The 277,902-nt window shown below is 48.8% G+C and overlaps 1 protein-coding gene across 1 annotated transcript; it reads right to left on the bottom strand.

Annotated features, from left to right (window-relative positions):
* Positions 1 to 56,533: 56,533 nt before the first annotated feature.
* MDGA2 (MAM domain containing glycosylphosphatidylinositol anchor 2) lies at positions 56,534 to 273,192 on the bottom strand. The gene is made up of 18 exons (XM_063399182.1): positions 272,845 to 273,192; positions 272,112 to 272,334; positions 211,105 to 211,244; positions 194,722 to 194,896; positions 178,446 to 178,642; positions 173,275 to 173,407; positions 156,098 to 156,367; positions 140,155 to 140,484; positions 130,380 to 130,673; positions 111,569 to 111,838; positions 98,461 to 98,609; positions 84,071 to 84,248; positions 78,598 to 78,618; positions 72,917 to 73,072; positions 68,259 to 68,417; positions 64,401 to 64,531; positions 58,905 to 59,010; positions 56,534 to 58,440 (listed from the first exon to the last, which is right to left on the bottom strand). The coding sequence occupies exons 1-18, from the start codon at positions 273,190 to 273,192 to the stop codon at positions 58,352 to 58,354; spliced, it is 3,369 nt and encodes a 1,122-aa protein (XP_063255252.1). The 3' UTR covers positions 56,534 to 58,351.
* Between the last annotated feature and the right edge of the window lie 4,710 nt (positions 273,193 to 277,902).

Below are 277,902 nucleotides of genomic sequence, written 5' to 3'. Positions count from 1 at the left end.
GATTTAGAGGTTTTTTTGTGTTTGGAATCTGTGCCACGTCCAGGCATTGGAGCTGCAGCAGGAATCTTTTCCCTTTTTTCATGATTTCATGGATGACTGCAGTGCTGTGTGGAATTCTCCGGGGCTCGGGAATAAAGGCAGAGCTGAGTTTTCACACAGGAATTCAGGAGTTGGAGACAAAAAGCTGAGTTAAGGTTCAGAAATATTTGGGGTTTTTTAACACAGAAGGAGGTCAGTGCAGCCCTGATACTCCAGGCTGGAGAGAGAAGAGACTGAGCAGGTGGAAAACTTCCAAAAGCACGTCTTGGAAGTGCCGGAAAAATAACAAAATGGAATCGTTAGAGTGGGGAAAAATCTCCAAGATCAAGTCCAGCCTTGGGCTGAGCCCACCACATCATGTGGTTTTTGAACTTTTAGGGATGGGGACTTCACCACTGCCATGGGAATCTGTTCCAAAGTTTCCACCACTCCGACAGTGGAGGAGTTTTTCCTGATGTCAGTCTAGACCTCTCCAGCGGACATGGAATTTTTTGGGAATTTTTTGCTTCCATGAGGTGTTTCCAGTCCTTATTTGCAGATTGGTCTCATCTTTCGTGGCCTCTGATGGTGTCTTGCAGCTCTTGGGTCACTCCCTGTTTTCTCTGGAATGGTGTGCAGGGATTCAGGGGAGCCGTGGATGGGAATCACACAGATAAACATGGAACAACATGTTAATGGGATAAACACGGGAGAACATGGATAAACATGGGAGAACATGGATAAACCCTCCAGCAGAGCTTCGGGAATTAATTCCCTTCCCTGTGGATTCTGTGGGATGCAGAATCCCATGAAAAACACCTGGAATTTCAGTTTATCCCTGAAATTTGCTCTTTCTTCTTTTGTCCCTACCCTGGGACCCTGCTCCCACATCTGAGCATTTATGGAAATTGCTGATGATTGCTTTGTGCTTCCAGATGTTTTTCCTTTTGAATGTTGGATTATCTGCCTGTTCTCCCACCTCGGAGCTCTTGGCTTCCATTTCCTCCTTTATCCAGGCAGGGACAAGGCTGGAGAGCAGAGACCAGGCTGATGTGGGCACGAACATTCCCATTTTTCCCTTTGTTCTTTCAGCTTTGCCAGTGAAGGCCTTGGATACATTTTTGGGAGGTTCCAAAGAGCCAGCACAACATTCCATGGAATCCCAGAGCTGTCCTGGTTGGAAAAGCCCTCCAGGACCACCAAGTCCAACCATCAACCTGCACCACCAGGGCCACCACCAACCCACGGTGCCACATCCACGTGGGGTTTGAGCACTTCAGGGTTGGGGGCTCCACCACTGCCTTGGGAGGCCTTTTCCAGGATTTTACAACTTTCCTGGAAGGAGCTGTTCTCAGGATCCAACAGGAACTTCCTGATGTGGTTTGGGGACATTTCTGCTCGTTTCCGTTGCGGGGTGTGAGGGGTCCTCAGCATTCCAAGGGCTGCAGGATCCCACTGGAACCAGGAACCATGGAACAGCCACCTCCCTGTCCTTTGTCCCACCAGAGCCACCTGATGATTCCTTAGGGCTGGGCCCAAACTCCTCCTCTGGGGTCAAAGTTGCACTTTATCCCGACTTTCCCATATAAAATATGGGAAAATATAATAATTTTTATATATAAATATATATACAAATTTTATATAAATTTTCTAAAAATTAAATGTATCTATTTATATTAACATTTAAATATATATTCATATATACAAATTCCCATCCTGCTGGTGGTGGGACTCGCCCAGCTCACCAAAAAGGGGCCTGAGCTTGGAAAAGATTTTCTGTTCCTCTCCGTTTTCTTGGTTTTCCTCTCTCCGATCCAGGGTGTCCTCCCCCAAGAGTGCCCAGACCTTCCCACTTGGAGCACACCACAGATTTTTAGGGGAATATCCCATTTTAACAAATCCACTTCTTGGGCCACTTCCCTAAAGGATTCATTTAGAATCCTAAAAATTTAAAATCATTTAGAATCCTAAAAACTGTTGGGATTTTCCCTCTGGAATTTTCTCCTCCAGACTGAGCTGCCCTCCAGGTGTGTGAAAAACCCCATTCCAATGATTAACAATCCATTCCAGCAATTATTATTCTTGGTTTGGAAAAAAAAAATAATCCTTTTTCCACTTTTAATTTCCCTGATTTTAGCTTCCAGCTGCTGCTTCTTATCCTGCCTTTCTTCCTGAGATTAAAGTGTTTTTCCCTTCTCCTCGTGGAAGTGCTCCCATGTTTATAACATTTCTCTCCTTTGCTTCCATTTGATGAACAAACCCAGCCATTCCTTTGAATATTTTCAAATAAGAAAATTTCCTTGACCTTTGAGTTGTCCTGGCAGTTTCCTTCTGGCTCTTCTCCAGCTTTTCTCCCATGCAAATACAATTTATAAAAAAGCAGCACACGTCTCTCCAGGCATCTTCCAGCAGGGGATTCAGAGGTTAAACGTTACTGTTTAATCTCACTCTGCCTGCCTTTCCTGGTGTATCCATGGATCTCTCAGCCATCCTGTTTTTCTGGGAGATGGTGTTGCTCAGAAGGTCACAGAGCTGTGTGGAAACAAGGAGGAATCAGTAAAAAATGGATTTATTTTGTGTCCTGGGGCTCAGGTTCTCCCCTCAGTGTTGTTCTCCGGTGTCGTTCCTTTTAACGTCAGTCACAGCAGGAATGGGAAAACCATCCTGGAAGCATTCCAGCCTCACAAAATCATGGAATAGTCCTTAAGGACCATCTGGCTCCAAACCCAGAGCTCCCTCCCAACCCAAACGATTCCATGGTTCTGTGTTGATTTCAATGAGACGAGGGTGTGGTCACGGGTTCCTGGTAAATACTGACATGGCAGAGGAGGATTTTAAATCCTCTCTGATTTATTTGTGTCTTCACCCTGTGGAGCTCTCTGCAAAGCCTTCACCGAGCCTGCTCTTGGAGCCTGGGCTGGGCAGGTTCAGAGGGAGGCAGGGAAGGCTCCGGGTGATGGTGAGGCTGATAAACAAAGGGAGCTGGTGAATTATGCATATTCTGAGCGTTCACCTTGAGGAGGCAGCAGGAGCTGGGAATGGATGGCTGGCAAAGACCTTGGAGAGCAGCTCTGTGGGGTTTATTCATTTTTTTATCAGCACAGTCTCCGAGGAAGATGAATTATCCGCCAGAGGAGCCTTGGGGGACAGGGGCTTGTTCTCGCTGAGTTTTAGGACAAGGAAGTGACTCTGTTCTCCTCATGAGCTCTTCAAGGCGCTCCATGAGCAGGATTGTCCAGCCTGGAGGTGCAAATGAGGAGATTTCACAACTCCCCCTGGATCTCCTGACCCTCACTGAGCCCAGGGGAGCAGCTGAGCTCTGGGATTTTGATCACACCCAGGCAGGATCACCCCTGAAACACCAATCCCTTCCCTGAGGGCACCTGGGAAGGGCTGGGCAGAACTGATTACGAATATTCCCGAATCCCTGAGGCTGGAAAAGCCCTCACAGCCCACTGAGTCCAGCCTGTGCCCACCCTGTGCCCACCCAGAGCTCTCAGTGCCACCTCCAGGAATTCCCTGGGCACCTCCAGGGATGGGCACTCCAAACCTCCCTGGGCACTTCCAAGGCCTGAGCTCCCTTTCCATGGGCAAATTCCTGCTGCTGTCCCACCTGGAACAATCCCCCCCTTTTCCTTTAAACATTTCCGATTTTCCATGTTATTTTAGAGACTCATAATTGCAAATCTCACCGTAGAGCTGTTGTTAATCCTCAACCCTCAACACTCCCAGCCTCGGTGCTTTGTACCTGTAAGGCCTTGAGAGCTTGGATTTGATCTCCCATCTCCAGGTCCGGAGGTGTTTCCCTCCTGCTTCCCACAGAATCTGTCCCTAACTGGAAAAGCTCCTTCAGGGCCCCTCATCCCCCCAGCCCTGAGCACAGCACTTCATCACCTCAGCTCGTTAAGAGATGCTGCCCTCATCAATGCCCATCCTGTGCCTCTTGGAGAAGGAATTCACATTTTCCACCTGTTATCCTGCCCTGGAACAAGAACCTGCAGCCAGGGTTTCCAGCAGAATCCTTTCCTCTCAATTAGCTGGGAACGTTCCCCTCTCAAAGAGCAGAGTTTTGTGTGAGTGTTGTTTTTTGGCCAGTCAGGAGTAGTTGGAAAGGTCAGGCTGTCCAGCACCTGCAATGCCATGGAATTTGAGGAGGGATACAGAGATTAATGAGAAAATCCTTGGAAAAAGCAGTAGAAAAAAATCCCTGTGGTTCCAAGCTTGTCCTGTTCTGCTTCTCAACCTTGTAAGGGAGGCCAAAATCCAGGGAGGAGAAGGAATTGGGAAAAAGGAATCCACTTCTGAATTCCCTGCTCAAAGCCTGGCAGAAGGATGAGTGCCTTGGATGAGTCACGGATGGGGATCAAACATTTCCTTTTCCTTGGTTCCTCCAGCTTTGCTTTGGAAGCTTTGCAGATTTTGAGTGAGTTTTCCACCAGGGATAAAGAATAGAAAACATAAAATTTAAAACACAAAACCCAAAATAAGTGAAAATTTTAAAAGGATTGTGTGTTCCTGCAGTTTGGGGTGTCACTTGGGCAGGGAATGTTTGCAGCAGGGAAAAGCAACAATTCCCACCAGGAACTGGGACAGAGGAATTCCTTGGGAATTCCCAAGGAACTGGGACTGAAGAGCCCCAGCGTGGAGCCTGGGAGTGTAAACCTGCTCTGACCAGGGAGAAGTTCAGGAGCTGCGGAGCACCAGGGAAAACAGAACAACGGATAAGAAAGGAGTGTAAATTCCCTGTTTTTACCTTCGGATAACTTTGTTTTACCTCCCAGAATAAATAACACGGAGCCTTTGCTGGAGGGGAGAGAGCCACGGGAGATATTTCAAATAAATCAACATTTGCTTCCTCGAGTTACAGGGAGAGTTTTGTGGCCCCGAGGCCCTCGGAACAAATAGATGGGAAGGAGCACCCAGGGGCTGGAAGGAGTTTTAGAAACCTTCTCAGGCTTTTCATGTCTCTGTTCCCCGCCCCGAGGGGAAGGGCTGGGGTGTTCCACAGGGGAGGTGTTTGTTTCCTGATCGTTCCTGGGTTTTTGCTCAGTGTGGGGAATAATCTCAGATGTTGCTGAGGGAGGCTTGTGATAAATCCGATCCTTTGCTGGTAAATCCTGTCAGGGGTGTTTTTATATCCAGGTATTTCAGGATGCTGAGTGAGGATGGAGGATGGGGCCAGGTTGGAGAACCTAAAAGAGCAGAGATTTAGATGGGATGTTGGGAATTGGGAATTCCTGGCTGGGCTGGAATTGCCAGAGCAGCTGTGGCTGCCCCTGGATCCCTGGCAGTGCCCAAGGCCAGGCTGGACACTGGGGCTGGAGCAGCCTGGGACAGTGGGAGGTGTCCCTGCCATGGCAGGAGGGCACTGGATGATCCCTAAAATCCCTCCCAACCCAAACCATTCCGTGATTCTTCCATAATTCTCTAATTGGTTTCCTTTGGAATTCAGCTTATTTTATACAAACGGCGTAACATCAAATTAAATTTAAATTATAGCCCTCCTCAACTTCTCCATACTTCAACCCAATGAGTAATTAAATCAGTAAAACTAAATAAATGAAGAATTTCAAAGCTTTAAAAAAAAATTAAGGGAAAACAACCGTGTTAATCCATCCTGGGGCTCCCAACCCCAGCTGGGGACTGACACAGGAGAAGCTGGGACAGTGGAAGGTGTCCCTACCTTGGCAGGGGTGGGATGAGATGAATTTCAAGATCCTTTCCCACCCAAACCATTCTGTGATTCCATGATTAACCAGCAGAATCAGTAAATAAATACTGTTTGGAAATAAACTTGTGAAGACTGATTCTTTTGCCCAAAGGTCTCTTGCCAAAACCACAAAATTATGGAGAATTCCAGTGTTGAAATCCAAGTACTTGTAGGATTTTGTGCAGGATTCTGTGTTTCAAAGCTCTGCCCAAATGTTTCTTTACAAAACCACAAAATTATGGAGAATTCCAGTGTGGGAATCCAACTCCTTCCTTTACATTGAATTTTTAGCATAAAATACAGGAAGTGAAGTGCAATTTCTCTATTAAAGTTTTGTCCATTCCCGAGAAGCACAACTCACATAATAGGAAATTAATGAGAGAGATGGATTAGGGCATTATTTTTCCCTTGACAAATTAATGGATGTTACAATGGATTTTGAGCAGGCATCGTTAGCAAATGGAAAAAATTGCTCCAATTAAAAATGAACCCTGAGGCTCAACCATCAAAACTCCATTGTCAAAATGGAAATATTTCCCATGGAGTGTTTTAGAAAGAGGAGGTGGAGAAGGATATTCCAGACAACTGTAAAAATTTGGCACTGCAGGAGCAGAAGGATGAAGAATTTGTCTAATTTCGGGTGTGACATTTGGGTGGTTGTGAGAGGGGCCTGGGAAGAGTCTTCCAAGGTTGATGAAATCAGATTTTGAATGGAATAAAGAGAAGGAATTTTCTGTTTTCCCACATCTTCATCAGCTTCAAAACCTGAGCCTGACACTGCAGAATTCCAGCTTTGTGTTTTCTGGGAATGATGCTCCTCTTGGCTCCTGCTTTTTGTTCCTCCTCCAGGTGAAATAGCTGGGTCCCATCAGGAATTTTACATTTTTCCACCCAATTTGGGGTGAGCTGGAGGAGCCCTGGACTGGCAGTGTCTGACTGACCCCGATCCCAGGGGGAATTGTGAGGGCTGTGGAGCAGGCTGGGATGTGTGAAGGGGTTCTCTGCTCAGTGCTGGTGTCCCCTGGAAAAAGGTGGAATTATGGAATCCTTTAGGCTGGAAAAGCCCTCTGAGATCAAGTCTAACCCTTCCCCAGCACTGCCCAGGCCACCACTGCCCCATGTCCCCAAGTGCCACATCCCCAGGGATTTAAATCCCTCCAGGGATGGGCACTCCACCACTGGACCACCCTTTCCATGGAATTTTCAGCAGCACAGAAATTTTCTGTCAGCACAGAAAGCCTGGAATCCTCAGTGCCCAGGGCTCCAACACTGTAGGACTTTCTTGCCCTCAGAATTCCATGGAAACACCCAAGGAGCCCTTTTCCAGCAGCCCTGTCAGTGTGATCCCAGATTAATCCCTGACCTTTGGGTTTTCCAGGCAGTTCAGCCAAGCAGCCAGAGTTCCACACCTCGGCTCCATAAATCCTGGTGCAGTTCAGCCATCAGGAAAGGCAGGAAAAGCAGGAAAAAGCAAGAAAAAGCAGGAAAAAGCAGGAAAAGCAGGCAAAGCAGGAAAAGCAGGAAAAAGCAGGAAAAAGCAGGAAAAAGCAGGAAAAGCAGGCAAAGCAGGAAAAGCAGGAAAAAGCAGGAAAAGCATGAAAAAGCAGGAAAAAGCAGGAAAAAGCAGCCCAGCTCGAAATGCATCCTTCCTATCCCAAATTCCGCCTTTTAAATGAAATCCCATCCTCGCTCAAAGCTCCCCTGGACAAACACAGGACGGGATTTCAAAGGAAAGATGGAAAAGTGTTGTTTTCCCTGTTTTTCCTGGCTGCTTGGAGCTGCCAGGATTCCCTGAGGCGCTGCTCCTGCGGGGTGTGAAGGGGCTCACCCCGCACACTCCTGCCACTCCTAAAGACTCCCCAAAGCTGTCCTGGAGGAAAAGGAGGAACAAAAAAAGCTGGGAAAAAAGCAAACAAAAATCTGGGAAAAAAAAGTGAACAGAACACAAAAATCCCTGCCAAGACCCCGTTCCTATTTCCAAAGGCAGGTGTTGGGTAGCTGCGTTCCAGAAAGGAAAATAACAGGATTTCTCTGGAGGCAGCACCAGCATTGCTGTTGGAGCCTCCTGAAGCAGCTCCTGCTTTCCCAAAGCCTTGACTCGGGAATTCAGTGCCAGGTGGGGCCCTGCCAGAATTGTCCCCTTGTCCCCAGCCGAGTTTTCTGTCCCCTCTCCTCCGTCCCCTGCAGAGCTGGAGCTGAGCAGGATGGAGGGGCTGCAGGAAATGCTCCCCCCTGCACATCCCGGGATGCTGAGAGACCCTGGAGTGACCATGGCTTTTCCAAGGGTTTTCCAGTCCCCAGGCATCCATTTGGCTGTCACTTTAACAGGAATTTTAACAATAAAAAGGGAATTGCCAAGGATAGGAGGGGATTTGCTGTCCCTGGGCTGGGGGCGGAGGCCACAGTTTGGCTTTTCCTCTTTTCCAGTGGGTGTTCCTCTCCTCTCCCATATCCCAGGGTGCTGCATCATGGAAGCACAGCTGAGGGCAGGGCTGGCTGCGGAGAGGTGAGTAAGGGAGGGGGACAGAACCTGAAGGGGCTCCAGGAGAGCTGGAGAGGGACTGGGGACAAGGGCTGGAGGGACAGGACACAGGGAATGGCTCCCACTGCCAGAGGGCAGGGATGGATGGGAGATTGGGAATTGGGAATTCCTGTCTGGGCTGGAATTGCCAGAGCAGCTGTGGCTGCCCCTGGATCCCTGGCAGTGCCCAAGGCCAGGTTGGACACTGGGGCTGGAGCAGCCTGGGACAGTGGGACAGGGTTAGATTGGGATGGGTTTTAAGGTCTCTTCCCCCCAAACCAGTCTGGAATTCCACCTGTGAAAATCAGGCTTTCCACCAATCCAGGAGATCCCAGGACTCCTTCTCCAGAGCTGCTGTGGATGTTCTTGTGCTCAGGGAATGGAGGTGGTGTCCAGAGGATGGAAATGTGGGATCAGAGAACAGCTGGGAAAGCCTAAACCAAAATGAAAATTGTGGATTAATCCCGGTGTCAGATCTATGGGATGGGCTGGGTTAGGTCCTGGTTTTGTTTTTATGGAATGGTTGGGTTGGAAAGGCCCTTAAAGATCACCTTATTCCACCCTCCCTTCCAAGAACCTGAGTTAAGGAAATCTCCTTCTCCTGGGATGTTGTTCAGCTTTTCCTCTTTAGACTGAAAATCCCAAAAATACGAAGGAAATTAAGGGATGGGCAAATCCTGGTGGATTTATAGGAAGAGGTGCAGAAGCCATGGGCCTGTGGGAGCCTGGAATGCTGGAGCGCTGCTGGAGCTCCTTTTGTTCTGTAATGACAGAGGACTCTGCCAGGCTGGGCTCTGCTGCGAGCCTCGCTCAGTAATTAAAAATCAATTAAGATGTTTAGCAATTACCTAATTAACTTCCTAAAGCTATCATGTCAGATTCATATCCAAACATGCCTCCGAATCGTGTGTGTTCCCAATAATGCAAATTATGGGATGCCTTTAGTGCCTCGTGGAAGTTGGAATTAAGGGAAGTGCAAGATGTTTTTTGTTAATTTGGACTGTTCTTAATTAACAGGGCTTGGGATCTTCTCATGATTCATAATTAACTGAGCTTGGGATCTTCCAGTGACCAAGTGGGAGCATCCAAACTTTCCTGGGAACACCACGGTGTAGGTCAGGCTTGCTCCCTGCAGCTCAGGAATGAGGAAGAGTGGGAAGCTATTGGGAGACAGGACCACTGGGAGATGCCTTAAAACAATATTTTTTTATTTTTAATAATAATATTAATAATATTTTAATATTAATTGATGTATTTTTATTATTATATTTTAAAATATGAAATTATATTTATAAAATTACGTTATTATATTTTAAAAATTATTTATTTCCTCAGTCTCAAGAAGGGTGAGAATGTCTTCACCGCCTGTGCCAGGAGTCCGTGGTCAGTGGTGACAAAACCACAGGTTCCAGGTTCCAGAAACAGGGGTGGGAAAGGTTCAGGGAGCCACAGAATCCCAGAATGGTTGGGGTTGGAAGGGAATTAAATCCCATCTCATTCCATGGGCAGGGACACCTCCCACTGTCCCAGGCTGCTCCAGCCCCAGTGTCCAACCTGGCCTTGGGCACTGCCAGGGATCCAGGGGCAGCCACAGCTGCTCTGGCAATTCCAGCCCAGCCAGGAATTCCCAATTCCCAATCTCCCACCCATCCCTGCCCTCTGGCAGTGGGAGCCACTCCCTGTGTCCTGTCCCTCCAGCCCTTGTCCCCAGTCCCTCTCCAGCTCTCCTGGAGCCCCTTCAGGCCCTGCCAGGGGCTCTGAGCTCTCCCTGGAGCCTTCTCCTCTCCAGGGGAACATTCCCAGCTCTCCCAGCCTGGCTCCAGAGGGGCTCCAGCCATGAATGGGTTCCCATTAATGTAAATACCCATATTCCATTCCATGGAATATTCATCCACTCTGCTTCTGTAAGGTGACTCCAAGAATTCTCCTAACAGGATTTTTTTTCACCACTAATTACAGGACCCAAAATCATGTGCAAAGTCTTTCAATCAGACGGAGATTTCTGCTTTATTCCACTTTATCCACAATATCTCATCCTACAAATAATTATTCCATTCAGATCCCAGGATCTGACGGGATATTTAACATTATAATTGAGATTTAAAAGGAGCCCAGATGTTTCTCCAATATTTCTGACCCCCTGCAGCACTCCCAGCTCTGGCTGCCCACAGCAGCCACTGGAACAGGGGGATTTTTTTTTCCTCCTTCATGTCCTGCTCACAAAATTCCCTTGGTTTGTTTGGAGTTTGGCTGCTGCTCTAAATAATTTATAAATTCACGTTACAGGAGAGACAGAAACCTTTCAGGAGCAGCAGCTCCCTGATTTGCCTTCCTGTTCTGCCACCAGAGCAGGAATTGCACCAAGGGCTGGGGAAGTTTCCATTCTTTTCTTTGGTGTTGCTTTAAAACCAACTGGAGCTGCAGAGCTGGGTCAGGAATCTGGAATTTGCAAGTTGTGTCCAAGAAATGCACAATTATCCAGTTTGCAGCTGCCGGGTTTGGAGAACACCATTTTTAAACTGTAAATTACCCCTAAAAATATTCCTCTGTTTTTAAACCCTGGCCACAGCAGGATCTCCCTCTCCCCTCCCTCCAGACACTGTGTGGTCCCTTCCCTTTGGAAATATTGCTCCTGGGGGGATTTTTCCTCAGGTTTGATGGAAAATCCTGGTGCCTCCAGGAATTCCGTGACTCCTTGAGTGCCTTGGTGGCATTAATGGGGCACAGCCCCTAAATTTGGTGTTCCCAGTGCTTCAGCCCATGGAACTGTGGAATGGTTTGGGTGGGAAGAGACCTTAAATCCCATCCCATCCCATCCCACCCCATCCCATCCCATCCCACCCCTGCCATGGCAGGGACACCTCCCACTGTCCCAGGCTGCTCCAGCCCCAGTGTCCAACCTGGCCTTGGGCACTGCCAGGGATCCAGGGGCAGCCACAGCTGCTCTGGCAATTCCAGCCCAGCCAGGAATTCCCAGTATCCCATCCCTCCCTGCAGTGGGTTTATCATATCCCACTATCCCAGTATCCCAAATCTGCAGAGTGTCAACAAATCCATGCTTTGGAATTCTCAGGAATTGCAGAGGTCTGCACAATCATTGTCCCTTGCTGGGGTAGCAAAACTGTGGGAATTTTCCATTTCTCTCCCCCAGGGATGTGGAGGAGGGAGAGGATTCCTGGAGCTGCCTTCTTCCAGGCTCTGGGGCTGACAATACCTTGGGATTTGTTTTCTTACTGGAAACAAAGAGCTGCTCCATAAAATCCCAGATCCCATCTGCTGGCTTGCCTCAAACTGGAAATCCCACGGAAATTTCCCGTCCAGGGAATGGAGTTAAAAGGCTCTCGAGCCATCCAGGAAGAGGGGTCAGAGGGAATATTCAAATATTGGATTTTGGAGATGGAGGAGGAGGTTCCCAGCCTGGATCCTGAGCCCCAGGGCAAACCGGCTGGGAAGAGGAAGGCAGCAGGTGAATTCCAGGCCTGACCATGGAACACAGAGGTCACAAGGAAAGTTATGGAAGAACAAAAAGTGCAGAAAATGGAAAAAAACCCTGAGAACAACCCTTAAAAACCAAGGGAATAACACAGCCATGACCTTCAATAAGGCCAAATCCAATAAAGCCAGAAACGGGAGGGAAGGTCCTTTGGGAAATGAGCCCAAATGAACAAAAGGAGTTCAGGGAAGTCGGCAGCTCTTTGAAAAAGCACAGGAAAAATCCATCCCCGTGCCCAGGAGCCGCAGGAAGGGTGGGGAGGGATCACAGCAGCTGCATCCAGGGCTCTGCATGGGCTTGGAGCAGAAGGAATTGCACAGGGAGCAAAAAAGTGCCTCAGCCGGAGGTGAAACAGAGACTGGGAGATGCTGAGGGACAGGGGGAAGCAGGAAGGGAGAAGGAGGAAGGGAAAAGCGGGAAGGGAAAAGGAGGAAGGGAAGAGGAGGAAGCGAAAGGCAGGAAGGGAAAGGCAGGAAGGGAAAAGGAGGAAGGGAAAAGGAGGAAGGGAAAAGAGGGAAGGGAAAAGCAGGAAGGGAAAAGGAGGAAGGGAAAAGCAGGAAGGGAAAAGCAGGATGGGAAAAGGAGGAAGGGAAAAGCAGGAAGGGTCAAGGATAAGACCCTCAGGTGCAAGAGGGACCCAGAAAACTTCTGAGCCACCTCTGGATGAGCGGATCCTTCAGGGATCCTCCAGTGCTTCCCTTCCTGCTGGGAACAGCCATGGAAAGAGGGAAAAGGTTTTTATGGATTATCTCCATACGGGAGCTGTTCTTGGATCAGGGTGCTTTGATGGAATCATGGAATCCTTGGGGCTGGAAAAGCCCTCTGAGCTCATTGAGCTGCCCAGCGCTGCCAGGGCCACACTGCCCCATGTCCCCAAGTGCCACATCCACAGGGCTGTGGATCCCCCAGGGATGGGGACCCCCACCTCTGCCTGCTCCCGGCATTCCAGGGGGATGGAGCTGGGAGAGGCAGGGGGGAGCACAGGGGGCTGAGCCCTGCATGGAACGCTGCTCCTCTTGTCCCTGGTGTCCCCGAGCAGGTCACAATCTCTGCTGGATGGTTTCAGGAGGAGACTTCAGCTGGTTGGAGCTCCTGGTTTCCAGCTCAGTCCAGAGCTAGGATTCATGTGCAGCCCATTTCCATGGAATCATGGAATGTCCTGAGCTGGAGGGACCCACAGGGATCACCCAGCCCTGTCCCTGCCCAGACCCCCCAACAATCCCACCCTGGGCACCCCTGGCAGCGCTGCCCAAAGGCTCCTGGAGCTCTGGGGCCATGCCCATTCCCTGGGGAGCTTTTCCAGGGCTTATTCCACCCTCTGGGGAGGAACTTTTCCCTGATATTTATTCCCTCCTGTTCCCCTTCCCTTTTCTTTACAGCCTGGGGACACAGGGCAAGGCAAAAAGGGATTGTGGCTGCCCCTGGATCCCTGGCAGTGCCCAAGGCCAGGTTGGACACTGGGGCTGGAGCAGCCTGGGACAGTGGGAGGTGTCCCTGCCACAGACTGGGTGGGATTTCAGGTCCTTCCAATCCAAATTCTTCTGGGATTCTGTGATTAAAATGGATGCACACAGGTCTGAAGGCGTCACACCACACCAGCAGGAAAAGACACGAGGAGAGGAACTGAGCCTCTTCCCACTGAGCTTCCACAAGTGCCCGGAGTGATCCAGCCCCAGCTGGCAGCAGGACAGGGTCAGAGCAGCTCTCATAAAATCATGGAATGTCCTGGGCTGGAGGGACCCACAGGGATCACCCAGCCCTGTCCCTGCCCAGACCCCCCAACAATCCCACCCTGGGCACCCCTGGCAGCGCTGCCCAAAGGCTCCTGGAGCTCTGGGGCCGTGCCCATTCCCTGGGCAGTGCCAGCACCCTCTGGGGAAGGAACCTTTCCCTGATATTTATCCCCTCTCATTCCCATTCCCTTTCCTTTACGTGATCCCAGCATCGCCCACACAGCTCCAGCACCTTCCAGCTGTGGCAGCACCACCTCCGAGTGATTTTCTCCCCAGAAAATCCTCCTCCTGCTGCCCCAAGAGCCCCAAGGCGAGGAGGAAACCCCTGTGACCCACACAGTGCCTCATTTTCGTGGGGAAGAACAGCCCCGTGTGAACACTCCTGATTTTATTTCCCGCTGCTGGCGCGGGGAGCGGCGCCGCTACGAATAGGAAATTAAATCAGGGGGTGATGTAAACCTGCCGAGGAGAACAGGCAGCTGTTACGGTTCTTTATTGCTTTTTTCATCTGCTGTTGCATTTTGCCATCGTCTGGTGCTCAGTGGAGGGTGTGATTTATTCATAGCAGGCCCTGGCGCAGCCGGGGGGGTTGTACAATAAACCCCTGACAAGGCCCGTGCCAAAAGCCATTAGGAGGAGAGAACAATAATGGAGACACAAAGTATTTACAGAGCGAGTTGGCTTTAATTTAAAATCCTTTACTGGGGCTTGATGATAATTACATCACGCTGCTGACAGGCCCTGCTTTGCACCACGGCGTTAAAAAATCGGCGAGAATCGAAACCTCCCTTGGAGGCTGCAAGAAATTCCCGGGGTTTTGAGGTCACTGAGGCACCCGGGCATGGCTGCCAGGAGCCAGGTTTTTCCTGAGTTAGTGCCAGGCTGGCAGAGGGGTGGGAAGGATAGGGATGTGCTTGATGTGGTTGTTGGGATGGATCCTGATCCAGGGTTTTGCTTTCTCCTCTTTCTTTCCCTTCTCTCTGTCCCCCCATCCAGAGGTGTTTCTATATCGGTTTAAAATATCTGTGTTTTACATATAAAAGGGTTTTGCCTCCTTGTGAAGCCCCTGCCAGGGCCTGAGGGGGCTCCAGGAGAGCTGGAGAGGGACTGGGGACAAGGGCTGGAGGGACAGGACACAGGGAATGGCTCCCACTGCCAGAGGACAGGGCTGGATGGGAGATTGGGAATTGGGAATTCCTGGCTGGGCTGGAATTGCCAGAGCAGCTGTGGCTGCCCCTGGATCCCTGGCAGTGCCCAAGGCCAGGTTGGACACTGGGGCTGGAGCAGCCTGGGACAGTGGGAGGTGTCCCTGCCATGGCAGGGGGACACTGCGGGGGATTTCAGAGTTTTTCCATCCCAAACCATCCCTGGATTCTGTGGGAATCACAAGAGCACCTGTGCCATCCCAAAGGGGTGGAAATCGGCCATTTCATTTTCCCCTCAGTTTCCCAAAGCTGGGACTCCTCCCGCAGCGCATCCTTGGAAAAATCCCCGCCACTCACCAAGGCAGGAAAAGCGGATTTTCCTCCCACAGAACGCTGGCAGGGCCCCGCGCAGGGGCAGAGCCCGAAGGGTTAATGCCAGCAGCTCTCCCAAAGCTGTGCCCGCTCCCAGGATCCATTGGATGCGGTTTTCCAGCCCGTTTTTGGAGGGAAATCCCGGGAATGCCGGGGGTGGTGCAGTTGCGGGGCTCTGACGGGGGAGAGCAGCAGATCCCTGCTCAGCTCCCAGGACACCGGAGCAGCCCCAGCTCCATCCCCCAACTCCCGCTCCTTTCCCTGGAATCTCAGAACCGCCAGGAATCGCTGAGGACTCTGGAAAACACACTTGGCAGAGCACAGCAGCGGGAGGTGTTTGTCAATCCAGCAGGGGGAAAAAATTCTGTAATTAGCAGCCAGCCTAATGAACGGAACCCTTCTGGAAGCAGAATCCATCTGCAGGCTGCCCGGTGGGAATTTTTGTGTTTATTGGCCCTCCTTGAAAGGGTCGAGGATCGTTTTGTGGGAAATTACAACTCTCATCTCCAAAGGGAAGCTCCTGGCCTTTGCACAGGATTTGTGGTGCATCCAGCAGATTTGGTCTCACTGCATGCTCAGATCTCCAAGCTGGGAGCCTGGGAATGCTCCGCGACAGGAATTTATCCTGGAGGAACCTTTGGTCTCTTTCTATGTTTTAATAGAAATTTTAATATTAAAATATTAATATTAGGTAATATTTTCTATGAGTTTTCATCTGCTTCTCATAATTTAATCCCCTTTATAGAACATTTCCTAGGATTTTCCAGCAGCTGACTTGGAGATGCTCAACCTGGATAATCTTGCTTGGTCTCCCAGGACTGGAAAAGATGTTGAAGGTGGTTGTTTCATAATTAACAAATTAATTTGGACGTCAGGAATTCCCACTCTTCCGTACAAAAGGGAAGATTTTAAAAAATTAGTTTAGGCACAAAAATTCCTGGAAATTCAGGAAGATGCTCCAAAATCTTTATTCAGGTAGAAAATCCATTTGGATTTTTATTGAATGTTGGTTTTCTTAATAAAAAAGCAAAGAGAAATCTCTAGCTCCTCGTGAACTCTGAAATGGTGGGGAGAGGATTTTCCAGGAATTTATTCCACTGGAGTTCTCCCGGTGTTTCCTTCTTAAATAAATCAGTTTTAAAATAAATGGTTTGGGTTGGAGGAGACCAATCCCACCCTGTCCAAATGCTCCTGGAGATGTGGAATTCTCCTTGGGAATTCCCTGGGGAGCCTGGTCAGTGCCCACCACCCTCCGGGGGAAGAACTTTTCCCTGAAATTCAACCCAAAATCCTTGAAAAGTGTCCCCAGCTTAGCTGGAATCACACAGGGAGAGGGATGAAGCTTCCAAAAGAAAAGGAGCATCCAGAAAATCCCTGAATTCTCAAACTCTGGGTGCTGAAATCTCCCTGCATGTCCTTCTCAAAATGTTTGGGATTTAATTCCTTCCTTGCTGTAATAAAAGGAAGAGGGGGAAGAAAAGCAGCTCCGAAAAAATTGGGAAGAATTCTGGCAGGAGGAAGGGAAGGAGGAATAAAATTCCTGCCTGCTTTGGAAGTGCTGATGGGAGCAATTAGCACTTGGAAAGGAGCAAATAAAAGTCACTCCTGAGCAAATCCCTCCAGGCTGGGAACTTCTCCAAGGAACGTCTTAACTGAGGATTTTTATGGGAACCATTTGAAGGATCGGGATAAAAACACGCCGAGCTCTTCCAAGCTGAAACCCTGGGAGTGTTAAAGTAACCCTCAGCCAATTTTGTGGAAATCTCAATTATTTTCTCTTTGTAGCTTAAGAAGTCAGCGCAGGGGCTGCTCCAAGGCCTGGAAAAGTCAACGGGAGATTTTCCAGAACTCTCCAGAGAGCTGGATCAGTGTTTGGGACCCAGCTGCAAAGCCTTTGAGCTTTGTTCTATTTGAGAGGTGCCAAAATAAGATTGAAATATTGGAAAATTGTACCTGGGAGTTACAGCTTGGGGCTCATTTTGACAGGATTTGGGTAAGATTTTGATAAGATTTTGGGGCTGAATTTGATGAAATATCCAATCAAATCTAAACATATTTAAGTAATGCCAGGAAGGGTTTCACTCTAGTTTTTCCATTGCACTGTTGATCCTGGAATGTGATTTAGGACAGAAATTCCTCTCTGGGAGAAGGAGCTGCCTCCCCAGCAGCTGTCCCCTGTTATCCAGTGGTTGCCATTCCCGAATTTTGGGCATGAATTGTTGGATTTCTCCATCGGGGGGAGAGGGATAGATCTGAGTTCTGCCTTTGCATTGAGGGATGGTGGGATATTTTCATGGGGAATTTTTTCATGGAAAAAAAATAGGAAGTGGCTGTTCAGGGAGGTTTGGAGTGCCCATCCCTGGAGGTGTCCCAGGAATTCCTGGAGGTGGCACTGAGAGCTCTGGGTGGGCACAGGGTGGGCATCGGGCACAGCTGGGACTCTGATCTTGGAGGGCTTTTCCCACCTCAGGGATGCCGGGATTCTGGGATTTTCACCTTTAATGAAGATATTTGTTTTGTCTATTCAGTGATTGTGTTAGGCTGGGGTTTAGAGGTTTTTATGCAGTTTAGGGCTTCAGGGTGGTGGGAAATGTCTGAAGGCCCAGGGAGTCACTCCCTGCCCTCAGGAGGTGTGGAGGAAGGACCTGGATTTTCGGGATCAGGTGGATGAGCACAGAATCCACAGGGAATAAAGATACGGGGTTGCTTTTGCACAGGGAGGTCCAAAACCACTTTGCTCCTGAGGATTTTATAGAATCCCAGAATCCCAGACTGGTTTTGGGGGGGAAGGGACCTTAAATCCCACCCAGTGCCACCCCTGCCATGGCAGGGACACCTCCCACTGTCCCAGGCTGCTCCAGCCCCAGTGTCCAACCTGGCCTTGGGCACTGCCAGGGATCCAGGGGCAGCCACAGCTGCTCTGGCAATTCCAGCCCAGCCAGGAATTCCCAATTCCCAATCTCCCACCCATCCCTGCCCTCTGGCAGTGGGAGCCATTCCCTCTTGTGCTGCCCTTGTGAAAATGTGGGATTTATGCCCTAATCACGGCTGTCTGCTCCTGGTCAGCACTAAAACCATTCCCATGCCTGGTTTTTTTTTCTTTGCTTTCTCCATTTTTAAGTCATTGACTCCATTAAAAAATCCGCAGGAACAAGGGGGAAAGCTGACAGGAAAAGCCCACAACAGGAATTGATGACCTCTTTGAAAAAGAAGGTACAGTGAACTATTTCAAAGGCTGAATATTTAAGTGCAGATATAATAAACACTGACTATTAATGCAGGGGAAAAAAATCCATTAAAATGACATTTTCCCTGACGTTTTTCCTATACCTGTTCGAAGAAAACTCTCTCCTGATGCCGTTCCCAGTGGGAACAGCACTTCCATTGTTTGATTTCCACCTCAAAGGAATCTCCACATCAAAGGTCAAAATCGTCAATAGTTAAGCAAAGTAATTAATTAGCTCTTAGGATCACTGCTACAGCACAATTTTAACATCATTTCTCTTTCATTCCCCTCGTGTCCAGCAGCTCCAGCAACTTTTTTTTTTTACAAGTTCTGTGTTCCAGAAATTTAATTGCACTTTTATTGTTGTGTTCGGAGTTAATTATACAGCAAAGCAGGTTTATCTCTTCGATATTAAATCAAGCAAGTGCTCTTGGAACAATCAATTGATATTTAATTACAACAGAGAAGCTGCCCTATTAAATCTAAATTAAATGCTCATTGAAGACTATTAAAGTGTTACCAGACCATCAAACAGCAAATGCAATCCAATGCAGCCCAAAGCCTTCTGTGCTCAGTTTTCTTTGGAATCCTGAGCAGGAAAACTGACCTCAGATGACATTTCCTGAAATTTCCGCTGAATTCCGAAGGAAAATTTCCTTCCCCGAGTTTGTTTTACTGAAAGAAAGGGAGCAGCAGTACTGAAGCTTTTTTATGTCTTTCAGGGTTGTTGTAAGATTTTGGAGGGGAAGGGTTTGGGAGGAGCTCAGAGTGGGGCATGGAAAAGGCAGGAGATGCCTCACCAGGGATAATCCTGGAATCCTGGAATGGTTTGGGGTGGAAGGGACCTTAAATCCCACCCAGTGCCACCCCTGCCATGGCAGGGACACCTCCCACTGTCCCAGACTGCTCCAGCCCCAGGGTCCAACCTGGCCTTGGGCACTGCCAGGGATCCAGGGGCAGCCACAGCTGCTCTGGCAATTCCAGCCCAGCCAGGAATTCCCAATTCCCAATCTCCCATCCATCCCTGCCCTCTGGCAGTGGGAGCCATTCCCTGTGTCCTGTCCCTCCAGCCCTTGTCCCCAATCCCTCTGCAGCTCTCCTGGAGCCCCTTCAGGCCCTGCCAGGGGCTCTGAGCTCTCCCTGGAGCCTTCTCCTCTCCAGGGGAACATTCCCAGCCCTCCCAGCCTGGCTCCAGAGCTGAGGGGCTCCAGGGTAAATCCTCCTGTTCTCCTCTGGACTTGCTCCATCAGCTCCACATCCTTCTAACCTGGGATCCCAGAGCAGGAGGCTCAGTCAGTTATTCCTTGCTCCTTTCTGGATCCACAGGATCCCAGAGCCTCCAGCTCACCACAGCAGTGTTAAATGAGCCTCCCAACATCCCATGGCTGAGTCCATTCTCCATCTCCACCCCTGTGAGGGGATCCTGATTTATTTCCAACCTTTCTCCAGGTTAGGGGAATGGGATTCCTTCTCCCCCTCTGGGAGAATCCCTGCTGAGCACTGACAGAGCAGTGACAGCCAGGCCAAAGGTGATCCAAGGAAACTGAGGGTGCAGGGGGGATTTGGATTAAAGGGCACCATGTTTCAACCAGGAAGAGGAATTTATTTATTTAATTTTATTTTTTTTTAAATCTTAAAGCAAACAGTGCTTGAGTTAAATTGCCCAGAGGTTTTCGTGCACGGTGACGTGGAAGGCATTTAAGTGACAAATGTTTCATCTGGAAAGAGAAACTCCATTACTCAGTGTGAGCCATTACTTGTGATGAGTTACGGGTCAGCCATCAGTCAATTCCATAATGGATCATCCATATTCATGCCTGGCCCTCCTTACAGCAGGGACGTTAATTTTGCTTTCCTTGACTTGTTTTTCCATCTTCATTTGCCTCAGCTCGTGATCTGGAGCGAGGGGAGCTCCCTGTTTGCTCATTTTCATTTGGATCAATTCGGAGTGGAGGGAGCTGCAGACCCCTGGAAAATTCCGAGGGTCTGGGAAGGTTTTCCCTCTCAGCCAGGCTGGGATTGGGCTCGGGCAGTTTCCACTGACAGAGCCCATCCCAGAGATCGGAGATGGGCACTCCCAGTTCGAGCTGTGTCCCCTCAAACTGCTCCTGGTTCCAGCAGGATCCTCTGCAGGTGTAACAGGGCGAGCTGTAGGAACAGGAACGGGAAATGAAGAGTTATTGATGACTGGGGACGGCTGATTGGTGATCAGAATCTGTTTTTCCTGTGAGCTACATGTGCTGATATGCCCTTCCAGGAAGGCCAGTAACTTTTTACTGCAATGATTAGGTCAAACATCACACAAACAAACCTGCACGTTTTACAGCATCTCCTGCTTGCAGAGGAGGACTCCATCTTCTTTTCCTGTCGCCAGTCTTCATCCAATCTTCTTGTAATCCTCAAAGCTCTGTCTGTCCTTGGTTATCAAACTGACCGTGCTAATTAAACCCACAGTGCCCTGTGCTAATTAAATCACAGTGCCCTCTCCTGTGTACCCCGATGTCTCCTGCAGAGTTTCCAGATTTTCCCTTTTCATTTCCTGGGGTCAGGTTGTCATTTCATCCCTCAGGCTGTGCCAGGGGAGGCTCAGCTCCTCCAGCAGGAGCAATTCCATTCTGGAAAGGGTGGCCAGGCCTTGGAAGGGGTCACCCATCAGTCGGTTCCCTATTGGATCATCCATGTTCATGCTTACCCTCCTCACAGCAGGGATGTTAATTTTGGGTTAAAATCTTCACTTCCCTGAGCTCCCCATCTAAGGTGAGTGGACATCCCTGTTTGCTCATTTTTCTTTGGATCACTTTGGAGTGGAGGGAGCTGCAAACCCTCGGGAACATCCGGAGGGACTGGGAAGGTTTCCCCTCTCAGCAAAGCTGGGACTGGGGTCAGGCCCATCCCTGAGACGAGAGATGGAAAAATACAGGGAAAGAGCTGAGCCCAACCCTGAGACTCCTGTGCTAATCCCCTCCCAAACCAAGTCTGAAACGACAGGGGCAGATCTGGGAGTTTATTGAGTTTATTGCCTTGGCTTTATAGAAAAATAAAGTCTTACCTGAGGCTGTCATTACCTGTCTCAATCCCTGCCCCTCCAGATCTCCCAGGAGAAAATTCCCAGTTCCTTGCAATTGTTATCTTGGAGGGATGGTGCTTTCTCCACTCAGGCGTGCAATAACCTCTAAGTTTCTTATCAAAACAGTAAAATGAAACTTCTCCTTCTACCACCATCATTTTTATGTGTCCTGGAATTTGTTTAATGGAAACCGAGCGTGGTAATGGGGAGTTGAGTGGGAAAAGAACCCACGTGGGTGAAACAGGAACAGTCTCAGTCTTGGGCTTTTCTTTAAGATCTCCTGAAATAAAAGGAAAGATAATTGACAGCAGTTTCTATCGTGAAGAACAGGTATTTATGCATCTACTAATAATTTATGGGATGGAAAATCAGGCACATCCATTGAAAGGGAAGGTGAGGGAATGAACTCCCACTCACTCCGAGAGTTCACACCTTGCTGAACACGTTTCCTGCCTTCCTCTGTGTGTGTATAAACCTGATTTTTTCAACTGCAGCCACCTGGGGTTTGATGTCTCTGTGTCACATTCTCCTGTCCACAGCAGATGAAAATCTCCCCCTCAGACATTGCCACCAACTCAGCTCATTAATATTCATCATTACCTTTTGCATTCTGCCTTGCAATTAATTTCCAGCCCACATGAAAGTGCTTCTGTCTAAGCCCATTTAATTGGTTTTCAGGGTAGACATTCCCGGAGACATTTCTGCCACTTCCCTCCAAAATAATTCAGATTCCTTGAGTTTGCTCTGATAAATCTATCGGGAGAACAATCAAGTTGGATAGCAAGGTATCCTTTGGATAAATTCTCCTGTCAACACTTTGCTGAGCTGCTTAAGAACGAAAATATCTCAATTATTCTGGGTGTGGAAGGAGACTGCCTCAAAACCCTGGTTTGGTAGAAATAATTCTTGGCTGTGCTGTCACCCACGGAGCAAGAGGGTTAAACGTTGTCTGAGCCACGGATTCCGCATAAAAAACTCATCCCAGATCCCAATCTGTGTTTGGAAAGAGGGAAGGGAAGGGAAGGGTTTGGGGGAAGCTCAAAGTGGAGCATGGAAAAGGCAGGAGATGCCTCACCAGGGATAATCCTGGAATTGTTTGTGTTGGAAGGGACCTTGAATCCCATCCCATTCCCACACCTGCCATGGCAGGGACACCTCCCAGTGTCCAGTCAAAGGCTGGGTTTGGAGCAACCCAGGACAGTGGAAGTTGTCCTTGCTGGAGCTGGAGGATCCTTAAATCCCTTCCAGCCCAAATCATCCTGGAGTTCTGGGATCAGGGCCATGCCAGGTGTGTGTGAGCAGCCATAGTGTGACAAAACCGTGACAACAGGAGATTTTTGGGACCTGAGGTGGCTCATAAAGTTTGGAGAGTGGCAGCAACAGTAAACAAAATCGATGATTTTTTACAAATTCTCTTTCTCCTCATTTATTTCCTCTCCAAGTGTGGTTTATCCCAAGTTACAACTTCTTTACTGAGCCCTGTGTGAATAAATTTTACACCCCAGCAACAACAAATTCAAAGCCTGTGGCCTTCCCCAGGGAGCCCAGCCTGGGGATGTGCTGAATTTTTGGGATTATTGGGAAAATCCAATCAGGATTTGGCTGGAAGTGCAGCACAGTCTCACGGAGCTCGCTGAGTGGTTGTTGCAAAAATAACCCAGGTGGGGCGTTCTGCTGAAGTGTTTGTTTGCTCCTAATTGTCCTGCCCTTCTTCAGCTGGGTTTGATGAGATTTCTCTGCATAATTAAAAAGCCCTCAAGGAAAAGGAAAATAAAATAGTCAGCAAATTAATCCGTAGGACAAGGAAACGCTGATCATTGCGAGCACCTTAATTTGTGTAGAATTCACTTTTTAAGGTTCTCCCTTCATCACTGTGAGCTAATTAGAAACCACTTTAGTCTGGTATTAATGCCAGACACAACTTTTTAGCCCCACCTGAATTTCCTTATATTTTAATTCTTTACATTTTAATTTTATATCATTTAATACAAATATTTTATATTAATTAATACAAACAGATAAAATAGTTATGGACAGGCTGGGTTGGGCCCTTTCCTTGTGTTTTGCTCTGGCATTGAGAGGTTTGGGGGTGAAAAATGTTTTGTTTTCTCTCTGGAAAGCCTTGTGGCCACTAAAGGTGCAAGAAATCCCTGGCATGCTGGTAATGGGTGGTCAGGGAATGAAAAAGCTGCTAAAAAAGGGAGAATCCAGGGAAGAAATGACTCCTAGCAGGACCTGGAATCTGCTGAGGAGCTCGAGCACCAGCTGAGCTCATCCCTCGGAATGAAGGGGAAGTGCTGAGCCCCACTGGAATCTGGGATGCTGCTAAAATCCAGGATTCATCTCTGGAAATCCACATTCCATGAGCTCAGAGCTCTCTAAACAAGCCCAGGGTGTTTCCCAAGGCGTTACCAAGAGAATCAAAGGAGATGGATTGAAGAAAGGCAGCGCCCAGCACCGAGGACTGAGCACCCACAGACCCCGAACAGGATTTGCATCTCCTCAGAGCTCTTCCCCACCACAGCCCTGACATTTGAGATGGGTCAATAGATGTAAAATCCCATCGATTCCTTCATTTTGTTTTTTAAAGCAAACTTTGCAAAGCCACTGAGCCACCTTTGGAAGGGAGAGGCGTCGTTGGAAAGGTTAATTGTTATTCCAAGGCTCCGGCTGGGATCGATGGGACTGGGAGCTCCGAGGGCTTTCTGGAGAAGCTGCTGATGGAGTTCTGTTCCTCAGGAAAACAAAGCAGGGGCTGTCCAGGGATCTGGGGCTCGGGAAAGCCGGATCAAGCTCCTTGGCATGCATGGAAAACAAAGGCAATGTTAATTTTGCAACAGCCAGAGGAGGTTGAAGGGGTCTCTGTTTACACGTGGAACACCCAGGGCTGCTGGAAAAGCTGCTGGTGGAGGTGACAGGGACAATCCCTCGGGAAAAAGGGGTGGATTAATGGATTTCAGCTGTTCCTCCCGAGGGATGGGGACTGTGGCACAGCAGGCGAGGTCACTGCCCCTTCCTCCTCACTGAGGGCCTGGGAGGGAGCAGAGGCAGCAGGGCTCACTCAGCCAGAACCAGGGAATTGTTTGGCTTGGAAAAGCCCTCTGGATCATCAAATCCAACCAATCCCCAGCACAGCCGAGGCACCACTGCCCCGTGTCCCCAGGTGCCACAACCACAGGGATTTAAAATTCCCCCCGGGATGGGGCTCCAGCACTGCCCTGGGCTGCTCTGCCACGGCTGGACAGCTCTTTCCAGGAAGGAATTCTTCCTAATATCCAATTTAAACTTCCCCTGGCCCAGCCTGAGGCCGTTCCCTCTCCTCCTGTCCCTGTTCCTGGAGCAGAGCCCGACCCCCCCGGCTGTCCCCTCCTGGCAGGGACTGTGCAGAGCCACAGGGTCCCCCTGAGCCTCCTTTGCTCCAGGCTCAGCCCCTTCCCAGCTCCCTCAGGAATTCTCCAGCCCCTTCCCAGCTCCCTCAGGAATTCTCCAGCCCCTCCATGTTCTCCTTGTCATGGCAGGCAAAGAACCTCGATGTACCTGAGCCTTTTCCTCACCCTTCGCCACATCCAACAAGGGCTGGAGATTGTCCTCATCCCTCCCTTTGCCACTGAAATATTTACAGGAATATTATTCAGGTCCTTTAGGCCATCTCCAGATTAAATTCCAGCTGGGCTTTGCCCTTCTGATTTCCCCCTCCTTCACCTCCTTGTCCTCCCGACTTACCTGCCCCATCTTCCAGAGGTTAAATCCCCATATTCTGGTTATTTTGTGCTGTTTACGCAGCCCACGGCCTCAGTGTTCATGAGAATTCCACCCCGGCTGCAGGATGGAAGTCACTCATGAGCGAGTAAACTCTGAGGGGAGAAAAGCAAAATTCTTTTTCTCTCTTTTGCACGTGAAGAGCTGGAGACTCAGAGAGATCCCAGGAAAAGCATTCCCTGGTTTTGGGTGCTGTTTTTGGGATGTCCTGGCTCTGGTCCAGTTCCTGTGCTCAGGGCTCAGCTCCTGCTGGTCCCCTCTCCTCCCTCAGTGCCAGCTCCAGGAGGAAAATGTGACAGCAGCTTTGGGAATGCCGAGATCTCCGTGCTGAACAGTGACAGGGGTTTAGTTCGGAACACAAGGGTGACTCTCTGAAAAGGTGAAAATTAATGAATTACAAAATGAATGTCAGCGAAGCAGGAAGAGGAGATCCTGAGACACTCCCAGGCCAAAGGAGCCTCGTGGAGCTGCTCCTTTGTCGCCCTCCCACCACGGGGCCATCATCTGAGTGATCCCAAAACTTTTCATCCCAGGAATTCCTCCCTGAGCATCCCTTTAACCGGGAATCCAATCTCCCCCCTTCCCACACGGATGTCATTGAGCTGGAATGATACAGAAGCTCCATTTGCCTGAGCTAATCTAAATAATCAGAATTATTTAACACCATTTTTCTCTCTGGACTGAGCACATCCAGTAAATTTTTATCCCCAGGTATCTCCCAAGGACACCTGATAAAAGCTCCTGAACACCAGGCTGAATTCCAATCATTGCTAATGCCCACTGAAACCTCAAATAGCAGATTTAATTAGATATTGCTGATTAGAAGCAGTTCTGGTGTCCCTGGCTTTATCCCTTTTCCCCTGGGATTTAACAGTAATTTGTATTTTAATAGCCCAATATTGTCCTGCTTTACAGCTCTATAAGCTCTGCTCAGATTTTATCCGTCCCCCTTGGATGGCAAGGAAAAAATCCCCCAGGATTGTCACCATTCAGACATTTCCTGGATTTCACTCGTTGTCCGGGATCTCCACTGCCCCAGGAATGCTCTGGGTGAGGATGGAGCCATCCCAGCAATCCCAGTGGTGCTCTGTAGGAGCGGATGGGCTGATCATGGAACCATGGAATAATGGAATCATGGAATCATGGAACCACGGAATCATGGAACCATGGAATCATGGAATCCTGCAGTGATTTGAGTTGGAAAGGATTTTAAGGATCATCCCATCCCACCCCTGCCATGGCAGGGACACCTCCCACTGTCCCAGGCTGCTCCAGCCCCAGTGTCCAACCTGGCCTTGGGCACTGCCAGGGATCCAGGGGCAGCCACAGCTGCTCTGGCAATTCCAGCCCAGCCAGGAATTCCCAATCTCCCATCCATCCCTGCCCTCTGGCAGTGGAAGCCATTCCCTCTTGATCCTTTGGGTTTTCCTCACTTCTCTCCTTGGAGTCATCCATATTTTTTCCTCTGGACAGTTTCCATGCCCTGGATATCTCGGGGTGCTGTCACTGCCAGAACAGCCCTGCCCCATTCCTGGCCCTTTTCCCTCTCCCTTTTTCTCCCATTTTTTCCTTTCCTCCTCCTGGTCCCATGGTTTGTTTACCTCCAGTGTGGAATATTCCATTTTCTCCCTGTTTTCACCTCTCCCCTCGTGCAGCCTCTCTCTGTTGGCTTCCAGCCTGCTCTGCATTCCGCTCGGCAGGAACAGAAAACTGGGATTTGCTGTGGGATCATTTTAGGGACTTCTCTGGAGCTAAAACACCTAAAATGGGACCCAGCATCTTCCACTGCCTCGGACTGGAGGTGGGACAAACGTATCCGTGAATAACCCCCAAGACGTGGGTGCTGACTTTGGGAATTCCCAGCTCCGGGATGGCCTGGAGACCCCATTTTTGGGGTGTCACCGTGCACAGAAGGTGAATTATTCCCTTCAGTGCACACCTGAGCTGAGCAGCTCTGGCTGAGTTTGGGAGCGGGCGGGGGTGGGAGCAGCGGGATTTTAGGAGCTGCCTCAGGGAATGTCAGCGGGAAGGGACTGCAGCTGAAAATGGAGCAGAAAACACGATGGGACTTGGCCACTGCACACGTCTGGGATCATCTTTTCTCCTGGCACTCGCAGCCTGCACCTTGTCCGTGTTTCCTTCCACTTCATTAAAGGAACACCTGAGCTCTGTCCTTGTCCAAATCCGTCCTATCCATCCCAAATCCAGGCTGCACCAGAGCTGGGGGCTTCCCTCCCTAATTCCCGTTTAATAAACAACTTCCACTGAGCTCCTACTGCGATTCTGTGGATTTGGACAATCTTAATCATGTTCAGGAAGGGGAAAAAAATCACTAATTTGTGGTTAGACCACAGCATTTAATCAGTTTGTACCAATTAATTCCCAGTATTTCCACTATAATTACACATTTTAAAAAGCTGGTTAATTTTATGTATGAATATATACTCCCAGACCTGTCATTCTTGGTAAAACAAAGGAATATATTTATGTATTCCCCAGCCTGGCTGAGGTGTCTCCGAGTGAGGAATATGAGTTTATAACTGTCTGCAGTGAAATTCCTTTGGGAAATGGCTCGGAGAGAAGTGTGGAATCATCAGCTGCCTCCGAGGCTTGTAAATGTGTCACCTTGTTTTCCAAGGCTTGTCTTACTGACACAGGAACAAAGCAGCAGCTGGCAAAATGGAATATTTCACTCCCACATGGATATTTCTTCAGAAAATTGGGATTTCACCGGTGATGCCGTGTTATCCAACAGTTAGCACTGGTCAGCGTGGGATCGTTGCTGAAGGATTGCTTGAAAAAGTCACTTTGTTCTACAAATATTCTACACAGCAAAGCAGGCACAAGAAGATTTTTTTGGCCGAAAAGCCCGGAAAAAAATGGATTTCTTCCACAAACAGGCTGTCTCCGAAGTGATTCCCTCCTGGGTAATCCATGGAGATTGCAGGTAAATGGGTGTGTGAGGAGGAAGGAGCTGAAAAATGAAAGTAGGGTTAGATTGGATGGGAGATTGGGAATTCCTGGCTGGGCTGGAATTCCCAGAGCAGCTGTGGCTGCCCCTGGATCCCTGGCAGTGCCCAAGGCCAGGCTGGACACTGGGGCTGGAGCAGCCTGGGACAGTGGGAGGTGTCCCTGCCATGGCAGGGGTGGGAATGGGGGGGATTTAGGGTCCCTTTAACCCAAACTATTCTCAATTCTCTGCTGATCTGTGCTCTCACCATGGCAGAGCTGCTCCTTTGGATTGATGTTGAATCCATGGCACCTTCAGGTCTCTAGAAAAGACCAAGAAAAAGACTCAAAATCAAGGAACCCTCAGATCATGGAGAGACTTTCTGGAGGATCACTCATCTTTCCTTTGCTTCATTTATTTCCATTATTTCTTTTTTTATACTGTAAATTTTTCAGGTCATCTCTGCCTTCACCTGGGTGCGGATGAGCCCAGCACAAAGCAAATGTGACTGAGGCCTAGACAGACTAAAATGGTACCAAAAAAATTTAAAAATTATTTAAAATGGTACAAATGATAAAAAAACCACAACTTTTTGTCCTGGTTTAGGGCAAACCCAGGACACCTTTATAAAAATGCAACTTTTCCCCTCAGAGACAGCAGATCTGTCCTGTCTGTCCGTGTTTTCCTCGTGTGCCTCAGGGATGGTTTAAACCTTCCCTGAATTCCCTCTGATCCCATGGTTTCCGCGGGAGGCAGGCTGCGGGTGCAGCGCACAGCACTGAGGGATAAACATTGCATTTTGGGCTGAATTCCAGCGGGTTTGCCATGGCCTGATCCGAGCGGAAAACGCACCCAGAGCTGTGCTCGGGGGATGTTTTATTCACGAGGCCTCTGCTGCTCCGAGGTCCCTCCCCACCACTGACAGACACATTCTGCCTCCTCTGGAAGCTTTGTTGGGAGCTCTGTTCTTTCCGTGTCTTCCCTGAGGGTCTCCCATCCAGCCTCCTTCCCTGGGAGACGCCGCAATCCGAGGTTTTGGCTGAGGCAGCAGCGAATTCCCTCTTTCCTTGCAGCATCTGCAGCACTCCAGCTCCACGGCTCCAGGGTCACTGCTGGGGGAGCCTGCACAGGATTTCAACTCGTTCTTCCCCACAGCCTTCACCGCAGCCTTTCCACCACTTAAAAAGTGTTTTTGCAATATTCCACTTCATCCCGAAGACACCCCACGAGTTGGATTTTCAATTCCAATATCCGCAGAGCTGCTGAGGAGACAGCGTGGGCTGTTTTACCCCAGGGTCAGAAAAGCTCCCCAGCTGTCAGGTTTGTGGCCCGGGCCCGTGTTGTTTTAAGGCCATGTGGGTTAAGGCCTCCCCCTTGTCTCCTCTCACTGATTTGGGTCCTTCTGGATTTCCCTGGATCATCCTGCTCTCCCTTCCTCATTCCCCCTCCTGCCTAGTTTAGGTGTCCACCCTGCCTTGGAGGAACATCTCCTTTTGGAACATCTGATGGGTCAGCACTTGGCTTTTTCCCTGTTTGCAGAGTCCCAGAATTATTTCGTTTGGAAAAGCCCTCCCGGCCCATCCAGTCCCAGCTGTGCCCGATGCCCACCCTGTGCCCAGCCCAGAGCTCTCAGTGCCACCTCCAGGAATTCCCTGGACACCTCCAGGGATGGGCACTCCAAACCTCCCTGGGCACTTCCAAGGCCTGAGCTCCCTTTCCATGGGGAAATTCCTGCTGCTGTGCCCCCTGCCCTCCCCTGGCCCAGCCTGAGGTTTAATGGGTTTATCCCCCATTTCTCTGGACTCACTAAAATCCCTTTGCCAGACAGAAGCAGGACTGAGGTGTTTTGTGGGATAAACCATATCCTGCCTCATCTATCCCAGAGAAACGGAATCTACATAAAGGGAATGGCAGGAAAAGCAGAAATAATAGCATTATTAAAATTCCAAGGTGCAAAATGCATCTTTTTTTTTTCCTGAAAAAAAAAAAAAATCCCAGGACACTGAGACATTGTGAGACCACAGTATTAATGGATAAAATCCTTATTAAATTAAGGAATTTATGGAAGGCCACAGCACTGGGCACAGATTAAAACACATTCCGAGCTAATCACGGAGCTGTGTGGAGATCATGGAATTAATCAGGGGCTTGGAGTGGGAAACGCTGCAAGAGAAAGCAAGGAAAAGGGAATCCTGGCTGCTCCCTGGACTGCCTGGAGCTGGGATGGTGCCCAGGGAGCTCTGGAAGAGGATTCAGCAGAAGGAGTGACCTTCGTTAGCCCAGTGCTGACTGAGCATTCCCGGGGCTGCTCTCCAACACCTCACAGAGAGAAATGCCAGGGAAAAACCTGTGCTTGGAATAAACAGCAATTCCCAGCCTGTGGGAACGGGATGGGATCAGTGGAGGGTCCTGGCAGCCTCTAAATGACAGAGTTTGCACTTTATTGCTGACTCCCTGGCTCGTTATTGACTCCATTTTACCCCCAGCTCTCAAAGGGGAAATGGGTGGAATAATTCTCCTTTTATTCCCAGATTCCGTGCTATCCATTGGGCTTGACAGGATTTCAGTGCAGCAATAAATGGTTTTCCTTTTTTCCATGAACTGGGCACATGGAGAAACTCCTTGTCTCAGGTAATAAATAATTGTCAGGTTTCTTTTTTCCTTTCCTGACCATTGATGTGGAGCCATTTTAGGGTGACAGAAATGGCCCTGTCTCGCTGCCAGCACCACACAGACCTCCCTGGGATGCTGAGGTTCTGTTGGGAATCTCTCTGGGATAAATCCCCTGGAATTAGACCATGGATCAACCTGTTCATGGGGGTGGCAATGCAATTATTGCTGATAGGGAAGGAAATTTATTCCAGAATTTATTCCAGCTGAGCTGTACAATCTGAGGACAAGGGAAAGGGGAGCTGCCTGGGGAGAACTGCTGCAGGTGATTCCCAAAAAAAAATGGTGTCAGGGCTGTCTGTCAGGATGAGGGAATGGAAATGGAAACCTCCCGGCAGGGAGCTGGCAAAGGAAACGCTGGAATCTCCCAGGATATTGGGGATTGTGTCCAGATCCCTGCCTGGAACAGCTGGAATTATTCCACAGGTTTGGGCTGAGTGTTTCATTCCTCACTTTCCGTGGAGATTTGGAGCACAAGACCCTTTTTATGGAATTCTTTCACCCCTGAAGGCTGAAAATGCTTCTCTGTCTTCCCTATTCCCAGTGAGGAGGTCACAGGGACAAATCTTGGACAAATCATGGAATCATGGAATGGTTTGGGGTGGAAAGGACCTTAAATTCATCTCATCCCACCCTTTTCCATGGGCAGGAACACCTTCCTCCATCCCAAATTGCTCCAGGCCCCATTTAGAGACAAGCAACGTTCCTAAACCCCTCCCCAGGCATAAACCCAAAGCGCTGCTGAGTTTTAAACCTTCTTTATGCAAAAATGTCAATAAGTAATTGAAAATCGTTGCTTTGCTCGATTTATTTCTTCCACAGAAAGCAGAATTTTAGGAACAGCAGAAAAACGAAGGGTGAAGAAAGCAGAGTTCCATGGATGACGAGAGCCCCTGGACTGTCAGGAGCTCCTCCTCTGATGGGGTTTTCTGGCACCGGCTCCTCCCCAAGATTCACATTAAAGACAGAACCACGGGAGTGTAAAGATGGGGCTGAATCATGGAATTATTAAGGTTGGAAAAGCCCTCCATGATCACGTCCAGCCCTTCCCCAGCACTGCCAAGGCCACCCCTGCCCCATGTCCCCAGAGTGTCACATCCAAAGGGATTTAAATCCCTCCAGGGATGGGGACTCCAGAACTGCCTTGGGCAGCTGGGCCAGGACTGGACAGCCCTTGCCAGGAAGGAATTCTTCATAACCCAAATTAAACTGATGCCTTGGGAAGGCTGAGCTGGAACAGAGACTGGGCAGAGCTGGAGAATAAAGCAGAGATTTATTGAAAGGCCTTTAAGGACACACCTTGGGCAGGACAAGAGCCTGGCCAGGGCTGCACCCAAGGTGGACCCAAAATGGACACAAAATGGTCACAAAATGGACACAAAATGGACAAACAGTCCCGAGGTCTCACACTTTGATAAGTTCTGGTCCATTTGCACTTTGGGGTTTCACTGTCCCATTGCAGCCCCAGGTGATGCAGTCCCATCCTTCTTGTTCCTCCCTCAGCCCCCCTTGTTTGTGCTTTTGGGCTGAACACTTGTCCCAGCTCTCCTTGGTGTGCAGCAGGAGAAGGATTTGTTTTGTGTCCGTGCTGTGTGCAGAGAGCTGAGTGAGCCTGAGTGTGAGCTCAGAGCTGCCCTGGGCAGGGGCTGGGACACAGGGAAGGGAAAAATTAAGGCATCAATACCTCCCCTGGCCCAGCCTGAGGCTGTTCCCTCTCCTCCTGTCCCTGTTCCTTGGGAGCAGAGCCCAACTCCCCTCCTGTCAGGGAGCTGGAACATTCCTTATTCCCATTTTTCCAGCCTCCCTGTCTCTCCAGCAGATTCCAGCTGATGATCTCCAAGACCTTCCAGAACCAATAGTGCTGTTCCGTGAGCACTTTTAGCCTGGTACAAACACCAGGCTGCCTTTCATCATGGAAAATGTCTCATCTCTCTCTGCTGAGTGCCACTTTTATCTCCCTAAATGTTTTATTTTGCAGCCCGGGCTGTTGCATCCGATGGCAGAACAGCTGCTCAATTATTTCCTGCTGTCAGCAGCGATAGGAAGGGATTCAGGAACTGGACATAAAACAAAATCTGGACAATGCAGAACTTGGCTCATTTGTGTAGAGCACGCTAAGAACGAGCCCCAGCTGCACTGAGCTGTTAATTTAAGTTATTTTAATGAGGAGAGGGAGGAAAGGACCTCAGGTGCAGCATAAATGTGGGGAAAAAAACCCCTCCAGGTGATGCCAGTGCTTGGTGGCCTCAGAGCTTCCACCTGGAGCTTCCCCCTGGGCTGGTCACGGCCTCAGCTGGCTCTGATTTGGCAATTTTGTTTGGCTTTAAGCTTGTTCCTTCCCAAATCCCACAGAAATTCCTTGAGAAAGCCAAGCAGGACAGGTTGGGAGGTGGGACGGGAGCAGGGTTGGCTGTGAAGGGATCAGGGCCAGCTTCTTGTCATCTCTGCAGTATCAGGTTTTCTCTGTGGGAGGTTCTGCACTTTTTTCCATGTTTTCCCAGAGTGTTCTTACCAGTCAGGAGCTAAAAAGCCTGCTTGGAATGAAAATGAAAACAGAACTTGATTATCTTTCATGGTTTCCCTCACAGAAATTGTCAGGAGCTTGCAAAAAAAAAACTCCTGAGCAAGGAAAGTCCTGGATTAAAAAAATTCTGATGTGCTGCTTGTGTTTCTCAGCTGCTCTGAACACAAAGGTCTTCCCATGTGGGTTTAAAAACAAAGCTACCTAAAAATCCTCTTTAAAAAAGAAGAAAAAAACAAACATCAAATCAATATTCATTTCAATTTTTGGAGTTTCCATGCACTGAAGTTTAACTGCAGATCAATGGGGTTTAATTGGCTCCTGCTCACCTTGGAGCTTCTGCTTCAGGCAGGCAGAAGGATTTGTAAAAACTCAAGGAATTCTCCAAGGTGGAGCCTGTTCCTGGTTCCTCTGGAGAGGCTCATGGGTGGTGGGAGGTGAAAAAGGAGGAATTTGGTTGTGTTTTGATGCTGTGGTGTCCATAACCTGGGAATTTTCGGGACGAAAATCCATCCTTGTGCAGGATGTGCCCCAGATTCTTCTGCAGGAAAGCAGAGAGCCTTGGCTGGACTTGGAGCATGGGCTGGAATATCAGAGGGGAAAGAAAGTTCTTTACTCAGAGGGTGGGGAGGGGCTGGGCTGGAATTGCCAGAGCAGCTGTGGCTGTCCCTGGATCCCTGGCAGTGCCCAAGGCCAGGTTGGACACTGGGGCTGGAGCAGCCTGGGACAGTGGGAGGTGTCCCTGCCATGGCAGGGGTGGCACTGGGTGGAATTCAAGGTCCTTTCCCACCCAAACCATTCCAGCATCCTGTGATATAAAATCCAGCATCAGATCAGCAGTTCTTGATTATCCCTTTTGACCTGGAAATTCAGTATTTTTTACCTCCTGGGAAGCGATGCAGTTTACAGGGGGGGCAGGATGTTCTGAGCCTCCTGTGGGTGCACCAAATCCTGATGGATTTGATGCCAGCAGCCTCAGAAGTTAAAAATAAAAAACAGCGAGATGGCATGATCGGAGGGGTTTGGAAAAGCAAAAGGTTTTAATTAAGGAGAAGATAACAAATGATACAAAATAAAAGAATAAAAGCTGTGCCCGGTGCAGGGAGGTCCCTTACACCTCCTAAGACACTTCCAAAAATGCCCCCAAATTCTCTGTGCTCTCCTTTGAGTATGCAAGGATCTGGGAGGGGTTCTGGGCTTGCTGCCCAGCAGGAACAGCCCCAGTTCCTGAGGAGCAGCTCAAACCATCCAAGATGTTTGTGCTGGGCCTTGGCCAGTCACGGTGAGAAGAGCATGGAAGGTTCTGGTTCTTTGCCTTATGAGCAGGACAAGGGGTGAAATTCCAACCCTTTCCCGATGTGGGAACGCCTGCTAAAGGAAGATTTCAGGAATGATGGGTTCCACCTCTTCTCCTCTGCTCCTTTCTGGGGATGGTGCTGTGCAGGGCTCGATGATCCCTTGGGAATTCCGGGGTTTTGAGTGGAGGTTGGGGATTTTTGGAATGCAGGAAAGGCCGTGCTGGGGCAGGGGTGGGATTTGGGGCTTCCCCTCATGGCTTGGCCCCACCCCGGGAGCTGCTCAGGCCAAATTCTGGGGCTCAGTGGGATCTCAAAGTAGAAAACTGAAAAATTCTGGATTCCAAGTCCAAACCAGAATCCCAGAGATTTCCTTGGGGAGAAGCTGCAGCCAGAGGTGAGGCTTTGGCTGCTCTAAATTTACCCTCAGCCTGCAGCTGCCCTGAATTTTATGTCTGCTCCCCAAAAAACGCCCAGAGCTTCACCAGGTGAGGATTTCTTGCCCTTGGCTCATTTTCCAACCAAGAAATGCAGGATGGGTGGGAATCTCTGCATCTCACAGCCCCTCAGGAACATTTTTCCCCCAGGAATTTCCATGGGACCCCTCATTTCTCTCCGTTAAGAAAAACATTTCTACCCTGGAACATTAAAAATCAAAATTTATTACTTCAGGCCCCATTAAATTATCAGTATTTTCTCTGCCTGAATTAGTGGTTATTAGGATTTTTGTGGGGAACCAGGAGCTTTTCCATTCCCCTCTTCCCAGGATTCCCTGTCCATCACAATCCAGTTTTTGTGCCCCATTGTCACCATGGGAACAGCTTTGAGATCCCACACCTGGGCCGTGGCATTAATGAATAAATAAGGTGGAAAGAGCACTGATGATAAAAAAAAAAAAAAAAAGAGGCATTCAAAAGCTCTGCAATCAGCAGAGATAACAACAGAAATGCATGACAGGTAATAAATGAGAAAATTCTTGTCTGGAAAACTCTGCTCGGGTTCCTGTGCATGAATCCAAGAGGAATTTTCATGAGGAGAAGAACAGCTGCTGATCAGATCTTCATTTGAAGGCTGAATTCTCATAACATTTACCCAGTATCAGCTTCCAGAATCTCCCACAGGAACACACAAACCTGGAAATGACCACGAACAGGAATATTTTCCTTTCCCCGTTGCACTTTTCCATACTCAATTTTGGTTTTGTTGTTATTTGATGAAGTGAAAAGAAGCCAAGGAGGAGGGTCAGGCTGGAATGGTTTCTTATCTCGAGGAGGTTTTATAGGGTCAGGTTTCTCCCGTTGGGAATGTGTCCCTGATCATGGCAGGGGCTGGAACTGGGTGAGCTTTAAGGCCTTTTCCAATCTATTCTGGGATTTTAGGATTCCCTGCTCTCCCTCCAGCCTGGACTTGTTCCTTCTGCCTGTTATTCCAAAGTCCAGCAGCCAGAGCAGGAATGTGTGGATTCCACAGGGAATCAGCCGCCTTTCCCAGCTCTTTTTAGGGATAAAGACTTTAAACCAAAACTTGAATCCAGACCTTAGGCAGGGTAAATCCTGCAGGATAAATGTGGCGAACTCCAAACTTCCCTTGGGAAGGGCCGGGGATTCCAGGAAAACACGGATGCCAGCGACTCTGAAACTCAGAGAGGCCAAGGCAGAGAGCAGGAGAGCAAAAGGAGATCGAAGATTCTGGGATTGGCACCGGGAGCACCATGGAATCCTGTCTTCCCTGTGGTTCATTAACAGCTCATTAACAGTTGGCATTAATGAGAATGAGGTGTGCAGCAGCTCCTGCCCCAGCCTGGCCCTGGGCACTGCCAGGGATCCAGGGGCAGCCACAGCTGCTCTGGCAATTCCATTCCAGCCAGGAATTCCCAATTCCCGTTATCCCATCCAGCCCTGCCCTCTGGCAGTGGGAAGCCACGGACACATCCCAGGAGCAGCACCTGTGTCCATGAAAGAATTCCCAACTTTCCAGCCTGTAGCCACCCTCTAGAGCCCCCCAGAGCTGTGCAGACAGCGAGGAATCCGTCACCAACCCCCGAGGAAAATCCTGGAATGTCCAACCCCGGGACACTGGATCAGCATCACTGCCTGGAGTGGGGTCCTGGTAGGAATTTCCCAGGATTTTAAGCTGGGATTTTCCAGGAATACAGAGAGAGCTCTCAAGGAGTTCAGATTCCCAAGCTGTGACCATCCCTTAGAGCCAACAAATTGTCCCTCTCCCAGACTGCAGGGTCACTGCCTACTCTTAATAACAATTAACTTAATTATAACCAATTGAAATGTAATTGATTTAACCAATAAATATTAATAACATTGATATTAATGTTATTAATAATTATACAGAACTCTAATAACTGAAATAACAGCTACAATAATATTATAGTAAGTAGATCTAGAATGCCAATAATTCTAATAACTGACCTGTGGTGAGCCCCACACGTTCCCAATACACTTTTTCCAATGGAATAATTCAGTTTTGAAATCATGGAGTCATTAAAGTTGGAAAGGACCAGGCAGGGACACCTCCCACTGTCCCAGGCTGCTCCAAGCCCTCCATTCCAGCCAGCCAGGAATTCCCAATTCCCAATATCCCACCCAAATCTCCCTTTTCCTAATTTGAAGCCATTCCCTGTGTCCTGTCCCTCCAGCCCTTGTCCCCAGTCCCTCTCCAGCTCTCCTGGAGCCCCTTCAGGCCCTGCCAGGGGCTCTGAGCTCTCCCTGGAGCCTTCTCCTCTCCACCATTTGGAATATTTGGAATATTTCTCTGTCAGTGTTGCAGGGAAGCAGTGACCTCTCATGGATTTTCACTTTCCCGTGCTTTTTGGATGAAGAAAGGAGCAGGAATGACCTCCAGCTCTTGTAGGGAAAAGCACTTCCCTCAAATATTGAAACACCAAGCAAATGTTGAATTATCAGAGCCGGACAGAGGGAATTCTGCAATCCACAGGCAATTATATCAATCAAATATGCAAATATCCATATTTGATACTTCCCTTTAAAGAATCCAGCCTTGGGTCCTCCTGGGAATCCTATCACTGAGAGAAGAAATGGGACTTCAGTTCCTCTGACTTTACACTTGATTTCTTTTCAAAACCTCTGATTTTTTCCTCCTGAGGTTTCATTGTTCTTGGGTTTCTTGTGGATTTTTTTTCCAAGCTTCCACAGAGACTCTGCTCTCTGCCAAAGCCTCATTCTGAGCTCCCCTGACAAACGCCCTCGGATAAAGGAATTTGGGATTTTAACTGGAAAGGCAGATCAAAAATTCTTCATGTCACTTCCTAACTCCTTCCTCACCCTTCAATCAATTAATTTCCTCCTCCTTATCAAGAGGCCCCACAGAAATCCGGGAATTTTTAATGCTAGGATTTTTAAATAACTCTAATTTGGCATAAAAATCTGTCAGTGATGCAAGCGAAGGCTCGGAATTTTCAGGGATTTGGGGAGATAGGAGCGTTCCCATCTCTCCAATTTCCTGGGATGGATCTTGGAAAGGTCCCACTCCCTAAATTTCCTGGAAGGAACCAGCTGAGACCTTTTGTCCAGGAACTTTGAGGCCAGAATCTGTCTCTTCCCAGTTCTTTTTTCAGATAAAGCAATTAAGAAACAGGAAAAACACCCCGATTTCTCCCCTATTTTAATTTCATGGCGTTTTTTTTTTTTTTTCCAAGGAGTCATTTTTCCTTACACTTCTAAATTATCTTTTTGGCATTAATTTTTGCAGCTCCAGCACATCAGAAATCAAAACTTTCCACTCTTCACAACAGCAAATTCATGTAAATTAAATTTACGTGGGAAAAAAAAAATTATTCTGATGGAAATAATAGACTTTAAGTAGAAACCTTGATGCCAAAGATATTTTAGGTTGCAAAACGATTTCTTTTCATTATTTACAGCTGAGCCATGAGTTCGAGTCGCATAAATTTCCCCCAAATATGAGTTTATAGAACATCCATCACAGCAGAAAAGATAAAATCAACTCATTTGACCATTATTAAAATGTGAATTATAAGCAATCCCCTCTCCCTTTTTATTGCAGTTCTTTTGTATTTCTTAAGCCACACGGAATTTAATAAATCTCTGCAGGACTTCATAAAGAGCAGGAGATTTATGCAGGTGCTGAGATATTCATTGAGTCCCCACCGCCCCGTGGAATTGATTTCCATGGATTCCTCGCCACTTCCTGCGTTTCTGGAATTCTCCCAGAGCGTGTCCAGGGAATGTTCTGGTTGTGCTGGTGTGGTAAATCATGGAATTATGGAATTGTTTGGGATGGAGGGACCTTAAATCACATCCAGTCCCAGCCCAAGCTCCCACTGTCCCAGGCTGATCCAGCCTGGCCTTGGGCACTGCCAGGGATCCAGGGGCAGCCACAGCAAATCTGGGAATTCCAGCCCAGCCAGGAGTTCCCAATTCCCAATCTCCCATCCAAATCTCCCCTTTTCCAATTTGAAACCATTCCCCGTGTCCTGTCCCTGCATCCCTGGGAATTCCTCTCTCTCTCCATCTTTCCTGCAGCTCCCTCAGGCCACCCTGAGCTCACCCCACACCTTCTCCTCTCCAGGGGAAGAGAATTCCAGCTGGGAATTCCCAGCTCTCCCAGCCTTCCCCACAGCAGAGCCGCTCCTGCATTTCCATAACAAAATCCAAGCCATCATCACCACAGCCTTCACCTCAATTATCCCAGAACCCTTCCCTGTTATTTCCATCCCCGGCTTTAAAGGTGAAAGGGAAAGCGGGGTGGAGAGGAAGGATCCACAGGGTCATTTGTCACCAGGCCTAATTAGTTTGTTCTCCATCTTAACACCTGCAAAGCCATTAAAAATCATTTCGAAATCAGCTTTGTTAACTAAAATATGAGCTGCAGGGGGGGTAAAAGCCACCAAAGAGCAAGGAAATTTTCCCTTTTCATCCCTGCAGCCTGCTTCCTTTGAAAATACTTGGAAAAAATGCATAGGGAACTACAAAAAAAATAGGAATATTAAAATTAGGCTGACCCGGAGAGCAGACTGGACATTTGATCCGCTCCTAAAATTCAGCTCCCTCCTGATTCTCTGCTCGTTGCAGCTACAAAGGATCAACTTTTTGAGGTTTTTTTTTTTTATTTCCAGGCATTTCATTCCAGCTGAATGAAAAATTGTTCCTCCAGCACCGGAATGATCTCTGGTAATTTCACCCTTCTCCCAGTATCAAAGTTGGGCTGATTGAGAGATTTCTTTTCAGGTCATTGAGAACTGGAATGGAAGATTTTGATTTTCCAGCCCAGTCGTGGGCTCTGCACCATTTCTGCTCCAGGTGATCCTCGAAGTCCCCCCAAATTCCCAGGCACATTTTTTCCCTGTTTTCCAGAGCCCATTTCCTCTGCCAGTTCCCAGCCCTGCCTGGAATGCTGATCCCACCCTCGTGGGGGTGGATTTATGTACAAATAAATCGATTTCTGAGCCAGCCCCACCAAAGCCCTCCCTGGGCACCGCAGTGACTGGAGTGGAGCCAGCTCCTGCCCTGGCTGAGGTTCCCTGGGAAAACTCCAGGCACAAATAACTGGAATGAAGGGAATTTGGGAAGTTTCAGAGCAGAAGAGCTCTGGGTTGTTGCCTCTGGAGCAGCTGAAGCCCTGTGGCTCCTTGTGCTGGGTCCAAGCCTGGAATCCAGCCTGGAGACTCCCCAAATTCCGGGTGGGTTTTATCCAACCTCTGCTTCAGGCCAGGATGCTTGAGGGGGTGGTGGTTGCTGAGCTAATCAGGAAAATGTGTTTTAATTAGAAATTAGTTGGGTTTAAATATCTACTTATTAAAACCGAGCAAACCAGCAAAACCACTTAAAACCAGTCGGTACCTAAATTACGGAAGTCATAATTATAATAATTCGGATTCCTTTGGAAAATGGAGTCCAATTAAATTGGTTTTCTTCTTTAATTAGTTCAATTTAATTATCTTCTACACTATCGAGCAAAAAAAAGTGGTACAAAGACAGAAATTAATATAAATTATCATTTTCTCTGATTTCATTTTAGACTCGGTCTAAGGTTGAACAAGAAAGTTGAGTCCATTGTACCCAGGATTATCAGCTGGGGTTGGGCTGGGGTGTCCTTGTGGTTTAATTCCAATGAAACCTCTTCTCATTTTCCCAAGGTCTGTCGTTGTCCCAGCACAGCAGCACCGGAATAATTCCTCACTTTTCCCTAGCAGTGGGAATTACTCTGAAATAAAAATAATCTTCAGCTTGTTCCCATGCTCCCGCTGTTTCCAAGATGGAAACGCCCAGGGAAGCGATTTCCAGAGGCAGAGCACTTTTTAATTAAATAAAAATATTGGGTTTGGAAGCCTGGGGCGTCAGCTGAGCTTTGAAACTCGGAGAGGGAAATCTTGGGTTTGGGTTTAGTGGCATCTCCAGTGGGGCAAAATATCCCAGAGATCCACCAGGAATCGAGAATCCTCCACTCAATCAGAATGAGCTCATTCAAGGCAGAGCATAAATCAGGTTTTTCAAATAAATATTTCCACATTTTAGATTTTCCTTTTACTATTTATATCAAAATTGTCAAACTTCCAAAGCTCTGTTTTCTTTGTTTTGGGGATTTTCCCCCTCACCCCCAGATTTCTTGAGATTTTTCCTGCGGCTACAAAAGTCTCAGTTTGGTCTTTTCCCAACATTTTGTAGCTTCCCAGGTGTTGTCCCATCCCTGGAAGTGTCCAAGGCCAGGCTGGACACTGGGGCTGGAGCAGGCTGGGATGGTGGGAAGTGTCCCTGCCATGGCAGGGGTGGGATGGGGTGGGATGGGATTTAAGGTCCCTTTCCAACCCAATCCAGTCTGGAATTCCGTAACACGCAGTTAAACAGGAAAATAAATAAAGGAAGGACTTCAGTTTATTGAAATGTGATTTTCTGTCTATTGAAACAGATTTATGATGGATTCCCTTTAACAGCTTTGCCCGGGCTTTACTCCAGACCAGGCAGTTTGTGAATTCCAGGATTTTCTTGGGAAGCACAGCTCCTGCCCTGGGCTGCTTAGGCTGAGTCCAGCTGCTTTTCCAGGGCCTGCCTCTTTTCTAAAGTAATACCATAAATACAAATCTAAAAAACAAAAACAACAAAAAACCCCCCAAACAAACCAAAAAAAAAACCCCACAAAAACAAACAAAAAGCCACAAAACCAAAACCAACCAAACAAAAAACCAAACAACCAAACAACCAAAAACCCCAAAAAACCACAAAAATACCCCAACCAACCAAACAAAAAAACCCCAAAAAACACCAAAACCAAAACCAAACCCACGGATTTTTTACTGAAATATTCCCAGCTCTACCTTTGTGGAAAAATTCCATGCTGAGGCTGGAAGGTTGGAGGTTGGGCCGCTCCCAGGGATCTGAGGGAATACAATTAATCCGTGAGCTGAGGGAGAGTCCTGGCAGCTCCCAAGCATCCATAACATTTATTTCCAAACATTTAGAGAACATCATTTGCATTTGGGAAGGTGATGAACAAACTATTGGATTTTAATTAGCATTTTCGGGCTCCTTGGGGGAGAAAATCCACGGATGCTTCCAGGGGATTTCAGACAACATGGGAGGCAAAATTCCGACTCGTTTTTGATGTCCTGCCATTCCTGAAACCACCTCCAAAGCAGAGATTTCCATAAACTTCCCACTGCCAGGAGTTATTCCAGCAGCCCAGGAGCGGCTCTATTGTACTCAGAATTATTTTGTCATTTTACATTCCTGGGAACTGCTGAGAAGGAAAAGGGAATAAATAAAAAGTCCAATTTTCTGGGATGAAACCACAGCTTCAGCTGGGAAAATGATTTTTTTTTTCCTCCTGCACATAATAACGTTTGGATAAATGGAGTGGCGTTTTCTCTGGAATAAATAATTGTGCTCAATGTAAATGTTTGAGAGGGGAAAATACACAATGGGAGATGATAAACACCGGGAGTCAGAGTGCTCAGGGAATGCAGGATTGCTGCTCCTTCCCTGGAAATGGCTTTTCAGGTAGGAAAGGGAGGGAAATTCATGCACAAATATTTTAACACAGATATGAACCCTCAGCCAGGTGTTTGTGTCCATGGAAAATCGGGATGGCTCCGTTTAACGGGATGTTGGAAATGTTTGCCCAGGGTTGAGATATCCAGGTTCCTCAGCTGTGGCTTTCCCTCTTCCCATCCCGTTGTATCTTTGTATCCTGGTTTTGGCCGCCTTCCCCTTGGAAATTATCCCTTTCCGTGTTTCCTGTAGGATCCTTCAGGTCCTGGAAGGCCACACTGAGGTCACCCAAAGCTTCTCCTCTCCAGGTGAACAATCCCAACCCTCCCAGCAGAGCTGCTCCATCCCTCTGCCTGGCCCTGGTGGGATCCCACCTGGAATTCTGCATCCATCCATCCATCCATCCATCCATCCATCCATCCATCCATCCATCCATCCATCCATCCATCCATTTAGATCTTCAAGTGTTCCTGGGTTTCAGCCTTCCTGCCCTTGGGAATTTTGTCTCCATCTTTCCTGTGGGATCCTCCAGACCACCCTGAGGTCACCCCAGAGTTTCTCCTCTCCAGGTGAGCATTCCCAGCTTTCCCAGCCTTTCCCACAGCAGAGCTGCTCCATCCCTCCGGAGCCTCCTCTGGACTCTCCCCAGCAGCTCCAGCTCCTTCCTGTGCAGGGCCCCAGGGCTGGATGCAGAATTCCAGGTGGGATCTCACCAGGCTCAGGCAGAGGGGCAGAATCCCTGAAGTTCTTTGATTCCTCCATGGAAATCCCACCCAGCTCCAGCCCCCTCAATCCCACATTCCATTCCTCTGCTCCCTCACGCGGCTCCAGATAAATCCCACCGTGCTCCGAGGCAGCATCCACCTGGAAAAGAGCTGGAATTGTGCAGCCAGGCTGCGTAATGCTGCTGGGGAGTTCCCATCAGTGGGAAAAATTCCACCCAGAAAACTCCTCCCTAGGCAGGGCCTCGTGTGGAGGTTTAGAAAAGCCTGATTCCCATTTGGAATGCATCACAGGTTCCCTGATAAAATTCCTGCCTTTACCCACCACAAACAAAACTTCCTGCCTGGTTACTCGTGTGAAAAATGAACTTCTGCTGGGAGGAGTCTGCTCCGGGGAGAAATCCGCAGATTTAACTCTGGATCACACCAGGAGTGTCACAGCCCGTTAAACCCCGCTGGAGATCCCGGTGTCCCGCTCTCCTGGCGGGAAGGACACGGAAATCTTCCATTCTTTGCTGAAGGAGAGGCTGTTCCATGCCAGGGAACACCAAGAGGCCGCGGCTGCCCCGTGCCAGGCAAGCCCAGCTCGGTTCCACCTGGCCAGAAATTCCTGCCTGACCCGCAGATCTGCCAAAGCACCCGGAAAATGGGAACAGGAGCGCCTGGCAGGGCTCCCAGAGGAGCAGCAGCAGCAAGGACAGCCGGCACAGCCTCCCCATCCCGAGGGGAATTCCTGCTGCTTCAGCTTTTCCCGGGAAAATACAGGAGTGCAGGCAGCTGTGCCTGGAGGGGAAATCCTTCCTGGCACCTGCAGGCAGTTCCCTGGAGGCAGGAGATTGGATCCTGATCAGGATTCCAGGTGTTTGGAGATGGTTGGGGCATGAAAGGCTGTGATCTCCTGTGCTGGCCATGGAGGGGGGTGGGAGGCCACGGAGAGGGCAAATCCCAAGTCAAGGAGGATCGTGGAATGGGATGGATTTCAGCAGAATCACAGAGGATTTGGGATGTGACAGCTGCACTGTGCACCTTAAACATCGTAGGATCATGGGATGGTTTGGATGGAAGGGACCCTAAAGTCCCACCCCTGCCATGGCAGGGACACCTCCCACTGTCCCCGGCTGCTCCAGCCCCAGTGTCCAGCCTGGCCTTGGGCACTGCCAGGGATCCAGGGGCAGCCACAGCTGCTCTGGCAATTCCAGCCCAGCCAAGAAATCCTTCCCAATATCCCACCCAAATTCTCTCTTTTCCAGCCTGGAACTATTCCCTGTGTCCTGTCCCTCCATCCCTTGGAAATCCTCTCTCCATCTTTCCTGCAGCTCCTTCAGGCACTGCAAGGCCACAATGAGGTCACTCCAAAGCTTCTCCTCTCCAGGGGAACATTCCCAGCTCTCCCAGCAGAGCTGCTCCATCCCATGGATCATCCTGGTGCCTCCCAGCAGCTCCAGGTCCCTCCCGTGCTGGCCCCAGGGCTGGATGCAGATTCCAGGTGGGATCTCACCTGAGCGGGGCACAGGGGCACAATCCCAATCCCTGTCCTGCTGCCACGCTGGGGCTCAGGGGGTCTCACCCAGCCTCACCCCCAGCACCCCCAAAATCCTTTCCCAGGGCTGCTCCAGCTGCTCATCCCAGCCTGGGGAGTTCCCAGGAATTGTCCCAGCCCAGGTTCAGCACCAGGACATGGATTGGGACATTCACCCTCAGGATCCCCCTCAGGATGAGGAACCTCTGGTGACAATGAGGGGTTGAACCCTGCGTGTCCTTGTTCCTCTGGATATTGCCAACATTCCCTCCAGCCTGTTCTTCCCACTCCCTTGGGAATTGCCACTGATGTCCTTCTGCACCTTCCCCTCATTTTGCTGGCCTTGGAGAGACCCTTCCAAGGGGTTGGTAATGTCCCTTCCAAGGATTAAGAATGTCCCTTGCCAGATTTTAAAATGTCCCTCCCAAGGGGTCAATAGTGCCCCTTCCAAGGGGTTAAAATGTCCCTTCAAGGGGTTAAAATATCCCTTCAAGGGGTTAAAATGTCCCTTCAAGTAATTAATAATGTCCCTTCCAAGGGATTGATAATGTCCTTTCCAGGGATTAAAATGCCCATTCCAGTGGTTTATAATGTCCCTTCCAATGGGCCAGTAGTGTCCCTTCCAAGGGTTAATAATGTCCCTTCCAAAGGAATCCACAGTGTCCTTTCCAGGGATTAATAACGTCCCTTCCAAGGGTTAATAATGTTCCTTCAAGGGGTTAAAAATGTCCCTTCAGTAATTAATAATGCCCCTTCCAAAGGTTAATAATGCTCCTTCCAAAAGGATCCACAATGTCCCTTCCAGGAATTTATAATGTCCCTTCAAGGAATTAATAACGCCCCTTCCAAGGGGTTAAAAATGTCCCTTCAAGGAATTAATAATGTTAATTATTATTATATCAAGTAATCAATAATGTCCCTTCAAAGGGTCAATAATGTCCCTTCCAGGGGTTAAAATGTCCCATCCAAGGTTTTATAATGTCCCATCCAAAGGGATCCACAGTGTCCCTTCCAGGTTTTATTATGCCACTTCCAAGGGGTGAATAATGTCCCTTCCAGGGGTTAAAAATGTCCCCTCCAAGGTTTTATAATGTCCCTTCCAAGGGGTTAAAAGTGTCCCTTCAAGAAGTTAAAAATGTCCCTTCAAATAATTAAAAATGTCCCTTCCAAGGGTTAATAATGTCCCATCCAAAGGGATCCACAATGTCCCTTCCAGGTTTTATTATGCCACTTCCAAGGGGTGAATAATGTCCCTTCCAGGGGTTAAAAATGTCCCCTCTAAGGGTTAATAATGTCCCTTCCAGGGGACCAAAATTGTCCATTCCAAGGATTAAAAATGTCCCTTCCAGGGGAAGGGAGAGCCTTCTTCCTCCTCACAGAAAATGGGGAACGAGACAGATCCAACTCCTTTTTTGTTGTTGTTGTTTCAGTGGAGAAAATATTCCCAAACTGCTCCTAAATCATCTTCCTTGGTAATGGGTGGTGATTGCAGGCACGGAGAGAGCCCAGCTGAGGCTTAAGCAGCCTCTAAAGCTCTTCCTAATTGGAATTACGGGTCCTGCTGCTCACCCAGCAGGAGGCTTCTCCCAGCTGATCCCATTCCCGCTGGCTGGGAACACACAGGAATACTGATAGGGAGCTAAAGCTGAGGGGGGAGTGCTCTCCAGAGATGAGGAACTCTCTGATTTAACTGAAAAGAGAAACCCAGAGCCGGCTCTCATTAAAGGGATTTATTTATCAGGACACCTCATGGAAGGAGCTGCCTGGATTCGGTCCGGGAGCATCTGGGACAGCGCCGTGTGGGGAATGTGGATCCCGGGGAGTCTGCTCAGTGTTGGGAATAACGAGGAGCTGGAGATGGGAATTTGGGAACAACGGTGCTGTGAAGACAATGGCAAAGCTTGGGGGACACGGGGCAGCAGCTCCTCCACTCTGGATAATAAAATCTTCCAGAAAACCCAGGGAAATGGGAGGATTCTGGGATTTTTGCCTTTCCTCTGCACGGTGGGGTTGTCCCTGTGGGCTGCAGGTGTCCCAAAGCCACGTGGGAAAGCTGCCAGGAACTGCTGGTGGGAGCAGCATTCCCTGGAAAAGGGGCTTTGGATGCTCCAGGAGCTCCTGTTCCTGCAGGGGTTAACCTGGAAAGGGCTTGAGCGATGCCATGGCTGCATCTCGGAGCTTAAAAATCCTGTTGGGAGCAAGTGCAGAGGCACTGGGATGATCCAAGGGATGGAGCAGCTCTGCTGGGAGAGCTGGGAATGTTCCCCTGGAGAGAAGAAACTTTAGGGTGACCTCAGTGCAACCTGGAGGAGCTGCAGGAGAGCTGGGGAGGGACTGGGGACAGGGCTGGAGGGACAGGACACAGGGAATGGCTCCCACTGCCAGAGGGCAGGGATGGATGGGAGATTGGGAATTGGGAATTCCTGGCTGGGCTGGAATTGCCAGAGGCTGCCCCTGGATCCCTGGCAGTGCCCAAGGCCAGGCTGGAGCAGCCTGGGACAGTGGGAGGTGTCCCTGCCATGGCAGGGGTGGCCCTGGGTGGGATTTAAGGTCACTCCAACCCAAATAACTCCATAATTCTATTCCATTCCATTCCAATTTTATACACGAAGGTGTCTGCCTGTGGGATTTTCTAGGAAACACATTGGGAAAAGCAGCCACACAACACAGAGAGCCCTGGTTTGTGCTGTCCATTGAGGGAAACTTGGGAACAGAAGTTATTCTGCAGCTGAGGAATTCCTCCTGTATTGTGGGAAACGTGGACAAACATTCCCACACCTTTCCAGGCCCTCCCAGCTCTCCCAGGCCCCTCTCAGTTCCTCCTCTGCAGCCCTGGTTTTGTCCCTCCCCCTGCAAAATCTCTTTGAATCCTCCCCCCATCTCCGTGCAGATGCCAAAGGCAGAAATCCCTGGAGCAGGAGCCCTATCCGGATTCTGGAGCATGGAATGGCTGTGGAGAGGTGGTGCTGGAGTCATTAGGATGCCTGATTAACACCTCATTAGCAGTGTAATTAGCAGTGCCTGACCCTCAGCTCATCCTCAGCTCCCGATGGATGCTGGGCGCTGCTCCCAGGAGGTTGGTGGCAAAAAAAAAGACGGAAAAATGATGATAATAAAACTCCAAGGGATTCTCACCTTTCCATGGCCGCTGTTCCTTAATATCCCTTAATTCAGGCATTGCAGGATTGGAGCTATTGGAATTTTTCAGGGCATTCCATAGAATTCCTGACTGGTTTGGGTTCAAAGGGGCCTTAAACCCCATCCCACCCCATCCCATCCCATCCCTGGACACCTCCCCCTATCCCAAGCCTTGTCCAACCTGGCCTTGGACACTCTGGAGAGATCCAAGGGCAAATCCTGAACCATGAGCTCCCTCTCCGAGCATTTTTCCTGGCTGGATTTTTGGTGACCACTAAAAATCCCCCTCCCTCAGGAAATCCCCCCTACAAACTCACATTCCCTAGGGAGCAGGAAAGAAAAATCCCTTTTCCAGTGCCTCATTCCCAAAAAACCCCACCCCACCTCCAAATCGTCCTCGTGATCCCCACTGCCCTTCAAGCCCCTTGGAAATGGGACACACATTCCAAGATTTATTAAAATGAAAGGCCTGTGATCCTGCAAAAATCGATTCCCGGGAGGTTGTGTAATCCTTGTTCCCTGAGGAATTAGGCTGGAAATGTCAAGGATTACTGAACACAGCAAAACTACAAGTTTCTGCTGCATCCCAAAGAAACTGGGATTTGGATCCCTCCTCAAAATGTCATTTTACAGCTATTTTTTATTAATTTTCACCGCATAATTAAGCAATGTGAGAGAAGCATTGTGTCCTGGCGGGATTAGTGGGAATAATGGGGATTAGGAAAGGCCTGGAGCCACTCCAGTAATACTTTAATCCTTGCAAATACACCCCTGGCCTCCTGGCAGTAAAAAAAAAAAAAAATAAGGCAACGTGCCAAAAAAACCTCCAACAGGAATAAAAATATTCCCTAGGGAGACAAATCTGACAGTCCTGGCAGTGCTACATCCAGAGAGCAGGAATATTTTAACTCCACAAAAATAACCAATGGATTAGGAGCAGGAATTGATTTATCCATGCATTTTACAGGCCAGGCTCAATCCCAGCTCATTTTATCCCAAACTGGTCCCATTTCCACAGATAAAGTTTCCAAAAATCTCTTAAAATCTATCCCAAAGACAGATTGGGTAATTCCGGTTTGGCTTGGAATTTTTTAGGAAAGCAAGGCCAAAACCAAACATTTTTGCTGAGATGTTTGTGAGACCCAATTTCCACAGATCTTTATGGAACTGGGTGGGATGGGGGTTTTGGGGTGAAAATCCAATTTATTTGTTATAATTCCAGGGGGAGGTTGGACAGGGCTCGGAGCAACCTGGGATAAAGGGATCCCTGCCCATGGGCAAACTGAGCTTTAAGGTCTTTTCCGACCCAAATCCTCAGGGATTCTGTGATTCCAGCAGATATATGGATAACACAGGCTGTGTTCAAGTCCACGGATGTGCCCTGGGGTCTCTTCCAGGCCCAATGTGGAGCCAAAATCCAATTTCCATGGGAGAAGGTGGAGCAAGCCAATGGGATGAAGAAAGTTCTCCAACCCTGAATATCCCAGGGATGGGATAAGGGCCTGTGGAATGACTTCAGATCCACTGGGATAATGGGATCTTTGAGGCTGAAGAACGGGAGATGGGAAAGCTCCTTTGGTTTAATTCCGTGAATTCCCGTGTGTGGCTGTTTGTCACCACCTGTGGAGGGCAACGCTCCTCTGGGAACTCCGAGCTTTCCCTCAGGAATCCATCTGGATATGTGCTCACACCGACAGGTGTTTCCCTGTGTCTCCTTTCCTGTTTTCCCTGCCCTTTTCCATCACGGAAAAAGGCCTCCGTGATTTTCCACAGGATGTCACTGATCCAGTCAGCAAAATGATGGTGGCATTTTCCATGGTGGGAAATCACGGAGGCCTTTTTCCATGATGGAAAAGGGCAGGGAAAACAGGGAACAAGGAAAACACCACAAGGAACAGAGTGTGTTTTCATCTCACAGGAAATGTCCTGAAGGGTTCCTGGGGGTTTGTCCCCTCACAGACCAACAGGGACAGTGGCACCTGGGCCGTGCCAGCGCTGGGGTGGCGGCAGGGCTGGGATTGTCCCCTGAGCTGGCACTGCCGGGGCACCTCCAGTCCTGGGGGCAGATTTGGAATCCCCAGGCACAGGACACGGAGGGGCTGGAGCGTGTCCAAAGGAGGGAACAGAACTGGGAAGGGGCTGGAGAATTCCTAAGGGAGCTGGGAAGGGGCTGGAGAATCCCTGAGGGAGCTGGGAAGGGGCTGGAGAATTCCTGAGGGAGCTGGGAAGGGGCTGGAGAATTCCTGAGGGAGCTGGGAAGGGGCTGGAGAATTCCTGAGGGAGCTGGGAAGGGGCTGGAGAATTCCTGAGGGAGCTGGGAAGGGGCTCAGCCTGGAGCAAAGGAGGCTCAGGGGGACCCTGTGGCTCTGCACAGTCCCTGCCAGGAGGGGACAGCCGGGGGGGTCGGGCTCTGCTCCAGGAACAGGGACAGGAGGAGAGGGAACGGCCTCAGGCTGGGCCAGGGGAGGCTTGAATTGGATATCAGGGAAAATTCCTTCATGGAAAGCATGGACAGGCACTGGAATACCAGGGCAGGGGTGGAGTCCCCATTCCTGAAAGGATTTAAATCCCTGTGGATGTGGCACTTGGGGACACGGGGCAGGGGTGGCCTTGGCTGTGCTGGGGAGTGGTTGGGCTCTGTGACCCTAGAGGGCTTTTCCAGCATAAACAATTCCATGATTCTAAGATTTAGTCCCAGTAGAAGACCTGGACAAGACCTGCAGCAGAGAATGGATGTCAACCCTAGAAGTCCTGATGGGCACCCTCCACCCTGGACCACATATCCAACAACCAGGAGAAATCTGGGATCATCCCGCAGTGATCCAGGTTGGATCCTGGGGGTGCTGAGGGAGCTCCGTGTGCCCATCCCTCCATTCCCACAGGGCCCAGGAGGAGATCCTGGGAACACTCTGCTCTGGCAGGGAACACACATCTTCGTTTTTGGTCCCTTCCCAGGGATTAAATGGGAATTGTGGAAAGCCAAGGAAAGGGATTTTTGACCCTCAACTGTCCATGAAGCTGGAAAAACTCTGCTGGGACCAGTCAAGGGAAGGACTGGCCCCAGTAGGGAGGAGAGTGGCCCAGCCTCTTCCCGCTCTAATTAAGTCCTTTCCATACTTAACAAGAAGTGGAGGGATAGGGAAACACATTCCCACATTTTCAGACCTCCCAGGAAGGAAGGGACACATGGAACAGGGAATATCCCCCACCAAACCCCACCCCTCCCCTTCATCCTGGTGGATCCGGGAGCAGAAAACACTGGAAAAGACAGAAAATACTGCTGGCAATGGAAAAGGTACCCAAAAATCTGGAATTTGGTTTCTTTTTTCTTTATAAAATGTACATAAAGAACATGAAACCCTTGAGGTAAAAGTGAGAGCAGTTTGGAACTCAACCAGATACAGACCCAACAATGACCCGAAATCAATCTACAGTGGGGGTGTAGGAAAATAAGAGAGCAAAGTTCGGGTTCTGTACAACAGCGGAGATCGTTAAAACGTCCTCGTTATGTTATTTACATTAAATACATCCAATTACAGGTATTTATAGGGTATGTACAGACACAAATGCCACGTTTGGCCCCTTGGCAGCTGCAGTGCGCCGCAGATCTGAGCGTTCCTGAGAAGGTGCTGCTGCTCTTCCCTCTTACTCTCAAGAATTCCTGCTTCTCCAACCTCCTCTGTGGTCGTATCCATCCAAAAATTCCTCAGGCGTGGTTGTCGCAGTGATCCTGCTTTTCCCTCCCGTCCGTGGAAGGTGAAAGTTGCCTGCAAAAATCCAGGATCCTGAAGGATCAGTGGGAATATTTCCCCAGTTGCAGCCATGACCTTGGCGGTGAGCAAAGCTCAAGGTTCACTCAACATTCCAGTCTCTTTCTCAATGGGAAAAAAAAAATCTCACGGAGACTGGAAAAGGAAGGAAATTGGTTTGTAAATCACCTGTCAGAGGGCCCGTAAGGTGAGGTCCAACCTGAATGTGTCACACAAGGAACCAGGCAGGAGAGGCCGCGTCAGGATGCACAGATCCATCCATCCCATCCATCCCATCCATCCCATCCATCCTGACCCATCCAGAGGGAACACAAACAGTCCTGTTTAGGTTCCAGTTTCTCATCAGGAAGCTGAGATGGATTTTATCATCGCCAGGTGTCGGAACAGCTGCCCAGGGCAGTGGGGAATTCCCATTCCTGGAGGGGTTTCGGAGCCCTGTGGATGTGGCACTTGGGGACATGGGGCAGTGGTGGCCTTGGCCGCACTGGGCATGGTTGGACTCGATGTTCTTGGAGCTAATCCCCAACCTAAGTGATTCCATGATTCCATTATGGTGCTCCCAGTGGGAAATGACTGGATCATGGCTGGACTGGGATGTTTCAGGGAATTTGAGGAGGGGCGCTCAGGGAAGAGGGAATTTCCCCTCGCCGTGTTCTCTCTGAGGGTGACTCCCTCAGTCCCTTCTCACTCGAGTTTCAGCGTCACCAAAAATACCCAGGCCAGGCTGGATGGGCTTGGAGGAACTGGAATAGTGGAAGGATCCCAGCCCATGGAAGGGCGGGACCGGATGGGATTTAAGGTCCCTTCTGGGATTCTGGGATGCGTTGAAAACAAGCTCCCCAATCTGACAGATCCAAAGGGAAACTAAATCATATTTTAATAAGGAACAGCAGGATGAATCCCAAATTCCCTGAGTTTGGGTTAATGATCACTCCTATCTTTCTCCATGCAGAGCACAGTTCCCTTCCCACACCAACATTCCCATGGGATCTGGGGTGACACAGTCAGGGGTTTAGGGACAGATGACAGAAAACCTCTGAACATGGTAAATCCCACGAATGTGGGATCGCAGGAGCTGCAGGTCCCTAAATTCCTCTGCACAAGGGATAATCCAATGGTTTCATTCCTTCCGTGCTGGCTGACACTGGAATTGTGGTGGAGCACATCAAAAGGGGAGAACATTCCTGCAGTGCTGCTTATTTTCCATAAAAAAATTAAAATAACTTGAAATGCAAAAATAACATTTTTTTACAGCTTTTGATAGTTCTATGGGAAAATCCAAGCATTATTCCAGATGGCTCCCAATCTCTTTATTAGCATGGAGAGGCAGGGGAGTGCTTGTAATTCCAAACTGGAGCATTTTTTAATGGAAATGCTCCAAACAGCCATTTTCCTGATGTATCACACACTTCTGGGGGAGGAAGAGAGTTTCAATTACCCTTCAATATATGAAAAAAAAGCATTCCCAGCAGGTAAACTCTCCCCAAATAAAACAAGGAAAGCCTCTTCCACTCAGCATGGAAAAAAAAATCGGATCCTTCTGCCTGAACTGCTCCCCACAAAGGGAATTCACTGCCCTGACTAAGCAGGAAAAGGGAAAATGCACAAGAAGCTGATGATCGACTTTGTTGTAAAGTTTGGGGATCCAAAACACCCCAAAACTGATTATTCCATCTCCATGGTGGATGCAGCAGGAATTCCAGTGCTGGATGTCAAGGAAAGCTCTGGGACCAGTGGAAGTTGGAACTTGCAGATATTTGGGGGTGGAAGATGCAGCTCCATCACTTTTGGGGGGAAACAGCAGTTCCTGTCCGAAATTAAAAGGAAATTTCACATTCCCAGGCATTTCTGGTCTTCAAATCCTGATTGTGCATCCATGATGTCATTGGAATGGGTTTACTCCCTTCTAATCCAGGTTTTTATCCCTCCTCGTGTCCCATCCAGGATCCAGGCCAGGCTGCTGAAGAGGTGGGTTGGTAGCACGGTGAGATCCAAGAATTCCGTGATTTTATGTGGGATTCAGGTTGTCCAGAGAAGCTGCCCCTGGATCCCTGGCAGTGCCCAAGGCCAGGTTGGACACTGGGGCTGGAGCAGCCTGGGACAGTGGGAGGTGTCCCTGCCATGGCAGGGGTGGCACTGGGTGGGATTTAAGGCCCCTTCCAACCCAAACTACTCCATAATTCTACAATTCCATGATTTCCCATTCAATGTGCTTTGTGAAAGAAAAAAGGAACTTCTCCAACGCCATCCTTATCCTCCCAGATCAGCCTGAGAAAGAACTGAAAAAAACCTGGAAAAGTTATCCTGCGCTGCACCCTCCTCTGCTTTGGGAACACCCAGATAATTCCTGCAGCCATCCCATCAAACCCAGCCACTCTTCCCAACATCCCAGGACTTCAGCTGCTGCACAATTCGGTATTTGATGTCCAGTTAAAAATCCATCAGGGACATTTCAAGGTTGGATACCCCAGAACTGAATCAGATGGGTTTCAAATTCCAGGGAACTGCCAGTTCCAGCTGCCTTTGATGGCTGATCCAACATTTTCAAATCCATTTTCAGTCCAAAGTGTAAAATAAAATAAAAACCAAGAGTAGGGAATTCATATCTCAATTTGTTCTTCTTATTCATGGCCTGGAGTAAAATACCATTTCCTTTTTGGTGCTTTATTTTGGGAATGTAAAAGAAGATAAAACTACTCCTACAGCCAACATTGGGAAGAGAAATCCTGCTTTTCTTAGCACCTCCTGCACCCCAGAGTAAAATGGGAACAGGCATGGGAATACATTTCCTTTCCCACAAAAACCTGGGATTTTCAGGACACACAGATGATTCTGCCCTGAAAAAAGACATCTGTGGTCTTTGTCAATTGAAATTCTTTATCAAATGTTCCATGGGAGTGAGGGAAAGGAGAATCCAAATGGAAAGAGGAAAGATGGATTTCAGCCCGTGGTTTTAGCTTGGGATCTAAACGATGGAGCGGGATCTCCTGTTCCTCATCATCCTACTCCTCTATCACAGGGAAATTCCCAAATCCTGACTTCCCACTGAGTTCCCAGCACGCCACCAGCAGCAGCCCTGTGGCCAGAGCTCTGCCCTGTGCCTGGGAAATTCATCTCCAATGGGCTCCTAAGGTTCAGCTTGGATTTTCAAGGGAAATCCGGGGGAAAGCAGGGAAGTATTTTAAAGGCAATGGAATGCTTCCTGTTCTCCTCCAGCCTGGTCTGTGGAAGGTGTCCCTGTCCGTGGGGTTGGAATGGGATGAGCTTTAAGGTCCCTTCCAACCAAAACCTCCTGGGATTCCATGGAAATGACCGACAGACGGCCACTCCCAGCAGATCCAGCCCTTCCAAGGAGAGTCCTGCCAAAATCAGCCATGGAGAAGCCTCTTGGATCACCCCTCAGATCCGTGGCTCTCAGGAGACATCCATGGGAAGATGCACGGCAAGGTTTGGATCCTGAGTTCCAGGATCCTGAGTTCCAAGGCACACCAACCTCCACAGGAAAATCTGCCTCAGGGTCTCACCTGACCTGCTCCTCCATCCATCCATCCACAGGAAAAATCCAGAGCTTCCAATGAGAACTTTGGTGATTTGTGTTAAGGGTATCAAACACCTGGGTCCATCCAGACTCAAGAGTTCCAGATCCCACAGCCCACCAGGCTCAGAATTCCCACCATCTTCCAAACCCCACGGTCCATGCAGACTCAGAGCTCCCACTCTCTTCCAAATCCCATGGTCCATCCAGACTTGGAGTTCCAAATTTCTTCCAGACCCTGTGGTCCATCCAGACTCAGAGTTCCCACCACTTTCCAGACCCCACAGTTCACCAGACTCTGCGTTCCCATTGTCATCTAAACCCCACAGACCATCCAGACTTGGAATTCCCACTTTCTTCCAGACACCCCAGTCCATCAGGCTCAGAATTCCCACTGTCTTCCAAACCAGAGTCCGTCCAGATTTGGAGCTTCCACCATCTTCCAAACCCCACAGGCCACCAGGCTCAGAGTTCCCACCATCTTCCAAACCTCCTGGTCCGTCACTGAGCCACTGTTTGCCAAACCTCATGGTCCATCCAGATTTGGAGCTTCCCACTTTCTTCCAAACCCCACGGTCCATCTACACTCAGAACTTCCATTGCTTTCCAAACCCCACGGTCCATCCAGACTTGGAGTTCCCATTGTTTTCCAAACCCCACGGTCCATCCAGACTTGGAGTTCCCATTGCTTTCCAAACCCCACGGTCCATCCAGACTTGGAGTTCCCATTGTTTTCCAAACCCCATGGTCCGTCCAGACTTGGAGTTCCCATTGTTTTCCAAACCCCACGGTCCATCCAGACTTGGAGTTCCCACTTCCAAACACAGCAAGGTGCCACAACCCAAGGTCATGAGTTGGATCGCTGTATGGACCATTCAGTTCAGATTTGGACTCGATGATCCTTGCTGGTTCCTTCCAACCCAGAATATTCCACGATTCCAGGGATGAGCTTTAAGGTCCTTTCTGACCTAAACCATCCTGGGATTCTCTGAAAATGTCCCGACTTGGAGCTCCCACCGTTTTCCGAGCACAGGAACTTAAAGACACCAAAACTGCCAAAAAACCAGGGAGCCAAGAGCATCCTGGGAACGCTCCGGCCCCCGAGCACCACCAGTATGGACCAGTACAACTCCAGCTGACACCAGCTGACCAAGGAAAGCCCTGCCAGGGCCTCAACAAACACACGCACCACGGGGCTGCCTTACCTGGAAAGAGGCTTTATTGAACAGAGCTGGAAAATTATCTCTTCAGTGGAATTACTGAATTTGCACAAACATTTCTCTACAGAATAAAAAAAATCAAGCCTTGTCATTGTTTTACTGCATCTCGTTGTGCTTTTTATACTCATATTTGCAATTATTATACTCATCTTTTGTTTGTTTTCACGTTTGTACTCCAATTATTTGCATATCAGGTTTTGTTTTTAATCCTAGGGTGTCGAGAGAACACAGAATAATAATAATAATTATAATAATTATAATAATAATACTCTTCTTTAGACAAAAGTCTTTTTTTTTTAAATGAAGTTAAAAGCTGAGATAATTTAAGGAAAAAGGTCTTCAAATTTCATAACCAACTAGAAGGGAACTTTACAATGCAGTGGAAAACCGGCACGTGTTCGGGTAGCTCGAACCCATTTTGTACAGCTTTAATTTTTTTTTTCCTTGTAAAAGTGGATTATTTTTAATTTTTTTAAATTTGTTTGTTTGTTTGTTTTGAATTTCGCTACAATAACAAAATAATCTTTCGCCCTCTGCACCGAGCCTGGCTCCGGGGCAGAGGCAGAGCCCCCTCGGGGTGTCCGGAGCTCCGGATGTCGGGAGCCGTCCCAACGGAGGGGGAAGAGTAAGAAAATCCTCCTGTGTTTCACCACGTTCTGCACCAAGTGTGTGTCTGAACCACCTCTGTTCCTCTGGTTGACCCACTGGAGAACCTGAAACGACGACGACGACGACGACAAAGGGGTGCTGCTCCCAGCGGCAGCACCCACGGGAGCTGTTTCGAACGGGAAAGAAGCTGAAAGGCCATGGCTGTCCGGAAGGTCCCACCACACGGATCTCATCCCAAAGGCTTCCCACAGCAGCTTAGGTCCGTCCACCCTTCTCCGGAAGCGGCTCCGTCTCCCTGCCTGCACGCCCAGGCTCCAGAGTTTGTTTAGAAAAGAGTTTGCACAACCCACGTTTTTTTAGCGGTGCAAAGCTTCCGTGTCGAAATCATCGTTATTACATTTATTATAATTTTTTATTTTATTTTATATATATATATTTATATATATATATAGTTCTTTTTTTTGTTTTGTTTTTGTTTTTGTTTTTGTTTTTTTTTGAAATCAGGCTTGTTTCATTGAAGGCACTTGGTTTCCATGGCAATTTATAAAAGACGGTGGTTTGGTTTCTTCACTTCCGTAGAGCTGATGACTCCGGTGGGGAGGGGAGAGGGATCTTCCAGCGGCCGCGAGCAAACTCCCGGTGAAGCCCGTGACAAACGTGAGCCCAGGTGGCACATCCTGGATGGGAATGCATGCAAAAGGAGACAGCACACAGTCACCAAGCAGAGCCGTGAGGAACGGAACGGGAATGTCTGCGAGCGGCTCCCGTTCCGCGTTGTCCTGGAGGGGAGGCGGCAGCCGGAGTAGAAAGGGCCGACATTTGTTTAACTCTACGCTAAAAACCTTCGGGAAGGGAAAATGAACGCCAGCTCTTCACGTACCCTGTTTACAGTGAGGTGTTTCTCTCTCTCTCTGTGTTTGTATTTCCTCTCTCTCGCTCTCCTTCCTCTGTTTTTTTTGGCAGGCCATTCGGTTTCCATGGTAACAAGCAAACGATTCATTTGAAACAAAACCAGCCATGACTTTGTGCTTTGACAAGGGTTTCTAGAGCTCTTCGCCGAGAGTCCAACCAGGTGATGCTGGATTCATCAGTGACCACAAAAGCACCTGAAAGTCTCTTCCTTACTTAGGCCAGGTCTCGGTCTCAAGCTTGGTTCTTAGTGAGTTCCACTCCCGTGATGCCTTTTCAAGTCCCCAGTGCTTTCTTAATCCGTTTATTTATTTAATTTTTTTAATTACTTATTTACGTATTTATTTAACTTTCGAGTCAGTCAGTGGAGGAATCTTTGGTAGCTTGTTTGGAAATGTCCATTTTACAAAGACTCTTTCTTCATGCCAGTGCCTGGTGAATCTTTTGTAGCCTCTGCCAGGATAAGGTCACCTCTGATGACTTAAGACAGACATGAGGATGAGGAATGGGAGGAGTCGTATATGTGCTAACGGCCCAACAGCACCTGATCGTAGATCTGCAAAAAAGGGGAGAAAAAAACAGAATTAAAGAGGTGCCCACTCCCCCTCAGAATTGCTGCAGTGTCCCAAAGTCACCTCCCACCACAAGGGGATGAGGACAACCCTCACCAGTGGGACAGAGCAGGAACTGGGGTGAAAATCCACCCGGCTGTGTAGTCACCTCTGTTTCAATGCACACACAGGTTGGACTCAGGGAATCCCAGCAGTGATTTCCACGGATTTCATGTTGTTTGAGCCCCCTGGACATTGTTTTGATGGTTTTTTTATCTGCCTGAGTATCTCAAACCTAGCCCAGCCTCACCTACCGCTCCAGCATCTCCCCATCGGAGCAAAGCCCTCCCAAGGACAACATTCCGCTCTCGACGTTCCAGCTGAACCAAAGCAGGGATCGTTCTGCTGGGAAAGATCCATTTGGGAAGCAGAAAGAAAGAAAGGCAACTTGTGGGGAGGAGCCACTTACTGTTGGCCGGCTGGTCTGATTTCATACACTCTCCTTCCACAATGGACACGTCATCAATAGCAATGTCCCCTTCGATTCCGGGGCCGCGGATCCCTTCAAAGATGAGCTGGGAAAAAGAGGATCAAGAGGGTGATAAATGAAAAAAATTCAGCAGAGCAGAGGGGGATAAATGAAAAATGTCCAGAAGGTCGGAGGGGGATAAATAAAAAAGGTTCTGTTGTGCTTGGCTCAGCCACAAGGAAAGGCTTGGAAATGTTCTACAGACACTTTTGGGGTGGGAAAACCAATTCAGGGGATTTGGAATGTTCTACAGACACTTCCTGGGCTGGGAAAACCAATTCTGTGGAATTAGAATGTTCTACAGACACTTTTGGGGTGGGAAAACCAATTCACGGGGTTTGGAATGTTCTACAGACACTTTCTGGGGCGGGAAAAGCAATTCCGTAGGATTAGAATGTTCTACAGACACTTCTGGACTGGGAAAACAAATTCAGTGGGTTTGGAATGTTCTACAGACACTTCCTGGGGTGGGAAAAGCAATTCTGTGGAATTAGAATGTTCTACAGACACTTTTGGGGTGGGAAAACAAATTCAGCTGAGTTCTCATCAACATGAGGGTGGACAAGGAGGGGGTTTGAGGTCTGAGGGCTTTTCCTCTTTGGAATGAGCTGGAAATCATCCTGAGCTGTCACCTGGTGTGTCCAGAGCAGCTCCACCACTGGGTGCTGTGGCTGTGTGAAGACAACATCCCTGGAGCAAGGGGCAGGATTCAATGGAATTACAGTTCAATGGAATTTAGGGAGATTGTTTTCCCCAGAAATTCCTGCCACCTGAAGAGGCACAACTTGAGGGATGTGTTGCAGGACTGAGAGTCCACGTACATCCAGACTCCGTGAAAACACACAGGAGCCAGAGAAATTCCATGGAAAACTGAGCTTTCTGGCAAAGAGGAGGATTCAATGGAATAATGCTTTAAAACTGGAGGTGTTTTTCCCAGAAATTCCTGCCACCTAGAGAGGCACAAGCATGGGGAATACGTTGAAGGACTGAGCGTCCACTCAAATTCAGACTCCATTCAGACTCAGGAGCCAGAGAAATTCTATGGAAAACTGAGATTTCTAGCAAAGAGCAGGATTCAACGGAATGAAAGCTCGAGGGAGATTTTTCCTGGAAATTCCTGCCAGCTGAGGCGAGCAGCAGAGGCACAGCTTGAGGAATGTGTTGGAGGATTGAGCTTCCACTGCAGTTCAGATTCCATGAAAACACACAGGAGCCAGAGAAACTCCATGGAAAACTGAGATTTCTGGCTCTTGGAGTGACCCTCCCATCCCACTGGGGACCCTCACCTGCCCCGGGGGGACAGGACAGCATCTGATCCCTGCACCCTTCTCCGGGCCCAAAGCTTGGGAGAAACCTCCCAGGATCAGGCTGCTGCCTCTGCACCCATAACACAAAGTTATCCTTATCTCAAGGGCTCAGGGAGGGAATTCCTTTTGTTTGGATCCCCCAGGAACCTCCAGGGTGGATTTGAACTTCCCACATCTCCTGCTGCGGCAGGAATTGGTGGCAGGGATAGCCCCACTTCTCTCCTGCCCTTTTTAAAACAGAAACCAGCACAAAAAGAAAGGGCTTTTCTTCAAATTAAGAAGAAAATGTGCAAGTATCTAAGTTCAATTGTGGAAGTAAATTCCATGCTGTTTTTCCCAAAATGTGGGTTCTCACCAGGTTTAGAAGCTTGGATTCAATCTAGGAATGGTTTTTCAGAGGAATTGGGATGAGTTTCATCACAGCGAGGGACACAGCAGAGATTTTATTCCAATTTAAGAGCACCTTTAACCTCTGCTGAGTGGATGGCTGGGACTTTAAAGTCCTGTTGATCATTTTCTCTCCAATATTCCTTGCCTGAAACCAAACTGCTGGAAGAGGAAACCGTGCCTGGATCTCGAGAGGAAAACATCTCCTCCCCCAAAACCCAGCCCCTGCTCCTTGGCAGCAGGAGCACCACCAATCAGCGGAGTTGAAAGTCCAATTTTCCCTGACAATGGGAAACGATTTCCAGCCTAAAGGGCTGTGTCCAAACACAACAGGCAGCGTTTAATTAGAAGCTGCATTTGGCAGAGGTTTGGGTGGCCCTCGGAGAGGGGCTGCTCCACGCTCAGAACAAACCACGGCACAGGAGCTGGCAGGGCACGGAGCAGAACCCAGCCTGCAGCTCCCAGGGATGGGCAGCAGGTGCCAGCTGAGCAGAATTCCCTATCAGTATCCTGAAAAAAATTCCTCATTTTGCTCTTGGAAAGGTGTTGTTCAAAATACTGCATCAAACTGAGAATAGGGGGTGCAGGAAAGGTCACTCTGCTCTCAGAATGATCCTAAAAAGCCAATCCTGAGTGTTTTGGGGGGATTCAGCTCCTGCCTCATCCCTGGCAATGTCCAAGGCCAGGCTGGGCAGGGCTTGGAGCAGCCTGGGATATGGAATTTATCCCTGCCCATGGCAGGGCTGGAATGAGTCAATTTTTAATCCCTCCCATCCCAAACCAGCCCGGGATTCTCTGGGTTTTCCCCAGGATTTCAGGCAGGTTTTTATCCTCCCCTGTGTGTCCCCCTCGCCCTTCTCCCTTTCCCTGCTGGGCACTCGGGGTGTCCCAGGACAATCCCACAAGTGTGGGGTGCAGGAGGGGTTCAGGGTGTCCTTAACACCCCAAAAGGGGGAGCTGAGAGGTCTCAGCTGGGTGCACATCGGCCTGGAAAGGGGTTAAAATGCTGCTGGAGGCTGGGACAAACTGGGACAGACTGGGACAAACTGGTCTCCTGATGTCCCCCTGACAGGGACACCTCCAGCCTGGAAACTGGGAATGTTCCCGTTTGGATGGGTGAGTGGAAGCACCGAGATAATCCAAACACGGAGAGAAATCCTAAAGGAGCTCCACGAGAGTTTTGGGATTTGGGAACCCTGCAGGGCCTGGGCATTCCCAGGTTTGGAACATTTTGATATTGGAATTCTTTGGACACAAAGTCACCAAAGCTGGGTGGGCTGAGCCCCATCTGGAGCTCAGACAGCCAGGGGGTGACACTGACCCAACAGGACCTGCTGATCCCAATCCTTTGTGATAAACCCTGGAATTTTTATTTGGATACTGCAATATTTAGGTCCTAAATTAGCAATAAATCCAATCCAAATAATCCAGACCATCTCTCTGTCCTACTGCTCAAACTTGAACTAAAATTGACATTTCCTGCATGACAGAACCAACGTGTACCTCTCTTTTTGGGGCTCTCTATTCTTGGAGGGTTCATTCTTTAAAAATACAGAATATCTGCATATATGAGCTAGATTCGTGCAATTTTTTGAGATTTAAAGCACTGCAGTCCTCCCAGGTCCTCATGACAACAGCTTTGTTCTATATCATGGGGACTGACAAGGTATAAAATCTTTTAGCCCTGTAAATTACCCTATAAAAAGTTTTAATTTCCATGTCACTGCAGTGTTTTACTGCAAAGATTCACTTCCATCCTCTATCCTTAAATTTAACTGGGAGCTTTATATTCCTTCCTACTCACACTCCTCAATGGAAAATAAAATTGGCTTTGATGCAAGAGGTGGTAAAAAAAAAGTAATTTAAGGCTCCAAGAGCTCTGACATTTATTTGTTATGTTTGGTCAGAGCTTTACATTTGTTTTATGCTGAAACCTTTCAACACAACAGTGTAAAAGGTGAGAAACAGCCAAGGGGAGGAGCTTCCCTTCGGAATTCCCTCCTCCACTCCTCTGGATTGCTGCTGCCAAATCCTTTGCATTTCCCTGCCCAAGGGTCTGGTTCTTCCCTGATTTTTAAAGCCCTTCCCAGGTCTCCAAAACCCCCTTGGAACCCTCAAATCCATCTCTTCCTTCCCTTTCCCAGTTCATTTATTTTGTTCAAATATTGAATCACTTCTCTCTCCTTCGCTCTTCAGAATTCTTGGATTTATCCCGACTTCCCCAATGAAAAACTCAAAACTCACTCTGTTCTTTCTGTTCCTGGCCTGGGCTCTGAACATTCCTGAACTCTGAGATTCCTCTTCTCCCCATTCCTGACACTTTGTTCCCATCAAACATCCCAGATTCCCGCCTGGAACACCTCCCACTGTCCCAGGCTGCTCCAACCTGGCCTTGGGCACTGCCAGGGATCCAGGGGCAGCCACAACTGCTCTGGAAATTCCAGCCCAGCCAGGAATTCCCAATTCCCAATCTCCCATCCAGCCCTGCCCTCTGGCAGTGGGAGCCATTCCCTGTGTCCTGTCCCTCCAGCCCTTGTCCCCAGCCCCTCTCCAGCTCTCCTGGAGCCCCTTTAGGCCCTGCAGAGGCTCTGAGCTCTCCCTGAATCCTTCCCTTTTCCAGGTGAACATTCCCAGCTCTCTCATGTCCCACTGTACTTCACACGTCCCTCTCCCTCAATTTTCCTTGAAATCCCATCCTTGGAATTGCTCTGCAATCCCATGGACTGAAGCATTTCTCTCCTGTCAATGCCTCTCATGCGTGGAAAGAAAAACAAAGGGCCTGGCTCAGGAATTCCCTGAAAATAAAGGAAGTGAAACCCAACGTGGATTGTTAGAAGAGCAGTTTGGGTTTGCACTGAAGGAATCTGCCAAGGCCAGGTTGGACACTGGGGCCTGGGATAGGAGGAGGTGTCCCTGCCATGGCAGGAGTGGGATGGGATGGGATGGGATGGGATGGGATGGGATGGGATGGGATGGGATGGGATGGGATGGGATGGGATGGGATGGGATGGGATGGGATTAAATGGGATGATATTTTATGGGATGGTATTTTACGAGATGGTATTTTATGGGATGGGATTCAAGGTCACTTCAATCCCAAACCAGTCTGTGACTTTTCCCAAAAATACTTTTCCTCCCCTTGGAGCCCTGGGGGTGCCAGAGAGGGCTCAGAGCAGAGCCCTGCACTCCGGGCACGGCTTGTGCCTCCCACATTCCATGAGGACGTTCCCAGCCTCAGCCACAGCAGGACCTGCTGGCAGCAGCTGCTTTTTCGGGAGTGTTGCAGCTCCAAGCAGCTCCTGGCGTGCCTGGGAACTGCCCCAAGGGTCCATCAGCACCTCCCTGTCAAGCCCAGCAGGAGATGTGTGAAAAACCTGTCACACGTGTCACAAACCCTGTGTCTCATGCTCCCTGCAGGCTCTCCCGGGTCATTCCTTTTCCCGCAGAAAATCCACCCATTTCCAAAAACCTCTAACACAGGGGCCCTAAGTCATTTCTCCCAGCGAATAATTTCATATTCCACCTGCCAATCTGAAATCAAAACCCGCTGGAATCGCTCCCAGCATCTTTGGGAAGCTGGAAAGTTTTGAGTTCGGGCATTATTAAGCTCCGTGGTGCTCAGGGAAAGCAATTACCTGTCCACGAGCAGCTCCCAGAGCTGGGAAATCCCAAAGGAAAGGCTCAGCATTCCCAGCCTCCCTCCCAGCCCTAAATCCCTGGTTCCCGAAGGTGCCAGCCTTACCTGGAATGAGGTGGGGGGGTTGATGTTGACCCGGGCTTGGTTCCAGTGCTGTCCCTTGTTCCCACTGGAAGACCACAGGGGGTTTTCGATGGCAGTCTGGCCCTTGAGGCGCAGGTAAACGTTCAAACTTCCTGAAAACAGGAGCAGAGCTGCAGCTGGGAGGGCCCTGCCTGGAACCCTCCTCACCCGCTTCCCGTGGTCTGAGGTGTGGGGAGGTTTCCTGGCATAAAATCAAAACCTTTCCAATTCAGGGATGCTGGGAAGTGGTGATGGGAACTCCCAGCAGAGGGGAACTGAGCACCCGTCCTGCAGCTCAGGGAAGGTGTGGGAATTCCCGGGAAAACAGGCAAAAAGGGATTCTCTGGGGTTTAGGGCAAGAAATTGGGATTAAACCTCCTTATCCAGGGCAAAACCAGCAATCTGGGTGTTTTGAGCTGGATTTTAAAACTGCCCAGGTTTGCTCTGCCTGTTCTTGAACTCCTGGAGCTCCCCAGAGCCCGGCAGATCCATCTCAGGGAGAGAGGTGATGCCCTTGGGAATATTTCTGTAGGACAACAACTTCCTCTGATTTAAATAACCCCCAAAATCCCTCCCTGTGCAGGAGAACCCCCAGAGCAGCACCTTTGCCCACCAGTAACCAACTGCTGCCAGCACAGACATTTGTGACACCAGGGTCACCTGCAGGCATGACCAGAACCAGATTCTCTTGGTGCACCAAAAAAATGTAACAAATGTCATTTATCTGTGTCCCTTAATTCACAAGATTTGGGGGTTTTTGATCCTCTTTGCCACCGTGGTTGCCTGCAGGTGTTTGGGGCTCTTTGTTCTCTGTAAACTCAGTGAACTTCTCTTGATCTGAGACATCTAGACAGCCAAATTCCCACAGGATTGTTTTTTGGGATGCCTGGAGCAGCAGATCCCAAACAAATTCCACGGAAAGCTCCCAGATCTGAGGCAGCTGCACCTGCTCAGGAACAGTTCTTATTTCCAGCAAAAGTCAAACTTGGAGCCTTGGAAAACACCAGGCTGGAGATTTAATGGAGCAGGAAATATTCCCACGATGGCCTTTTCACCAGGGTGAGAGAATGGGGCCGGAATGGGATCATCCATCTTCCCTGAAGGAGCTGGGAAGGGAGAGCTGGGAGCTTGGAGCAGCCTGGGACAGTGGGAGGTGTCCCTGCCTGTGGAATGGGTGGAATGAGATGGGATTTAAGATCCTTCCACCCCAAACCATCCCAGGATTCTGTGGTGTTTGGAGCTCAGTTAGCAGCTCCCACCCTGCCCTGGTGGATAAATAAATCCACGGGCTGGGAATGTTTGAGCCCAGAGCTGCCCTGGGTGGCAGGACTCATTCCCAAAGGGGGATTGGAAGCTCCTCTCCCCACTGGCAGCAAATCCCAAAGCCACGGTGACGAGTCCAGGCTTGGGACAGCTGGGGATGAAACAGTTAATCCATCCCAGCAATGGGATTGGGAATTATCCATGGGGGGATTAACCCTTAATGAAATGTAATTCCAAAAAAATCTATCACCAATTCAATATTTCCCACAGAATCGCCGGAGCTGGAGGCGCCTCTGGAGCTCATCCCCTCCAAAGCACGGCTTAATTAAGCCAGGTGCTTAGACCAGAGACAGCTGGACTTTGGAATCTCCAAGGACAGGGATTCCCAACCTTCCTGAGACACTCGTGCCACTGTTTGACTCCTTCCAGCTAAAAAATAATGTGGATTTACGTTTCAGTGGAATTGTCTGTTTCAATTTATTCCCATTGTCGCTTTTCCTGTCCCTGAGCATCCCGGAGCTCCTTCACACTCCTCCTTCAGGAATTTATCCAATGGATAAAACCCTCCCGAGCCTTTCCAAGACCAGACTAGGTGGGGTTTGGAGCACCCTGGGATAGGGGAAGGTGTCCCTGCCCATGGAAGCAGCTGGAACAGGATGAATTTAAGGTCCCTTCCCACCAAAACCAGTCTGGGATTCTGGGATTCCACCAAAGAAGAGAATTTGGAACATTAGCTAAAATGATAGGAACTGTTTATTTTTAAAAAATAAAGGATCAAAGTGATATCGAGCAATCTGGAATTTTGGGAATTCACGCTCACATTTCCAGGAATAAATGCAGTGGGACTGTGCTCACGGATCACCACTGGGGTGGATCCTTCCTTGCCTTGGCAATTCAAGGATTTCCACAGGGAAGGGGGGGATCCCAGAAAAAAACCCAAAACCTAAGGACAGACACTTGCTGAAGAGGAAATCCAGGGAAAAACCCCAAATCCCTCTGTTTTTGGACAAACCTCAGTGCCTGTTTTCTTTACGTTATCCCAAATAACTTTACACTCCAAATATTTACCAGGAATTCCAGAAACACTCTTTAACCCTTTAGAATTTGTAATTTTTTCTTCATAACACACCATAAATAAACGACCAGAACACGACCAGCTATTGCAATTTCTATATTTTCTCTCAGCACGGAGTGGCTGAATCTTTTCCTTCCAATAAAAAAAACCCAGCACAGAGCCAGGAGAGCTCCAAGCTGGAGCTGCATCCACCTTCCTGCAGCACGGAGACAACGGGGAAAAAAACCTGAGTGCACTTGTCTGTTCCTCTTAAAATCTGAGCTCTGCCTGGGGACAGGGGGCTCGGACAAAGCAGGCACCAGAACTCTCTGGGAGGACGAGTTTGCCCTTGAAACAGAGATAAAAATACATCAAACCAGGTCACTTTGACACTGGAAAAGCTCTTGGCACACTGGGAGCACCAAGGAACCTGCAAAGGGCTTCCAAAAATTGGATTTTTGGCGTTTGGGCTTTTATATTTTCCCACCTTTTTCTATTTTTTTTTTTAATACCCTAAAAAGGAATTAAGCCTGAGTGTTGAGAGAGCCAGGACTAAAAATAGACTGGCAGATAGCCTTTGAAAATCCATATTCCTGCAGTGTGTGAGCAGATTCTCCGTGACTTTTCCAAAGGAAATACCTGAGGAATGCTGCTGCTCCCTGCCTGATCCTGAATTTAGCCAGAAATGCCCAAAGCCCTCACAGATACTCCTTGAAAATCCATATTCCTGCAGTGTGTGAGCAATTTTTCCATGACTTTTCCACAGGAAACAGCTGAGGAATGCTGCTGCTCCCTGCCTGATCCTGAATCCATCAGGAATGCCAAAACCCCTCACAGATACTGCCTGAAAATCCATATTCCTGAAGTGTTTGAGCAAATTTTCCACGACTTTTCCACAAGAAACACCTAAGGAATGCTGGTGCACCCTGCCTGATCCTGAATTTAGTCAGGAATGCCTAAAACACTCACATATATCCTTTGAAAATTCATATTCCTGCAGCTTTTGAGCAATTTTTCCATGACTTTTCCATGGGAAACACCTAAGGAACGCTGGTGCTCCCTGCCTGATCCTGAATTTAGCCAGAAATGCCTAAAGCACTCACAGATATCCTTTGAAAATTCATATTCCTGCAGCTTTTGAGCAATTTTTCCATGACTTTTCCACAAGAAACAGCTGAGGAATGCTGCTGCTCCCTGCCTAATCCTCATTCTACTGGGGAATGCCTAAAACATCCTGTCACGATCAGGAAAAATCCTTGTTAAAATCAACTTTTCCCTTTCCAGGCCCTAAAATTCCCATTGGAATCAATGGGATTACCATGTCCAAAATCTCACGGAGGCAGGAAACCCCTCCCATCTGTAAGAGGAAAATCCCTCCTTCCTACAGATTCCTGATCACTGGAAAAGGGAATGTTGCCACAATTTGGATGCTCTTGGAGGAGCCGGCGCTCTTCCCACGCTTTTCCTTCCAACCAGAGGGGTTTTTCCCACTGTTTTTCCCAAAGGGATTGGCTTTCTCTCACCTATGTGCTGTCCATACATGTGATAGTAGAAGCTGAAGCAGTAGGCCGTGTTGGTGGCTCCGTAGGGATTTTTGGGAGCCACGCTGAAAACGGGGCTGACGAGTCGGGCCTTCTCCCCCTCCAGCCTGGGCCGGGACGTCTCGATGTACATGTAAAAACCTGGGAAAAGCCAAAGGGAAGGCATTGGGATGAGGTTCTTAACGCCTGAGTACATGTGAAAATCTGGAAAAATACAAAGGGAAATCCTTAGGTTGAGGCCCTCCACACCTGTGTACCTGTAAAAACCTGGAAAAATCCAAAGGGAAGTCACAGGAATGAGGCTCCCAACACCTGAGTACATGTGAAAACTTAGAAAAACCCAAAGGGAAATCATTGGGATGAAGCCTTCAACTGTGTACATGTGAAAACCTGGAAAAATCCAAGTGGAAATCCTTAGGCTGAGGGCCTCAACACCTGAGTACAAGTGAAAACTTGGAAAAATCCAAAGGGAAATTGTTGGGATGAGGTCCTGAACACCTGAGTACACGTGAAAACGTGGAAAAATCCAAAGGGAAATCATTGAGATGAGGCCTTCAACTGTGTACATGGAAAAAACTGGAAAAATCCAAAGGGAAATCATTGGGATGAGGCCTTCAACACCTTAGTACACTGAAAACCTGGAAAAATCCAAGTGGAAATCCTTAGGATGAGGCCTTCAACACCTGAGTACATGTGGAAACTTGGGAAAATCCAAAGGGAAATCATTGGGATGAGGCCTTCAACACCTGAGTATGCTGAAAACCTGGAAAAATACAAAGGGAAATCCTTAGGTTGAGGCCCTCCACACCTGTGTACCTGTAAAAACCTGGAAAAATCCAAAGGGAAGTCACAGGAATGAGGCTCCCAACACCTGAGTACATGTGAAAACTTAGAAAAACCCAAAGGGAAATCATTGGGATGAGGCCTTCAACTGTGTACATGTGAAAACCTGGAAAAATCCAAGTGGAAATCTTTAGGCTGAGGGCCTCAACACCTGAGTACAAGTGAAAACTTGGAAAAATCCAAAGGGAAATGGTTGGGATGAGGCCCTGAACACCTGAGTACACGTGAAAACGTGGAAAAATCCAAAGGGAAATCATTGAGATGAGGCCTTCAACTGTGTACATGGAAAAAACTGGAAAAATCCAAAGGGAAATCATTGGGATGAGACCTTCAACACCTGAGTATGCTGAAAACCTGGAAAAATACAAAGGGAAATCCTTAGGTTGAGGCCCTCCACACCTGTGTACCTGTAAAAAACTGGAAAAATCCAAAGGGAAATCATTGGGATGAGGCCTTCAGCACCTTAGTACACTGAAAACCTGGAAAAATCCAAGTGGAAATCCTTAGGATGAGGCCTTCAACACCTGAGTACATGTGGAAACTTGGGAAAATCCAAAGGGAAATCATTGGGATGAGGCCTTCAACACCTGAGTATGCTGAAAACCTGGAAAAATACAAAGGGAAATCCTTAGGTTGAGGCCCTCCACACCTGTGTACCTGTAAAAACCTGGAAAAATCCAAAGGGAAGTCACTGGGATGAGGCCTTCAACTGTGTACATGTGAAAATCTGGAAAAATCCAAGTGGAAATCTTTAGGCTGAGGGCCTCAACACCTGAGTACAAGTGAAAACTTGGAAAAATCCAAAGGGAAATTGTTGGGATGAGGCCTGAACACCTGAGTACACGTGAAAACGTGGAAAAATCCAAAGGGAAATCATTGAGATGAGGCCTTCAACTGTGTACATGGAAAAAACTGGAAAAATCCAAAGGGAAATCATTGGGATGAGGCCTTCAACACCTTAGTACACTGAAAACCTGGAAAAATCCAAGTGGAAATCCTTAGGATGAGGCCTTCAACACCTGAGTACATGTGGAAACTTGGGAAAATCCAAAGGGAAATCATTGGGATGAGGCCTTCAACACCTGAGTATGCTGAAAACCTGGAAAAATACAAAGGGAAATCCTTAGGTTGAGGCCCTCCACACCTGTGTACCTGTAAAAACCTGGAAAAATCCAAAGGGAAGTCATTGGGATGAGGTTCTTAACACCTGGGACATCTTGATGTACATGGAAAAAACTGGAAAAGTCCAAAGGGAAATCCTTAGGATGAAGCCCTGAACATCTGAGTACAAGTGAAAACCTGGAAAAATCCAAGTGGAAATCCTTAGGATGAGGCCTTCAACACCTGAGTACATGTGGAAACTTGGGAAAATCCAAAGGGAAATCATTGGGATGAGCCTTCAGCACCAAACACAGATGGAAATCCTTGGGATGAGGCCCTCAACACCCAGGATACCTCAATGTACATGGAAAAACCTGGAAAAATCCACAGGGAAATCATAGGGATCAGGTTCTTAACACCCAGGACATCTCGATGTACATGGAAAAAAATGGAAAAATCCAAAGGGACACCCTTAGGACAAAGCCTTCAGCACCCAACATGGATGGAAATCCTTAGGATGAAGCCCTCAACACCTGGAATGCCTCAATGTATATGTGAAAACCTGGAAAAATCCAAAGGGAAATCATTGGGATGAGCCTTCAGCACCAAACACAGATGGAAATCCTTGGGATGAGGCCCTCAACACCCAGGATACCTCAATGTACATGGAAAAACCTGGAAAAATCCACAGGGAATCATAGGGATGAGGTTCTTAACACCCAGGACATCTCGATATACATGGAAAAAACCTGGAAAAATCCAAAGAGACATCCTTAGGATGAGGCCTTCAGCACCCAACATGGATGGAAATCCTTAGGATGAAGCCCTCAACACCTGGAATGCCTCAATGTATATGTGAAAACCTGGAAAAATCCAAAGGGAAATCATTGGGATGAGCCTTCAGCACCAAACACAGATGGAAATCCTTAGCATGAGGCCTTCAGCATTCAGGATGTCTCAATGTACATGGAAAAACCTGGAAAACTCCAAAGAGAAATCCTCAGGATGAGGCCCTCAACACCTGGGGTGTCTTGATGTGAAAGCTTAGAAAAATCCAAAGGGAAATCCTTGGGATGAGGCTCTCAGCACCCAACACAGATAAATGCAGGAACACCTTGGAATTATCAAGCATCCTGATAATTTTTTACATCCATCTCCCACCATGTCATTTCTGGGACTCATTTTTTCCTACATGAAGCCCCTGTGTTTCCAAAGCTGCTCCAAAGCCATGTTTTCCATGAAAATTAAAATCCAGGAAGCAGGTCAGTGCTGGAAAACACCTCCAAACTGATGAACCTTTGCACAAAACCTGAGGGGGTTCAGCCTTCAGTCCTGAGGGGGGATTTGTCCCTGGAAACGTGAGTTGTAAAATAAAGGGAAAATATCATGATGGAAACCTTTCAAGGAGTATTTTCAACTTGCCATGTCAATCCCAAAGTGGACGATATCCATTTATTCCGTTCCTGGAAGTGCCAACCACTGAGATATTACTGAATTAACCCAAGCAAATGAACGTGGTGCAGGATGAATTTTTCCCTTTCGGAAGGGCACACAATAAAATAGCAGGAATTACTGCAGGACTTTTCAAATGCAAATCCACACTGCAGTCAGGAGCACACGTTAATGGGGCAGCAGATTGAAAATTGCACGTTTGAACAATAACCAGAGCAAAAATGGGGCAAAAACCACCTCGTCGTGACAGGCTGAGAGAGCCCAAGGGAGAATTTAAACGACATCAAGCAGGGGAGTATTTTAAGATGAGCCAGATTTCCCCACTTGAGTTTAGCGTGAAGGGAATCGCTTTGAAAATGGCCCAATAAAAATGAGGTGAGGTGGGAATGGCACCATCAGGGGTTGTGTTCTGGGACCTGTCACTCCTCAGCAGCAGTAATTCCTTACAGAAGTCCTTGAAGGATCTTGGTGTGAAGTTTGAGCCCCTTCCAGGGCCTAAAGGAGCTCCAGGAGAGCTGGAGAGGGACTGGGGACAAGGGAGGGAGGGACAGGACAAGGAGAAAGGTGAAGGAGGGTAAATTTAGATGGGATATTGGGAACTGGGAACTCCTGGCTGGGCTGGAATTCCCAGATTTGCTGTGGCTGTCCCTGGATCCCTGGCAGTGTCCAAGGCCAGGTTGGACACTGGGGCTGGAGCAGCCTGGGACAGTGGGAGGTGTCCCTGCCATGGCAGGGGTGGGAATGGGTGGGATTTAAGGTCCCTCCCAACCCAAACCAGTCTGGGATTCTGGGATCTTCTCCGTTTAAACTCCAGGACCGGGGTGAGAAGGGGCCTGAGATGTCCCAGCCTTGTGTGGCACAGGTCAGGGGCAGCAGTGGGGCCGTCCAGGGACATGGGCTTGATCCGATGTTTCCCACACCTCCCCACAGATGAACTCCAGTTTTCTGGGAATGGCTTCCCCCCACCAGAGGGAAGGGAGGGATGGGATATTGGGAAGGAATTCCTGGCTGGGCTGGAATTGCCAGAGCAGCTGTGGCTGCCCCTGGATCCCTGGCAGTGCCCAAGGCCAGGTTGGATGGAATTGGAGCAGCCTGGCACAGCGGGAGCTGCCCATGGCAGAAGAGGGACCAGATGAACTCCAATCCTTTCCTATCCCAATCCGCCATGGATTCCATGACCAGGGAATGTCTGAGCTCCCTGTCCTGGGCCGTTCCCCCCTCCCAGGCCCTCCCTGCTGTCTCACCCTCCTTGGAGCCGGTGCGGTCAGCGTTGGGGCCCGTGTTGGGCGTGTACTTGGTGTCCCTCGTGGCAGTGCTCTGCTTCGTCCAGTCAAAGTTGTCGGTGTCGTCTTGAGTGAAAAGGCAAATGTTCCCATCCTCGAAGCCGCAGTGGAACTCTCCTGCCAGAACAAACAACAGGAATTCAGAGGCCAAGGTTTTCCCAGCCAATCCCTGTTTTTCAAATTTCTTGTCAATTATGCACTGTTTTCTGTAGCAGCAATCTCAACAAAAAAAAATCAAATCAGGGTCATCAATTTGTGCTGGTGAAATTGAAATGATATTTAAATCTTTTTGTAGAGCTCCCCCTCACATATTCAGGTTCATACAGTGTTTTTTAGAGGTATTGTCTCTTTTTAGATTTCAAAAAAGCTGCGGAGAACAGAAACATTCCCATAAAACATGAAATATTGAGGGCAGAAATGTGGGAAGTGGGTTCAGGAGTAAGAGACAGCAGCTTTTCAAATTGTAAACATTATCTCCAAGTGGCATCTCCTAAATTATCCTTCCTTCAATAGGGATGGGAGAGGAAGAAATGGCTAAAATGAGGCACAGGAGCTTTGGGACAGACATGAAGGAAACCTCTAAAAACCAGGACATTGCAGCACATGGAGGGATATCAGGAAGAGAACTGAGTCCCCAGCACTGGATTGTTGTAACAAATTCCTGGGAGGAATATCTGAATCCATATGGGAAGGAGAGGTGGCTGCATCATGTCCTGGACATCACTCCTGGATTTTCACTGGGATTTCTGTGATGTATTTGAGGGAAGTGGTGAACATGTAGGATAAAAAGGATAAAAGGATAAAAATTGCCAAGAACCCCAAGGAGGATTCCTGGGATCCTCTCCTGCATGGAACTGTGAGAGCCCAGGGGTCTGCCCTGGTGGGTCACGATGGGATGAGAAATTCCTGCTGGAATTTCAGAACCCAAACCAGGCCCAGCTTGGAGGTTCAGTTCTCACTCAGAGCACAACAAGGCCCCGTGGAGTCAAACGTGCAAAAGCTGAATTTCACGGCATGAACAATTCCTGCTGAGTTTACTCTTCCTGCAAAGCCCATTGATTTATCTGAGAAAAGAAGGAAATCTCCCTCCTCCGGGGAGGAGGCAGCTGCCTGCACACGGTGTCAGCCTGCAGGGGTGCAATTGATATTCACTGCTAGGAGAAACTCAAACCCTCGGTGCCGGGGGATTGTTCATCCCTGTTCAACTGAGACGGTGGATAAATGTTTGCAGGTTTGGGGTTTTGGGGAGCTCTAAATCCACTTAAGCCACTGGAGCTTCCCTGTTAATCAGTGAGGAGAGAGGGACCTGGAGCTCAGTGCTGCAACACTCAGGTGATGCTGCAGGCTCAGAAATAAGCTGGGAAAATTCCCTTCAAATCACAGGATGCACTCGGAGCGACTTCCAAATATCCCTGGTTCTCCTCCCGCCTTTCCAAAGAACAACACAAGGCCACAGGGGGCAGGGGGGGTCAGGGAGGAGGTGGGAAGGGATCTGCTCAGCCCTGGAGGGCTGTGCCTGGCTCTGGGATCACAGGGCAGGAGGGACCCGGAGCTCCTGGAGCTGGCCCAGAGGAGGGATGTGAGGATGAGGAAGGGCTGGAGCATCCCCGTGCCCAGGAGAGGCTGAGGGAGCTGGGGCTGCTCAGCCTGGAGAGGAGCCCCAGGGAGAGGGGCCTCAGCCCTGGGTGTCCCTGGGTGTCCCTGGGTGTCCCTGGCTGTCCCTGGGTGTCCCTGACCCCTGTCCCAGCCTGACCCATCCTGGGATTCTGTGCCCCTCCAGGACACCAGTGTAAAACACAATCGTATAAACCAAAGTTACCATTGGAATGGAGCTTCCAGGAACTTCCTTGGCTGTCAGCACCTTGGGCAGTTTGATTTGTATTCCCAGGAAATCCATCAGTTCCTCCAGGAGAATCCACTCCCCACAGCACAGTTCCTTCACTGCCTGACCCCACCGAGGTGTGGGGTTGTCCCTGGTCCCCTCAGCATGGAGGGAGCTGCTCTGGGAGCAGGGAGGGAATTCCTGGCTGGGCTGGAATTGCCAGAGCAGCTGTGGCTGCCCCTGGATCCCTGGCAGTGCCCAAGGCCAGGTTGGACACTGGGGCTGGAGCAGCCTGGGACAGTGGGAGGTGTCCCTGCCATGGCAGGGGTGGGATTCAGCTCCCACCAACCCAAACCTGTCCCTGATCCTTTGGTGCCTCCACGATTGCCCCAAACCCCTCAGGAGAAGTCGACTGATCAACAACTCCCTCTTCATCCCAAGGCTGGGAAGGGAATTCCAAGACCCTGCCAAGACCCTTGGAATATTCCAGGACTCAAGGAAAGATCTCTGAACAAAGTGCCAGCTGTGCCTCTCACCTCCAAGAATCCTTTTTACACCACCTGAGCTCCAAATTCTCTTGGTTTACCCCACACTTGGTGGATTTTGCATCCACCTCCACTTTTGCATCTTCCAGCAGCACAGAGGTTGCTGCTTCTACACAGAGGGATGAAATTAAAAGGCAAAATTTAAGGGAAGGAGAAAAGTTTTGGTTCCCAGATCCAATCCTGGAGCAAAGCGAACAGAATAAAGGATTTTCAGCCATTCAGCACTTTCTGCACTGCCCCTCCAGTGCCTCAAAAACTTCATCAACTTCTGGTGCCCTCAGAGCTTCATTAAGAAATTCCACATTAGCAGAACAAAAGATTTTTTTCCTCAGGTGAAGGAAAAAAATTAAAATAAATATTCAGGTCAGATGGGAGAAAAAAAAAGACTCAGTTTGCCATTTATTTAATAGTCAAACATTGATTTCACGTGGAATACCTTGGAAAAGGTTAGTGCCAAATGTTCTTGGCACTGAGCACTCCTGGAGAAATGACAGAAGCAGAAAAATGGGGAAAGCTCCTCAGGCTTTGCTCCATACTTTTGCAGAAGCCTTTAAATAGGTCTGGGTGGTCTGGAACTGTTAATTAATGAGCAGGAGGGCAGCAGGAACAGGCAGCCCTTCCACAGGTGCTCCAGCCATGGCCCTAACGATGGTGCTAATTAACATTAATGAGAGTGGTGGGTTTTGTCAGGGCACGTGGCAGCTCTGGAAGTGGATTCAGGTCATTAATAATCTCCTTGCCAATTAGGCAAAAGCTGAGGCTGTTCTGGAGGTGAAGCCCCTCACTGCAGCGTGGATTTGTGTCGTCTTCTCCCATAAAATCCAAGTTGGATTTGACTCCTGAGCATCTCCTCTCTTCCAGTATTCAGGGGTGACCTCTAATTGTACAAATTGGTCTAACATCCTTCTGGGTTAAATTAAATTGTTTCTGTTTGGTGGGAAAAATATGAAGTGGGGATGTGAGGCTCCAGCTCAGAGTTGGAGTCTTTTGATGTTTCTTGCTTGGGTACGGCAGGGATGGCATCCAAGGGCAGCATTTAGGGAATGGGATCATTCCAGAAGAGAAGCAGGAAGAGCACGACTTCACTTTCCAGCCAGGAATCTTGTCCTGGTTGGATCCAGCTCCTCCTCTTTGTTAACACAGCGTAAATAAAACCAGAAATCGGCCCGACAGCTTCAGGAACAGCAAGGAGGCACAGAAAAGGGAGCTGGGAAGGGGCTGGAGAATTCCTGAGGGAGCTGGGAAGGGGCTGGAGAATTCCTGAGGGAGCTGGGAAGGGGCTGGAGAATTCCTGAGGGAGCTGGGAAGGGGCTGGAGAATTCCTGAGGGAGCTGGGAAGGGGCTGGAGAATTCCTGAGGGAGCTGGGAAGGGGCTGGAGAATTCCTGAGGGAGCTGGGAAGGGGCTGGAGAATTCCTGAGGGAGCTGGGAAGGGGCTGAGCCTGGAGCAAAGGAGGCTCAGGGGGACCCTGTGGCTCTGCACAGTCCCTGCCAGGAGGGGACAGCCGGGGGGGTCGGGCTCTGCTCCAGGAACAGGGACAGGAGGAGAGGGAACGGCCTCAGGCTGGGCCAGGGGAGGCTTAAATTGGATATCAGGGAAATTTTCTTCATGGAAAGGGTGGCCAGACTCTGGAACTGCTCAGGGAGGTTTGGAGTCCCCATCCCTGAGGGATTTCAAGCTGTGTGGAGGCGGCACTTGGGGCCATGGGGCAGGGGTGGCCTTGGGGAATGGAGATGGGAATGCAGACCGGGATCTCTTTCCTACCAAGGGATTCCACTCCAAAAATCTTCAGGGAAAACAAGCAAAGCAGAATTCTACCATGGCTCTGACCACCTGACAGGAGTGACCCTGGGGACCCTGCAGCTTTGCTGGGAAAACTTTCCATCCCTCCCTTGAGCTGACACACTCCTCATTCCCATTTGGTGCCACCCACATTCCACCACGATTCTTCTGGAAAATGAGTTTGAGATCTTAAAATCCTACAGGAGGGTGAAGCACTGGGGATTGTATTTTTTCTTCCCATCACAGCCTAGATTTAATATATTAATTAGCAGGAGTTCCATTCCCTGCTCGTTAGACTCCATGGGAGAGGTCCCTGCAGCTCCCGGGAGCTTTCAGCTAAGCCCTGCTTAATTATTGACGTGTTGGACAAGATCTTTCTGCAAATAAGTTTAAAATTTACACAGAGGCTTAAAGTTGAGTCTGAGGGATGTAGCAGAGCCTGCAGCAGGAAAAATGAGAGTCTGGACCTCGTTCCTTCGGTGGGAATCATTTTGGGAAGTGTTACTGGAAACAAGAATGCTTTGTGACAGCAAATACGGAATTGTTGGGGTTTGGGGGGACGTGGGACGGTGGGGACAGGGGGGTTCTGCTGGGATGTGCCTCAGCTCCATCCCAGCCTCCTGCCTGGGTGCCTGCAGGGATTTGGTGCCCGTGGAAAAGTGAGAGAACAAAGTTTCCAGCCTGGGACACCCCCGTGCCTGATCATGGCAGGGTTTGCAATCCCAGTCACGCCTGAGGAGCTCTGCCCCAAGACTTTGGGGAGAACCAAGATCCACCTGAGGTCTCCACATTTCCCTGTGCAATGAATCCGTGAGCTCTGGATCTCTGTGGGGAAGAACTTCCTTCTTTCTGGTTCCCATCTCCCCTACAAAGCATGGAAATAACTCAAGAACCACAAGGAAGGCTCTGGGGAGACCTTAGAGAACCTTCCAGAGCCTGAAGGGGCTCCAGGAGAGCTGGAGAGGGACTGGGGACAAGGGCTGGAGGGACAGGACACAGGGAATGGCTTTAAGCTGTAAAAGGGAGATTTGGGTGGGATGTTGGGAAGGAATTCTTGGCTGGGCTGGAATTGCCAGAGCAGCTGTGGCTGCCCCTGGATCCCTGGCAGTGCCCAAGGCCAGGTTGGACACTGGGGCTGGAGCAGCCTGGGACAGGGGGAGGTGTCCCTGCCCTTCCACGATCTCCCATGGCATCCCCAACACCTCCTGAGCTGCTCCACCCCAGCTGGATCTTAATTTTAGCCCAGGAATATTTTCCTTTGGATGAACTCTCTGGGGCAGTGAGAAAGACGAGCTGGAGCTGTGCTTTTCCTGCCTTTATCCCTGTTGGGACGAGAGGAATCACAAACGACCCCTTCAGGGGTTCCTGCCTCCCATGGGCTGCAACTGGAAATAAAACACTTCAAATTTGCTTTTGGACTGTGAGGGACAACCCCTGCAAGGACTGCTCTTCATGGCATGAAAGATAAAATAATGAATGCTTCAGATACTTACGGAGATGTGGATTCACCGGAGCTGGAAAACAGAGAGAAAATAAAATTAATGCAAAGAGAAACTTCTAATTCATCAAAGTTCAGATTATCCTAAATTTCCCCTGGCTGAATATTGAAATTCATCTACTTCACGCCTTAAGAGGCTGGAAGAGAATGAAATCCAAACCTTCACAATGTCCACGATATCCTAAGCATGGGAATGGCTTCCCAGGTTAATCCAGAGGAATCTGCAATGCTCAAACCTGGGAATGGGACTGAAGAAGGGATTATTCTGTGGCTCTGTGGGCAGAAGGATAAATCTGGGGGTGGATGATTGAGGAAAAGGCCCTTCTGCCACAGCCCCACACATGGGAAGCAGAAGGAGGGCTGAGCTCAGAGCTGGAATTGAATTTTATTCACAGAAAATCCAAAATCAAATTTTATCTCCAATGAATGGGGACATCTGGCAATGCCAGAGCATCACTCCAGGTTTTCCTGCTGCCTTTCCTTGCCTTAATCCCAGCCTAAGACTCAGCAAAACCCTGAATTCAATCTGGAGTTTCCAAACCAGCTCTAAATTAGCCCCGGTTTATCTGAAACACGAGCAGTGATTTGCCGCAGTGCAACCTCCCTGAGAAACCCAAATTTTACATCTTTTACCTACAAATTACCTCTGATTCTCCCAAAAACCTCAATTTTTCGGCATCCCTGGGTGACTGAGCCTGGGATTAGCTGGCAGCTGCATGCACTGAGGGCTGATCTGAGCTAAATGCAGGGGTTTGGATGGAAAATCTCCTCCGGTGTCACCTCGAGTCACACAGTTTGGATTGTCACCAGCAGAGCAAAGCCAACGCTCTGTGTCACACCCAGGCACGGAGGCAGACAAGAAAATGAAGGTGGTAGAGCTGAATTTATCCAGCACCATGAACCTGGGGAAAAAACCTTTCAAAAAACAGCCAGGAAAACACCCCCAAAAATCGCAGTTTTGGAGCAGCACAAGGTGTGAGGGTGAGCAGAGGTTGGTGTGTGCTCATCACAGAGGATGAATGAACCAGAAAGGGAATTTCATGGATAATCGAGGTCCCAAATTCCCAAAGCTGACTGAAATCCCTGGAAAATCCATGCCCCTCTCAGGGTGGGGCTGGCCCTGCAGGGAGGGAAATTTTGCTGCTGGAAGATCTCGGGAGGAGCACAAAGTGTCGGGAATGGTTGGGCTTGGTTAGAGCCAGGACAGAGATTCCTTAATTCTCCTGCTGTTGGCTCAGCAAGGAGAATAAAACCTGCAGGAATTTCAGCCTGGTGGTGGGGTTTGGGTTTGGGTGATCTGTTTTGGGCAAGAAATCTTGGGTTGAATGGTTTTTCCCAAAATTTTTAGGTGCAACTGCATGGATGTGGTGACATTTCCCACAGATCCTGGCTGCCTCCCCTTTAAAAAAATAGGGGGATTTGCTCCCTAAAGATAAAAGAATATATGGAAAAAGAATTTTTTATTCTTCCCTGGGAAGGTGGGGAGGGGCTGGATTTTCCCAGAGAAGCTGTGGCTGCCCCTGGATCCCTGGAAGTGTCCAAGGCCAGGCTGGACAGAGCTAAAATCCAACTTCCCTGAGATAGTGGAAGGTGTCCCTGCCCATGGATGGGGTGGAGCTGGATGAGATTTAAGGTTTTTCCAACCCAAACCATTCCAGGATGATTCCATGGCTGCTTCTCCTCTGACAAGAATATTCCAAAGCACTGGGATGAGGGAGAAGGGCTGGCACTGCTCAGAACAAACACACAGAGCCTCACCCACATCCCAAATCCCACTGAACAGCTGGAAATGCACATGCCTGAGGTATCCCCATTGAAAAAACAAAAATAATTCTGGGGGAAAAAAATGCACAAAATTCTCTTAATTCTTTAAAAAAATATTTTCCTGGTGTCTTGTCTTTTCTGGGTATTGTGATTATTTCTTCCATGCCCACATCCCATTAACTGCTTTTCCAGCATGCCAGCATTCCACATGACAACTTTTCCCTCTGATAGCGTTTGTGATATCCTTATTTTACAGCTGATGCCTCAACATCCATTAAAAACCCTGGTGAGGATTTGCTGACACCATTCCCGGGATGAATGCCGGGATAAAAATGCCCATTTTAAGCACAAAAAGCCTCTGCAATTCTGGCTTCTCTCTTCAAAGGGGGATCCATGAGCTAAATTTTAGGTTTAGCTCATGGATAAGGGTCTGGCTCTGGATTTTTTGGAGGCTTTGGATTTGTCAGCATCCAAGCGTTGCTCCAAAATCTGCGGCTTCCTCTCCCCCTGAGGCTGGGATTGGCACTGGCCCCTCCTTGGCACGTGTGGAAGGGGATGCTGTTCACATCTGTGCTAAGGGCACATCCCAGCAGGAATGTTGGTGGGATAAATCCACTTTTCTGCTGCATGGGAATGTCCTCCCTGCAGCCACAGGCTGAGAATGGAAATCCCATCAAGTGGGAAAAGCTCGAGCTCAGCCCAGTCCGGCGTCCCGACCTCAATCGACCTCCTGAGAGCTCCCAGGGCAAAAGCAGCACTAAAAGGAGCAGGAGTGGCTGGAATGGTGGAGTTTTTCCTTGTGGGAATGCCGGCCAGTCCATCAGTCACGGCATAAATTGGGAACCCCATGGATGAAGGCTGCCTGGGAGGATTTGTCTCCCCATCACAGCCGCGTTGGGTTTCCTGCACAGAAATTCCAAATATTTGGATGAAGTTCTGCTCCTGCTGTTTTTTTGGGGAAGAATCCATGTTCTTCCCACGTGTGTGTGCAGAGAGATTGGACTCCCAGCAGTGTCAGGAAATAGGGCAAAGGGGTCCCACAGGGAGCCAAAATCCAGCGGGAATCCCAGGAAAATCTCCATTTGTGTGTCCATAGATTTAATAAACAACCCATCCTTGTTTATCCCGTCCATCCCATCCCTGGCAGTGCCCAAGGCCAGGCTGGACAGGGCCTGGAGCAGCCTGGGATAATGGGAGATGTCCTGCCCATGGCAGGGGCTGGAATGGGACAGGATTTAAGTTCCCTTCCATCCCAACCCATTCTATGATCCCAAATCCTTTCTTTTCCTGAGGTTTTTCTCTCCTGAGCTTTGGGAAATGCAGACTTTGCCAACTCTTCCCTGTCACAGGTGAAACCCCAGCTCCATCCATCCCCAGCAGCAGCAGAGGTGGCACTGAGTGAAATGGGTCCCCACGTCCTTCAGAACTGGTATTTCAGGGATATTTCATGAAATTTTTTTAAACTAAAAAATTATTTTTATTATTAAAAATAATTGAGGATGAGCTGAAGCAGGGCTGAGCTCAGCTCTAATCCCAAAGAATTCCACAAGATGCTCGAGACACTGAATTTTCCCAAGATTTATTCATTATCTTTTATTGTCCATTGGATTTTTTTTTTTTCAATTTGCAGATGATTCTGGAAAGGAATTCTGGATCTCTGGGACGCTTTTGTCCATTCTGCTTGGGATTTTCTGCTTGGACATTTCCCATTATCCCAGGGTGCTCCAATCCCTTCCAGCCTGGCCTTGGACACTTCCATTAATCCAGAGGCAGCCACAAATTCCCTGAACCTGTGCCAGGATTTTCCCCTCATCCTAAAATATTTCCTCCTTAGACCAAAACTGAATCTGTTTAATTCAAAACCATCACCCCTTGCCCTGTTGTTCCAGCTCCTAATCCAAAATCTCTCTCTAAATGTGACACTTCCATAATTCCTTGTTTGCCACCATCTCCCTGCCATGAAATTCCCATTAAAATGAGAAAAAATTCCCCCCAAACACATTCCCAACCCAAACAGCCCCACGATCCCCCAGCCTCCTCTGTCAGGTCCCTCTGGTCCTTTCATTGCAATTTTTACAGCAGGAAAACAAAAGAGAGAAAGAAATTCAGTTATTCATGAAAATAAACATCCCAAAATAGGCATTCGGAGGGATTTAACAGAGGATTGGATTCCTGTGAATATGGGAAAGAGGATAAATGGATGCTGTGGTTTCCTTGTTAAGTTCAAGTGGATTAATCTTTGTCATGGTGACCTTTTAGGGGGAAATTTATAAAGCCCTTCCATTACTTCTTATATAAATTTATGGATTATATAATCTTGCAAAGGACTACAAGCAGTCACTGTTTTTTTAAAGACAATAATTCACATTAAAATAAAAACTGCTCATTTTGGGGGAAAGAAAACAAATTTTGTTTGCAGATTTTTCTTCAAAACTCATCCTTCAAAACCAGGATCAACTGGAAATCTGCTGTTTGGTGAGGTTGGCATTCATTTATTCCAATTTTTCCTTCTATCCTACAAAAATTTGGTTGTGATTTTGGGGTTTGGCTGTTCAGAATTATTTTGGTTGAATGTTTTTGTTGTTAAGGGAGGTTCTGATTTTCCTCCCTCCCCATTTCTCCCCTTCCTTTTGGGATGACCACGCTCATGACATGGGAAATTTATAAAGCCCTTCCATTATTTCTTATATCAATTATAGAATTTATAATCTTGCAAAGGACTACAAACAGTCACTGTTTTTTAAAAGACAATAATTCACATTAAAATAAAAACTGCTCATTCTAGGGGAAAAAAACCTTTGTGGATTTTTCTTCAAAACTCATCAAGAATCAACTTGACACCTCCAATTTCATGAAGTTGACATTAACTTATTCCAACTTTTCCTTATTTCCCACAAAAAATATTGGATGGGATTTTGGGGTTTGGCTGTTCACAGTTTTACCAGTTGGGTGTTCTTGGAGTTAGGAATCATCCAAGAGGTGAGGATTTCCCTCTCTCCCCATTTCTCTCCTGTTGGAACCTTGGGCACTGGGAATTCCAGGTTTTCTGTGCTGCCAGGCACTGACCCTCAGTAGAACACTGCATTGGACCTGAGGATTTTGAGAAGGCTCCCAAAATTGAGTGGCAGCACTGGGATTGTTGGTGCGGAGTTTGGATAGAAATGTGTGATTTCATATGGTGGAAAACTTAGAATTCAAGATTTTAGAATATAGTAATAGATATAAAGTAAGGTGGAGGTTTTAGGGTAGAGGCCAGTCCTTCTTTTTCACCTTCTTTTTCATGGGTCTGGGTGGTTTTTTGTAATTGGGTAGAAAAATCCACATTGCAGACCATGGGTGGTTCATTATTGCGTTAAAAGTAAAAATAATTTTGGTGTCATCTCGTTATTGGATAATTTATGCTTAAAAGGCCTTGGAAAGGGTTAGAGACAGAGCCATTTTCCACTTTTTTAGCCATTAGTCACAAACTTGTGAGACTGTAACATAGATAAGAATTAATAAATCTGAGTCCAAACACAAAAACTGCGTCTCCCAAGCGCTTAATCCCAGCTCTAACAGAAGAAAAGAAGATGGAAAACCAACACCTCCTTTTGGGAACGGCCACGCTCACAGCATTATTCCAGGCCTGGGAACGACCACGCCGTTCAGGGAGCATTCCAGAACATTCCCCACCCACTCTTCCTTGGGTTTGGGCCGGTCCTCACCGCTGTACTTGATGACGCGGATGGTGGAGTCGCCCTCCCCGAAGCGCGTGATGGGCGTCAGGCGCACCTCGTACGCCTCGGGCTTGATCAGCTCCGTCAGGTTGTAGGTGATCAACTCCCCCTTCTGGATGTTCCCGTTCACCGTGATCTCCTGCTCCCACCAGCGCTGCTGGCCCGCCTGCAACACAAAGGGTTCAAAGGTCAGAGGTTCCGGGATTTGTATCCGCGTCAGAAGGCAGGGCAGACCCTGGCAACCTTCAGAATTCCAGAAGAATCAACAAGGAATACAACGAGGGATTCAACAAGGCATGAGAAGACCCAGGTAACCTTCAAAATTCCAGAAGAATCAACAAGGAATACAACGAGGGATTCAACAAGGCATGAGAAGACCCAGGTAACCTTCAAAATTCCAGAAGAATCAACAAGGAATACAACGAGGGATTCAACAAAGCATGGGAAGACCCAGGCAGCCTTCAAAATTCCAAAAGAATCAAGGAATAAAACAAGGGATTCATCAAGGAATGAGAAGACCCAGGCAGCCTTCAAAATTCCAAAAGAATCAACAAGGAATAAAACAAGGGATTCAACAAGGTATGGGAAGACCCAGGCAACCTTCAAAATTCCAGAAGAATCAACAAGGAATACAACGAGGGATTCAACAAGGCATGGGAAGACCCGGCAACCTTCAAAATTCCAGAAGAATCAAGGAATAAAACAAAGGAATTCAACAAGGAATGAGAAGACCCGGGCAACCTTCAAAATTCCAGAAGAATCAACAAGGAATACAACGAGGGATTCAATAAGGCATGGGAAGACCCGGCAACCTTCAAAATTCCAGAAGAATCAACAAGGAATACAACGAGGGATTCAACAAGGCATGGGAAGACCCGGGCAACCTTCAAAATTCCAGAAGAATCAACAAGGAATACAACGAGGGATTCAACAAGGGATGAGAAGACCTGGGCAGCCTTCAAAATTCCAAAAGAATCAAGGAATAAAACAAGGGATTCAACAAGGAATGAGAAGATCCGGGCAACCTTCAAAATTCCAGAAGAATCAACAAGGAATACAACAAAGGATTCAACAAGGGATGAGAAGACCTGGGCAGCCCTCAAAATTCCAAAAGAATCAAGGAATAAAACAAGGGATTCAACAAGGAATGAGAAGACCCAGGTAACCTTCAAAATTCCAGAAGAATCAACAAGGAATACAACGAGAGATTCAACAAAGCATGGGAAGACCCAGGCAGCCTTCAAAATTCCAAAAGAATCACGGAATAAAACAAGGGATTCAACAAGGAATGAGAAGACCCGGGCAACCTTCAAAATTCCAGAAGAATCAAGGAATAAAACAAGGGATTCAACAAGGAATGAGAAGACCCGGGCAACCTTCAAAATTCCAGAAGAATCAACAAGGAATACAATGAGGGATTCAACAAAGCATGGGAAGACCCAGGCAGCCTTCAAAATTCCGAAAGAATCAAGGAATAAAACAAGGGATTCAACAAGGAATGAGAAGACCCGGGCAGCCTTCAAAATTCCAGAAGAACCAACAAGGAATACAACGAGAGATTCAACAAAGCATGGGAAGACCCAGGCAGCCTTCAAAATTCCAAAAGAATCAAGGAATAAAACAAGGGATTCAACAAGGGATGGGAAGACCCGGGCAACCTTCAAAACTCTGAAAGAATCAACAAGGAATACAACAAAGGATTCAACAAGGGATGAGAAGACCTGGGCAACCTTCAAAATTCCAAAAGAATCAAGGAACAAAACAAGGGATTCATCAAGGAATGAGAAGACCCTGGCAGCCTTCAAAATTCCAAAAGAATCAACAAGGAATAAAACGAGGGATTCAACAAGGAATGGGAAGACCCGGGCAACCTTCAAAATTCCAGAAGAATCAACAAGGAATACAACGAGGGATTCAACAAAGCATGGGAAGACCCAGGCAGCCTTCAAAATTCCAAAAGAATCAAGGAATAAAACAAGGGATTCAACAAGGAATGAGAAGACCCGGGCAACCTTCAAAATTCCAGAAGAATCAAGGAATAAAACAAGGGATTCAACAAGGGATGAGAAGACCTGGGCAACCTTCAAAATTCCAGAAGAATCAAGGAATAAAACAAAGGATTCAACAAGGGATGAGAAGACCCGGGCAACCTTCAAAATTCCAAAAGAATCAAGGAATAAAACAAGGGATTCAACAAGGCATGGGAAGACCTGGGCAACCTTCAAAATTCCAGAAGAATCAACAAGGAATACAACGAGGGATTCAACAAAGCATGGGAAGACCCAGGCAGCCTTCAAAATTCCAGAAGAATCAAGGAATAAAACAAAGGAATTCAACAAGGAATGAGAAGACCCGGGCAACCTTCAAAATTCCAAAAGAATCAAGGAATAAAACAAGGGATTCAACAAGGGATGAGAAGACCTGGGCAACCTTCAAAATTCCAGAAGAATCAACAAGGAATACAACGAGGGATTCAACAAGGAATGAGCTTCTTGGACTGTCCCGCCATGGAATATTTCTGTAACAAACCACACCAAAAATCGGGAACATTTCTTCCAGAGATCCAATGGCACTTGGATGTGTTGTGAGGCAGGAAAAGTGGGGAGTTCCCCCAGTTCCTGAGGATTTTGGATGCTCACCAGGCAGGGATTATAGCTAAGGACCAAGGGCCAGTGTGTGGTGATTAAGTTTTAAAAACTAAATGCAATTAAGCTTTTTAAGCCACAATTTATCTCATTATGTCAATGATATCTTTGAGCACTGTAGGACAAAAATTTAAAATATTCCCTATCCCATCTCATCTTTGGCTAAGGAACCACAGAAGCAGAGATTTCCCAAAGAGCTTCAATAATTTACAAGGAAAAATAATTAACAAGGAAAATTTGCCATTTCCCAAACCAGACATGAATTTCTAGCAAATTCAGCCTCTGCTTTGAATCCTTGCCTTTCTTTCCAGAAGCAATAAAATCTCCATTATTTTCTCCTTTTGGAAAGGAAAACAATCAGATTTTTCCTTTCAGGATTATCCCTCCAAAGCCAGGGTTGGATATTGATATTTCTCCATAGGAAGCAACACAGATTTTGATTTTTTTTCCCCTTGCAATCAACACTAGCTCTGGTTTAATCCTTATTTTTCACCATGGAAACCAAAACAAAACTCCAAAACAATAGAAAATTGTCCCTGTGTTGAAAAGAAAACAACCCCGAATTTCCAGCTCTGCTGTGGAATAAATAAATAAATATATAAAATAAATATAGACATATAGAAATATACATGTGTATAATTTATAAATATATGAAGAAACATACAAATATATATAAAATAATACATCAATATATCAAAATACAAATAGATAAATATTTAAATATATTGATAGATTGATATATAAAAAATTCAGGATCTGCCACACCCAACTTTGGTTTTCCCACTTGGAAAACCAACCCAGCATTGGAAATGGAGTCATAATTCCAGGAGCTGCTTCCCAAACTTTGGAAACACTAAAAACTTGGGATGAAAATTATGGAAATAACTGAAAATAAATGCAGCCCGGGACATCCAAAAAATGGGATTTAATTCCTACAACGCCTTGGGGTGCTGGAAACTCCCAGCACTGAACTTGAGGTGCTCTGATTTCAAGCTTCAAGCATCCAAGACTGTTTCCCTTGGAGATTTGGGAATCACTGTGGCTCCCCTGGATGGGAAAGAGCCAAATCCTACTCACCACTTCCCAAAATTCCCTAATGTTAGCCTGTGCTTTTTTCCCATGAAAAAGCCAAGATTGAGGCTTCTAAGAGAAAATCCACCAGAAACAACCATAAAACACAACCCTGCAGCTCAATTCCTATGTCCATAAGAGAAAAGAGAACCAGGATTTGGATGGAAATCCATAAAAATCAGGATTTGGTTGGAAGAGGAATTTTTGAAGGGAAAAAAAATCTCATAATCAAAGCCCTTTTCCTCAAAGATAAGGATGGAACTCACGCCTGGAATTGACTTTGGCCAAGCTGGAATTATGGTTTTCCAACAGTGAGGAATTGATTCTGGCCAAGATGGAATAACAATTTTCCAGGGGTTTGGGAATATTTATGAAGCTCTGATGAAAAATGGGAGCAGTTCCTGGAGCATTTATTTGCATTATCCCGTAATTAATTAAGCAGAGAATATCCACGCTCAAGCAACTTGGAGCACAGGAGGTTTCTCTGGGACAGGACTCCTTTTTTCCTTGGAATTTTTAGGGATCTTTGTTCCCAAAGGAGACAGAAAAGCAAAAGGGGCTGCACATGGAGCAGATTTTTATTCCAGAAGGTTGGAACCACCCTGGTGCTGCCAATAAAAGGAGGAGGTTTATTCCCTGTCTTTTGTTGGAAAACTCTGTTCTCTTAAAGCCTTGGAATTCTGGATTTCCTGAGGAGTCGATCCTCTGGAGTGATTGGAGATTTATTCCTCGTGTGCTCAGATATGTTCATAAAAAATAAACAGCTCCTCACTCCATTGTTCGTGTCCTATTGATTCCCAGCACAAATTCCTTCATTGACTCCACTGGCTGGACAAGAACCTCTTTAATTAATGACAAAGTTAATTGATGACCAAAAAAATTAATGACAAAGTCAATTAATCCATTGGATACTCCATAAAAAACTGTGGCGGTGTTTAAAGTAATTTCTCTGCCATTTATAACCACACAGATTGATTTTCCTTAAAAAAAAAAAAAAAAAAAAAGAGATTTCTTTGGAAGTTTTATATCTGAAACTGGGCTGTTCAGCTCATGGACAAATATTCCATTTGCACATCACAGAGGGAAAATTCCCAGGGAGTGTTTGTGTTATTCCTGCTTTCCTTTGGTAATTCTGACTGGAATATGATCAGAGGTATCCAGGTGAGAACATAAAATTGAGGAGTGGCTCCTGTGTCATCTTCATTCCCAAGGATGGGTTTGGAATGACTCGGTGACGAATGTCTGGGATTCAGGCAGGCTGTAAAGGATGGTCTGTGCTTGATGGCAGAGAATCACGGAATCAGGGAATGTCCTGAGCCGGAGGGACCCACAGGGATCACCCAGCCCTGTCCCTGCCCAGACCCCCAACAATCCCACCCTGGGCACCCCTGGCAGCGCTGCCCAAAGGCTCCTGGAGCTCTGGGGCCGTGCCCATTCCCTGGGGAGCTTTTCCAGGGCTGGTTCCACCCTCTGGGGATGAACCTTCCCTAAAATCCACCCTAAACATTCCCTGTCTGTTCCCTGGGTCCTGTCCCTGTCCCAGGGAACTGAAATCGGAGCTGTCCTCGGGAGGATGTTGAAGACCACAAGGTCTCCTCTCAGCCTCCTCCTCTCCAGCTGCACCATCCTGGTGCCCTCAGCTGCTCCTCACACAATTCCCCTCATTTCTCCTCATTTCTCTTTAATTAATATTTTCATAATCAGCAGAACCCCAAGCCCTGGCGTGTCTTTCTGTGTGGAGCTGGTCCCACCTCCCTGCTCTCCTGCAGCAGCGGTTCCCGGCTCCTGAGAATCCAGCTGGGATCAACAGCTCAGACCCGGCCCAGACTGGGCAGGTGAGGCTTGGCTGGAGCCAGGGACAAACTGATCCAAAGTGTCCAGAGTGGGAGTCAGGCTCTGCTCCCAGGGACCAGCAACAGCACAGGAGGAAATTCAGATGAGCCAAGGGAGGGTCAGGCTGGAGAGCAGGGAAAGGTTCCTCCCCCAGAGGGTGGAATAAGCACTGGAAAAGCTCCCCAGGGAATGGGCACGGCCCCAGAGCTCCAGGAGCCTTTGGGCAGCGCTGCCAGGGGTGCCCAGGGTGGGATTGTTGGGGGGTCTGGGCAGGGACAGGGCTGGGCTGGGTGATCCTTGGGCTCCCTCCAGCTCAGGATATTCCATGATTCCCTGATTTGGCAGTTGCTCGATAAATCTCCTTCCCTGCCTTTTCTGCTCTAAAGCCCATTTAACAATCTTTCCCAATTAAACCATTCCTAATCCAGGAGAACAATCCTGGCATGTAATCGACTTTCTTCTTGCAGGATTAGGCCAACAATCCTCCTGGAATTGCTCCTCCCACTCATTTTTATTATTTCATTATTTTATAACGCTTATCCTGTCGTGTTACTGGCTTTCTCTGAAACATACGTTACAAAATTCTCTTTCTCCCCCTTTTATTTTAAAAACTAAAAATCCTCCAATCTTTAGGAATAAAAAATGTGGAATCCAAGGATGGAGAATGTTTTAGATGGGGCTTTTATGGGCTACAAATGGACACTGAGGAATTCAGGTGTCAGGCACAGCTGGTCCTGAGCCAGATTTATTGTCTGAGGTCTGAAGATGAAAGAGATGGGAGCACTTCAGGGAAAGCTGGGCTGAGGAAGCCTCAAACAGTGAAATCCTCTGGAAATGTGGAAATCAGCTCCGGGTTGGGAGGCAGGGTGGGAAATGTCACTGGGAGAGGGATCCTTTTTATCAGAGTCAAATCAAACTCCAGCACCAAGATCTGCTGAAAGCTGGAGAACTGGGACAGGAACCACTCTGCCTCCTGGATTTCCATCCCAAGGGAGGATAAGAAATGATCTGGGGTGTTCTGGATTAGGAACTGTTCTGTTCTGTTTGGTGAAGAAATGGGAATTTGGGGGATTGCAGAGCTGGGAGAGGGATGTTGTTTCCTTGTTTTGAACAATTTTAAACCCAGGGACAGAGAGTGGAATTTTGGATAAAGGCCTGGAGTGCCAGGACAAGGGGGAATGGCTTCAAACTGTGAGAAAGTAGGGATGGATGGGAGATTGGGAATTGGGAATTCCTGGCTGGGCTGGAATTCCCAGAGCAGCTGTGGCTGCCCCTGGATCCCTGGCAGTGCCCAAGGCCAGGTTGGACACTGGGGCTGGAGCAGCCTGGGACAGTGGGAGGTGTCCCTGCCATGGCAGGGGTGGGGTGGGATTTGGGCTTCCAAGCCACAACATTTTGGGATTCTATGATTCTTTAATCTGAAATGCAATAAATGCATCCTCACTCCCTTTACCCACAGCCATTTATCCAGGGCTGTGGGATCTGAAAATTCTTGCCTCCGTTTTCCAGCCAGTGACCACTCTGCCTTCCCAGGAACCCCTTCCCAGGATATTTGAATCCCCCTGCCCCTGCTCAGCGCTGAGGGACAGCAGAAGTTGAAAATCCACCCAGTCCAAAGGGTGACCACCAGGAAGTGCCAGAGAAATACGCAAATATATATGAAATAAAAAAAAATATATAAATAAAGAAATTGATCAATATTTAAATATACAAATATATAAATAATAAATATTTAAATATATTGATATATAAAGAAATTCAGGATCTGCCACACCCAACTTTGGTTTTCCCACTTGGAAAACCAACCCAGCATTGGAAATGGAGTCCTAATTCCAGGAGCTGCTTCCCAAACCTGGGAAACACCAAAAACCTGGGCAGAAAAATATGGAAACAACTGAAAGGCAACAGAGCCCAGGACACCCAAATAATGGGATTTAATTCCTACAATGCCTTGGGGTGCTGGAAACTCCCAGCACTGAACTGGAGACGCTGGGAGTTTCTGGGATCCCGCTTGGGGCTGTTTGAAGAGATCCTCATTCCCAACCCGCGGACAGCGCAGGCTCCCGGGGCTGGGAATAAAGGCCAGGTGGGAGCTTGAATCTTTTATGTAACAAGCTGGAACAAGCTGCTCTCTGGTTTACAGGGACCAGCTGAATTTTTATGACTCCTTCACAGCAGAGCCGTTCCTTTTCTAGGTCACGGCGGCCGCGGGGACACGGCTGTCACCCGCTGTCACCTGCTGAGAGCAGCCACCGCGGAGATCAGAGCTGCACGCCCTCCCTGGCTGCTCTGGAAAAGTCTCCCTGGCTCGATTTGCTTTCATCCTGCTGGGAGGAAATATCAGTGAGCCAGAGGCGCCCGCCCGGCGCTCCTCGGATGCCGGGAGCCGCTAAACGTTGTCGTTTATTGGGAAGAAAGGGGAATCTGGCTTTGGGGACAGGCAAAGCGTGGGAAGGAAACATCTCCACGTGGTGCCGGAGGAGGCTGGAGCAGCTGCAGGGAGGGAGCTGCTCTGGGATTTCCAGGTGAAGGGTTGGAACCCTGGAGGCTGAGAATTCCAGGCTTTCTGTGTTAGAAGGCGCCGACCCTCGAGCAAGCACCGCGTTTGACTTGGAACAGGCTCCCGAGACGGAGCGATGGCACTGAGGGTGTGGGGTTTGAATGGTGTTGGGTGACCTCACAGCGTGAAAAACGGAGATTTAAGATTTTAGTATATGGTAATAGACATGGGGCAAGATGGAGGCCTTTGGGCGTTGTCTAAGTCCTTCACCTTCACCTTCTTCTTCCTTCTTCCTGGGTTTGGGTTGTTTTCTGCACTCGGGTGAAAAAGCTCCACATTGCAGGCCTTGGGAGGTCATTATTGAGTCAAAAGTATAAATAATACAGGTGTCACCTCGTTATTGGGGGATTGTCACTTAAATAACCTTGGAAAGAGTCGGAGGCGCTCCATTTTACCTTCGGTTTCTGACTTGCTAGTTAGAGCTCAGATAGATAAGAATTAATAAAAACTGATTCCGAACACGAACCTACATTTCCCGTGTCTCCCTCCCGACCTTGGCAGAGAGAAAAAGAAGCCAGAACGGTCCCAGTGGAGCTCCTGGAAAAGCCCAAGGATCTTCTCCAAACCGAGCTCCATGAAGCAGGAGCTGGAGGGGGAGGTCCAAAAGTGGTTTTGTCTCGGTGGATAAACTTCCAGGAGTAGGGAAACCCTCTGAGGGGCATTTGGTGTGGGAAACAGATTTATAGGGAATTTTTGAAGTTTGATAGAAGGTTCACCTAGTATTCATCTGCATGCCAACTTTGAGTTAAATCATGCTGACTTAGAAAGGTTATGGAACAGGACAGATATTGAGAGAGAAATGGAACTGGAAACAAGTTTCAAATTATGATTTCACAAATACACCAGGTATTTTAGAGAAATAAAATTATGAAAAATGCATTGTAGCAAGACTTGCAAAGGGTATTTTTAGATGATTGTCTTAAAAGCATTAGTAGCATCGTGTGGCAAAAGTTAATAGACTAAAAATGATATAATGTATTATAATTAAACAATAGTTTAACTTCTGATTTAAATGATGTAAATTATCTGTACCATCTCACCCTTCACATGAAACTAAATATAGAATAAAAGGCTTTAAAATGCCTCTCAAGAACCCCATCTCTAAGGCAGAAAAAGGAATAATCCAATCATTTGGGACCATTTTTTACACTCTTGGAAAACATTTTTATGGAACAAGCTGCCCAGGGAAGTGCTGGAGTTGCCATCCTGGAAGTGTGGATGTGGCACTTGGGGACATGGATTTGTGGTGGCTCTGGCAGTGCTGGGGAATGGTTGGATCTGCTGGTCTGAGAGGGTTTTTCCAACCTAAATATCCCATGATTGGACACTTAATAAAATCAGCTCCTGGAGCGTTGGTTTCTCCAAAGGCTGACCAGGGAATGCACACGGGGATGCTTGGAAAAGGAAAAAAAAAACCTGGAAGAATCTGGGTCACTGATTTCAAAGCCAAATCCAAAAATGCATCCCTGACATGCAAAAATGAAATGCAGGAATGCAATACTGTTGGGATATCCTTCAGAGGGCTCTTGAGGAGATGGGGAATTGTCCCTCCCGTGCAGGAATGTCTTGGTGCAGACCTTGGCACATTCCAAGGATGCTGAGGGTGACCAGATCCAGGGCGTTCCCCAAATGGGACACCAAGGTTGTCCCCATCCTCCAGCTTCAGGGAGCTCCAAATGAAGGAGCTCAGCAGAGCCCCTGAGGATTGGAAATTCCCTGTGCTCCACACTCCCTTTTCCATGAAAGCTCCATGCAGGAGGATTTGGAACCTCCTGAGCTGTTCTGGGATCCAGACCAGGTGTCTTGACAGTGTCACATGTCCCAGTTCCATGGCTGATTCCTTTGGCCACCAAATTAATCCCAAAGCAAATCCCAGTGTGCCACTGCCACATGAAGGGAGGTCCCACCAGGAAACTCACAGAGCCCAAAGGCTCTCAAAGACAAGTCCAGGACTCGATGATCCTGGTGGATCCCTTCCAGCTCCTTTTCCATGAAAGTTCCATGCAGGAGGATTTGGAACCTCCTGAACTGCTCTAGGATCAAGACCAGGGGTTGTTGATGGTGTCACACGAGGATTTTATGGCTGATTCCCCACGGACACACTTGAGGAGATCTTAAATCCCATCCTGGATGGGCAGGGACACCTCCCACTGTCCCAGCCTGCTCCAAGCCCCAGCCTGGCTTTGGGCACTGCCATGGATCCAGGGGCAGCCAGAGCTGCTCTGGCAATTCCAGCCCAGCCCTCCCCACCCTTCCAGCCAGGAATTCCTTCCCAAGATCCCATCTAAATCTCCTCTTTTCCAGTTTGAAGCCATTCCCTGTGTCCTGTCCCTGCATCCCTTGTCCCCAGTCCCTCTCCAGCTCTCCTGGAGTCCCTTCAGGCCCTGCCAGGGGCTCTGAGCTCTCCCTGGATCCTTCTCCTCTCCAGGTGAGCACCCCCAGCTCTCCCAGCCTGGCTCCACAGGAAGTTTTAACTCCCAGCTCTGAACTCCTTCCAGCAAAATCAGCAGAAATTTCATTTCCAGCAGGATCCATGAATATTTCCCTGATCCATCTGAAGTTTAGAACCAGTTTTAAGCTGCCAGGAACAGCCCTGGCCCAAACCCCACCTTGCTGTTTGCAAATGCAGCCTCAGAGCTGTGAAGCAGCAGCACGGGAGGAATCAGCCCTGAAAAGTGGAAATTGGGAATCACAACCATTCCTGCTCTAATTTAATTTCCCAAAGCCAGGAGCATCAATAAAAAAACGTGTCCCTGCATGGCACAATCCTTTTTTTTTTATTTGTCCAAACTGTCCCTCCCTCATTCCACAAAAAAAACAAAGCTCCTTCAGATTTCCAAAATTAATGTGTGCAGGGAAATCTTTGGGACAGAAAATATTCCCTCGGTGGGGAAAGATTAAAATCCTTTATGGGAGCAACATAAGGAATATTCCAATAAAAATACGGAGTTCCAGATCTCTCTCTTCCCTCACTGAATCAATCGCCACAAATACAATTTTTATGACTCGTTATGAAGAAAACTTTTGATGTTTTTCATGTCCCAGAGCAAATCCAATGGATTTGGTGGAAATTCCCATCTTGCAAACATCTTCCCCTTTGGAGCAGAGGTGACCCCCGTGATCCTGAGAGAAGGACTCTGCAGAATTCCCGCTCTTCAGGTGGCACAGACAAATCCATTTCTCCTGGGGGACTTCAGTTCCCACTTTCCCATCTTTCCATTCTCACTCCATAGGCAGAAAAGTGACAATTCCTTATTTTTGTGATTCCCCTTCCTGCCCCTCCTGGCTTCCCCGATTTGTCGTTAAGCCAAGCTTAATTATTGTATCAAGTAATATTTCCATAACGTTATCTGTGATGATTTTTTGGAATTCTCCTGAACCAATGCTTGGAATGCCAGAGTTTTTCCCTGTGTCCTCCTTTCCCAGCACTGAATCCCTCTCTGGGACAGGAATTTTTTTAATTCCAGTGGCAGCAGAGCAGCGGGATGTGACGGGAATGTGTCACACGGTTCTGCCACTCAGCCAGGCTTAGCGGGATATTGGGAAGGAATCTGAGGCTGGGATAGAATTCCCAAAGAAATGGGGCTTGGGAGAGGAAAAATGAGAATATTTGGATTAGGCTGGTACAGAGTAACTCCGTTAATTACATAAACAGATAATTAAAATTAAACGAAAATCAAACAGTAAAGCAGCTAAAATTCCTGACGCAATTAATTCCATCAGAAATTCCTTTCCTCCGGCGAGTTCCTTCCAGAATTTCCTGATTCCTCCCAGGCCCTGGAAGCCCCGGAGCCGATTTGTGCCCAGCAATGCCAGGAGTTGCTCAAACACGGATTAAACATCCCGGTTTTCACCGCGAATTCCTTGGATTCAGGCAGATCCCAACTCCAGCCCCCTCCAGGCGCCAGAGCCCTTCCCTGGGCACATCCCAGGAATTCCACAACTTCCAGGGAAGCTGCCCAAGCACAAATCCCAATAAACAAAACACTAAAATTGAGGATTGGTTTTTCCAAAGCTCATCCCAGCGGGAATTCTGTGGAATAACAAACAATTTTCTTCCTTATATTTTCCAAAATATCCCCCTGCAAAATCCGTTTGAATCCTTCCCCTCGATGTCCCCGCCCAAGTCATTATTCCAGGTGCTGAATATCCAGAGAAAGATTTTCGGGATCAATCGTTGGGGGATTATGTGAAGGCAAAGATCAGTGGGAGGCTGTCAAAATTCCCAAAAAATATCAGCTCCCAAGGAAGGAGGCAAATGGAGAAGGATGAGCTGGAGGAGGATGTGGTGGCCAAGGATGACTTGGAAGTGGATGGATTGTGGGAATGGGCTGGGAAAATAAAATGAAGTAAAATAAAATAAAATAAAACAAAACAAAATAAAATAAAATAAAATAAAATAAAATAAAATAAAATAAAATAAAATAAAATAAAAATTAAAAGAAAAGAAAATTAAAAATAAAATAAAATATAAAATATAAAATATAAAATATAAAATATAAAATATAAAATATAAAATATAAAATATAGTAAAATAAAATAAAATAAGTAAAAAATGGAATAAAATAAAAAAATAAAAATGTAATAAAATAGTAAAATAATGTTAAAAAATGAAATAAAATGAAGTTAAAAAATTAAAATAAAATAAAAAATAAAGTAAAATAAAATTACATAAAATGAATAATGTAAAATATCAAAACAACATAAAATAAAAGTTAAAATGAAGCAAAATAAAGTAAAATAAAATTAAATAGGATAAATAAAATAAAATGGAATAAAATTCAAAAATAAAATTTAAAAAATATAATAAAATAATAAGATAAAATTAAAAAATAAAGGTGCAATAAAATAAAATAATAGAAAAATAAAAAAGCAAAATGAAATAAAATGAAGTTTAAAAATGAAAATAAAATAATATAAAATAAAAATATAGTAAAATAACTTTCCATAAAATGAAATGAAGTGAAATACAAATAAAGAAAATAATAAAAAATATAACACGAAATGAAATGAAATAACAATAAAGAATGTAAAATAAAATAAAATAAAATATCATAAATAAGTAAAAAATCGATTAAAAATTTAAAATGTAGTAAAATAGTGAGATAAAATAATATTAAAAAATGAAAAAAATGAAGTTTAAAAATTACAATAGAATAAAATAAAAATTAAAGTGAAATATTATTACATAAAATGAATAATGTAAAATATCATAACATAACATAAAATAAAAGTTAAAATGAAGCAAAATAAAGTAAAATAAAATTAAATAGGATAAATAAAATAAAGTAAAATGGAATAAAATTAAAAAATAAAATTTAAAAAATGTAACAAAATAATAGGATAAAATAAAATAAAAATAAAGGTGGAATAAAATAAAATAATAGAAAAATTAAAAAAGCAAAATGAAATAAAATGAATTTTAAAATCAAAATAAAATAATATAAAATAAAAATAAAGTAAAATAAATTTACATAAAATGAAATGAAATAAAATATAAATAAAGAAAATAAAATAACATAAAATAACATAAAATGAAATGAAATAACAATAAATAATGTAGAATAAAATAAATAAAAATAAAATAACATAAGTAAAAAAATGGAATTAAAAAATGTAGTAAAATAGTCAAATAGTAAAATAAAATAATATTAAATAATGAAATAAAATGAAATTTAAAAATTAAAATAAAATAATAAAATAAACAATAAAGTAAAATACAATTACATAAAATGAATAATGTAAAATAAAATAATATAACAAAATAAAAGTTAAAATGAAAATATTGAAAATGAAAATAAAATAACATGAAATGAAATAACAACAAATAATGTGAAATGAAATGAAATGAAATAAAGGAAAGGAAAGGAAAGGAAAGGAAAGGAAAGGAAAGGAAAGGAAAGGAAAGGAAAGGAAAGGAAAGGAAAGGAAAGGAAAGGAAAGGAAAGGAAAGGAAAGGAAAGGAAAGGAAAGGAAAGGAAAGGAAAGGAAAGGAAAGGAAAGGAAAGGAAAGGAAAGGAAAGGAAAGGAAAGGAAAGGAAAGGAAAGGAAAGGAAAGGAAAGGAAAGGAAAGGAAAGGAAAGGAAAGGAAAGGAAAGGAAAGGAAAGGAAAGGAAAGGAAAGGAAAGGAAAGGAAAGGAAAATAAAATAAAATAAAATAAAATAAAATAAAATAAAATAAAATAAAATAAAATAAAATAAAATAAAATAAACCGCCCCAGAATTCCCTGCAGGCCCCGCAGAGCCCCGAGGCGGGCGGTCCCCCTCACCTGGCGGATGCCCAGGCGGTAGGCCAGGATCCGGTCCACGGCGTTGGGGTTCATCTGCGTCCACTGCAGGCTGTAGGAGTAGACCCGCGGGCGGTTCTGCCACAGCGGGTTGTACGTGTCGTAGTAGAACTCCGGCGCGTAGGCTTTTCCTGGGGAAAAGGTGGAGTCAGGGAAACCGGAAAGCACAGAAGAGCTCAACCCGCCGAGAATTCACCCGTCCATCGGGAAAAGGAGGAAACACACAGGGAAATCACCGGGAAATGACTTCAGTTGGGCATTCCCGGATCCAAGGGTTCCAACTGGAGCCAGCCCTCATTCCCAGGATCCAAGGGTTGAGATCCAACTACAACCATCCCTTCATTCCCAGGATCCAAGGGTTGAGATCCAAATACAACCATCCCTTCATTCCCAGGATCTAATGGTTATGAGCCAACCCCTCATTCTCAGATCCAAAGGTTGAGATCCAACCCCTCATTCCCAGGATCCAAAGGTTGAGATTCAACTTCACCCATCCCATCATTCCCAGGATCCAAGGCCTTGAGAACCAACCCCTCATTCTCAGATCCAAAGGTTGAGATCCAACCCCTCATTCCCAGATCCAAAGGTTGAGATCCAACCCCTCATTCCCAGATCCAAGGGTTGAGATCCAACCCCTCATTCTCAGATCCAAAGGTTGAGATCCAACCCCTCATTCCCAGATCCAAGGGTTGAGATCCAACCCCTCATTCCTGGATCCAGGGGATAAGATCCAACTTCACCCATCCCTCTCCTGGTGTTTGGAGTGGTTTTGTTTAATATCTCCTTCCAGAACCACATTTTAGGATTATTTTCCTCCATCCAGGTTTTTTAAGGATCCGTGGCCATGCTTTGCCTTTGTTATTATTTCCCTCCTTTGGGTGTGGGCACGGAAGAGGAAAAATTCATGGATCCAGTGGCAAAGACAGGTTGGAATCTCTGCATTGCTGCCAAAATAGAGCCCCAATTCCTCCTGAGCTGCACCAGGAGAGTCCAGCACTGGCACAAATGGCAGGAAATGCCATCCCAGATATTCCCAGTGGCTGCTGCTCGCCTCCATCCCATCTTTCCCCTCCACATTCCCAAGCGGAAAGGCTCTGGAGCTGTCCTGAACACCTGGAGAGGTGCCTGATCTTCCAGGGCATCGTTTAGTTGTGGTTTGGACAAGGTGGAAAAGGGAATCTCCCAGGGAACTGGGAAAAATGAGAGGATCAGCAGCACATCCGAGCCTGCACCCTTCAGAAATGTGGCAAAAACCACGGATGATTCCCAAAGAGAGGAAAAGCCATTCTCAAATCCACTGAATTTCAGTTCATGCTGACTCCAATCCACGGAGAGGCTTTGCCAAGGGATGGGGTGGATATTCCATCCCTGGAATTGTCCGGGGCCAGGTTGAATGGGGCTTGCAGCAGCCAGGTTTCATTAAAAATGTCCTTCCCACGGCCTTTTCCAACCCAAACCATTCCATGACTCCAAAAGATTTCATGGAACAGGTCCATCCTCGCCCCATCCAAACCCAGTCCAGATGTGCTGTGCTCTGTTTTGCCACTTAAAATATCCAAAAATCAGGGAAGACCTGGAAAACCTAAAGATTTCCATGTGTTCTCCTCCTGGAAGGGTCCAAAAGATGCTTTTCATTAGAGAAAAACCAAGCAGGAGGAGGATTTTTTTCCCGAAGTTTCTACTTCCATCCGTACTTCTGCAGGGATCTGGCAGTGGGAATAATTGGGAAAGGGCTGGAAAAAACCGGGGAAAACATGGCCTGCCTGTCACGTGGAATATGGGAGGGGTATGGATTCATTTCTCCCTTCCCTTAATTGGGATTTTAGCAGTTGGTGACAAAACAAACCCTGAATTTAGGGATTTTCTGCTCAAAACTCTCCCTGATCCAGGTGGAAGCAGAGAGGGATGAGAGGCATTTCAAATTCCAGATTGGACAATTTCCATCAGAACCAAGCAGTGAGAAGAGGAGGAAAAAATGCCTTAAAAAAACCCCAAAATGCAAAGGAACAAAGGCAAAACCCTGGAATAAACACCAACGTGTCACTGACTGATGCAGCTTTTCTCTCCAGCCACGCTTTTCTCTTCCAGGGATAAAAATCCCTTTTAGCCAGGATATTCTCCCCAGTGTCCCGGGGAAGGAGCTCCTTCAATTAGCCCGGAGTGCAGGGGCAAACAACAATATTCCAAGGAGAGGGAGCAAAGCAAAACTGCTGCTGGAAAAAAGGACTTTCAGCAGGAATAGAAAGGGAGCAGCGGCTGAGATGATTTGTTTTCCTTGTTCCTGAGAAGTGGAATAATGGGAAAAGCTCATGCTGGATGCAAATGATCCTCTCCCCACTCCCACTGCTGCTGGATAAAATGGGATCTCTGGGGGGAGCCGTAATGAGCCACTCGTCACAAGAGGGGCACTTGAGCAGTGCCAGCACCTTTGGGGGAATAATGAGGCGCCGTGCAGAGCTGCATTATCCCAAATCCCTGTGAAAACAACACCGGGAATGCAGAGGCTGGAAATGCAGCAGCACCACACGGAGAGCTTCCCTGTAAACTTGGGGAGGTGGGGCTGGGGCTCGGAGCACAGAGAAAGTGGCTTCTGGAAGTGTGGGGGTTACAGGGGAACTTGGAAATGTCCCTTGTCCCCAAAGCCCTTGGCTCTGGATCCTTGGGACAGGAGGCACCTGGGTATGATCCAGTGGAGGGATGTGAGGATGTTTTTGTGTTGGTGTTCTCCGAGGCTTCCCAGAGCTTTCCATGGAAGGGGAAGTTGGGTTGTGTCCCACAGGAAGTTCAGCTCGTGGTCAGGAGCCTGGAGGTTGGGAAGATGTGGATTTTGGGGTTCTCGGAGAACATTTCCAGCTGGGATGACGGGAATGCTTCCCAGGGAGGTTTCTGGGATCTCAGCTCCTGATGGGCTCCCCACCACAAAGCCCGGGTGCTCCAGAGTTTGGGGAGCCTTCATCCTTGGGGATCCTGTGTGCAGCTCTGGGATCACAGGGCAAGAGGGACCTGGAGCTCCTGGAGCTGGCCCAGAGGAGGGATGTGAGGATGAGGAAGGGCTGGAGCATCCCCATGCCCAGGAGAGGCTGAGAGAGCTGGGGCTGCCCAGCCTGGAGAGGAGCCCCAGTGAGAGGGGCCTCAGCCCTGGCTGTCCCTGGGTGTCCCTGGGTGTCCCTGGGTGTCCCTGGGTGTTCCTGGGTGTCCTGTCCCTCCAGCCCTTGTCCCCTGTCCCTCTGCAGCTCTCCTGGAGCCCCTTCAGGCCCTGCCAGGGGCTCTGAGCTCTCCCTGGAGCCTTCTCCTCTCCAGGGGAACATTTTCAGTCATGAGCATTTGTTGTGCAGCATTTGATCCCTCCAGGCAGTGCATCCAAACATCCAAACATTTCCCACCAGCCCTGTACCAGTGCAAGGTCAAAAACGGGATGAAATCACTGTGGCACTGAGTTAGAGAAACCAAGCAAATGGAAAAGTCCCTTCAGCTGCTCCATCCCAAGCTCCACTCGGATCTAAAAGAGGGAGAAATGTCCTGAGCAGAAGTGGGTTGAGGCTTTCCCCTTGTCCTGGCACTCCAGGCCTTAATCCAAAATTCCTCTCTCTGTCCCTGGGTTTAAAATTGTTCAAAACAAGGAAATAACATCCCTCTCCCATCTCTGCAATCCCCCAAATGCCCATTTCTTTACCAAACAGAACAGAACAGTTCCTAATCCAGAACACCCCAGATCATTTCTTATCCTCCCTTGGGATGGGAATCCAGGAGGCAGAGTGGTTCCTGTCCCAGTTCTCCGGCTTTCAGCAGATCTTGGTGCTGGAGTTTGATTTGCCTCTGATAAAAAGGATCCCTCTCCCAGTGACATTTCCCACCCTGCCTCCCAACCCGGAGCTGATTTCCACATTTCCAGAGGATTTCACTGTTTGAGGTTTCCTCAGCCCAGCTTTCCCTGAAGTGCTCCCATCTCTTTCATCTTCAGACCTCAGACAATAAATCTGGCTCAGGACCAGCTGTGCCTGACACCCGAATTCCTCAGTGTCCATTTGTAGCCCATAAAAGCCCCATCTGTAAAAATCTGCATCCTGTGATTCCACATTCCTTATTCCTAAAGACTGGGGGATTTTTAAGTTTTAAAATAAAAGGAAAGAGGTTCAGCTGGTCCCTTTCAGAGAAAGCGATCAGCCAGGATTCCCCTTGCTGTGTTTCACTGGGGTCACTCATCCATTTATCCCTGAGGAAAACAATCCCTTAAAGGAATTGCTGCTGGACTGGGCACTGCAAATTCCAGCTGGGATGAGAGCAGGGCAGCACAGAGATCCCAGCAGTGCCACAGCTGCCCCCAACCCCAAATGTCCCAGACCCCCGAGGGTGGGGAACAGGAACAGGGTGTTCCTGCAGGAACAAACAGTGGGGGTTGTGTGGACATGGAGCACCAAGGAATCATTTCCTTATCTCTTTCCTCCTCATCTTCCCACTAAGTCCTGCCAATTCCCTGGAGTTTGGGGGGATTGCAGCAGCTCTGTCCCCTGTTTGTGGCACTCCTGGTGACAGGAGCTGTCTGGGAGGGCTCAGCAGAGCAGCTCCCACTTCACCACGTTCAGGGGAAGGAAATAAAGCCGGGGATTTATAAACGCTTCCCCTTTTGGCAGCCTCAGCTCCAGCCCTCTTCATCCTGAAAGTGCTGGGAGAGCATAAATCCTGAACAAAACCCGGCACTTAACTGTGGGATCAGGCTGAATGCAGTGTTTTATTTAGGATTTACAAAACAGTGAGGGACGAGGAGTTTATGGAAAGGGCTGCCCCTTCCCGTGCTCTGCGTTATTCCAGGATCTCTGTTTTATGGAAGGGTTGCAGGAGGAAGGAGAAGAAGTTTTGTTCTTTATTTGCATTTGGGAGAGGCCACATCTGTCTCCTCCTGGAGCTGCTCCTCATCCCAGTCCTGCAGCTGTCCCATCCCAGCCTCCCCATCACCACGGAAGCTGAAAATCAGGGAATTTTTTGGGTTGGAAGGGGCCTGAAGGATGTTCATGCAGATGTCACCTTCCCTTAATCCCCCAGGAGGGAATTCCAGGGCCTTCCCTGTCCTCCAGGAGGGAATTCCAGGCTCTAGAATTGTTTGGGCTGAGCAGCTGAAGCCACTTCAGTGCAGAGCAGGGTTTAAATTAATGAATCCTATTAACATTAAAATATTAATAATGAATAATCCCCCCAATAGGTGGAGGAGGCAGCTGCTGCAGGGAATTCCAGGGACAGACAACTCCACACCTGCTGCTCCCACTGGGAACTTGGGGACGAGACTTTCCCACCCTTTCCAGAAAAATCTCTTCCCAAAATAATTACAGAATTATTAAAATATTGTAACTTTCAGGGAAGGGATGATTTGGAAACAAAATGAACTTTTAAATGCCTGATTGGGGCACAGATTTCAGTTTGTCTGGGCTCTGTCCATCTCCAATGGGTTCAGAGGTTCTCATTCCAGGCACAGGAATGCAGCATCCCAAAGGAAGAAAAACCTGGGATGCTCCAGTGTTGTCCATGAGATTCCCTCTCCAGGGGCCCTTCCCGGCTCCCTCCCTTTCCCTGGGGTTTTCCCGAGGGTCCAGCCCCCACCCAGCGGCTGAGCCGTGCAAGAGCTCCCGTTCCTCCTCCCTCAATCCCTGCTGCTCCTGCATGGAATTCCAAATCCCACCAATCCCGACCCCACCCCAGGAGCTGAACTCCAGCTGTTCCTCAGCTCCATTTCCAGCGGTTTGGGGCCGAGGTGCTGACTCCAGGGGTGAATAAATCCAGTTTATTCAGGAGATTCCTGGTTCCCACACTGGGATAGGTGAGATTTGGGAAGATCCTAAAGATTTCCATGTGTTCTCCTCCTGGAAGGGTCCAAAAGATGCTTTTCATTAGAGAAAAACCAAAGCAGGAGGAGGATTTTCCACTTCCTGAAGGTTCTGCAGGGATCTGGCACTAGGAAAAATCAGGAAAGGGCTGGAAAAACCTGGGGAAACATGGCCTGCCTGTCACGTGGAATATGGGAGGGGTATGGATTCATTTTTCCCTTCCCTTAATTGGGATTTTAGCAGTTGGTGACAAAACAAACCCTGAATTTAGGGATTTTCTGCTCAAAACTCTCCCTGATCCAGGTGGAAGCAGAGAGGGATGAGAGGCATTTCAAATTCCAGATTGGACAATTTCCATCAGAGCCAAGCAGTGAGAAGAGGAGGAAAAAATGCCTTAAAAAAACCCCAAAATGTAAAGGAACAAAGGCAAAACCCTGGGAATAAACACCAACATGGCACTGACTGATGTTTTTCAGTAGAGAAAAAATGAGTGTCCAAAGAGCTCTTTGCAGAGGTGGATCCTGGGATCATCACAAGGGATGATCCATCGTCCATCTCCTCAAATCCCAATTTTCTGGGAGAAGGGAAGGCAGGAGATGTGAGGTGCCTGAGTCTGTGGGAACCCTAAAAATCCCCTCAGGGAAATTTCCAGGCTTTGCCCTGGAAGAATTTACCACAGAAGAATTTCTCTGCCTAGGCTGGGAGAGGACTGCCCCCTTGGTGCCAATCCAAACTCTCCTGGATTGCTTCTCCCACGGCAATAATAATGGATCAAAGTGGAAAGAGAAGGAGGAAGAGCAGGAGGAAGAGGAGGAGAAGCAAGAAGAGGAGGAAGAGGGAAAAGAGGAAGATGAGGAAGAAGATAGAAGAATAAAGAAGAAGGAGGGGAGGAGGAGGAAGAGGAGGAGGAGGAGGAAGAGGAGGAGAAGGAGAAGGAGAAGGAGAAGGAGAAGGAGAAGGAGAAGGAGAAGGAGAAGGAGAAGGAGAAGGAGAAGGAGAAGGAGAAGGAGAAGGAGAAGGAGAAGGAGAAGGAGAAGGAGAAGGAGAAGGAGAAGGAGAAGGAGAAGGAGAAGGAGAAGGAGAAGGAGAAGGAGAAGGAGAAGGAGAAGGAGAAGGAGAAGGAGAAGGAGAAGGAGAAGGAGAAGGAGAAGGAGGAGAAGGAGAATTCCAGAAGGGAGCAGCGTTTCTCCTTCCTGCCATGGTGCCACATGAGCATCCCATGGGTGGCAGGATGGGCTGGGTCATCTCCGAGACCTTTTCCAACCTTGGTTATTCCCAGCACCGCCGGGAGGCTCCCCTGGATGGGGACAATCCCTTGGGAAGGGGAGTTGGGAATGTCAGGCTTGCTCAGCTCCCAATCCAGCACCGCCAGCTCCAACGCGCTTCCGGGAGCACCAGGGAAAGGGAAAGCTCTGCTCACGAGCTGACAATTAAACCCTCCCTAATTAGCCCTTGATTGGCTTGATGTTGCACTTGTCTGGAAGCGCTGACGGGGTGATGTAAGACAACGTAAATAATTAAAGATGAGCTCGTTAATTAACGCAATATCCCACGGCAGAAGAATTCCACAGGCCAGAATGACGTGGAATTAATATTCCAAACTGTCTCCCCTCGCCAGTGGGATCGGGAGTGATAAAAGGAATTAAATCCATGGAATGCCATCAGAGCTTTGTTTGGTCCTACCCAGAGCTGTGATGAATAATTGAAATATTGAATTTTAATGTTAAATCTCCAGCCCTGCCATGCCAGCCCCATCCGCTATGGGGTGGGGGTGCTGGTGGAAATTAAGGAGGGAATCCCACAAGGATGTGTATCCAGCCTTGATCAAAGAATTCAATGGATCAGGAACAAAATATTGTCTAAAAAAGGAAAAGGAGGAGAAGGAGAAGGAGAAGGAGAAGGAGAAGGAGAAGGAGAAGGAGAAGGAGAAGGAGAAGGAGAAGGAGAAGGAGAAGGAGAAGGAGAAGGAGAAGGAGAAGGAGAAGGAGAAGGAGAAGGAGAAGGAGAAGGAGAAGGAGAAGGAGAAGGAGAAGGAGAAGGAGAAGGAGAAGGAGAAGGAGAAGGAATAGAAGAAGAAGAAGAAGAAGAAGAAGAAGAAGAAAAATAAGAAGAAGAAGAGGAAGAAAAATAAGAAGAAGAAGAGGAAGAAAAATAAGAAGAAGAAGAGGAAGAAAAAGAAGAAGAAGAAGATGAAGAAGATGAAGAAGAAGAGGAGGAGGAGGAGGAGGAAGGGGAAGAAGAAGAAAACGAGGAAGAAAAAGAAGATCCCACTTCATCCCTCCTTTGCAAACTGGGAACCTGCCAAACACGGCCATCAGCCCCCCCTGCCTTGAGAAGCCATGCCACAGTGAAAACTGCTCCTGGGGTGTCCCCAGGTGGCCAGGCCGGGCCAGGCCATGGCCCAGCAGGGCCCAGGTGTGTCCTGCAGGAACCTCTGGCGCCCCAGCAGCTGCTCCGGGGCGGGAGGAGCTCCCTGTGCTCACCCCCCTCCTTCTCCCTGGAGGAGCTCCTCATCCTCTGCCACCTCTGCCCTGCTCTGATCCATTTGCTCCAGCCCTGGCGGGGTTTTCCGAAGCCACAGCCTGGGATGGACTCGCTGTTGCTCTCTGGATGTGATCTGGCCCCGAGTGAAATCTCGAGGTGGTGAAGCTGTGAGGAGCATGAACTCGGCTCTGCTTCCCCACAAACACAATTTGCCTTGTCACTTCTTATTTATTTTGAAGGGACTGGCAGGTTACATCTGCCTCGCCTTGGCCCAGATGCTGTAAATTAACCCCTTTTCCAAGTGTGATTTATTTGGCTTTCATCTCCTCCAATCTGGCTCCAAATATACAGGGAAAAAAAAAAAAAAGGAGATTTTGCAGGCTCTGGGGTCAGAATAAATCTTTCAAGCCAAGATGCTTGAAATGCTGCACTGAAAAGCTTTTCCTGAGCATACCAATGGTTTTCTGCAGCCCCAGTCCAGCACATTTCTATTTTCCTGCGTGAAGAACCAGAAATAAACCAGCTAAAAATGGGTTACAACAGCCCATTATTCCCCCCAGCACAAAAGCTCCACACAACTGCCACATTCCTGCCTTGCAGTTATTTATTGGCTTTTTTTTCCTACCATGCCTAAGAAGTGCCCAATTTCTGGTCTCTATTCACATCCCCAGTGAAATCCAAGCCTCCTTTTTAACCATTTCATCAGGTTTTTTTCAGTTCCCCAGGGCTTCCACTCCATCTGTGGTGCTGAGATTCAGGAGCACAACAGAGCCACAGAGCAAAGAATTTATTTCCTAAATAAACTCGGTTTTAACTTTAAAGACTAAGAAAAGTCAAAGTGTTACTTGCAGCATCCTTAACCCACCATAAATCAGCAGGATGGGACGAACCCTAAATGAGCACAGGGACGGATGGGAAATGGAAAACATCATAAAATCATTTTAGGACTCATTTTCGGTTTTGTGGTTTGCTAAAACCACTCCAACTGCCCCGGTCCTGGCAAAATAATTGCCTTGGAATAAATTTTCATGTCTGGGATCCAAATCCTGATTAACAAATTGAACCAAATTTACTCATTTGAGGCCAAACAGTTTTTCTGGTTTCCTTCAGAGCTGCCTTTGGGATTAAAATCCCGAGATTTGGAGAAGGTGGTGGCTGTGAAAACAGCTCCAGTGGGCTCTGAATGGTGTCAGCCAAAGGCTGGATCCCCTTTGGAAGGAGCAGAACCAGCCGGAATTGCGGGATCTGCTGAGTTCCCACCACATTTGTGCACAAAAATGTGTGGTTTTTATTATAAATAAAAACATAATTTTTTAACAGACTTTCCTCATATTTATACATAAAAAACGTCCAAAAATTCTCATTCACTGGTACCAAATGACCCCATTTTTAGTACTGGATCTCCTCTTGGTCATGGATCCCTTCAATGCTAATTTGGTTCCCATTTTTTGCTTCTCTTCCCAATCTTTTCCCACCCCAGCTGCTCCAATCTTCCAATCTCCAATCCAGCCAGGAGCTGACATTTGGTAATGTCCATTTGTATCCTTCCGGCTACTCCCAACCAAAAGATTCCAAACTCAAAATCTGGGAATCTCCCTTTTCTGGGAATCATCAAGCCTTGCCCAACAAAACCCAAACGCTCCATTAGCGGAGTTCTGAAGCGAAACTTCAACCCCCTGGGAAAGTCAAACAAAATAGCTACAATTCCTTCCAAAAAAAATTTAAAAAACATTTTAAAAGTTCAAAAATTCTCATTCACTGGTCCCAAATGACCCCATTTTTAGTACTGGATCTCCTCTTGGTTATCAATCCTTTCAATGCTAACTTGGTTCCCATTTTTTGCTTCTCTTCCCAATCTTTTCCCACCCCAGCTGCTCCAATTTTCCAATCTCCAATGCAGCCAGGAGCTGACATTTGGTAATGTCCATTTGTATCCTTCTGGCTACTCCTGACACAAAGATTCCAAACTCAAAATCTGGGAATCTCCCTTTTCTGGGAATCATCAAGCCTTACCCAAGAAAACCCAAACGCTCCATTAGCGGAGTTTTGAAGCGAAACTTCAACCGTCCGGGAAAGTCAAACAAAATAGCTACAATTCCTTCCAAAAAAAATTAAAAAAACATTTTAAAAGTTCAAAAATTCTCATTCACTGGTCCCAAATGACCCCATTTTTAGTACTGGATCTCCTCTTGGTTATCAATCCTTTCAATGCTAACTTGGTTCCCATTTTTTGCTTCTCTTCCCAATCTTTTCCCACCCCAGCTGCTCCAATCTTCCAATCTCCAATCCAGCCAGGAGCTGACATTTGGTAATGTCCATTTGTATCCTTCTGGCTACTCCTGACACAAAGATTCCAAACTCAAAATCTGGGAATCTCCCTTTTCTGGGAATCATCAAGCCTTGCCCAACAAAACCCAAACGCTCCATTAGCGGAGTTTTGAAGTGAAACTTCAACATCCCTGCAAAAGTTGAACAAACCGACCAAAACTCCTTCAAAAAACCATTAAAAAGAAAATTTTAAAAGTTCAAAAATTCTCATTCAATAGTCCCAAAGAACCCCGTTTTTAGTATTGGATCTCCTCTTGGTCATCAATCCTTTCAATGCTAATTTGGTTCCCATTTTTTGCTTCTCTTCCCAATCTTTTCCCACCCCAGCTGCTCCAGTCCTTACCAGGGGCGGACATTTGGTAATGTCCATTTATCTCCTTCTGGCTATTCCCAACCAAGAAATTCCAAACTCAAAATCTGGGAATCTCCCTTTTGTTGATTGAGGACCACCAAGCCTTACCCTACAAAACCCAAACGCTCCATCAGCGGTTTTGAAGCGAAACTTCAACCCCCTGGGAAAGTCAAACAAAATAGCTACAATTCCTTCCAAAAAAAATTAAAAAAACATTTTAAACGTTCAAAAATTCTCATTCACTGGTCCCAAATAACCCCATTTTTAGTACTGGATCTCCTCTTGGTCATCAATCCTTTCAATGCTAATTTGGTTCCCATTTTTTGCTTTTCTTCTCAATCTTTTCCCACCCCAGCCGCTCCAATCCTCCAATCTCCAATCCAGCCAGGAGCTGACATTTGGTAATGTCCATTTGTATCCTTCCGGCTACTCCCAACCAAAAGATTCCAAACTCAAAATCTGGGAATCTCCCTTTTCTGGGAATCATCAAGCCTTACCCAAGAAAACCCAAACGCTCCATTAGCGGAGTTTTGAAGCGAAACTTCAACCCCCTGGGAAAGTCAAACAAAATAGCTACAATTCCTTCCAAAAAAAATTAAAAAAACATTTTAAAAGTTCAGAAATTCTCATTCACTGGTCCCAAATGACCCCATTTTTAGTATTGGATCTCCTCTTGGTTATGGATCCTTTGATCCTTCCTATTTTTTGCTTCTCTTCCCAATCTTTTCCCACCCCAGCTGCTCCAGTCCTTACCAGGGGCTGACATTTGGTAATGTCCATCTGTATCCTTCCAGCTACTCCCAACCAAGAGATTCCAAACTCAAAATCTGGGAATCTCCCTTTTCTGGGAATCATCAAACCTTACTCAACAAAACCCAAACACTCCATTAGCAGAGTTTTGAAGCGAAACTTCAACCCCCTGGGAAAGTCAAACAAAATGACTAAAACTCCTTTAAAAAACCCATTAAAAGAACATTTTAAAAGTTCAAAAATTCTCATTCAATAGTCCCAAAGAACCCCATTTTTAGTATTGGATCTCCTCTTGGTCATCAATCCTTTCAATGCTAATTTGGTTCCCATTTTTTGCTTCTCTTCCCAATCTTTTCCCACCCCAGCTGCTCCAGTCATTACCAGGGGCTGACATTTGGTAATGTCCATTTATCTCCTTCTGGCTATTCCCAACCAAGAAATTCCAAACTCAAAATCTGGGAATCTCCCTTTTGTTGATTGAGGCCCACCAAGCCTTACCCTACAAAACCCAAACACTCCATCAGCGGTTTTGAAGTGAAACTTCCACCCCCTGGGAAAGTCAAACAAAATAGCTACAATTCCTTCCAAAAAAAATTAAAAAAACATTTTAAAAGTTCAAAAATTCTCATTCACTGGTCCCAAATGACCCCATTTTTAGTATTGGATCTCCTCTTGGTTATGGATCCTTTGATCCTTCCTATTTTTTGCTTCTCTTCCCAATCTTTTCCCACCCCAGCTGCTCCAGTCCTTACCAGGGGCTGACATTTGGTAATGTCCATCTGTATCCTTCCAGCTACTCCCAACCAAGAGATTCCAAACTCAAAATCTGGGAATCTCCCTTTTCTAGGAATCATCAGACCGTACCCAACAAAACCCAAATGCTTCATGGGAAAGTCAAACAAACTGACTACAATGCTTTCCAAAAAAATGAAATAAAAACATTTTAAAAGTTCAAAAATGTTCGTTCACTGGTCCCAAATAACCCCATTTTTAGTATTAGATCTCCTCTTGGTCATCAATCCTTTCAATGCTAATTTGGTTCCCATTTTTTGCTTCTCTTCTCAATCTTTTCCCACCTCTGCTGCTCCAATCCAGTCAGGAGCTGACATTTGGTAATGTCCATCTGTATCTTCCTTGCTACTCCCAACCAAGAGATTCCAAACTCAAAATCTGGGAATCTCCCTTTTCTGGGAATCATCAGACCTTACTCAACAAAACCCATACACTCCGCAAGCAGAGTTCTGACGCGAAACTTCAACCCCCCTGGGAAACCGACCAAAACTCCTTCAGAAAAAAAGAAAACCACTTAAAAAAAACCATTTCAAAGCCCCCAAACACTTTCCTTGCCCACGCCTCCTACCTGTGACGAGGAAGCTGCAGCGGCCGGCGCCGGCCTCGTTGATGATGTTGCAGTTGTAGAGGCCGTAGGAGTCGCGGGAGAGGCTGCTGACGGTGAACTCGGTGGAGTCCTGCAGGTCGAACTGCCCCGCGCGCAGCACGCGCCCGCCCAGGCGCCACTCGTAGCTCAGCACCCGCGTGGGGTAGGCCCGCAGCACGCGGCAGCTCATGGTGACACCGCGGCCCTGGCCCTGCCGCAGCTCCAGGAACGCCGGCTCCACCGCCGGGGGGTCTGCCGGGGGGAAAGAGGGGTGTTAGAGGGGGAACCAGGCCCGGGGGCGGGATTGACACGGGGGCACGTTGAGGAACTGTCCTAGAGAGAGGAATAACCCAGGGTCTTGTTTAGGGATTGTCCTAGAGACACGAATAACCCACGTTCTTGTTTAGGAACTGTCCTGGACACAGGAATAATCCACGTTCTTGTTTAGGAACTGTCCTGGACACAGGAATAATCCACGTTCTTGTTTAGGGATTGTCCTAGAGACAGGAATAACCCATGCTTTTGTTTAGGGATTGTCCCAGAGAAAGGACTAACCCAGCTTCCTGTTTAGAGACTGTCCTAGAGAGAGGAACATGTCCTAAGAGAAACGACTAACCCAGGTTCTTGTTTAGGACCGATCCCAGTGACAGAACTAACCCAGATTCTTGTTTAGAATCTGTCCTAGAGACAGGACCAACCCAGGTTCTTGTTTAGGAACTGTCCTAGAGACAGGAATAACCCAGGTTCTTGTTTAGGGATTGTCCCAGAGAAAGGACTAACCCACGTTCTTGTTGAGGAACATGTCCTATGAGAAACGACTAACCCAGGTTCTTGTTTAGGACTGGTCCTAGTGACAGAACTAACCCAGGTTCTTGTTTAGGACTAGTCCTAGAGACAGGACCAACCCAGGTTCTTGTTTAGGACTGGTCCTAGAGACAGGACCAACCCAGGTTCTTGTTTAGGGATTGTCCCAGAGACACAACCAACCCATTTGCACTTTGGGGTTTCACTGTCCCATTGCAGCCCCAGGTGATGCAGTCCCATCCTTCTTGTTCCTCCCTCAGCCCCCCTTGTTTGTGCTTTGGGCTGAACACTTGTCCCAGCTGTCCTTGGTGTGCAGCAGGAGAAGGATTTGTTTTGTGTCCCTGCTGTGTGCAGAGAGCTGAGTGAGCCTGAGTGTGAGCTCAGAGCTGCCCTGGGCAGGGGCTGGGACACAGGGAAGATGGAACTTGAGGCATCAGGATATTCCATGATTCCATGAACTCCCCACCCCAGGAGCTGCTGTCTGGCTTCACCTTTGGATCTTTCATCTCCATTCCGGTGGAGGTTTTGCTGTCCCGGTAAGCCCAGCATGAGCCAGCTCCCCACACCCAGAACAGCTCGTTCTGCCCTAACCCAAATAAAACTGATCTTTAATAATTCACACTCACAGCTTCAAAGTCCACGAGACTTTTGATTCCAGCAAAACATCAAATTAATAAAATATAACCAACATCCAGTGTGTGCACAGACCCAACTTCCCGCTGCCATTTTCCTCTGAAAAACTTCATCGTGGCTGGAAAATGACCTGGCTGGAGCAATGGTTTGGGCTCAGCTGATGTCAGCACAGCTCTTCAGAGTCAGGAACACGCGTGGAAAATGCATTTACCAGGGAATGCCAGGACATGCTGGCTCTCTAAAGAATCCAGCTCATTTTTTAACCTCTGAGAGGGAAGAATTCCTGAAATCCACCCGTTCCAGGGTGGGACATGGAGGTTCTGTATCATTACGAGGTGTTTTACATAAAACATTAAAATGTTCCTGCTTCCCTAAGTTCCCCAAGGCAGCAGCTTTGCAGGGAACTGTTGGCCTAAAGACAGGAATTCTCCTTGGGAAAGAAAATATTCCAGATCTCCACTGTTTTCTCAGGGAGATCTGTGCAGCTGCCTCTCCCAAATCTCCTGTTTGCCTCTGACCACCCTGACCTAAATTATTTGTACTTCCCAAAAAAAATCCTAGATCCTCATAGATAATGGATATCAGAGGAATTAATAATCAAATTTAGCAATATTTACTATTTTCCAGGCGTTTTTCCACCTTGAATGGTGAGTTCTCCAAGGGGAAAGTTGTCCAGGAAAAGTCGGAAAATACTGGGAAAGGGCAGGTCCCCATCCTTGGAGGGAATTAAATCCCTGCGGAGGTGGCACTTGGGGACATGATCAGTGGTGGCCTTGGCAGCGCTGGGAATGGCTGAATTTGATCTCAGAGGGGTTTTCCAACCGAAAGCATTCCAAGATTCCATGAACTCTCCATATTTTTATGGATCACTATCACAACAAGGCGCCTGCTGCTGTTTCTGGTATAATTTCTCTGGTCTTTATCACAAAGCAAACTTTATCTGAAATAAATATTTGATTTTTAATTGGAAATTCTCTTTTTTTTTCCCCCATTCCAGTCAGGATAATTCCATATCCATGACCTCTCCAGCCCTTCCAGCCACACCAAAATACACCTTTGAATCCAGGGAAAATTCTCCCTGAACTTGGGGGCAGGCACAGAAGGATCTCTAAAATAACAATAAAAAGATGCTCAAACAGCATCTGCTGAGGACGCTCATGATCCTAAACCCCCAAGGGAGAGCACAGGAATTTTGGGAGAGGAATATTCCGGAAGCTCCACGTTTGAGGCATTAAAACGCCTTTATAGGCTGATTTTCTTATCATTTTCCTCCCTTTGCTCATAAATCCTTGGAATGTTTGAGCACCCAAAACTCATCTCTGCTTTGGAACAACGTTCCCTCCTTTGTTTTCCTTGCTGTTTCCAGGGAATGCTCCGAATCCAGGGAACAACCCCTCCGCCGCGGCTCAGTTTAATGATTTTAACGGGAATTTGTATTCAGGCCCTTCTCTCTTCTCCCCCTGCTTTATTTACTTACCGAGCCCCTTTAGCCTTATGAACAGCCTTTAAATGAAACTTTCCCCTGCCTTTAAGGTCAAAGAAGTCTTTAAACCCCACAGTTCCCATTTATCCCGGGGCTGATGAGCCCCGGTGACAGGAACAGAAAATTAACTCGGGCTGCTCGTTGTGAATCCCACTTTTGCAGGTAATAACTGTAATGGGGAAGGGAAGGGCTGATAAAAACCCCAACCAGAGCTAACAGCTCGTTCTTCCGCCGGGTTTTTCCCTTGTTTTTGTAGGATTGTGACTTCCCAGATGCGCAGAAGGAAAACCGGAGCTGTTTGTGACTTCTCTGCGTCGAACTCATTTGCATCAGCTCTTCCCCAAGGCCTTGACAATTTGATTTAATTTACTTTTTCCCTCCTTGTTCCTTTCATAATTCCACTATTAGTTTTGGAAAAAATCTCCAGCAAAGCCGCCAGGGGAGCGGGGTTCATTCTCTTCCACAATTATCTTCAGGAAGCAAGCGGGGCTGGAGTTAAATCAGGCTCTCTATTAATGTTTAATGAAGTTTTTTAGCCTAAGTACATTCATGTTTTAAGGATTAGGACACGGAACAAGGAAGGTTCTGGAGCCATCCATAGGAATGACAGCGAGATGTTTGTTTGGTTTGAACCACGCAGCTGCTCCTCAAGGTGGGGATCAAATCCAGGTCTTTAGTGTGGGATTTAAGAAGAATATTCTGGGAATTTGTTCCCAATGCGTGGCCCCGAGCAGAGGTTTCACCTGCAGGTTTGGCCTCTCCAATTTGCATTCTGAGCTAAACAAATAACGAGTTTCCCTCTCCCAGCTCCAGCAATGGGAATAATAAATAAATAATAATAAAAAGTGGTGCCTCTGCTCGCCTTCCTTTGGGTTTGTGGCCACAGGAATGTTATCCAGCACTTCTGAATCCATCTATTCCCGGAGTCTCCATTGCAGCCACATTCCCAGGATTTTTAGCTCCAAAGGTGGGTCTGGAGGTGCCTGAATGGAGCCTGGAGCTCAGGACATGGAGAGCCCACCCAAAATGGGATTGAGGAGCTTTGGGAAGCCCCAGTGCACAGGGATTGTGATCCCTGTGAAATGACAACAGCAATTTTCCAGCCGAAGCTTGGAACAGGGATATTACACCTTGGATAATGGGTTTATTCCAGTGAAATGAAACCATCATGGCCAGAAATAGAAAAAAGCCATTTGCACATATGGGAGTAAATTAAAATAAGTGTGGAAATCCATCCTGGAATTGTGCATTCCAAACCCTGCCTTGCACAGATGTATTCATGGTATAATGAGGAAAATCCCTGTTTCATGGAATCCAGGAATGTTTTGGGATAGAAGGGATCTTAAATCCCATCCAGTGCCATGGACAGGGACACCTCCCACTGTCCCAGGCTGCTCCAGCCCCAGTGTCCAACCCGGCCTTGGGCACTGCCAGGGATCCAGGGGCAGCCACAGCTGCTCTGGCAATTCCAGCCCAGCCAGGAATTCCCAATTCCCAATCTCCCATCCAGCCCTGCCCTCTGGCAGTGGGAGCCATTCCCTGTGTCCTGTCCCTCCAGCCCTTGTCAGAACTCTAAAGATTTTTGTGATGGACTCCTCAGTTTTTCGTCTTATCCCTAGGAAGGTCCTAATTTTAAGTCAGAGAGTTTTTGATGGGAACTTTCAGTGTAAAATTCTTATTAATTTAATTTTCTTTCGCATTCCATGTCCGTGCCTGCTTTGCAGCAGGATTTGCAATGGAAAATCCCAGTCCCCACTCTCAGGAATTTGCTAACTTGGATTTTGTGCTTCAAGTTGTCTCCTCTGTCTGCAGAATTTGCTGGGATTTTCCAGGCTGGTGCCTCTGGCCTGGTTTGGCTCCTTGACAGGGCATTAAATTCTCTGGAAATCCTGATCCAGCCTCACCCAGCATCTCCCAGGCTCCTGAGCTTCAACATTTGTGCTCCAGCACGTGCAGCGTTTGCAAGGGATAAATATTCAAATGAGTAAAAACAAACAGATTAAAAAAATAACTCTGGGGCAAAGCTGCACCATTTATTTCCCTCCATATCTGCAAATCATGATTTGCTTGATTTGTCCAGCTGGGGCCAGGAGGGGATGGGTGAATAATGAGGAGCTTCCTTAAAAATCCGTGAAATGGGAATAAACTGTGGCTTTTTAAAGTGCCTGCTCTTCTGAGTGTCTTTTATGGGCTCTGCTGCTGCTCTTTCTTGGATCTCATGGAATTAAAATTGTCCTGGCTGGAATATAAATCAATGAACAGCAGGGAACATTTCAATCCTACAGAGATCCCCAGGACTGTTCCCTGGATTGTTCCTCCTTGTCCACGGACAGGTCCTGGACCCCAAATTCATCTTTTCCATCTCCAGGATTAAGGAATCTCTGGAGGAGCGGTGACCCACTGGTCACCTGGGAAAAAACTCTCTACACTCATTTTAAAGCATTTCCCAGCTAAAAAAAAAATCATGGAACCAGGCTGGGAATGCTGGGGGTGCTCACCTGGAGAAGGGAAGAATCCAGGGAGATCCTGCCAGGGCCTGAAGGGGCTCCAGGAGAGCTGCAGAGGGACTGGGGACAAGGGAGGGAGGGACAGGACACAGGGAATGGCTTCCACTGCCAGAGGGCAGGGATGGATGGGAGATTGGGAATTGGGAATTCCTGGCTGGGCTGGAATTGCCAGAGCAGCTGTGGCTGCCCCTGGATCCCTGGCAGTGCCCAAGGCCAGGCTGGACACTGGGGCTGGAGCAGCCCGGGACAGTGGGAGGTGTCCCTGCCATGGCAGGGGTGGCACTGGGTGCGATTTCAGGTCCTTTCCAACCCAATCCATTCCTGGATTCCATGTGGGATTTGAACCAACTCTCCTCCCATAGGGATCCAGCCGGGGATGCAACATCCTGGATCATTCCTGGAGCGACTCACACCACTTCCTTTGGAATATTCAGGAAAATGATTTTTTTACTCATTCTTGCAACAAACATTCCATCATTTGTGGGGCTGAACTCCACTGAACACGAACAGAGCAGGGAAGAGGATGGAGACTGGTTTGGGGTGGAGGGGATATTTGGGATCATCCCATCCCACCCCTGCCATGGCAGGGACACCTCCCACTGCCCCAGGCTGCTCCAGCCTGGCCTTGGACATTCCAAGGGATCCAGGGGCAGCCACGGTTGCTCTGGGAATTCCATCCCAGCCCCTCCTCAGCCTCCCAGGCTCCTTCAAGGACACTCAAATACCCAGGAAGGGAGGACAAAACAGGGAAGAAAAGTGAGAAAAGAGAAAAGAGCAAAGGGAAATTCGAGATAAGGCTCTTATCAGCCCAAGGGAAGTGCTGGATTCTGCTCCTGTCCCCCTCAGGCTGTCACTGGCAGGTGACACCGATCCCAGCAGTGACAGGGGCCAGGGCTGCACACCACCCCCTTAATGATTAATGGGGCGTTTGAAAGGCTCTTCCCACCCCTGAAACCTCTCCCAGAGCTCCCTGCTCGGGATTTTTTACTTTTCCAGGGCAAAACAAGAGAGCCTCAGCCCTTGGAGTAGCCTCGTGATTCCAGAGAGAATCCCAGAATAGTTTGGGCTGGAAAAACTCTCAAAGGTCATGGAGCCAAACCATTCCCAGCCCTGCCAGGGCCAGCACTTGTCCCTAATTTCCAGCAGTAAATTCCCATTTTGCCCCTGTCCTGCTGCTCTCAGCTCTTCTCTTCTGGTCTCAATTGTTTTCTATTTTCTTTAAACCTGCCCAAAGCTTTTTTTTTTTTTTTTTTTTTTTTTTTTTTTTTTTTTTTTTAATTTTTAATTTTTGTATTTTTGTATTTTGGAACCTGAGGACGATTTGCCCTCCAGCTCTGAGCTGAGTCCCTCTCATTTTCCACGGATCCCGGGCTGAGCCCTCACCAGGGTTTCAATCCCTGACCCCAAATATTCAAGCCCCGACCTTGGCTGCTAAAAACAGGGACAGTCCAAAGAATTCCAGTCTCCGAGGTTTGTTCTGAGTCCCAGGTTCAGAGAATCCCAGAAGAGTTTGGGCTCGAAAAACCCTCAAAGGTCACGGAGCCCAACCATTCCCAGCGCTGCCCTTGTCCCTAATTTCCTGCAGTAAATTCCCATTTTGCCCGTTTCCTGCTGCTCTCAGCTGTTCTCTCTGGCCCTGATTTTTTTATTCCCGGGGTCAGTGGCCAAGGCTGCCACGTCCCCAAGTGCCACCTGCACAGGGCTCTAAATCCCTCCAGGGACGGGGATTCCAGCACTTCCCAAGGCTGGAAAACCCTTTCCAGGCAGGAATTCTCCCTGATACCCGACCTGACCCTCTCCTGGTGCGGCCTGAGGCTGCTCCCTCCTGTCCAGTCCCGGGTTTCCTGGGATAAAAGCCTGATCCCAGCTGGCTGCACCTCCTGAAGATGCCACCAGTGCCACCCACCCCTGGGACACTCGGCCAGCCCAGGTGACCCCCAGAGCTGGGGCCACCACATCCCAACCACGCCCAAAAGGGATGGGAAAGGACATTGCAGCCCCAGGTGCCAAATAAACCAGGGATGAACATCCAAACCAACTCAATAAACGTGGAAAAGCTGGCAGGGAGAGGAGCAGAGCCCACCTGGAAACGCCTGGGGGAGACCTCAGCACGATGGGCTGAAATAAAAAGCGTTTTTCACTCGGACAGGGGAGGCAAAGAGATGATGTGAGGAGAGCAGAAAACGCAGAAATGTGCACATAAAACAGATGTATGGACTTCAAACGGCCCCCAAATCCCATTTTTACTGCTCTTCTGGACAGTGCTCGCAACAAAGTTTATTTGTCTTGAAACAGAGATCAGTTCTCAACTCTTTTTATTTTTATTTTATTTCTCCTGCGGACAAGGTCACTTTAGGACCAAAGGGGATTTGCTTTTGCTGATCAGAGCAGAGAATTTCCAATAAACTCCCCAAATTTCTTTCTTACTCTGTCCTTGGGAGCTTTGGGGCCTGTTTTATGTGCAGGAGTCGTGGCCTTAGGTTAAGTTATGCATTTACCTTTGGGCCAGGTGAGGCTTTCATCCCCCTTAGAACCTGGGCCTCAGAACAAACCTCAGAGACTGGAATTCTTTGGGCTGTCCCTGTTTTTAGCAGCCAAGGTCGGGGCTTGAAGATTTGGGGTCAGGGATTGAAACCCTGGAGAGGGCTCAGCCCGGGATCCGTGGGAAATGAGAGGGACTCAGCTCAGAGCTGGAGGGCAAATCGTCCTCAGGTTCCAAAATACAAAAAAAGCTTTGGGCAGGTTTAAAGAAAATAGAAAAAAAATTGTGCCAGAAGAGAACAGCTGAAAGCAGCAGGACAGGGGCAAAATGGGAATTTATTGGAGGAAATTGTCATTCCAGAATTTCTCCTGGGTCATTCCTGGTGTCTCCTGAGAAGGAAAAGCAGGACAAGGAGCCCTCAGCTGAGGCAGAACGACCACTTTGGGTGTATTTACCCTGTTTTGGTTGTCCTGTGTTTATCAAAGCCTAAATGGTGGAAAAAAACCGGGATGAGGTGGAGGTTTCACCTCTGTTTATGGGGCTGCTCTTAGGGGAGATGGATTTGTCTTCTGTGCCCAGCAATTTCACATTGAAGGGAATTAACTCCAACATTTCCTTGTTCTCCTCCTCCCACAGGAGTCTATAAAATTCTGTATTACTGCTTCTAAGTCTGCTTTTCCCCTGCAATGTTTTACCCAGAATTGCCTTTTTGTTTCCAGTAAATCCAGATATTGCTCCTCTCCTTCTTCCAGCTGTTTCCTCTCCTGTTGGAGTTCACCTTCCTGCTCAACCAATTTTATCAAGCCCTGTTTTATCTCTAAAATTGAATTTTCAAGGTTATTGAAGGAATAATATGTTTTTCTCTCTTTTCATTTCCTCCCCAAACTCCATCAGGGCTCACTTTGGATATATTTGGGAGCTCTGCCAGGACAGTGGGATTGCCATGAAAAATACCCCGGAACACCCTGAATTCCCTGTTTTCCTTGCCTTCCCACCTTTCCTAATCCTTCTGGAGCAGCCTGGGACAGTGGGAGGTGTCCCTGCCCTGACAGGGCTGGGACTGGGTAGGTTTAAGATCCCTTCCAACCAAACCACTCTGGATTCTGGGATTCTGGGATTCTGTGATTCTGGGATTCTGGGATTCTTTTCCACATCAGCCAAAGCCCAAGCCCATGGGACAGGAATCAACTGTGATCCATGATTTATTCCTGAGGCTGCTCCAAGCCTCACCCAGCCTGGCCTTGAAGGGGATCCATGGGGTTTGGAGAACCCCCAGGGCTGACAGCAGCCGTGCCCATGGCAGGGATGGAACTGGAGGAGCTCTAAGGACCCTTCCAACCCCAACAATCCCGGGATTTTATCATTTTCTTTGTTCCAAAGGAGATGTGGGAGCCTTGGCAGCGCAGGATATCCTGCTGGGCTCCGTGATCTTTCCAACTCAGCCATTCCATGGGTTTCTGTTTGGCCCTCCAGGTTCCAAGTCATGAATTTCAGCTTGGGAAGGACAACAAACCCCAGCAGGAACAGGATCCCCGGGGAATGGGCGCATTCCCGAGGCTGCCACAGCTCCAGGAGCTCTCAGGGACAGGGTGGGATTTTTGGGCTGCCTGGGCAGGGCCAGGAGCTGGACTGGACGACCCTTGGGACCCCTTCCAGCTCAGGATATTCCATGATTCCAAGATTATTTCAGCAGAGGGAATGTAGGGATGTCGCTGTCTCCCCTTCGTAGCTCCCAATGTTTTGAGGGTACCAAACCCTCATCCAATGGATCATTCCAGAAATTACCAGGCTACATGAAACTTCTTGGAGTGATTTTACAGTGCCCAGACACATCATAATTACCCTGATTAAACAAATTACAGCAGAATGGGAATCTGCAGCCTCGCCACGGCAAGCCAGGACCTTCCTGAAAGGAAAAATCACCACCCTTTGTTGGGAAAATCAGTCCTAAGTCCTGCCATCCTAACCAGGAATGGGAATTCTGTGTGTCCCTGTGCCTCTCTGCAAGCCAGCCCTGCCACTGGAAAAAGGATAGGATCAGCCTGTTCCTTGATGGAGAATAAAATGTGCCAATAATCCATCGGAACGATCAAATAAATCTGAATAAATTGCCCCGTCCTGAGGGGAACAGCCAATGAGAGCAGGGGGAAAGTGGCTTTATGATGAAAATATCTATTAATGGGCACTGGAACTGCAATGGAGCCTGGAAAATGAGGGACTTGCATCAATCGTGAGAGACGTGGATAAAGTGTGAGGGATATGGATCAATTGTGAATAATATGGATAAAGTGTGAGGGATATGGATCAAATGTGAAAAATATGAATCAATTGTGAATAATATGGATCAATTGTGAGGAATATGAACCAATTCTGAGGGATATGGATCAATTGTGAGGGATTATGGATCAATTGTGAGGGATTTGGATCAATTGTGAGGGATTTGGATCAATTGTGAGGGATATGGATCAATTGTGAGGGATATGAATCAATTGTGAGAAATATGGATCAATTGTGAGGAATATGGACCAATTCTGAGGGATTTGGATCAATTGTGAGGGATATGAATCAATTGTGAGTGATAAGAATCAATTGTGAGAAATAGGAATCAGTTGAGAGGGATTTATATCAATTGCGAATAATATGGATCAATTGTGAGGGATTTGTATCAATTCTGAGGAATATGTGTCAATTGTGAGTGATATGCATCAATTGTGAGGGGTTTGTATCAATTGTGAGGGGTTTGTATCAATTGTGAGGGATATGCATCAATTTTAAATGGTTTGAATTTACTATCACGGCTCTGAACTACCTGGAAATAACAATTCCTCTAAGGAAAATGGGAACGTCCCTGCTTTCGTTTGCCAAACCAGCAATAAACGGAAGGTGTGAAATCTCCCTTTGTTCAGGAGAGCTCCTGGATGCAGGGAAGCATCAGGAATGCTGTTGTGAGGGATGCTGTTGTGAGGGATGCTGTTGTGAGGAATGCTGTTGTGAGGGATGCTGTTGTGAGGAATGCTGTTGTGAGGAATGCTGTTGTGAGGAATGCTGTTGTGAGGAATGCTGTTATGAGGGATGCTGTTGTGAGGAATGCTGTTGTGAGGAATGCTGTTGTGAGGAATGCTGTTGTGAGGGATGCTGTTGTGAGGGATGCTGTTGTGAGGAATGCTGTTGTGAGGGATGCTGTTGTGAGGGATGCTGTTGTGAGGGATGCTGTTGCGAGAAGTTTCCTGCCGGGAATTTCCAGCAGGGAAGTTGCTCGTGGGGTCACCAGCCCACGGAGACCCTCCCCAGGGGCTGAGCGTGGGCCCCACGGCGGGGAGCTGTGGTGACACCAGCGTGGGTGAGGGACAATGACCCCAGGGATTCCCAGGGGGGTCCATGGAGCTCCCCCAGGCAGCTGGAGCAGCTGGAAACCATCCAGGGTGAGATCCATGAGCTGCCGAGCCAAGGACACCGAGGCAGAACCTTCATCTGCTCCACTCCCCCTGTCCTGGAGGAGATTGTGGGAACACCTGGAGGGGCTGGAGCGTGTCCAGGGAAGGGAACGGGGCTGGGGAGGGGCTGGAGAATTCCTGAGGGAGCTGGGAAGGGGCTGGAGAATTCCTGAGGGAGCTGGGAAGGGTCTGGAGAATTCCTGAGGGAGCTGGGAAGGGGCTGGAGAATTCCTGAGGGAGCTGGGAAGGGACTGGAGAATTCCTGAGGGAGCTGGGAAGGGGCTGGAGAATTCCTGAGGGAGCTGGGAAGGGGCTGAGCCTGGAGCAAAGGAGGCTCAGGGGGACCCTGTGGCTCTGCACAGTCCCTGCCAGGAGGGGACAGCCGGGGGGGTCGGGCTCTGCTCCAGGAACAGGGACAGGAGGAGAGGGAACGGCCTCAGGCTGGGCCAGGGGAGGGGCAGGGGGGACAGCAGCAGGAATTTCCCCATGGAAAGGGAGCTCAGGCCTTGGAAGTGCCCTGGGAGGTTTGGAGGGATTTCCAAACCTTGTGGCACCTGGGGACAGGGGTCAGTGGTGGCTTTGGAAGGGGAGGGGCAGGAATTATGCCTTAATTTTTCCCTTCCCTGTGTCCCAGCCCCTGCAGCTCTGAGCTCACACTCAGGCTCACTCAGCTCTCTGCACACAGCAGGGACACAAAACAAATCCTTCTCCTGCTGCACACCAAGGACAGCTGGGACAAGTGTTCAGCCCAAAGCACAAACAAGGGGGGCTGAGGGAGGAACAAGAAGGATGGGACTGCATCACCTGGGGCTGCAATGGGACAGTGAAACCCCAAAGTGCAAATGGACCAGAACTTATCAAAGTGTGAGACCTGGTGACCTGATTTGTCCATTTTGTGTCCATTCTGTGACCATTTTGTGATCATTTTGGGTCCATTTTGTGTCCATTTTGGGTCCATTTTGTGCCCATTTTGGGTCCACCTTGGGTGCAGCCCTGCCCAGGCTCTTGTCCTGCCCAAGGTGTGTCCTTAAAGGCCTTTCAATAAATCTCTGCTTTATTCTCCAGCTCTGCCCAGTCTCTGTTCCAGCTCAGCCTGCCCAAGGCATCACTGGGAACAGCTGGATTTGATGATCCCAAAGGGATTTTCCAGCCTCAGTAATTCCCCTCACGACTCCTCTTCCCTCCTGATGTGGTTCCTCAAAGCCTGGTGGAACCCAAAGAAAATCTCCAAAAAATCATCATTCCCATGGACCCTCCCAGACATTCCCTGCATCCAGGACCTCCAACACCCTCTGGCCCATCCCCACTGGAAAACCTGATTTTGTGGGACACAAAGAGCTCTCGTTTCATTCCTGCTGGAAGGAATCTTCCTGCTGACTCTGTGCCCAGCTCTACTGACAAAATGATTTGCAAACCTCCCTGTTAACAGCAGTGGACAGGTCTGAATAATAACACTGGAACTGGGAATAAAATCCAAAGGATTTGGGAGGGAGCGCAGGGAAAGCAGCAGCTTGTCTTTAAATCTGTGGATTGCCTTCCAAACTCTGTTTTATGAGGCAATTACAGGCACAAAGTTGAATATTGGAAAGTGAGACAGGAGGAGAGGGATTTATGGAGCTAAAAAACCAGCTGGGACAAGTTCCAGCAGCAGGCATGGACAGCATTATTTGTGTCCTGTGTCAATCCAAATAATCTTAATTTTTAATGCTGCACTTTGCAACCATAGTTCTGCTGGAATCCATGTTTTGTGTAATTATGGGAATTAATCTCCTAAGCATTACAGGACAACAAAGGAATTATATTTACTCAGCATCTTCTGCTGTTAAAAATTAACTACGTGGGCAAGTTAATTATTCCAATTTACCTTTCCCTGGTTGCTGTTGAGTTGTCCTTGGGTTTTGTGACTCCTTTGTATTCCAGCTACCACATTTCCTATTATCCTGCTGTCCACTTTCTTCTCATGATAAATGTGGGGCTGGATATCCCTGAATTCCACAAGGTTTAGGGAATAATCTCATGGATTTTCCTCAACCCTTCTGGGCTGGAATTCCCATTTTCCTTTGAAATCCAACCTCTTAACCTGTTATTAATTGGGACTAGAAGAAGGAGCTGTGGCTGCTCCGTCCCTGGAAGTGTTCAGGGTTGGATGGGGTTTGGAGCAGCCAAGGCTCTGATCCTTCCTATTTTAAACAGGGATATGGAATATTTACATCTCTTCCCACTCGTTTTTCCTTCTTCCAAAACCATTTCTGTTTGGAAGACTCTTTTCTCCTCAGACAGTGCAGGATTGTCCTCACCAGTTCCCAAAAGAACCCCAATATGAGTAATTCAACCTTTCCCCCCAGATAACACCTCTGTTTATTCAGGACCTGGAGTGCTCCGTTTTTTTGGAATTTCTGACAGGAAGGCTTGTCCATGATAGTAACTTCAGTACAAAATATGAAAAAATTCAAATTATCTCGAATTATCTCATTTAGATTTTGCACGGCACCAGGGTTTGCATATTCATCACCTCCCTGGGTCACCAAACTCCTGCTGCCCTTGACCTTGCTCAGTGTCCAAAAGCTCCTGGGATTTCTCTTTTCCCATCCAGCCATCCCTGATTTCCATATTTTTTCCCTGCCTTGCTCCATGTGGATGAATTCCACCCAAAGCCACCATGGCCTCTGGGTTATTCTGGAATGGGCCTCGGTCAGATGAAGATCCTAGAGAAGGGATTTTGTTGTTTTACAGTTTTCTGGGAAGTTTCTGGACTAGGAATTCTGGAGCAGGGAATGACCCGTAGGTTAAAAACCACAGCATGGGAATTACCCAGCCGGAGAGCCTAAATCTCTCTGTATTTATATATATTTTATATATTTATATATAAAATAAATATAGCACAGGAAGGTCGAAGCTTTAAGCTCAGCTTAGCAGCATCAACCTCTGCATTATCCTGGGAAAATCCTTTTGGCAGGAATGTGGAATTCCTCAGATACAACCACCAGGGTGGAAAAAACCACTTTGGAAAGCAAATCAAAATTATGAAAGCAATGGGAGCACCATTATTCTGATATTTTCAAGTTGTTAAGGTAATTTCTTCGTTGGAAGAGAAGGGGAAAAAATATCTTAGAATTAAAAAAATCTGTTGCAGTTCTAAACTTGTTTTTAGGCTGTCCTTTCTCCCACCAAAACCAGCCCAAATTAAACCCAACTTTTATCTCTAGAGGAAGAATTCATTCAGAAAGTGATAAATGCACCAGCCTGGGAATGGAGGGGGTTATGTAATATTTGTCCTGAATATTAATCAGCTTTTCCCACTCAAATCTTCAATCACAAGGAGGGGGAAAAATATGTAAATAATATTAATATTAAATGCAAATTCTGCTTTCCTGCATCATTCCAGCCTGCCTAAGCATAGATTTATAACAGATTTGTTTAAAAATCAAGATATTTGCCCCCTTTGATTACTCAGATTCCTTGGTTATCCCTTTTTAATGAGTTTTCGTAATTAAAGTTTTATCATCTGGAAGATCTCACTCTTTGGGAGTTTTACCACACTCCTGATCCCCATTCACAAAATAATTCCATGAAGCTGGTAAATTCCCACAGGGATTGGCCACCCTACCTGTTCCAACAGCTTCTCCTAATGACTTTCCTAAAATTCCAAGCGTTTTTGGCTCGTTAATCCCAGTCCCATTTGGGATGGGGAACGCTTCCTTCTCTCACAACAATTTTTATTTCATTATTAATGCAATATTTGCATATAAATATTTCATCAGGCAGATATTTCGAGAGTAGACCCAGCACATTCCTGAGCTGCCAAATTGCCTTTCCAAGGCAGAAAAAATCCTTTTCCCATTCCCAGCTGCAAAGAAACCGAAAATCGAGGGAAGAGGACTCAGGGCTGGATTATCCAGCTGATGGAAAATGGGAATAACTCATTTATGCTGCTCCACTCAGCACCTGAGATCATCACTCAGCCTCATCGTTCTCCTTAATTAGCTCTGCTCCATTCCCAGTCTAATCCCTGCAGGATGAGCCCCTTTTCCAGAGCAGTTTGGAATTCATCACCAAGGAAGAACGACGCAAATAAAGCCGAGCTCCAAATCCTGGAGCATCCCGATGAGTCCACCAAAGCTCTGCCAGCCCAGCTCCCATGAAATATCCTGGATGTTGGAAGAGGCTTTCCAAGGGTTTGGAGATGGAGGGGTTTGGGAAGGGGTTTGTGCTGCAAATGGGATTTTATGGAGCGCAGAGGGAAAAGGGAGCCAGGGAAAACGATCCTGTCCCTCCCACATGGGATGGGACACAATGGGAGCACTGCCTTAGGTGGCACCTGGTGGCACTTTTATGTCCCCACCCTCTGCTGCAGCTGGAAGAGAGGAGCTGGAAGATTGTCCCTGGATTGGGCCCTGTCTGCCACCGGCGGGGTTTGATTTATTCCTTAAAAATTTATTTATCCACAGTTGCAGCTGGAAAAATCATAAAACAGAATTCCTGAGTGGTTTGGGCTGGAAGGGACCTGAAATCCCACCCAGTGCCACCCCTGCCATGGCAGGGACACCTCCCACTGTCCCAGGCTGCTCCAGCCCCAGTGTCCAACCTGGCCTTGGGCACTGCCAGGGATCCAGGGGCAGCCACAGCTGCTCTGGCAATTCCAGCCCAGCCAGCAATTCCCAATTCCCAATGTCCCATCTAACCCATGATGGGAAACCAAACACAGAGGAAGACTCAGTTAGAGCAGCCCGGGCTAGTGGGAGGTGTCCCTGCCCACAGAGGGGTTGGAATGGGGTGGGTTTGAAATTCCCTTCCAATCCAAACCATTCTGCCACTCCAGGATTTTCATTTTTCTAGAGAAGTTTTGGGATTTAAGGTAAACACAGAAAAAAAGTCTTAAACCACAGCTCAAGGACAAACTGTGACCAAGACCAAAAATCCAAATCCACAGTTTTCCTGGAGAACTCCCAGGCTGGGATCTGGACATCACTGAGATGGGACAAATAGATGGAAGAGTAAACAAGAGGTGAGGAAAACAAAAAACTCATTCCATGAAGGAGTCAAATCTAAAAAATACTTTACATTTCAATTTACTTTTCATTTTTCTTTAGCTTGACCCAACAGTTGCGACCTGGAGCAAATCCATGGAAGGATTTGCCCTGTGGAACACTGGAACAGCTTCCCAGGGAATGAGCACATTCCCAAGGCTGCGCAGGGTGGGATTGTTGGGGTGTCTGTGCAGGGCCAGGGGTTGGATTTGGGATCCTTGTGGGTCCCTTCCCACTCAGGATATTCCATAATTCCTTGAAAATAGATTAATTAACCACTCTTAGTGAGACAGAGTCCTGCTGTCACAAGGAGGACCTTCCAAAGAATGGGAATATCCTCACTCAGCACATCCACAGTGAAATCCATGAGTTACTCTCCAAACAGAAGCATTCCATTAAATATCCTTTCCCTGTTCATCACTGCCAGAAGCATCCAGGATAAATATTCCCAAATTCTGAAAGGAACTGGTTTTTATGACAATTGGTTAAATGCCACCCTCGGTACAGAAACGCTGCTCAAGTCACTGGGAACAAAAACTTTCCTCCCACAGGAAAAATAATCAAAGCTTTCCATAATTTTTCTCCATTCATCTCCAATTTGTCACTTGCCAGGATGCTGAATAAAGGGAGCGGAATTCTAAACACAGAGAGATGAAAGGAAAAGCGCCTGGAAATACCTGTTGAACTCCTACTTCTGGGAAGCATTTTCAGGTTGTGCCTCTGCTCTCAGAATTAGGAAAATTCTGCGTCCCAAGCAGAACAAAAACAAATCAAAAAGAGGGGGTTTGGCAACAGGAAAAGGTGGGAAAATCACAGCGACCCGTTCCCAGAATCCCAGAGTCAGCAGGGTCATCCCATGGGATCCACCAGGAACTGCCTCAGGGCCTGAGGAAGCACGAAGCTGTTGGAATTCCTCAGCCACAAAATATTTTCTACTTTTCAGGGCAAATTCATGCCAGAGAAAGGGGAAAGAAGCTGCGTCCCATCTCCTTATTTAGAAGGATCAACACTCCACTGTTTCTATGGTGGTTCTCATTCCCAGATTCACAGAATCCCAGGATCACTGAGGCTGGAAAAGAGCTCCCAGGTCACAGAGTCCCAGCTGTGCCCGATGCACACCTTGTCCCCAAGGTCCAAGTGCCACCTCCAGGAATTCCTTGGACACCTCCAGGGATGGGCACTCCAAACCTCCCTGGGCACTTCCAAGGCCTGAGCTCCCTTTCCATGGGGAAATTCCTGCTGCTGTCCCCCCTGCCCCTCCCCTGGCCCAGCCTGAGGCCGTTCCCTCTCCTCCTGTCCCTGTTCCTGGAGCAGAGCCCGACCCCCCCGGCTGTCCCCTCCTGGCAGGGACTGTGCAGAGCCACAGGGTCCCCCTGAGCCTCCTTTGCTCCAGGACAAAATGACAGAGCCCAGGACAGGAGGCACAGACCCCTCATTCTCCAGTTCCAGAGGGATGAACCCGCTCCTGACACGGCCAACCCCACAACCAAGAGAGACCCAGAGGGGAGAGGATTCCATCCTCCCTTCAGCCTTGACTTTGGCATTTAAAGCTGGAGCAGCAGGAAAAAGCCGGGATAGAAATCCTGCAGGTCCCAGCCAGGCAATCAATGCATCCATAATTTGTTACAAAGCAGAGCCAGGAGGAACAAAGCTGCTCATCAGCACTGAGGACGTGTGAGGAGCAGCTCCTCCCTGGAGGCCCTCAAAGAGGTCATCGGTGCTGAGCACAGAGCGCTGCTAAAAATCCAAGTGACATTGGGAGATTGGGGCATCTGAGAGTGGCATAAACGAGGGCTGCACTTCATGAAATACCCAAATTACATCCCAGGGAAGTCACTCAGCACAAAGAATGGCTCATTATCCCCCCGTTATTGCCCAGAAACCACCTCATACCTGGCTTTCCGTGTTCCCGTAACAAACGTCGCAAAATAAACGACATTTCCAAAATAAAAGATGTCTGATTTTGCCCCTTTTCCCTCCCCATTCCCGAGGCTGGCTGGATCTGGATGCGGATCAGCTCCCAGGGAGCAGCCCTTGCCCTCCTTTCCTCCTCCTTGTTTTACACAGCAGCAACAAATGAGCTCAGCATCAGCTCAGCATTTAGAGAAATATGTCCTCCCATCTCATCCGCTTGTTCCTGTGTCAAGGAATTCAAAGCTGTGGGGAAAATAATGACTGCCTCACGCTTGGTTTTTTTGTTTGTTTGGGATTTTTTGGGGTTTTTTTAAACTAGAAATGAGACTCTTATGTCATTTTTACTTCCACATTCACACGGAACTCACAGATTCGGGCAACAACACAGACAAACAACCCCACATCAAATATGTAACAGGCTCTCGCCGCTCTCCGTTTAGGGGAGGAATAAATCAGCTTTTCCTCGGCGCAACATGAAGGAAATCAGGGGAAGATCGGGCTGTACTCACACTGCACGATGAGCTGCACCAGCGCCTCCCTGGGCTTGACGTTGAAGCCGTTGTACTGGCTGGTCTGGCAGCGGTAGGTGCCCGTCATCTCCCGGGACACGTTGACGATGCGCAGGGTCCCGTCGTAGCTCTCGGTCTGCAGCGCCCCGTCGGGCATGGCCACCTCCTTGTCGGCCCGTGACCACAGGATGATGGGCTTGGGCTTGCCGGTCACCTGGCACTGCAGCTCGATGGTGTCCCCTTCCCGCGTCACCAGCGGAGACTTCTCCTGGGGCACCGTCAGGTTGGGGGGCACTGGGGAGGAGGGAGAGGGGAGGGCGGTCAGCAGCGGGGCACCGCGGGCGGCTCCTGCCCTTTCCCGGGCACGTTTGTTGGTTTGTGGCTTAAGGAACAGCTAAAACTGATCAATAAAGGAACCTGGATGGTTTTTGTTCATTACCCAATGGTCTGACACCCTCGGCCGGCCACGCCGACCTTTTCCAACCAATTACGAGGAGACACCCAAAATCGAGAAGGAGGAAGAGGAAGAAATAAATAATGACTGCTTCATAAAACATTCCCAATATTAATCAAACATGATTAATTCTCAGTTATGCCCTTTTGTGCCACGGCAGGTTCTGAGCACAGGGAAATCCCCAGGGGAGCTGGGGCACTGTGAAATCCCAGAGCAAAGTGGGAGAAAGGCGTTGTTCCAAGAAGGAAAATACAGTTTATAGGGAAAGGTGCCTGCCTGCAGCCAGGAGCCTCCTCCTGGATTCCCCAGCTCATGTGGCTTGTGGCTTCTCAGCTGAGGTCACATGGGACAGATCCTGTGTGCATCAGGAAAAATCCTGGATTTGCCCTTTTCCAGCCTGGGCAGTGGATCTGCTCCCAGATCCAAGCCTTTCGCAGCTGGATGGAGGCTCCTCCAGCCCTGCTCCCACTCCAGGCACCTCAGGGGATTCCCTGGGAATCACAGCCTGCCCTGGCTCAGGGATTCACTGCCTGTGAGAGCTGAGGGGTCACAGCCCTGGGGTGAGATCCAAGAGATCCCAGAGATCCCAGATATCCTGAGATCCCTGTAATCCTGAGATCCCAGAGATCCTGGGATTCCAGATATCCTGAGATCCATAAGATCCTGAAATCCCAGATGCCCTGAGATCCGTGTGATCCTGAGATTCTAGATACCCTGAGGTCCCTGAGATCCTGAGATCCCTGAGACCCTGAGATCGCTGAGATCCCTGTAAACCTGAGATCCCAGATATCCTGAAATCCCAGATATCCTGAAATCCCAGATACCCTGAGATCCCAGATATCCTGAGATCCCTGCGATCCTGGGATCCCTGATACCCTGGGATCCCTGTGATCCAAACATCCCGAGGGAGAAGCCCTGTGCCAGCCCACACAGCTCTGCTGCAGCCCCAGACGGGGCCAGGCTGGGAGTTTTCCCTCTGGAAATCATCCGTGTGCATCTATCCCTGGACATCGGTGCTGGCAGCCTCTCCAGATCCCAACACTTCCAAGGCTGTGTGGGAGCAAAGGGTCTGAGTTATCCAACCCCAGCCTGCCTCAGCCATTCCAGCTGGGACAAGGGAGGGAACTTGCAAAAAACACCGGAGTTCATCCGTGTTTGGAGGGGGTGGGAGGAAAACAGATCCAGGACAAAAATCCCCTGTGCAAGCGCAACGATTCCCCCTCTTTTCCCATCAGCTTTTTTTTCCCCTGGAAAAGCAGAGATAACAGCACAGCAGAAAGCTGCACCTCGCTGAGATAAGGAGCAGCAGCACGGGGGTGGTGACAGCTGATAAGGAAGGCTCTGTTGGTGTCCCAGATGGAGAGATCCCCTCGGTCCCTGCGTCCCCGTGGAGGCTGCAGTCACTGCCAGGCAGCCCACGGCTCTTTGTGGTTCCCAGGATTCATTCCCAACATGCCTGGAGCAGCAGGGGGACAGCAGAGACAAGGCCATCCATTAGGATGAAGAATTCCAGGGGCAGTGCCATCAATCCAAAGCCTGGCTGCACCTCTGGGTCACATTTGAGAAACAGTGACCAACACAGAGGTCCCACCAAGAATTTCTGTCCCCACGCCATTCATGGCTCCAGATCTGCCTAAATTTAAACCCTCTGATTAGGGGGATCCTCCACGCTCTAATTAGAGGGGAAAAGAACCCCCAAACCTTTGCCTAGGGATGAAGAATTCCAGGGGCAGTGCCATCAATCCAAAGCCTGGCTGCAGCTCTGGGTCACATCTGAGGAACACCAAGAATTTCTCTGTGCCCACCCCATTTGTGGCTCCAGACCCCCCAAATTTATTTATTCTCACTCTCCACTCTCTAATTAGAGGGAAAAAAGCCCCAGACCTTTGCTCATGGATGAAGAATTGCAGGGGCAATGCCACCAACCCTGGCTGCAGCTTTGGGTCACGTTTGAGGAACAGTGAGGTCCCACCAAGAATTTCTCTGTCTCTGACCCATTTATGGCTCCAGACCCCCCAAATTTATATTCTCACTCTCCACTCTCTAATTAGGGGGAGAAAAAGCCCCAAATCTTTGCTCAGGGATGAAGAATTCCAGGGGCAGTGCCATCAATCCAAAGCCTGGCTGCACCTCTGGGTCATATTTTAGGAACAGTGACCAACACAATGAGGTCCCACCAAGAATTTCTCTGTCCCCACCTCATTTATGGCTCCAGATCCCCCAAACTGAGATCCTGATTCTCCACTCTCTAATTAGGGGGAGAAACAGTCTCAAATCTTTGCTCATGGATGAAGAATTCCAGGGGCAAGGCCATCAACCCTGGCTGCAGCTTTGGGTCACATCTGAGGAACACCAAGAATTTCTCTGTCCCCACCCCATTTATGGCTTCAGACCCCCCACATTTATTTATTCTCACTCTTCACTCTCTAATTAGAGGCAGGAAAAAACCCCTCAAACCTTTGTGCAGGGAGGGTTTTTGGCAGGGTTTCCCCTTTTCAGCCCAGCTATTTATTGTCACAACCTCACAGGTATTTAATTATCTCTGAGCTGTCTGTTCCGCTGGCAAATGCAGCTGGAATTGGCACCAGGCTGAACAAATAAATCCCAGGTTTTGGGGAACAGCAGGCCCTGGCAGCTTGGGCACGTGGGATTCGTCTCCAGGGGCAATCCAGCTCAAAAGGATTGAGGACAAAACTAAAAATTGGTGGTTTTCTTCCCAAAGGTATAGGGAGACCCCAGGAGCAGGGAATGGTGAGTCTGGGTGAGCCAGGTTAGGAGCAGGGAATCATGGAATTGTTCAGGCTGGAAAACCCTCAGAGATCATTGAACCCAAGTGTCCCACAGCCAGCCCTGCCCCATGTCCCCAAGTGCCACCTCCACAGGGCTTCAAATCCCTCCAGGGATAGGGATTCCAGCACTTCCCAAGGCTGGACAACCCTTTCCAGGCAGGAATTCCCCCTGATATCCAACTAAACCCCTCCTGGCACAACTTGAGGCCCCTTCCTCCCACCACTTGTGCAGAGATGAGCGGGCAAAGGTGGCTCCAGAGGCTCAAATCCATAAAGAAAGGAGCAGGGATGCACCAAGGTGTGCCAGGCAGGTGTCACCAGCTGTGCCAGGCAGGTGTCACCAGCTGTGCCAGGCTGTCACCACCTGTGCCAGCTGCTGCCTCCCAGCAGGTGCTGCTGTGGCACAAGGAGAGCCCCGGAGGGCTCAGCCTCTTCCCGAGGCATCCCAGGGCTCCTGCAGCTCCAGAGGCTGCTCCAAGGAAAGGGCAGCTCTGTCCCTGCTTTGCACAATGAAAATTGTGCAAATTGAGTTGTGCACAATGAAAAACCTAAATCCTGGATGGAAACAAGGAATGTCCCCTTGTTCCTGTGATCCCAGCCGGGGACAGAGCCACTGCCCAGGCTGGAAAAGGACAAATCTAGGATTTTTCCTAACTGGAAACAACAAACGTCCTTTTATTCCTCAACTGAGAGGCTTTAAAATAAGCTCACACTCTCAGCAGTTTCCTGAAGTGGAGGGTGACACCTGGAGAACAAAAAGCTTTGGTGACACTCAGAAGACAAAAAGCTTTGGTGACACTTGGGAAAGTGACACCTGGAGAAAAAAAAGCTTTGGTGACAGAGGACAAAAAGCTTTGGTGACACCTGGAGAACAAAAAGCTTTGGTGACAGAGGACAAAAAGCTTTGGTGACACTCAGAAAAGTGACACCTGGAGAACAAAAGGCTTTGGTGACACTCAGAGGACGAAAGGCTTTGGTGACACTTGGGGAACAGCACTTGGAGAACAAACAGCTCCAGTGTCACCTGGAGAACAGAAGGCCTCGGTGACACTGCAGCAGCACGGATTTAAAGCCACACTGTCACCCTGTGAGTGGGCAGTGGCCCGTGGTGAGCAGGGGCTGCTGGTCTCTGTCCAAGCCTGGTTTTAAATAAAATATCTGAGACGACTCGGCCTCCCCGGGCTGCTGACCCAGCACGAGGTCACTGCTCCCCTGTCCTCTGAGGTTAATTCTGCTCCCTAGACAGACATTCCTGTTGCTGGAGGGAGTAAAAGCAGACAGGAACTCTTCCAGCTGCTCTCCTGTGGCAGTTCCACTGCAATTCCAGAGAATCCGTGATCCAGCACAGCCTAGGGGAGAACAGGGACAGGACAAGGCAGCTTTTTCCAGTTAAAACCCCCAAATTCCTGAGCTTAATGTGTTTATTCCTTGTGTGTGCTGGGTGTTTTCAGTTCTGCTCAAGCTCTCTGAAGTCCTGATGGATCAAATTCCAGCTTAATTAATGGATCAGACAGATTAATTAGATGCCAGGGAGCCGCTGGCAGAGGCAAGAAGCTGCAGACAGAGAAATCCTTCAGAGGCGCTCTGATCCCTTTAAAACGTGCCTGCCCATGGAGGATCCAAACTCCCTGCCCATCCCTTTCCAAGGTGTTCCACGATTCCAGGACAATCCAAGGAGCCCCTCCAAGAGGCAGCCTCACAACTGCTGAGCTCTTCCCTGGGGATTTTGGGAATCTGTATCTTCTATATCTTTGGGAAACTGTTTCCTTGGAGGGAACCCTGGCAGTGACAGGGAAAAACCCCGGGATAACATGGCCAGGCTGTTCCACATGGATTCATCCCAATAATCAGGATCAGGCACAGCAAAGGAGCGTTTGAGCAGCACATTGAGAAATCATCCAAACTGGAGATCTCCCCAAGGAGCTGTTGGAATTCCCGTTATCCAAGGAATTCAACCCCAGCCTGGCTCAGGAATACTGAGGGATCCACGCTGCACTGGCTGGGAGGGAGAATGAAGTTGTTTGTGAGTTCACAATAAATATTGTGCAATATTTATGGATGAGAAGGGCTGAGGGGCCGGGATTAATCATCCTCTGCCCGGGAGCTGCAGTTTGGGCCCAGCTCATGACTCAGGCCCTGACATGGGGCTGGAGTTAGGACAGGCCTGAGCCGGGGCACAAAACAGATCTGAGCAAGATCATCCTGCCTGGGAAGGGCAGCGAGGGGTAATTAGCCCTGATGGATAATTATGCTGCTTCTGCCTGTCCACAGGGCTGGAAGTGCTCAGCTGCTCCGGTTTTTGGGGGGAAATGTTGGGAACACCGAGGAGCTGCTGCTGAAAGGGGCACAGAGGTGAGAGAAGAGCCCAGGGAGAGATTTGCTGATCCAGGAAAATGATTGGAAAAGCAGCTGAAGCCAAGAAAACTTAGGAGAATTTCCTTTACCCTTTCCACGGCCTTTCATCCCCCTGGAAGGGGGTCCATGGGGAAGGGGAGCAGCCTGTCAGGAATTCCAGGCTGGATTTCACAGGTGCCTTCACATCATTCCTTTTCCTGTGTCCCCTCAGGCAAGGTCCCCATTCCAAAGGCGAAATTCCGTGTTTTCCTAACTGCCCATGAGGACACAATATGGATTTTATGGAATCACAGAATCCTTAAAATTGGAAAAGTCCTCCAAGACCACCAAGCCAAACCATCAAGCAGCACCGTGGTCACCACGGCCCCAAGTGCCACATCCACACGTTTTCTGAACATTTCCAGGGAAAAGGCCTCCCTGGATAACCCTTTCCATCCTTTCTGGGAAGGAATTTTCCCTAAGATCCAATTTAAACCCCCTCTGAGGCTGTTTCCTCTTGCCCTGAAGTGATGGTGAGGCCTTGGGTCCAATCCCAAGGGTTGGGATGATCCTGATTTTTGGACAAAAATTCTGCTCAGGCAGGGAAATAACTGCAGGGTCAGTGCTTGGAACCCAGCACCAGAGCCCTAAAAAACCACCTTGCCAGGGGAAAGAGGAACAGCTAAAACCCAGAACATGCAGAGCCAGCAGCAAATTGGGGAAATGAATTCCAGCTTTTGCAGGAGCCGTGCAGAGGAGCACCCATGGGTGGGGAGAACCAGGGGGTGAGGCGGTTCTGGAGGAGAACAAGGAGACTCTGCCACACAGAGGGTGCCAGCTCCCAGAAACCCTGCTGGATCAATCCATGGAGGGCGGATTTATCCCAGAGAAATCAGATTTCCCAAGGGGAATGGGCGGCAGAGCAGGGCAGGAAGGGGCTCCCAAGGATGGAATCAGCAAGAGAAGCTCTGCACGTTAAGCACAAAAACAGAGCCATAAAAGAGAAAGATTTTTAACAAAATACGGCCTTTTCCTGTCCCTTCTGCTCCCTGCTCCTTCCCAAGATAAATCCCAAGGGCTCACCAAGCTCATCCATTTCCTGCAACAACCAAAGGCCCCTGCTATCGCTGTGGACGGTGCTTAAGGTTTACAAATACCTTAATTAGCCACTAATTACCTCCCAAACCCCATGTCCTCGTTATGCAACTGGCTGTGATTCCAGTAAACATTTGGAGCTGGAATCAAGGCCTCTTTTATGTCTCATCAAAGCAGGAGCAGGATGACCAGAGGACTCCCGTGGCACCACCAGATCAAGGCTGCAGGGCCCCGGGGCTTTAATTAATTCATTATTTAATGGAGAGCTGATTAGCTTGACAGGGAAGCCCTTTCCATGCTGCAGAGCCTCACATGGAGCAGCTCTCCAAGAACTTCCCCGCCTGGATGGAGCAGAACTCACGGGGAGCCAAATTTATCCCTGGAAGTGTTGGAACAACCTGGGATAGCGGCAGGTCCTTCCTGCTCAAAGATCCCTTCTGACCCAAACAGCTCCATGATTCCATGGTTGATTCCCTGATTCCATGGTTGATTCCCTGATTCCATGATTGATTCCCTGATTCCATGATTGATTTCCTGATTCCATGAGATCTGGGGGCCTCCAGGCTGCCCTGTGCTCATCCAAAATCCATGTCCTGCTCCGGGTTGTTCCCACCCTGAGGTGGTGTGAGCTCAGCGCATCCCCAGGCTCATCCCAAGGGCAGGAATTTGATGTTTTCCCACCTGGGACCCCTGGCTGTGCCCACACGGGGTGGGAGTGGGCCACGGGAAGGATTCCAGCAGGAAAAGAGGGACCAGCACATCCTCCAGACCCTCCCGTGGCATTTCACAGCAGCAAAACCAGGGAATAAAGGAAAATGCCCCAAAATAACAAATCTCCTCCCTGCTCAGTGATGTCTCCAGAGAAAAGGGGGAAAGGGAACGAGCCAGAAGGGGAAAATGCTGATTTTTGGGAATAAAAACAGTGCCCTGAACAGAGCAAACCATCCCAATCCCAAAGCTGGTTCTTCCTGCTTAAAGCCAGTATTTGAGGCAGAGAGAAAACCCCTTGCACAGGCTGACACCCTCCAATCCACCTCTTTTTTTCTGCTTACCACAAACTCACTTCACTGAGGTTTTTGTTGCGTTTTTAACATCTTGCTGCTTTTTTAGCATCTCCTGCCTCCAGGTTTCCACGCCACGATCCCACACTTCCCGACAAACCCAGCCTGGCTCTCAGTAACATTTGCCCAGGGTGGGTTTCATGGATGACAGGGCTTTTCCAGGGCAGATATTCCACGTTTGAGTCTGGATTCCCTCTCTCCACTGACCTATTTTACCGAGATATGGGGGGAGCAGCGAGGGGATTACTTCAGGTCCATTTATGTAAGATACTCAGGACATAAATCCGTGGGTTTCCCGCTGGAAATGTCAAGGGAAACAAACACTCCTGCTAAACAAGGGCAATTCCAGAGCCACACGTCCCTTCCCAACCTCCTGGAGAATCCACGGATTTCCTCCTTCCTGAAGATTTGCCACGGCCCCTCCTGCCCCACTCGGTGACTCCGGGAGGAGCCGTACAAACACCAGGAAGAGGAAATTCCCCCCATCCCAGACATCCAGAGGGATGTTAATAAATGCCTGCAAGTCCTGGCATTTGGGAAATGTGTTTGTGCCTGGGCCTTCTGTTCCTAATTAGCAGAGCAGTAATGAATCTTGATGAATCAGTAATGACCTTCAAAGCACTGCAACTATTTCAGCTTCCACTTGGCTGGGTAATGAAGTCATTCCAAGAGCAGAATTCCTTTCAGGATGCTAAAAAAGGCTGAGCTCAAATTCCACGTTCTCTTCCCGCTTTCCTGATTTTCTGGAGTGTTCCAGGACAGGAAATTTAAGGATTGATAGAAATAATAATTTCCTGAAGGGATTATGATGAGCTGATAGGAACAGCCAGCTAATGGATGTTCCCAGGAAATCCCATCAGTTTTCCCAAGGATTCCCAAGGAAGTCCAGGGAATTCAGTGGTTGTTGGATGCATGAGTGCACACAGAGCACTGTTTGCTCCACCTGGGCAGGCAGGTGACAAAGGTTGCATGGAATGCTCATCCGTCATTCCAAAGTTGGCTCTTCTCCTCTAAGAATCCTCCCCGTCCTTTTCCTGACAGCAAAAGCATGGAATCGTGGAATGGTTTGGGATGTAAGAGACACTAAACCCCAGGAACACTTCCCACTGCCCCAGGCTGCTCCAGCCCCAGTGTCCAACCTGGCCTTGGGCACTGCCAGGGATCCAGGGGCAGCCACAGCTGCTCTGGCAATTCCAGCCCAGCCAGGAATTCCCAATTCCCAATATCCCACCTAAACCTCCCCTCTTTCATTTTGGACCCATTCCCTGCATCCTGTCACCAGTTCCTGACCCACATTCCCTCTCCAGCTCTCCTGGAACGTGCTGGGAGGTCCCCACACTCCCTCCTCCACCACGGGGGTGCCTCCATCCACACAAACCCCAAGGAGCCCCTGCTCACCTGTGTCGCTGCAGGACATGAAAAAAGAGGAGAGACTCCAAATATTTCAGAAGGCGAAGAGCGAAGAAAAAGCTTTTTTGTCTATAAATTCTTACTACTTTTTATAACGAGTTCTGATACAGACCTCACACGATTGGTGGATAGGAACGACACTTCTCTAATTGGTTAAACTAGAGAAACGGCTAAAATGGTTTCTTTGAGAACCAGAAAGGCAGAACATCACCTGGAGAAAGACTGCTTTGAGAAGTTGTTTGCCAAGATTGTTTTAGGAAGAAGCGTAGCCCTGATTTCATGGGATGTTTTGGTTTGTGAAATTTCTTTCCTAGGTGCTGCGTTGCTAACGAGAAGTTTTCTTAGCTATATCTTGGTATTAATTCTTTTTTAGAGGAGGGACCTCTTGACAGCCCTCTAGTTTAACCAATGTGGTTTGAGAGGTGTCAACTTTGCCCAGCAGTCGTATTGGCCTTTGTAAAAAGTAAATAAAGAAATTGTGTTTTGAATAAATCGCTCTACAGCCTTCCAAGAAACACACGTGACTTATTCCGTGTCCTACAGCCACAGAGAAGCTCTGTTGAGAAATTTCCCCTTGGGAAAAGAACATTAGGAGCTGCTGGGAGGGTGCAATCCCCCAGCCCCACACTCACCTGTGCTGCTGGAGATGTTGACGTCGATGCTGATGTCGGAGATGCCGCCGCCCTTGAGCGACGCCACGCAGGTGTAGGTGCCGAAGTCGGTGAACTTGAGGTCGATGATGTCCAGGTTGGTGGTGCCGGGGGACACGTCGGGGTCGGTCTGGGTGATCACCATCCTCTCCGAGCTGCGCAGCGGCCGCCCGTTCTTGAACCAGCTGAAGGCCAGCTCCTCCGAGGGGATGGCCTCCACCTGGCACGAGATCTTCACCTCCCGCCCAATCTGGATGTTGTCGTCCTTGTGGTACGGGTCGGGCGTGATCCAGAAGCGCCCCTTCTTTAAGGCTGGAACGCAACAAAAAGAGCAGGTTTCTGTCATGGAGTGTGGGGTGGAAAGCTGGCCTGGCATTCCTTCTGAGGGAAGCCTGTCCTGGGTTTAAAAATGTAACCAAAAACGTAACCAAAAATGTGAATTCTATTTTCATCTGTTGAAGCCGGTTGGGAGATATTGTTCTTTATCTCTTGTAACTCCAGGGGGGAAGAGGGTGGATTCTGTTAATGGACACCTGATAACAGCAGATAAGGCAGGGCCTCCTTATCTCTTCCTGCACCCATCCTCCTCCCAGGGACATCCCCTGTGAATGGGCCATTGAAGGCTCTCACAGGACTGATAACATCACCTCATCCCATTGGGAGATGCTGCACCCAGCGGGAGCAGCCAAAGCCTTTCCACAGGGATAAAACAGCAATCCCAAACACAAATTCAGGCGGTTTTACACTGAATTCTCGGAGGAAGACCGGATCCATCTCTCCAGCACTGGACCCTTTCCTCTACAGGATCATCTCCACTCCACAGAACCACATCTGCTACTTCAGGAGGATTTATCTGGACTTCAAACACCCTGACAAGAACAGGGTGTCAGGTCGTGTCTCTGACTCTGACAGGGTTTTCTAGGACTTTCGTTTGTTTGCTTGTTTGTTTTTTTGTACTACTGCATTTGTATTTTTTTAATATTCCTAGTAAAGAACTCTTACTCCTATTCCCATATTTTTGCTTGAAACCTCCTAATTGCAAACTTGTAATAATTTGGAGGGAGGGGGTTTTCACATTCTGCATTCCAAGGGAAACTCCAGTTTTCCCTGACAGACCCCTGTCTTTCCAAACCAAGACACAGCCAACAAGCAATCTCCAAGTTCACGCGTGGAACTCTTTCGAGAATGAGAAGTTCCTTTAACACAACGATCTGTTCGGAGGGTGGAAAATAAATCCACCTGTAATAACAAGGGAATTGTCAAGGATGGATCTAAATTTAGGAACCATGAGGTCCCACCAAGAATTTCTGTCCCCACACCATTCACGGCTCCAGATCTGCCTAAATTTAGACCCTCTAATTAGGGGGATTCTCCACTCTCCAATTAGAGGGGGAAAAAGCCCCAGGCCTTTGCTCAGGGGTGAAGAATTCCAGGGGCAGTGCCATCAATCCAAAGCCTGGCTGCAGCTCTGGGTCACATCTGAGGAACAGCGAGGTCCCCCCAAGAATTTCTCTGTCCCCACCCCATTTATGGATTATGAGGGTGAAAAAGTGCACCTGTAATAACAAGGGGTTTGTCCCACGAGAATCAGTAAAGAAAATATGTAAACAATCCCAGAATAGATAGATTTGATAGACAAGTAAAATGTCTTTTACTAACCAATAGAATAATTAACAAGAAAGCTGTTAAACAATTAAAAGTTATCCTTGAGGTTTGTAAAAACCATAAAAAAGACAGCATGGGGCCATAATAAAGAACCTTCTGAGCCTGCTGAGAACTCGATACTGTGTCATTCTGCATGTCGTGACACCTCTACAACACAATGAAGTCGAAATTTGGCCTCGCTGGGGGCCTAAATGCGATTTTTTTAAGGGGCTGCAGCCGTAGGGTTTGGTTTTATTCCCGGGAATCTGCACGGCACCAACTTGGAACCACGAGGATGAAGCAGCTGGAAAGTGGCACAGGATTAAACCCCGGGGCACGAGCTGAGATCTTTTTGTGTGGAAATGAGTGAGGTATCAGGCAGGAATTTAATATGATTTTAGGATTTTTGGGATGAAACACTGGCACATTTTTAGGATGAAATTTTGCCTCCCTGGAGAGCCACTGGACGCTCCAGGCCTGGAAAAACTCACGGCCAGGTGGGACAGGCCTTGGAGCAGCCTGGGATAGTGGAAGATGTCCTTGCTCATGGGATAAACAGGATGAACTTGAAGGTTTCTTCCCACCCCAATAATTCTGGGATTTTTTGGTGTAACCCCTGACCCTGACCCAAATCTTTGGACCTTCCAAAGCACACATTAAACCCATGGATAACTTCTCCTAGGATCCCAAATCCTGATTAAATTCCATCATGGATAACGCAGCCCTGAAGTGCTGTCACCTCCACAATGGAAAACAGGAAGTCCCAGCACATTAATTGGGCTGAGCTGCTGCCAGCCAAAAGAATTCCTGAGATTTCAGGGATTGTTTTCCATCTCTGGAGGGATTTCCAGGCTTTTCCTCATCCCTGTCCTGTCAGGGCACCACAAGAAGGGAAATGACTCCCTAAAATCACTGATACAACCAGTGGGGTCACCTCCAATCCACCTGGAATCTCTCCTGCATCCAAGACTATCCAAGCCTCCAGTACAAATCCAATTAATTCTCAGCCTCTGACCAGAGATAAGGGAATCTCAGGGTTTCAGATGGGAATTTTTTGAGGGAAAACCTAGACAGGGACACAGCAACTCTGGAAAACCTCATTTCCCACCATCTTCCTCGTAAAGGAGCATCCTATCCTGGCATTCTGTCCTCAGTCTCCAAGAGGGAAATATTCCTGCATCTCACTCACCTCCATTCTCTTTAAATGAACCTAAAACCCTCCCAAACCCCACCCCCAATGAAATCACAGATCTGAGGGTTGGGATGATCCTGATTTTTAGGAGAAAGCTCCAACATCAGCCACTTAAACCTTTCAAGGGCACAGATTTTTTATGAAATTAATATAAAATGCTCCTGACACAATCCTAAAATCCCTTTTATTCCTTATAGAGGTCTGCCAAAGGATGTCTGTAGCTTTATCCAAGCTTTTTTTCCATGTGGATGGTCCCAAACCAAAAATATTGGTTAGAAATTCTACAAATCCCCAGGCTGGGTGGAAGGACTGAAGACAAATATTGATATTCACGATTTATGGCGATTCCTACTGAGATGTTTCCCAGTTCCCTGGGTTCCTCTCCCTATTCCCTCTGTCCCGGATCCATTTCACAGAATTCCACGATGGTTTGGGTGGGGAGAGACCTCAAACCCCACCCAGTGCCACCCCTGCCATGGCAGGGACACCTCCCTCCCACTGTCCCAGGCTGCTCCAGCCCCAGTGTCCAGCCTGGCCTTGGGCACTGCCAGGGATCCAGGGGCAGCCACAGCTGCTCTGGCAATTCCAGCCCAGCCAGGAATTCCCAATTCCCAATCTCCCATCCATCCCTGCCCTCTGGCAGTGGGAGCCATTCCCTGTGTCCTGTCCCTCTGTGTCCCCAGTCCCTCTCCAGCTCTCCTGGAGCCCCCTCAGGCCCTGGAAGGTTCTAGAGATTCCATACTTTGGACATAGTAAAAAATCCCAGTCTGCTCCATCCACGAGTGGTGAAAATTCAGACCCAACTTTGTTTATTGGGACTCAAATTTGTTAATTCAAAAAAACCTCAATTTTGCTAATTCATACTCAGTTTTGGTAATTCAGACTCAATTTCGCTAGTTCCAACTCAATTTTGGTAACTCAGTACCTCCTTGAACAATGCAACTCTTTGGGACTTCCAACTTCCATGCTGAACGAGCACTCCCACCACCTGGAAGAGAATTAACATTTCCAGAACTGGGAAAATAATTAATATTTATTTAGTTATTTATTTATTTGTTTGTTTGTTTGTCTTTTCAAATTGCAAGGGGAAAAAAGCCTAAACTTGAGCTATTTGCCCTCAGCCCCACAGGGTAGGAGAGGCTCCTTCCATTGAGGAAGGCAACATTTTTAAGGAGAAAATGGAAAATTTGGGCTTTTTTCCTAGGAAAAGCATAATTTCGGATGTTGCTCCTTAGTTCTAACCACATCCTAAAGTATCCAACTTGTAGATTTTATTTATTCATTTATTATTGAATTTATTTACATTATTCATTCACTGATATTTACTTAGGGAAGTTTCATGGCTTTAATCAAGATGGAATTTTTTTTTTGCACTTCTCTTTACCGAGCAGCTCTCCTTCCCTTGGGAAGGGCTCAGCCAATTCCCAGGAATCAGCACCACCGAGCTGGAATCACGAGGATGAACCAGTTGGAAACTGCCACAGAACTAAACTCGGAGGCACGAGCTGAGCTGGTTATTTTTTTTTTTTTTTGTGTTGAAATAAGAGCACAAACAATGCTTACACCCACAAAACCCCTCAATGTTTGATGCAGATCCTTTTCAGGCAGGGGAAAACCAAAAAAAGAGCTCGATGGGCACGACCAGCCCGACGTTTCTGCCCAAATTAGTTGCTCATAACCTCAATAAACTATTTTTAATTCTGAATTTTCAGCAGTTTCTCCTGCCTGGAATTGAACAAAGCCTGGCAGGGAAGTCAGGGTAACTTTCCTTTGTGGAAAAGCAACAATTCCAAGGTAAGAAAAGGGGCAGAACCACAAAGTTTGGGTCAAAGCTGCTTCTTGCAAGCAGAAAGGGACTGGGTGGTCTTTAAGGTTCTTCCAACCCAAACCATTCCATGACTCTGGATGAGGTCTCCAAAATCCCTTCAGACCTTCCTGATTTCCACCACGTTGGGAGCACCTGAGCTGAGCTTGATACAAACCCAGCAGGTGAAGGAAAAGGAGCTTTTCTATCATTCCCTCCATCCAGCAATCCCATAAAACAGCAGCTTGGATTTTCCTCATCTGTGGATTCCTGGACCTCCGTTGCCAGGAGGGGATTTCCAGGAGGGCATTCCAGAATGCCAAGAAAACAGAGCCATGCCACGGATTTTGTGTTACCAATCACATCTCAGGCAAAACTGAGAAGTTTCCATGGGGTGAGATGCAGAAATAAGAGAAAAATTAAAAGTTAAGGGGTTTTTACTCCTTAGGCAGAGACAAGGGGGAAAGGTTATAAGTGAAAAGAGGTTTAATGGGAGATTGGGAATTGGGAATTCCTGGAATTGCCAGAGCAGCTGTGGCTGCCCCTGGATCCCTGGCAGTGCCCAAGGCCAGGTTGGACACTGGGGCTGGAGCAGCCTGGGACAGTGGGGGGTGTCCCTGCCATGGCAGGGGTGGATGGAATCATCTGGAATCATCTCTAAAGTCCCTTCCCGCCCAAACCATTCCAGGATTCTCTGATCAACCAGCAAAATGTGGGCGAAGCTGCTGCAGACCCTTCCCAGCAGATTTTTGGGAATGTCACCGGCACGCGGCGCTCCGAAGGAGCAGCAAATGTGCAAATAAATCTGTAACTGTTCCTTGAGGCTCAGCAAAGCGCCAGCCTCACGCCAAAGAGGCCCCAAAAAATGAGGATGTGATCAAACGACCCGAGATGAAACAACTTTTGTCCTCAGACTCCTCACAAACAGTCCCTGCCCTCCCTCACTAATTATATTTTCAAAGTAATAAAATGCAGTTCAGGATCTCAAGCAAGGCCTATTTGCATTTGTCAGGTTCAGTTGGGTTTTTTTCCCCCACCCCCTCCCTGATCAACCCCAAATTTTCCTTTAATGCCTCAGAACGTTTCTGCCTCCCCAATTTCCAGTGGCTCAAACACCACCACTAAATACATCGAGTTCTGCTCCATTTTCTGCACCGTTTTTAGGCTTTGGCAGGACAATTACAGACCCCTGGCTGCTTCCCAAGCGGATGCAGGACACGGGGAATGCTCGGATTCGTGGTTGCTGATGGCTCTGTCCGTGTTTATCCCGTGCCAACAGGGCCATGGAGCAGCAAAACCCCAAATTTATGATTTTAACCTTCACTGAGCAGCCAGAACCCCCCCAGGGCACCTTCTGTGCCCTCCCCAGAGGAGGTTTGGAGTTGGTTTGGATGTTCCCCTTCACTTTTTTCAGCGATTTTGTTTTGAGCTGTTCACGGTGAGCAAGAGGAGATGTGGAGCCCTCGGGGCAGGTGTTGGAGGCTTGGAGAGCTCAGAATCCATCCTGGCCCCTGCTCCTGAGCACCCAGAACGGGAAATTTCCCATCTGCCAATACCTCCATGCCCAGCCACACCTCACTTCCAGGACCCTCCAAAATCGCTGGGAATTCTGTGATCTCCTGGGTCTCGCTGAGAGCTGGGTCAGAGGGGCCAGGAAACCTTTCCTGGTTATCCAGGAGTTCCTGATCCCTTCCTGTTTCCTTCCAACGTATGAGAAAAAAAAGTCTGTGATCCTGGGAAAGATTCTCCACCTAATTTTTAGGGATAATGGACTGCAGAGATGCAGCAAGGAATTGGCCAAAGATCCCAGAATTCCATGATTGATTGGGCTGGAATAGACTTAAAGGATCATACCACCCCCAGCCATCGGCAAGGACACCTTCCACTATCCCAGGTTGCTCCAAGGTCCATCCAGCCTGGCCAAACCATCCTGGAATGATGTGATAATGGATGAAACAACAAAATCTGCTCCAGTACCCCACATGGGAACAGCCCTGCAGTCCATGTTTATTTTAATCTGGAATTCCGGCCTAAATGGATCCGTTTACTGCCCCAAACCCTCATTCCCGCTGAATAAAACCCCACAGAAATCCTTCCCTGCTGTCTCGGCAGTGACTTGTCCACTGCTATCAAATCAAGAGAAGGAAAATCCAGGTTTTTATCCAAATCCTGAATCCAAGTTTTGTCTCCGAAGAGACACCAAATCTTTGTTTAATTTGGCTGTGGGCAACAAACTGGGGTCTGCCTCCAACATTCTCCAGGATTCCCTCAAACTCCATTATCCAAACAGTTTAACAACTGTCCAAAGGATCTTTGTCACTGGTGATTATCCCAGTGTGGTCAATTAACTTCATTCTTCACATGAAAATACATTTTGACATTATTCTGTGGATAGAGAGCAGGAAAAACTCGGACTTGTTGTTGCCAAAAATTGGCATTTGCTGTCATGGACCAGGAAAATATTGGAGAGGGAAACAACAGAGAGGAAATGACAGATTTCTGGCTTAATTGTAAAACTTAATTATGAATAGAAGAGCCAAACCACACCCCAAATAATGGAGTTTGTAGATATCAGCTCGGCATAATCAAACTGTAGCATGGAATTCTGGGATGATTTGGGTTGGAATAGTCCATAAATCCCATCTAATCCCATCACTGCGACCTCCCACTGTCCCAGGCTGCTCCAGCCCCAGTGTCCAACCTGGCCTTGGGCACTGCCAGGGATCCAGGGGCAGCCACAGCTGCTCTGGCAATTCCAGCCCAGCCAGGAATTCCCAATTCCCAATCTCCCATCCAGCCCTGTCCTCTGGCAGTGGAAGCCATTCCCTGTGTCCTGTCCCTCCAGCCCTTGTCCCCAGTCCCTCTCCAGCTCTCCTGGAGCCCCTTCAGGCCCTGGCAGGGGTTCTGAGCTCTCCCTGGAGCCTTCTCCTCTCCAGGGGAACATTCCCAGCTCTTGGAGCAGCTCCAGCCCTCGGGGCAGCTCCGTGGCTTCCTCCAACACATCCCCACCTTCCCTGCCCTGAGAAGCCCAGACCTGGATGCAATTCCAGTCACAAGGACCAGTCTGGGTTGGAAGGAAATCTAAAATAATTGAAAAAAACATTTAAAAATGGAGTCATGAACTAAATAGTCCGAGTTTTTAGGGACGACACTCCAACTTGGCCCACTCTCAAAATTCAAATTCCTTAAACTGGGCATTCAGAATCATGGAATTGTTCAGCTGGGAGAAGTCCTCTGAGATCACCATGTCCACCCCCTCTGTGGTCACCACCAGGCCTTGTCCTCATCCACACATTTTGGGCGCACTTCCAGGGATTGTGACTCCATCCCACCCCTGAGCAGCCCCTTCCAATGCTTCCAGAGGGAAATGGATTTGTAGGGAATTCCCAAAGCCTGGCAGAAGGCTCACACAGCCTTGTGCATCTCTGTGCAAACTCTGGGATAAGAAATGCTGGCTGAGAAAGGCCACGGGGTGGGATGGACATTGCTGAGAGAGAAATGGAACTGGAACAAGTCTCAGATTGGCCTTTAAACAGAGCAGGTGCTCTGGGGAACAGAGCTGTGAGAGGGGCACTGCAGCAGGACCCGCGGGGTGATCCAGAGGATTGGCTTTGAGGCATTGACACACGGTGTGGAAAAGCTGCTGGGCCAAGACACGCCTGTAATGGACTGGAATTAGGGAATAGTTTGGGTTCTGATGGTGATGGCAGGAATTGTAACATCTGTGCCGCCCCACCCTCCTCATGGGACTGAAAATGGAATAAAAGTCTGTAAAACCCCTCTCAGGAGCCCCATCTCTGGGTCAGGAAAGGGATAATCCCACAACTTCCCAAGCCATGAGGAGAAGACTCTGGGATAACAGAAAATGCCTCTTCCCAACCGTTCCCTTCACACTCAGAGACAGGCTGGAAGCAAACTCCTGCTAAAAAAAGCCCCACGTTCCCAACATTCCAGCACGAGCTCGTTCTGCTCCTGTCAACACCGCCGGAGATGGAAGTTTTTGAAATCCCAAACTTCCAGCAGCTCCCCGAACAATTAAGATGTCAAACGTCTTCTCCTCAAGCATCTCCAAACTTTTAAATATCAAGTAATTATTTGGCACTTCCAAGGCCAGATGCATTCCCACTTCCAATTTAAATGCAAATCCCACGGAGAGACTTCAGGTTTTGTCTCTGCTTTTAGAAACCGCTGCTAATTTTGCAAAGAAAAGGATTTATTTGAGTTTTTTTTTTCCATTCCTGTTTTTTCCGCGTGCGAGGCTTAATTAGCTCCCAGCTCCTTCGGAGCTGCTCTTTTGAAGGAGGGGGAGGTTTGGGTTCCTTTGAATGGTGAGAATTTCAGTTTACAACTTGCTCCGAACCTGATCCGTTCGGGAGATGAAGGCGAGATCAAAGGGGCAGAAACTCAGCGTGGTTCCTCTTTTAGCGGCTTTCGGAGGGAAAGGTTCTACGGGAACGGCGGCTCCGGAGGAAACTGGGGGTTGGGAATAGATCACCTCTAACAGATCACCTCTAACAGATCACCTCTAATAGATCATCACTAATAGATCACCTCTAACAGATCACCTCTAACAGATCACCTCTAATAGATCATCACTAATAGATCACCTCTAACAGATCATCACTAACAGATCATCACTAATAGATCACCTCTAACAGATCACCTCTAACGGATCATCACTAATAGATCACCTCTAACAGATCACCTCTAATAGATCACCTCTAACAGATCATCACTAATAGATCACCTCTAATAGATCATCACTAATAGATCATCTCTAATAGATCATCACTAATAGATCACCTCTAACGGATCATCACTAATAGATCACCTCTAACAGATCACCTCTAACGGATCATCACTAATAGATCACCTCTAACAGATCACCTCTAATAGATCACCTCTAACAGATCATCACTAATAGATCATCCCTAATAGATCACCTCTAACAGATCATCACTAACAGATCACCTCTAACAGATCACCTCTAACAGATCATCACTAATAGATCACCTCTAACAGATCACCTCTAACGGATCATCACTAATAGATCACCTCTAACAGATCACCTCTAACAGATCACCTCTAACAGATCATCACTAATAGATCATCACTAATAGATCATCTCTTCCAGCACAAACCATCCCGTAATTCCGAGAAATACCTGGTGGGATAAATATCCTTCTGATAAACCCTCCCACACACGTGGTGCCCGACAGGCTCCTCACGAGGTCCTCCAGAGCAGCAAATTCCCTTCCAAATCAAATTCCTGCTCACAGAAATTCCAGGAGGTCCTACTGAAAGGGCAGGAGGATCAATAAACCATCTCTGGTTTTATGGGAGAGCCTTTTATGAACTCATCCACGACCCCCCAGCCTGGGAAGAGCTCACAGGCGCGAGCCTGTGGCAGATAATAAAAATAAATGGATTTGTTCAACTCCAAAGCTCCACTTTTCCCCACACTCATTCCCAGAGTTGTAAAGTTTTAGGGAGCACACTGGGAATTTACGGCTGCAGGGACACTCTGGGTGAGCAGGTCAGGTTTGCTTGGTTAAAACCTTTTGAAGTCCCATCACTGAGGGCGTTTCTCCACAGAGGAGACATCTGTGAATATTCGCCAAGGCCTTTGGGATTCTCCAGCCAGGAAATAAGACGGAAAATCAGAATTACTGAGGCTGGAAAAGCCCTCAGAGATCATCAAGGTGTTATCCCAGCACTGCCAAGGCCACTGTGGACTCACATCCCAAAATTTATTCTATTTCCCCACTTGCTGAAAGCTTTTCCCATTATACAGAGAAGAAAAAACGGATTGAAAAAAACCCTTCTCCTCCAATTTAATGGAAAATCCAACATTTTAGGATTTTAGAATTCCCAACCCACCCCAGATGATTCCACACATGCCAGACCCCCATCCCTAAATTTATTCCATTCTCCAACTTGCTGGGAGCTTTTCCCAGAATACAAAAGGGGAAAAAGAAAAAAAAGAAAAAAAAATATGGAAAAAGAAGTCCCTTCTGCCAGTTCCCTGGAAAAAACAACATTTTAGGATTTTAGCATTCCCAACCAGTCCCAGATGATTCCAGGCAGTGACCACATCCCAAAAGATGATTCCATGCCAGACCCACATCCTGAAATTTATTCAATTCTGCTTCCTGGGAGCCCTTCCCAGGATACAGAGAGGAAAGAAAGAATGGAAAAAAAGCTCCTTGTGCCAGCTTCATGGAAAACCCAACATTTTAGGATTTTAGAATTCCCAACCAGTCCCAGAAGGTTCCAGGCAGTGACCACAAGTCCAGAAGTGCCATCGCTCACGTTCTGCCAGGAGTGACCATCACTGCTGCCACCAAACCCCAGTTCCTCCTCTGGGATGAAATTCCAGAGCCTTTCCCATGCTCTGGGGCTCAGCAGCTCACGGGGGCCCTGCTCACATTCCAGCTGATGGGATCTGGGGACATTCCAGAGCTCCAACCAGCCTTAATTTTATCCTTTGCTCCTCTAAACCCCGAGGGAAATCCCTAAAAAAAAGCTTTGGGATAAAGAATAGGAAAGCAGGAGGAAGGCAGGTGTAGAGAACAGAACCGTAAGATTTTCATTCAATTAAAAAAGCAACAAAAGTTCATTAATTTCCCAATCTGAGCTTCCTCCTTCTATTTTTATTCCTTAATTTTTTTTAGCAGCCACTCCTACAGTTCACACTTGGTTTTTAAAGGGATAATCCAGAGGTACTTCCAGCAATTCTGGCCTTAAAAGGGATTTCCCAGGAGTGCTCTTTGTTCAGGAAGAGCTTTTGTGCTGCTGCTGAGCACAGCCATTATTTTCTGTTCCAACTGCCAGGGAATCCTACCCCTTGGAAAAATTAACTCCGAGGATGAGGCTTCCACTTCCCAGACAGTGAAAGTCCCACAGGCAGCGTGGAATGGGAAATGAAAATGTGCTGCTGCCACAGGGGGAAGGAGGAAGGGATCCGATAAAAGATGGGAATGGGAGAAGTTGCTCAGGAGGGAATAAATGGAACAGGATGTCCAGGAATGGGCTGCAGACCCCATTCCTGCAGGGATTTAAGGACCTGTGGGTGTGGCACTTGGGGACACGGGGCAGTGGTGGCCATAGCAGTGCTGGGAATGGTTGGACTTGATGGTCTTGGAGGATTTTTCCAGCCTCAGCCCTTCTGTGGTTCCATGATTTTCACACAGCCTGACACCCTTCCCAACTCTGCACTTTAAGCCCTGGAAAACGTTTCTGTGGCTCTCCCTGTGCCCCAGCCTGATGTGCAGCTCCTTCATGGACGTTATCCAGAGTTTTCCTGTCGTACTGGATGGAGGAGCAACCTTGGAATCAGAGAATCCTGGAATGGTTGGGGTGGAAGGGACCTTAAATCCCCCCCAGCGCCCCCCCTGCCATGGCAGGGACACCTCCCCCTGTCCCAGGCTGCTCCAGCCCCAGTGTCCAACCTGGCCTTGGGCACTGCCAGGGATCCAGGGGCAGCCACAGCTGCTCTGGCAATTCCAGCCCAGCCAGGAATTCCCAATTCCCAATCTCCCATCCAGCCCTGCCCTCTGGCAGTGGGAGCCATTCCCTGTGTCCTGTCCCTCCAGCCCTTGTCCCCAGTCCCTCTGCAGCTCTCCTGGAGCCCCTCCAGGCCCTGCCAGGGGCTCTGAGCTCTCCCTGGAGCCTTCTCCTCTCCATGGGAACATTCCCAGCTCTCCCAGCCTGGCTCCAGAGGGGCTCCATCCCCTGGAGCAGCTCCATGGCCTCCTCTAATAAATCCACACCCTCCTTGTCCCCAGCCCCTCTCCAGCTTTAAGTCAGGTGCGGTTCACAGCAGCCACAAAAACACAAAAATATCCAGAAAAAAATCCTGGAGAGGCTTCAATCATGGAATGAAGCACAGAGAACAAAGGGACACTTAGATAAAGACACTGAAATTCAGAGAAATTTCAAGGGAAATAATTTCCTCGGAGCCCTGCTGGGCTTTAAGGGAGCTGAACTTTTATTTCTGGGTCAGATTGGGATTATTATCAAGTCCTGGGATTCGGGGTGGGACAGGATGGGAACTCCATTTACCAAACGCTTCTCCTGCCTGGCTTGGAAGTTTCTATTTCCAGCAAATTCTCTTCTCTCCTCAGCTGCTGTGTGAAAATCCTGACCCACAACAGCAAAATGAGCCAGCGAGAGAGAGAAATGAGTCAAAATGCTGAGAAATAAACACACAAAGCCAACCCAAACTCTGCCTTTCTCTTGTATTTCACCCCTCACCTCAGCATCACTTCCAGCAAAAATAAATCCAACTCTGGAATGGAGATCTTTTCCCACTAAAGGAGAGCTTTTCCCATTCAACAGAAATAATAAAGGGGAAATAATAAAACTGTGGCTAGGAAGGAGCTGAGCTTCATTTATTTAACAGGTTCTTCTCGTTGTGGTTGCTTCTCAGCATTAACAGGGGCACAGAGCAGAGAGGGAAAAGCGAAAACAACCATCTCGAGTGTTTTAATGAGACTTTGTTCAACACTTTGCAGCGCCCAGGCATCATCTTCTATAAATAAAAATGTGAGGGGATATTATTATTATTTTTATTATGATGCCATGACTCATGGAATTTGTGTCTGCAGGGATTTAGGGATGTGGCTTTTCCTCAGGGCTGGCTGGTGCTGGCTGCTGGGTCAATTAAAACACTGAGGTTTCTTTTCACCCCAAGTCCTTCCTCTCCTTTTCCCTGTCCCAAGCTGTTTTTCACTCCCAATTCCTGCTCCCCACCTCATCTCCATGTAAATCCCAGCAAATCAATGTTCCCGAGCCTCGGAATGACAACAGAACCTCAGAGCCAAATGTCAGAAATTCAGATTCAAACACAATATTCCAAATGAATCCGTGCCCATCTCCTGATCCAATCCGGGCTGATCCAGTGCTTCCTTCCTGACTCCCAGGACAGAAATGGCCCCTAATTCCTCATCCTGCTGCAGAGCAGGAGAGGTTGGGAATAAGAAGTGAGCAGGGTTTGTGGCTCACATGCAATATTCCCACCACTCCCATCAGAAATTACCCATCAGTTTTTCCCGATTAATCCCAGGTTATCCTTTCACGTTCCTATCGCTTGGACTTTATGTTTCACCGCCATTCCCAGATTAAATTGTGGAAAATGAGGTTCAGAGGGAGTGTTTGGTTCAGGGAGGTGAATCCTCTCTGATGATGCCAATCAGCCAGTCCAGCTCTGGATCCAAACCAGTTGCCTGTGTCCCAGGGATTTTCTGGAACGGAATAAACAAGCAGGGAAAGATTCCCTCCAGCTGGGAGCAGTTGTTGTGCAGGCCCTTCTCTTTTATTTTCACCTCAGACGGGCACTTTTCCTGAATTTTCCTGGAATTAAAGTGCAGGGATCAATCTAAAGCTCCTCACCAGGGAGGACATTCCCAGCCTTAATTTCAGCTTCAGGTAAGGAGAAAGGAAGAGGTGAAGCAGGCAATGGGAACTCCAGGAGCTCGGGATGCATCCAAGGCCTTTGGTGATCATTTCACAGAATCATGGAATGTCCTGAGCTGGAAGGGTCCCACGGGGATCATCCCAGTCCTGTCCCTGCCCAGACCCCCAACAATCCCACCCTGGGCACCCCTGGCAGCGCTGCCCAAAGGCTCCTGGAGCTCTGGGGCCGTGCCCATTCCCTGGGGAGCTTTTCCAGTGCTTATTCCACCCTCTAGGGGAGAACCTTTCCCTGAAATCCATCCTGAACCTCCCCTGGCACAGCTCCAGCCCTTCCCTGGCTCCAGTCCCTGGTCACCACAGATCAGAGCTGCTCCTCAGGAGGACGTTGGAGACCACAGTGAGGTCTCCCCTCAGCCCTCTCCAGGCTGAACAAACCAATTTCACTTTGCACAGAAAAGCTGCTGCACCTTCCCAACACAAAAAGGCACCAAACCCACCCTTGTTCCATCTCAGGGCTTTGGTCCCAGCACAAGAACTCTGGGAATCTTGGAAACCAACACTGATTCATCCCATAACTGACTGGAAACCACCAGAAGTCCCGGAATGAGAGAATCATCAAAGCTGAAAGAGGCCTTCAAGATTTAGTCCAACCAGGACCTTTTGGAAACTGAGGACACCCCCTCTGTTGAACATTGATGGCTGAACCTTGAACATTGGACATTGAATGTTGAACACTGAACCTTGAACATTGAGCATTAAATGTTGAACATTGCATGTTAAATGTTGAACATTGAATGTTGAACGTTGAATGGTAAATGTTGAAAATTGAACATTGAATGTTGAATGATGAACTGAACACTGAACATTGAACACTAAACCTTGAACACTGAGCATTAAATGTTGAATACTGAATGTTAAATGTTGAACATTGAACGTCGAACGTTGAATGTCAAACGTTGAATGTTGAACATTGAACATTGAACATTGAATGTTGAACGTTGAACATTGAACGTTGAACATTGAGCATTAAATGTTGAATGTTGAATGTTCAACACTGAACGCTGAACACTGAACATTGAACACTGAGCACTGAATGTTGAATGTTGATCATTCAGTGTTGAATATTGAACACTTAATGTTGAACATTAAACATTGAACTTTGAACCTTGAACACTGAACGCTGGATGTTGAACATTGAACGTTGAGCATTGAATGTTGAATGTTGATCATTCAATGTTGAATGTTGAACATTGAACGTTGAATGTTGAATGTTCAACACTGAACACTGAACGTTGAACGTTGAACATTGAATGTTGAACATTGAACATTGAACGTTGAATGTTGAATGTTCAACATTGAGCACTGAACGTTGAACATTGAACGTTGAATGTTGAATGTTGAATGTTCAACATTGAACCCTGAACGTTGAACGTTGAACATTGAATGTTGAACATTGAACATTGAACGTTGAATGTTGAATGTTCAACATTGAACACTGAACATTGAACGTTGAACATTGAATGTTGAACACTGAACGTTGAACGTTGAACACTGAGCACTGAATGTTGAATGTTGATCATTCAGTGTTGAATGTTGAACACTGAACCTTGAACACTGAGCATTGAATATTGAACATTGAGTGTTGAACGCTGAACACTGAACACTGAGCAGTGAATGTTGAACATTGAAAGCCAAATGTTGAACACTGAATGTTGAATGTTAAACATTGAACCCTGAACATTGAAAGTTGAATGTTGAACATTGAACACTGAACATCAAACACTGAACCTTGAATGTTTCTGTCCTGCTAGATTAGGACTGGAATAAACATCCAGGAGAAAAGTCCACGGTTTCCCAACTGAACTAACCTCTTACGATGATGTTGGTGGACTTTTTCGCGGGATTGCCGACGTTGTTGTTGGCGATGCAACTGTAGGTGCCGGAATCCTCGGAGGTGATGGCGGGAATGGTCAGAGTGCCCCCGTTCAGGACAGTCTTGTCGGGCAGGACCCCCGCAGACCTCACCCATGTCAGGCTGGGCGCCGGCTCCCCCCCGGTGGTCACACACACCAAGGTGATGGCTTCTCCAGGGTTCACCACGATGGGGTCGTCCACGAGGAGCTTGATGGAAGGGGATGCTGCAAAACAACAGGAATCAGACAATCAGGGAATGGTTGGGATGGAAGGGATCTTAATGATCTTTCCATTCCGTCCCGGCCATGGCAGGGACACCTCCCACTGTCCCAGGCTGCTCCAAGCCCCAGTGTCCAACCTGGCCTTGGGCACTGCCAGGGATCCAGGGGCAGCCACAGCTGCTCTGGGCATGCAGAGGCAGGTAGGGATTGATGGATTGATGGGAGCAGAGATGGATGGATGGATGGAGGGATGGATGGATGGATGGATGGATGGATGGATGGATGGATGGAGGGATGGAGGGATGGAGGGATGGATGGAGGGATGGATGGATGGATGGATGGATGGATGGATGGATGGAGGGATGGAGGGATGGAGGGATGGAGAGATGGATGGATGGATGGAGGGATGGAGGGATGGATGGAGGGATGGATGGAGGGATGGATGGATGGAGGGATGGATGGAGGGATGGATGGATGGAGGGATGGATGGATGGATGGATGGATGGATGGATGGATGATGGATGGATGGAGGGATGGGTGGATGGATGGAGGGAAGGATGGGTGGATGGATGGGTGGATGGATGATGGATGGATGGGTGGATGGATGGATGGATGGATGGATCCATGGATGGATCCATGGATGATGGATGGATGGAGGGATGGATGGATGGATGGATGGATGGATGGATGGAGGGATGGATGGATGGATGGATGGATGGATGGATGGATGATGGATGGAGGGATGGATGGATGGATGGATGGGTGGATGGGTGGATGGATGGATGGATGGATGGATCCATGGATGGATGGATGGATCCATGGATGGATGGATGGATCCATGGATGGATGGATGGATGATGGATGGAGGGATGGATGGATGGATGGATGGATGGATGGATGGATGGATGGACAGCCCTGCAGCCACATTTGGGATGGAACATGGCATGTGTGGGTCAGGTGCCAGCACACCAGATTGGAAATCTTGGAAAAAGGAATTAGTAAAGAACATCCTTGGCATGGGAAGCCTGTTCTCCTCAAGTCAGATCCTGCCACTCATCCGTCCCTCTTCATCCACCTTCTCCACAATGAACTCCTGGGAACTTGGCTGCCAGCTGGGATGAATCCCTGGAGTTTGAATCCAGAGAGGTGTCTCCCTTGGGACATCATCTCTCTGCACATGGAGAGACTGATCAATCCCAGACAGAGGCATTTTCTCCTCTCTGGGATGTACAACCTACAGCTCACACCTAATTCCCATAATTCCCATAAAATTCCCATAAAATCCTGTGGCCAGGTGCAGTGGGAGCAGCCAGCACAGTTGATCGGGAGATGCTGCTGATCTCAGAAGGAAGTGATTAAATTTAATTCTCTTTTTTTGCCTCTCCTTTTCCATGAAATATTTCCATGTGATAGTAGAGGAGTAAACGCTCAATAGCAAGGGACAGGGCAGCAATTCATTGGAGAATACAGATATAAATAAATTAGAAAGAGTAGAAATAATATTAATATTAATAATGTTGATATTAATATATAAATAATATAAATATAAATATAAATATAAATATAAATATAAATATAAATATAAATATAAATATAAATATAAATATAAATATAAATATAAATATAAATATAAATTCACACTCTGAGCTGTGACATCCTGTGTCCCCTGTGGTGAGGGATCCACCCTTGCTGGATCCAGGCTTTGTTCCAAGGCATCCCTTAAGGTGCATAAATGATGAACCAATGTATAAATATCCATTGCTAGGCCAGTAAAAGCAGCAATTCCAAAAAAAAAAAGCCAGGAATGAAGGTGAAGGATTGACATTCTGGGCCAAGAATGCCAGCAAAAGTGGTAATAAAAAGGGAAAGGCAATAAAAATGTTACATTCCAAAATCACATCCCCATCCTTGTTATTACACCGAGATATTCCCGGGTGTTCTGCTTTAGATGGGAATCTTATTTCAATATTAAAGGAATACAAACCAAGCACTAGAGGCAAATACAGGAATCCGCCATAAAATCAGAGTGTGCTTTATTTGGGCTTCACCCAGGAGGAATTTGCTTTGTCTGCATTTGGAAAGGGGAACAAAGGAATGGGAAGAGCTTCCTTTGTACCTGTCCTGGCAATGGGAGAACTGGGAATATCACATTCATGGAATATCCTGAGTGGGAAGGGACCCACAGGGATCGTTGATCCAGCTCCAGGCCCTGCCCAGAGCCCCCAGCAATCCCACCCTGGGCATCCCTGGCAGCACTGCCCAAGCTCTCCTGGAGCTCTGGGGCCGTGCCCATTCCCTGGGGAACCTGGGCAGTGCCAGCACCTCTGGAACAGTGGAAACATTCCCTGATATCCAACCTATTCCTCCCTGGCTCAGCTCCAGCCACTCCCTCAGTCCAGCCCTTGGTCACCAGGAGGAAACTCCTTAGGAGAGCAGAGATCCACAATCCAAACCCTCTCTTCCAGTTCCTCCCAGTTATGGACCCCTCAAATCCTTCCCAGCCTGAATTCCTGGTTCAGGTAATTTAAAAGACAAAGGAATGTGGCTAAAAACCCAGACCCCAAAGCAGTCAGCTCTGCCAGCTGTGCCAGGGTCTCTCTGCTCACATCCTCTGAGCCCTTATTCCACCAGCTGATGCCTCCAGCAGCTGATGGATCCCTGATTTGGGATTCCAGCTGGGAAACTGGGAATTGTGCCATGTTTCCTGATTAAGGAGTTTTTTTTTGGGGAGAAGGTGACAAAAACAGAGACCCAGCTACAACCAGAACCTGTGGGGTCAACACCCAGCTGGCACCAGTTTTCCTCTCCCTTCCCCTCTCCTGGGTTTCATCATTTTTCCTGAACAATTCCAGCAAGGAGCTGCTCTTTGCTCTCACTTCCCATCAAACCTCGAGACAGGGAACAAGGGAACCACGGATAACCCTTCAAAAGTTGAAGAAAAAGATAAAAGCACCGACGTCAGCCCGAGCTGTGGGGCTGTTCCATGATCCCGCGGATGAAAGGAGCCCTCTGCCACCCTTCAGGAACAAAGTGGGATGGGATAAAAAGGCTGGGACACATCCCTTTCATCCCGGCACTCCAAACAGAAAGCACATGGAAATGAGGGTTTGGATATGGCACTTTCCCTTTATTTACACCACAGGTTTCGCTTGCAGCCCCAATCCCAAAAAAGCAAAGAGAAATCCCTGGGTTTCTGCAGGACAGCCACGGCAAGATGGATTTAATCTGAAGAATATTAAGAATTTCAGGAAGGTTGTGGAGGTTTTCAGCAAACAGGACTCAGTGGCGCAGGTGCAGGGTCAAACCCCTCTTATGAAGGGAATATTCACAATATTCCCGATATTCCCAAGTGAGTCTCTACACTGATAATTCTCTGCTAAACAAGAGAAGAGTGGGGAGTTACAGCCAGGGAATCCTGGAATCCTGGAATGGTTTGGATTGACTTAAATCCCACCCAGTGCCACCCCTGCCATGGCAGGGACACCTCCCACTGTCCCAGGCTGCTCCAGCCCCAGTGTCCAACCTGGCCTTGGGCACTGCCAGGGATCCAGGGGCAGCCACAGCTGCTCTGGCAATTCCAGCCCAGCCAGGAATTCCCAGTTCCCAATATCCCATCCAAATCTCCCATTTTCCAGTTTGAAGCCATTCCCTGTGTCCTGTCCCTCCAGCCCTTGTCCCCAGTCCCTCTCCAACTCTCCTGGAGCCCCTTCAGGCCCTGGCAGGGGCTCTGAGCTCTCCCTGGATCCTTCTCTTCTCCAGAGGAACATTCCCAGCTCTCCCAGCCTGGCTCCAGCCCTTGGAGCCGCTCCATGGATTCCTCTCGACTCGCTCCAGCAGCTCCAGGGATCCCAGACTGGACCTGGCCCTGCAAGTGGGGCCTCACCTGAGCAGGGCAGAGGGGCAGAGGACATGGGGGCCTTCTGCAGATTTGCTTCACCAGGTAGTTTCTCTCCTGAATTCCATCCAGGAATTCTTTCCTTCCCAAACCACGGGAACACCTCTAAGTGATCCCAGGAAGTTGCTCCAAAGCAGCTGCAAAGTCCTCCCTCAAACCAGGGGCCCCAACAGGGGCACGGTGACAAACTCCTTGGAGCAGCAGGGACACATCTTCCCTGGCTGCACTGCTCTGGGATGCTGCAGAATCCTTCTCTCCAATATTTTCCAAAAATACCCATTAGGCAAAAATTTAGGATGGTTTGAGTCAGGGAACGACCGGTTCCTGTCAGAGTCGATCTCTTCCAGGGCTGATCTCAATCCCTCCATCCCCCAGCCTGGACTGATCCCAGGGTTGCCACGTGGAATTAAAGGAAGGATTTATTAACTTAGGCTCAGTCCTAGTTTGGGAATCCAAACCTCGGAGCCAGCACAATCTCCCAAGACCAAAACTGATGGAGACACGGGAGAGGCTCAGGTATGAAATCCCCAAAATTCCCGGAATTCCAACCAAGCCCGCTCTGTTTCAGCAGCAAAGGCAGCTCCTCTCCCCTGCCCCAGGGCTCTCCTCACACGGATCCTCCCACGTGTCCTCCACCCTCTGCAGGCCCAGGGATTACTTTAATCCAGCCAGGCAAGGTATGGATGGCAGGAGATGGGTGACACCAGGATGAGGATTTCCACATCCAGCAGGAGCCTGCAGATGGGAATGGGCACCAAGTGCCAAATCCACCTGTGCCAACCTCCCTCTGATCCCTTTGCAAATCCTCTCAGACCCCTGTGCTTTGAGAAAACTGAAAATTGGGCTTAATCCTCTGCCTAAAACAGATTTCTTCTCTGTTTTGTTTAGTTATTTGTAAACTTTTGGGGCTCAGCACCACGTGCAGCACAACCCTGAACCCTGTAATTCATCACCAGGGAGTTCTTAAAAAAATTAAAAAATGGAGCGGGCATTTATAAAGCTGACAGGACGATCCAGAGCAATTCTCACAGTTGATGATTATTCCAAAATATTGTTGCAGGATTATTAAATCTCCAGCTCCAGGGCAGAAATTGGATCTTTTCCTGGCTATCACAGATCTGTCTCTGCAGTCTCGTTCTGCATCCTGCTGGAATGGCTCCTGCTGGCTCCTGCTGGGGCTGGGCAGGAGGTGGGATCCCAAAGGATGATCCACATGTTTATCCATCATCTGCATTTCTAAACGATGGAGCAGAACTGAATTCCAACCAGGAGACCCAGCTCGTGACCCCAGCACCTCCAGCTGGGATATGAAATTCTGGAATGATTTTGGGTTGGAAAGGACTTTAAATCCCCCCCAGTGCCACCTCCCCCTGTCCCAGGCTGCTCCAGCCCCAGTGTCCAACCTGGCCTTGGGCACTGCCAGGGATCCAGGGGCAGCCACAGCTGCTCTGGCAATTCCAGCCCAGCCAGGAATTCCTTCCCAATATCCCACTCAAATCTCCCATTTTCCAGTTTGAAGCCATTCCCTGTGTCCTGTCCCTCCAGCCCTTGTCCCCAGTCCCTCTCCAGCTCTCCTGGAGCCCCTTCAGGCCCTGCCAGGGGCTCTGAGCTCTCCCTGGAGCCTTCTCCTCTCCAGGGGAACATTCCCAGCTCTCCCAGCCTGGCTCCAGAGCAGCTCCAGCCCAGGAGCAGCTCCCTGGATTCCTCTGGACTCTCTCCAGCAGCTCCAGGTCCTGCTGTGTCCCAAGGGCTGGAGCAGCTCTGTGGGTGGGGCCTCACCTGAGCAGGGCAGAGGGACAGAATTCCCACCTTTCCTGCTGCCCACGTGGAGGGATCAGCCCAGGGCTCTGGGGGGTTCTGGGATGGCCGTGTCCAGCTGTCACCCACCAACATTCCCAAGTTTTTCTTCCAGGGCTGATTTTAATCCCTTCATCCCCCAGCCTGGATTGATCCCATGTGGATTTAAAGAGTGATGGCTTTATTAAGTTAGTCCTAGGTTCAGTCCCAGTTTGGGAATTTAAGCCTCAGAGCCAGCCCAATCCCCCAACACCAAAACTCAGGGAGACAAAGGAGAGGCTCAGGTATGGAGTCCCATAAAATCCCAGAATTCCAAAGGCAACTAAACCATCCCTGCCAAGAGGAGTCAGGGCTAAATGGGGTCTGCTATCACTCCCAAAGCCACTTCCCAAGCCGAGGTCTGTCCTGGATGATTCCCAGGATTAATGAGGGCGACACTGGGCCAGGGAAGCCAGCAAAGCTTCCCCAACCCAATCTCAGCCCAGCAGAGCCTTAGCCAGCCAACATTCCCAGCGGGAACCTTCCTTCGGCTCCGTTAGGAATAACAAAAACCATTATCAAACAATAGCAAGCTCTGGGAAACATTCCCAAAACTTGCCTGGAGCACGCTTTCCACGCAGAGGGATCCCAGTGGAAGTCACACACCACGTGCAGAGAGGAGAGGAAATTCTCCCAAAAAACAGCTCTAGAACAGTTCTAGTTGTAAAAATTTGCGGTTTAGGCAAATAAAACAAATTTATCTTACATCCCACTGTTCTCCTTGACTCTCTCTTTCCTCCCACCTCCTTTTCACAGGAGCCCCTCCGCGCCCCGCAGGCTCTGCTCTCCCCCGTCCTTGGGAAGTCATTCCCGAGCGCCGATCCCGCCTTTGGGAGCCCGGCTTGGCTTGGCAGAGCCCCAGGAGAGCAGCAGGGCCCCGGGAGCTCCTCCCCGGGCAGAACAAGGCCCCACTGATCCGCGGGGACCCGCCCCGCTCCCATTCACGCCGCAGCTGCAGCCTTGGGAAAGGGGCTCCCATTCAGAGGCTTCCGTGCAGGAGCGCTGCCGCCGCATCCCGGGATTTCAGGATTGCCTGGGAAAGGCAAAAGCGCGCTCGGAATTACGGCGGGCCAGCGCTGCTGCTCCAGGAGCTAAACTGGGAATTTAAACTGGGAATTACATCTGTTTCTGTGGCCTCGCGTTAAAGGCGAGCCAGGGGCTGGTGGCAGATGGATGGAGATTGATTAGGAAATTAGTAATTAATGGCTCCGACACGGCCCGGTCCTCACAGGGTGCTAAACCAGCAGGAAACACACCCTGGCCTTGATTAATGGCTGGGGCAAGACTCCCTCAGACTCAGCACAAACCAAGCAATCCTTAGGTCATCATTAACGCTCCTAATTAGGCCAAGCTGCAAAGCACTTGGACCAGAGAAGCTGTGGCTGCTCCATCCTTGGAATGTTCCAGTTTGGATGGGGTTTGGAGCAAACTGAGCCAGTGGAATGTGTCCATGCCCTGGAGGGAGTGGAATGGGATAATCCTAAACCAGCGGGAAACACATCCTGGCCACGATCATTGGCTGGGGCAAGACTTTCTCAGACTCAGCACCAACCAAGCACTCCTTAGGTCATCGTTAATGCTCCTAATTAGACCAGTTTGGAGCAACCTGAGCCAGTGGAATGGGATAATCCCAAACCAGCAGGAAACGCACCCTGGCCATGATCAATGGCTGGGGCAAGACTCCCTCAGACTCAGCACAAACCAAGCACTCCTTAGGTCATCATTAACGCTCCTAATTAGACCAGGCTAACTAAGGCCAAGCACTTGGAGCAGAGAAGCTGTGGCTGCTCCATCCTCAGAATGTTCCAGGTTGGATGGGGTTTGGAGCAACCTGGAAGAGTGGAATGGGATAATCCCAAACCAGCAGGAAACACACCCTGGGCATGATTAATGGCTGGGGCAAGACTTCCTCAGCACAAACCAAGCACTCCTTAAGTCATCGTTAACGCTCCTAATTAAGCCAGGCTGCCAAGCACTTGGACCAGAGAAGTTGTGGTTGCTCCATTCTTGGAATGTTCCAGTTTGGATGGGGATTGGAGCAACCTGAGCCAGTGGAATGTGTCCATGCCCTGCAGGGAGTGGAACAGGATAATCCCAAACCAGCAGGAAACACACCCTGGCCTTGATTAATGGCTGGGGCAAGACTTTCTCAGCACCAACCAAGCACTCCTTAAGTCATCATTAACGCTCCTAATTAGACCAGTTTGGAGCAACCTGAGCCAGTGAAATGGGATAATCCTAATCCCAAACCAGCAGGAAACGCACCCTGGTCTTGATGAATGACTGGGGTAAGACTTTCTCAGACTCAGCACAAACATGAATTTCTTAGGTCATCGTTAACGCTCTTAATTAGACCAGTTTGGAGCAACCTGATCCAGTGGAATGGGATAATCCCAAACCAGCAGGAAACACACCCTGGCCTTGATCAATGACCGGGGCAAGACTCCCTCAGACTCAGCACCAACCAAGCACTCTTTAAATCATCGTTAACACTCTTAATTAGACCAGGCTAATTAAGGCCAAGCACTTTGGACTGGAGAAGCTGTGGCTGCTCCATCCTTGGAATGTTCCAGGTTAGATAGGGTTTGGAGCGACCTGATCCAGTGGTGTCCCAGCCCTACAGGGAGTGGGATGGGATAACCCTTAAGGTCCTATCCCACCCAAACCATTTTGGGGATCTATCCAAGGATCTGATGAAGATATTGAGGGAATTTTTAGGGGTGGAGGCCCTGCTGCTGCCTGGGATGGGGAGCTGAGGCTGGAATCGCGCTGGGAGGAAAAATCCATCTGTCATTCCTGGAGCAGCCCGAAAAAATCCACTGCCAGAGTGTCATAATTACAGTGAGACAAATAGAGGCATTTAGGCTGGATGTATGGAATTGAGGAAATGTCACAATTGGCTTTAGGGATTACTGGAAATGCAGAAGAAACCCAATAATTTAATAGCAATATCAAAGTACAGGCAGCAAGTCATGTCCTTGACAAGGCTCTCAGCTGTGATGAATAGAAATGAAAGGACATTATTTCCTCCAGTTTGGGGCATTATTTGAAAGGCAGAACCGAAGTAATAGAACATAATTGAATTATATTTTTATATCCATTGCTGCGTGTGCATCCATTTCATTTACAGCCAGCATTTCTTGCAGGAACACAAAGCCAATATTCCTAACGAGACACAGAGCACCGTCCCTTTCCGGGCAAAGAAAGGCTCCAAGCTCCCTGCCAGGCTGGGAGCAGCATTCCTGTAACTATTCACTCCAGAAAGTTCAGACAGGAGTGGATTGGAATTCACAGATTTGGAGTTAGAATCAGAAAATCCCAGAATGGGATTGGGAGAGAGCTTAAAATTCATCCAGAGCCACCCCTGCCATGGCAGGGACACCTCCCACTGTCCCAGGCTGCTCCAGCCCCAGTGTCCAGCCTGGCCTTGGGCACTGCCAGGGATCCAGGGGCGGCCACAGCTTCTCCAGGAATTCCATCCCACCCCCTCCTCACCCTCCCAGCCAAGAATTCCTTCCATAAATCCAACCCTCAGCTGCATTCTCCATCATCTTTTTTTTAATATTTTTTTACTGTTATTTTACAGTGCAAAAATAAACTTTTTATTGCCCACCCCGCAACAGGGCAGGTCCTTTCTCCTCCTCATCGGGCCTTCAAAAAACCCAAATTGCCCCTATAATACTAAACCCAGGGAAAAATAAAATTTAAAAAATCCTAAGACTGAACAAGAGATGAAAATCTCTTTCATGCTTTTCTATGTTTATCCTCTGCTGCTACAGAGAGATCCCAGTGGAAGTTGCACACCACGTGAAAAGAGGAGAAAATTCTCCAATTAAACAGTTCTAGAGTTCTAGAACATTTCCAGTTCTAAAAACTTTGTGTTTAGGCAAATAAAACATTTATCTTACATCTCATCTTTCTTTTTGACTTACTCTCTCTTTTCTCCCATCTCCTTTCCACTGCCTTTAAATTTGCAGCACTTCCAGGTCAAGAAGAAATAAACAGAAGCTTCTCAAATCCCAAATCTTTCAGGTCTGTGTCCTTTTTTTTTTACTTGATGCATGGAATAACTGAGGTAAAATATTCCCAGGGCAGCTTTAAGCTTTGCAAGTGCTTTAGGATCGTCATGGAATGGTTCCTCATGGAATGGTTTGGCTTGGAAGAGACCTCAGAGGTGATTTAATTCCAGCCTCTCCTGTCACAGGCAGGATTTAGGGTTTTCCCTGGAACACAGGAGCAATTTCCAGCTGGTAAAATACCTGGATCTGCTCTGGGATGAAGGAGTGGCTCCTCCACCCAGGGCAGGCGTCCCTTGATGGCCAGAGCCACCCTTGTCTGTGTCCCCAAACCTCCCCCTGGGGTCCCTGAGCAGCCACTGCTCCTGTCAGGGATTAAAAAGAAAAAAAATCTCATTTTTCAGTCTGCCCCAAGCCTGTCCCTGAAATGAAGAGGCTTAAAGCTGAGGCGAGAGCAAGATCCCTTCGTCAGGGCACCCTGTCAAAAACAGAAAATTCTGAGGTTCGGGGAGCAGAGAGGGGAGTTACAGGATAGAAACAGAGAAAGGAATTATCAGAGAATTGTAAATTGGAATATCCTGAGTGGGAAAGATCCACAGGGATCGTGGAGTCCAATCCTGTCCCTGCCCAGACCCCCAACAATCCCACCCTGGGCACCCCTGGCAGCGCTGTTCAAACACTCCTGGAGCTCTGGGGCTGTGCCCATTCCCTGGGGAGCTTCTCCAGTGCTTATTCCACACTCTGGGGGAAAAACCTTTCCCTAAAATCAAAAACTATAAATAACTATAGCTGTAAATCATATTTATGGAGGATTTTCTGCTGAGCTCAGTGTTTATATATTCCCATACATCCACACAAGCCAATCCAGGTATCCCTACCCCACTCCCTGCGCTCCTTTCTATCCCCAACACCTTTTCCCCCCACTCCTCCAGCTTTTCCAGAATCCTTCTGCTTTTGGAGCCGTGGGGCCGCAGCTTTGATGACCGACACCTTTCTGTCCCTTTTCCCTGGGTGCTTTCCCTCTCCCTCTCCATCCCCTCCGGTGCCTCCGCGGGCTGGGGCTGCCCTGGCGCTCAGAGGTGGCACTGAGGGAGAATCCCGGTGGGAGGGAGGTGGATCTGGGCCTCTCCAGGCGCTTCCTCGCTGCTTTCACTCAGGAGAAGCTGCAAAAGCTCCCGGCTCCAGCACTGCAGGGATTCATTCCCTGGGGATTCATCCAGCGGCGCTGAGGGCAGTGGGATCCTCCCTTCAGCAGGCTGGACCCATGGTGGGATTGTCCCTTCCTTGCTGAATTTACATCCATGCAGTGATGCCTGAACTTTTCCCTGTGCTCCAGCCCCTGCCCAGGGTGCAGCTCTGAGCTCACACTCAGGCTCACTCAGCTCTCTGCACACAGCAGGGACACAAAACAAATCCTTCTCCTGCTGCACACCAAGGACAGCTGGGACAAGTGTTCAGCCCCAAAGCACAAACAAGGGGGTCTGAGGGAGGAACAAGAAGGATGGGACTGCATCACCTGGGGCTGCAATGGGACAGTGAAACCCCAAAGTGCAAATGGACCAAAACTTATCAAAGTGTGAGACCTCGGGACCGTTTGTCCATTTTGTGCCCATTTTGTGCCCATTTTGTGCCCATTTTGTGCCCATTTTGGGTTCATTTTGTGTCCATTTTGGGTCCATTTTGGATCCACCTTGGGTGCAGCCCTGGCCAGGCTCTTGTCCTGCCCCAGGTGTGTCCTTCAAGGCCTTTCAATAAATCTCTGCTTTATTCTCCAGCTCTGCCCAGTCTCTGATCCAGCTCAGCCTTCCCCAGGCATCCCTGGGATCAAATCCATCCCAGCCAGCCCAAGGTCAGGCCTGCAAGCTGAGGTGGTGGATCCAAGAGCCCCCAGAGCACAATTCCCGCTTTCCAAAAATAGAAGGGATGAGTTGTTCCTCAATTCCCCGAGTGCAGCTCTGCCTGAACAGCTCCAGACACCTCGGCCCAGCCCTGCTGCCACAGCAACATCCTAATTAGCGGATTAAGGATGACTGGCTAATGAGGAGCTGCCAAGGAGGGACCCTCAGGCTTCTGGAGGACACAGTCTGGGCAGAACAAACACCTGCAACGTGCTCAGGAAAAGGGAGCAGGGATCCTGGGATGTATAAAAAAGGGGAATTTGTTGGGGATGCAGGGAAGCAGCTCCGGCTGGACCTGGTGTTTGTGGGGCTGGGAATGTGGAGGGCTCTGCATTCCCTTGGGACTGAGCTTCTCCAAGGAGACCAGCAGGGCCTGGGGACACTGGGATGATGTGACCCCCAGGGAATAGAGGAAATGGAATTGTTAAGATTGGAAAACACCTCTAAGATATTGAATCCAACCATTCCCAGCACTGCCAAAGCCACCACTGAGCCCTGTTCCCAAGGGCCACATCCACAGGGATTTAAATCCCTCCAGGGATGGGCACTCCAGCCCTGCCCTGGGCAGCTGTGCCAGGGCTGGACAGCCCTTGCCAGGAAGGAACATTCCCAATATCCAACCTGAGCCTCCCCATGTGACACTTGAGGCCATTTCCTCTGATCCTGGAGGTTTTTACAGGGAAAATGAGAGCCCGACCCCCCCGGCTGTCCCCTCCTGGCAGGGGCTGTGCAGAGCCACAGGGTCCCCCTGAGCCTCCTTTGCTCCAGGCTGAGCCCCTTCCCAGCTCCCTCAGGAATTCTCCAGCCCCTTCCCAGCTCCCTCAGGAATTCTCCAGCCCCTTCCCAGCTCCCTCAGGAATTCTCCAGGCCCTTCCCAGCTCCCTCAGGAATTCTCCAGCCCCTTCCCAGCTCCCTCAGCCTCTCCTGAGAGAGGACACCCACATTCCAACATTGGAAAATCCTGCTGCAAAGGGCAAGAGGACAATTCCTCATCCCATGCCAGAACCAGACTCCCTGTCAGCCTTGCAGAGAGTCAAACCCAGCCAGGATAACGGGATTGGTAGGGCAAGGTTTAGACCTAACGAAGAGCAGGACTGGGGATCCCTTGGGAGCCTTTCCAGCTTTATTTTCTATTATTTCTTTCTGCTAAAGAATTATCCTTGAAAAGCTGTGGCTTCCCCTGGATCCCTGGCAGTGCCCAAGGCCAGGCTGGACACTGGGGCTGGAGCAGCCTGGGACAATGGGAGATGTCCCTGCCATGGCAGGGGTGGCACTGGGTGGGATTTGAGGTCCCTTCCATCCCAAACTCTCCTGGGATTCCATAAAATCCTCCACCTGCAGAGCTCAGCTCAGAGCATCCTCAGGATTTCCAGCCCCTCTCATGCAGATCCCAGTCACCTCCCCCCAGGAATGCCAGGAAACGTGAGGGGAAATATTTCTTCCACCCTCCATAATTCCCTTTGCACTGTCTGACTGAGGGGAAACAAAGCAAGTTTATCGTGACAGACTTCAGCTTAATCGAGGGATTAAAAGTGAATTAAGCCCTTTTTAATTTGTCTCCCTCCACATGCCCCAGACAGAGCAGCAGCCTCAGCTGTGATCTCAATGAGCTGTGGCAGGCAGCTGAAAAATCACGGATTGAGAGACTCATCTCGCCCGGGAAAAGTTCCTGGGCTGCTTTATTTCACCCTGGAAGCTGCCAAAACTCAGCCTTAATTTATGGATTGATGATCACCTGCACTAAACTGGCTGCTAATCGACAAAGTAATATAATTTCCAAATGAATCAATGCCACCCGAGCTGCTTTGTGGAGCGAGATAAAAGCCTGATTTTGCTTCTCGTCAATCGTGTTACGAGAACCGTTCGGAGGAGCCCAGAATTCCCGTGGTTTTCTGGGTAAATATCCTGCTTTTCCTCTGGCATTTTGAAACAATGAACGCTCTTGAAAGGCTCCATTCAGGTTATTCTTAGCTCGGAGTGTTCCATGTGCCATTCAGCAGGAGCTGGGGCTAAAATTCCCTTTATTTAGTGCCTCCCATGGAAACTGGTGACAGCATCAGCTGTCAATAATTCCTCTCTGACACTCAGCAGATCCAAGGATTTCCACATGAGGAGGAACTCGCTGCTGCTCAGAGAAACCCCAGCAGAGCAGAGTCCAGGTAAAGGCAGAGAGGTGGGGACAGAATCAGGGAATCATGGAAAGGTTTGGGATGGACAAACCCCTCTGGGATGGCCTTAATCCCCTCCCCACTGCCATGGGGGTGCTTCCCTTCACATTCCTTATCTGCTGAGATGGGAAATCTGCTGATTGATTGCTGCCCTCAGACACAAAATCGATCTCAACAAGCAACTCTACCCTTCTGCTGTAAAGGAGGGTTTTAATTGTCACCCTGGCCTTTGGCCTGGGCACGGTGACACCTCTGGGGTGGCTCAGCTGCTCCATTTCCAGCATCCCCTTCAAATTTGGGGCTGGTTCTGTGTTTTAAACTGGTCTGTGCTGGAACAAAGGAATGTTTTTGTCCGAAAAGTGAGGTCACAGCGTTGGCTGAGGCGCTGAGGATCCAGGGGAGCATGGAAGAGGTGGAGGGAGGGGATGGTCCCTCTCTGCTCTGTCCTTGGAGACTGCACCTGGGAAATTCCAGCTCTGGAATTCTCAGCACAGGAAAGCTGTGGAGCTGCTGCAATGATCCAGAAGAGGCCACGGAGCTGCTCCAAGGGCTGGAGCTGCTCTGGAGCCAGGCTGGGAGAGCTGGGAATGTTCCCCTGGAGAGGAGAAGGCTCCAGGGAGAGCTCAGAGCCCCTGGCAGGGCCTGAAGGGGCTCCAGGAGAGCTGCAGAGGGACTGGGGACAAGGGCTGGAGGGACAGGACACAGGGAATGGCTTCAAATTGGGAAAGGGGAGATTAAGTGGGATATTGGGAACTGGGAATTCCTGGCTGGGCTGGAATTGCCAGAGCAGCTGTGGCTGCCCCTGGATCCCTGGCAGTGCCCAAGGCCAGGCTGGAGCAGCCTGGGACAGTGGGAGGTGTCCCTGCCATGGCAGGGGTGGCACTGGGTGGGATTTAAGGTCCCTTCCAACCCAAACCATTCCATGATTCCATCAAATGCAGAACAGCCAAATTCCCCCATTCTGGTCCCACAAAGAGGGAGTTAAACACTCTCAGATATTCCTGGCTCTCCAGCCCATCCCTCCAGCTTCCAATGAAAACCCACGGACAGGACTGGAACAGCTTCAGCTTCAGGCTCTGATTTTCATTACTTTGGATTTACCCTGGATTCCTCTGGATTTACAACTTCTCTAATTTCTCCGGAGTTACATCAGGTGAAGTTCAAGACAAGAACTTCCGTGAGGGGAAGTTTTATTAAATGAGCAAAGTTTGGCTTTAGAGTCGCCCCCACCTCAGTCCCTGTCCTTAATGAGCTCCTGCATTAATCACTTTTCACGTCTAATCCGGCCCTTGATGCTGGTGATCAAATTCCTCATGGAAAAGTGGGAATCCTCGTTATTTTCCAGGCTGGTTTACTTGGGAAATTACTCCAGAAAAGACAATTTTCTCCCCAAGGTGGGAATAATTCCTTCTTCTGGCAAAACTGCCCCAGGATGGCCCATCCTGGGCTCAGGAAATGAGAGTGTGATGTTCCCCAAGGGCTGGAACATCAATTTGTTTGAAGACGAGGCTCAGCACGAACTGAGACTCTGCTGGCTCCAACAGGAATGTTATTCCAAGGAAAAACGGGACCAATTCCCAATCTCTGGGATGAGGGTCAGGAGTTGCTCCCAACTCCCAAGGACACCTCCCATGGAAAGCTTTTCCTGCCATGGAACCAGAGCTGCTTGTGAGGGACAGACCTCACTTCAGGATAGTTTTTTCCCATGGAAAAATTAATGGGAGTGTAAATTAAGGCCTTCCAAAACGTTTTCCTGGATTTCTTTGGAGCAAACCGTAATTCCTGGTGGAGCTGCTTCCAAGGCTTGTGGACAGCAGTGGGAATGCACAGGTCTGCTCTTCAATCTGCAGTTCCAAAAAAGCTGGAGGCAACTCCTTGGAATAAAGCCCTGAGGCCAGGAGTGATGGGAAGTATGGAAGTGCAAATGAAATTCCTCGCTGATCCCAGCCACACTCAGCATTTTAGTTTTGTGCTCATTTTCTCCCTGATTTCAGGGCCTCAGACACAAATTATTAAGGCCTAATCCACCCTAATGTAACCTGGAGTCTCCAAATGTTCCAACCCTTCCTGTGGAACTGTTTTCCAAAGCACATTCCCCTGAAATTCCTGATCAGCCAGGAATCCAAGCTCAGGGCTTTGCTCTCTGGTGGGAGGTTCAGAACCCATTCCAGACACATCCTGGACACAGAGCCTTTGGGAGAGGCAAAATCTGGGATTTCCATCCTCCCCCAGCATTCCCAAGTGCTTTTCTTGGGATTGTTACAGGCACAGCAAGAGGGAGAGACACAACTGACTGATCCAAAAGGGATGAGCCCAAAAACCGGAATAAACTCACAAGAAATTCCACAAAAACCGAAACAACTTTTCCAGAGATTCTATTGAAAGGTTTAGAGATCTTCCCACAGAAGGATTTCAACACAACCCCTTGGATATTTCCATTTGGAACAATTAAATCCGAAAGGAAACATTTACGTTGCAATCAATGAAGGAATTGATGTTTCGGTCGATGTAAGGAAAGGTCAAATCAATCCCTGAAATCAATGCAAGAGTGGGAAAAGGTCGGGGTTTTCCCATGAAATGTTTTGTGGGATAAAAATTTTTACGGTTCAACAGCACGGGGAAGACAAGGAGAGATTCCAGAGGTCACGGAGCTGCTCCATGGAGCCCCTGTGCTCTGGAGCCAGGCTGGGAGAGCTGGGAATGTTCCCCTGGAGGGGAGAAGGCTCCAGGAGAGCTCAGAGCCCCTGGCAGGGCCTGAAGGGGCTCCAGGAGAGCTGGAGAGGGACTGGGGACAAGGGCTGGAGGGACAGGACACAGGGAATGGCTCCCACTGCCAGAGGGCAGGGATGGATGGGAGATTGGGAATTGGGAATTCCTGGCTGGGCTGGAATTGCCAGAGCAGCTGTGGCTGCCCCTGGATCCCTGGCAGTGCCCAAGGCCAGGTTGGACACTGGGGCTGGAGCAGCCCGGGACAGTGGGAGGTGTCCCTGCCATGGCAGCGGCTGGAATGGGATGGACTCCGAGGTTCTCCCACCCAAACCATTCCGGATTCCCGGAGCAGCCGCAGCTCCCGGGTGGGAGGTGGGGCAGGGCTGACCTGTTTTGTTGGAGAGGCGGAAGGACACCATCTTGTCGGGGATGCTGCAGACATTGCGCACCGAGGCGATGCAGCTGTAGTTGGCGTAGTCCTGAGGCCGCAGGTTCTTCAGCTTCAGGATCTTCGTTTCTCCCTGCAAAAGCAGCAGGGGACGTCAGGAGGGGACAGGGGCAGAGGGAAAATGGATACGGGGATTTCCGTCCTCCTCCAGCATCCCCAAGTGCGCTTCTTGGGATTGAAACGTAAAAAATAATAAATAAAAAAATAAAGCCACACAATATATACATCCAAAAAATCTAACTATTAAGTAAAAATCATCTATAAATATCACTATTTACTAAATATCACTACCGTGATCTGTAGATATTGTGTTATATATAATAATAAAAGATAATATATAAAAAATATATAATAATAACATAATTATTATATAACAATATAATTATATATAATACCATATATGTAATAATGTATATAATTATAATATTTATTTTATATATAAAAATATAATATATAATATATAAAAATATAATATATAAAATATAAAATATAAAATATAAAATATAATATATAATATATAACATATGATATATAATAGACATTATATAATATATAATATATAATATATAATATATAATATATAATATATAATATATAATATATAATATATTATATATTATATATTATATATTATATATTATATATTATATATTATATATTATATAATATATAATATATAATATATAATATATAATATATAATATATATTATATATACAAAACACACTATATATTATATATATAATTAATAATAATATTATAGTATATATCATTAATACCATATAGAGATATAAAATATTTATATTTATATAAATATTTTATATAAATATAAATATACATCATTTTTATTATATATATTTATTATATGTATTATATATAATATATATTTATATAAATGTAAATATCTATTCTGTATATTTATATATAATATTTATATTTATGTATTATATAAATATATTTCATATTATATATTATATAAATAGTATATAATTAATACTAATAAAATATAACTATATATAGTTTTATATAAATAGATATATGTATAATATATATATTTGCATAACTAAAATATACATCAATTTTAGTATATTAACAATATAAATGTTATGTCCACAAGACACAACTGACTGATCCAGAAGGGATGAGCCCAAAAAAAAATTTTAAAAAGAGTAAATTCACAAGAAATTCCACAAAATGGGAACAGGTTTCCCAAGGATTCTACCTAAAGGCTTCAAGGTGCTCCCCCAAAGGATGTCCAGAGGATACAGGGAATATCAGCACTGGAAAGCCAGAGGGAAATGGGTTTGATGGAGTCCTTCAAGTCCCAAATTTTTCAGGATAATTTGTTTTAAGGTACAATTTCCATGAAGAAAAATATCCCAAGGTACAAAATTCCTCCTGTTCCCTTTAAAAATGAGGAGCTGCCGGATTCTGTTTTTAGCCAGGGAGCAGGGATGGAGCAGGGAGCTGAACGGAACATGGAATGTGGAATTCCTTCAAACAGAGAACTGCAGAGAACTGGGAAATGGGGAATGTGAGATTCCCCCTGCAAAGCTCCAAAAGAAAAACGTGGAAAATGTTCATTATCCGATTAATCCAAACAGCTTTAATATTGGCACAGCCACAGGAACACATGGATTTGTCTTTAACAATATCACATGGATAAACTGCCCAGGAATGTCTAGGAAAATATGGAAGTTTGAGAAAATGAATGTACAAAACTAGGAAAAACATAAATCCATATAAAAAAATACAGCTAAGCAGGGAAGAGAAGGAACAGTCCTTGAAATCTTGGAGAGATTTTGGGAATATTGGGATTTAAGTGGTTTCTACAGACAACCAGTTCCATGGAAATGATGGGATTGAAATGAAGCCCACTGCAAGGCCAAGCCTTGGAAAAACTGCTCCAAAAGATTAAATTCCTGCTTTAGGAGGTTTCTCTGGAATAGGGAAAGGCACAGCCTTAGGAACACAGGGATGTGGATAAACTGCCTGGGAATGCCTAGGAAAAAGATGGAAGTTGGGGAAAATGAATGTACAGAACTGGGAAAAAATAAATCTACCAAAAAAATACAGCTGAGCATGGAAGAAAAGAAACAGCCCTTGAAATCTTGGAGAGATTTTGGGAATATTGGGATTTAAATGGTTTCTGTGGCTGACCAGTCCTATGGAAATGATGGGATTAAAATGAAGCCTTGGAAAGGATGCCCCTAAGGATCAAATTCCTGCTTTAGGAGGTTTTTGTGGAATAGGGAAGGGCCTGCCTGACCCAGGCTGCCAAAGGCACTGAGTTCTGGGAGCACGGAGCAGCTTCATCCCAGCAATTCCCTCCTTAGCTCCAGGTTGAACTCGGGCTGAACTCCCAATGGAATTCTGGATCCTGTCCCCAGCTCGCAGAGATTTATAAAAATGTATATATTTTCCTCCTTGGTTGGGATAATTAGTCTAATTATGTCTAATTGCATAATTATCGTAAATACAGCAAATTTAATCTCGTGCTCAGGCTGAGTAATTCCAACGGGCGATGAGGAGGATGCAAACTCCCAGAGAAAAATATCTCCATCGAGATTTGGGATTTGGGAAGATCATTTTCCCAACATTTTTGTGGATGAGGATGGGCAGGTTTGTTGCGTTTCTCTCCCCATGGATGCTGGAGTAAGTGGCTCTTGTTTCTGGATTGACTGGAAAAATCTGACCATATCTGAGGAATTTGTCTGGATTTGCCCAATTTCCCAAACATCCCCTGTGATTTGATTGCTGACTGGATTTTGGGATCATCCCAGAGCATTGGAAAAAGGGGAAAGGGGGGGATTCTGTCCCTCTGCCCTGCTCAGGTGAGACCCCAACTGCAGAACTGCCCCAGCTCTGGGGACACAGCAGGACCTGGAGCTGCTGCAGTGATCCAGAGGAATCCATGGAGCTGCTCCAAGGGCTGGAGCTGCTCTGGAGCCAGGCTGGGAGAGCTGGGAATGTTCCCCTGGAGAGGAGAAGGCTCCAGGGAGAGCTCAGAGCCCCTGGCAGGGCCTGAAGGGGCTCCAGGAGAGCTGCAGAGGGACTGGGGACAAGGGCTGGAGGGACAGGACACAGGGAATGGCTCCCACTGCCAGAGGGCAGGGCTGGGTGGGAGATTGGGAATTGGGAATTGCTGGCTGGGCTGGAATTGCCAGAGCAGCTGTGGCTGCCCCTGGATCCCTGGCAGTGCCCAAGGCCAGGCTGGAGCAGCTTGGGACAGGGGGAGGTGTCCCTGCCATGGGAATGGGATGAGCTTTAAGGTCCCTTCCCACCCAAAGCATTCCAGGATTTTGTGATCACCAGAATTAAACCACCAGAAATAACAATCAATTTCTTTTCTGGGTAAAAAAACCTGATAAATTTTGTTTCCCTTTCCATTCCATTTCACTTCCAGGTTAAAATCCTCCTTCAGAACCCTCCACAAAAAAATTCCCCCTCCAAATTCCCAAGTCTTGATTCTCTGAAGCCAAATCCCCTCTGTCCCTCTTGCCATCAGCTCTCCCTATTTGCATCCCCACCATCAAATGAACTAATTAAGCAGAAGATGTTGATGGCTCTTGAACCTTTAATTACATCTTTTCCTCTCATAAACACAGAGCAGATCTTGCCTGCACGGATCCAGGCCACACTAATTCCAGCTGCCCTCCAATAACTGGAGAAAGGTTATGGATAAGATTGGAATATCACCAGGACAATCTGATTTATTCATTAATTAAACCCACGCCGAGATTTTAGGGAGGGTGATCTTAATAACCTAAAAAAAAAATCCAATTTCATGTGATACATTTTAGTGGATGAATCCTTAGATTTTAGGGAAGGCAATCCTCAGCATTTCCACAGTGAAATATAAAATAAAAAGTCCACTTTCTCTTTTTAATTAAAACATTTCAAAACTCCAGTTTACACTTGAGTCCAAGCAAAGCCTCAGATTTGCTAAACCGGGTCCGTTCATGTTAAATTAAAAATAATCTCATTACATTTAGGACACCAATAACTTGGCTCTGTGATTTAATTCCCATCTCTGCAAGGTTCCGGGCTCCACATTTCTCCAGAAAACACGGAGCTGTTGGAGCAATATAAAGCTGTCAAGTACAATAAAAAGCCACAAATGAAGGTGCTCTCAAATCATTAAGTGAAAATTATTTATGAAAGTTGCAGTTGCTTTCTGCTCCCAACACCAAATTACCAGGCAGTTTTCACCTCTGGCTTTTCTTGTTATTCCTTGCAATTTTCCAAACCATTTTTTCTCCCTTTTTTTCTATTTCTTTTTTGTTATTTTTTCTTCAAACACCATCCCACACTTTCGCCCACAGACAATGGGATTTGCCACCTTTTTTATCCTTTCTCGGTGCAAATGTGCACTTGATAAATTAATCTCAGCTTATCCGACAGAGCCAGGATTCCTTTGGGAAAGGGAACAGGAAGACTTTGGAGAAGGTTTTATTTCCTTTTTTGCCACCTCATTTTTAAGCGGGGGAATTGTGAAATGAAGCCTTATATTTAAAGATAAAAGAGGCAGAAAAAAAGGAGTGTAAAAACCAACATGGGGAGTTCCCACAGAGTCGGGAATCATGGAATTTTAAAGGTTGGAAAAGCCCTCCAAGATCATCAATGACCAATGACCAACGTTCTCCATTCATCCGTGTCCCCACTTGCCACATCCACACGATTCCTGAACACCTCCAGGGATGGAGGCTCCACCCCTCTTTGGGCAGCCTGTACCTCTTCCATAAAGAAATTTCTCCTAAAATTTTATTTATATGAAGAGATTTTAAGACTGTAATTTAGCCTCAGTGCAGAATCGCTGAGTCGGATCGGGAAGGATGAGGAAACGGGAATCAGAAGTTTGGGCTCGCAGGATACAATAAAAATCACTTTTAAAGGCTTCCCACAGATATCACTCCCTCATCATTAAATAATTCATCTTTTACAAAAACTTAAATGCATTTTATGTCAGGAAATCTTTTAACAACAGCCGGGAGCGTTTGGGCGGGGCATCGCCACCTGGAGGCCATCCCCAACCCCCACCCCACAAACCAGCAGGGCAGATCCCGCTACAAAGTCTCAAGATGGGGAAAAAATTCCCTCTTTGGGGCCTACCTGGGTAAAGAAGGGCTCGTAGATCTCCACGCCCTTGTCGGAGCCCTGCAGCAGCACCTCCTGGCCGCGGCGCCAGCTGTAGCGCACGGGCGGGTTGGAGTTGGCCACGCACCTGAGGAACACGGTCTTCTCATAATAGAACTGCTCCTTGGCCTCCCCGATGCTCTGGTGCACCGTGACTATGGGGTCGTCCAAATCTGGGGAAAAACCGGCAGGAAAAAGTCAAGTTTAAGCCAGGCTTTAGCCGGCCCGACGGCAGCGCGGCGCCGGGAATTTCCCGCGGCGCCTCGTCACCAGTCAAGGGTAAAACAGACACAAAACAGCTCGAGAAGCCCCAGATTTTAGGAATTTTGCAGCAAAAGCCAGGTTTCGGATTGATTTCCTTCCCCCCAAGTGGATCTCCTTCAAAACTCCCATTTTTAGGCAGAGCAGCGCAGCCAGTCTCATGCTAATGTCAATCATATTTCTATTATAGTGCCATGATTACCGCGGTTTTGTCTGGTTCGCAGCTTTACTCCTTGTTTCTTCTAACTCTTTTCCACAAAATTATAAAGCTTTGGCAATAAATAGACAGCCTGATTTGCATCCAAATGGCAGGATCCAGGAGTCCATGGATCATGTGCACGCAGCTGTTTGCTTTTAAAGCTGCAATTTAAGGCAGCAATTTAATGCAGATTCCCTGCTTTTAGTTACAGGCATTTAACTTCCAGCAGGTAAATTCATCCCGGGCTTTGGAACACATTTCTCTTGATTAAAATACAGATATCAGATAATTACTCCCACTGCAGCAGCTCCAAGTAAATGAGATGCCCACAACGAGGAATTTGCTTCCGCAAGGAATAAAAACACAATAGCCCTTGGAATATGAGGATACCGAAGTAATTAATTTGGGCTTTATCCCACCAGGAAAAAGGAGATTCCTGGTCTGGGGGTTTTTCTGAGCTGTGTCTGGAGGGATAATTTTATTGAGGAAGGAAGAAATGGAACAAGGAAAAACAAGGAGAAAAATGGATGTTTTTCCTAAGTACTGGTTAAAAACACACAACTTCCAAATGCCCACTCTTGCAGCCAGGAATTCCTTCCCAATATCCCATCAATCCTGGTTCTCTGTAGTGGGAAGTTATTCCCACTTCTCCTCTCCATCTATCCCTGGAAACCAATGGGTTGGGTTGGAAGAACCTTAAATCACATCCCACCCATGTGGGACACCTCCCCCTGTGCCAGGCTGATCCAACCTGGCCTTGGGCACTTCCAGGGATCCAGGGGCAGCCACAGCTGCTCTGGCAATTCCAGCCCAGCCAGCAATTCCCAATTCCCAATCTCCCACCCATCCCTGCCCTCTGGCAGTGGGAGCCATTCCCTGTGTCCTGTCCCTCCAGCCCTTGTCCCCAGTCCCTCTCCAGCTCTCCTGGAGCCCCTTTAGGTACCCTCAGCTCTCCCTGGATCCTTCTCCTCTCCAGGGGAGCATTCCCAGCTCTCCCAGCCTGGCTCCAGAGCAGCTCCAGCCCTCGGAGCATCTCCATGATCTCCTCACCAACAATTCCATGGTTTTAGTGCTGGAATCCAGGATTCATCATTCCAGGTGGCCCTCCAATCACACAGGCACACAACATTCCATGTGCAACTCAGCCTTGGCTGCAAACATTCCAGAACCTTCTCAGCACTTCTTGTTCCTTAAAATTCCTTAAAACCCTTTGTATAGGGATTAGTTATTCCCTTATCCCCAAATTTAACCTGATTTTTGCGAAGTCTGGTGTGAGTAATTATCAGAATGTTGCTTCATCAGGTTTATCTGAGGCCAGATTTCAGTGGAAAGGAGAACGAGGTTCTCAAATCTTCACGTGACCAAAAGGAACCAGTCAAAGGCACCCTCAAATCCCTCTGAAAAGGTGGAGAATCCCGGAATTGTTGACGTTGGAAAAGCCCCCTGAGATCACCAAATCCAACCATCAACCACCACCACCACTAAACCACGGCCTCAAGAGCCACATCCACAAATGACTGAACTTTTCCAGCCATGCTGTCTCCACCCTGACCAGCCTCTTCCAAAGCTTGACAATCCATGGAATTCTTAAGGAAGAACTTCGTTAATAAAATAAATAAGATTAGAACATATGAAAATTCCATGTTGAAAAGCAATTTCCAGAAAAAGAAAAAAAGACTAAATCCATGGACTATAAATTCATCTAAAGATTAAAAATTCCTCTTTAGCCACTCCATTTCTATTTGCATAAGAAGAGTGAAGCTGGAGAGTCTCTTGATTAATTAGAAACAAAACCTGTTCCAAAATTCCCAACAATTCCAGCAATAATACCTCGTAATGGGGCACGGATTTTAAATAAATGTTACCTTCATCCTCCCCTCCGAAACATTTAATTTAAGATCACAGAAGCAAATTATGGATCTGCTGCTCCAAATTAGGATGGCATTTCCTAATGAGATTTCAGTTTTGTTTGAAAGGTTATTTGAAATCACAGCAGCGCTTGAAAAGGGTTGAGAGTGCTCAGAAATTCTGGCTGCTCCTGGTGAAGTTGGAAGTAAAAAGGAGAGAATTAACTCGCTGCAATTTTTAGGGTCAAACACCTGTTCCCTGAGCTTTGATGGAGAACAGAACCTTTCCCACACTGATTCCTGGGTTATCCCTATTAAAGCACATCCCTGGATGGCAAACAAGGAGCCGTGAGCTCCATCACCGAGCCCAGGGATGCTCTTCCAATCTCTGACCCTTGGATGAAGGTGAATCCTTGGATAAAAGACCTGAGAGGTACAAATCCAGGCTCAGCTTCATTTTCATGGAGTTGCTCAAGACGTGGCACAGGAAATCACTTAAAACCTGGAACCAGGACTGAAACGAGGACTGAAACCCCCTCCAGCCCTGGCTGCAAGAACAGGAGAGCTGTTTCCAGGGAAAGATTCCTTCTTGCCCAACCCATCCCTGTGAGATGAATTCCTGAGCGCCCTGTCCAGCTCCAGACATGGATAAACTGGAGCAATGCAGGGGAGGCCACCAAGGTGACATGGAGCCATCCAGATCCTGAGGGAGCTGGGCTGGGCCAACCTTGGATGAAGGGAAAATCCAATTTCTGTGTCCAGATTCCAACCAAGGGACTCCTGGAGAAGAGGAACACAAAGGAGAAGCCGGGATGAAGAGCAGATGGAATTTCTGTCTTCAACTTGCTACCAGAAAGTTCTGGAGAAGATTAAAAACCCTTCATGGAGGTGCAGAGGAAAGGACTGTGAGGTCTAAGCTGCACCAAGAGAAATTTCTCCTGGATATGAGGAAAACAAATTCCCTGTGCAATTGGACAAGTGTCCAGAGGGGCCACGGGATACCTGAAGAGATCCAGAGCTTGGCTGGACACAGTCCTGAGGAATCTGACCTTGAGGGTGGCCACGGTTTGAGCAGGGGGCTGGACAAGAGGTCATTTTAGATGAATGATTCCAAATTACTCCATGGTTCCAGGAGTTGTGACGTCATCACCAGTTTGACCAATCTCCTCTCTTGGAAGAGGTCCATGGTGGATCATGGAAGCATGGAATGGTTTGGGATAGAAGGGATCTCAAATCCCATCCAGTGCCACCCCTGCCATGGCAGGGACACCTCCCACTGTCCCAGGCTGCTCCAGCCCCAGTGTCCAGCCTGGCCTTGGGCACTGCCAGGGATCCAGGGGCAGCCACAGCTGCTCTGGCAATTCCAGCCCAGCCAGGAATTCCCAATTCCCAGTCTCCCATCCACCCCTGCCCTCTGGCAGTGGGAGCCATTCCCTGTGTCCTGTCCCTCCAGCCCTTGTCCAAGTCCCTCTCCAGCTAATCCCTTCCAAGCAAAGGATGGATTTTGATAGGAATTTCGGGAAAGCTCCAAGAAATCCAGCTTGGGAATGGAACTGCAGCAAAGCCTCTGCCAAAGCATTTCATAATGGTCAATTAATGGAAAATTCCCACTGCAGAACCCGATGGATTTTTGTTCCAACAGCAGTGCTGGAAAGATCCCGACAGCTGCAGCAAAGCAAAAGCAGGAGCACTACCAGGAGAGCAAAGAATGCTCCCACTTTTTGGGAGATTTCCCTGAACATTCCCGGTGTTGGGAAGGGCCGCACAAATGTGATCTTACATAAGGCTGGGCTTTGCTCAGGCCATGTGAGAGCTGGAAAGAGAAAAAGCAGGAAAAATACGAGGTTTGAACACGGGAATCTGCAGGGATATTGCAGGGAAACTCCAAAATTCCCTGCCTTCAGCCAGGTTGGGCAAAGCCACCTGATCCCGGTGCTCATGGAAGTTCTCCAGAATTCTGGATTCAGTTCTGATTGAATCGGCACTGATTGAGATTCAATCAATTAAAACAGATTTAAAAAACCTTCTGCTTAAAGCTCTGTGCATGTGGGTGGCTGGGGGTGGTTATTCTTTCCCAGCAACACGGGAATATCCAGGGGAAGGGAAGGGAAGGGAAGGGAAGGGAAGGGAAGGGAAGGGAAGGGAAGGGAAGGGAAGGGAAGGGAAGGGAAGGGAAGGGAAGGGAAGGGAAGGGAAGGGAAGGGAAGGGAAGGGAAGGGAAGGGAAGGGAAGGGAAGGGAAGGGAAGGGAAGGGAAGGGAAGGGAAGGGAAGGGAAGGGAAGGGAAGGGAAGGGAAGGGAAGGGAAGGGAAGGGAAGGGAAGGGAAGGGAAGGGAAGGGAAGGGAAGGGAAGGGAAGGGAAGGGAAGGGAAGGGAAGGGAAGGGAAGGGAAGGGAAGGGAAGGGAAGGGAAGGGAAGGGAAGGGAAGGGAAGGGAAGGGAAGGGAAGGGAAGGGAAGGGAAGGGAAGGGAAGGGAAGGGAAGGGAAGGGAAGGGAAGGGAAGCCCCTGGATCCCTGGCGGGGTCCAAGGCCAGGTTGGATGGGGTTTGGAACAGCCTGGGACAATGGAAGGTGTCCCTGCCCATGGCAGGGGTGGAATGGGATGGGATTTAAGGTCCTTTCCAACCCAAACTATTCCTGATTCAATAATTTCAAATACCACACCAAAAAAAACCCTATGAAGATTTACCACTGGGAAGCTCAACAAGATGAATCTCTTCACTGTTTCACAAGAAAGGGAAAAAATACCCCGAAATTTTCATTTGGGGTTGATGAAATTGTGAAGAGTCAACAGATGAATCACTCTTTAAATCAAAATGTGGGGAAAGTCTCTTAATGAACCTGAAAATAATTACGGGAAGATGTTTCCCACAGAGGTTTGTGCCACCATCAGGTTCAATTTCTCAGTCTTTAATCCCTGAATTGAACCAAACGCTCCCTAAAACCCAGGTGGGCCAGGCATGGTAAACACTGGGTTGGAAGAATTCCCCTCACACCCCCTAAGCTCCCGAACAAACGGAAAGCTCAGCCTAAGCTGATCAGAACGGGCCTAATCCAAATTCCCTGGGACCTGCATCATCATGGTGGAGTGGAGGTGCACGGAGTGTGGCAGATCCTGTTCAAATCCTCCCCGTGCAGAATTCCAAAGGCATTGAGCTGTCTGGAAGCGGGAAACACGGACCACCATCCCCAGAGCCCTGACCTGAGCTCCGGCAGAGCCGCACAAACACGAACAGCCTGGCGGGATCCAGGCTGGATGTGCTGGATCATCTCCTCCCAGCTGCTGGGCCTGCACAGTTTGCTGATTTCGTTGGTTAATTAGCTGCCTTTGTCTTCAGATGTTCAGAGCAGGCGGGACAAGAATAAAACACATCTGGGAAAGGGATGGGAGCGGCTTCATCCTGGCGGGCAGAGCGGAGACAGCGGTGACGCATCGCTGAGCCAGAGCTGCTCAGCTCCTGAGTTATCCCAAAATGAGCCGGAGCTGCTCAGCTCCTGAGTTATCCTGGAATGAGCCAGAGCTGCTCAGCTCCTGAGTTATCCCAAAATGAGCCAGAGCTGCTCAGCTCCTGAGTTATCCCAAAATGAGCCGGAGCTGCTCAGCTCCTGAGTTATCCCAAAATGAGCCGGAGCTGCTCAGCTCCTGAGTTATCCCGGAATGAGCCAGAGCTGCTCAGCTCCTGAGTTATCCCAAAATGAGCTGGAGCTGCTCAGCTCCTGAGTTATCCCAAAATGAGCCGGAGCTGCTCAGCTCCTGAGTTATCCCAAAATGAGCCGGAGCTGCTCAGCTCCTGAGTTATCCCGGAATGAGCCAGAGCTGCTCAGCTCCTGAGTTATCCCAAATGAGCTGGAGCTGCTCAGCTCCTGAGTTATCCCAAAATGAGCCGGAGCTGCTCAGCTCCTGAGTTATCCCGGAATGAGCTGGAGCTGCTCAGCTCCTGAGTTATCCCAAAATGAGCCGAACTGCTCAGCTCCTGAGTTATCCCAAAATGAGCCAGAGCTGCTCAGCTCCTGAGTTATCCCAGAATGAGCTGGAGCTGCTCAGCTCCTGAGGTATCCTGGCAATGTGAAACTTCCCTGTTCTCCAAGCTGCTTTCCCTCCTTGCCCCAGCACAGCTTTCAACCATGGAATCATTGAGACTGGAAAAGAATGTAGGATCAGCGAGTCCCAGCTGTGCCCGATGCCCACCCTGTGCCCAGCCCAGAGCTCTCAGTGCCACCTCCCAGGAATTCCTGGGACACCTCCAGCGATGGGCACTCCAAACCTCCCTGGGCACTTCCAAGCCTGAGCTCCCTTTCCATGGGGAAATTCCTGCTGCTGTCCCCCCTGCCCCTCCCCTGGCCCAGCCTGAGGCCGTTCCCTCTCCTCCTGTCCCTGTTCCTGGAGCAGAGCCCGACCCCCCCGGCTGTCCCCTCCTGTCAGGGACTGTGCAGAGCCACAGGGGTCCCCCTGAGACTCCTTTGCTCCAGGCTCAGCCCTTCCCAGCTCCTCAGGAAGTCTCCAGGAGTCTCCACCCCTTCCCAGCTCCCTCAGGAATTCTCCAGCCCCTTCCCAGCTCCCTCAGGAATTCTCCAGCCCCTTCCCCAGCTCCCTCAGGAATTCTCCAGCCCCTTCCCAGCTCCCTCAGCCTCTCCTGGGGCCCCAGACCCTTCCCAGCTCCTTCAGCTGCTGCTCATCAGATTTATTCTCAATAACTCATAGAATTCCGGAATGGTTTGGTCTAGAAGGAAGGAACTTAAAGCCCATCCAGTGCCACCCCTGCCATGGCAGGGACACCTTCTGCTATCCCAGGGTGCTCCAAACTCCACCCAACCTGGCCTGGAACACTTCCAGGGATGAAGCAGTCACAGCTCCTCCATCAAGGCAGCTTTGATGCTGAGGTTTGTGGGACAAAACCTCAAAAATTCCATTAATTTCTCTATTTCTTTCATGCTGTGGAAAGGGAACGAGCTCCCCTGCTCTCCACCCCTTCATGTGCCTGGTGTGGACACACAACAGCTCTAACCGAGCTGGAAAGACGGGAATCCAGCTATTCCCCAGCTCCGTGGGAGCTGTTTTCCCCTCTCCAACCCTTTCAAAGAGATTTATTCTGCATCTGCAGTGCTGCATGTGCAGAACAGCCCCAAAGCTCTCAAAGCAAGCAGCATTCCCAGCTGCTGGAAGGAAGCAAATGTTCCCTCCTTGTTCCCAGGATGGAGAGCGTGACCCCGGGGCACCCCTGAGGAGCTGCCATCGATTCCCGATGGGATTTCAGGAGGATCAGGCCCTGCCAGGGGCTGTTAACGCTCTCCAACACAAAAGGACAAAGCAAACGACCTCGGCACCAACAGCCCCCACAGCTCCAGCCTGTGATGCTTTCCTGAACATCCAGGCTGCAACAGAATTCCAAAAGGAAAATATAATGAGCTCTCGGTGATGGGATTTTGTGGAGAAGGCGCTTTCCCCATCTTTCAATGAGGTTAAAAAACACCTGGTTGAAAATAAGTGTTTAAAAACCACTCTGAGCATGTCCTGGTGGCACTGGAGGATGGCCCAGGAGGGTTTTCCTTCTCCGGGGACACCAAACAGAGGCAATTCCCAGCGTTCTGAGGCTGGGTGAGCACTGGAATTCCCGGGAGCAGAGAGGTTTTAGCACCCACAGGACAAACAGGAACATCCACACCAATGCTCGACTCCCACAGGGAGGGAGCAGCCCTGAGGAGAAGGATTGGGGGTGTGGGGGGATCAGAGGCTGGACATGGCCTGGAATTGTGCCCTGGCTGATCCCTCAGGTGGGGATTCTGCCCCACCTGCAGAGCTGCTCCGGCTCCTGATCCAAGAGCAGGAGGATGTGGAGCTGCTGGAGGTGATCCAGAGGAACCCACGGAGCTGCTCCAAGGGCTGGAGCTGCTCTGCTCTGGACCAGGCTGGGAGAGCTGGGAATTCCAGTGTCTTTATCCAAGTGTCCCTTTGTGTCCCATGAATGAAGCCTCTCCAGGAATCTTTTCTGGATGTTTTCGCATTTTTGTAGCTGCTGGTGACCCACACCTGACTTAAAGGTGGAGAGGGGCTTGGGACAAGGAGGGTGTGGATGTGTTGGAGGAGGTCATGGAGCTGCTCCTGGAATGGAGCCCCTCTGGAGCCAGGCTGGGAGAGCTGGGAGATGTTCCCCTGGAGAGGAGAAGGCTCCAGGGAGAGCTCAGAGCCCCTGGCAGGGCCTGAAGGGGCTCCAGGAGAGCTGCAGAGGGACTGGGGACAAGGCTGGAGGGACAGGACACAGGGAATGGCTCCCACTGCAGAGGGCCAGGGCTGGCTGGGAGATTGGGAATTGGGAATTCCTGGCTGGGCTGAAATTCCCGGAGCAGCTGTGGCTGCCCCTGGATCCCTGGCAGTGCCCAAGGCCAGGTTGGACACTGGGGGCTGGAGCAGCCTGGGACAGGGGGAGGTGTCCCTGCCATGGCAGGGGTGGCACTGGGTGGGATTTCAGGTCCCTTCCCAGCCCAAATAATTCCATGATTCCATGATTCTTTGGGAATCTGCACAGACAGAAAAGGCTGAGTGGCTTTTCCCAATGAACGGATTTTCCCCACTCAGCAGGAGTCAGGAGCTCACACAGAACGAGGCACATCCATGAATTCCCAGCAGAGGTTCCCAGCACCAAAATGCCCCAGGCATGGCCTGGAACACTGGGAAAGCCCCGGAATAATGGGAATTTCTGGGATCACTGTGCAGGATTTAATTTACTTCCACACTTGGAATCTGTGACCAGAGTACGGGTTCCTAACCTGGTCTTGTGTTTTTAAGCACATTTAATAACTAAAGGGCAACAAAAAAGATATAATTAAAGAGCAATAAATTAACTACCCTTTAATTATTTCTTAACTAATAATTTAATTACGAAATAATTACAAGGGCAAAGAAAAGTGCCAACAGGAAACATTTCCACCCTGGAAAAATAACTCAGGGTCTGGGTGGCTGGACACGATGTAACAAGCACAAAACATCAAATTTCTCCAAAAAGAACAGTGAATAATTTAAATTATATTCATATTTTATAAACTATTGTTGGCTGTAAGCACCTCATAGGGGAAATCAGTACAGAAGAGCTTTTTTGGATCCAGGGAATATAAATATAAGGAGCAAGAATTAGCTTGGAAATGGAAGGAAACCAAGTCAGTTTGGGGAAGAACCAGGCTGTTTTTTTATGGAAAATGAAGCAGTTGAATAGAAAAATTTGGGCAGAGAGAGGATTCCTCAAAGCTCCACGATCAGATGGTTTATAGGGGGAAAAAAAAAGTCATTAAATTGATTTTTAGTAGAGCAGCCAAGAAAAAAAACCAACCCTAAAAAGCAGACAGGGCCATGAGATACAAGAGGTCAAACTGAGCCGGGGTGGCAGGGTCAACTCAAAAATGAAATTCCATGAAAAAACACAATCAGAGTGGATTAAAAATTCCAGATCATTACCATTAAATCAAGTGCACTCGAATCAAGACATGGAGTCACTGAAGGCATTTTTAATCCCACTTCCAGCAGGTTCTTCCCAAGTTTACTCTGGATCCCCACTGTGCCGGAAAATCCAGATGGACCAGGAGCACCCACCAAAAAAAAGTGGAATAAACAGGATTTGAACCCACTCTGACACTGCAGGGACTCAGATTTTTTAACAGTAATTTTGAGTTATTCATTCCCTCTGTACCTGCATCCTTTTTCCATAAAAAAACCCAGGAAAAATGGATTTCCCAAGGCAGGAACAACAGGAGCTGATGCCAAAGGCCACCCGACGTGCTCGGCGTGGAATAATTGTTACAAATGGGAGTATTAACATCTTAAGTCAGTAATTATTGGTTTCATAATCCCAAACCTAATTAATGCTCGTTCCTCCACTTCTTAAAGGACAGAAACTTAATTTTGTGGAATTAATGAACAACAAACAGGGTTAGGAAAGTCTGGTTTTAGAGCACATCCATCTCCACTCAGTGAAATTTTTCCAGAGGCTCCTGAAAAGGTTTAAATAAATCCCTGTTAAAAGTGAAATTCGGAATTAATTGAGTGTAAATAAAGAGGAGAGGCTCCTGGTAAGACCCCGCTGCCTTATTTTGGATTTCAAATGGTTTAAAAGGAGAGTAAAAATATTTGAATAAAGAAAAAAAAATGGTTGATTATTTCTTCATTTATAATAACCAAGGGAGTGCAGAATGGGTGGTGGAGATGATCTGAGGGTTGGAGCAGTTCTGTGAGGAAACTTGGGAGAATTGGGAATGTTTACATGGAAAGGCTCCAGGGAGAGCTCAGAGCCCCTGGCAGGGCCTGAAGGGGCTCCAGGAGAGCTGGAGAGGGACTGGGGACAAGGGCTGGAGGGACAGGACACAGGGAATGGCTCCCACTGCCAGAGGGCAGGGCTGGATGGGAGATTGGGAATTGGGAATTCCTGGCTGGGCTGGAATTGCCAGAGCAGCTGTGGCTGCCCCTGGATCCCTGGCAGTGCCCAAGGCCAGGTTGGACACTGGGGCTGGAGCAGCCTGGGACAGTGGGGGGTGTCCCTGCAGGGACTGGATGGGATTTCAGATCCTTTCAATCCCAAAACATTCCATGATTCCGCAATAACAAGAGCCGGGTTTCCTCCCTCCTTTCCCGTTTCTCTTCCAGGGCTCCCATTTCTTTTCCAGCCTTAAACTCTTTCCCATAAAAAATGTCAGGGCAGGAGCCTCTCCAGTGCTGCCCCACAATCCCTGCCCTAAAATCTCCCATTTCCCCCCTGGTCTGACTCCAGACAATGACAAAATACAGATTTTTTTTTTTTCCCCTAAAAAATATTTCAGGGAAAAGGAATAAAAGGAAAACCAGGACCTGAGGCCATAAATAACAGTGAGAGGATGAGGAAAAAGGAAGGCTGGGGAAGGAACTCCTGGCAGGGAAATGAAGATGACAAATCAAAGAGGAAAACCGACCTGCCTGGAACATTTAGAGCCAAGCCTAAACCCAGAGAAGCCAAGTCTTTCTGCTGACAGTTGGAATTCCCAGCCCGTTCCAGGAGCCGGAGCTAAAATCCCATCCAGCTTGGAAAAGGCCCTCAGGGGATCACCTAAACCCCATCCACGGGGATGCTGTTCCTCAGTCCTGCACAAATCCAACCCAAGATGTTGTTACGGGGTGGAAATGGAGCTGGATTCCAAGGGGCAGCCAAGATTTTCCTCCTTGGATAATGGCATTTTCCAAAAACTCCTTTCCCAAAATCTACCGGGTTTTTGAGGTTGTTCTAGCTGAGTTTCAAATTGTGATCAAGACCCCACAGACAATTAACCCCCAGCACTTCATTAAAATTGGTGTGGGGAAAAAGGGGGGCACCAGAGCAAGGCTCGGGTTGGCCACACCTGGATATCCATGGATGCTCTGCAGAGCCTGGAATTACAGAGTCCCAGGGAGAAGGATGGGGCTGGAGATGGAGGATGAGGAAAAACCTGTCAGAATCTGCATTTTATTGATTGTGCCACTCTAATTACCCAAAATAATCGAGTCATGCAAGTGCAGGACCTTGAAATTCTTCCCTGTGAGGGTGGGGAGGGATTGGAACGGAATTCCCAGAGAAGCTGTGGATGCCCCTGGATCCCTGGCAGTGCCCAAGGCCAGGCTGGAGCAGCCTGGGACAGTGGGAGGTGTCCCTGCCATGGCAGGGGTGGCCCTGGGTGGGATTTAAGGTCCAACCTAAATCGTTCCATGATTTTATCAAATGCAGAAGAGCCAAGGAGCAAAACCTCTCCCCTGAAGGAGTGGCCAGGCCTTGGAAGAGATTCCCCAGGGAATGGTGGAATCCCCATCCCTGGAAATGTTCACAAGGAGACACCTCAAAATGGGATTTAACATTTGTGGGAAGATTCAAGGGTTGATTCTGGGGGGGTTTTCCAACCTTTATTTTCCTACAATTCTGCATTTCTGGTGGGACCACCCACACCAAACCCCTCCTGACCTGCACGAGGATCTGCCCTCAGTGCAAACCCCACACAGGGAATTTTCCAGGGATTGGCAGCACTGGAGTATTCCAGTCAGGAACAGCGAATTTCAGCCTTAAACTCAGCTCTTCCTATAAACCAAGCCTAATTCCATGACTACAGATTCCTGTAAAGAGGGGGAATTTTGGAGCCATGAAAAGGAGCTGGCTTTGAACTCCAGGGATATTTACAGCATCAATTATCCCGAATTTCATCTGACACCAGCTCGTCTCAGGCTGATCCAGCCACAGCCATTAGAACCATTAATGGCTCTTAATTAGAACCAGTTTTAATTTAGGAAGGGAACAGCATAAAAGGCATCTAAATAACCTCGTGGAACTTTTCCTGGAGTTTCTTCCAGGAGGAAAAGGAAATCTGCACCCACAGCCAGGTAATGCTGTGGAATTAAAGCTCTGTAATTAATTGTGAGCTTTATTCCCGAGTTAAAAATTCCTGGTATCAGGAGGATCCTGAGGAGAAAATTCCTGCAAGGAACATCCTCAGCAGCTCTTCAGGGTGAGTTAAACATCACCAACATCAGCTCAGTGTGGAAACAGGAATAATTCCTATCGGGAATTCTGCATTTCCATTCCTCCAGGCATGGTTAATTTTCACTTGGAATTTGCCCCAGGAGCGTTGGGATTAATCAGGATGGATTAATAATTAAATCATAATAAATAATAAATTTAATAAAATTAAACCAATAATTTTAGTGGGGACTCAAAGGGGTTTGGACACCCGGAGCCAGCAGGGTGGGGGTGAGTGCTCACTCTCATCCCTTCAGCATTCCCACAATTCCCACTTTTCTGTCTGCTCTTACCACTCTCACTCCAGCACCATTCCTGTGATTCCATCCCAGAACTGATTCCAGGGAGAGCCTCTGGAACTTCACTGGATCCATGAGCACAAGGAATTGTTCTCCCTAAATCCCAGCTCAACCTCTTCATCCCAGAATTCCAAATTTTCCCATCCCTCACAATGCACGTGTCCCTTCCACCATAAGTAAATTCCTAAACCTCTCCCTGCACTAAATTTCTTGGATAAAACTTATTTCCACCCTGACTTCCACATGATTCTCAGGAATCCTTGAACCTTCACCTGACCTTTTGCTCCACCTTTTTTCCAGGCTTGAATCCATAAAAATCTGGGAACCAAGAGGAATGCAAAACCACATTTTCCATGAAGGTATCAGCACTTTTTCTTCACTAAAAATTGGGCAATTTAGGCAATTTGTCCTTTGGGAAGAGCAGCGAAGCTTTCTTGTCAGAACTCTGCTCCTTAAAATGAAAATACTTCACTTATTCCATCTTTCCCTTCCCTAAAACAGGAGGAGGTGTCCTCCAAGTAAAAAACTTTTCTGGGAGTCGAAGAATAAAAGCTTCTCCTTCAAAGCCAAAGATGAGATGGACTTTAAAGAGTGAAGAAAAGGAAGCAGAGTTTGAGTCTGGCGTGAACTGAGCTCGGATCTCTGAGGCAGTCTCTTCTCCTGGTGGCTCCAGAAGAATGGAGCTCTCCCTGCTGGGAATTCATTTCCAAGGGAACTGAGGATGTCTGATGGAATTTGAGGTGAGAAATGGGAATTTTCAGCCACAGCTGGGAGAGACAAAACGGCTTTGCTAAAACAGGAAATAAGGACAGAAAGTTGCCTCCTACAGAAATCATCCCTGGCGGGTTTGGAACAGGTCATTCCTTCCCCTGGACGGAAAAAAGGCTTTCCAAAAGGAATTATCCAAGGAAATCAAGGAGATGAGGGGAAAAGTTATGAGGGCAGGGAGAGACAGGAAAAGGAGGAGTGAATTTAAGCAGGATTTGGGTGGGATATTGGGAAGGAAGTGCCCAAGGCCAGGTTGGACAGCTTGGAGCAGCCTGGGACAGTGGGAGGTGTCCCTGACCATGGAAGGGTCTGGAATGCGATGGGATTTAAGATCCCTTCCACCTCAAACCATTCCAGGATTCTGGGAGTGAACACAAAGCAAATTTTGCACTCCAGAGTCCAAGGGAGGTTCCAGGATGATCCAAGGGATGGAGCAGCTCTGCTGGGAGAGCTGGGAATGTTCTCCTGGAGAAGAGAAGGATCCAGGGAAACCTCAGAGCAATCCCAACCTTTCGTTTTCTCACTGCAATCCAAATCTTCCCTACTTTTCCCTGCAATCCCAATCCCTCACGTTTTTCACTGAAATCCAAATAGTTCTTCTTTTTCACCACAATCCAAATCCTTCACATTTTCCCTGCAATCCCAACCCCTTCCCATTTTTCACTGCAACCCAAATCCTTCATATTTTTCCCTGAAATCCCAACCTGTCACATTTTTCCTTGCAATCCATATCCTCCAGATTTTTCCACATTTTGCACCACGGTCCCAATCCTTCACATCCCTCACCACAATTTCAATCCTTCATATTTTTCACTGAAATCCAAATCCTTCATATTTTTTGCTCCAATCCAAATCCTCCACGTTTTTCACTGAAATCCCAATCCTTTCTTTTTCTCCCTGCAATCCCAATCCTTTCTTTTTCTCCCTGCAATCCCAATCTTTTCTATTTTCCCTGCAATCCTAATCTTTCCTATTTTTCCCTGCAATCCTAACCCTTCATTTTTTTTCCCTGTAATCCCAATTCCCCACATTTTTTGCTGTAATCCCAATCCATATTTTCACTCACATCCCAATCCATCACGTTCTCCACCACAATCCCAATCTGTATTTTTAACTCCAATCCCAAACCTTCACATTTTCCATCCCAGTCGTTCACAGTTTCCTCACAATCCCAATCCATCACATTCTTCATCATGATCCAACTCCTTCACATTTTTACCCCAAACCCAATCCTTCACATTTTCACCCCAATCCTTCAAAGTTCCCTTGCTATCCCAATCCATCACATTCTTCATCAGGATCCAAATCCTTCACATTTTCCTTGCAATCCAAATCCATCACATTCTTCAGCACGATCCAAATCCTTCACATTTTTCACCCGAATCCCAAACCTTCACAGTTTTCACCCCAGTCATTCACAGTTTCCTTGCAATCCCAATACATCACATTCTACACCATGCTCCAAATCCTTCACATTTTCACCCCAATCCCAATCCTTCACGTTTTTCACCCATCTCAATCCTTCACACTTTCCTTGCAATCCAAATCCATGACATTCTTCATCACGATCCAAATCCTTCATGTTTTTAACAATCCCAACCTTCACATTTTTCATCCCAGTCATTCACAATTTCCTTGCCATCCCAAGGGATCACATTCTTCACCACAATCCAAACCCTTCACATTTTCCTTGCAATCCAAAACCTTCACATTTTCCACCCCAATCCCAAATCTTCACATCTTCCCTGCAATCCAAATCCATCATATTCTTCAGCACGATCCAAAGCCTTCACAATTTTCACTCCAATCCCAAACCTTCACATTTTTCACTCCAATCCCAAACCTTCACATTTTTCACTCCAATCCCAATCCTTCACATTTTCCTTGCAATCCAAATCCATCACATTCTTCACCACGATCCAAAGCCTTCACATTTTTCACCACGATGCCAACCTCACAGTTTTCACCCCAATCCCAATCCTTCACATTTTCCATCCCAGTCGTTCACATTTTCCTTGCCATCTCAATCCATCACATCCTCCACCACGCTCCAGCTCCTTCACATTTTTTACCACAATCCCAACCCTTCACATTTTCACCCCAATCCAATCCTTCACACTTTCCTTGCAATCCAAATCCATGACTTTCTTCACAATGATCCAACTCCTTCCCATTTTTCACCCCCATCCCAATCCTTCACATTTCTCACCCCAATCCCCCACGTTTTCCAATCCCAACCCTTCCCGCTCTTCCAACCCTACAAGCTCCACAAACCCTCAGCGCCCGCCATTAAAATCGGGATTCGCGAGGAGCCGAACATTTCTTGGGAACAACAGACATTTCAAGGTATCCCCAAAGGGCAGAATTCCATGGATTTACTCACAGTACACGTCCACCCGGATGGATTTGATGGCCGGGGAGCCCAGGCCGTTCTCGGCCTTGCAGTAGTAGCGGCCTCCCTGGTGTCTCTGGATGTTGGAAATCCGCAGGGTTTCGTTGAAGACACTGGAATCCTGGAATCTGTCAGAGGCACTTCCTGCTGTTTTGGTCCACCTGATCTGAGCAAGCACCAAAAACCAGGATTACTTTAGGTCTGGAAAATGGGCACAGTCTTAAACTCGGCACCAAACCACGGGATCTGTGTGGGTGGCACCGGGATGTCACCTTGGATGACTCAGGGAAATTCCCAAGAAAACTCAACAGCTCACGGGAACAACACTTCATCCAAGAGTCCTGAGGAGTGGGATTTCATGGAATCATGGACTGGTTGGGGTTGGGAGGAGTTCAAAGATCCCATTCCAGCCCCTGCCATGGGCAGGGACACATCCCACTATCCCAGGTTGCTCCAAGCCTTGAACATTCCCAGGGATTTCTGACCTGTGGGATTGGAGGCTGCCTGTGATGGGTCTGAGAGGGGAAATGAATTTGTATTTCCTTTATTTTTTTTCTGATGCTTTTCTTATTTTGGTAATCACAGAATGCCAGAGGGGTTTGGGTGGGAAGAGACCTTAAATCCCATCCCATTCCAACCCAGGGACACCTCCCACTGTCCCAGGCTGCTCCAAGCCCCAGTTCTGCAGGAGAGCTGCAGAGGGGCTGGGGACAAGGGCTGGAGGGACAGGACACAGGGAATGGCTCCCACTGCCAGAGGGCAGGGATGGGTGGGAGATTGGGAATTGGGAATTCCTGGCTGGGCTGGAATTGTCAGAGCAGCTGTGGCTGCCCCTGGATCCCTGGCAGTGCCCAAGGCCAGGTTGGACACTGGGGCTGGAGCAGCCTGGAACAGTGGGAGGTGTCCCTGCCATGGAAGTGTCTGGAATGGCATGGGATTTAAGTCTCATCCCAACCCATTCCAGGATTCCATGGAAAGAACTGGGAATGGGGAGGTGATCCCAGTGCTCACCAGTACTCCGTGCCAGCCCCACCACTGCTCTGAATTCCCAGTGAACCAAAAAATTCATTTTTGTTCCATAAACCAGAAAACAATCAGAGTAGGAATTTCTCATTCCCTCCATCCAAAGCTTCTACAATTCCCCTGCATTAAAATCCAAGGGCCCCTCTCTTTCCTTGTGTAACCTTGGGAAGATGTGGAATATCAAGCAAAGTTCTGGAGAAAAACCACAGAACTCATTAAAGAACAAAAAATTTCCTCAGGAAAGGAAGGGATAAGCTCAGCAATGGCACAGTATCCAAGGAAAAATCAGGGAATAACCATCAGCAGCTTTAAAACACCCAGGAAGGAGAAGAAACCAATCGTGGATCAATTCCCAATATAAAATCCTTTAAATCAGAGCCAGTACTTCCAAAGGATTTTCCTGGGAATGCTGGAAGTTTCAGGATGGAGCCAGGGATGGGAAATCTCCTCCTCATCACCAGGATCAGCTCCATAAAACCATCCCCAGGTTTGGGATTTCCACCACCAATCAGTGTCCAACACCACCCTCAGTGTCCAAAGGTGTAAATCCCAATTTTTCCCTAAAAATCATTTATTATTCCAGGTTTTCCCAGGAATTTTTTTCCCTGCTCCTCCCTGGACAACCTGTGAGATCCCAGTTTGCCCCATGCTGGTACCCCAGCCCCGAGGTGATGCCTTCACCCCCTTTGGGAATGGGATATTTGAAGGATGGAGATCTTTGGAGCTGCTCCCTCCCATCCCAAGCAGGCCTGGGAAACCAGGAGCTCCCTGTTCCCAGAGGGATTTGTTTCCCTCAAGGGCAAAAAGGCATAAAAATGTGTTTGTGTCATTAAATTCAAGCTCTGGAGTCTAAACAGAGAAGGAAAAATGCCTTCAACCGGGATTTTTTTCCACTTGAAATTCACTCCTCGGAGCAGAATCGTAGTTCAAAGTGACAGAGCCGTGGTGAAACCCAGGCAGCTCAAATTGAGACATTTTTTACCTCTTAAAACAACAATTTCAGGTGTTGTTTCTGCTTTTCCTTCTCCTCATCTCCACTCATTTTACTCCCCAGGAAAACCCTTGGGGAAAACAGGGAAGCAGCAGCTCCACAGAGCGTTCCCAAAATGCTGTCAGAGATGACAACGCCTCAGCTGAGCTGCACACGAGGAAATGTTCCTGCTGTAATCCTTCAGCAGGAACAATCCAGACTCCATCACCTGTCACAGTCCTTAGGGGAGGGATTTTGGGGCTGACACAAAGATCTGGGGCTGGGAAGTGTCATAAATAACGGAACCCAAATAAAAACCCCAAATAAGCAAAAAGATGAAACAAAACCAAGCCCTGCTTCCAAAGCCTGAGTTTGGTTTTCAGGAGATTCCTGGCCCTCGTAATTTCACAGAATCATGAAGGTCTGAAAAGCCCTCCAAGGTCATGAAGCCCAATATGGCACTGCCAAGGCCACCATGCCCCGTGTCCCCAAGTGCCACCTCCACATGGATTTAAATCCCTACAGAGATGGGGACTCCAGCCTGTCAACTCCAACAAATTTAGGGAAGAAATTTTCCCAAATATCCAATCTAAACCTCATGGAATCCCTGAGGTTAGAAAGGATCTCCAAGGTCACCCAGTCCCAGCTGTGCCCGATGCCCACCCTGTGCCCACCCAGAGCTCTCAGTGCCACCTCCAGGAATTCCTGGGACACCTCCAGGGATGGGCACTCCAAACCTCCCTGGGCACTTCCAAGGCCTGAGCTCCCTTTCCATGGGGAAATTCCTGCTGCTGTCCCCCTGCCCCTCCCCTGGCCCAGCCTGAGGCCGTTCCCTCTCCTCCTGTCCCTGTTCCTGGAGCAGAGCCCGACCCCCCCGGCTGTCCCCTCCTGGCAGGGACTGTGCAGAGCCACAGGGTCCCCCTGAGCCTCCTTTGCTCCAGGCTGAGCCCCTTCCCAGCTCCCTCAGGAATTCTCCAGCCCCTTCCCAGCTCCCTCAGGAATTCTCCAGCCCCTTCCCAGCTCCCTTCCCTTCCCTGGACACGCTCCAGCCCCTCCAGGTCCTTCTTGTCCCCCCAGGATTGGCGCTGGGGCCTCACCAGTGCCAAGCACAGTCTCCAAAGTTTCACCCATCCCTAATTTTTTGCTCTGTCAGGCCCACAGCACATTCCCAACCTCCTCCAAGGCAGATCCCACAGGAAGCCAGGCTGGTTTTTGGGAAGCCTCTTCTAGACCAGACTAAATCTGGTTCGGGGGAGCTCCCAAAGGGCCGGGTTTAGGGGGCCCCGTTCCCACCACGCCTGTTCTGGAACATCACCAAGGTTATTGAATCCCTGCGGATCAACATCAGCCCCCTTGATTAAATCTGTTCCCATTTTTACAACTCCATAAAAAATAATCCTGAAAAATTGTGCTCTCCTTGAGGAAGCACCAACAGAAGAGGAAGAAATTCTGGGGAAAATCCTAAATATTGGGAGCTGATGAATCCCAGTTTATGTTCACAGCAGAGCTTGTTGGTATTTCCAGAACATCCCTGTGAGACAGGAAATGAACCCCACCCTCATTTCCAAGAAATTTTCTGAACTGAATTCCAAATCTCAGTGATCCAAACCCTAAATTTGCCGGTAATCCAAACCCTAAATATCAATGAACCAAACCCTAAGTTTCCCAGTGATCCAAATCTAAATCTCCCAGAGATCCAAACCCTAAATCTCCCAGAGATCCAAACCCTAAATCTCAAAGATCCAAACCCTAAATCTCCCCATGATGCAAACCATAAATCTCAATGATCCCAACCCGAAATCTCTCAGTGATCCAAACCCTAAATCTCCTGGTGACCTAAACCCTAAATCTCAATGATCCAAACCTTAATTCTCCCAGAGTTCCAAACCCTAAATTTTCCTCTGATCCAAACCCTGTGATCCAAAACCTCAATCTCCCTGTGATCTAAACCCTAAATCTCCCAGTGATCCAAACCCTAAATCTCAATGATCCAAACACTAAATCTCAATGATCCAAACCTTAAATCTCCCAGTGACCTAAACCCAAAATCTCAATTATCCAAATCCTAAATTTTCCAGTGATTCAAACCCTAAATTTTCCAGTGATCCTAAATCTCAGTGATCCAAATCCAAAATCCCCCAGAGATCGAAACCTTACATCTCCCAGTGATCCAAACCCTAAATCGCGAAGATCCAAACCTTTAATCTAATGATCCAAACCCTAAATCTCCCCATGATGCAAACCATAAATCTCAAAGATCCAAACCCTAAATCTCCTAGTAATCCAAACCCTAAATTTTCCAATGATTCAAACCCTAAACCTCTGCATGATCCAAACCCTAAATCTTGAAGATCCAAACCCTAAATCTCCCTGGGATGTAAACCACAAATCTCAATGATCCCAACCCAAAATCTCCCAGTGATCCAAACCCTAAATCTCCCAGTGACCTTAACCCTAAATCTCAATGATCCAAACCCTAAATTTTCCAGAGATCCAAACCCTAAACCTCAATGATCCAAACCCTGAATGTCCCTGTGATCCCAATCAGCTGTGCCGTTTTTCCCTCCCATAGGATCCCAATTCCTCCCGATGCTGATCCCAAAATAGGAGTGAGAGTCTGAGCTGCCACCGGGTTCAGCTGTGGTGACAAAGAAAGGAGCTGACATTTGATTTTGCTGGAAAAGTGAGAGAACCGGGAAGGGGGAGCAGGGAAAAATGGGGAAAGGGTGGGAATGTCGGTAAGAGGGATTTGGCAGCACAGCTTGGAAGGAAAGGCATCGACAGCAAAAGGCCAGGCAGGAGCAGCAGCTGCTGAGAACGAGTCACAGATCCTGCAAAAACTCCCTGATCCCTTAAAAATCTGATATTCCATATAAAATAGTCCTTAGAAAACCGGGAATCAGAGTGACTGGCTGAACAAGGGTTATTTGTTTGGGATTTTCCTAAAAAAAATCCCTTTTTCCTTTCAAATGATGAGGTCCTGATGGTCACAAAGTATGAAAAAAATGCGGTGATACAAAATTCCAGGGTCTAAACACATTCCAAAAAGGAGATTATTCCTTGGTGGGAATTTGATCCATCCATACCTTCCTATCCCAGACACTGGATGCAAATTTCCATCAGGCAATTCCAAAATATCGGCCTGAGCACACCCTGCCTGCACACTCCAGGTGTTGGAGACAGGACAAGGAACGTGTGGGATCAGTCAGGATGGAAATTCCAAAGGTTTTGACTCAATGTTTCCATGTTTTTCGCTCTGTGAGCACTGATCTTCCCTTTCTTCCAGAGGATAAATTGGCAAAGTCTCCTCCAGGCACGAATACGCCTCAAACAATGTTAAAAAACACTGGGAAAAGGCTCAGATCTCTCCTTCCCCAAACTTGGCACGGCTTAAAAAGGTTCTGGAAATTCCTTTGTTCCGGGAAAAGGAATTGGAAAGGTGTTGGCATCCCACTGGCTGCGATTCCAGCTCATTTCCAATTCCAGCAGAAGAAAAACGCAGCAAACTCCAGTGATCCCAAATAGCATCATTCATGTCCTGTGGAGCGCTCCTGGCACACCTTCCAACGGCTCCCACCAGCGCCAAGGAGCCGAGTCTGGGAACGCTTCCCACATTTCAGGAGAATTGCAAGGAGATGTAAAGGAACAACAACAAAAAAAGCCTGGGTTGGCTTGCAGCTTGGAGTAAAACCAGGACTAAGGGCTGGGATTAAGGGTTTGGAAAGGCAGGGTTAAGGGAATCAGCGCAATGGGAAGCAGCAATGGGAATTTCCAAAGGGAAGGGAAGAGAGATAAAAATCAGGGAATGTTTAAAACTGGACAAAGCAGAGGGAAAAGGGGACAGCCACTGATTCATAACTGCCTGAGGGACAGGACACAGGGAATGGCTCCCACTGCCAGAGGGCAGGGATGGATGGGAGATTGGGAATTCCTGGCTGGGCTGGAATTGCCAGAGCAGCTGTGGCTGCCCCTGGATCCCTGGCAGTGCCCAAGGCCAGGTTGGACACTGGGGCTGGAGCAGCCTGGGACAGTGGGAGGTGTCCCTGCCGTGGCAGGGGTGGCTCTGGGGGGGGTTTAAGGTTCTCCTGACCCAAACTGAGCCAGGATTCCACAACAGCTGAAGGCTCTTCCCAACACCACCATTCCAACCCAAATAACCCCAAGATTCCATAGCACAAAAAGGCTCTTCCCAAACACACCATTCCAGCTCAAACCATTCCAAGATTCCATAACATTCTAAGGCTCTTCCCAGCTACACAATTCCAATCCAACCCATTCCAATTCCCTAAATGGGAATGGCTCCTGGATTTTCCAGACTTGAAGGATTTTTTTTTCTTTTATTGTAATTCATCTTTCTTTGGCTCTGATGCAAATTCCCTGGATTATTTTTTCCACAGCACTCTAAGGCTCTTCCTGACAACAGCATTCCCCAAGATTCCAGAGAAGCTGAAGGGTGTTCACAACTACATCATTCCAGCACAAACCACTTCAGGATTCCTCAGCACCTGAAGTCTTTCCCAAAAGCACCATTCCAAACCATCCATTCCGTGATTCCATAGCTCTGAAAAGCTCTTCCCAACCACACCATTCCAACCCAAACCATCCCATGATTCCACAACAGCTGAAGGCTCTTCCCAACACCGCCATTCCAACCCAAACCATTCCAAGATTCCATAGCACCTAAAGGCTTTTCCCAGTTATACCATTCCAGCTCAAACCATTCCAAGATTCCATAACACTCTAAGGCTCTTCCCAATGACACCATTCCAATCCAACCCATCCCAAGATTCCATGGCTCTTCCCAACAACACCATTCCAGTGCAAACCATTCATGGAATGGTGTCACTGGGAACCCAGCCCATTCATTCCATGATTCCATAGCACTTAAAGGCTCTTCCCAATAACACCCAACATTCCAACCCAAACCATTCCAAGATTCCATAGCACTGAAAGGCTCTTCCAACTACACCATTCCATGATTCCATAACAGCTGAAGGTTCTTCCCAATTACACCATTCCAACCCAAACCCTTCACGGAATGCTGTTGTTGGCAACCTTACCCTTCCATTCCAAGATTCCATGGCACCTAAAGGCTCTTCCCAACAACAGCATTCCAGTGCAAACCATTCACAGAATGGTGTTGTTGGGAACCTAATCCGTTCATTCCATGAATCCAGTGCATTTAAAGACTCTTCCCAATAACTCTATTCCAACATAAACCATTCCATGATTCTGTAGAAGGCTCTTCCCAACTACACCATTCCAGGATTCCATAGCACTCTAAGGCTCTTCCAAATACACCATTCCATGATTCCACAAGAGCTGAGGGCTCTTCCCAATTACACCATTCTAACCCAAACCATTCCATGATTCTGTAGAAGGCTCTTCCCAGCTACATCATTCCAGGATTCCACAGGAACTGAGGTTTTTTCCGAACACCACCATTCCAGCCCCAAACATTCCGTGATTCCACAACAGTTGAAGGCTCTTCCCAATTACACCATCCCAAGATTCCATAGCACTCTAAGGCTCTTCCAACTACACCATTCCAAGATTCCACAAGAGCTGAGGGCTTTTCCCAACACCACCATTCCAACCCAAACAATTCCATGATTCTGTAGAAGGCTCTTCCCAGCTACACCATTCCAGGATTCCACAAGAACTGAAGTTTTTTCCGAACACCACCATTCCAGCCCCAAACATTCCGTGATTCCACAACAGTTGAAGGCTCTTCCCAACAACACCATTCCAAGATTCCACAAGAGCTGAGGGCTTTTCCCAACACCACCATTCCAACCCAAACCACTCCAGCTCCACCCATGGCAACGTCTCCTGGATTTCCCAAACTTGCAGGATTATTCCTCTTTTATTGTAATTCCACTTTGGTTGTGGTGCAAATTCCCTGGATTTTGCCAGCACTTTCTCCTTAACGATGTATTTACCTAATTAACATAATTGTCTGCAATTATGTAATTAGGGTTCATATGTGTAATCATTGGAACATGTAATTAGCCCTAATTACGCCATTAAAGCCTGCGAGTCAGAAATATCTTTATCATTTTGATTGACAGACATATGGGAAGGGAGGGGGGAAAAAAAACCCCACTCGTTATTTTTATCTCCTTGGATCACGAAATCCGCAGGAGGATCCAGGATTCAGCCCGGAATGGTGAAGGAATTATTTTAAAAATTGATATTATCGATCAAAATGATAACGAGGTCATTCCGTTGCAGGAGAAGGAGAAAAACGACTCAAAACCGAGAAAAATTCAGCAAGATTTTTCTGGAAAAAAGAAATGAGGAATTATCTTGAAATATTTGAATTTTTATGCTTAATATTCTAATATGGAAATTAAGGAAAATATTAAAATCTTGCTCCAATGCAGCAAGATTTTTCTGGAAAAAGGAAATTAAAAATTATCTCAAAATATTTCATTTTTAATTTGAATATTCACTTGATTTGAGGAAGAAAAATAATACCAAAAAGAGAAAAAAGAGAGCAGCAGTGAGATTTTTCTGTAAAAAATTATCTGGAAATATTTATTTTTTCATGTCCAAATTCTAATGAAAATTAAGGAAAGAATTCCCAAATGCAGCAAGATTTTTGTGGAAAAAGAAATTAGACATTATCAAAAATAAGGAGGAAAATTCAGGAAAGAGGCACCAAGTGCAGAAAGATTTTTCTGGAAAAATAAATTAAGAATTATCTTGAAATATTTGAATTTTTATGTTTAATATTCTAATATGAAAATTAAGGAAAATCTTGCTGCTCCAAATGCCGCAAGATTTTTCTGGGAAAAGAAATTAAAAATTATCTCAAAATAGTTCATTTTTAATTCTAATATCCACTTGATTTGAGGAAGAAAAATAAAACAGAAAAAGAGAAAACAGAGAGCAGCAGTGAGATTTCTCTGTAAACAAATTTGGAATTATCTGGAAATATTTAAATTTTTATGTCTAATATTCTAATATGAAAATTAAGGAAAGCATCCTTCAGCACAGCAAGATTTTTCTGGAAAAAGAGATTAGGAATTCTTTTGAAAGATTTAATTTTTCATGTCTAATATTCTAATATGAAAATGAAGGAAAGAGTCCCCAAATGCAGCAAGATTTTTCTGGAAAAAGAAATTAAGGATTATCTTGAAATATTTAGTTCTTAATTCTAATATGCACTGGATTTTAGGAAGAAAAATAATACAGAAAAAAGAAATAAAACCAGACAAATTGTTCTATGCAGATGCTGTTGCACCCTAAAAAGGATTTTAAAATTCCTTGGATTTTTAGCACCTCAGAGAAAACCAGATTTATCTGAAAAGTCAATATTTAGTTTTATTTTGGTTTATTTTAACATCTGTGCTGGGGCCCTGGAGGACAGCACCAGAACAAACATCTGGCATGAAATAATTTAACTGGGACAGCAAGAATTTGGAACTTTAAAAATTATTTTTAAATATTATCCCTTTACTTTTAAAAATTACTTTTAAATATTACTTTAAAATATTACTGTTAAATATTACTTTTAAATATTACTGGTAAATATTACTTTCAAATATTGACCCTGATTAAATATTTGAATTTATCTCAAGTTCAACTTCTGCTCTCCAGGTTCAGGGTTCTTGGCTTTTTTAGTTTATTTTAAAAAGGCAAAAAAATTAAAATAAATGAAAAATCAAGCGGCTGAGCTGCCCCAAAATTTGGGAGGAGTAGAGGGAAAGCCTTAAAAAGCAATATTTGGGAATAAATCTGAGTTGGAGATATAAATATCCCTGGATAAAGATTTTCCAGCCTGGTAAACTCCATTGGAGCATCCAAGTGTTCAGGTGAAAGGCGGCAAAATCCACCCGGAGCTTCCCAAACCATCCCCAGCTGCCAGAGGAGGGAGGAGGGCTCAGTCCATGAGAAAATGTTAAATCCATGGAAATGAAATCATTCCAGAGGGATCCCAAGGGATCAGGATCCCATCCCAGCAGGAAATTCCCAATTGGTTCCGATTCTCCCCATCGCGCAGCTCAGCTGGGCGAGGCTGTGGGAGCAGAACTTCTCCCCTTAAAACTGAAAAGCAACAAACTCCAGAGCCTGAGGAGTTCATGGGATCACAGAATCCTGGAATGGTTTGGGTTGGGATTGAGGATTATCCCATTCCAGTGCCACCCCTGCCATGGCAGGGACACCTCCCACTGTCCCAGGCTGCTCCAGCCCCAGTGCCCAACCTGGCCTTGGGCACTTCCAGGGATCCAGGGGCAGCCACAGCTGCTCTGGCAATTCCAGCCCAGCCAGGAATTCCCAATTCCCAATTCCCACCCAGCCCTGCCCTCTGGCACTGGGAGCCATTCCCTGTGTCCTGTCCCTCCAGCCCTTGTCCCCAGTCCCTCTCCAGCTCTCCTGGAAGCCCTTTAGGTACCCTCAGCTCTCCCTGGATCCTTCTCCTCTCCAGGGGAACATTCCCAGCTCTCCCAGCCTGGCTCCAGAGGGGCTCCAGCCCTGGAGCAGCTCCATGGATTCCTCTGGATCACTCCAGCAGCTCCACATCCTCTTGCTGCCGGATCCAGAGCTGGGGACAGCTCTGCAGGTGGGATTTCATGGACAACACTGCCTTCCCCTCCCAGAGCAATGGGAACAATTCCCGATCATCCTGCAGGAAAAGCCTCCCAAGCATTTCCTTGGGAGAGCTCATTCCAAAGCCACCAGCACTTCTCCATCAGCCCCGGCTGATCTGCATCAGCTGCTGGTTTCCCTGGTTACCGAATTATCCACGCACTCATCAAATCCACTCCTTTCCATCCACTCCCAGCTCCAGCCGCTGTTCCAGAGCCACCCCCATTCCCGGCCGGGAGCCCGGAGCATTCCAGAAACGCTCCTGGAGCGTTATCCCAGAGCCTGCCAGAGACAGGGAGAGGAACACTGACAGCACAGAGGGAAAACAAAACCCTGCACGGCTTTGGGAGGGCAGAAAACGGGGAAAATATCCAGAGGGCAAGCGTCCATGTTTCAGGAAAACTGGAATTTTTTCCTGTTTTCCTTAAAGTAATAGGAGAGTCCTCCTGTGCAGGCACTGGGAATTTTCCCTGTGGCATTTCTGGCACATTTAACTGCCCAAAAGTCAAAATTACACTGCTCTGGTGCCACTCCCCAGTTTGGATGTCATTCCCAGCTCCATGAGATTCCCTCCAGGCTCATCCCAATGATTGCTGAGGCTCTAAGTCCAGGCTCGACATTCCCAACTGAGGGAGTGGGACTGGAACCCAAACTTCCCTTCACTGCTGCTGCTTTTTTCTGGATTGAACCTCTCTGGATTGAAGCTCCTTTTATCCAGATCTGACCTCTTTCCATCAGCACTTCCAAGCCCTTTGTTAGGAACCTGCAAACACATTCCTTGTGGAGAGACAGCGGCCACCTGGAACCAGGAAAACCGGCAGGAACTGCTCAGATTATTCAGGATAAAACAACTGCGGTGTTCCATTCCTTCTACCAGCAAAGCATTGGAATCATGGAACGGTTTGGGACGGAAGGGACATTAAAAACGATCCAGGATTAGAGCTCAGAGGCTCAGTGGCTCATTCCCAAAGATCCCGGTGCAGCTCCAGGAGTCCCTCAGCTCCGTGCTGTGCATGCTGCGATTCCCATCCTGGATTTTTGGCTCCCACTGCTCCCTCCTGGCAGAGGGAGCGGGGCAGGCTCGGAGCCCTGCAGAGCTCTGCAGAGCTGTGAATTCAGGTGCTTCACTCCGGGGAGAAAACATCAAATAAACCCCCGCCAGCAGCACGAACGTCATGTAAAGCTTAATCACAGATTCCTTTTCCTGCCGGAGCAGGATGGAAACATCTCCCCTCGCTAAGCGGGAGCTTTATCCAGTCAAACATTTAGGAGAGGGTTGTTTTTTTTTTCCCAGCATAAAATCCAGGCTAATTTAGTCATGAGTCAGGCTGGGTTTTGTCAGGTGCTCAGTGAACATTTGTAAAGTCTTCCCGTGAAGTGAGGAGTGTCAGATGGAATCAGCATCAATTTTCCTAACAAGGCTCCAATTACTGCTCCGAGGAGCTGCGGAGCGGGGTGGGAAAACAGCTGCTCCCGTGTGAGGGACCCCCGCCCCCCTTCCCTGGGCTGCATCAGCACTCGATAAGAATTCTTATCAATTAAAATCAAAAACGTGGCACCCACTTTGCCTCAGAGGAGCCTTTTATGTCGCACTCGCAGCTGATCAAAGAGAACAGAACGTGGGGGTTTTGTTGTGGGTTTTTTGGGAATGCTGGTTTTTTTCTGTTTTGGTGGATGGAGCGCCGGGGAATGGGGATTTTTCTTTTCCGGGCATTAATAAGGAGAAGGCAGGATCCTGCTCTGCAGTGTCGGAGGAGGCTCTGCTAATCACGGGGAGTAATTAGGGGGATGAATTTGAAATAATTAGGGGTTCTAATAACGTGCCAGAGTTACCTGGGTCTGCTCATGGTGAGAGCTCAGTGCTTCACAAGGAGTTCATGAGTGACAGAAAAATGGGGAATGGCTTCAAACTGCCTGGGAATATGTTCAGCTGGGATCTTGGGAAGGAATTCCTGGCTGGGAGGGTGGGATGGGGCTGGGCTGGAATTCCCAGAGCAGCTCTGGCTGCCCCTGGATCCCTGGGAATGTCCAGGCTGGAGCAACCTGGGATAATGAGAGGTGTGGAGGAAGTAGCACCAGATGGGCTTTAAGGTCCTTCCCATCCAAACCATTCCATGAATTCCATATTTTTATATATATCTCTATAAATTATATTTATATAAAATATGAGCTTTGAGCCCCCTTCCAACCCCAACCATTCCCTGCTCTGTGTCCCTCGGGTCACCCCCTTTGGCCACCCCAATTCCCAGCAGGCAGGACGTGTTTTTCCAAACCCCCACTCCCTGGAGCAGCATTCCCTGGCTCTGCTCTGGGCTCACAATCCCGGGAAGCTCCGAGGGGAGCAGCTCCTGCTGCCTCAGTGGCACCAGCACAGCACCCAGCTCCTACAAGTGGGAAGAAAACACAACCAAACAGAGGCAGGGAGAAATTCCAGGGCTCCTAAAAGCAGATCCTCCCCTGCTCTGCTTCCCGGGAAAGCCGCGGATCCGCCACGCTCTTCACACCCCCCCAGCACGGAGAGCACTCCTGGATTTTTCCGGGAGAAAGGGATGTGCTCCGATGGCAGTGCCTGGGAGAGGGGTGGCAGGAGGATGTGAGGAGGAGGTGGGATCTCGTTAAGATGTGTTGCAACCTCAAAACAGGGGGGAAAAAATCCCGGAGCGTGCGGCTTCCAGATGGTTGGAATGACGCGTGGAACCGGCAGCTGCTCCTGCCGGAGCCTCGGGAATAACAGGGACGAGATGGGGAGGCAGCACCTGGAAGAGGGGGAGACAGGATGGGAGGGCCAGAGGTCACCCTGCAGCACAGCAAGGGACTGGGGAGGACTTGGGCCCTGTCCCCTCTCAACTCTGCACGTTTTCCTGCTGGGAATGTTCCATTCCCAGCAGGAAAATGCCACAGGAGGTGGGACAGCACTGGGAGGAGAACCGCTGGAAAAATCCCAGCCAGAGGAAAACAAACCCTGAGGAGAGGGAGGTCGGACTGGCAGACAAGGTCTCTGTGAACTCCTGGAAGCACTGGGATTGGAAAAGCCGAGTCCAACCGGTTCCAGCACTCCCAAGGCCAGCACTGATCCATGTCCCCAAGTGCCACATCCACATGGAATTTAAATCCCTCCAGGGATGGGGACTCCAGCACTGCCCCAGAACCTTTTCCATTAAACTTTTCCTTATCTCCAATGTAAACTCCTCCTGCAAACACTTGAGGCCATTTCCCGTTGTTACTCAGGAAATAAAAAGCCTGGATGCACCCTCCTGTCAGGAATTTCCCCTTCATCCTTCAGTGGAAAACCAGGAATATAAAATCCCAGCCAATCCCTGCTCATCAGATGCTTCCTCCTCTGCTCCCCGTGATCCAAATGTCATCCCTCACCCTGGAAATCCACAGGTTTTGTTTCCAATGGCTGGACCTGCCAGCACAGGTGAGAATTCCCAAGGAAAATCAGGAAAAAGCACATTCCTCAAGGCTGGGTAGGACATGGTCACCAGTGGGGACAAAAGTCACCTCTCAGCTACTCAGTCCAGGAAATTCCTCATTTGTGTCCAGGGATAAGTGGCCTCTGGATGTCCTGGCACATCCCTTTGGAACTGGAGAGCAGGGACAGCCCAGCCCCTGGATCCTGGATAAAACCTGGAAAAGGATGGGTCCCCAGGGTGATCCTGCTCCAATCTCTGCAGGATTTTACCCAAAAATCAAACCAACCTCTCCTGACAGCTGCAATTTATGGAAAAAGGGCTGCGTTCACCTCACTTGAGTGGGGATAAAGGGTTTTAAAAACTCCAGCCAGGAAAATGATTTCTATGGCAACGAGATTTCAATGGTGCATTCCATGGGTGTGAGAAGGCGGGAAATCGGGAATAACAAATGATAACCTCACGGAACATCTCAAAATCACTCCATGGATAACCAGCAGACATTCAAGGATGTGTTGGGGTGCTCAGAGTCCTGTATTTAATTAGGAGTCAGGTGAATTTTTGGGATTGACAGAGAAATTATTTGTAATCCTCCTTCTCTCTAATAATTCCTCCCCAAAATCTCATTGGTGCTGAGAGGACTCCATCAAAATTTAGCGGAGAAATTCCCAAAAATTTCCAGCAATTGGAAAGTGCAACCACCACTCTGAACACAGGAATTTCCCTGCTTGGAAATAATCCCAGGGAAAAATTTGGGGCGTGTGGTGGGAAAGGCAGCAAAGAGAGCTGAAAAAAAAGGGAAGATTTGATAAATCTGAAGATTTCTGTTCAAAGGGAGCCCCCCCAGAGTGGAGTCACTGCAAGGATGACTTGGAGCAGATCAGAGACATCCCCAAGAATGACATCCATTGATCCCAAAGTTAAAAGAACAAACATTGGAAAGACAAAAAAGGGATAAACGTGTGCTTTGGTAAAGCAGGAAGGAGGAATGACTGGAGAGAAGGGGAAAAACTAGAATTTTTTTCTCATTAATTCATTTATCTTCCCAGACCCATCACGGGCAGTCTCAAATCCTAGACTGGAAATCCCTGGGAATGTTCAAGGCTTGGAGTGAAAATATCCCTGCCCATGGCAGGAGCTGGCACCGGTTGACTTTTAATCTCCTTTCCAACCCAAACCTTCCACGATTTTGTGATTTTACAAATTCCCAGTCCAGGGCTGTTTGTTTCTTCCAGGTTTAAACCAAGAGGAGTTTCCTTGCCAAGAATAATTGGAAAATTTGAGAAAAGTGGAAGTGTGAAAGCATTCCTGGAACACACAATTCCATAGTTTATAACCTCATTCCCCAGCATCTCAAACAGCAGCTGGAAAACAATTTCCATGCAATTTGCAACCCAAATCTGAGAGCATCCTGTGGAAAAATCAGGAAAAAATTGGAATACTGGAAACACCAGCCCTAAACCAGCAGAGAATAAACTTCTACCACTTTAGATTTAAATCTTCTCCTTAAACTGGGAACAATCATGGAATAAAAACCAAACCCCTCCTCCTGGAGGAGCTCACACTGAAGGTCTCCCAGAGAATTCCCTCCTCCTCCAGTTCCTGCCTGTCCCTCGCAATTCCAAGAGAAAAGGATTGAATTCATCACCTTGGAAAGAAAATCCCTGGTGATTATCCTAATTAAAAAAAACTGATTAACGAGGTGTCCTGGCCCAAGGGGGTCACACCAGGGAGGTGCAGCACAAGTTGCCAACACTCCTGAGCTTCACAAAATCCAGGTTAGACCTGGAAAAAGCTGATTTATTCCCAGTCAATTCTGGTTTATCCAGCTGCAGCACTGGGGGTTCCATGACCTGGCAGATCCAGGTGAGCAGGGAGACTTTCCCAAGCTCTTGGGTGTCGCTGCTCCGGCTGTTCTCTCCTCCTGAGTTCCAGCTGGATTTCTGGGGACTGGGATGTGAAGATCCCAGACAACAGGACAACTTTAGGGACTTTCATCCAACAGTCATCATCCTTACAATTGCTCTCCTTCTCTTTTACCACCCTCCATGGAAATCAAACACATCGAGATTTTAGTGCACAGCGTTGCTGATTTTAACACCGGATTTTCCAAAGAAACCTCACCAACATCCCTGCTGTTGGAACACCCAATATCCACCCAACAGCCAGGGGAAGCGCTCTTACTTTTTTCCAATGGGATACAACCTTTGCAATCCAGTGGGATTCCAGGTTTTTCCCAATGGGATCCACACCCGCACTCCATTGGACCTTGCCCGCCGCGCACGCTCTGAGACGAAGGCAGGCCCAGCCCGTGGAGGGTCTGGGGGGACAGGGCGTGGTGGGAACGGGCGTGGTGGGCAGGGGGGGACTCACCTGTGGGCGGGGGTGGCCGGTGACCAGGCAGGTGAGCTCCAGGGTCTCTCCCTCGCGGATGGTGTAGACCCTCTCGGAGTAGCGCTCCTCCTCGATGTTGCAGGCCAGGCCCGAGTGCACGATCCGCACCGTGGGGGGGGCTGCAAGGCCAGCAGAGAAACGGGATCAGAAACACGTGGATCACTGAGTTAAGGGGTGTTCCGAGTTGGGAGAATCCCACAGGGATCAAGTCCAGCTCTTAAGGGAATCAAACTCGACCTTGGCTTTCTCAGCTCCATGATCCAACCAAACAAGCACATCCCAAACAATCCCACTCCTGGGGCTGGCCCTGAGCTGGGCTGCAAGGCCAGCAGAGAAACGGGATCAGAACCACACGGATCACCGAGCTACGGGGTGTTCCAAGTTGGGAGAATCCCACAGGGATCAAGTCCAGCTCTTAAGGGAATCAAACTCGACCATGGAGTTCTCAGCTCCATGATCCAACCAACCGAGCCCACCCCAGACCACTCCACTCCTGGGGCTGGGTATGAGCTGAGGGGCTGCAAGGCCAGGAGAAACAGGATGAGAATCACGTGGATCATGGGATTATTGGACATTCTGGGCTGGAAAAAACCCACAAGGATCAAGTCCAGCTCTTAAGGGAATCAAGCCTGACCATGGAGTTCTCAGCTCCACAATCCAACCAACCCAGCCCATCCCAAACAATCCCACTCCTGGGGCTGGCCCTGAGCTGAGGGGCTGCAAGGCCAGCAGAGAAACGGGATCAGAACTACACAGATCAGCAAATTACTGTATTTTCCAAGTTGGAGGAATCCCACAAGGATCAATTCCAGCTCTTAAGGGAATCAAATGCGACCTTGGCATTCTCAGCTCCATGATCCAACCAACCCAGCCCATCCCAAACAATCCCACTCCTGGGGCTGGCCCTGAGCTGGGCTGCAAGGCCAGCAGAGAAATGGGATGAGAACCACATGGATCATGGGATTATTGGATGTTCTGGGTTGGAAAAACCCACAAGGATCAAGTCCAGCTCTTAAGGGAAGCAAACACGACCTTGGCATTCTCAGCTCCATGATCCAACCAAACAAGCCCACCCCAAACCACCCCACTCCTGGGGCTGGCCCTGAGATGGGGGGCTGGAAGACCAGCAGAGAAATGGGATGAGAACCACATGGATCACCAAATTACGGGATGTTCCGAGTTGGGAGAATCCCACAAGGATCAAGTCCAGCTCTTAAGGGAAGCAAACACGACCTTGGCATTCTCAGCTCCATGATCCAACCAAACAAGCCCACCCCAAACCACCCCACTCCTGGGGCTGGCCCTGAGATGGGGGGGGCTGGAAGACCAGCAGAGAAATGGGATCAGAACCTCATGGATCACAGGGTTACAGGATGTTCTGAGCTGGAGATACCACAAGGGTTGAGTGCAGCTCTTAAGGGGGTTGAACCCACCTCGGTGTTTTCAGCTCCATGATCCAACCAGCCGAGCCCATCCCAGGCCACCCCAGCCCTGGAACCAGCACTGAGTATCTCCCCCACACAGATACTCTTTGTTTACTCAGCACCACAAGAGATTTCCGTGGTTTTTATTAATCCCTGGCAATCCCCTGAACGAAACCCTCAGCACCCCCTGCTCGCATTCCAGTTTTTTTTGTTTCCATTTCCAAAATAAACTCAGCATTATTGTTCTTATTCTATATCTTCCTAAATGCCTTATCACACTCGTTATGCAAATGAAAAGACTTAATTAAAGCAGGAAAATTAAGCAGGAGAAACAGTGGCACTGATGCTGCTGCTTCCTTTCCAAATCCTGTTGCTGTCAGCGGGATCAGGATTTGGAGCAGGAGTTAAGTGCAGGCAGAACCTTCCTTTAATTTCCTTGTTGGTACAACCTGTAGTACAGGAATTACTCAGCTTTACACGTTGTAAGTGTAAGGAAACCACGATATTCCTGTTATTACACCTGCATAAATCCCAGCTCCGCTCCCACAAGTCTCCAAAGCACATTCCCAGCTCCACGATTTCGCTCCTGAACCGTGAAAGTCGCAGCTATGACAATTTCCAGGGAGCGGATCGATAGGAGGAGGAAACCGATTTACAGACCCAAATAAAATCACAGAAACTAAAGAGCACAAAGGATAAAATGGAATTCTGTGGGATTTAAACACCGGGAATTTCATCCTTTCTGTTCATCCGTGTGATGCCGTTGAGCTCCCAGCCCCATTCCCCATGGAAGAGCCTCAGAACTCCTGCCCCAGGCCGCTTTGCCGGTGCACGGAGCTTCCTCCATCATCACACCAGTCCTGCTTCTCTGATCGTTCTGCAATTCCCCTGCTAAGATCCACAGGGAATTCCCGGGATGCAGGGCTCTGGCATCCCTGCAGACCCCCCTCTCACCACGGCACTCCCGGTCCAGCCCACACACGGCTCCCTGTGGACACAGCCCGTTGTGGGATCCTGATCCGAAGTTGGGATTGATCCAAACCTGCCAAGAATTCCAGCTTCTGAGCCTGGCTCTCTGCACCCTGGAGGAAATGAGGCTCGAGCCAAGGAGGCAGAGGAGGCAGAGGAGGAGCAGGGAATGGATGTTTCCTCCATGGAAACACGGAGTGGTTTGGGTTGGGAGGACCTTAAATCCCATCCCGTTCCAACCCAGCACATTCCACTATCCCTGGTTGCTCCAAGCTCCATCCAAACCCGGCCTTGGACACTTCTGGGGATCCAGGGGCAGCCACAGCTGCTCTGGGAATTCTATTCCACGGTCTCCCCACCTTCCCAGGCAGGAATTCCTTCCCAATATCCCGTCCAACCCCACACTCTGTTTGAAGCCATCATTCCAGCAAAGCCTCCAGCAAGCTCTGCTCTTCCAGCCACCACATCCCGAGCTCCAAAGCCCCAGGAACTTCCCCTCTCTGCTTTTCCAGAAGGTTTAACACAGACCAACACACCCCTGGCTCCAGGTAGTTTTCTGAGCCAAAAGTGCTCCCAATTATTCCAAGTCCAACACAATGATGGAATAAAGTTGGTTGGAACAACCTGGGACAGTGGAAGGTGTCCCACCCCACGGCAGGGCTGGAACTGGGCCTGAGATCCACTCCAATCCAAGCCCTTCTGGGATTCCCTGATTCCCTTGTCCCATGTTGCTCTTCCCATGAAACTCCTGGAAGGGCGGGAATGTCCTTGGTTAGGAATCAAGGCCATGTGTCACTCTCTGACCTGGAAAGAATCCATTAATTCCTGATTATGATTATTTTTCCAAGTAAAACAGCAGCACTAACGCTCGGTGTGCTTATTTTCCTCTGGAATTCCTAGGAATGCTGACCCCCCTCCACACACCTCGGGAGTTCACTGTCCCAGGGACACGGAATGTCCTCTTTGTTCTGCCCTTTCCAGGGCTCTGAGGCACCGCTGGGACATCCATCATCTCCCACACCACGAATTCCAAAACACGGGAATGCTGAAGCAGAGCCACGGAGCAGAAAGGTAAGCGAGGGTTCAGCACGGCTCATCAAACCCGGGACCAAATTAGAGCAGTCAGCAACATTATCCCAACATCCTTTTAAACCCACATTCCATTAATATTCCGTTTTTTATTCATGTTCTATTCATCTAACTCCGCATCACAGCTGAAGTGTCCTTCATTTTAGTGGCTGTGCCACTCTCCTGAATCCATTAAATTTGGGAAGGAGCAGGAAAGGAAAAACGCCCCCCCGGGTATTATTATCTCCAAGGAAAACACTGCTCTAAGAGGAGATCAAACCAATCAAGGGAAATAACAAACATTCTTCTTCCTTTAAGTGAAAAATCTCATGGTTTGGGAGACATCCCGTAATTATGAAATGTCACCTCCCTCTTTCCTGCAGGAATGTTCATTCCAGCTCCTTCTGAAAGCCGCCTCCAGGGATTTCATCCATTGGAATAATATCAACTCAGCGCTGATTTTGTTTGTGACATTTGAGGAGGATTTGGCTGGAGATTACACGCGGAAAACTGCGCGGACCCTTCCCAGCGCCATTCCCAGGCACAACCTGGAGCAGGGAAAGGCTGTCCAAGGAAAAGGTAAAACAACAAATCCGGGCACAGCCCCCTCGTTCTGCTCTAAGGGTTTTGTGTCCACACGAGATTCCTTCTTTCCTTGAAAAACTGGAAGTTTCTCCTTTCCATGTCTCCTCACAAACCTCGTCCCTCTTGGCTGCTCTTTTCCACCAGTTCCAAGTTTAGATGGGATATCGGGAAGGAATTCCTGGCTGGGAGGGTGGGGAGGCCCTGGAATGGATTTCCCAGAGAAGCTGTGATCCAGAGTCCTGATCCAAAGGAATTCCAAAGGAATTTGGATGTTTTCTCAGCCTGGGAAGTCCTCACTGGACTCACACTGGGAAAACATTGGAGGCTTAAGGATGATTTAGTGATTCCTTGAGCTGTGCTGATGGATTGGGAATGGCTGGGAATTTGCTCCAGGCCTTTGTGCTGATCTTTTTTAATGGAAAATGGTATCAGGATCCTTTGGGAAAAGTGGGAATGAGGTGGTGTTTTGGATTGGGAATGTGGGAAAGTTTGAGAGGACTGTGGGATTCATTTCAGCTGGAATGGGAGGAGGAGTTGGGAGATGGAGACCTGTGGATCTGGGAACGGGAATCATTCCCTGGAGAGGGTCTGGGGACAAGGGCTGGAGGGACAGGACACAGGGAATGGCTCCCACTGCCAGAGGGCAGGGATGGATGGGAGATTGGGAATTGGGAATTCCTGGCTGGGCTGGAATTGCCAGAGCAGCTGTGGCTGCCCCTGGATCCCTGGCAGTGCCCAAGGCCAGGTTGGAGCACTGGGATAGTGGAAGGTGTGGATTCCAGCAGAACTGGATGGGCCTTAAGGTTCCTTCAATCCCAAAACATTCCAGGATTTAATTCCAGGATCCCTTGGCACAGCTCTTTCCTGGTTAAAAGTTTCCCCACACAGAGATTTGGTCAAATCCTTGTTGGAAAACAGGGAATTAAACTCTGACCAACATCAGAACTCGGATCCTGGAATGAATTCCCTTAATCTGAGCAGTTCTAAGATCTTCCTGATTTATGGAATGTGCAGGATTCCTTAAAACCAAATTGAAATGAGATTTTTTGGGGGAAATAGGAGATGGACCTGCTAAAAAACGCGGGATGGATTTGCCATGAATCAAATCCTTCTCCCCTCCTGCAGCCATGAGCTTTCCCCCTGATCCATATTCTGCATCAGGAGCTTTTCCATGGAAAATTAATTAGCAGGAACGAAGCCATTAGGGTTAGGAAAAATTTAGTGCAGTTCTGCAGGAGAATAGGAAAAAGTAATGGGGTTTTCTGAAGAAAGAGAAGATTTAAAGTAATTGCAGGCACTTACTACTCTCAGAATTCACTTTTCCCATATTATCCCAGCCCTTAATTCTCCTAAACTGCAAATGGAATGAGCAGGAATCTCCGAGGTACTGCCATGGGAATGCACTGCCCTCATCAATGCAGAATTTGGAGCATTTCACTGCAGCTAATTTGGGATTTGGGGCTATTTTTCTAGCTGGAGGTGAGGCTCTGTCCACAAATAAATGGATTATTGAAACGGCTTCTTTTATTCCTTCTCTGAGTGGGTTTTTCTTTGGGGAAAGTCAAATGTTACGCAAGCAGCTTCTCTTAAACAAATATTCCGTTTGTGGAGGAATCTCTCATTTTGGGTCCAAATTCCAGGTGCCTGAGAGAGGAAACCTTCAGGAGTGGTGCTGACCTCATTTCAGTTCTGCCATTCCGGGATCACTCCCTGTCATTCCCAAACATTTCCCAGCTGCTTCCACCTGATGCCCACGGGAATATTTATTGGGCACCTTCCTCTGAGCTGATCCCGAGCCGAACTTCCCCACCGAACAGGACAGGGGAATTCGGGGCTGATTTTCCCTCGTTGCTCGACATTCCCGCCTCTCCCGGCGTTCATGGAGCCGGGGAAGGCTCCGTGATGGATGGCACTGCCATCCCAAGGCTCCCAGATAATCAAATCCCGCTGCTGCTTCCCAACACCGCTGCTGCAGAATTAGGCCTGACCTGATTCTGACACCACAAAGCTCAGCAGGGCTGGATGGATCGAGCCCGGGCTGTCCTAACGCTGCTTTTCCAGGAACTGACGGATTTATGGCTCTTTTCCACCCGTTACAACTCCTGGCACTGCTGGTTGTTGTTCCTGCTGCTGGGCAGGTGTTGAAAACCGCTGGAGTTCAGAGAGGGATCAGGAAAAGGCCAGGAGAGCGCCTCAGACACGGATTTGGGCTGGGAATATAAAACCATGGGATGGTTCTGGAAGGACACCTGAAGGTCACCCCAGTGCCACCCCTGCCATGGCAGGGACACCTCCCACTGTCCCAGGCTGCTCCAGCCCCAGGGTCCAACCTGGCCTTGGGCACTGCCAGGGATCCAGGGGCAGCCACAGCTGCTCTGGCAATTCCAGCCCAGCCCCTCTCAGGGAATTCCCAATTCCCAATCTCCCATCTATCCCTGTGCTCCCATGGGAAGCCATTCCCTGTGTCCCGTCCCTCCAGGCCTTGTCCCCAGCCTCTCCCAAGCTCATTTCCTTAGGAAGCACTGAATTCCTTTGAGAACTGAATTGGGATGCATGAATTTGCTCCATGCCTGGCAAATCCAGAGTCTCCCACCCCAGCTGGGGCTGTCTCAGCCTCAGTTCCCTGCAGGGGCACAAATACAGAACATCCTCTGCAAAATCTCATTTAATAAAAACTTTTTAGCAAAGTCAAAGGAGGAAATACTTCCTAAAAGCACAAGAATTTGGTTTCTAGTTTACTTTAATTCTTCAACACCTTCCTGCTCGCTTTTCCTCAGCTTTAATTTGTCTGTAATAATTCATCCTGCAGCCCAAAGCAACCCTGCTGACATTCCAGTGTCTTTGTATCCTGGAATGGTCCAGGTTGGAAAAACCCCCTGATCCCATCAAATCCAGCCATTCCCAGCCCTGCCCAGGCCACACTGCCCCATGTCCCCAAAGTGCCACATCCACAGGGATTTCAAATCCCTCCAGGAACGGGGACCCCACCCCTGCTCTGGGCAGTTGTGCCAGGGCTGGACCGCCCTTTCCATGAAGAAATTCCTACAAATATCCAAATTAAACCTCCCCTGGCACAGCTTGAGGTCGTTTCCTCTTGTCCCATCTCTTGTTCCTTGGAAGAAGCTGCCAATCCCCACTGGGATAAAATCCCATTTCAGGAACTTGTGGGAGTGAATAAAACATCAGGAACCCCTTTTTCCTGCTCCACACTCATTCCCTGTGGGAATTCTGCCTCTTTTTCCTTCAGCTGAGCCCCAGACACGTCCCTGCAAGGCCAATTCCTGCCTCTTCCACGGGAGCAAAGGTCTCCCAAAGATCCGCCGCCGCCGGGTCGTGCCCGTGAGCCCCTGCCCGGGCAGACAATCAGGGATAATTCCCTCTGTGCTCCTGCCGGAATTTATTTCCTGATTCACCTCCTGCTCTTTCTTTCCCTCATCCACAGTTCAGCTACTTCAGGCCCAGGAGAGGAGCTGCTCTTCTCCGTGCCTGGTGCCACGAGTGGATTTATGGAGTTTGGCTGCCTTTGGGAGTTTTTCTCCCAAAGAAACGCAGGGATAACGTGGGTACCCTCACTTCCACCATGTGTGGGACACTCCTGGCAAAAAACCTCGGAATTAAAAACTGAATTGCCTGGAGCATCAGCACTGAGAAATATCCCTCTGGTTCAGGAATTCCAGGCAGGGTTTCAGAGGAATTTTAGGATTTTTGTGCTGGTTTTAAGCTGGGTTTTGGGTTTAAGGGAGAATAAAGTCACCGAGAGACTCCGCCTTGCAATTCTTATTTCTGCTTGAAAGCCTGAAAATGATATATTTTTTAAAAAAAGCTTTTGTACTTAAATAAGAACCTGGGAAATCGGTGTTTCTGAATTTCCCAGCCCTTTATTCCAGCATTCCCGGAGAATGACACCTGGTTAATTCACAACATTCCAGGCTGATCTATCTCTAACACCCAACAAAAAAGACATTTTCCACTTTTTCCCCCTGGTTCAGAGGGAATTGCAGAGATGAGCACACAGGGAACCCTTCCCACACTCCCCTCACTCCCTGAATTGCTCCTGGAGCCGCTTGCATCCCACAGATTGCCGGCAGTGGGATCAAGGAATCTGCTAAAATAAGGAATCCGCGACAAGGGAGGCCTCAATGGAAGCAACACTTTGTTGTTCCTGGCATCACCAAACAGACGACGGTGCCAGACCCTTTTCAGCACCATCACAGGCTGGCAGCAAACACATCTCACTTATTTGGGAGCACACAAAAAAAAAAAAAAAAAGTGGAATTCACCCCCACTGGAAAAGACAGAGGGGGATGGAAATCAAGCACATTAAAAATCACCTTGTCAGAAACAGCTCCTGAATTCTAAATGATTTACACGGCGTGGGAAAATTTCTTTTAGAAATGTGTTTTTAACTCATTTAAATTTTTGTAATTATAATTTAATTTTAAACTCGTTAATTTTTTTTTTTCCTTAGCAGGAAGTGCTGGTAGAGCAGTTCCTGACAGGCAGCAAGGAGGACGTGGATTTATCCTGGAGGAAAAGGCACGGACATAAAATGAGGAGGAGAGGAAAAGTTCTCAAGATGTGCCAGGGGAGATTTAGATGGGATACCGGGGAGGGGCTGGGATGGAATTCCAAGAGAAGCTGCCCTTGGATCCCTGGAAATGACCAAGGCTGGGTTGGACACTGGGGCTTGGAGCAACCTTGGATAGCAGAACCTTGGAAAGTTCTCTGGAATTATCCTCTAAGTCCCACCATTTCCCCACTTAGCATGGGCTCAAGACAGATATTCATGGAATCAAGGAAGCATTAAGGTTGGAGAAGTTCATCCAACTGTTCTCCAGCACTGCCAAGGCCACCACTGCCCCGTGTCCCCAGGTGTCACCTCCACATGGATTTAAATCCCTCCAGGCATGGGGACTCAAACCTGTCAACTCCAACAAATTTAGGGAAGAAATTTTCCCAAATATCCAATCTAAACCTCATGGAATCCCTGAGGCTGGAAAAGCCCTCCAAGATCAGAGTCCCAGCTGTGCCCAATGCCCACCCTGTGCCCACCCAGAGCTCTCAGTGCCACCTCCAGGAATTCCCTGGACACCTCCAGGGATGGGCACTCCAAACCTCCCTGGGCACTTCCAAGGCCTGAGCTCCCTTTCCATGGGGAAATTCCTGCTGCTGTCCCCCCTGCCCCTCCCCTGGCCCAGCCTGAGGCCGTTCCCTCTCCTCCTGTCCCTGTTCCTGGAGCAGAGCCCGACCCCCCCGGCTGTCCCCTCCTGTCAGGGACTGTGCAGAGCCACAGGGTCCCCCTGAGCCTCCTTTGCTCCAGGCTCAGCCCCTTCCCAGCTCCCTCAGGAATCCTCCAGACCCTTCCCAGCTCCCTCAGGAATTCTCCAGACCCTTCCCAGCTCCCTCAGGAATTCTCCAGCCCCTTCCCAGCTCCCTCAGGGATTCTCCAGCCCCTTCCCAGTTCCCTCAGGAATTCTCCAGCCCCTTCCCAGCTCTCTCAGCCTTTCCTCCCATGTTTCACCCTCAGCAGCCCAGGAAAAGCCCTCAAACCACAATTCCTGAGGGTGTCCCAAAGCAGGAGGAAGCGCTGCAGGTGCTACAAAACCCCGACACAAATTCCAGCAGCAGGGATAACACTATCCTGACAAAAACCTGTCCTTGTTTGACTCGAGAACAAAAATTCCACTACAGAATGTATCTCACTTTAGTTTGCTGCCAGGAAAAAAAAAAGCACACAGTTTAATATTAAAGAGGAAATTTAAAATACAGAACCTTCCACGAATGCAAATGGAGAAGGAAACGCTGCCTTGGAATGTTAAGCGAAAATAAACAGCTTTTTAAACAATTTGCAGTTTTTTGGGAGCTAGCACAGATCTGTCCCGAGAAAAAACAAGGAAAACAAATCTCTTTTCAGGGAATAAAACGATTCCTTGAATTAAAGCCGTGTTTCCTGTACTTCAGTGTCTCACACCTCGTTCTCACATCTTTGTTGTCAAACACGGGCAGAGAAGGAGCAGGGAGTGACTGGAATGTGTTCCCTTTTCAAAGCTGGGAATTTATTACCTGGGTTTTGTGTTTCCCAGGCTCCATCAAAATTTATTTATGGGAATGGATCTTTGGGAGTCATGGAATGGTCTGGGTGGGAACGGAGCTTAAAGCTCATCCCATTCCATAGGCAGGGACATCTCCAAGCCTCTCCAGTCTGGCCTAGGACACTGCCAGGGATCCAGGGGCAGCCACAGCGTCCCTGGGAATTCCATCCCAGGGTTTTGCCACCATCCCAGCCAGGAATTCTTTCCCAAAATTCCATCTCACCCTTCCTTCCACCTCTCCAACCACTTCAGCTCCAAACGTGCTTCAGCAGGGCGACCGCAAAGTGCTTCAAGTGCCACATCTGGCACTTAAAATGTCATTCCAAGATATTCCAGCCACTGGAAAAAATCTGATTTGCCTTGAAAACTCCCATTTCCTTCAAGTCCTGACACTGGGAAAAGAACTAGGGGCTCTGGCAGCCCTAGATCCTTTCCTCTTGTGAAGAAATTCTGGAACTGAGCTTGGAATGCTTGAGAGCATTTTCAAGGGAAATTCCACATTTTCATAGCATAAATCACCCCATTCCCAAATTTTGGCCAACTCAGGGGAGATAAGCAGAGGTTTTCCTTCATTTTAGTAAATCCCAGGCTGTGCTGGGCCGGGAAAGAGCTGCAGAGGGGCTGAGGGGACAGAGATCCCGAGGGGTCCTTGCTGCTTCCAGGATTTCTGTGCCAGCTTCCCACACATCCAACAGCGATTGCTGGACCAACACCCCCAGGCTGCTTGGAAGAGCTCCAGCAGGAATTCCGGAGAGGTTCAGCCCAGCCTCCAGGGAGATGCTGCAGGTGACCCAAGCTCTCCTGGCACTGGGAATTCCGAACACCCCTCGGTCAATCCCTGCCCTCTCCCTCTCCCAGCTCTTGGATGGACACAGCTCCCACGGCAATATTTCTCCTGGAGTACTGCTGGGACACTCCTTTGTGCCCAACCATTGGACATGGAAACAATTCCATGAGATCCGTGGGGCTGAGCAATGACTGAGGCTCCTCCATCATCAGAGAACATTGATTATTGATGATAATCAATATTGATTAGGAATTGGACTGGCACAGATTCCAGCAGAAGCAGAAATCCCCTCCCTGTGGATCTGATCCCTTGGGAATCCAAACCAACAGCTCGGTGTTGATGTGAACAACTCCAGAGGGGAGTTATCCCCCAGCATTCCATGATTTATCTGGACAATGAGCGATCAACGAATCAATAAAAATTAATGATTAGAAATAATAAGCACCCACCTGGGTACGCAGACACTGCCAGGTCAGGTGTGATTGTTTATAGGATTTTCCAGCCCTTTTCCAAAGGCTAAGGAAAGCTCCAACCCCATTAACAGAGGGTAATTAGTCATTAACTTCCATTAGGGAGTTGCTCTTTCCGTGCGAAATTTGTGGGAGTGGGAAAAGGATCCCACTTTTACCAGCCAGAATTCATCACCCCAACCTTCCACATCGGGAAGCAGGGGCTTCCCAAGGGCTGGGGGTGGTGGTGGAACCGCCAGCTCCTCATGGATACGCTCATGGATGCAAGGGAAGCGTCATCCACCAGAGCTCAGCTTTTCCAGGGAAAATCCCTGCTCTGCTGGAATCACCACAAGCTCGGAATGTTCGTAAAGCATCAGGGCCGAGATCTGGGAATGCAAAGAAGGAGATAAAGGGTGGGAACAGAGTTTTCCTTCCATTTTTCCCTGTTAGCATTAAAACCCTCTGGCACGGCCAATACACGGATTTGCTGGATGGAATCTTCTAATCCTCAGTTTCCAACAGGGAACTCCACATCCTCCATTCCCGACAGGGAACTCCACATCCTCCATTCCCGACATGGAACTCCAAATCCTCCATTCCAACAGGGAATCCCACATCCTCCATTCCCAACAAGGAACTCCACATCCTCCATTCCAACAGGGAATCCCACATCCTCCATTCCCGACATGGAACTCCACATCCTCCATTCCCGACATGGAACTCCACATCCTCCATTCCCAACAAGGAACTCCGCATCCTCCATTCCCAACAAGGAACTCCGCATCCTCCATTCCCGACATGGAACTCCACATCCTCCATTCCCGACAGGGAACTCCAAATCCTCCATTCCCGACAGGGAACTCCACATCCTCCATTCCCAACAAGGAACTCCACATCCTCCATTCCCGACAGGGAACTCCACATCCTCCATTCCCAACAAGGAACTCCACATCCTCCATTCCCGACATGGAACTCCACATCCTCCATTCCCGACATGGAACTCCAAATCCTCCATTCCCGACAGGGAACTCCACATCCTCCATTCCCAACAAGGAACTCCACATCCTCCATTCCCGACAGGGAACTCCACATCCTCCATTCCCAACAAGGAACTCCACATCCTCCATTCCCAACAAGGAACTCCACATCCTCCATTCCCAACAAGGAACTCCACATCCTCCATTCCCGACAGGGAACTCCACATCCTCCATTCCCGACAGGGAACTCCACATCCTCCATTCCCAACAAGGAACTCCACATCCTCCATTCCCGACAGGGAACTCCACATCCTCCATTCCCAACAAGGAACTCCACATCCTCCATTCCAACAGGGAACTCCACATCCTCCATTCCCAACAAGGAACTCCACATCCTCCATTCCAACAGGGAACTCCACATCCTCCATTCCCAGCAGGGAACTCCACATCCTCCATTCCCGACAGGGAACTCCACATCCTCCATTCCCAACAAGGAACTCCACATCCTCCATTCCCGACAGGGAACTCCACATCCTCCATTCCCGACAGGGAACTCCACATCCTCCATTCTCTGAGATTCCTACCACGGAGTTCCACATCCTCCATTCCAACAGAGAGCTCCACATCCTCGGTTTCCATTAAGGAATTCCTCAGTTCCTAACAATGGGCTGAGGCAGTGGATGAAGGCACAAAGGGGATCCTCCCTCTTGTCTGGCTGCCTTTGGAGCTCCCAGCAGCTCAGCTCTTCTCCAGGGCTTCTGTCCTTTGGTCATTTCAGACCCCAAACTTCCCTTGTCCTCACACATGGGAGCAAATCCATCCAAAAACAGCAGGACAAAAAAAAAATAGCAGAAGGAAGAAGAAACCCAAACCCCACTGTTCCAAAATTTTCTTTTTCATCATAAAATCACAGAATCATTAAAGAAGAGTCCATCAGTCCAGAACCACCACTCATCCATGTTCTCAACTGCCACTTCCACAGGCTTTTTGAACACCTCCAGGGATGGGCACTCCAAACCTCCCTGGGCACTTCCAAGGCCTGAGCTCCCTTTCCATGGGCAAATTCCTGCTGCTGTCCCCCCTGCCCCTGCCCTGGCCCAGCCTGAGGCCGTTCCCTCTCCTCCTGTCCCTGTTCCTGGAGCAGAGCCCGACCCCCCCGGCTGTCCCCTCCTGTCAGGGACTGGGCAGAGCCACAGGGTCCCCCTGAGCCTCCTTTGCTCCAGGCTCAGCCCCTTCCCAGCTCCCTCAGGAATTCTCCAGCCCCTTCCCAGCTCCCTCAGGGATTCTCCAGCCCCTTCCCAGCTCCCTCAGGAATTCTCCAGCCCCTTCCCAGCTCCCTCAGGAGTTTTCCAGCCCTTTCCCAACACCCTCAGCCTCTCCCAGGGCTCCAGACCCCTCCCAGCTCCGTTCCCTCCAAAAAAACACAACTCCTGAATTTAATTTTAAATCCCAAACATGGTGATTGACCTTCAGATTTGTCGCTGATCGCTGATTTGTTTTAAATCAGCTTTGGGAATGTTCTCAAAATGTTTTTCATTTTTTAATTGGAATTGAAAGCACTTCCAGCAGATGAGTAATGAGGAAGTGGCATCTGCCTGCCTGGAATTTTCAGTGAGGAACAGGGATACAGCAAGTCCCCTCAGAGGACACCAGAATTACATTCCACTCCTTTCCAGATCCTCATCCTGAATTACATTCCAGCCCTTTCCAGATCCTCATCCTGAATTACATTCCAGCCCTTTCCAGATCCTCATCCTGAATTACATTCCAGCCTTTTCCAGATCCTCATCCTGAATTACATTCCAGCCCTTTCCAGATCTCCATCCAGATCACTGATTTTTCCACCAGAATATAAAGGAAATCTCTTCGTACTTTCCTCTCAACACAGGTATCACCAGCAGGAAATAATTTGCAGAGTCATTTCCTCATAGAGCAGATTCTGGTGGAACTCGGGGTATTCCCAATCCCATTTCCCTCTTTAAATCCATCCCAAAATGTTTTTCCACATGCACAAGGCCTTGACTTGATGAGTTTAATGGGGTTTTTTTTTACATTTTTCCCCAGGCAACACCAAAAATTCCTGGTATAGATCCAACCTCAAGGCCCAGGCAAGGGAAGAACTTCACACAAAGAAGATGAAGCACAATCATCAGAGGATGAAACGTTTAAGGCTGAGCTTTGGGACAGGATCCTCAGCTGGAGGGATCCAGCAGCATCCAAGAGCTTTAATTTCCAGGAGCCGCCAACCCTTCCACTGATCTCAGCAAAGAAAATACTTGAGGAAAACCAGATAAAAATGGGAAGGCTGGAAAGAGGATGCCTTCAAAATGCAGAGATTACGGCTTTAAACACATTCCTAATTAATGGATCATAAGCTGTCCTTAATACATCCCTCAGCACAGCAAACTCTGTCAGATTCCATGGACTCCTGGAATTGGAAATTAATTGGAAGAGCTAAAGATAGCACTGAAGAATGAGAAATACTCACAGATGCTTTCAAACGTCCTTAATCAAAATAATGATTGCATAAATCCTCCGTGCAAGCTCAGAAAAAATAAAATATTGCTACCTAATATCCTCCTCATTATCTGGGCCCCAAAGTGTTTGATAGTTTTAAATTAGAGCCGATTTCACAAGTGTCTGTTAAATATTAAAAACAAGATCCAAAAGGTTTAACATCTCTCCACACATCCGTGGGAGAATCCATCCACTCCGAGCGGGATGAGGGGGAAAAATCAAGGTTTAAGCTCTTGCTCAAAGCTTTGATCAAACTAAAATAAGCTGCAGGCAAAAAGCAGACATCAAAGGCAGCTTTAACCCCGCTCTGTGCGAGGGGTGGCACTCGGGGACATCCCAGGACCACCAGGCTGGCCCAAGGCTGGACACTGGGGCTTGGGGCAGTCTGGGATACTGGGAATGTCCCTGCCCATGGAAGGGGCTGGCACTGGATGGGATTTAGGTCCTTTCCCACCCAAACCCAACTCTGGGATTCTCCAAAGGCCCAGGGACCCCCAGGCTTGCAGCACCCACGGGCTGGGGTGCTCCTCGTGGGGGAGAAGTCCCCCAGAGGAGGAAAAGGACCACAGCAGGGTTTGTCCCAGGGTCTGTCCCCTCTGGAGCAATGCCAAGAATTCCTCTGAGGACAAACGGGCCGGGAGCGCTTCCGGATACAAAACATGGGAATGGAAGCATTGAAAATAGAATCCCGGAATGGTTTGGGTGGGAAGGGACCTTAAATCCCACCCAGTGCCACCCCTGCCATGGCAGGGACACCTCCCACTGTCCCAGGCTGCTCCAGCCCCAGTGTCCAACCTGGCCTTGGGCACTGCCAGGGATGCAGGGGCAGCCACAGCTGCTCTGGCAATTCCAGCCCAGCCCTGCCCACGCTCCCAGAAACTCCTGGGAAGCTCAGAGGATGAAGCCACCCCCACCCAAGGGGTTGTTGGAGTTGGCTCTGGAGCTTCACAGGGTCCATGAGTGCAACCAGGGCCAGTCCAAGTCCCCTCCGTGCTGGCCAGGAGAATGGACATGACCGAGTGCCACCTCCAGGAATTCCTTGGACACCTCCAGGGACGGGCACTCCAAACCTCCCTGGGCACTTCCAAGGCCTGAGCTCCCTTTCCATGGGCAAATTCCTGCTGCTGTCCCCCCTGCCCCTCCCCTGGCCCAGCCTGAGGCCGTTCCCTCTCCTCCTGTCCCTGTTCCTGGAGCAGAGCCCGACCCCCCCGGCTGTCCCCTCCTGGCAGGGACTGTGCAGAGCCACAGGGTCCCCCTGAGCCTCCTTTTGTCCTGTCACATTTGACAGCAGCTCCTGCAGACAGTCAGGGTTTGTTCCACTCCGCATCCATCCCTTCCAAGGAATGCTCTTCCCATGGACTTTCACCTGAGGCACCTTGTCCTGGGTTTTGGGTGTTTGAGGACAGCACTGATTTTCCAGACAAGGCTGAACAACTCCAGATGATGAAGAAATGTGATCCCAACACGTGCCTGCCTGGTTTCCTCCCAGAAGGAAAAGCTGCCTGACATTTCCAACGGAAACACAGATCAGAAAGCTCCCAGAAAAGAGATCCATGAAGGACACAGCTGAATCAGGGAGGGCTGGGCTGGATTTCAGGGAAAGGTTCCTCCCCAGAGGGTGGAATAAGCACTGGAAAAGCTCCCCAGGGAATGGGCACGGCCCCAGAGCTCCAGGAGCCTTTGGGCAGCGCTGCCAGGGGTGCCCAGGGTGGGATTGTTGGGGGGTCTGGGCAGGGACAGGGCTGGGATGATCCCTGTGGGTCCCAGCTCAGGATATTCCATGATTCTCTGATTCTCCTACTGAACTGATGAGGGGATGCAGGGATGACACCCCAGAACAGGAGATTTGCCCATCCCTGCTGCTGGCAGGGACTGTACCCACATTCCACGGGCATCCACCCACTCATCCAGGACAGGATCTTCCCAAAGGACACTCCACCCTCTGCTCACCCACAAACCTCCCCAGCCCCTGGGGGAGAAGGATTTGGGACAACCCTCAGCAGAGAGGTAAAAGATTCCTTCAAATCTCCCCGAGGGACCAAAGCTTTCCAGAAGAATCCACATCTCCGTGGGTTTCCTGGGAGGCTGAGGGTTGTTTTCCACCACGGCAGCATGTCCAGGGCTGGATCCTGCTGCTCTGGGAATGATTTCAGCCTCCTGATTTCAGCCAGAGCCAGACCTGGATTTCCATGGCACTCCTCAGCTCCCATGGAATGTGCAAGCACGGTGGCAGCTCCCAGCCTGGGATGTTCTCCCACTCCTGCTTTTCCTGTCTCTGTATGTATTGAGGCCAAAGAGTCATGGAATGATTTAAATTGGAAAACTCTCTGGGATCATCGAGCCCAGCCATCCCCCGGCACTGCCCCCCGTGCCACATCCATGGATTTCAAACCTCTCCAGGAGTGGGAAATCCAGTGGAAATCCAACAGAAACCAAATTCCTTGTACAATACGTAAGACCCAAGCCAAGAGCTCTGCAGGATTAGAACCACAAATATCAGGAGTCAGTAAAGGAAATCCTTGGAATGCTCAGATCCAGCGTGTCCATGCCTATTACTGCCAGCAGAAATCCAGACTCTCTCTTTCCTTCCAAACAACCAACCCAGGGATGTTTTCCATCCTCTCACCCTGCCCCGCTCCTTGGGGAGCCTGCGCTTTACCTGACCCTGTCATCCAATAATTCCACTCCATTCATCCAGGTCCAGACCTTCCTGCTTCCCAGGAGCATTCCGGTCACTGGAACTGCCACTGAGTGTTGGATATTGAAGATTTCTCTTGCACCTTAACAAGGGAAGAGCTATTCCTGATCCAGCTGTCCTGGAACCTTCTTCTGTCCCACTTTTCTCTTGTCCAGAGCAGCTGTGGCTGCCCCTCGATCCCTGGAAGTGTCCAAGGCCAGGCTGGATGGGATTTGGAGCAGCCTGGGACAGTGAAGGTGTCCCTGCCCTGGGAGGGGTAGGATGGGATGGAATTCGGAGTCATTTCCAACCCAAATCATTCCACAATTCCATGAACTGCAGAGGAGTGGCACCAGATTTTTAAGGTCCCTTCCAACCCAAACCATCCTGGAATTCTCTCCTACCTCAGACTCCGGAATGAACGTTCACCCTCACACTGAAATCCACTCAAATCATCCCCCTTAAAAATGCAGACCCCAAAATCTGAGTGCTGACAGCGCCAGCCCATCCACGCTTTAGCAGAGGGTGCGTCAGGACGTTCATCACTGTGGGTGTGAGATCACTCCAGAAGGATTCCTGCCCGGATTTCTGCCCAGATCCTTCGGTGTGGGCTGGAGCCAAACGGCCCAGAGCCCTCCTGGAGCTGCACAACAGCACCCATTGATGTTCCTGAGGATGACCTCAGCTAATTTTTTCAAGGGAATGAATTTCTGCATCTGCCAAGTGTTGGCTGCCCCCACAGCTCAGCCCACACTTCCCCTACAAAGCCACCCATCAATCCCAGAATGGTTTGGGATGGACAGGACATTCTAGGAACATCTCATTCTGCAGGGACACCTTGAGCCAGAGCAGATGGATACCAAAATAATAAAGGATAAATAATGCAAGGCTGCAGATCGATAAATATTTGAATTATTTACACAGGGAAAAGGGAAGCCTTGAGTGCTGCTCCAAACTCACATTCCAGAGCCTGGGAGACTCCCGCTCCGTGCTGCTCTGCTCATGGAGTAAGTTCTGAGGAAGGTAATTATTAATCAATGATAATGTCACAGTTCGTTAGGAATATAAACCCTAATGAGTGCTAATTACCGAAGCAGCCACAACACAACAATTCCTGACACTCGGGGCAGGGCTGGGCACTGCCCACACTCAGCACAGCAGGGCAAACATTCCCGGGATCTTGTCCCTGAACTCATGGAAAAGCAGCTCGTGGATACGTGAATGGGAGAGCTCCCAGCTCCATCCTGCCAGGATGGAGCACAAACGGGAGCGGCTGAAATCATCTCCTCCAAATGCTCAAGGAGAAATGAATCACCGAAATGAATCCTTAAATAAATCCCAATAAACAAACTGGTGCTGACCCCAAGCTGTTTACACACCATTAATGAGCAATCAGGGAAAAAAGAAAAATAAAAGCAAGCAGAACATCTCTCAGTAACTCCAACAGGCTCCAGACTGGAGAATGGGTTGGGTGTTCCAAATCCCAGAATGCCAGGAACTTCAGGTTGGAAAAGAGCTCCAGGATCAACCCAGTGCCCACCCTGTGCCACCCCAGAGCTCTCAGTGCCACCTCCAGGAATTCCCTGGACACCTCCAGGGATGGGCACTCCAAACCAGAGGACAGAGATTCACGGAATCATGGAATCATTAAGGTTGGAAAAGGCCTCTGAGTTCATCCAACCCTTCCCCAGCTCTGCCAAGGCCACCACTGCCCCGTGTCCCCAGGTGCCACCTCCACATGGATTTAAATCCCTCCAGGGATGGGGACTCCACCCTCTACCTGTGCCAGGGCTGGACAGCCCTTTCACAGGAGAAATTTCCCCAAATATCCAATCTAAACCTTACAGAACCCCTGAGGCTGGAAAAGCCCTCCAGGATCATCCAGTCCCAGCTGTGCCCGATGCCCACCCTGTGCCCAGCCCAGAGCTCTCAGTGCCACCCCCAGGAATTCCTGGGACACCTCCAGGGATGGGCACTCCAAACCTCCCTGGGCACTTCCAAGGCCTGAGCTCCCTTTCCATGGGGAAATTCCTGCTGCTGTCCCCCCTGCCCTCCCCTGGCCCAGCCTGAGGCCGTTCCCTCTCCTCCTGTCCCTGTTCCTGGAGCAGAGCCCGACCCCCCCGGCTGTCCCCTCCTGGCAGGGACTGTGCAGAGCCACAGGGTCCCCCTGAGCCTCCTTTGCTCCAGGCTCAGCCCCTTCCCAGCTCCCTCAGGAATTCTCCAGCCCCTTCCCAGCTCCCTCAGGAATTCTCCAGCCCTTTCCCAGCTCTGTTCCCTTCCCTGGACACGCTCCAGCCCCTCCACGTCCTCTTGTCTTGATGTGGGCACAGCCCTTGATGTGTGACCTCACCAGGACAGAAGTGAATTCCTCATCCAGTTGTGTCCATGCTTTTGGACAAGCCCTGACAAGCCTCTCTCAGAAGCTCAACACCAAAAATCTCGAAAAATTATTTTCAGACAAACCCATCACTCCCAACACAAAGATAAATGCTCGGATGCTTCCACAAAAGAAAACTAACATAACAAATGATACATACTGTTGTTTTAAAATTGGGAATGTTTTTTTTTTAAATTAGGAAATTACTTTTTAAGCAGTTAGAGATATTTTGACAAAAAACTTTTTCTTCCCCAAAATCGGGGACTTTTTGTTTGCAGATTTGCACAGGGCAAACTCTTCCTAAGAAAATATAAAAGTTAAATAATGTTATTAATAATTCCCAAAAATGCTCCACGTTGGTTGGGCCCCCAAAGCAAGAGTACAGCAGGAATAGGATTTCTGCCTCCAGTCACTGCAGGAGATGTATCCCAAAAGGAATTCCCTCTGCTTTATCACAGCCACAACCAACTGGTTGGACACAGGGAATGGCTCCCACTGCCAGAGGGCAGGGATGGATGGGAGATTGGGAATTGGGAATTGGGAATTGCTGGCTGGGCTGGAATTGCCAGAGGCTGCCCCTGGATCCCTGGCAGTGCCCAAGGCCAGGTTGGACACTGGGGCTGGAGCAGCCTGGGACAGTGGGAGGTGTCCCTGCCATGGCAGGGGTGGGATTTAAGGTCCCTTTAACCCAAACCATTCCATGATTCCATGAAATTACTTCAGGATAAAAGTGGTGATGTTTCCACTCATCACCCAAGCTCCTGAAATATCACAGCAACGATGGGAATGGGCAGAGAGAGAGGGATAATTCCAACCTCCAGGTTGGCGTTTAATCAATCAATAAAATCAATTACCCCAGGCAGCTGCCTGCAATAAAAACTCAAGAATTCAGAACCACCCCTCTGCTTCCGTTTCTCCCCAGTTTCTCCATCCTTGGAGTCCTGCAAGGACCTTCCCAGGCTGCTCCCTCTCCACACACCCAGCCCCTGCCGCTTTTCCTGGAGGATTTATCTCCGACCAGCGCCTCTGGAGCCTCTCCCACTGAGCCTCCAGGTGACCCCAGTCCCCTCTCCCCTTGCTCCCATTATCCATCAGGCAATGCCAGTGGATTTTGTCACCCTTCCAAAGGTAATTGTTATTCCACAGGGAGATTTCCATCCCTTTGAAGTCGAGGGATAATGGGGAAGCATCTCTGATCGCGCTCACCTGGCAGGGGAGAGGGAAAACATCTCCTGATTTTACAAACTGGCTTGTAAAAATTCCTGATTTGTTTCCCTCCTCACACACACGTCAAACTTCCAGTTTCACCTTCCACCCCAATCCCAAATCCCAGCCCTGCTGTGCCAGAGCTCAGTCCCGCTTCCACGCCATCCGAACAAAACACATCCCGAAACCCCGGGGAGGATTTATCATCTGCAGATTCATCATTTATCCCTCCCGTGGTGTGACTGAGGCACAAACCCCAATTCATCACCGAGATGTTTGTTTGGATGCTTGGGAATATCACACACAATTAATTTATCTCCAGGAATTACCGAGCCGGGCGCTCCCGGAGTAAATCAGGAATAATTCCAGTGGCGTGACAAACGATCTCCCTTTTACCACTCAGGGACAGGATAGAGACCTCAACTCACAATTTTTAATGGATTATTTATGTATTATTTAATGGATTATTTAATGGATTATTTAATGGATTATTTACTCTTCCCAGGGTAACAGGTTGCGCTCCTGGAATTGCATTTGGTTGGAGCACCCTGAGGATGGATTTGGAAGCAGCAGTTACTGCTCACAACGGATAAAACATCAATAAAAGTAACAACTTTTATTGAGTTTTATTGAGCAATTCCCAAGATCCTGACAAGCTGGAAAAAGGGCTCAGCACCATCAAGGGAGACTCTGGTGTGACAACTCCCACCCAGTGGCACAGGATCATGGAATTCTGGGATGGTTTGGCTTGGAATGAGAATTAAGGGATCATCCCATCCCCATTCCATAGGCAGGGACACCTCCCACTGTCCCAGGCTGCTCCAGCCCCAGTGTCCAACCTGGCCTTGGGCACTGCCAGGGATCCAGGGGCAGCCACAGCTGCTCTGGCAATTCCAGCCCAGCCAGGAATTCCCAATTCCCAATCTCCCACCCATCCCTGCCCTCTGGCAGTGGGAGCCATTCCCTGTGTCCTGTCCCTCCATCCCTTGTCCCCAGTCCCTCTGCAGCTCTCCTGGAGCCCCTTCAGGCCCTGCCAGGGGCTCTGAGCTCTCTCTGGAGCCTTCTCCTCTCCAGGGGAACATTCCCAGCTCTCCCAGACTGGCTCCAGAGGGGCTCCATGGATCCCTCTGGATCACCCCAGCAGCTCCAGGTGCTCCTGGATGCTGGATCCAGAGCTGGATCCAGCTCTGCAGGAGGGGTCACTCCCCTTCCAGCCCCCAGGGCAGGAGATCCCTCTGGGGAGTAAAATCCTGATCCCTGTTCTCCACCAGCACTCGGAGCAGCCGGTTTGGCCTTGGAGAGCTTGGAAGCAGCTCCATTCCCTCTGAAAATCTCTTCCAAACCTTCTCCACCCTCTTTGGAGACTGGAAAAAACCTCAGCGGTTCAAACCCAGAATAATTCCTGTGTTTGTGCACAGATCTGAGCTCGGGCTTTTTTTATCGATAAATAATTAATAAATAATTTTTATCGGTAAATAATTTTTTATCGATAAATAATAATTTTTTATCAATTTATAGAATCCCTCACTGCCAAGAAATTCGGGAATTTTCATGGTTCTGCACCATCAGAAAATGGGATTTCAAACCCACCCCATTCCCACCGAATGCTCTGAGCCAGTTTAGACCTAACAAATCCAAATATTGACCCCTTTTAGTTGCTCCAGAGAGAATGACTTGGATTGATACCTTAAAAATCAGGCCCTGATATGAACTTTCATATTCCTATTTTCTGAAATTCCTCATTTCCTTAAAAAAATAAAATAATTATTGCAGCCGTTTATCCCAAGGGGAAAAACAAACCTGTGCCCCCCTCCCTGTTATTATTTAAATTACTTTAATATCAAATATCGTCTCAATATTCCTGAGGTTGAACTCTGCAGACAAAAACACCCTGGAGCTTCCAGGGGAAAAAAAAATAAAAGGCTTTATCAGGATTTATAAGATTATCATTTGTCTGTTGTTCCCACCAGCTCCGCTCCGTGTTATTCCTGGTTTTCCCTCGAGGGCTGATGACATTCCATGGTGGCTCCAAGGTACTCGGAAAGATAACACGGGAACAGAACGTTTGGGCTCTGAAACTTGTAATTCTCCAGGGAGAAAAATTCCATTCAGTTCATTTAAATGGGGTTTTTTGGAGGTTTTTTGGGTTTTTTTTTTTTTCTTATTTTTTATAAATCTCTGGATTCTCCAGCACAAATAACACAGGAGGAAAATCCAGCTGATTTTGCCATTCCTGCTGCTCCTTTGAGGTGTTTTGGTCTGCAGAGTGTGACCCCAGAAATACTGAAAAGTTATTTGATATTAAATAATTTAAATAATACCAGGAAGTTGCCCACAGGTTTGTTTCTCCCCTTGGGATAAATTATTGCAATAATGCCTTAAAATTCCACGATCCTGGAGCCAGACCAAGGAACCTCCTCTCCTCGTGTCTCTAAACGAGAGAATTCCAGGATCACTGAGGTAGGAAAAGCCCTCCCTGTGTCTCTAAATGAGAGAATTCCAGGATTACTGAGGTGGGAAAAGCTCTCCTCATGTCTCTGAGAGAATTCCAGGATTACTGAGGTGGGAAAAGCTCTCCTCATGTCTCTGAGAGAATTCCAGGATTACTGAGGTGGGAAAAGCCCTCCAAGGTCATTGAGTCCAAGCTGTGCCCAACTCCATCCAATCATTCATTGGACACCTCCAAGGATGGAGATCCCACCTTTCCAATCCATAAAAAAATTCCTCCTGAGCAGAGCAAACTCCTCAGCAGCTCCCAAAAAGAGAACTGCAGGCATTTTTTCTTGTTCCCATCCCTGCATTTTTCCATTAATTACACAAAATTCTCCCAGGATTTTGGAGCCCAGGACTTTGGATTGGGAACTCCTGAGGTGAAATAATGACCCCGCCAGAGCTGGGTCGAATTTAAGCTCGGGATTAAATGATCAGCACCAGGAAAGGAATTTTCCCCCAATAAACCCTAAACCCCCCATCTTTTCCAACCAGCGTTTGTGAGGGAGTCAGTGGGAAACAGAACATTGGGAGATTTGAGCTATCCATGGCCTTTTCCAGGAGATTTGGAATGGTGGGAAATTCGCAGCCGGCATTTGGGATGATTCCAAAGGCTTGGAGAGGGAAAAGAGGGGTTTTACTGGTAAATACTGAGGTTCAGCTGCCTACAAAGGAGGGGGAAAACCCCCCAATCCTGCTGGGATTCATCAAATTTGGGATATCCCCATTCCCTAAATCCTCTGGGCACACCAGGACGTGCTCCACTGAGCACACACCGACACCAGGAACGACGGAATTCCGCGCTAATTAAACACCCCACGCCCCTCAGCAATTAATCACCAGACGTTTCTCCCAGTCCAGCCCCACTCCAATGGAGTGGGACATCCCTGGAGCATCCCTCACCTGACATTATCCAGAATTCCAGAGGTTTTCCTGATACCTGGGAGATGATGAGCACCCTCAGCAAATTCCCAGCGTTTTGTCTGCTGCTCCTGATCCAGCCCTAGGAGCCACAACATTCCAAGGTTTCCCTGCCCCTTGCTATTAATTAGGTATTTAATTAGGATTTCTCTTAATCTATAGATTATCTTGGTATTTTTTATATTTCTCTTCTCTTGGACGGCATCAAGAAACGCTCTTGGAAAATTCCCTGGCTAAAAAGAGAGGATGAGGGAATCTTTCCTCCCTCTAAATCCCACAAAAGGCTTCCCAGACCAGCATTCCATAAATCCACTCCTAACAAGAGGAAAAGCCAGGAAACAAAGCCAAGGGTCACTTTTACCTGGGAATTCAGCAAGTGGGAAAGAGCGTGGAGGGACAGAGTGGATACATCCATGAAAAATTTATATAAATACGGATAAAAGTGGCTGCCCCATCCCTGGAAGTGTCCATGGAGAGGGCTTGGAGGAATCTGGGATAGCAGAAGGTGTTCCTGGTGGAATGAGATTGGATTTAATCCATCTTCCAATCCCACCCATTCCAGAATTCCATGATCTGCTCATCATTTTCTCCTGCAGTTCCTCCTAACCCCGAATAAAATCCCAACAATTTTTCTTTTCTTACTCTCTCCCCAACATTCCTGAATTTCCCTAAACTCCCCTCCCTCTCGTCGACCCCAGACTTCTCCAAACATGAAAACTTCCCTTCGATATCCATAATTTCCTTTCCAGCATTCCCTGAACACCGGCAGAGCTGCTCAGCCCTGGATATAAAACCCCCACGGAGGAGGAGAATTCCCAGCCCGTTCTCCAGCCCCGTCTCCAGCCCGGCAGGCTGCTCACGACATTCCCTATTTTTAGCTCGGCTCCGCAGGTACGGATCCAAGGACACTCACGAGCCCTGACATCCCGAGGGGCTGCAGGGCACCGAGCTCGGGAGCTGGAATTTGTCTTGGGATTAGCAGGATTCCAGAGGAAAACAGGTCCTTTCCCGGCTCTGAGAATTCCAAAGGAAAATGAGTCCTTTCCTGGCTCCGAGCTCAGAATTCCAGAGGAAAATGGGTCCTTTTCTGGCTCTGAGAATTCCAGAGGAAAACAGGTCCTTTCCCAGCTCTGAAAGGAGGAAAATTCCAGAGAAAAATGGATCATTTTCCAGCTCTGAAAGAAGGAGAATTCCAGAGGAAACAGGTCCTTTCCTGGCTCTGAGAATTCCAGAGGAAAACAGGTCCTTTCCTAGCTCTGAAAGGAGGAAAATTCCAGAGAAAATGGATCATTTTCCAGCTCTGAAAGGAGAATTCCAGAGGAAAACAGGTCCTTTCCTGGCTCCGAGCTCAGAATTCCAGAGGATAACAGGTACCTTTCCTGGCTCTAAGCTCAGAATTCCAGAAGAAAACAGGTCCTTTCCGCTGAAAGGAGGAAAATTCCGGAGAAAAATGGGTCATTTTCCAGCTCTGAAAGAAGGAGAATTCCAGAGGAAACAGGTCCTTTCCTGTTTCCTTTCCTTTCCTGAGAATTCCAAAGGAAAATGAGTCCTTTCCTGGCTCTGGGCTCAGAATTCCAGAAGAAAACAGGTCCTTTTCCCAGCTCTGAAAGGAGAATTCCAGAGAAAAATGGGTCCTTTCCTGGCACAAAACTGAGAATTCCAGAAGAAAATGGATCCTTTTCCAGCTCTGAAAGGGGAAGAATTCCAGAGGAAAACAGGTCCTTTCCTGGCTCCAAACTGGGGAGAATTCCAGAAGAAAATGAGTCCTTTCCTGGCTTTGAGAGGAGGAGAATTCCAGAGGAAAACAGGAATTCCAGAGGAAAACAGGTCCTTTCCTGGCTCTTCTCTGGGCACCTTCTCTGGGAATTCTGTTCCAGGGCCTTCCCCCGCTCCCAGGCAGGAATTCCTTCCCAAAACCCCATCTAACCCTGACCTCTGGCAGTGGGAATCCTTTTCCTATCACTCCACATGTCCCTGGAAAAAGCCAATCCCATTTTTGAGCCCCTTTTAATACCAAAATCCATAGAAATATTCAGGAATTTTAAGATTATTTCTCACTTCTCCCCAAAAGGATTCCTGAGGGTCACAAAAACCATCCAAAAACCAGGATAAGATTTCACGGGAATGAAATTCCTCATGACCCTGAGAAGAACCACTGAGGAAGATGGGAAATGGATTGAGCTGGATCTCCAAAGGCTTTTCCAGCTTTCCTTCAATCCCAGGCTGCAATATTCCCTCTGGAGAGCTCCAGGGCTGGATGTTTATCCACCACAACCACGTCCTTAGGCCATAAATCCATGGAATATCCAGAGTCAGAAGGGTTTCGTCAGGGTGGCTCGTTAGCAGCCTGGTTTGAGGCAGTCCTGACCACCCAAGCTCCTTAAAAACCAAAATAAACCCAGATTTTCCCTAAATAAATCCAGATTTTCCCTATAAAAACCAGCATTTTTTCACGGATGAGAAGGAAGGAAGTGAGCAAATAATTAAGGAATAAAATAGAGATTTGCTGGCAGCCGCCAAGACCCACAGAGCTCTCCCACATTTCAGGAATCCCTTAAGCCAGACCTAATTATTTCCCACATTCCTTCCACCGTTTGGCCCTTAGGAATTCTTGCAGGGAGTTTAGGCCTGACTTAAATTCCCAGGGACATCTCCAAAGCCCAGCAGCACCACAGATGCACCAGAGCAGCTGCTGAGCCCAGCCAAAAGGTGAATGGAGACAGGAACGTCATCCTGACCTTACATAACAGCTATTTATAGCCCGAATTCCCAAAATATTCCTGGTTTTCCTGCTTGGGAAGGGGTAAAACTGCTGGGGCGCAGGGCTGCCTGCTCTGATGTGGCTTTCACACGATTCCTAAGGAAGTTTTCCATGGGGATTTGGCTGGGAGGTGATTTATTTTCACAATATATGTACGGTGATGTAATTAATGATGTAATTAATGCTGTAATTAATGATATTTGTTTAAAATAAATGGCTTTGGAGAGAAGGGATGGGCTCAGACTGTTCCTGGCTGGTGATCCCAGAATCTGCCCCTTCTCCTGCTCGGGGGTGAGCACAGGCAAAGGGATCCAGGGTGGAATTCTCCAAAAAAATATCCCGGGATAGCAACCATTCCCAGTCCTCCTTCAAAAATGAGGTGGGAGTTGACAATTCCCAAGTTTTTAGGGACAACCAAGTGGCCCACGATGACAAGGGAGGTGAGGGCCTCACAGGATGTCCCGAGGAGCTGCTCCAGCCCCAGTGTCCAACCTGGCCTTGGGCATTTCCAGGGATCCAGGGGCAGCCACAGCAAATCTGGGAATTCCATCCCAGCCCCTCCCCACCCTCCCAGCCAGGAATTCCTTCCCAATATCCCATCTAAACCTCCCTTCTGTCACTTTGAAACCTCTCCCTGGGTTCTGTCCCTCCATCCCTTGTCCAAAGTCTTTCTCCACCTTTCCCAAGCTCCTGCAGGTCCTGGAAGGCCACAAGGAGTCACCTCAAAACTTCTCCAGGCTGAACATTCCCAAACAATTTCTCACACCCTGAGCCAGCTCTTAGCATCGCTTCCAAACTTCCACAACTCCCAAGAAGAGCCAGCTTTGCCAAAAAGGAAAATTCCAACTCACAACCGACCTCAAACCAGAAAACCCCACGGAGAAAAATTCCCTGCAATCCAAGGCCTGTTTGGGCTGTTTTACTGAGGAAAGGGGAGGGAAAGGGAAAATGGGAAAGGGAAAATGGGAAAGGGGATGGAACTGCAGGAAAATCGAGGGCAGTGTTCTCCATTTCTTCTCCCAGATCCTGTTCCATCCAGCACACACATCCAGCTGCCTTTAACTCGTTAATCCTGCACAAAACCATGGAGTGCTTTGGGTTGGGAGAGACCTCAAATCCCATTCCACTACCCCAGGTTGCTCCAAACCCCACCCAGCCTGGCCTTGGACAATTCCAGGGATGGGGCACCCATAACTTTTCCTTATAACCCCTTCCAAGCACCTCCCGTGCCTTTGAAATGGTGACGAAACGCAAAAGCTGCTGCTGGAATTCTGTTTTTCACACAGCAAATCGAACGATCGGTTGCCCAAAACCCAAGAGCTTCACACTTTCCAAGGGGCTGGAATTCACACAACAGCTTTTTGAAAATATTTTGTTATTTGCTGGCACACAAACCCCATGTTTCCATCCCCTATTAATTGCTCATTTCCGCCTCCTAATTTAATTTGCGCCACTGTCCAAGATTTTGATTTTTCCTTTCTTTTTTTTCCCCCGCCGCTCGTGCTTTGTGCTCCCGCAGCTCTGGCACGGCTCTGGGCTTTGTTTCTCTCTGCTGAGATCTTTGTGGCAGCGATGCCAGCAGAACCTCTCCGTGGGACACATTCCAAAACCTCCTCCGAGCGCTTCCCGGGCTGGGTGGCAGGAGAGGGATCAGGGTGGAGGAAGGCCAAGGAGGAGGAGGGAAAGGCAGGGGAGCTTCCACTCGAGTGTGACACCCTGGACCAAGGTCCTGCTCCAAGCAGAGTCAGAATTTGAGTAAAAGGAATTCTTGGAGGAGAGTGGCACAGCTGGCACTTTGTTCAGAGATCTTTCCTTCAGTCCTGGAATATTCCAAGGGTCTTGGCAGGGTCTTGGAATTCCCTTCCCAGCCTTGGGATGAAGAGGGAGATGTTGCTTGGTCGACTTCTCCTGAGGGGTTTGGGGTAATCGTGGAGGCACCAAAGGATCAGGGACGGGTTTGGGTTGGTGGGAGCTGAATCCCACCCCTGCCATGGCAGGGACACCTCCCACTGTCCCAGGCTGCTCCAGCCCCAGTGTCCAACCTGGCCTTGGGCACTGCCAGGGATCCAGGGGCAGCCACAGCTGCTCTGGCAATTCCAGCCCAGCCAGGAATTCCTTCCCTGCTCCCAGAGCAGCTCCCTCCATGCTGAGGGGAGCAGGGACAACCCCACACCTCGGTGGGGTCAGGCAGTGAAGGAACTGTGCTGTGGGGAGTGGATTCTCCTGGAGGATCTGATGGATTTCCTGGGAATACAAATCAAACTGCCCGAAGTGCTGACAGCCAAGGAAGTTCCTGGGAGCTCCATTCCAATGGTAACTTTGGTTTATACGATTGTGTTTTATACTGGTGTCCTGGAGGGGCACAGAATCCCAGGATGGGTCAGGCTGGGACAGGGGTCAGGGACACCCAGGGACACCCAGGGACAGACAGAGACACCCAGGGACACCCAGGGACACCAGGGACAGCCAGGGCTGAGGCCCCTCTCCCTGGGGCTCCTCTCCAGGCTGGGCAGCCCCAGCTCCCTCAGCCTCTCCTGGGCACGGGGATGCTCCAGCCCTTCCTCATCCTCACATCCCTCCTCTGGGCCAGCTCCAGGAGCTCCAGGTCCCTCCTGCCCTGTGATCCCAGAGCTGCACACAGGATCCCCAAGGATGAAGGCTCCCCAAACTCTGGAGCACCCGGGCTTTGTGGTGGGGAGCCCATCAGAAACCCCCCTGGGAAGCATTCCCGTCATCCCAGCTGGAAATGTTCTCCCAGAACCCCAAAATCCACATCTTCCCAACCTCCAGGCTCCCGACCACGAGCTGAACTTCCTGTGGGACACAACCCAACTTCCCCTTCCATGGAAAGCTCTGGGAAGCCTCGGAGAACACAACAAACCAACGTTTCCAGCTGAAGTTTTCCTTGACTTTCTCAGGAACGTGTTGGGTTGTTTGTGTTTTTTTCCCAGCAGCAGAACAACACAATCATCTCTATTTTTACGATGACCTTTTTGTGTCTGTCACCCAAACAGCTCTCGCTGAGGACACTTTTGTCACACCAGAGGCTCCTGCAGCCGAGCTCAGGCTCAATTTTCACTCCTGCTGAATGCCAGCCACGTCTGGCTGAGGGCTTCTGGCTGTTCTTCATTCTCTCCCCTCTTAAAGCCATCTCAGGACCAGCAAAGCAGCCTCAGAGCCAGAAAATGACAATTTGAGCCCATTTGGAACTTTTTGATGCCCTCCAAGATAAATCAGCTCTAAAGATGAGGCAGGGAGTGGCTCTTGGCCTAAGAAGTTCTGGAAAGGTGGAGGGAATGGGGAGAATTCACCACTGGGGTCACCACACAGAGGTTCCTGCAGCAGCTGGGCATCCTTGGGCAGAAAAATGAAACAAATAGGAAAAATTTTGAGGTTCTCATTCAGCATCTGCAGCTCAGGTCTGGAATTCTGGATGGTGGTGACACCCCACAGAACCTGCTCCAGGAATGAAGCTCAGCTCCCGGGGCTGGGATTCCACGTTCTCCAGGGAATGGTTCACATCAGCAGGGAGACAAACCGGGAAAAGAGGAGCTGAGATGGAGAAAGGTTCCTGTTCCTCCAGGAGCCTTTTCCAGGACCAGCTGCTGGCTACAGGTCTGACCCCATCCAGGAATCTCCAGAGGAAATGGGAGTGCTCATTCCAGGCCTTTCCTGCGATCCTACGGCACATTTAGCTCACCCTGGAACGTCCCAGTCTCATTAAAATTTCAGTGAGGGAGAGGCAGGATGAGGAGCGGATGATCGGAGGCGCAGGATCCGTGGGAGCTGCTCCCACTGCCTCCCGTCAGGGCCTCTCTGGGAGCCAATTCCCTCATTTCCACCCTCCCCAGGAGCACACACCGAGCACGGCGGGGGAGGTGGGAGGGCTGCACGTGTTCCCTGCACGAGACAAAGGCAAACTGTGCAAAAAATCCTCTTTTCAGCTCCTGCGGTGACCTCGGGACCTCCGGAGACATCCCAGAGCTGCAAAGGGCATCCCACACCCCCTCATCCATGCCCAGCGCCTCCAGAATCCTCTGGGAAAGGAGATACACAAGATCAGGTGGGCCCAGGAAGGCCGAAGACCCCTGGGATGGATCGGGAATTGTGTGGGGGCAGGAGCAGGGATGGGATTGTCCCAATTGTCCCCTGTGCTGGGCACCGTGAGGGACCTCGAGAGCTGTGTCCAGTTGTGGACACCTCAGGAGAAGAAGGACCTGGAGGGGCTGGAGCGTGTCCAGGGAAGGCAAGAGAGCTGGGAAGGGGCTGGAGAATTCCTGAGGGAGCTGGGAAGGGGCTGGAGAATTCCTGAGGGAGCTGGGAAGGGGCTGGAGAATTCCTGAGGGAGCTGGGAAGGGGCTGGAGAATTCCTGAGGGAGCTGGGAAGGGGCTGGAGAATTCCTGAGGGAGCTGGGAAGGGGCTGGAGAATTCCTGAGGGAGCTGGGAAGGGGCTGGAGAATTCCTGAGGGAGCTGGGGAGGGGCTGGAGAATTCCTGAGGGAGCTGGGAAGGGGCTGAGCCTGGAGCAAAGGAGGCTCAGGGGGACCCTGTGGCTCTGCACAGTCCCTGCCAGGAGGGGACAGCCGGGGGGGTCGGGCTCTGCTCCAGGAACAGGGACAGGAGGAGAGGGAACGGCCTCAGGCTGGGCCAGGGGAGGGGCAGGGGGGACAGCAGCAGGAATTTCCCCATGGAAAGGGAGCTCAGGCCTTGGAAGTGCCCAGGGAGGTTTGGAGTGCCCATCCCTGGAGGTGTCCCAGGAATTCCTGGAGGTGGCACTGAGAGCTCTGGGCTGGGGACAGGGTGGGGATCGGGCACAGCTTTGATCCTGATCTTGGAGCTCTTTTCCAACATCAACAATTCCACATAAACCTCTCCAAAACCCACAAAACCTTTTTCCCTCCTCAGTGCCGTGCCCAGCCGGCCAAGCCAAGCCCTGCTATGGTGAAATTCCTTCTCCTTCCTTTCCCAAGTTCCCAGCATTTCCATAACCACATCTTCCCTTCTCCTTCCCTAACAACCCTCCCGGCATTTTCCCAAAGCAACAAACCAGAGCCCACAGCCTTTCCCATGGGATACGACTCTCTCCAGGCAGGAGGGGCAATGAGAAGGTTCCTGTTGACCTCTCCACTCGTTTTGATCTCCGTGGGCACCGCAGAGATCCCAAATTCCTTTAAACACCGCTCCAAGAAGGAAAACAAGATGGAAAAACGAGACCACCTCCCAGGGGGCTTTATTAGAGCTCCTCCAAAAGCTCCAGGAGACTGAGGCTCCCTAAAATAAAGCAGGAGCCTTGGGAGAGCTTGGAATGGTGTCCAAGAGAAGCTGCAGCCCGGAAAGTGCTGGAAGAACAGGAAAAGCACCGCAGGGAGCAACGGGGAAAATAATTTTAGGGAAAAAACATCCCACAGGAGAAAGGTGTCCTTGCCCACAGCATGGTGCTGGGAATGAGATGATTTTAAGGCCCTTCCCAATCCAAATGATTCTGGATTCCGCGAGTTAAACTCATCCCACCTCCTCCTGACTTTAATACCTGATTTTCAGGAGAACAAGATTAATTCAGGGATTTATTCCATACAGGGGTGGAGGAGCTGGTGGAAAAGCTACAAACAGGAGTAAATCCACCCTACAGCAGAAATCCAAGCTCGTTCCAGAAGATGGATTTTGGACCTCATGGATTCTGAGCTCCAGGTAACTGGGAAGCACAGCTGGATCTCTGGGAGGTCAGAATTCCATGAGCTGTGCGTGGGAGACTCCAGGAATTCTGCTTTGTTTCCCTAGGGAGTTGTTCCCACCCAAGAATAAACCAGTTCCCATCACGAAATAACATCCACAGCCTCCTTCCCAGCTCTGTTCCCTTCATTCCAGTGGGACATGGGAGTATTCCAGAGAAAGTTTGGAATATCAAAATCTGGTCACACATTGATAAATAAATGGGAATTGCAGACAAAACCTGAACTGAGGGAATGCGACACGGGCAGGATTATTATTGACTTCCAAATATCACCAGAGCAGCCCTTTCCTGGGAAAACAATTCCTGACCAATAACTTGGATTTAGAATGTCTCATGGGGAGGATGCCCCTGGATCTCTGGAAGTGTCCAAGGCGAGGCTGGATGGGGCTTGGAGCAGCCTGGGATAGTGAAAATATTGGGTTGGAATGGGATGAGCTTTAAGGTCCCTTCCAACCCAAACCATTCCATGATTCCGTCATCAATCCAAGCCTTTTTTTTTTTTTTTCCAAAAATAGTTTAGAAAGGAAAAATTCCAAGAAAACTCTTGGGAAGAAAAAAGGAAAGACTGGAATGACTTCTCCACCAATAATCATGGAATGCTGGGAAGACATGGGGCTCCTGATGATCCAGGTTTCTTGGATTTGGGATCCAGGGTGGGATCCACCACATCAGGAGCTGCCACTTCACCTTGACCCCTATCTCCATGTCTCCATCCCAACAAATGGCTCCAATCCCAATATCCTGGCGGGAATCCCGCCAGCAGATCCGTGACAGAAGGATCCTGTGCGGATCCCACACCAAACTTTGATAACGACAGATAAACTTCTGGAGCAATCCTTCTCCTCGCCCCTGGGAGCGCCAGCAAATTCCAATGTTACCTCTCTCCACGGCAAGACAACAATCCCAGAAATCCCAACTTTTCCATGAAAAACAAACAGATTTTCCCTCTCCCCTGCCCCCAGTCTGTTTGCAGTGCTCCATCTTTTTCACTTTTCCAAGGACAAGGAAGCGGCAGTGTCGCCTCCAATCCCACCCTGGAATTTCTGCTCTTCCCTCATGCCCCAACAGCCACATCCAGGTAGAATTCCTTCATTTTCACCGCAAACAGGAAGATAAAAGCAGATTTTATGGGGAAATGGCACTCTAAGATGGAGGTTTCTGTCTCAGAAACATCATAAAATGGAAAGGGATTCACATGGAATAACATCGACATTTTCCATCACTCCATAGTTTTTTTCCAGAGCTGGATCTAATTTCAGAGGGACAAGGCAAAGGCAGAAATGTTTTCCCAGAGGAAGCCCCAAATCCCAGGATTTTGCAGGTGCCTGGGCTGCTGTGCAAGGACTGTTACACCAATCCAGAGCTTCCCAATCCCATCCAAAGGCTGGGAAACCTCGGGATGGGCTCCCACCAGCCCAGGGATCCCCCCACTGCTGGCAGAACAATGGTGGCTGCTCCCCTCACACCTCACTGGTGTCACTGGGCAGCTCCGGGAGCCTTCCCTGCCACCCCCGGGTTTTTGGGAATCCATGGAATTCCGCCATCCTCGTGGGCCCCTTCCAGTCTGGGATATTCTGGGATTCTCCAGACAAGAACAGAGCCTTCCCCTCCCCTCAGCCACCCCCTGCGGCACCCGCCCCTCCCTTGTGGGTGTCCTGTCTGCCTTTCCCGATTTAAACAGAACCTGGGAACACGGAGATTCCCAATTTTAGCTGCTCTGTAAATCCCTGGAGAGTGGAGCCTCTGCTAGCCCAGCCTAATTTAGGCCAAGCTTTAATTGCCTCTTTTATCACTGCAGTGGGTGGAGGATAACAGTGATGGCATCTCCGGGAGAGCAGATCCACAAACCATCCCACGGGAATGCTGGATAACCTCGGCCACCCCTCGCTCTTCGGGATGGAATTCCCATCCAGCTGCCTTAGAATCCCTGGATATTTGGCTTGGAATGGACCCCCCAAGCCCCCCTTGTCTGAGGGCAGGGACAATTCCAGAGGACAGGCTTGGTCTTGAGGTTGCTCCTAAAAAAATCCAGCGTGTCCTTACCTCAGGAATTCCCTCCTCCACGTTTTTTTCCTTATTTTGGGATAATTCTTCGCCCAAATTTCCCTTCACTTCCTCTGCTTCCTCTCCAGAGCTGCATCCAGCCCTTCCATGAGATGAGGCTGCCCAGAGATCCCAGACTTTGGACACCCTGGGATGACCTTTTCCCACCGCTCCCTTTCCTTCCCATCCTCTGGAATGCCTTTGGAAGCAACAACTCAGCTCCTAAGAAAAACCACGGGTGCAGGTTTCTGCCAGCCTGGATGACCTGAGCCAAAGGCTGGATCCTCTGGGAAGCCCTGCTGGATTTGGGAATGCTCAGAGCTGCTCAGCAAATCCGGATCAGGACGCTGAGCACGGGGACGGAGCTGAAGGGCGTGAGCATTCCAAGGTCAATCCAGGAACGGGAATTTCCGTCCTGGATTCAGCAGAGACAGACAGAAATCCTGGAGGCAGACAGAGGACCTGGACATCTGACAGCTCCTATTTTCCAGAGGCTCAGACAAATTGCTGGATTTAAAACCTGACCTACTTCAGTGGCTGCCTTATATTGGATTTTTTTTCCCTTCAGGATTCCAGCTTTTCTTCTGGGATTTTTTTTTCCCCTCCACCCTCAGAAAGGCATCTTTTGTACCTCAAAATAAATGTAAATACAAGAAACCAGCCCTTGCCACTCTAATTAGGGAGCTTTCCAGGTTAAATTGAAGTTATCAAATTTTTTTTTCCACAAAAAATAAAGCAGAGAAATTCCAGGAAAAAAACCTACACTAATGATTTTTGTGGTCAAGTGGTTTCACACATAAAAATTAATAAATTAAGTAAGGCCAAACCTTGGAAAACAAAATATCCCCGAGTCCTTACAACAACCTGGCAATCACAGGCTACTTAATTACGGAAATACTCATGGAAATAATCATGGAAATAATAATAGAAATGGAATTTGCTTCATCAGAGCACCAGGAAACCCAAGGAGATGAGGCTGGGACCATTCCCTCAAGGATCATCCCATGAACCAGAGCGGGACGGGAAGGACTTTATCCCTCTCTGTTATTACCACTGGATAAGGAAAACCCAAGCCACCCACAGCAGTGATTTTGTCCAGTAAATTCAGTAAATTCCAGTTTTTCCAGCAAGAAAATTCACATTTTCTTACTGGACAGAAATATAAATAAATAAATATAATTATCTCCAATTAAAATCTAACTTTGTTAAAATGGCCTCCACATGTTTTGCTAAAAAAAACCCAGGAAAATGGAAAAGCTCCTGCAAGTCTTTCTCCCTTTCTGTGCTGAGGACGGAAGATCCCAGCAGAATCCCACAGAGATGATTCCATGCGTCCTGGGAATTATTCCAGTCCAACTCAGTTTTCCACTTTTCCAGCCCAAAGACCAATCAAAAATTCCAGAATGGTTTTGGGTGGGAAGGGACCTTAAATCCCATCACATTCCACCCTTTTTCCATGGCAGGGACACCTCCCACTGTCCCAGGCTGCTCCAGCCCCAGTGTCCAACCTGGCCTTGGGCACTGCCAGGGATCCAGGGGCAGCCACAATTTCTCTGGGAATTCTGTGCCAGCCAAGAGTTTGTCCCTCGTTTCCAACTCTAAACCGAATTTCTGTCAGTTTGAAGCCATTCCCCTCATCCCATCAATCCATGCCCTTCCCAGAAATGCCCCCAGGAGTGTCAGGGTGTTGTTTCCATGGATTTTCCGGCAGGGGAAGGATTTGGGCTGAATCCTTGCCTGCAGCAGGCAGCCCAACCCTTCCATGAGCCCTCCTGAAGGAAAACGTGGATAATTAAAGCTGAAAGGAGATCAATGGCATCGATATTTTGGGAAGTGGTTCCTGGAGAGAGATGATTGCACCTTTCCACGAACAAAGCTCATCCAAGGACTTGGACACTTCCCTCTGAACAATTCCGATCTCTGCTGGAATCTGCACACCTGGATTGAACAGTTCTCCTGAAAATGGCTCTTTTCCAGGCTGGAAAAATTGAGAGGATTTTGTTTCCCAAATTCTGTTTGCACCTCCATCCCTGTTTTCCTGTTTGGATGCTCCATGAAAAAGGCTGGATGGACAAATCCATGCCAAACAGCTTCCACCAAATAAAAGCAGTTAATTTACAACAACCCCTTGGAAAAATCCACGACTTCCATGCCGAGCACCCATCAGCATTTTTATCCAGCCTCTCCTAGCCCAGGTTTAATTCCATTTTCCAGGGCTTTCAATAACAACATCCCAGTTTTCAAGAATACTTTTCCCTGCTGTCCTCATTCCTTAAAAAATTCAGGGTGGGGAAGGGCTGGGCTGGAATTCCCAGAGCAGCCAGAGCAGCTGTGGCTGCCCCTGGATCCCTGGCAGTGCCCAAGGAAGGATGTGGAGATGTTGGAGCAAATCCAGAGGAATCCAGGCCTGGAGCCAGGCTGGGAGAGCTGGGAATGTTCCCCTGGAGAGGAGAAGGCTCCAGGGAGAGCTCAGAGCCCCTGGCAGGGCCTGAAGGGGCTCCAGGAGAGCTGGAGAGGGACTGGGGACAAGGGATGGAGGGACAGGACACAGGGAATGGCTCCCACTGCCAGAGGGCAGGGATGGATGGGAGATTGGGAATTGGGAATTCCTGGCTGGGCTGCCTCTTGCCTGGAATTACCCAAGACCAGGTTGGGTGAGGCTGGAGTGAGCTGGAATTGCACTGGTTCTCCTGGAAAAGGGAATTTCACTGCTGGAGTCATCGCTCGGTGCCAAAGGGATGCAACAAGAGGGAGCAGAGAGAAAAAAGGACACGGGTCAGGCCTGGAATTGATGAAGAGGGAATAAAACTGGGAGCTTTGGGAATTCTATGTGCCCTTCTCCCTGTGTCACCTGTTTTTCCCTGTGTTCCAGGAAATTCCCAATCCCAGCTGACAGGAATAAATTAGGGTGGGATTTTGGGAGGTTTCTTCAGGAAAACATTTCCCAAACCCCTCCCAGCTCCGATCCTGCAGCCTGGGCCGGGACTCATCCAATCCCAAATCAATCAAAAATTGATAAATCCATTAAAAATGCAGCCCTAGTGATGAATCCCAGAGGGATTTGGGGTGGAAGGGACCTTAAATCCCATCCCACCCTTTCACACTTTCCATTATCCCAGGGTGCTCCAAGCCCCATCCAACCTGGCCTTGGACATTCCTGGGGTGGAGCAGCCACAGCTTCTCTGGGAATCTGCGCCAGAGCCTCATGAAAAATCACAGAAAATGAAATTCTTTAACCAAATTTAAAACATTTAAGCCCATTTTTGTCCCATACTCCGGCACCGCGGCTCCAGTTCCTAAAACAATTCCCAGGAAACTCCTTCTTGCCCCACCTCATCCTGGTCCAAAGGGATAAATCCAGAGGATTTAAGATAATTACGGAGAAAAAGTAACTTCCCATGGAAACACAACATTCCAGGCTTTCCATCCAAATCCTGCTCAGCTCCTCCAGAGCTTTTCCAATCAATCCCATTTTTGGAGGGGTCTGGGGAGGTCAGGGAGCTCCGTGTGTTCCTTAATATTTGTTTGGTAAAGCCAGCGATGATTTCATATTAATTAACTAAATTAATATTACTTTAAAATGTATAATTAGTTACATTATCAATTCTATAGAACCTATAAATTATATTGATAACTGGATCTTGATTAAGTAAATATTGCTTTAGTGTTTATTATTCAATAGAATACTAATTCTACAGAATCTATAAATCATATTAACAATGCTATATCAATTAAATTAATACTACTTTAATATTCATTATTAAATATCATCGTTCTAGAGAACCTACAAACTATATTATTGATTGAATTAATATTACTTTAATCTTAATTATTAAATATAATATTAATTTTATAGAACCTATAAATTGTATTGATAATTTGATATCAAATATTGTTTTAATATTTATTATTCCATACAATAAAAATTCTATAGAATCTATAAATCATATTAATAATGCTATATCAATAAATTAATACTCCTTTAATAGTCATTATTAAATATACTATTAATTCTAGAGAACCTACAGATTTTATTATCAATTAAATTAATATTGCTTTAATATTCATTATCAAATATAATATTTTATGGCACTTATAAATTATATTATTGATCAAATAAATATTTGAAATATTAATTATTAAATATATCAATGATTCTATGGAACCTACAAATTATATTACTAATTAAATAAATATTTTAAATAGTCATTATTAAATATATTATTAATTCTGTGGAACCTATAAATTATATCATTGATTAAATAAATATTTTAAATATTCGGTATTAAATATCATTATAACTCTATGGAACCTATAAATTACATTATTTATTAAATAAATATTTTAAACATTTATTATTAAATATAATAATGATTCTATGGAACCCATAAATTGTCTTACTGACTAAATAAATATTTTAAATATTAATTATTAAATATAATATTAATTATATAGAACCTATAACTTATGTTATTGATTTAATAAATATGTTAATATTCATGATTAAATACAACATTAATTCTATGGAACCTATAATTTATATTATTGATTAAATAAATATTTTAATTTTCATGATTAGATATAATATCAATTCTATAGAATCTATAAATTATATTATTGATTAAAACAATACTACTTTAATCTTCATTATTAAATATAAAATTAGGTTGACAGAACCTGTGAACTACAGCAATAATTCTATATTGATTAAATTACCATTATTTCAATATTTCTTATTAAATATGACTATTAATCCCACAGACCCCATAAATTCCTCCGGTAATTTGCTAATAATTAATTAATCCCGGCGCTGTTGGGTTATGGGAGGCCGTGGCTGGCTCCGACCTTGGCAGCCCCCGGAACGCGGCAGCGCCTCCGGAGCGGGGCCGTGAAAATGGAAACTGTGTCAGGCCCAGATTAACGGGAGCAGCTCCACGGGCTAAAAATACCAGCTCATCTCCATTTCCCACAGCACAAATCCGGGATGGGATTAATCCCTCGGCGGGACGGGCACGAGGAAGACGCAGCCTCAGTTTTGGGCTCGGTTTTAATTCCAATTTCTTTTTTGCGTTTTTAGTAGTGGAACTGCAGATTTCCACTCGTGCATCCCAGAGACAAACACCAAAAATGTCCCAAAAGGGACTGAAAAATCCTCTTTAAAAATCCCACATCCAGCCCCGGGAGTCTGCACTTAGGCCCGGGTCTAAGAGGAAATAATCCGAGCTCAAGGAGGCAGAACCCGGCTGGAGATGGTGCCAGGCACGGAGGGGAGGGGACAGAGAGGTGACAAATGGGCCTGGGGGTCACCCCGGTCATGTCAGAAGCTGGAGCTCCAAGCGGGACATTCCCAAAGGAACAATTCCAGAAACATCTGGTTTTACGGGATTTATTTTGGGGGATTTACGGCCTCAGGTAATTCCAGTTCTCCTGGAGTGAGCCCTGCCACGAAACCCCCGAGTGACAACGAGCAGGGGACACACGTGGGGACCTCAGGGCTTCACCAGCCCCTTGGATGGAGACCAAAGTTCTGCCAAAGGTCTGCTTTTCCTGAAGAATTCCCTGCATTCCCAGGTCCCACACTCGGAGGGATGAGCTGAGGAACATCAGGAGAACTTCCCAGCAATTCCAGCCAGAGCAGCTGTGGCTGTCCCTGGATCCCTGGGAGCGTCCAAGGAAAGGGCTGGACACTCTGGCAATTCCAGCCCAGCCAGGAATTCCCAATTCCCAGTCTCCCACCCAGCCCTGCCCTCTGGCAGTGGGAGCCATTCCCTGTGTCCTGTCCCTCCAGCCCTTGTCCCCAGTCCCTCTCCAGCTCTCCTGGAGCCCCTTCAGGCCCTGCCAGGGGCTCTGAGCTCTCCCTGGAGCCTTCTCCTCTCCAGGGGAACATTCCCAGCTCTCCCAGCCTGGCTCCACGTGAGAAGCCTTTTCAAATCCTGAAGTTTATTCCACTTTTCCACGATATCCCTGTGTCAGGGATCAGTGCACCAGCTCAGGATCAAAGCTGACTTCAGCAACATTCCCAGGATTATTTGCTCACTCACACCAGCTCACCTCCAAGGGCACAAATCCTTGGAATCAGGATTGATTATCACTCCAGCAAATTAAACCCACAACAAAAATAAAAGCCTGGAGCATGAACTCCTTTTGCCACTGGAATAAATCAAGCTGGGCTCCATCCCCAGCTGCTTTAGCCAAGAAAAATCGGGATTTCAGACTCGGAGCACAGCCTTCCTCCACCTGGAGCTAAACCCTCCAGGCACAGCTTGAATTCCCAAAATTCCTTGATCATCTTTCCCCATGGCTTTGCTCCCCAGCAATCCAAATCTGCATTTTTAAAACTCCCAGGCCTCTCTTCCCTCTGCCAAGGAGGAACAATTGGGCTGCCAGGGAAGTCCCAGCTCCAGCAAAAAAATTTGGGAATGCAGTACCTCAAGCGCCACTCTGGAATTTGGGCCAGGGAACTCAGAGCTCCAGCAAAAATTTGGGAATGCATCACCAAACGTGTCACTCTGGAATTTGACTGCTAAGGAAGTCCAAGCTCCAGCAAATTTTTTTGGGGAATGCAGCACCAAATTTGGGCCACTGGAATTTGGTATAGGGAACTCAGAGCTCCAGCAAAAGTTTGGGATTGCAGCACCAGATGTGTCACTCTGGAATTTGGGCCAGGGAACTAAGAACTCCAGCAAAAATTTGGGAATGCAGCACCTAAAGGGTCATTGGAATTTGGGATAGGGAACTCAGAGCTCCAGCAAACCTTTTTGGGAATGAAGCACCTAATGGTCACTGGAATTTGGGCCAGGGAACTCAGAAATCCAGCAAAATTTTGGAAATGCAGCACCTAACGGGTCACTGGAATTTGGGACAGGGAACTCAGAGCTCCAGCAAAAATTTGGGAATTCAGCACATAATGTGTCACTCTGGAATTTAGCTTCCAGAAAACTCAGAGCTCCGGCAAAATTTGGGAATTCAGCACCTCAAGAGCCACTCTGGAATTTGGGCCAAGTGACTCCCAGTGCCCCCCAGTGCATTTCCAAGCTGCCATGAGTGGGAGCAGCCCATGGATCACCCCGGCTCTGCAGGGAAATCCGGGAACGCGGCCGGCACTTACGGAGCAATTAAACTTTCAGTGGTTAATGAAGCCCTTCTGCAGCATCAGCAGCCCTGGTCCTGCTGGTGGCAATCAGGAGAGGGAAAAGGGGCTCTTAGCGGGGTCTCCAGGGGAAAATTCCATTAAAACTGTGGATCACAGCCATTCCAGCCTGGAATTAGAGGGATGGGAAGAGGCTGGGCGGTCGCCTGGGGTTGAATCTCATTTTCTCAGCTCCCTCTCTTGGAGCATCTCAGAGCTTGGGTTGGATTTTGTGTACGGAAATTTGGGAATAAACAACACAGGGAATGTGGGGAGGGAGGTTCTGTTTGCATCTCCTGGTTTTCCTGCTTGGATGCTCCATGAAAAAGGCTGGATGGACAAATCTATGTCAAACAGCTTCTACCAAATAAAAGTAGTTAATTTACAACAACCCCCAGGAGCATCCCTGGAGATGAAAAAAAAAAATTGGAATCTTCCTGATTGCCAGCAGCTGGGATTGTTTGGGAAGGGAATGCTCAGAAGCTTCTTCAAATTCCAGAACAAAACCTTCAAATTCCAAAACAAAACAAATTCCAGAATAAAATACCATGGAAAAAAACTCTAAAATATGGAGACAGCTTCCTTTGGAGAGGGATCTTCTCCTCAGAGACACCTGGGAGCCAGGAATTTATGGAATGATGAATTCCCCATGGATGGCATTCCAAACGGAGCAAATCTCCAGGAGCATCCCTGGAGATGCCTCACCATGGGAAAAAAAAATGGGATCTTCCTGATTGCCAGCACCTGGGATTTTTTGGGAAGGGAATGCTCAGAAGCTCCTTCAAATTCCAAAACAAATTCCAGAATAAAATGTCATGGAAAAAACCCAGCAAAACATGGTGCAAGCTTCCTTTGGAGAGGGATCTTCTCCTCATGGATGCCTCAGAGCCAGGAATTTATGGAATGATGAATTCCCCATGGATGGCTGAGCTGGCTCAACCATCCATGGCTTCCACTGGAGCAGATCCTTCCATCCATCCACGCTCCTGTCAGATTCCACTTCCCTACTCCATAAATTTCCAGAGAGGGAACCTCAGGAGAGCAACCCTTGGCATTCCAGGGTTTTCCATCATGCAGGGAAAGGCTGGGAAGCAGCTGGGCAGGGAAAAATGGATTAGAGAGCAGATTCCTTGGTTTTCAAAATATTGGGATGCTAAGGTGGTTTATTCCCTGTTAAATCTTATCCCTACAAATCACAAGTTGGGAATTAAATCCTTGGAGTTTGCAGCAAGGCTCGAACACTCGGATGATCTCGAGTGGAAATCCTTCCACGATTCCCATTTTTCCATGGTGGGAAATGTCCTGAGGGTATCGGGGTGGCGGGAGAAGGGATTTGGGGAAGCAGAATCCAGCGGGACAGGGATGAATCCAACGCCTTTGGAAGCAGCTCCCAGCCACTGCAGAGGTCAAGACCTGCAGCTGCAATTTGCAATTTAAATCCCAGCAAATCCATATGGAAAAGAGGGAAGGGATAAATGGGAAAAGGGAATCTCTCCTGGAGCATCTCCAAGCTTGGATTGGATTTTGAAATCTGTGGAAACCCAGGAAGGAAAACTGTAGGGATTTTCCTTCCCAAATCCTGTTTGCTCCTCCATTTCCTCCCTGTTTTCCTGCTTGGATGCTCCATGAAAAAGGCTGGATGGACAAATCCATGCCAAACAGCTTCCACCAAATAAAAGCAGTTCATTTACAACAACCCCTTGGAAAAATCCACCACTTCCATGCCGAGCACCCATCGCCATTTTTATCCAGCCTCTCCTAGCCCAGGTTTAATTCCATTTCCACTTTTCCCTGCTGTCCTCATTCCTTAAAAAATTCAGGGTGGGGAAGGGCTGGGCTGGAACTCCCAGAGCAGCTGTGGCTGCCCCTGGATCCCTGGCAGTGCCCAAGGCCAGGCTGGATGATGTTGGAGCAGCCTGGGACAGTGGGAGGTGTCCCTGCCCATGGAAAAAGGGTGGAATGGGATGGGATTTAAGATCCCTTCAATCCCAAACCATCCTACAACTCCACGTTCCAAGGGAGCTGGAACACATTCCCAAACTTTCACCTCTTCCCTGAAGCAGCTCCTGGCAGTGCAGGAGGATTCCCATGAATCCACGCCCTCAGAATTCCACATTAGAGAGGTAAAATTGGGAATAAAACAGGACCAAGGAAGAGCAATTCCACCTCTCTGGCACTAATCCCAAAGTGGGGCCGATCCCACAGAAAGGGCCCTCAGCAGCTCCAGCCTTAATTACTCCCAAAAAACCACAGCATTCCCTCTGCTCCCAGATTCCAGCACCAGAGCACAGGCAGGCTATTCCAAAATATTTACATTCCCAGCTCCATGGAAAGGGGAGGAATTGTTTTATATCCACTTTTTCCAAGAGTGGAAATCCTTGGCTGCAAAGGGGAATGACACAGGCACGGAAAGAGGGAATTTTTTTCCCCACTTTTTAAGCATCACCCTGATCCATAATCCCTGCCGAAGACAATTTGGGAACAACCACACACTCCTGATCCAACAGGAATTCCCAATTCCCAGCAACCCCCACAATCCATGGAAAAATTACTGTTCTCCCAGCATGGACACATTCCTAAGCAGAGACAGGGATTAATGCTGGATTCAGCATTCCAGTTGGGATCTGAGATGCCCCAAACATTCCTGGGCTCATCCCCAAAATATCTGGGATTGGTTCTGCTGCTCAAGGGCCGAGCAGTGCCAAGGCCTCCTTTGGGAATAAAACCAGGAATGCAGCAAGCCAGGGAGACACAGATCCATCCCTTCACCCACAAAAGTTGGGATTGGAGTGGATTTTCCTCTTGCCACAAATCAGCAGAGCCAGTGGATGCAAAATAAACCCATAAAACACCCGGGAAAGGGATTTTTCCTCAAGGAAAAGAGGCTGTCCATAAATCCTCCACGTGGAAGTTGTCATCCCAAGAAAAGCTCCCGACAGCTCCATTTGTATTCCAGCTTATCTGGGAGGAACAGGGAAAGCTTGGAGCAGATCAGTGCTGCTGGCAAGGCTGGGATGGGGCCAAACCCTCCCTCTCTGAAGGGAAAAAATCCAGGTTTCCATCCAGGATGGCACTTCCAGGGCAAAGCAGATAGTTCCCTAAAATTGGGATGAGCTGGGAAAGGGCCCAGGGATGAGCAGAGGGATTGGAGGTGCCTCAGAGCAGAATCCTCCATTCCTTGGGCTGATCCTGCAGCGTGGGAAGAGGGAAAAGGGGAATTCTGCCCCTCTGCCTGGAGCTGCTGGGGTGATCCAGAGGAATCCATGGAGCTGCTCCAGGGCTGGAGCCAGGCTGGGAACATTCCCCCTGGAGAGGAGAAGGCTCCAGGGAGAGCTGCAGAGGGACTGAGGACAAGGGCTGGAGGGACAGGACACAGGGAATGGCTTCAAATTGGGAAAGGGGAGATTTGGGTGGGAGATTGGGAATTCCTGGCTGGGAGGGGCTGGGCTGGAATTCCCCCTGCCCCTGGAAATGTCCAAGGCCAGGCTGGAGAGCACTTGGATCCACCTGGGATGGTTGAAGGTGTCCCTGCTCGGCCCCTGGATGACCTTTCCCAGTCCCCTCCCAATCCCAACCATCCCAGGGTTTTATGGAAGGAGATTCCGGACACAAACGGGGGAAGCACCCCCAGGCTCCTCCAGCTGAAGGTGCAGAATTCCAGCAGCCCTGGGATTGCTCCTTGCGCCACACTTCCCACCCAGCCTCAATCTTTAATCCCAAAATCCCTGAGGCTGGAAAAGTCCTCCAGGACCAGAGTCCAACCCGTGCCCAGCCCAGAGCTCTCAGTGCCACCTCCAGGAATTCCCTGGACACCTCCAGGGATGGGCACTCCAAACCTCCCTGGGCACTTCCCACCTTTCCAGGAAGGAATTCTTCCATAAATTCCTACAAATCTCCCCTTCCTCTCCCACGTCCCCAGTCCCACACAGAAGGAATTAAAACAATTGGAGTTCTGCACGGAGAGGACGTTCAGCTCCTCGTGCTGCCACTGGCTGGCCCAGAAATAATTTAATTTAATCTCTTTTTGACCCAGTTCTGGGCAAACACTGATTTATTTTTTTTATTATTGTTCACTTGCCAAAAACGAGAGGGGAAAAAAATGATTTAAGCCAAGCTGAGGCAAAATTATTTTGTTTTTACTGCTGGGTTTTGGATTTTGTTGAAATATCAACAATTCGGGTGTTTTTGCTCAACACAAAATATTTATCTTGTTGTGCTTGGATTTAATCACTTCATTAAATATGCAAAACCCCAAATGAAAATATTCAGATGACAACAACAATTTAATAAGGGAAATCTTACAGTTCTCCAAGATTTTTCTCCCTTTTCTCAGATGTGGTTTTATCCAAGAGCTCTTTCCACAGGAATGAATTATTCAGGATAAATTAAATAAAATAAAACCAGAGCTGAACTCAGCCCTCATGGCCAGATCCAAAGGAAGGGAAAAAAAGTTGGATGAACCCTCTCCTGTTTATTTTGGTCTGACGCCCTTGGATGTGGGAATGATGTATTTTTAATGGATAAACTCTATTATGTAATATTTTTTACTATTTATGAAAAATAAATAAGGATTTCTGGTGAGTATAAAGGATTTTTTTAAGCTGCTGGAACGAGTCCAGAGGAGGCCACGGAGCTGCTCCAAGAGCTGGGAATGTTCCCCTGGAGAGGAGAAGGCTCCAGGGAGAGCTCAGAGCCCCTGGCAGGGCCTGAAGGGGCTCCAGGAGAGCTGGAGAGGGACTGGGGACAAGGGCTGGAGGGACAGGACACAGGGAATGGCTCCCACTGCCAGAGGGCAGGGATGGGTGGCAGATTGGGAATTGGGAATTCCTGGCTGGGCTGGAATTGCCAGAGGCTGCCCCTGGATCCCTGGCAGTGCCCAAGGCCAGGTTGGGGCATGGAGCAGCCTGGCACTGGAATGGGACTTTGTAGATTTTCCTGCAGGAAGTTTGGTTGCTGCTCCCAAATTTTGTAAAACACCTCCAACATTCCCAAAGGATCCAACCCCTGGAATTGCTCCGATCATGTTGGTAGAAAGGTTCTATTTGGAGTTAATTTGCCATCAGCTCTTGCAGTTTTGTGTCCGGCTGGGATTTGGGCTCTGCTCCAGGAACAGGGACAGGAGGAGAGGGAACGGCCTCAGGCTGGGCCAGGGGAGGGGCAGGGGGGACAGCAGCAGGAATTTCCCCATGGAAAGGGAGCTCAGGCCTTGGAAGTGCCCTGGGAGGTTTGGAGTGCCCATCCCTGGAGGAATTGAAAATCCACCCGTCTGTGGCATTGGCAGTGCTGGGAATGGCTGGATTTGATCTTGGAGGGCTTTTCCCACCTTAGTGATTCCAAGTGGGAACAAAATCCTGGGTGGAATTGATCTCTCCACGAAGATTTGGAGTTCCCACCCGCTCCCTGCGCGCAGGGATTGCATTTTCCATCAGAAGACTCCTTCTTTAATTAACTCCTCCTTGTGAGGCTGTTATTCCACATCCAAACGTTCCTAAAACTCCCCTAAAATCCCTGACAAACTGCAGAAACCCAGGATTTTCCTGGATCAGCTGGAATAAAGGATTTTTGTGCATGGACCGGGATTTTCTGGGTGCTGCAGAGGTGCCCGATCTTGGGTGTTCACATCCAGGGAAATTCAGGATTCCTGGAGCATTAACACCCTCAAACTGTGGGGAGAGAAGGGTGATTCCCTAATTTCAAAGGAGGATGTGATGGGAATGTTTATGCTGGGATTGGAATGGGAGAAATGGAGAATTCCAAGGATTAGGGACCTTTAGCAAGGAGTGAAAATTGAAATTGTTTTCCCTTTTTTTATTGGATCCAGATTTCCTTGGCCTCCAAAGCCTTTAGGGTGGGTTCCTGCATCACCTGGCCCAGTGGGATCTCAGCTCCTGGCACACATTCCCAGGATTTCTGGCCATGGAAATCACAATAATCACTGTAATTAGCGTGTCCTGAGGAAGCTGCCATGGTTGGATTGAGTTTAGGAGGGGGGAAAAAATCCCCACAAAAGGAGAGGGATTATTAATTACTGTAAGAGGCATTAAGGGATCATTTGGATTTCGTGGAAAATTCAGGAGGTCTGATCCTGGGAGCTCGTGTGAATGGGAATTCCATCAGCTCTGAGCTGCCCCGCTCCAGGGGAACTTCCAGGAGGTGCTGGGAAACAATTCCCGGGTTTATTTTGAGGAAAAATGCAGAGAAATTGGGATTTTAAATAAAACACGGCAGGGTTTGTCAGCTTGGTGCCTTTTTATGGGGAGGGGAAAGTGAGGATGAGGGAGGAATGAGGAGGGAATTAATGGATGGTGCTGCTGAATTTTCCTTGGAATTCTCCTCAGTGCATCCAAGAAATCCTTTCAGACTTGAGCAGAGGGAGAGGTGGGAATATGGGACAGAGTGAGGGAATCTGGTTTGGGTCCTGGGTGGTTGGTGCTGAGGATATTCCCTAATTATCCTCTGGAAAAATCTCATTTTCTTAGAATTCCAGATGGTTTGGATTGGAAGGGACCTCAGGGCTCATCCCTACTCTGCCCTTTCACTGTCCCAGGTTGTTCCAATCCTGTCCAACACTTCCCTTCCAGGGAAAAATCTGCCTTTTCCATGTGATGGTGTTGGAATTTGACAGAATCCTGTGCCTGTGGAAAAGCCTCCCTGAACTCCCCCTGCTCTGGGCACCTCTGTGGGGTTTGGGGTGTGCCTGGAAGAGTTTGGGGCTTCAGAGAGGCAAAAAATGTCCAAAATTTGGGGCAGAGATAAGGAAAACATCCCAGGGACATCCACACCTAATCCTGGAGGAATTTCAGGGGCTCTAAAAGGATGAAAGACAAAAAAAAACCTAAAACAAAGCTGGCAGAGCTGTTGTGGTGTGGATTTTTGGGATCTCTTCCCTGATCCCTGCGAGCTGGAACAGGTCTGGGAGATGCCAGGAAGTAATTCCCTTTGGGATTTGCTTTTGGGGTTTCATTTTAGGACCAGCCTGGAAGTTCCTCTCCTTCCCTGGATCTCGGAGCAGGGCTTTGCTCCCCTCTGAGGGTTTTGGGGCTATTTTTGAGGAGTTTGGCTCTGCAGGCTGGCCCAGATTTCAGTTTGGGTCCCACCCTCAGCCAAAGCACCCCACAGACCCCTCATCCCTGCTGAGCTCCACCTCACAAAAAAGATGGGAAAACTCCTGGAAATCTGATTTCCATGGGGTTTTTTTGCTGGAGTTTGGGGGGGAAATGATGCAGAACTTGCAAAAGGGGGGGTGGGGAATTCTCCCTCCAGCCCTTGTCCCCAGTCCCTCTCCAGGGAATGATTCCCATTCCCAGATCCACAGATCTCCATCTCCCAGCTCCTCCTCCGATTCCAGCTGAAATGAATCCCAAAGTCCTCTCAAACTTTCCCACATTCCCAATCCAAAACACCACCTCATTCCCACTTTTCCCAAAGGATCCTGATACCATTTTCCATTTAAAAAGATCAACACAAGGAGCTGGAGCAGAGGAAATTCCCAGCCATTCCCAATCCATCAGCACAGCTCAAGGAATCACTAAATCACCCTCAGACCACCAATATTTTCCCAGTGTGAGTCCAGTGAGGACTTCCCAGGCTGAGAAAACATCCAAATTCCTTCGGAATTCCTTTGGATCAGGACTTTGAGGACATCCAATAAGCCTGGAAAGGCTCATCCCATTCCATGGCAGGGACACCTCCGACTGTCCCAGGCTGCTCCAACCTGGCTCTGGGCACTGCCAGGGATCCAGGGGCAGCCACAGCTGCTCTGGCAATTCCAGCCCAGCCAGGAATTCCCAATTCCCAATCTCCCATCCATCCCTGCCCTCTGGCAGTGGGAGCCATTCCCTGTGTCCTGTCCCTCCAGGCCTTATCCAGACACGGATTCCCCCCTACATCTGATTTTTCCAGCCCAAATATCCAATTGCAGAGCCGGGATAAGGGAAGGGTTCATTGGTTATCCAGGATTCACCAGTTTATCCCACCCTGTCCCAGTTTATCCCACCCACAAACCCCCAAACAGCTCAGGAAGAGCACATGGAACCTCCACTCCTCCCAAAAATCAGCTGGGAAATCCCACCCAGGAGTGAAGAATTCCAGAGTTTTCCCAGCAAACACAGCAAGGAAGGATCCCATCTATTCTTTAACCCCCCTCATTTAATGCCAGCCTTCCTACATTTTCCCACAATCCCTAAAAAAGAAAATATTCAGGAGCTCCATTCCCCAGGAAAGGGCTCTTGGGGGAGGCGGGAAAACCCAGAGGAGAAATCCCCTGGGATCTCTCCAGATGGGAGTTTGCTTCCAGGGTATTGACACTGCACTCCTAAAAACCACGGAATTCTGAGGGATTTTTTACTTTTTATTTGGAGCACAGAGTAGCTGTGGGCAAAAAATGTTCATTTTCTCGGGATTGGGATCCCAGCAGGAAAATTCCGGGGGTTTTGGTGCCTGAGGTAAAGCTAAGCTTTGCTATAAGGCAAAGAGTTTAATTAAACTAACGAGCTCCAATTAGTGCTCGTGGAGCTTGGAGTGAGCTGGGATAGGGAAAAGCTTCCCTGGTGGGAATGGGATGGGATTTGGGGTCTTTTCCAACCCAAACCATTCCATAGGGGAATTTTTCCCTCTTTTTTTAATTCTTTCCAGGCTCCTCAGCCCGGTTGAGCAGAGATTCCTGGGATCTGCTGGCCTGAGGAATTCTGTCCTTGGAAAGGAGCTGGCACTGCCTGGACATTCCCAGGATAAAATCCCACCCCAGGAGTTGGGAAAATGCTCCTGAATTCCTCATTTCAGCCCCATTCCCTGCTGGCACACACCAGCAGAAATCATGGAATAGCCCCAGTTCCAAAGATCCCACAAGGATCAAATCCAGCTCCGGACAATCCCAGCAGCACCCACAGTCTGATAACATTAATTAACTGATAATTAATTAATTGGTACCAAAGTAAAACAAATTTGGGGTTGATAGAGCCCAGCTGGGATCAGGAACCTCTCTGGTCAAAGATCCCACAAAAAATCAAATCCAATTCCTGGTCATCCCAAAAATCCCAGCTCCAGCAGCATCCACAGCCAGATGACATTAATTAACTGATAATTAATTAATTGGTGTAAAAATAAAACAAATTTAGGTTTGATAGAGCCCAGCTAAGATGATGAGCCTCTGCTCAAAGATCCCACATTAACCCAACCCAGCTCCTGGCCCTGCTCTGGAAAATCCCAAAAAATCCCAGCTCCAGCAGCACCCACAGCCAGGTGACATTAATTAACTAATAATCAATTAATTAGTATTAAAACACAACAAATTTAGGTTTGACAGAGCCCAGCTGGAATCAGGAACCTCTGTTCAAATATGCCACAAAAAAATCAAATCCAACTCCTGGCCCTGCTCTGGAAAATCCCAAAAATTCCAGCTCCAGCAGCACCCACAGCCAAGGCATATTAATTAACTGATAATTAATTAATTGGTGCACAATATAAGATCTGATTTAATTCCTTTTTCAGAAAAACAGGGGATTTTCCAAAATTCTCTGAGCACCTGGGATAAGTCCTGGAAACCACAATTTATCCCAAATCCCACATTTTCCCCTCAGAAATCCTAAATCAGCCTCATCCCAGAGACTCCAAATTCCTTCAAATCTCATTTTCTCTCATATTCCCTGGAATTCCATCAATCCACAAGGAAAAGCACGAGGGAGAACAATTCCAGGGGCAGTCCTGGGAGCAGAACTCCCTCCAACCCCACAGAAGCTGTTCCAGAACCTTCACTCAAATCCCAGAAAAACCTGGAGCACAGCAAAGAAATTCCCTCCCTATCCATGTTTTATTGGGAATTTCATATCCAGGAGAAAAAAACCACCCAGATTTCCCACCCACCTTTCCCTCCCCTCTCAGGAAAATGAAAGATTTTAATAAAAAATCCAAACTTACTCTGGGAAAAGCAGGATAACTGGAGCACCCGGTCCCACCAGCCCCTTCCAAGGGTTTTTTGGGAATTAAAGCCAGCTTTAAGTAAGGCCAGGATTAATTCCAGGTGGGAGGAGTTAAATCAAAGGGCGTGGGAGCAGCTCTGGTTGGTTGATGAGGGGCTCCAGCTGCAGCAAATTGGGATAATTCCCATTTTTCTGCATCTCATCCTAGAAAAGGGATAGCTTGGAAAAAAGGGAATTACTTTGTGACCGAGGAGAAAAAATTCCAGCTTCAAACCTGTCCCAAAAATTCCCATGGCAGCATTCCTGTGTGGATCTGAGCCTTGCAGTGTAACGCTTCCCAAAATTCCGGATTGCTCCACATTCCACCTGAATAACGCTGGAAATCGGGAGAATGGGAAGGGAAGCCAATATCCAGGGAGCAGAGCTTCCAATTCCAGGGAAAATCCAGGGGAAACAGCCCCGAGTCCTGGGGCAGAGCCCAATCCCTGAATCTCCCCTCCCCTGGGAATGTTCCCTTCATTCCTGAGCCCTCTCCTAGTGTAAAACTTCCCAGGTTTTAGCTCAGGGAGGAGCTGGAAGCTGCTGATGGAATCTGTGGGATGGGAATATGGGAATATGGGAATATAGGAATATGGGAAGGAACAGCCCCCATCCCATCCTTTTCCCTCCTTCCTCCTGTTCCTCACTCCCATTTTCCCTTTCCCAGCACAAAAAGCCATGGATGGCACAGCTGGGATGCCCAAATTCCAGGTTTTTTGTTGGAAATCCCAGAATTTTTCAGGTGTCCAGCTCCCTCTTTATCAAGGATTCTCGTAAAGACTGCAAACACTTTTCTGGGAAAAAAAGGTGAGATTTTTGGGATAAAGGGATACAAAGGCAGGAGAGGCTAAAATGGGGTTGCCATGAACATTCCATGATTTGGGAATTTCACCAGCTCCTCAGATTGGCTCATCCTTCCCAAAAGCTTGGATTGGAATGGAAACCATCCCAATTCCCTGCAGCTCCCACTCCCACCAGACACAGTCCCAGAATTCCCAGCCAAAAATCCTTGGGAAAACCCTTTCCTAGGATCCCCAGGCCCTCCCTGATGCCAGAAATTCCAAGGAAAACCTGCACACCCCCAGAGGGGAAATGTGCTCCCTGCAGGATCCCTCTGGAAGCGCCTGATTATCCCAGGATCATCCAGACCCTGCCCAACAATCCCACCCTGGGCATCCCTGGGAGCATTTTCCGAATATTCCCGGAGTTCTGGCAGCCTCAGGAATGTCACCATTCCCTATTCAGCATCCTCTGGGGAAGAACCTTTCCCTCATATCCAAAAAAAAACCTGTGAGACTTTGAGGAATTTCAAGGCTTGGTCCTTTGATATTCCATGGAAGGAGGAATCTCATGGACAGCCTGATCCCAGATCTTGGAAAACCAAACCCTCATCCCAGAGGAGCCCAGATTCCCAATCCATCTGAGAAGAGCCAAGCGAGTGCCCTCCATTCCTGGCTATTTTTGGAGAGGAGATGATTTCTGGAAAAGGCAGGGAATCCTGGATCCTGATTCCTCTGGATCCAGACAGGACTCGGAATGGGAAGGAGGGGCTATAAAAAGGTCAGGGATGGGAATGGGAATGGGCAGGATTTGGGATTCGAGGGAAGGGAGATGGAGCAGCAGCAGATCCCAAACACCCAGCATCCCAAATTCCCCTTTGTCCAAAAAAAAAATTCCTTCCCAGCTATAAAAAATATGGGAAATAAACAATTTCATCCCTGAGCCCATCCAGGTAGGGAGAGTGGGATTATCCCATCCCAAAGGGATTTTCCCACTGGAGGAAGGGATTTAATGCAGGAGACCCCGTTCCCTGTATGGGAATACAAGTATATAAAAATAATCCTATAGAATCCATATAATAATCCATACAATAATAATCCTATATAATCCATGTATGGACTGACAGGGATCAATCATGACTTCACTGGCAGAATTCCCAAAGATATTTTGAGGAATGTGGAAGACAGAGCTGAACTTTAATCCTTCCTGTTTCATCCCAAACGTCCAGCACAAGACCAGGCTCCCAAAATCCCCTTTCTCCAGAAAAAAAGTTCCTTCCCAGCTATAAAAAATATGGAAAATAAACAATTTCATCCCTGAGCCCATCCAGGTAGGGGGAGTGGGATTATCCCATTCCAAAGGGATTTTCCCACTGGAGGAAGGGATTTAATACAGGAGACCCCCATTTCCTACCAGAATAATCCTATATATAATCCATGTAATGATCCTATATAATACATCTATGGACTGACAGGAATCAATCATCCCTTCACTGGCAGAATTCCCAAAGATATTTTGAGGAATGTGGAAGACAGAGCTGAACTTTAACCATTTCCATTTCCTTCCCTTCCTCAGGCTGCTCAGAATTAAAGGGGATTTTGCTCCTCTGAGCCCCAGGAATTTTAATTTTAGCTGTTTGAAGACTTTTCCTTGCCAGATTCCCCCCAAATTTCCCTCCCCTGGAATCAAAGGCAACGTTTTGGCCCCGCAGCAGGTGGGAGGCAGAGCCAGGACGCAGCTCCCGGAATTCCAGGAGGATCCTTGGAGCTCTCCACGCACCCCAGGATGCACCCAGGGGAGTTTAGGCTCAGCTTAAATCCCACGCATTTACCGAGCCTAAATTAGACTGAAACCTCCACGTTTGCACCCTGAACCCCAAATCCTCACCTGGGGCACAGCCAACGCCTGATCCCAGCCCCTGCCTCCCGCAATTCCGGAATTCTGGAATTCCTGATCCGTGGGAGCAGAGTCCCATCCCAATCCCTTGGCTGTCCACGGATTCTTCCCCACTCCAAAAGAGCTGAGGCTCATCCCAGAAATCCCAGGCGAGGGAGGAGGGGGAGATCCTTGTGCAGGGCTCAGGGAAGAGTTAAAATTCCCGAGGATCCCACGGAACGGGCGGAGCAGGCGCTGGAGGAGCGCAGCTGCCCCTGCCGCGCGCATAATCCCGGCCCTGTTCCCAGGGAAGCCTCCCTGGCACAAAGTCGGGAATTGTGCGGGGCTGAGGCACCCCGGACAAGGCGGCATTCACCCCCCGGGGCCGGCAGGGCCACGGAAAAGTCCCTGTGGGAATATCCCCATGGGAATACAATCCATGGAAATAACCCCATGGAAATATTCCCGTGGAAATATCCCCGTGGAAATATCCCCGTGGAAATACAATCCATGGAAATACCCCCGTGGAAATATCCCTGTGGAAATACAATCCATGGAAATATCCCCGTGGAAATATCCCCGTGGAAATATCCCTGTGGAAATATCGCCATGGAAATACAATCCATGGAAATATCCCCATGGAAATATCCCCGTGGAAATATCCCCATGGAAATACAATCCATGGAAATATCACCCATGGAAATACAATCCCTGGAAATATCCCCATGGAAATATCCCTGTGGAAATATCCCCATGGAAATACAATCCATGGAAATATCCCCATGGAAATATCCCCGTGGAAATATCCCCATGGAAATACAATCCATGGAAATATCCCCATGGAAATACAATCCATGGAAATATCCCCATGGAAATATCCCCATGGAAATATCCCTGTGGAAATATCCCCATGGAAATACAATCCATGGAAATATCCCCATGGAAATATCCCTGTGGAAATATCCCCATGGAAATACAATCCATGGAAATATCCCCATGGAAATATCCCTGTGGAAATATCCCCATGGAAATACAATCCATGGAATTATCCCCATGGAAATATCCCTGTGGAAATATCCCCATGGAAATACAATCCATGGAAATATTCTCCATAGAAATATCCCCATGGAAGTATCACCCATGGGAATACAATCCATGGAAATATCCCCATGGAAATATCCCCGTGGAAATATCCTCAAGGAAATACTCCTATGGAAATATCCCCATGGAAATACAATCCATGGAAATATCCTCCATAGAAATATCCCTATGGAAGTATCACCCATGGAAGAACAATCCATGGAAATATCCCTCATGGAAATGCCCCCCATGGAAATATCCCCATGGAAATACAATCCATGGAAATATCCCAAATAGAAACGCCCCCCATGGAAATATCCCCATGGAAATGCCCCCCATGGAAATATCCCCAAGGAAATGTCCCATGGAAGTCCAATCCATGGAAGTGCCCTCCATCTGGGGTTGCTGATCCAGAGTTTTCCGTGTCCGCTGATCCAGAGGTTTCCCGACACGGAGCCAGCCCTCCTGAGCCAAACCCCCTTCCCATCCGTCCTCTCACCCCTCCAATCCACCTGCTCCATCCATAAAAACCTCGGGAAAGCTGGAGGCCACTCCCAGCTCCAAAGGCAGCGCTCCCTAATCCCCCCTGGATCTGAGCTCCAGGGAATTATCGCCAGCACCACAAAGAGGCAGGGCCGGAAGACCTTTCATTCCCAGACCTTTCACTCCCAGACCTTTCATTCCCAGACCTTTCACTCCCAGACCTTTCACTCCCAGACATTTCATTCCCAGATCTTTTCCAGATCATTCCCAGATCTTTCCCAATGCCGTCTGCCCCTGCTCCAGCCTCCCCTGGGATCCAAGGAGCTGCCAGTCCAGCTGGATCCCAGGGAAAAGGGGCAGCTCCAAGCTTTGGGATGCCCAGTTCCCCTTCGGTTCTTTGGAAAACCTGCAGCTGCACCGAGGGCTGTCAGTGACATTTGGATCCACCAGGACAATTTCCCTGGAATTGGACACCTTAAATACCTTCAATTCCAGGCATTTTGAACCAGCAGTGGGAAAGTTCTGGAAGTCTCACTGTTCCCAGTGGGAAAACACGTGGAAGCATCATTGTTCCTGATGGGAAAATGCCTGGAAGTCTCGTTATTCCCAATAGGAAAATGCCTGGAAGCCTCATTGTTCCCAAGGCTGTGGGTGCTTCTCCCAAAATTCTGCGCTCCCGGATTTGGTGCAGAGCCTCAGGGAGGCTCTGATATTCCTGAGGATGGTCAGCACCCGCTCCGTTTGTCATTCCAAAAGGAATTTCCAGCCATCCCGAGGTTACCCATGGCTGCAGGAGAGGTCACTGCCACCCTCACACCCTTCCTCTGTCACACCTGCTGTCCCCAGGCATGGAAAACATCCTGGGGGGTCTGCTCTGCTTAATTCCAGCTGAAATCATGGAAAAATTCCTGCAGTCCCGGCTAGGAGGGGATAAACCACTCAAAAACCTGGAAAAACCCCAGCCCAGTGTCCCAGGAGCTCAGAGGGGGCTGCATCCCCTGGGTGGCACCCATGGGAACAGCGGGATCCCACCCAGTGGATCCCACAGCAGGATCTCGCCCAGTGGATCCCATCCAGAGGATCCCACCCAGAGGATCCCATGGCTGCTCCCAGATTCCTGTGACCTCTTGGAATCAGCTTCCAGGGTCAGGAAGTGTTGGCCTTGCCGCTGGGGCCAGCACTGTCAGGATTGTCACCCCAGCAAAGCCTCTCTCCAGCCAGGTCCTCCCCCATTCCCAGGATTTTTCCAGCCCCTACCCCAGAGGTGCTGGAAGCTCCCCAGGCTGCCATCCAGGAATTCTCTGGGCTCGTCCTCAATCCACAAAACTCGACCCCAACTCCCTGCTGAGCCCCCAGCCGAGGCAGCTCAGGAACAAACCCCAAAATCCCTTCTCCACTCTCCCAAAACTCCCAATTTTTTCACTCACCAGCCCCTGAGCTGTTCAAACCTCTCCATGCCCCCTCCCTGAGCCGTTTTCCCCTCTGGAATCTGGAAGCCGGGTGAAAGGAGAGCCCCCATGCCCTGAATCCCGCATTTCCTGCGTTATTAACACCGCTGGGAGGGGAGGAACGTGCAGCCCTGCAGACCCCGAGCTGCTCCCGGTCCTTGGCCAGGGAAACAGGGAGAGCTGAGGAACGCTGCGAATTCCAAGGATTTCAGCAGCCCTGCTCTGCCCCGTGCCCTGAGGAGGCAGAACTGGCACGGGCCCAGTTCTCCCAGTTCCGGGCTGGTTTCCCTTTAGGATCCCGGTTTTCCATCCCAGCCCTGGAGCAGAGGGGAGTCCCGGAGGTGCTGCCCAGGCAGCCAGTCCGGCACGTCCATCTGGAGTTTGGGATGCGCCGGGAATCAGGAAACGGGGGATTCATCCTGCAGCAGCTCCCGGGGTGGGCACGGGCAGTGCCGGGCTCTGCCAGCGCCCCCCGAGCCACGGGAGCGCCCAGGGCTGGCACAGCCCGGGAGAGCCGTGCCAGGGACAGGGGGATGAGCCGGGGAGGGGCTGGAGCAGCAGCCGGAGCCACCTGCGGGGCTGGGAATATCAACAGGGAGCGGGGCTGGAGCCCAGGCTGCTCCTTCCCCTCGTGGAGAGGCTCCGGAGCTGAGCCCGCTCCCGGAGGGGCGCAGGGACGAGGAACAAGTGCCAGCAGGGCAGGGCACCCCCGGCAGCACCAGCTTGGAAACGAGAGCTGCGAGGCTCTGGAAATCTTCAACAAAGGCCAAAAAACCCTGTTAAAATCCCACAAAGCGATTTTCCCAAAGCGACAAGATCCGAGCAGGCTCCCTCTCCCAGGCTGGGGCTCGCTTTGGATAACCTGCAGGCTCCAGCCGTCCAATCCTCCTTTCCCAAAACGGCCCTGCTGCACCGAGCGGGCTCCGCGGGGGCTGCGGGCGCACCCCGGGCTTGGCATTTTCTATTTTTGTTTTTTATTTTGTCCACATTCTCGAGCCGACCTTCACCAGGCAGTGAGGATTCCCGAATTCTCGGGTGCAGCCACACTCGGCTGAGCTCGCCCCGCTCTCGGCAGCCCGAACCCGAATCAGGAGGAGGAAGCGGCGGCAGCAAAGTCTCACTCCAAAGCCCCGTGTGCCATCGCCCGGAGCCGAGCCCGCTCCTCCTCCCTGCAGCCCCACCGGGCTCCTCCTGAACAAGCCCTCTCCTATTCACGGCAGCCGCTGCTATTCCAGAGCAGCCAACAATATCTGCCTGTGTGCCGGGGGAGGCGGGGAGCCGCGATCCGCGCCAGCCATCCCTCTATCCCTCCATCCCTGTATCCCTGCATCCCTCTATCCCTCCATCCATCCATCCCTGAATCCCTCCATTCCTGCATCCATGCATCCTCTATCCCTCCATCCATCCATCCATCCATCCATCCCTCCCTCCCTCCCTCCCTCCATCCCTCCATCCCTCCATCCCTGCATCCCTGTTTCTCCCTCCATCTCTCCATCCCTCCATCCATCCATCCATCCATCCGCCGCCAGCTGAGCCCCTCCGACACTCCGAGACTCCGACACAATTCGCAGTCACGTCCGAATTTTGCAAAATTAAGGAGAAAAGAAAAAAGCGGGGGGAGGGGGGGGTGCGTGTCCAAGCGAGGCTCCGCTCCCGGTGGGAAGCGGTGTCGGAGTGTGGAGCGGGCGGGCTCGGAGGAGCGAACGCACCCGGAGCGTTCCGGGGAGATTCGGCGAGCTCAGCCCCGAGCGCCCGAGCTGCCGGCGGCCCCGCACCGGCACCGAGCCCCGCCGCGCCGCTTACATAACCCCGCGCCCCGCCGGGGAACCGGGCAGCGCCGGGGACCGGGCAGCGCCGGGAACCGGGGCATCACCGGGAACCGGGGCATCACCGGGAACCGGGCACTGCCAGAACCGGGGCATCACCGGGAACCGGGCACTGCCAGAACCGGGCACTGCTAGAACCGGGCAGCGCCGGGAACTGGGTAGCACGGGGAACCGGGCATCACCGGGAACGGGGCACTGCCAGAACCGGGGCATCACCGGGGAGGGCATCACCGGGAACCGATCAGCACCAGGAACCGATCAGCGCCGGGAACACGGCATCACCGAGAACGGGATATCACCGGGAACAGGGCACTGCCAGAACCGGGGCATCACCGGGAACGGGGCATTAGCGAGAACGGGGCAGCGACGCGGGGGCAGCGCCATGGCCGAGGCATTACCGGGAACGGGCATCACTGGGAACGGGGCACTACCGGGAATGGGCACTACCGGGAATGGGCACCACCGGGAACAGGGCATCACCAGGACCAGGGCACCGCCACAACCGGGGCATCACCGGGCACTGGGCATTGCCAGAACCGGGGCATCACTGAGGCTGGGACATCGCCGGAACCGGGGCACCACCGGCACCGAGACACAACCACGGCCCGGGCATCACCGGCAGCGGCCGCACCGCGGCCGGGGCACGGACAGAACCGGAGCATCACCGGCACCAAGGCAGAGCCAGGACCGGGGCAGCGCCGGGACCGGGGTACGGGGCAGCCTCCCGGCCCCGGCGGAGCTCCCGGCTCTCCCCGCCGCTCTGCTCCGGGCACCGCCGAACCGGGGCCGCCCCGAGGGCGCGGGGGCGAGGGGGAAGCAACAAGAGCGCGGCGGCAGCGCGGAGGGGGAGCGGAGCGGGCGCCGCCGCCGGTGATGCGCCAGTCACGGGCGGGGGGCAGCGGGGCCGGGGCAGCGGAGCCGCCCTCCCGCCCGCGGGATCCGCGCGCCCCCGGCGGAGCCCCGGGAAGTTTGCGGCGCCCTCGCCCCCGCCCCTGGCTCGGTAACAAGTGCGGCGGCCGCGGGCGCTCCGCGGGCGCGGAGGAGCCCCGCGGAGGCGGCGCCCGCCCGCTCCGCCGCGGCGCTGCCCGGGACCGGCCGCGGGCCCCCCCGGCGCCCCCTCCCCGACCCCCCGAACGCCCCCCCCGCCCCCCGGCCCGGTTTTCGCCGAGCAATGTCAGCGTCTCATGGCAACGGCGCTGCCTCCGCTCTGCCCCCGCCGGCTCCCGCGGCGCGCAGCGGGGCCGCGCCGCTCGCCCCCACCCCCCATCCCCCCCGCCCGCCCTTCCGCCCCGGCGACAGTCGCGACAAGGTCACGCGGCGCCCCGGACTCACCGTACACCCCTTGGCCGGAGCTGCCCTCCAGCAGAACCGTCAGCAGCCCCAGCAGCCCGATGGCCACATCCATCTTCACGTGAGCATCCACATATCCAGCCCGGCGGGGCGGGGGGGGGCCGCGCAGCGCCCGCCGGAGCCCCGCGCTCCGCTGCGGCCGAGCCGCGCACGCCCGCGCAGGCAGGGCGGCGGGGGCAGGCGGCGGGCACCGCGCCGGTCCTCCTCCTCCTCCTCCTCCTCCTCCTCCTTCCTCCTCCGCCTCCGCCTCCTCCTCCTCCTCCTCCTCCTCCCGCTGCGCAGCGGGCGAGCCCCGCTCAGAGCGAGCCCCCGGCAGCGGCAGCCCCCGCTCCCGCTCCGGGCCGCGGCCCCCTCAGGGCTGGGGCCGCCGCCGCCGCCGCCTCCCGGGGCCGCCGAGCGCCGCGCGGGGCCGCCGCAGCCGGAGCCGCCCCGCGGCCATCAGACGCCGCCGCGGCGCCGCGGCCCCCGCATGGTGCGCGGGGCTGCCCGCGCTGCGCGGAGCGGAGCCGAGCCGGGGGCGGGCCGGGGCAGGGCGGGCGCGGGGAGGCTCCGGCTGCGGCGCTCCGGGAGCGGCTGTGCCCTGCGGCGTCTCAGCGCGGCTGCGGGGCGGCGGCCGGGCCCATGGCGGGGGCTCCCGCCGGGTGCGGGTGCGCTGCCGTGAGCGCGGGGGAGCGGGCGCGAGTGGCGGCGGCGGGGCCGTCACGTTGTGCTATACGTGCGGGGCCGGCAGCCGCAGCCCGGCGACGTCAAAGCTGCGTGGCTGCTGCCGCTGCTGCCGCTGCGCGCCTTCCTCCGCCTCCTCCTCCTCCTCCTCCGCCGCCGCCCCCCGTGGCCCCGCGGCTCCGCCGCCGCCGCCGGGCGCGCACGGCCGCGGGCGCTGCCCAGGGCGGGGTGCGCGGTGTGACCGCGGAGCGCGGGGAGCCGCGGGGAGCCGGGGGATGCGGGGCCGGCCAGGGATGCGCGGCGCGGAGCGGCTCGCACGGAGCCGGGACACGAGGGGCAGGCATCCCGCTCTGTCCCGGGATGCGCCGTGTGGCTGCTGCCGTGCCTTTTTGGCCCGCATCGCTCTGTCCCGGGATGCGCGGTGCGGTCCCGCTCTGTCCCGGGATGCGCTGTCCCGGGATGCGCGGTGCTGTCCCGCTCTGTCCCGGGATGCGCGCTCCCGCTCTGTCCCGGGATGCCCCGTCCCGGGATGCGCGGCCTCGCTCCCGCTCTGTCCCGGGATGCGCGGTGTTGTCCCGCTCTGTCCCGGGATGCGCACTCCCGCTCTGTCCCGGGTTGCGCGCCCCCGCTCCCGCTCTGTCCCGGGATGCACTGTCCCGGGATGCGCTGTCCCGGGTTGCGCTGTCCCGGGATGCTCTGTCCCGGGATGCGCTGTCCCGGGATGCGCGCTCCCGCTCTGTCCCGCGCTGCGGCGCGGACGGTGAGCGGCGCCCTGAGCCCGCGCTGCGCTCCGGTCCCGGGGGTTCCGTCCCGCCCGCTCCGGGCTCTCCGTCCCGGCTCTGAGCCTGCTCCCCCCGTGCCCCCCGTGTCCCCCCGTGTCCCCCCCTGTCCCCCCCTGTCCCCCGTTCCGCCCCGCTCCCCCTGCCCGGTTCTGGGGCACTCCCGGGCTCAGGGCCCGGCTCCGCCGGCCGCAGGCGCTGTGCTGGCTCCGGGCGTGTCCCGGGGCACGGGGCGAGGGCGGTCACCAACCCTGGAATGACACCGGGCACGGGGCGAGGGCGGTCACCGCCCTGCAGTGACACCGGGGCACGGGGAGGTGCCAGACCCGCTGCTCGTGGTGTCTGATCCGGCTGGGGCACCTCGGCCGCTGGATGTTTATCGGGTCATTCCGCTGGGTGTTTGTCGGGTCATTCCGATGGGTGTTTATCGGGTCATTCCGATGGGTGTTTGTCGGGTCATTCCGCTGGGTGTTTATCGGGTCATTCCGCTGGGTGTTTGTCGGGTCGTTCTCCCTTTGGCAATCCCAAATTCCCGAGCCCCGAGTGGCTCCCGGCACCTTCCCGGCCTGCCCGAGGTCCCCACGGTTTGGGATCCCACGGGATTTGTGCTCTCCTCTCCAATTCCTCCGAGCAAAGCAAGGAAAAGGCTGCCCCTGCCTTCCCTTTTTCCTTGATTTCTCCAAGGATTGCCCCAAACCCGTGGAACCTTGGATATAAACTGGGCTTCCTCTGCCTACATCAGTGGGGGATTGGTGCTCCAGGCCAGCACGGTGACAGTGACAGTGACAGTGACAGTGACAGTGCTCTGCACAGGACAATGGCCCTGTCAAGGTTTGTGACTCCACAGGACACAGCTGGGACCCTCCCCGTGCTCTCCTGACAGCGGCTGAGCTTTCCCATCATTTCCATGAGGTGCTCCAGAGTCTCACTCTGCTCTGCCTCCATCCCAAAGGGCTCAGGGCGTCCAATCCCCCCCTGGAATTCCAGCAGGGAGCTGAATCCAATCCTAGCCGGGGCTGCTCCCTGTTCCCAGCCTGGTGAGGATGCGGGAGGCGGGAGAAGGGATTCCCATTCCTGTTCTCTGTGCCGTTCCCAGAGCTCAGGCTGGCGCCCAGCCCTGTCCCCAGCCCTGTCCCCAGCTGTGGTGGCCCCGTGGCTGTGCTCAGTCCCCGTGTCCCCCTCTGGGACACTGTCCTGTGCCATTCCAGACGCTCTCCCTGCCCCTGGCTGCCCACACCCCCTCCACTTTTGCTCTCCTGGCTGAAGGGACTCGGGACGGCCTCGCAGAGTCCAGCTGAGCCTCCTTTTCCTCTGTTCTGCAATTCCAAGGAGGATTTGGGGACATCTCCCGAGGTCGCACTCCCAGTGTCACCTTCAGCTCATCTCCCACCTGCAGCTGCCTCTTGGCTTTTTCCTCCCCTCAGCCCCTCCTCTTCCTCCTTTTCCCTGTGCCCAGCTGGACCTCAAAGCTCTGCCCATCCCAGCCCAGAGCCCTGCTCCTTTCCCAGGGATTTTCCCCGTTTTCCTTTCCTGCTCCTCCATCCAACCACCCCGCAGCACGAACGTGGCCATATTCCAAAAGCTTTTTTTTTTTTTTGACCTCTTGGAGTGTTTTCCTCACCTGTAAAGCCCCATCCAGGGCAGGTTTGGGAGGAAAAGCTGGAATTCTTCACATGGAAACGGTGGGGGAAAAAATGCCACGTTCCCTTTTGGCTGCTCTGTGGGTTGAACGTCAAGAACCCGGGAAGGGCTGGGCCTTTCTCTCCCTGTTTCCAGCCATGGTTAATTCCAAGATCTCCTGGGTGTTCTGGGATCCTGAAGGCTGGAATTGTCCTCTGGAATCCTTGGGAGGGATGCTGTTAGCGGGTTGTTAGCACACCACTGACAGCATTCCTTGGAAGTTCAGCCTTTGGCCCTGCAGAGGGGAAAACGAGGAGGGAACCTCACCACAAAAATCACTTGGATTTGTGGAAAATCATTCCCAGTCTGAATCTGAGCAGGTGCACAAATCTCTGTGAGGTGAGAACCCAAATTATTTCCACTTGAGGTGGTTGTTTTTTTTTTTTAAGTATTTGTTCTTAAAAATTTAAATATTGCAGCTACTGCTGAGATTTGCTCGAGGATGTTCAGCTGTGATCCCAAATCCAGGAATGTCTCCAGACAGGGAGGAGAAAGGAGGAATTAAAATAACTCAACCGAGCCAGAGCTGATTTTCCTGCGTGATGTTAAATATGCTCCCTGCTGGAATAATTTACCTGGGAACTGGGAATTTCTGGGAATTTCAGGGAATTTCAGCTGGCTGGCTTTTCCCAGGAGCAGGACCGGGGTTTGTGGTCAGGCTCCAGCACCTCCAGAACTTGTGGGAAAACTTTTCCCAAGGAATGGGGAGTTCAGAGCCTGCAGATCTCCCCCTGCCCTTCGTGGCTTCAGCTCTCCCTGGGAGGCTCCCGAGGCTCATCCCGCACTTCCAACCCCAGAACAAACCCCTGCCTTTGGAGCTGCTCCCAAATCCATGGGATTTCTCCTGGCAAAGTGTGTCCAGAGTCCCATCCACCACCCCTGGGGTGGGATCCACGGGGAGCAGAGCTGGGAGAGCGTCAGGGGAGGGTCCCGAGTCCTGGGTGGGGATTTGGGAATCCCTTGGGATATTTGGGATTCATCCACGCCTCGCAGAGATGCAGCCACAGCCTCTCGGGGTGTCCTGGTCACGGGCAGAGCTCTCGAAATTCACCATAAAACCCGATTTTCACAAAATCTTTGGGGTTTTTGCCATCTCCCCCTGCACGAGGAAGAACGGGGAGGCTCTGACGGGATTTCCTTTTCTCCAGGGAAATAAACTGGCTTGGATTGCCTCATTCCAAAGAATTCCTGAGGTTCATTCCCACCCCACAGCAGGGGCAGCTTCAGCAGCAGGAGCCTTGTGGGTTGATCACCTCCTTTACCTCCACAAGAATTCCCCTTTTTTCCCATTTTCCCGCTGATCATGCACAAGACACTCGGAATTTTGGGACTGGAGCTATCCCTGCTCGCTCCTTGTTTGTCCAACAGCCAAACTTTGGGAAGGAGTACATCTTCCATGTGGGGTTTTTGATGATTTCCGGGATGGAAAATTCAGATTTCGTTGCCATCCAACGGATTGAGCAGCCTCGTTTGTCCCTGGTTAATTAAATGTGAGCCATTTCCGTAAGCATCAGGTTGTTCTTAATTTATAGGAGGGGAAAAAATGAAAATATTTGTAGCAGGAGCTCTGGGAGCAGCTTTCCCATTTTACCCAGCACCAAACAGAAGCAAATTATTTTCTCTCTCCCTGTCGGGAGCAAGTCCACAAATAATTGAGATTTGGCTGGAGGAGAGCATTAAGCACCATTAAAAACCCGAGGAATTCTGTGCTGCTGTATTCCCTCCTTTTCCCAACTTCCAATAAAAATGAAGGGGAAAACTCAATAATTTCTCCTGGTGTCGTAATTCCGAAGGATTTGGGGTGTGTTCAGAGTGGGAACAGATCATAGATAATGAACAGATCCCCCCAGAATGAGGTGGGGGAGCACTGGAAAAGGGGAAAGGGTGGATTCCCCATTCCTGGAAGTGTCCTGGAAGAGCTTGGAGGACCTGGGATAGTGAAAGGTGTCCCAGAGGGTGGAATGAGATGAGCTTTAAGATCCCTCCCACCCCAAACCATTCCAGAATTCCAGGATCTGAAAGGGTTTATGGAATTTTTTCCTTTTCCCACAGATTCTTCCCCTTCAAACCAGCAGAGGAACAAATCAGGAGCCCAAACACCAAATCCTCTCCTTTGGGCCAGCACGGGCTCTTCCCAGCTTTATTCCCAGCCCCTGGATCTCAGTCCAGCCCAGAGAGGTTTTCCCTTTTTGGGGCAGATGCTGGAATGTCAAATCACCAAATGCCTATTTTAAGTGGCCCCAGCTCCCCCAAAAGTTCCAGCAGCATCCGCCTCGTGCTTTTCCCACTTTCCTGATCAGCTGGAATTTGTCCTGGAACTCGGAACCGTTTTTAGGGCCGAGCCTGGGAGGGTTGGAGATTTGGGATAAATAACAGAGCGTGCCAGACCCATCAGCCACCCCTGTTATCTTCAGTGCTGCAGTCACACCTCAGAACTGTCATAAATCACATCAAACCCCCTCCAGCCCAGCTCTGCTCCCCGGGAATGTTTGGAATTCAAAGGAACCCTCCCGGTGCCCAAATGTTTACGTGGATGACAAAATTCGCGCTGCTGGTGGGACACACACGAGTCTAAGGCCAGGTTTAATGTTAGGCTGTGCCTTAGGCTGGCTCTCCCTGTGGGATTTCCCTTTTAATCCGGATCAAAAGAT

The sequence above is a fragment of the Prinia subflava genome, chromosome 5, assembly GCF_021018805.1.
Source record: "Prinia subflava isolate CZ2003 ecotype Zambia chromosome 5, Cam_Psub_1.2, whole genome shotgun sequence".
In the NCBI taxonomy this organism is placed as follows: Eukaryota; Metazoa; Chordata; class Aves; order Passeriformes; family Cisticolidae; genus Prinia; species Prinia subflava.
The sequence above is the reverse complement of the archived record's forward strand: the minus strand, read 5'-3'. Positions and strand labels throughout refer to the sequence as shown.

Excerpts from the sequence above, each read along its gene's own strand:
- MDGA2 (XM_063399182.1), bottom strand. The coding sequence starts at position 273,192 with ATGCGGGCCAAAAAGGCACGGCAGCAGCCACACGGCGCATCCCGGGAC. Across the intron at positions 84,249-98,460 it reads ACCGCCTGGGCATCCGCCAG|GCGGGCCAGCAGCGCTGGTG; the intron begins GTGAGGGGGACC and ends TTTGTGTTGCAG. Across the intron at positions 64,532-68,258 it reads CATGTATGGACAGCACATAG|GAAGTTTGAACGTTTACCTG; the intron begins GTGAGAGAAAGC and ends TCCTGTTTTCAG.